At 40.4% G+C, this 233,051-nt stretch overlaps 1 long non-coding RNA gene across 3 annotated transcripts; it reads right to left on the bottom strand.

The window, feature by feature from the left end:
* Window positions 1-76,795: 76,795 nt before the first annotated feature.
* On the bottom strand, window positions 76,796-211,745 carry LOC135327967 (uncharacterized). Of its 3 annotated transcripts, none has more exons than XR_010388661.1 (6): window positions 211,518-211,745; window positions 106,371-106,553; window positions 97,745-97,890; window positions 90,331-90,453; window positions 88,441-88,530; window positions 76,796-87,633 (listed from the first exon to the last, which is right to left on the bottom strand). It is a non-coding gene; the product is annotated as an uncharacterized LOC135327967 (long non-coding RNA). The 3 variants fall into 3 exon arrangements; XR_010388662.1 differs by lacking the exon at window positions 211,518-211,745 and adding an exon at window positions 145,786-145,860; XR_010388663.1 differs by lacking the exons at window positions 106,371-106,553; window positions 211,518-211,745 and adding an exon at window positions 103,569-104,094.
* Window positions 211,746-233,051: the final 21,306 nt, after the last annotated feature.

The raw sequence follows: 233,051 nt of genomic DNA, 5'->3' as shown, positions 1-233,051 counted from the left end.
GGGTGCTCAGCACCGCAGGATGGGCACGGCGTGAGCACAGCGCGGTGCCTGAACAGCTCAGCCCGTCTCTCCCTGGGACTGACCAGCTCAAAGATGGTCCTGCTTAGTGGGAATGTCTATTGGACATGAGAGGAGAAGGAACTGGGCTACTACTTACTTACCCCTTTCTAGGGTAATATCTATGTTTCCTAAAGTCAATGAAGAGAAGTGCTTTTTGTATTTAAACAACAGGTTGATTTCTAAGTTAGTCAGCAGCTGACTCTCAGCCATTTAAAAAACACACATATTTTAATTTTAAATAATACCGAATGTTATCTTATGTCTTGTCCAATGTATTGATTGCCTCCATAAATACACTTTTACCTACTATAAGACTTCCTATTAATTCAATAGTAGCATTCTGCTTATGAGAGGGTTTAATAAATTGCAGGAGAGAAGAGTAAAGTACAGCCTTTAACCAGAGCACAAAGGAAATGTGTTGATGTGAAACTTCCCCCCCCCCCCCCCATAATGAATACACAATACTTTTCAGCATTACTAGCTCTTGGCTGTAGGAGTGAAAATATAGAAGATATTGACCCAAGGCCATATAAATGAGGGAATACTAGTGCATAAAACCATTTGCAGTAAAATATTAAACTTGTCCAAAAGATAAATAGTGGTCTTTCTTGGTAGCAGCAGGAGAGTGATGGTTTGCTATCAGCCCTCATAGTTTATTCTGTGCAGCATATTGCCTGTGGAATAAGCACTCGATGAACACACGCTGTCATTCACGTATGGCAGAAATAGATCAAGACTTCGTGTTTCACGCATACTCAAGAAATATAAGCCAGAAAAAATAATTGATTAGCAATTTGCTGAATGTGAACATTAGTACTGGTGCAAATCTGTATACCTTAATCCATTTAAGGATCATGATCTTTAGGTGACTCATTGCACGTGCTGCAGCGTTTACGCCTGCCTGCTCCAGTGGAGCTGCCTGCTGGAGGGTCCGTCCTCGGTGGATTCAGCAGCGCCAGGGAGGTTTGAACCAGGCCTTTACATTGCACAGGACAATCTTTCGCTTGAGAGAAAGACGCTTTTGGGCTCCTGAGGGAGCTGCAGTGGGCACACCGCTTGTGCTGTCCTGCCACCATTTATTGCCTCCGAGTGGGCTGTGCTACCTGCATGTGGCACATGGGCTCAAGAGCAGGGATTTGCTTAGCCTCTCCCAGACATAGACCAGTGCCATCCTCTTCTCGTTTCTGTACTGACTTTTCATACCTTAATACTGGGGAACAAATTGAAATGCTGCTGATACGACAACAACTCCCCGGGCGTGTAATTAATCTACATGCACAGCATAGCTCTTGCAGTACCTATAGGTGAATGTATATTTGGGACAGCTGGATCTTGTGTTGCCTTACCTGAATCCCAAATGCTAATCATTAAGCTGTATTGTCAGCATACTTGAGCTTAATGTGAATATTGCTGAGCATGTGACAAACTTTTAAAAATAATTTCACCAAATAGATATTACTGTAGGGTAATAAATAAATACAAGGTTTACCAGCAGTAGGTGTCTTGCATGGCCATTTAGAGCTGATGATGCAACCACAGGCTGTTAAGCGATGTTAGATAGGCACATTCTGAGCCTTGTAAAACTAACATTTAATGAAGTGAAACAGATCAATGCTCGTACAGTGGCTCAGTCACATTGATTGCTAGATTCAGAAACTTTCAGTATGGACCTGTTAAACATCTATAATGCTGAGCTCAAAATGATGCTCTCTAAATACTAATAAGGTTCAAAACACTGTGTGGATGTGTTTGCTTGCTTCTTTCACATAATCTGCTGCCTTTTGGACTGGGTGAGCCCGGATGGGAACTGGTCGGTTGTAGAAGAGATGCTCTATGATCTCTTTTGAGCAAAGCTAAAGAAGGGACACCTCTGCTAGTGGCTGTTTCCTTTGAACCCTGCAAAGGCCCCACGGGGCTGGGGCAGGGGCCTCGGAGCTGAGTGGGACCGCAGGGCTCGCAGTGGGTGCCTGGGGAGGAGGCGGTGGAGGGACGGCGCGGGCAGCTCGCTCCTCCGTGCCCTCCAGCGGGACGAGTCCATGGACTGCGCCTAGAGACTCTCCCTGCAGTCCAAGTTGTGCTAGTTCATAACAGCTCGACTGTGTAACTGCAGCATGATCCTTTAATAAGGAATATGCTTAAAGCTCAGGATTTATTGGGTGATCGAATTGAGTGGGCTCACATGGGCCCTGGGTGACCACTGCTGCAAAGAAGCAGGTGGAACTGGCATTAATTTCGTGAAAGCTCAGCACTTACTTTAACAGCTGCAAGACCCAATTAGCATTTGCCAGCAATGCTGCCTGTTAAAATCCTCCTCAGGACTTCATGGCAACTGCTTCGTTTAGATCAAAATGTACTGCTGCGTGCTCCCAGGGCCCCCGCGGAGCTCTGCATGGCAGGGCAAGCCGGGTCTATTTTGGGTTGAACTTCATCAACGCTGCTGCTAGCTGGGTCCCCAGAGCAGAAAGTTTACCTTTGCGAGGTGTTTAAGAATTAGCAGAGTTTTGCCCACTGACCACCGGTGCTGTACAAATGTTGGTTGCTTAGAACAGCAAAAATAGCCATGACTGCGCTGCAGCGCACTTCTCAAAGCTGCTTTCCAGCAACGAACTCCAGCTTGAGGACCGAAGTAGTGACTCCGCGGCAAGGAAAGACTCCCTTTGCCCGCGCCGTGCTCCTAGCACTCCGCGGAGCAGCAACGGGACTTGTCCTCCACGGCATGGTGGGACGACGGCCATGGACCCGAAGATGCTGCCAGCAGCACCCACCGGCTGGGCGCGAGGCGAGGGCTCGTGCAAGGCTTCGTCCGCAACAGTGGCTGCCCGTTAGCAGGAAGTAGGGTGTAATTTAGCTGTAGTTGGCTTTGGCACGCTAAAAGCTGGATCCTGGCTCCGGTGTGGTTCCCCGGTGAGAGGTCTGTAATTTGTAACCACTCAAGGATGCCGGCTGCTGTTGCTCCGTTAGGTGGGAATACGCCGTGCTCTGTTGCCTCAGCGATGCCGTGCAACGCCCTCCCCCCAGGCAGCTGGATGGAAGCGGGAGGATATATGGTCAAGCAGACGGTACTGCAAAAATAAAATCAATACGGATCAACCCAAGAGTTTTAATCTTGCCTTGTAATAACTCTGTGTCTATCCATCCCCTTACATACATTAAGCATGTATATGTTACTGAACACTTCCCACTTACAAATCAAAGTATTGTAATGCTATATTATATTCACAAGTACGTATACACACATAAAAAATGTGCTGCTTTCTGTGTGAATGGGTGTATATTTGGACACAAATACAACTAAACAGCTTTCCTGATAAGTGCAATATGCCTGTGGTATAGGCAAATAACAAGGTTTAGATGCTGTGTTTGACCCTGGCAGTTCACGATCCCTTTGGCTGCTCTAGCGGTAGTCACATACTTAACAACTGGAGTAGAAAGGATTCAGCATATGTTTTGACAGCAGCAATTAAAAAGATAGCAGCACCCGGGGCAGCTGCTAAACATAGTATGGCCTCAGGTTATAAGCGTATGCTTCCTGGACTTACTGGTATTTTTGGGAGCCTTTTCCTTTTTTTTTTTTAAATTTAAAGGTCAGCAATAGGGTGATAAGCAAGACGAGCAAAGTGGCAGCAGGGGCATGGAGAGCGAAGAGATGCATGTGGTGGGGAGGTGCTGATGCTGGCGGTGGAGGACGCTCCTTGTCGTGGCAGAGGCTGCGCTCGGGAAAGGCAGTTTTCCATCCCCGGAGCTGCGCGGGGGCCCAGGGCTCCCCATTCACCTGCGTGCTGAGGCCGGGGCTTGACTTCAGTGTGACCGACCCGGGAGATGGGAGCTCAACAGCTTTGCTGAGGCCCAGCCTGAGCGAGCACCATCCGGTGGGGGCCGAAGGGCCGTGGGTGCTCAGGAAATCAGAGGTGCTATGGAAAAAGTACTCTACCCGGTGGCAAGCAGTGCTTCCTAAAGGAAACACATGAAGAAGGAGAGCTTTAATTATGGATTTTCTTAATACGCTAGTGCTGGATGTCAGTGCTGTGATAATGTGAGCTTTGCTTGTGCATAATTCATTATTTATTTCATGGCGCCTGAATGAAGAAGGGCTTTTGCTCACTTAGGTTACAAACATTTATGGATGGTTTGGCACTTTGTTTAACAGCTTATGCTTTTAAAGACTTGACATCTCGTTTATATTACCTAAATAGATATATGTTACTTCCTGGAGCTGTTGCTACTGCTGGACTTTTATGACAACCTTTATATACAGTCTCAGTTTTAGTACGAGAGAGGTCACAGCGTTTCACTAACACAAAATACCTGACACTGACGAGAGAGAATAAATTTCATTAAATAAAAAAGAGGTCAGCACTGTACAGGCTGATTATTTATAAATAGTGCTGCCAGTCAATACCTGATAGTTTATTGACCTTAATCAAACTGCTGGTAGCCAAATGTATATTTTAAGAAGGTGTTTGACCTTGGGCGTCTCTCCTTCTGCGTGGATGCTATCTGCTGTGTCAGTGGTTCAAAATCAATAACCTCCAGCACCGTCCTGTGAGGGATCGTGTATTTGTAAGGGTGATATTGTAAAATGTGACAATATTCTACTGACAAATGACTCAATGCTTATATTCTTAAGTGGGGGGGGGGCAGGGTGACTTTAAAAATTCACTGATGATGAATGAGGAAAAAATTGCTGGGGTGTCACTTTATCCCGTTAGAGCTCGAGGCCGTTACGCTTGCATTGACCTTCACCATCCCCTTCTGTGGGTGCCTAGGGGAAATCCTCAATAACGAGGCCGGGGGAGGACAGGCTATTCCACCCTCGCCCTATCCCGACGGGCCATTGCCCAGCTCTCCCCAGGACTGGGGGCGTAAAACTAGCGTGAGCGTCACCAGTCCCCAATGTGATGGCCAAGGATGGCCATGGGCTGGCAAGGGGCTGTCTCTTTCAGCGAGCGTCGCCGTGAGTCCGCTGAATTTTGGTTGCTACGTTTGGCTTCTAGTTTGGGAAGGGAAAAATGCAACTGGTGCATTGCCCCCGCGGGATGGCCAGCCCGGCAGAGAGATCACACCCTCTTTGGCTCTGGATCCAGCTCTCGGTTGTCCGTTGTATTTCAGACGTTTCATCAGCTAGATAGGGCTGTGAAGCTAATGGTGTGTTAATTTCCTACATTTAATAATTTTAGCAGCCCAAAGAGCCAGCATTTGCCGACCTGATTCATGCCTGGCTTGTACGCAATACCTGGGATATAGCTTCCCTAGAGGAGGCTCATGAACTCCGGCTGAACGATACAGACTGTTCCAGTTCCCCACTTCTTTTTTCCCCAGTTGGCATCGGTGTAAGAAGGGCTCCCTGATCTCTCTTCCTGTTACTTAGCTTTCAAAGGGTGCACAGGCCATCCAGCATTAATGAACCGAATCACACCCCTTAGAAAATTTTTGCAGAGCTCTATTTTCCATGGAAAATGATAGATTTTAATGAATTTTAGTGAAGCTGCGCTGGACTTGAAGCTCTATTAAGTAAATAGTAAACTTTTCATACCTACTTAAAAACACCTTAAAATCTGTACCTTAAAATCAGTGCCTAGGTCTCACTTTTAGAGCTGGCTGAATTTTTATGTTAAAACTTGCTGATGATTTGGGAACTGAGTTGTTTTTTTTTTTTTCCCCCCAAAAAAGTGCTTTTCTTCCAAATTCCCTTTTTTTCCAAGTCAGTGTCAGTAACAAAATAATTGGTGCCCAATGCTGCATGGCTGCAGGGAAGACTGACGCGCCCCAGGGATGTGCTCCGCAAAGATGAACTCAGTCTGGAGGAGGTGCAGGAGGGCTGCCAGATTGGGTTTGGGGAAGGAAGCATGAGCAAGCTGAGCTTTTCCAGCATAATTAGAGGAAGGCAGAGGATTTTAATTGTTAACTATAAATACATTGGGGATGAATACTGGGAAGGGAGAAGAGCTGTCTAAACAAACAGACAGTGCTGGCAGAGGAATAAGTGGGTATGAAGAGGCAGTGGATGCATTTGGTCTGGCAATTGGAAGAGGGCTTCAGGCTTCATGCTGGCAAAAGAGTATTCCAATAAGGGATGAAGCAGAAAGTTGAATTCCTTTTTAAGACTGATGCTTAGTTCATGTGAGGGAATGAATATACATCAGTAGACAGGGAATACCCTGTCCATTGACTTGAGCAGTCCTTTTCTGTGCTTTAGGTGTTTAAGGCTCAAGATTAACCCAGATATTATGCATAAAGGAGCCTAAGCACACAGCACTGTTTCGAGGGTTTTGGCACTATTTATGGGCCTACACTGAAAATGGATTTTCTTGGGACCTGTGTCAGCCGGTAGACATCTCCAGTTTGAGATGCTTTTCTGAAGACCTCAGTTCTTAAAGATCAATTTACTTTAATTTAAACCCAGAAATTCTATATACTGGTTTTGGAACCAGGATGCGTATCAAAATCTAAATAAGCTCTGAATATTTTGACTTTTTTTTTTTTTTTTTTTTTTGCATTTGAAGAGATGCTATGCAAACTTCCTGTGAAATAGGTTGAAAAATCTACTTATGCATGAATGACTGCTGTGTAACTTGGATTTTAAAATTAATAACCTTCCAAAATAGTACTGTTGCTTTTTTCTAAGCATGCCTACAGTGATTACAAATGTCCATCTGTTTAAACAAATTCCATTATCTTTAGTTTGATGCAAAATGACAGAAAGAGAAGCAATGAGTGCAATTGCATAAATATATGTTTAACTGCAAATTTCCAAAGCAACTTTTTAAATAAAAACTCTTCAATGCTTTATGTACTAGAGGGCTCAGGGTGTCTCTTCATAATATATAATGTGTTTGATTCAAATGACAAAAAACAGTCATGCAGATAGGTTTTACAGCTAAGGAGTATGATGCATAAAATATGCTCTGGCTCAGTATGGTATTATTGTCATCTGACATTTTTTCAGACTCTCATGCAGTTTATTTTGCATAAACTTCTGGTAATGCTGATAGAGTTGGTTAACTATTGCCTCTTTGTCTTGAAACCTGAACTAATTCTCTGTGCAGGTTTTTGGAAGCTTCTTTTGCACAGTTTGCAGTTGTGCAAATGGTTCTTTCCATGCATTCCTCTTGATGCAGATCCGATTATTCCAGCCACAGTTTCTGTTCATTTATTATTTGGATATAATTACAGAAGAAGTGCAAATAAGCTCTTTCAGATGGAAAAAACCCCAAAAAACAAAAAAGGTAGAATCCAGCATCTCACAGGGTTGTCTTTTTTTCCTGCCGAGATAAGAAATGCAGCATGGGAGTCAGGCAACTTTGAGTACAATTCTGTCCATTTGCTGTAAAATATTCCTTTCCCAAGCATAAAAAAGCAAACAGTGGAAAACTTCCTTGCTCAGAAACCCCAAGTATGTGACTGTTGCTGTGTCAATGTGCGAGAGGCTCCGTCTTCCTGCTTTCTCTTGTGAATCGCACAGCGGCGTCTCTGGCTTATTGCCTCGGACACACAGAGCCCACAACTGGTGTCCTAAAACAGCTCGCTTTGTAACCATTAATTCTGCTGTCTTTGGCTGCCCTGTCTCCCCTTTGCTTCAGGCGGTTGTTGCTGTGATGGTTCCCATATCCGGGAGGCCTGGGCCGACACAGTTTGGAGACTATGACCATGTTTGGAGCAGAGTCCTTGCTGGATCAGTGCTGTGCTCAAGGCCATGCTTCCCTGGACGGCCTGATCACAGCATGCCAAGACTTGTGGCCCCGGGGCTATTTCTTCTCAGGGTGGTATTTAAAGCCATCGTTCTTTGTGGAGACATTGCAGAAGGTGATGTACTTTCTGTTCCCGCTGCAATGGGGGAGTAGGCACCACAACACCAAGGTTTTACTAGCCAGTGAACTACACTAGCAGATCAAAATACCAGAAAATCCTGCCGCTTGAATAGTTTGATTTGTTTTGAGTGAAGACTGAACTCACATTTCTTGACTCGCCCTCCCCTAGAAATATTAACAGGCCAGCGTTACTGTGATGAAGGGAAATGTCCCTGTGATGTTCAGTCCTGTAACTGTGACTGTGTGTAACTGGGTTTGCAGATTAGCAGTTGTCATTGGACATTAATCAAGGTTATCAATATTAACTCTGGAATGTATAAAAGAAGTAAGAAGAGCCAATTAGGGAGAGAAATATACTTCTGGGAGATGCAATTGCTTCTGGCTATGTCCCTCTGGCTGTATACGTATTGACTGCCAACGATGTTTTAAGGCAAAGCCCAAAGCTAGCTCCAAATTGGTCCCTGAGCCTGCAGTCTTCCAAGCCTGGAAACAGGCTCATCTAGGAGAACTTTCTTCTTTTTACTGTGGCTTAACAAAATACTTTCTTTATGGTCTCCTGCAATTCAGATCCGAAAAGGTTTTCTTTCCCATGCTGCAGTTGGATGGTTACAATCATATTGCAGTGGCACAGACCCCCTTCTCTATTTTTCTCAGGTGTTATATAAATTTAGTGTGTAAACTACAGGGAATTTTAGCAGGCAGATGCATTATTGATTTCACGGTCATACCAATTTCATTCTGACATTCGCTTGGTCTTCAGCTGATTCTTTCTGGTACCTTTCTCACTGAGCTCTCCTCATACAGAGTGGCTGTATTCATGTCAAGCTCCTCAGTTCAGGCCTGACCTTGCTGAGTGTGAACCGTCAGAGCTGGGCAGGAGCAACAAGCACCCTGTGGCACAGGCCTCCAGCTCCTTACCAGCTCGGGCAGAAACACCCGCCAGTAGGGCTCATTTGTTGCATATCTGAACTTCGATATCTCTGTAAGAGGACAAAAGCATTATGGAGAGCATTGCACTTAGGCAAGGTCATTACAGCAGCATAGGTGGTCTGGGTAGTATCAGGTTCACCACTATACTAACACTTCTACCAGTGGCTTGTTTTTTGCATGACAGTTAACTTCATCACCTTAAACATATCAAAGATGGTAATCCACATAGAGAAGCAAGTAAGTTTTTGATGTAAATGTAATTGCGTTTGTGTGTGTGTGTGTGTGTGTGGAGAGAAACAGTGTGGGTCACTTACAAAGCTTAATCTTTGTCCACTTAAAAAAAAAAAAAGATAAAATTAAGCAGATGAAAATAAGCAGTGTTTCACCGGGTTCTTTATAAGGAAGCAGTCCATAGAATTGGAGAGCAGAGCCAAAGAAAAGCTGCAATAATGAAAAGCGACACAATGAATTATTAACAAAATGCAGAAGTTGCACCAGAGTTTCTTTATTCTTAAGAGTTATGTAGAACCTCAGAAAATTATTTCTGAGCCAGTTGAGTATTTTCTCCCTGCTAAAACAGGTCCTGGTTTTAAAAAAAGTCTTTCCTAATCCACTGTCTAAACGAGTTGCTACTATTACTATTCCTTGTTTTGTTAAATGATGTGAGATGATCAGAGTATAAATATTAGTGAATAAATTTGAAAATCTGTATTATTTGTTTTTGACAGAACTGTTAAAATAATATTCTAATTAGTTTGTACATGCAACTCATTTTTATTGCATTGATTAGTCTTCCAGTGAAAAACAAAACTCTTGGGATTTTCTATTTTCTTTCTCTTAAAATGAAAAAGATTTATGAAGACCAAGTATTTATGACAGATGTGTTCAGCATCACTCATGAGGAAACGAGGCAAATGTGACTAAAGTCAGTTCCTGACTTAAGGGACTAAATAGTTCTTGAAGAAATTAGAACCATCTGAGAGTTGCTTTATCTTATGCCTTGTGGCCTGGGATACCCCCTGCCTTGATTTTTCTGATCTTTCTTACTGAGTGGGGCATCATATTTAGGCTGTGTAATTACTTAATGCAAAGGACTCGTGGTGAAACTCTGCATTTCCTCTCCTAAGGAAGTTCTTAATTCTACATATTGTGATTACTTAAGATAGGAGGCTTTAGGACTCTCCTACATCACTGCTGTATACTAGTAAAGTTCTGCTGAAGGCCGTAGGGTTTTTCTGGTGCAAAAGAGAGTAAACGGAAGGAGAATTCATCTAATGGAATGTAAAGATAATCTTGAAAGAGTTAATCAAGTAGTGGTTAATAGAGAGAGTAGGCAGACAGTAAATTGCATTCCTGAGTTACCGAGGGTTAAGTTATCAATTATATGCAAAGACAGTGGATTTGCAAATCACTTTTTTCCTATTATTCCTTAAAAGTCTGTTGGCATTTTTTAGTCAGTTGCACATTACTTATGCAATGTGTTTTTAAATATATTAGTCCTAGAGCTTGAGAAAAGGGGCTATTTGCCTAATCTGAAGGAACCTAATCAAGCCGCTTTTAGCTGGTGAGTGGTGAGGACTTTCTAGTCTAGCTAGCTTTTCCTAGAAGCTAGCTGGAGTGGTGTCTCCAAAAAGAAGATACCCCAAAATGCTGCCAAATTTTGTAGAAGACTGAGTGCTTTGATTTTTCTGAAGTAAAATCATTACAAATGTAGAAGAGTCCGATGATTGAAGGAGTCTCCCTTGGCTTTTGTATTTCCTTTAAGTGATCTCTTCATATTATTCTTCAGATTGGTGAGCATATTTCAGGTAATGACTCTATTAGTTGTTCTATATCTGACTGTATATTTCCCAGGACTCTGGTATGTAATCAAGACCAGTGTCCCTTCATCTATTTCAGACATCTAATACGAAAAGCTTGCACTGTTGTACCAAAATAAAAAACCCTCAGCTGTACTTTGCATATGTATAAAATTGACTGTCTCCCCAGGTTCTCTCCCCCGGGAATAATCCTACCACCTCAGTGAGAATTATTAATCTACTTACGGTATCGCTCAGTAGATTTTTCTAACAGATCTCTGTAAGGGGTACTGGTGTCAGGATCTAGCATCGCAATATACCTGTCTGTATCAGAGTTTGGTGAGCATCTGTCTGATATTCCATCCAGTAAGGGCAGTGAGACACACAGCTCTGAGAAGGGAATTCATATATCCTATGGCTTAGACGGAAATACCTAAAGAGGGGTTCACTGAAGACTCCTGTCATCTCAAGGAGAGCTGGGTAGTCAAACGGCAATGATTATTCTTCTTGCATAGAGAAGCAAAACAAATGGAAGAAACAGATTTGTGAACACTGCTCATGGGAGACTATTGAGATATTTAATTCCCTAACTCTTCATCTGGATGCCGCAGTTCCAAGAACTCGGTTGGGGAATATCCATGTGCAAAGGACCTCAGAAGGCCTTGAACAACAATAAATATTGTTGGGAGAATATCTTGAGGAGAAATCCCTTTAGCAAATCCTAGAATGCCATTTTCTTCAATGAACTTCTACATCATTTGACTATGTGCATATTGTGTACCATGTGCACAACACCTCCCAGTATTCTCTACCTTGAACTTTAGTAAACTCATTTAGCAGGAGGCACTTCATTTGCCTTGCGAAATCAAAAAGTGTCTTTTGATCTCTAGGTTCTAAAAAATGCAGTCATCCTTTTACAGAAAAGATTTGCTACCCTGAAAGAAAACAGGCAGAAGAAAACAGGAGGAGAGTTGCTAAAGAGATAAATGACAGACTCTGCCTTAAACCCTGCACTTGCAATTTATCTGAAGAAAATGTTCAGGGAGTGCAAAGACAGGACATCTGTTTCATGTTATTCCCAAAGTGACCTGCTTATTCAGCTGAAGACATCCCCACCTGTTCCACTAATGAGCTTGGATCTTGCAGTATTCCCCCTTCATCCTTTCAAACCTTGATGGAGCTTTCTGACGTGGAGAAGTGCTGCTCAATAAAAGTCTAGCTTAGCATGGACCAAGCCTGTCAGGGCGAAGCCTCTGCCTCAGAGCTGCAGTGACCAAAACTTTCATGGGGGTGTGGGCTGTCCCACGGAGGAGTTTCTCGCTGAGTGCTGTCCCCACCAAGCCCTGGGCTCCTTTCGGGCCACCTGCCAGAGGTGCTGGATGTGTAGGATCAAGGTCTGTAGGCTGGTGGACAGCCCAAGTTGTTAATTAGTCTCTTTAACTTAGATGCTGCTGGAGTTCACAGCTAAATTGGGCATTACTGTGGATGGTCCTAATGTAGATTGTTGTATATGAAATTAGAGAAGGCTCTGGCCTTTAAGAATGAATTCGTCAGCATGATGCTTTTCTAATGCACCACTCTGGGAGTTTGATATTTACAATAGGCTGCTTACACAAACTAAGGAACAGCAAAGAAGAAACTGTTTTTTTTTGTGTGTGCTTTAATTTCATAAAGTAAATATTACAAAGAAGTGCTTTGTAGGTGCTTTTCAGCTCAGTGAGCATTATGCTTGGAGAATGCAGCTAAAATCCTTGGCCAAGGCTGCAGAGTCATCGTGTTTCAAAATTCATGTGACTTTGGTGAAAACTTTGGACCAAGTACTTGCACCCTGCAGAGATGCCTATAGTAGTAGAAAAAGTGCTCCAAAACGGCACAGTCATCTGCTCAGGCAACCTTGCTCATGACCACGCAGAGAGAATAAGGGAAAGTCCTTGAAACTTTGCAGAACATACAGCTCCCTGCTCCCACCCCCTGGATCCCAAGGCCTCTTTGCCAGCGTGACACCCTTCCTTGTTTGGAGAACTGGCGGTTGAAAACTGTGTTCAATTGTACCTGAACACTCTGGGTTGACTTCTGTTGACCCTTACAGCAACATAGTAAATGGAGAAAGAGAAGAGGAAAAAGAATTTTTTTTTTTTTTTTTGGAGACTCCCCCAAAAAGATTCTTTCTAAGGAAGAAATATTTCTGAGATCCTTTCTATGCATGTTTGTGTGTGACTTCATCCTTATACTATGATAATTTTTTTTCCTTTATGAAGCCAGATACTCATTTTCAGATGGAGATCCTCTGCATCAAGCAACAGGATTTCTGGTGCATTTCTTATGCTTCAGTGTGGCTATTAATTTGCCATTTGCCTTGTGTCATGGCATCTACCTTTTACCAGTCTCTGCTTCTATGCCGGTCTTGATAGGGGGCAGATGGATCTCTCATGGGCTCCCCAGTGGGCTCAGTGCTGGGAACCTTAGGACATGGGCAATGCCTAAAGAAAATACAGTGAAGAATTGAAATTCCATGTGTCTGCACCTTCCAATAAATATTCTCAAGTAATTCACAGTGCGTGACAAACTTCTTAATGCACCAGGCCTTCCAACCTTCTTTCCAGCCACAAGCGATTTATCTTTCCCAGCTTAGTACTGGTATCAGTTAGCATCAGATGATGGTGCTGAGGTGGCTTATTGGGCTGATTGAACCAGCCCTGCTCTAGCTCCATGGTCTCTTTGGGGAAAAGGCTAAGCAGCGGAAGGCTCAGAAATACTGGGGTACCAAAGCAGAAGCTGAAGCAGCTGGGACTTGGGATTCCTCTGCCGGGAAAGCTGTAGGGGTCTGGACATGTGTGGGGAGCTAGAAGCAACAGGCCAAATTTCGGAGGTTCAAAAATACATGCCTGGATTTGGGCACTGCATTACACAGCAGATTGATGTCAGTGCAAAAAGGCAAGGACAAGGCAAGGCTGAGATACAGCCACTTTAGCTGTAGTACATACAGTTTTGGTAGTTTAAAGATGAGATGTGTAGAAACTGTGAGATAGGACAGCTATATTTGACAGCCCTGAAGGTGTTATCTGTAGTCACGGAACAAAAAGAACGTCTCTGCAATAGTGAAAATGGCTTCTCAGTGTCATCTAAAGTATCACCAACTGTGAAGGAGGCAGATTTACCTTCCTGATCAAATAACCTTCCCAGCTTTGTCATCCTGAGCAACAGCAACTCTTATTTCTTACTGGTATTTCATTTCCTTTGCAGTTACTTTCTCAGATGGTCAAGGCAAATATTGCCAGTGCTTTTTAGTGCCAGCATGGTTCTGGATCTCAGACTGAGATCCGCTGTCATGCTGCACAAATCACTGACAAATCACTCTGGATGATGGCTCTGAGGCATTCGAACTGCTTAGCAGCTCTGCTCCTCGCTCTGCGTTTCCTGCCAGTGAACTTGCAACATGCTGGTGGCCATTTGCCACGTGTTGAAAGCATATTAGGGCGACACAAGAAGCCGTACGGTTAGCTGTGATGTGAAATATTATAGCTGGAGTGGCTCTTGCAGAGGACAGGGGATTATCAAAAAGCTTTTCTATAAATGCCAGATTGAAAGAGTCTATGGGCTTCTCTATCACAGGAAATTTTGTCTGTGTATTAGACCTACCTAGATGAAACTAGGCAGCGACATCATTACTGAGGATGTGTGAAAATGTGACCTGCAAAATGCAACCAGAAATCGCTTATAATGAAAGGGGATCTTCAGGTAAATGTTTCAATAAAGACCACTCCAACAAGCTTCTTTTATTAATTGGGGGGAAGAAAAAGGCAGTACATCTCTGCTGCTGTCTCCCAGGAAAAACAGAAGAGAGCTATGACTTTCTCTGTTGAAGTGAGCAGAAGCAAATAGCCACCTTCTCCACAGGAAAAAAAAATTAGCAGTCATTTGTTCATCTGATGCATGGCGCTCAGTGTGCAACACTCAAATGGTATCTAACTGTAGCTTTTCCATTTGCAAAAAACATCTCATGGTAATTAGTTTTATTGGGTTTGGTCAAAAGCTGGATAAAAGGCTAGATAATAAAGCAGATAATGCGTAGCTATTGGCATGGTGTTTCATAGGTACAGATATGCTCTATTTCCAATAGCTTTTGGTGTCTTTAGTGGCTTGTATTACATGGCTATTGCATACACTGAATCAGTGTAAATAGCATAGTACATAGATAAGTGCATTTTTCCAGTGCCGAGTACTAAAATCTGTGGTATTTAAGTTGATATATCTGTAGAATTAAATGTAATGTTTTTCTCTTCTGTAAATGTGGGGTGGATATTTCCTGTTATTAGCAGTTAGGTTTGATGAGGGCAGAAAAATAAATGAGAACAGGGAACTACAGAAGGTTGTAAGGTCAGCTGAGCACCAACTACATATAATTATACTTATGAAATGGTAATAATAGCTGGAAACTATAGCATGGTAGAAAAAATTTGAATCTACACTGCTAGAATATCTTTGCTATTTATAGCCAATTTCATGTATTTAGAATCGTAGTTACACATCGATTTCTATAAACATGAGCTCATAAAGTGGTATTTAGCATATTAAATCAAATAAAGAGGGATGTTGGACAAACGATTATTGGTCCACACGGGGGAAATTAGAGCTCTGATAAGGTAATTGAAAAGATATTAGCCAGAAGCTTGGTGATTTTTCTTCTTCAGGTGTTGATTCATGAGTGTGATGCATGATGAAATGGCCATTAACAGATGGAAAACCAAAAACATTTACTATAACATAACTGATCCATGAATAGGCGAAAGGATAATACAGGGAACTGATAGAAGGTTTTGACACCTTTCTCTTGGCTTTGTGCTAAGTCCTAAGCTAGGTATAACTGATGGTGATCTGATAACTCTGCTAGGACTATGTGGAATGGGACGTTACTATGAAAAATCTGCACACCATGAAAAATGGCCTCTTTCCTAGCAGAAAAGGCCAAAAGCACAAACATTTGTCTTAAACCTAGAGATGGTCCCTTCAGCTTGGGACAGAGACATTCTTAAGGTGAGATTATATAGGGAAGCATATATTACTGTTGTTTGTATTCCACGAATAGGTAGAAATCTTTCTGACTCACTGTTGCAGTTTTTCTCCAGTGAGAAGAAAATTGTATCTACACAGCAGATACCATGGCCCATCAGAGCAGGGATGAGAGTGATGATCCCGCTAGTTGGGACTACTAAAGACTAACTGAACACTAACAGAGACTTAGATACGACTGAGATTTTCTCCTTACTGCTGAATGACTAAACAGTCCTTTCGCTCCTAATTTAGAACCAAGAATAAAAAGGAGCATCTTCAATTGGATTTAGTTAATATTGGGTGGGAGTGCCAGAAAGGGCCCTATCAACTCATGTCCATTAACCCCCGAGGCACACTACAGGAGATGCACTGTAAAGTAACTTCATATACCCACATGAATTCTGACCCATTAAATTCACTGTCTCTGTTACTTTCAATAAAACAATTAATTAACTCTGTTGATATCATTATAATTATCTCTACCAGTTGATATGGCTATCTCAGTCTAGTCTTTCTCTAGTCTTAACTGGGACAAGGCAGTACTTGATACCTCAGTAGATTATTTGCAGATATCCGTTGTATTTTGGCATTGTGATCACAGGATTTAATGGGCTGACATCATTGCTGTAGTATTCATGTTAATAGTAATAACTTTTGAGAAACCCATTAAAAGCCAGTGATGGTAATTTAAAAGAAAGGTCACATGCACTGTTCCCCATTCAATTATGATCAAATTAGTCACTTTTGATGAATACATTACTGGGCATATCACAGAATTGAAATTAGGCTCCTATTTCATGCAGAGTGTAATACCCGCAGTGAAATGGTCTTCTAGTTATGGCAACTGTTTTCAACAGAAAAGATTCGCTTTTTTAAACTGCATTCGGTCAATCCTGTGAGTGTCTGCCAATAGACAACAACCCATAATCTATATATAAATTACACAAAAACTCTTATGGCAAGAATATTATTAAAGCTGCAAAGTCAGACACTCAGCGGTGAAGAAACGCCAACATCAAAGTTTCCTGGGTGACCTCAGTTTGTCCTCTCCTTCCACCGTGCGCATGCATAATCATGCAGCTTATAATTACATGATCAGAAAGTATTTTTTTTGACCATAACCCTCCTTTGTTTGGTTCATGAAATGGGTTTGCTCTGGGGGCTGTGAAGTACAGGAGGCTCAGCTCTGGCCCTCGTGTCATTAGTTGCCCCAGCTGGGTGGTGAGGAGCTGCTGGGAGAGGGAGACGATTTCAAGTAACTGCAATCCATTTTTTTTATGGCTGTTTTCGTCTCTGCCTCCATCACCAAGCTCCTAGCTAAGATTAGACAAATCTAGGCTTCCCACTGAGTGACGCCTGTCTTTTGGGGAAGATGGAATTTCACTGAACTGGTCAGGAGTTACAGCTGCAAATAATGTCAAGGACTGTGTGAAAACATAAAATGCAATTGATGGTGAGCCCTTCTGAAAAATCAAGTCCTCTCCATGACTCTATTCCACCTTTTTAAAATGGGGATAATTCTCCCCCACTGCTTGCCGATACAAAAATAAACTTAATTGTGTCTGAATAATGACAGTAGACAGGTCTGCAAACTAATGAATTACTGTGTTTAGAACAGTTAATTCAGCTCTTGGCATTTCAGTCGTACAGACAAAATTGAAATTTGCTGCCCTCAAGATGAAGGACTAAAGCCAGAGCTGGACTGTTTCTGTCCTGGAAGGGGACAGATCTGGAAGGGGAGCTGGGCCAGCTAGTCCTGTGGACACCACGGAGGACTCTCTTACCTCAAAGTTTATCAGCCAGCAGTAACTTAAAAGCCTGAAAGAGAAATAGTATTAAAGCCAGAGTAGTCATGCTGTGAATAAGAATGTGAGAATGTGGCTTAACATGTGTTATACATACTCTGTGGCAAATGGGGTGTGGACTTTGTATACAATGCTCTGAGCGAAAATATAGTGAAAAGTCTTTCTGGAGTTTCCCTGGCATTGTGCGGATCTGTGTGTGTGAATGTACATGTGCCTATTGACCCTGGTAGGATTTGAAGCTCATTTAAAAATTGCACTTTTGCTTTATAAAAAAATTTATTTCTGGGGGAATTTGGTGCATTGTTCTGGTGAGAACAAATTGGACAAATTTCACTGGTCATCTGATTCTGCATTTTGAAATATTTTCTATATTTTTCTAAGTTACTGTAAAAGATTTTTTTTTAATGTGTGCATGTCAGGAGTGTGTTATTATGTTGTTAAGAGAATGCATAGGGCAATATATGCAACTTCCAGAAAAACAGCTAAATAGGGTGTGATTTTTGATCTCCTTAAAAACTGAGTTAATGGCAATGGAGCTAGGGTGACTTCTGGTAGATGCATATCTCACCTGGTGACTTCAATAGATCTTGTTCCTCTAAAATCTGCTCTTTTTATGCCTAAATCCCTGCCATGGGCATTGAATGCACTCAGCATGGCTAGAAAGATCTCAGCCTGGGCGTTCGTAAGGGTACGTCTGTGTTGCACCTGAAGGTTTGGCCATAGGGCAGAACAAGACACCACAGCCAGCTTGAGTACACACCTAAGCTCTTTGGTAGAGGCTTGCTGCCTGTCTTGTGTCCTGGAGTCCGTGGGGTGTCTCTCTGGTCTGCATTAAGCCCCTGCTACTTTGCTACTAGTGGACCTTGAGTAAACTAAATTGAGGTTGGCATGTGTATGTCTACTGTGCTCCAGACTGAGCATCCTTGAAAGTGCTTTTCTGGTCTCTGTGAAGTAATAGTGTAATACAGATATTTGAGAGGAGAACTCAGGCCCAGAAAATGAATAGAAAATCAGCTTTTCAGTATTAACTCTGCAATTACTAAAACTTTATTAAATTGTGTGCATAGTAGTCTTTTGTTTTGAATTTATTCATTGTAAGAGCAGTAAAATAATAAAAAAAAGTTCTATTCAGTGTGATTTTTTTTGATAGAGATGCATGTATTAAGTTTAAATTTCTGGAACAAATGTGTACATTTCCACATGAAAAGTTCAATTGTTTTCTCCTTAAAAGATGTTTTTGTTTAATACTTGAGTTCTCTCTTGCTTCAGAAGGCAAAGGAAATCCTGGTATAGAGCCAGAGACAGGGAGTCAAAACAGAAGTTAAGCTGAAATTAGACATGAAAGATTTTTTAATCTTTTGTCTCAGGAGCCTGAGAGAATGTTCCCTTTTCAATGAAGGCATCACGGAAAGGGAAATTTAACTTCACTGAAAAGTGTGTTATTCTTTTGAGACCTAAAAAAAAGTTTGAGGGGAAATCTTTTTAAGAGAGCTGTTCTTTCTTTCTCTGGTAAGGCCGGTACAAACGAACCTCTTCTAGTCTGGTTTGCGGTTACTTGGCAATTTCACCCCAATAAAATCACCCAGACCAGACGTTATCTGGACACTTCCTGACTCCGGGCCGTTTCCCGGCCCCTCCTAGCCCTGGGGAGGACGGTGGCAGTGGGGGCAGATGGGGCACAGGGCAGGGGGTGTGAATTGCCCCATGCAGTGACATTAACCCTCTTTGCTGGTCATCCGCTCACCTGGGAAAAGCTCAGTACCAGGCCTTGCCATCCGGTACGGACGGGATGCCTGCTCAAACACAGGCAGAAGCATGTTTGACCTGGGTGCGTAGTAGAGCAGTGCACCAACCCCAGGTATTGGGTGCTCCTGCTAATCCCCGTAGTGCTCCTCTTTTCGGGAAACTCTGCCAAAAGGACACCCTGCTCTTTAGATTACTTTTTAAGTAAGCAGCTAAAAATGGGTCTGGGGAGACTGAGGCAATATGTAACCATCAAACCCCCCAAATGCTATGTAGTGAGTGAGGTGAGCTGCAGGAAGCACTGGTCTAGGTCTCCTGCTTTATCGTAACACACTGGGTATAATTTCTGACTTCAAAACATATTCAGTTGTAGCTAACTTTTTTTCCAAATCTTATCTGACTGGCTGATTGTGCCGTGTTTTGTCTGGGCTGGAATTTCACTCATCTGGAATACCAGGAAGAGAGGGAAATGCAAGCTAGTCTAAACACTAAGAAATGTATTGAAGGTCACAGTGACTAGATGTATTAGTAGAGATCACTACGCACATTAAATGCAACAGTGACCTCCTTTCACAATTCCACAAGCAATAAATTCCACAAGCAATAAATTAACATGCTACCATTTTATTCATTGGCTATAATTTCTATGGGCAAAAACAATTAAAAGAATACAAATTGTATATAACAACTGATTGAATAACGTCTGTGTGGAGTGAATATGACAAAGGGTAGATCCAGGTATGAGAAGCCTGCTGAGATGGAGCAAACACATGCAAAGTTATGCTGGTTGTCACCACCAGCCAATGGATTTGCAGAATAATGACGTGAGACTGGTCTGCACTTGGCTTTTCTCTGTGGAGGCAGTCTGCTCTTTTCCATGATTTTCCTCTGCATTTAGTTGCTCTGCAGAAATTATACTTCAGACTGGTTTGGGGAGGGGAAATACCTTTCCTTGAGATAGGATTGAGCCACTAACGGTAGTTTGGAGAAAAAGTACGACTGGTTTTAGTGAGCCAAAACCTAGGTTGTGAGGTTTGTAGTCTCAGCCTTAGTTTTAGTATCTCTAACAACTGGAGCCAGGGATGTGTACATAGATTTAAAAAAAAAAAAAATCAATTTTCATTAGGAAGAAATGTTTTGATTTTATTTTCACCATTTTGATTTTATTTTCTTCAGTTGTGTTTTCTCATATTGGGCTATAATCTGGCAAGTCTCTGTTTCAGTTAATAAAGTTTGCAAGGACATGCCTAAATTGCATAGATCTGAAAGTTCCTATGAAGGATTACCCTGTCCTGCTTCTCCGAAGTAGACTATCATTCAGCTCAGCAAAAACACATTGTAAAGCTAGTGTAAGTGAAAGCCATGCCAGGCTCACAGTGTAAATGCTGTGTTTATTTGTGTTTCAAAGACAGTAATTATATGCAAGTGACAGTTGCATCTTAGGAGCATCCTAATGCCCTTGTAGCAAAAATTATTACTCTCCCAGACTGGGAGGCTTTTTGCCTGGGTTGGATTAGTAACTAAGACTCATGGGCCTGGAGTCGGCTAGTTTTTTGTGATCTCTCTGGCATACTGTTTTGCTATTTGCAATTAAATCTAAATGTGTATACGCGCATTCTCAAAATGACAAATATCTTCTTGCAATGAGCTTCCTGGACGAAAGAAATCTGACATCCCAACTCTTTCAGTTTCTTTGACCTTTTGTTCATGAAAAGTCATGTGATGCACCAGTCCGCAGGGACCTGTACGCTGGCTCTTGATTGTGCAATGTAATCATCAGTTTGTTTGCAACCATCTGCAATGACCTAACTTTGTCCTCCAAGGGAGCCCTTGTCGTGTACACCAGGAACTGACTCTGCAGGGAGAAGGTGCAAAGGAAGCTGAAGTACTGCTGAAAGCCTCTTCTTTGATGCTGGGAGGCCAACAGAGGTTATGCAAGTGTAACTTACTATAAACTTTGCCTTTCAGTATATCTTATATTTCATAGTGTATTGATTGGCAAAGGAAGCATAAATGCTGCATAAGCTCCCATTCACTTTGACAATTTCCATTACCCACGGCAAAATTGGACTCAAAGGACTGGGATCCTGAAAAGCCTTAATTTCTCTGTAAAGATAGGCATGTGCCTGGATTAATTTGATGTCAGGAGAAATAGGGGGCCCTCAGTATCTCGCAGGAGCTCACTGGCTTACAGGAGTGAACCCACAGTGTACACCACAGTAAACTCTTGCAGGGGTTAAACTGCAGCAGAAATGGAGCAGAAGAAATGTTCATTACAATATCCAAGGTGAAAAAGCTGCAAAGCTGTTCTGCTTTCCCCGCCAAGGAATAGCAGAGGACTCGTGCCTTGCCATACCTCTGGTTTGCAATAGCAAAACCATTTCTCTATGTGCTCGTAGAGAAATGGAGGTACTCAGAGCTGTGAGAAAATACTCTTCAAACAGCTAGTAATAAAAGCAGGAGTGTTGCAGATAAAAAAAACGACTGGGGATGGTCTAAGTGAGATGTGACTTGATCTGCTCTCCCAGGCAGCCTCTGCTAGGGGCACTCCGGTAGATACTGCTCCAGGTCAGAAAGATATCCTTAGGTTGGGTACTATTCTGCCTGGAGAACCAAAAATGGGAGAGTATAAATGGCAAAATAATCATAAGCTTAGCCTTGAGGCTGCTTCAGGCTGATGTAGAAGATGAACCTATAGCATAGGATGTCCTTTTGGGTCCTTCCTGAAGGCTCGAGCATCCAGGATCCTCTCAAAGGCTTTTCCTTCTAAGACAATAATCCCCTGCCTTGAGGAAATCTCATGAAAATATGATTTGCATAAATGTAATTGCTGTAACCCTGACTAGATTGAGACATATGCTATTACATCTGAGGACACTGGGCTGAGGAAACAGTTGTATATTTTTCCTCCAGGCAAAAAGTCTTACATTCTTGACAGCTTTTTGAAAGGGTATCATGCATGGAGTGAAAATTTTTGATGGGGAAATGGAAAAGTGAAATAAATATAAATTATAGCTCTGTTCTTTAGCCTGTCTAAAGGGGAGGTCTCAAATTTCTGAAATCAGCATCTAGATACTAAAAGGCTTAACTTTTAGAATTTATTACAACACATTTTCTCCTTTATGTCCAAGAAAAAAACACAAATATTCTTGAAAATACACCTCTATCATAACATGTAATGTGTTATTAAATGTATCACTCTCTCAAATCAGAATACCATGGGACTGTGGTTTTCTTGGTTTGTTTTACTGGACCATTTGATAGGCAGAAGTCTAAATGAGTTTTGAAAACTTGATGGACAGTGAGGCCAAATCAGCAAAATGGTAAAAAGATGGTGTAATATGTGTTTTTCTAGGTTGTTTAATTGGACTGAGATCTAAACTAGATCCAATATACTGTGGGTTGTGCTTGACCAGTAAAAAAAAATATACACAAATGAAGTTTTCTTAGAGTTTTCCAGCCCAAGGGGTGAGTGCTGTTTCTGAGACTGCATTGACACATGCTGTTAGGATAGGGAGCCCCTTGTAACCCTTTGGCCAGTCAGTCCTCCCACAACCTCTCCTGCTGCACTCGCTGGTGCTGCGAGCCTCTCTCCTCACCACACCAGCTTAAACCAGACTTTGGAAGGGACAGGACTCCTGCTTCAAGGAGTAATTCACAGTGCAGCTAATAGCCGTTGGGAAGGACCTTCCCCTCTTGGCTGGTTATCCCAGACCTGTTTATTGTGTGCTGCTCATTCCTCATAGAAGAACAGATGGCATCTGTGTGAGGTACTGACTTCAAAAGCAAATATGTTTAATAAACCAGTCAGAGTTTTGCCAGCTGTCAATGTGCTGGTTGTTCACATTATGAAAACTGGACCAAACGATCAAAAGGGAGTGAGCACATGTTCTCTCGCAATCAAACCAGGGTGCATAATTTATGGTGCTTTTACATGGTATCTTACATTTCTTGGGGGTCAGATAGATCTTCAGTTGGTGTAAGAAGGCTTAACTTGAGAGATATGTAAGGAGTCGAGCTGATTTACATCAGTGCAGCAAGATCTCTGATCCTCTTACATAATTTTAGCAGGCTGTAGATGGGACCTATGTAGCAAGAGTCACTTTGAATTGCAATCAGGTAACCCAATTTGAAGATCTTCTCTCATAGGTGATCTAGGAAGCAGGAAGAGTGATGCACTGCCTTCGAAGTATTGCAAGAAAAAATCAATGATTGGCAAGAGCACAGCACAGGCTGTATTGGATGCCATGTGTTATCACTGGAATTTTACTTCAGAAATACATATTTACAAGCTGTGTACCTTGGCACATTGTTTTTAGCCATATGATAAATCAATAAGTAATTTCTTTCCTTACTGTGAGGGAAAGCAATGTAACTTAGAAAATATTGATGGTAGCTCAATTTGCTTGCACTTGAACAAGTATATTTATATACATATATATATATATATATATGTAAAAATCATTGACTGTAAGAAATAGCAAAATATTGGCTCTATTTGGTTCACTATAGCTTATCAACGTAAGTTTTAATTAAGTCTAGTAAAAATGTTATTTGTCTCCTGTAACAGTTGAGTAGAGAAGTAGGGCAAATTCCGGCCATAATTGTATTTAATCTCTTTAGGGAAAAAGGAAAAGATATACTATGCTTTTTGGTGCTGAACATTAAGGAAAGCATCTTATCAGAAGATCTAATGTTGGGTTGAAAAATGGACAGTTACTTTATTCCTAAATAAAGATAAAAACCCCGATGCTGCACATATGTGCTTAACTTTACAGATGAGGCAGAAGTGTGTTGGACCATTCCCATACATTTGCATCAATATTTTGAAACCTATCAAAAAATAAGGGTAGAAAATCATAAAAATTGAATGTGTTCTTTGCTCCATCTGCCCTCGGCCTTCTCTTCAATTTTTGAAGTGCTGATATGGCCATGATCAGGAATTAGTTGGTGAAATAAATTCCTGTTTGTAGATTGAACATGGATTGCTTCATTACCCTGCACTTGAATTCATGCTGCTGTACTGTCTACTAGTTTTGGCCCTGTTTTACTGCTGTCTGTCATTCTTGAAACTGTGCGAGTGCTGCAGTCGGGGCATTGGGAGTTCTGAGTTCCAGTCTTGGCTTTGCCAGAAGTTTCCTGTGTGACATTTGATAACTCATTTTTTGTAATCATAATATTATTTAATGCCTAATTAACATTTTGTGGGAATAAGTTCACTTGTGCATGCTGACGCTATAGCAATGTGATTGAACAGCTAGCTAGTCTGTTCTTTCAAGGCTTGATATTGATGGTTTGGTGTTTCTTGTTACCTAGCTTGAAGCAGCTCGCTGGTGGGACACACAAAGGGGTGATGTAGACTCTCAGGTGGGACTGAATGGTAGGCCATAACAATTATTTATAGCTGAATATGCGTAATTAGGTATATGCATGCATGCATTCACATATATGTAGCCCCAGAGACCTATGCTGAAAAATGGAAGTCTTCTTGCCAGTATGTGATGCAACATACCACTTCAAACCCTCGACTGGGGGAACCGAAGTGTCTCGGTTCAGTTTTGGGCTGTGCTGGGTAAAGAGGGAGGAATCTCAGCCTATTTAGATCTGAAGATATCTCCTCCCAAATCTCGAGACCCTGCTTGTATTTACCACTGCAAGACCAACCTTTGTTCAGAGACCCAGGCCGACACTTTTGACTCACACTGGTTTTTATTAAGTGTGGCACTTGGCCAGCTGCGTGTGTTGCTTTCCCCCTCACTCTGCATTTGCTGTGGCGCTGCTAAGAGCTATGAATGCTGAATATACCAGAGAGGGAGGAGGGAGAGGAGGCTGCGTACCCTGGGAAGGCACCATTGCACTGGTGCGGGGCAGGTGTCTGTAAGGAGAAGTCCTGAGGTGTGTTGCTTCATCTGGCAACTTGGAAATGGGGCACACACCCTGTATCCTTTGTGACACAAAAAGGCGATGCTGATAAGCCAGAATGAACAGAACTGGAAAAAATTTGTCTGCTGGGTGAGTGCAAGTAACGGGTCTAGTGAAACAAATAACACAGCAATGGGTGTGGGAGCTGGGCATGGAGTGAACCAGGGAAGCCTTTCCGCATGAGGAGGTGACTATTAAACTGGACACGTGAGACAGAGAAGATGCTAGGGCGCTCTCCTTTTTGGCTGGCGACTTGACCATGGTTCCTGCGACTGGCTGAGAAAGAAACTCTCAAGCCTGGCGCTGGGGCTGGCGAGCAAGCCTTTGAACCTGCCTCTGGAGGGGATGGCACGATGCCTGGTAAACTGCGAGCACTGGTAGAAGGCAAAATAGCACAGCCACGTAAAGCCACAAAAAGGCAGGTGGTTCCCTTTTGGAAATAAATACCAGGGAGGGTTATGATTTAAACTGCTTGGGAATAAAATCAGGAAAACAAAAATTATCCAAACAATGGAAGGAGCCAACTTTTCAGAGGGCTTTTGTGGTGACAGTAGGGCTATTTAGTTGACTATAATATCAATGCAAGTAAATGTTAGGTGCTTATACTTTGAATACTTGTACAGTAAATAACCAATTTATGGGCTGTACTGTAGATCAGTGAATTACAGAAATAAATGTGTTGACATTTATGCCTATTTCAGATCAAGCTCAGGTTTCCATTCAAATGCCCAGGAGAGTCTGTAGAAATACAGATGATAATGTGCTTACTGGAGAGTGAATTGCTTCACTGAGTAGATAAGGAGCTGATAAAGAAAATTATTCTGGACTTGAGATACCCTCTTGAAGGCCTAAATGACTACTATTTGAGTGACACTTCACAGTGAATATGGAGTATTTCTAGTGTGTAGCTGGGATAAAATAGCTGTATGACAGGCAGAAAAAGTGTATTTCCAAAATCATGAAGAAAGACTCTGTTCACTCGACACACCGCGGCCATGCCACAGAATCGAGAAAGACATGACGCAAGAAAGACGTGAGGAAGAGTCAGCAGATGATCCCAAAATCATAGCTACTCTGGACTGTATCTCTCTTCTATACCTAAAATGTACATCGGAGAGTTTAGGGCAGGTATTTTTACTGGTGTAAATGGGAATAGCTCTGCCAAGAGAGCCCAATAGATGGCCCACATCTAAAGCTCTTTCAGCGTAATAAGAATGTTTCCATTGCTGTTTCTGGCATTTGATTCAGGGTCCTCTTCCTGGGACTTTTGCTGAGAAGCCTTACTAAATTTATTCAAAATCTGCGGTTAGTCATTTGTTTATTTACACTTCCACAAATGAAAACTGATATGTCATTGAGTAGAACACATTTCTGGTGAAGGTTTAGTTTAGTTGAATTGTATTTTTTGCAAGTTTAGTGACCTCTCCATCCTGGTCTGTGGATTTCTGCCACACTTGCTTACTGCTTTTTTTCTAGAAATGAAGAGTTTGATAGCTATTTCTATTCTTTTCCTGTAGAACTGGATTGTGAATATCCCTCTTAGTGAGTGGTTCTGGTTAGCAGCAAATTCAGCCACCCTTCACAGCAATCTGGTGCTTTTACTCAGTAAAACTGTTCTACTTTGTCTTAAGTGGGATATTTATGTACGTGAGCACTTCACAGACATTTTTGTTGACAGCTGGACTTACTATGTGCTTAAGCATACAATTTATTGTATTTACTTGGAAGCTCTGTATTCAATAACTTTGTTCTATGTCCCCAGTAACATAATTTGTTACACTGAATTTCTAGGGGATGCTTTAAATATCCAGGAAATGTCATTTGGTTGTGCAAGGCAATCAAATCTATTTAAGGATAACAACTGTGTTAACTCACTTTATGCTGAAGCACCCCTTCTACACCACTTGCCTGTAGAACAGCAGGTATATCTAGCAGGAAATCCACAAACATATTTAGAAGCAACTGGAGAAAGTGTTGGATATGTTCATTTCTATTATTACTGTGATTTTTGCAGAGATGCAACACTCAGTCAAATTATGAATGATTAGTTTTGAAAGGACTTTCTCTGTTTTCAGATTTTCTACAAATCCTTGTTCTGTGTTAGGTCAGAGCACAAATGCTGGAGGAAAAGTGAATTATTGATATAACAGTGATTTTGCTGAGAAAAAGTTCAACAAAATACGACAAAATATCTCTCCCAGTGTGGAACCTGTCTCCCAAGCAGTATGAATTCTGTCTTGAGATATTGCTGGTTGTTTTCATGCTCGTAGCAAATACAGAGCCTGTGACTCTTTTTCCTAGAAAGGGTAATAGATTTTCTTCTTCTAGTCCAGCTATAGCGTTTGATACTTTGAAACACTGTTTTGTTGCTTGCCTTTAGTTATCTTCTGTTTCTTATCTCTTGAGCCTGGCAGTAAGTCACTGAAAGCCTTTTCATGTTGTGAAGGGATCTTCTCATCCCTTTCCAAGTTAGGTGATGTCTTTATCATTTGCATTCCGGGGAAGAATCAGGTTCTCTAAGAGCACAAGGCTACGCTGCTTGGGAATCTCAGCTCTGCACGCCTTTGGCATGCCTCTGATTTGCAGATTGTTATTTTTAAATCTATTCTAAGTTATTTCTTTTGCGGTAGCACTGAATAGCCTTCACCATGAAACACGACTCTCTTGTGCTAGGTTTTGTAGAAACATAAAACAAAAATACGTATGCTTTACAGCTCGTGGATAGGGCTCCATTCCTGCTAGCCATGATGTACTCTGAACACCTGGACGTGAGTGTAACCATAGCAACACCCTTCCTAAATTACCACGTGCTCACTACTTCTGCAGCCTTCTGTGAGTTTTTTGGCATATCTCGTGTTTCTTTGTGAGCTAAGGTTTTTCAGTCAGTCTTACCGGCAGAGGGTACGGTGGCATCTGTCTTTCTGATTCACTTGTGGGGAAGGATTCAGGAGTCTCCCAAACTCAACTGAATTAACTTGCAAAATAAAGGAGTTCTCCTTTCCTCAGCGAAAAGAGATTTTCAGGCTTGGCACTAACCTATGTACATCAACTAACCAATTCCAAAACCAGAGTAAGGAGCATCTGGGTGGTTGGTGGAAGGACCAGGATAAATCCTGGTTTATAATCTGGGTTGGCCACACAGTGAGGATGTACTCTGAAATGTTTCTCTTTGACTCTTTTGACACTTTCTCTTGTGTCATTGCACTGACAAGACAATGCTGTGCTTCTGCTCTCTCTCATTGGAAAAATCCGCATTGTCGTTTCTTATCTTTCTCTTCCAACTCTTTATTGCTTCAGTACAATAGCAAAAGGATTTCCCACTCACGCTGTGATAGGGGGAGCTTGTATTAGTAGAGGCAAAAAGAGATTTACTAGCTTGACTAGAGCTTTGCCTGCAGGAAATCTCCTTCTAAATCCCCAGCACGAAAGGAGAGAAACATTACATCCTAACAAAAGCACAGAGTTAAGGACCAAAAGAAGAAAAGAAAGGCTCAACCCAGAAGCAAGCAGAAAGCATGAGCTGAAAACCTCCAATAACTATGTAATTTAAGGCACCAACATTTGGGTCATTAGTGTTTGTAGGGGAGGCTGCAGCACAGGACCACGTTTCCCACAGGAAGGGGCAGATGAGCAACACGTAAGCAGGGCCGCTAACGCTGAGGCCCGTCAGCCGCGGCCTTGCTGGCAGCCTCCCATGGGGTGAAGAAGCCGGCTCCTGAGACCGCCTGCCCAGGCGCAGCCTCTCCTGCTGGCTGATGGAGCAGTATCTGCCGTGCTGCAGAGCTGCTGCCGGGCAGCGTGAGGTCTGTGAGCCCTTGAGTCACATTTCCTCAGAAAGCAGGGCCATTACAAGTCCTGAGAAGAAGACCTAAGAGGGCTTCTCTGGACCAACTATCCTTTCCTGACACTCAAAAATGGGCAAAAGCTGAAGAGCAAAACAGTGCAGTGATAACCCCACAGCAAGTTATTGCATGTGCTTTTTCAATGCTGTCACTGGGGTTGGACCAGACTTATTCGTGTGAGCACCTTCTGCTGCCACAGCTCCCTCCGAGGTGACAGTCGTGTGACGATCTGCCAGCTTGGGGTGCTTCATTGCACCACCGCACTCCCGCTGAGTGTGGCGAGGGACAGCAGGACTTGGGTCGCCTGACTACGCTCATCTTCAAGCCTCTGCTCCCACCCAGCTCGTGCTATAGCTCACAGAGTGAGAGGGAGAGGAGTCACAACCAGTACGACCTGTCCTACCTGTTTTAGGGACCTAATTTTTGATGGAAATCCTAGGAAACTAAGGGTAGATTAGCTGCCTTGTTCCTTCAGGACTAAGTTGAGTGAGATGGGTTGGGCTCAGAATGCAGCCCAAACTCCTGACAAAAAAAGTGTTCAGAGAGGGACAGAGTGGAGCAATGTACAGGTACTGCAAATTTTGCAGCTGCCTATGCCTTGTCCCTACTGAATGAAAGAGTCTGATGCAGAGTATCACAGTTCACATCATCAAGAGTCTGGCTGTCCTGCCATGGAGTGGTACTCATTTACTCCAGCTGGGGATGTGGCCCATTAAGTGTAATATTTTACAGTGTAGATGGGGAAAAAAGAATAGTCTTTTTCGTTTTGCTCAAAAGCTTAACCTGAGAACATGATTGTAGAGCATGTAGCAGATGAAGGAATGGATATTACATTGCAAAGGGAAACAATTATATTAGGTTCTTCCTGAGAGGGCTGAGAAGATCCTTGCACAGTGTTTCTGAAACAATGCGTTTTGGGTGATTACCAGGGCTGGAAGTATTCCGGAGCTTATTAGTGCTGAGCCCTATTAATTCAAAGAAGATGCTCTAGGACCTCTTGGGAGATAAGGGAAAATTAAATAAAAGAGCATAAGTGGTTGAAGATGGATCCTTAATACCCCTGATGAAAGGAGGCCAGATTAAATGAGAGTTGCACCTCTGCCTCTGTTAACTTTATTTCAATGCAGGATAGCTAATTTTCTCCCTGGCCTCCACCAGCAGCCACTGGAAATTAGTTGGCTCTAGGATGCATATTCAGTGCAGTCAGCCCTTCTGCCATCTAAATATAATGGGGCTGAGCCAAACAACTGGACTCTGAGAGGAAGTTCAAGGAGATCTTGCATTAAGCTAATATCTTTTATGGAGGTCTATACTTAAAAAAAGAGAGCTGTGTAAGGAACTGAAAGGAATATTGATTGAGACTCTCAGGATATGGTGGCAAAAGAATGGCTTAAAGAGTATGCATTTTATAAACCCACAAAAGGTGGTGAAGATGATGAATCAGAAGGAAGCTCTGCTAAAGAACAGTCTTTCTTAAAAGAAGGTGTTCTCTAAAGGACGGCATATCACACAGAATGCTAAAAAATAAAACAGCGCTAAAGTGTGAACAATAGAGCTAATTTTTCTATTCTGCTTTAAAAAATAAGGACAGACATGGCTGAAACGTGTGGACTTCTGCAGCTGGCAGGAATGGTAATCTTATGCTAGGGGAATTAACTCTTTCTCTGGGATGAATTCCTGGCTCTGCGCCAGACTTCCAGGGTGACCATAAGGATTTCACCTCTCACAGGTATGCTCTGAGGACAACTGCAATGCCAGCATCTATTTTAATGATGAGGGCTTTATAAGAAAACCCAATGACTGTTTTTTTCATCTACTGGAAAATCCCAATGGAAACAAGAAAATAACTATACAGTCTGCTCTTGACTCACAAATGCTGGATCTGTTCTAGAGTCTATGTAGTATATTTTTGGGTACCCTGGCTGTCTTAGAGGACAAAAGATAATGGATGTATGAGGGAAGGGCTCAGAAATTGCTCTTTTAACAGTGTCCCCCACACAAAGAAGTGGCCTGTTCTCTTCTCTTTTTTATGGCTATCTGCTTCTTCTTAGATGGTTCCGATTCTGATCTCACCTATTTTATACTGCTGCAACTGATGAATGCTTGAATCTTTGACAAAGGGCTTGAATTTGCAGATCCGCAGCTATTGGCAGCCTGGTGGAGCTTTGCTCACTTTTTGCCCACATCATTTGCTACCTTATTGTTCAGGCTCATCTGGGAAGACAAGAGATTTGAATAACGTTCTAGTGTGGCACTTTTCAGGGAATTGCTTTTGTGATTTTGCATTCAGCTGAGGCACAAAACTTATTTGGGGAAACACACCAGCTTTGATGAGCCCTTCATTGGGAAAGATCTCTTGGGGCACAGCGCAGGGACAGAGCGCACTCTGGGACAGGAGTTCACCCCCTGCCTCTGGTTGGGATGAGTCCGAGAGTGCATGGGCAGCCAGCCCCACCGGCTGAGGGAGGGGGCAAGCCCTGGCTCTGGCGTGCCTTCATCCCCATCCGTGGGTGACTGCTCTTGCGCTGCGTAGTTCATTTCCTCAGTGAAACTTTTGGCTGGGAAGAGGAGCTGGAACTCCTTTTAGTTTCAAGGGACTTAGTTTGAAGGGGCTAATCTTTGTTTATTTATTTATTTTTGTCCTCATAGGGATTTTGTCATTCCCTATCAGAGCTATGAGGTTACTGAAATACCCTGAAATCCACCCCCAGCCTTCTGGGGTCCACTCCAATGTGTGCCTGTGTCTTAGCTTGAATCAGTGCTGCAGTCCCAGTGTGTTGTCTTCCCTTGCAATACTCATTGACATGCCATTAATGAAAACACTGCGAAGGTCGTTGGCTTTTTTTGTGCTGGTTTTCTTGCATTGTGGTGTTTTAGGCCTGGCAGCAACTAAGATATTAGCAGCCATTGAAAGACAACATACTCCAAAGAGATCATAAATAGACTGGGCGCAGATGATCTTAAGAAGATTAAATCAATTCTGCCGCACACTCAGGAGGTTTTCTCAAATGTTCAAAGACTATAAAGTGCATTAAGATGACCGTGGTCTAAACCCACAAAAGCAAGGCATTTCAAACTTCAGGATGAAGCCTAGTTTTTAAAATGCATTTCTGCATCTCAGTACCGCAGGAACTACTCCTCAGAGAGTTTCCATAAAGTTTGTTTGAACTTGCAACAGATGGGCACAGCTGCATGCTGAGGATGAACTCTGGACTATGCCTATGAATTTTCTTTGATGTCTTTCTGACTTGCATTGTTATGATGACTATTATTATTGTCAAAGCAAAATTTAGATGCAGTTAGATGAAGACATTGATCTGACTGTAGTGACAGACTATAAAAATAAACCCTTCTTTACAAGTAGAGTTTTGGCAGTTGACTTTTTTTAATGCATTCTTAAAGCTCAGGATGTTGCAATCTTTTTTTTCTCACAGTTCAAAGCACAAGGTTACATGCATTAGGAGCACACAAGTAGCCAGAATTGAGTCCATTATTACAAGAATCAATGATTTTGAGCCTAATATATACCTCTAAAAATTTTATTTAGTTTCCTACTTTTTCCTCTGTGCTGGTGACCTGTGGTAGAAACTAGACTATAGAACATACACACTGGGAATGGTACAGTGGGTTGTCAGGATGACAGCTCAGTGAAGGTTTGGGAGGTTCAAAAGACAGCTTCAACTACACAGGGCTCAAATAAGCTTTTGAGATAGGTAGCTAAATGAGGAGTAGTTTCCTAAGTTGGGAAATAATGAAGCTTGATTTCTTAGGGATTTATACCTCAGAGCTGATTGTCAGCTGCAGCAAAGCCTTTCCTGCGGCGGAGCCATTGATATGGTGCCTGTTGGGTGTAGACTCTCCGGCGTTTAATAGCACGCGCGCTTGCTCTGCAGCCTTCCCTTCTGCAGAGGCGCTGGCGGGGGACTCTTCCTACCCAGACTCTCCAAAGCTGTGGGAAAGTAATTATCTCTGAAACCTTTGCCCTCTGTCAAATTTGGCTGGAATTGGCCAGAAGTAATTGAGGGGAGAGACAGCCTTGTAAAAAAGCCAGCTTACAGTCACTAGAGAAGTGGAAAAAATACTAATTACATATATAATCAGTTATGTTGGCCAGAATGTGATGAGCTTTTATGAGAATTGTCTGTGTAAATCTTTTTTTTTTTTTTTTCCCCTCAGGAAATAATTCTGGAGAATTCTTTGGAAAAATAATTTTTGACATTCTTAAGATGCAAAAAAGAAAAAAAAAGAAATTTCAGTAGAGTGATTTTTTTCCTGCAGACATTTTTTGTTTGGGGAGAAACAAGAGTGTGTTTTCATTTGGGAAAAAGCGCTGCTGTTCTAATTATCAGTCTTAGGCTGAGAACTAGCAGCCACTTCCTTGATTTTCGCCGAGGATGTATTGCGGTGTTACAGGTTACAGAGCTCCTGCTTCCAGACTATTTCTTGCTAATGAAAGAAGGGCTATAAAAGGTTACTTCGCTTTCCTCCCTCCCTCTCAAAAGGCAGCTTCTTCTGAGCCAAGTCATATGAGAGATTCAAGTCTGTGTAAGGGGATTCGTGGTGTCACACCGCAGTGTCTCAGGGCAGCGACTGGCCAAGCCAGTTGCGTGCACCATTTGAGATTTGCTCTTCCTTGAGCACCGTGGGCTATGCTGACTTTGCCGACCACTTGCCTGTCAGCAGCTGGCCAGCTGCTGCCGCTTCCCAACATCCCGCAAGTGCCCAGACAGGACATGGGTTGTTCCCTGTCACTGATGGACTGGGAAGGAGCAATTCCTGTACTGAGGACTGTGCTCAAACCCCTGCTGTGGTGGCAACATGGAGGGGAGGAAGGATAATTTATGCAGTTTCTCCTCAATTGCTTGGGCAGGCAGAGTCTGATGCTAAGCCCCTATCCCTCTGCAGAATTATAGTCAGACACCCAGTCAGTGACAGTCAGCAGAGGAAAACGTGGTCCTCCCTGTTATGGTACGTGACAGCCTGCTGCATATTCCTTATAGTTTTCGGGTAGGCTATGTATGGTGTTCGCCTCACTTCTCTTGTTAAAAGAGCAATCGCATTGAACCTAAAGTGCCCAGGCTCCCTATTTCTGTCCGTGGTTTCCATTCCTCTCCTGTTTGTATACTTAACATGAATTTTGTCATTATCTTAAAGACACAAAAACTGCCAGTAAAAGTGCATCATCAAGTTACCCCAACTTGAATATTAACAGGCGTTGGGCAGAGACAGTTATGATTTGAACACATGCCCTATATGCTGCCTGTTGAATAATCCATATTTAAGCTATGCTGCTTGTACCTGGGATTATTCCCCCAGGCAAACTGGCAGGTTAAAGGATGAGCTGTTTTCTGAGCAGCCTGCAGGACTTCTTCCTAAAGCCCTGCTACAAGTGGCTGTTTATCCTAAACCTCTTGCTACTGGCAAGAGCAACCCTGGACCAGGAGGAAGGGCTGAGAGCCTTGACTGCAGCTGCTCCTCAGTAAGGTGCCTGTCCAGGAGCCCCTCAGCCAAGCTCCGCCACAGTAGCCTGAAAAATGGTGTTTCCCTGCTCAGCCCGAACAACGGAATATGTTACAACAACAGCGATAAAATGCCTGCTGTTTGGAGGTACTTCCCACTTGCTCCTCTTCCTCTTCAAGTCTCAGATAGGAGATCCCAGGCCAGTGGCCTCTGCCCAACAGCAGCAATACATGATGCTTCAGAAAGAGGTTCATGAAACTTGCCTACAACACTCACGTAGTAACTTGCTAGTGTGGGAAACTGCGTGCATGCAGGTAGCAGCTGGTTCTTAGCTTTAGTTCTTCTCTGTACTTCCCCTACTGGGACTGTGTAATTTCCAAAAGGCAAAAAAGACATCAAGTTGTAGGTGCCTTTGTCAGAACTGAGTTCAATGCATAACTTCACAGAAGCCAGCCAAATAAGCAGAGCAATAAAATAAATAATCATATCCTGCTCTGTGGCTCAGAGTCCAGTTCCTTCTTATGCTTTTGTCTCCAAATGACTGAGAAAATAGTAATGCTTTCGGCCTCTGTGGAAGGTCAGCAAATACAGACTGGAATAGGGAAGAATGTCTGCGTTACAAAGTTAAGTGTCCCCAGCAAAAAGCCATCCAGGGCAATCTGATCTTAAATCAACACTTTAAATCCCAGCCTCAGGTCAGTTGTCAAACACAAGGATTATTTGCTCCAAGGAAGAAATCCTGTGTTGTAGGTCAGCAGCTTTAGGCTAAACTTCTGCATGGCCATATGTGATGATTGTATACAGTGAAATGAATTATTATTTCTAGCAACTACTCGCCTCGGTGTTGTCTTGTGGAATTGAGTTCCAGAGGTCAGTGAGGTGGTGTGATAAAAGAAAAGTTTCTTTTGGCTGGTTTATATTCTTATGCCCTCTGACTCATTAAGTTAGTGTTTTAGGCTAGCAAAGCCTTTCTGCCATCCAACACTTTGTCCTTAGGAGAAGGAGAGAGAGATGAGCACAGACATATTCTGCATATAAATAATTTGTTCTTTTAGGATGAATACTACTTACCCTCAGGAGACCACAGTTTTTTATCAAGTGCTCAGCCAAATGCACTTGGTTCCTCCCAATGTCTAGCACAGGTCTCAAGGAGACTCACTGGGTGTGGTGGGAAAAACCTGCTTGGGTGCTGCAACAGGAGATAAGCTCTTGTGAAAAACTGTTCCTTGTCACAAATATCAATCATTAGAAAACCTGCATCTGACTGTTTGAAAAATATTTCCCTGAGGATGCTTGGAGAAGTTGGATGGAGTTTTGCTTTGCCTTGTAAACTGTCATCAGACAGACTTTTTTCTGCTCCGCTTCTCTATGGTGCCCAGTGTTGGTAGGCTCAGGATAGATCTGGTCTGACTTGTGCCATCCCGTCTTTGCACACTGCCCATATGGATTACAACGCAATTTGGAGCAAACAAATACACAGCTATCAGCTTGACCTGCCACAAAATCTCTCTTTATTGAGGTGTCAGGTATAGTAAACTGCACCTTGATTTATGAAGGTTATCTTTGGAGAAGCTATTATTTAACAGAAAATAAAGAACATTCTTTTATTCATAGTTAATAATAATGAGACAAACTATAAGCTTCATCAAATCAAACATGGCTTCACTGTTGGATGGCATGAAATCAATGGTGATCTATAAGATCTTTACCTCATTATTTGTACATTATAAGGTGCTTGCTAAGATGAAAAGCAAAGGAAATCTGTATTTAGCCACCAAATGACTAAATAACATTCCCACTAAAGAACAGCAAACAGGGGATGCTTTTAAAATTGCGCATGCTTGTTCAAATGGAGTAGGCATAAAACATATGTTTGCCTTAGTCCTTCCCTTTATGGATTACTTGTTAAACTGTCAGACATATTACTGGCAGAGAGTGGAGGTGCTACGAGTGACTCATTAGATTAAGCTGAGGTGTTGACAAGATCACCTCAATTGGAGGAGTACCCAAAGTGCATTGAGGGAAGCAGAGATTCTCCCACTAGTTTCTGTGGTTTCGGATCATCAGTGACTTAATATTAAATGTACTCACTTTACACATGAAAAGAGGATGTCTCAAGCAAACTTATTTTCTGTGCTCTCACTTGCACCCACAGGGGATATCTGTAGGCCTGGAGAATAGGTCTGTGGAAAGGCACAGGCCAGAAAAGAGAAACAGATTTTTTTTTTGACCTGTATCAGCGCTGTAGTGGAGACTGGAGAGCTTGCCCTCGTTTGCCAGTCCCTTGACAAAATGCAGAGACTGGACAGTCCTAGAGTCAGGGCAACTGCAGCCGTGTCCAAGGGAAAGGGAGTTCAGATGTAGCTCCCTGGGGTAAGAGATGGCTTTCATAGCACTTCTGAGGCAAAACTCCCACAAGAGTAATTATTTGAGTGCTCTTGAAAGGTGCCAGTTTGACAATATTGAAGGATGAATTCATCCAACGAAATCTTTGGGTGCAGGAAATTGGTGAGTGTGAAACAAATGAAACAGCTTATTTTTTCTAGAGGGGATCTGTCCTTGGGTGCTGGTGGGAGAAGGGTAACCTCTTAAGCAACCCTGCAGAAACTTACTCTCCTCTGACATAAATTTCATCATCCCAAGTACAGGACTGATATTCTTGGGCCTCAGAGCCCCCAAATGTTGAAGAGATGTGAGAAGACACCTCTCAGTGAATGCCCACCCTCCTTTGAGAGGTGGGATGTGCAGGAACCTTTCTTTGCATCTGTGAGAGTTTTCCCTTCCCCTCACACATGCTGTGCCTTGCTGTCTCAGCGTGGGCCTAAATGAACAGAGGGGAAAATTGTCGGCTTAAATATCTTTTCTGATTTCCAGTATCAACTCCGTATCTATGGAAACTGCTGTCCTGGGAGCCTGTGAAACCAGCCACGAGTTAGAGAACCACAAATTAAGCTCTAAATGGAGGAAGACACTTAGATACTCTTGAGGTAGGACTGTTTTTACCTATCCTTGCTCTCCTGGCTCTTGAATCAGCAACAAATCTTGGAGGCCTAAAGACAAAGTTAAAAATACTGAACATTTTTTATAGGCTGGATTCCCAGGTGGAATAAACTGCTGGAGCTTTACTGACATGAATGGACTTGTGCTGATTTAAGTATCTTGCCCTATATTAGTATATTGGGCGATCAGCACACACAGACTGCAGCTGTGAAGACCACAAGTCTTCTCTACCAAGGTTTCCACGTCCCATTTTTTTCTCGTGGTTCAGATGGGTGTTTTTTATGACTTGTTACAGCACTTCTCTTTTGTAAGAAAAATAATGCCATCAGCCTTGCTTTTAAATGAATGTTTATGCACAAGTAGATATAACCAATGCAACAGGAAATAAGAACACAGGTGGTGACATATAAGCCCACACCCTGAGGGTAGAGGGCTGGCCTGCAGCACTCTGCTTGGCAAGTTTTGAAAGGGAAACGACGACAACTTTGGGAGTTCTTGATCCCTCAGGTGGTGAGAGTCAATTCCACCACATGTGAGCCAGGAGAATATCTGATCCCATAGCTGGATTAGGGTTTGATGAAATTAAGGCAATCTAGGCACAGCGTGCTCAAAGGCAATGTCTAGAAAGGAATAGCAGAAAGCTGTTTATAGTGATCCTAGTGCAGAGAAGGACTCCCATGAGGCCAGGGTGCTTCCAGCTGCTTCGGGAAGGCAGTTTTCCTGCACTTTATTACAGTTGTGGATAAGGATCTGGCCTTGTGTTTTGGTCTGACTTGTGGGTGTCAGTGTCTGCTACATCAGAAAAAGCACATTTTCTAAATTGATTTTAACCCACCCAAGCTGCTGGCAGACAGCATGATTTTTTTTGAGAGGTGTAACTATGCAAGCAACACAACACTGACTTACACAAGGTGTGTGACTTTGAAATGAGGCGGTCTCAAAAGGGAAGGAGCACTCACCGCTGTTAGAGAAAGGCCAAGCCTAGGGAACCAAGGAGCGCTGCCTTTACAGCCAGAGTTGCTCTATACACCGATTAATATTTGTCGTTCTTTTTCTGTAGCTGGTTAAATAATTTTAGGTGTAACTGTTCTGCTTTCCCCTGCTGCTTTATCACTTCTGTGATTATGCAAATAGAGTTTTAGACCTGGTAAGACCACAGAAAGCTGGTGACTCCCAGAGCAGGGTATAGACTACAGTCTGGAAACACTGTCTGGCTTTTGTTGAATTTTTTTCATTTCATCCCACTTGTATGCACTATAAGTCTAGTGCCTCTTGCTATCAAAGAGAAGAAATTCATGGCATTTTGCTACTTGGTGTTTTATTAGCAGTATTTCTTCTGCGTTTGGAGATCTTGTGCTGTATTAGTAGTAGCCAATTCTTTGTTACCATGCCATTGGAAAGCATCTTGTTGATAGCTGAATAGCTGAAATAGATTTGGACTATAGAGTACTTGCTTTGATCTGGGGATCTGCTGATGACTGGGAATAGTATCAAAAGCATGCAAGCGTGAGAGGGTGGTTTGGAGTCACTTTGCCCATCAAGTGAATGCTGTGTGGGTTTTTTTACATAATCATGCATTTAAATAATTGAGCTTAGGCTCTATACAGTGATCAAGCCCCACAGATTCAACTCCAGCTACATCTTATCATGGGGTAAGCTTGTGCAATGGCAGAAGACGGCTGGCGGTGTTACTCTGTGCCAAAAGTCTGTTTGTCTTAGTCATTGTATTTTCAAATTCACGGCTAGCCAGCCTTTCTGATGAGGTTTTTGGAAAACAGAAGAAATAAAATGAAAAATTACAAAATTACAGAGGATTGACGCGGTGGTGCTGCTTGCAAGCACCTCCACTCACTGCCTGCATCTCTCCTGGGCCAGAAGGGTGAACACTGCTTTGAAGAAGTTTGGTTCATTCGCTGCCTAGGGTGGAGGTGGGGGGAAGAGCTGTGCGTGTACAGAGGGGAGGAGGGCTGTTTGCAAGCACTTTTTGCTCACTGACTGTGCGTTAGTTCCTTCCCTTAGCCCAGAATTTTTCACTTCTGTGGCTGAAAAAAAGATCTTTCCCCACGAGTCCCACCATTCCCAGTTACCCCTCTCCCCTGACACCCGCAGCGGACATGTATGTAATTTGGAAGGGGTAAAGAATCAGGCTGGCTCTTAGGAAGAAAAGCTGAGAATTTAGGGTTTCTATAAAACTGGGTTTAATGGGTATACCTTGGGGAGCTGCTGCACGAAATTTCCTGTGAGCAAAGCATGACCGGATGCTGCTCTTACTGCTTGCCCTACTGCTCTTGCAAGGGCAGAGCCCAGGCTCCGGACCCAAATTCTTACTGAGCGCTGGGTATTCTTCTTTTGAGGGACTTGGAGTTCAGGAGTATTTGTCTACTGAGGTGGATTAAACTATTTGATCCATATCACTGAGCTAGACAAAATCTAGGCCATGCATCAGTCAGGGAAATATCTGAGCATACATTAAGCTATAGAGATTTAAGGTACAATATCCTTTATCATCCTTTTAATCTATAACATAAACAGTGACAGGTTATATACTTGCTCTTCTAATCTGAATGCTTCCAAACAAGATTTCCATCATATCCAGCTTGTCACTGTTCCAGTCTGAAAGGATCAGATAAAACACTGAGCTGAAATGACCTTCTCCTCCCTCTCACTATAGATGATTTACATTTAGGCCTAGATGCAAGCCTAGATTTCATGGCTGTTTTTTAACATAGAGTAAACCATCATCTTGGATCTGAAACTTGGCAGTGTTCTAAGTGCAGTAAATTGTATTATAGCTTATCCTCCTTTCTGGCTTAAATAAGGTAATGTGAAGCTCTGAGACAGAACTCAGTCTTTGGTGTAAAGAAAGAAAAAGGTGCCACCAAAATGCTGCAGTTCCCTGGAATATACATCGATTTCTTCCATTTCTAGAAATCTAGATAAAAGTCAGAGAAGGCAGAGGAATTGTCTTAATGAAATTGGCAACAATAATCATAATTAAAACAAAACCATTTAGAGTTTGACCACAGCTTGCAGAGGTTAGTTTTCTTCCTTCCTTACACTACCTATATATTTCTGCTAAAAGATTATCCATTTAGCATTGACTTCCATTAAAAAGACATTAAGATTATAGGAAGCTTGTTTCACAGTAATCAATTGGTAATAAGAGCTGTATGTGAAATATCAGGACTGGAAAGGTTATTTCAGAGTTTGAACAGTGCCGGGGCTATACATAAAAGGCCTTTTGAAAGAGAAAAATAACTGGATGTTGATTTATCCCTTTGCTGCTGTTGAATGAAGGGCTGTGCTGGGGCAAGGGAATTGGCTGAGACCAGGAGAAAAGAGTCACTCCCTGACCTGAGGGAAGAATAATCATAAAGCTGATAACAGTAACACGTGTCCCAGCTCCTGGGCAAGTGCACAAAGCATCCGATCCCGAGAGGGGTACGGTGCAGTGAGCCTTGCAGCCGAGCGAGGTGGTGCTGGAGCAGACAGGTTGCTTCTTCCACGCGGGCTGCAGGACAGCCGAGAGCTGGGACAATCCCCAGGAGTTTCCTCGGGAGCGGGCAGTGTGTCAGTCAAATGTGGCATCAGTTGAGAAAACCCAGCAAGCCTGGAGCTTTTTATAATTGACAAAGCTTGGGCCTGAAAAGCTTTAGATCTCGTCCTCTCATTGCTGGGCTTTAAAGAGAAAGACCGCTGAAACCTCTTAGGGAAAGCAATGGCAGTTTATCCTTAGCTCACTGGAATAGGTGAGCAAAGGTGCAAGTAGCTCAAAAGCTAGTAGCATTTCTGAATTTCTCTGGAGAGATCTGAAGAGGGATCTAACAATACAGACAAAACCTCTGCAGCTGGGCAGACCAATGCACTGGAGAGAAGGACAAATAATAGAAGATAGCAGGCAATGGGATAAGAAAGTCCTAAGAACAGCTGTATATATACAAGAAATTATGTCACGTGTGTTGCCATAATAGCATGGGACTGATGGTCATTAAGTTAAAGAAATTAAATAATCAGGTCTCTATAGCCTGTATGGAAGACTTGGTGTATTATATGTTCTTAAAGCAGAAATGTGACATTTCTACTGATAGTTTTCATCTTTATTATTCTTTCCTTCTTGCAAAACTCAAGAGAAGTAGTAAGGGCAGAAAACTGGGTATTTTCGGTGGAAAAGCTTGGCTCCAGATTTTGTTTCTCCTACTAGTCTTGAGGGTACATTGTAAGTCTTCTCTATTTTTGATTGAGGCAAGGATGTGTCAGAGTGATATGTTTATAACTGGGCTTATAGTTTACCACAGTGCAACAAATATCTTCAATTTACTTTTCTACAAGCTTGCTAATTTTTATTGGTTTCAAGAACTGTTTACGAGCTGAGGAACAGCTGTATGAGGGAAAGTAAAAGCAAAAACCCAAACACAGAACATTAAAAATACCTGCACTAGACAAGCAGACAGAGCGATGCATTTATATCTCACACGTGGGCGAGATCCTTTCACAGCTGAGGGGCCAGCTACCACAGTTACTGGAAAACCTTGTCAATCTTCAGTCTCCGCAAGTGTTCAGCACCAAAAGCAAAGGAGTGTCACCAGCATTCCTAACTTGCTGGTTACGGTGGGCTTGGTGACACCTGTGACAACAGATGGGGGAATGCTGTATAACAAAATTCGTTTTCAGCACTCGGGTACATGTAAGTGAGGACCCTCCTCATCCCTGGAAACACGGCACACGTAACCCAGGGGCTGCAGTGCTTCTTGCTGCCGTGCAATACAAAGGGCTTGGGAAGCATATTAGACTTTGGCTATATTTGGGGGGAGCAGGAGGTTTTCTGGGCTTCGGCTGCGTGATCACCATCTCTGGTCCCCTGAGTGACTGGGCCACTTACTCTGGCCCTGCACAGCAGCAGATGCCAGGAAAGCTGTCTGGGTGAGCAACTTGTGCTGTCAATGTGGCCACAATTTAGGCCACATCCAAAAGTTTCATGAGTGACCAGTGGTCCTGGGTAGCACTTTGTGTCCTCTGGTCTAGGTTTGAGATTTTTTGCTCCAAGATCATTGCATCTCTTTGAGCAAAAAGAAGATGAAATATGGCTCTTTTTTGCTTAAAGATACCCAAAGGTCTTGGAGCAAAATCAATTTGTTTGACAGACTTGGCAAAGAGAGTTCTCAGCTGGCTTCTGTCCAAGCTAACTCCCTTACAGGAGAAGGCAGGATATTTAATAGATATTGTTGCATAAGTGTGGGATAACATATTCATGAATGTCCAAGCGACTGAAGAGCTTAGTGTTTAAGCACTTGGGAGCAAAAAATCTATTTGATACTTGCTTTTTCCTCCTGTTGTCAAAAGGAATGTATTTGACCCTGCTCTGAAGCAGACACTGCTTCAAAGTCACTTTGAAAAGTGGCAATGAAAAGCAATGAAATGATTCACAAATGTTTGAAAATTATGATTCCTCTCAGAACTGTGAAAAATCTTTCCTCAGTCCACAGATATATGACTGATTTTTTACATCAACAGCTGGTTGATTTTTTCATTTTTCATGTTTTTTTTTCTTACTACTTTAACTTTTTAACCTTCTTATCACCTTAACTGAATGTGTTTTGGGTGATTCTAAATGAAATTTCCACATCACTTTTTTCAAGAAAAAGTATTGCTATTATTCTACCAGGCTTGAAGACATATAGGTAGTAATACCATAATACGGAAATGGAAAAATACAACGTTCTGGTGTGGTAGAATTACTTGAAACCTTCTCTCTGTTTGCTTTTACTATCAATTTCAGTCGTCTTGGGATTTAAGCATCTCTTAAAGCTTTCCATGTGAGCCTAGCTCTCTGATTGCAGCCCATGGTAGGAGCCTTGGTTTTGGTGTGACAGAAGAATGAGTTTTTCAATTCTTTCCAAATCGAGTGATGAAACGCTTTGTGGCTTACTTCTCGGACTCATCAAGTGTTCTTGATATCTAGCCCTTAATGATGCAGTTCCCTCAGTTTTGAGGATTACATGGCTTACTGACTTCTGCCATCCCAGCATCTGCATAGTTTTATTCTTAAAGGAGATTTAGAAGTGTGACGGATCCTGCGTACACATGTTTAAGAGCATGTCCCTGCAGACTAAATGTCCGCAGCAATGAGGAATGCACCCTCCGGGCAGACGATGTACCTCAGCAGCGGGTTTACTGTGCCAGACATCACATCGTCGTCCGGAGAATGGAGACCTGAGCAATGAAATTCAGTATTTTGATAGCTCCAGGAGCCACAGGTGCTGATGAGCTGGTTTCCTCCACAGCTGCTCTGATGGGTGAAGCCAGGAGTGAAGACAGGGAGATGTTGGTGCCCACTTTCCTGGCTTTGCAGCCACGGTGCAGCAGCCCCTGCTCTAAATGCATCTGGACAAGGCATCTCCCTTTTTTGAGCTGACTCAGAAAACACATCTTGCAAGCCGCCCTTTGCTCTTGCGAAGCTGAGACTCGACTCTTGAGGTTTCCGTGGGACTGCAACCGAAGGCAGGGGTGCAAGGAGAGAGGCATTGCCCCAGGTGCATGCAGCCCTGGTGTCTCAGCTGAGCGGGGGTCCCTCTGGGCACGTGGACCATGTCGCTCTGACCTCGGCATCGGAGGTGTCCCCACGCCGAGGTCAGTGAGGGCAAAACCTGCTCCCCCCACGCATGCAGTTTGGCTGACCATCACTTACCAAACTCATTACATTTCAAAAGAGCTTTGGCTCATACCTGTATTTCCTTTCACCACCAAAACCCACACTCAGTCGGCACTAGTGGACATCAGTTACTGGGAGCTGGACCTCTGTTCAGGCCGTGACGGGGAGAGAGGCAGGGAGCTTCACTGGCACTGTGTGCAAGCCAAAGGCCTCTCCACCTGCATCCCAAAGTTTAGTCCAGAGGGTGTAGATGCATTATGAATCATGCCTGAATATTGATCCTTTTTAAATAATGTTTTTCACAGTGTGTTACCTTAAAGTCTTGAATTTGTTTGCCTCCAGCTTTTCGAAGTGGACATATTTTGTTGTACTGTGATAGTACTGCACACAGCAAAAGCGTTTGTTGGTATGACTATGTGGCGGTATTTTACATGAATCTTATGGTTTACAGTGTTTGTAGAATGGAGATTGGGTTAAAGGTATTAGCCTTACCTTAAGAGTACGCCATAGTGTTTTACTTCACTGTTGCCTTTAAGCTGTGAGGGACCAAAATAAATGACAATCCTGGAATATCAAAAGAGGGTTAACACAAGAATTAAGCACTTCCTTTTTTAGCAGAAAAAATGGTAAAACCATTGTGAGAACATGGAAGGAAAATTATATAATACAAATTGTAAGTACTGAATGACTAGCCTGGTTTCTGACCTGTATTTAGAGGAATTATGTCGTCATCCTGCTTTGAAGTCCCAGGCACCTGAAAATTATTGCTGCAAGGGGATTCACTACTGTCCTGCTCAGCTGACAATATGGTTGCACATAGTGAGTAGTAGGAAAAAAGAGTTCTTCACATGAGAGGTATTAAAGATCAGCCTCTGGCATTGCAAAATTAAGGTTTGTTGTGCATAATAAATACAAGAATAGGATCATTTTGCAGGAGTAGAAGAAAGAGCAAGTTAACTATATACCAATGAGAAAGATACAAAGCATCTCCAGTCCTTGCTGGTAGCTGATATGCCTATTGTCTTCTCCAAATGTGTATTATTGATATAGCTGTGCAAAATGTGTAAGGAGTGTAACGACAAGGTACATGCTCAGATAACGCAATTGCTGCTGAAAGTTTACAGGAAAAATTGTTTTGCGTAATGGGGAGAAGATAGAAGGAAGACATGATCACAGACTTAAAACATGTAGAAGGTAGCTATGGAGATGAAGAGAAAGAACCCTTTGTTTCCTCTAAGAAGTTGCAATAAGAGCTTGCAATTGAGGTTAAATATTAGGGAAATGTTAGGGAAAACTTCCTTAATAGGAAAGATGTTGAAGTACTGGAGTATATAGCCTGGCACGTGAGGATTTTTTGGAACACTTCAGACAAATAATGTCAGGATTGATTTAGGCAGAGCTGATCCTGCATTGGGGAAGGGAAGTGAGTAACTGACCTCGCAGGATCCCTGACTGCTCTGTTTTACATGATATTATTATCCTATTCCTCTGGGACCTAAAGCTGTGCAGCATTTTACATCTCAAAGTCAGCCTGAGAGAAGGTTTGTAAAGGTAAAGCAGGCCCGGCCAAGAGTGTTGGAGATGCATTTGCAGGAGTTACTGATATATTATTTGTCATTACTAAGTTTAGCTTTTAACCAAAAGAAGCATACTTGAAAAATTTCATGGCTTCTTTCTCTTCCCTGGTCAACAGTGACTTCAGGAGATTTAAGAAAAATAACTATGTAAAGCCCTTGACTCCCCATCTCTTTAATAGGTGCAACAGAGCAACAGAATAACGATATGTGGTGTGTAATTTACAGCCTCCCCGCATTTTCCACTGACTGGCATGTATTCCCCTGTCCCTGTATTACACGGAGAGGATAGGCCTCAGCTGGCACCCCTCAGTTTCCACCAGAGCTATGCCAATTAAGTAGCCTCTTCTGTATTTATTATGGGAGAGTTACCTCGTGGCATTTCTGCTGACTGCTGTTAAAAATCTCACCCACTTCAGAGTCAGCAGCTGCATCTTCGAGTCACAAACAAAGCTGTTATTGAAGCGTCTCCTCCTGAAAAGTGTTGAATATAAAATTGGTTAATGGTAAATAATACAGTGTGCAAAGGTTGTCTGGGAAAACGGGCTAAAAGGAGAAATCAGATTTAATGTACTCCTTGTTTGCTCTTTGCATTCTTTGCAGTTAGAGGCATTAATAGTGCAGCCTGTTGGGTGTTACTTGGAAGGGTAAGAAAACTCAAGGGAGACACAAAACACCAGCACGCTCACCTCAGAAACAAAAGCGAAGTAAAGCCAAAGGGTTTCAGGAAAATGTTGTTTCTTTCACTTTCTAGTTCTTCTGTTTATTCTTTTTTTTTTTTAGAAACAATACATATTTCTCTTTTATCTCCTCCCCTTTCTTCTTTTTCATCTTCTTAAATTTCTCAGTAGCTTTCACTATGAAATTGTTCAAGATCAAATGTTGTCAGTCAGCACTGATGAATATCTATCTGCAAATGTTATATAATTAATTCAAGCACCAGATCAGGTTAGTTCAGAAATAGTGCTTTACATCTTTGAACTGCCAATCATGGAGCAAGAAGAAGCTGCTGGCACCATGTGCCCTACTGAAGTTTTGCCAACATACAGCCGGGAAGAGACAGTTTTGGGACCTGGGGGACGGGGGGGGGGGGGGTAAAGCTCCATCCTAAATTTGTCATTCTAGTCATGCTTACCCTATATCATGTTTGAAGTCCTATAGGAGTGCTAATTTAACCTCACCACAGGATTAAGTGACTAGCTGTTGTTATGCCTAGCGTACGGGTGAAGAAGTAAAGCAAATAAATGGATCACTTTTTAATGCAAGCAGGAGAGCTGAGCACCGAGGGCGGTCGGCGCGCATGTGGCTTGCAGAGGCTCACCCAGCAGGTCGGGGCCCCGAGGGGCGTCTCCGAACCGCGGGGAACCACGGTGCAGACACGCGGCCAGGGCCTCCTGCCACCCCCAGGGTCAGCCCAGAAGCCAGCGCCTGCTTTAGGGACACGCACAGCTTTTCAAGTCACTGGCAGCTTTAACTCTGGATGCACTGAACCGGGAATCACCCTCTTCATGATGCCAAGGGTGATTAATGTGGTTTTTGCATCTGAACCTTATTAGGAAAAAAAGCAGTGACTAAACTTCATAAGAACAGCAAAAATAGACCCTGTTGTTTCTGGGGAAGACCCACGCTGGCATTTATCCTGTTCAGACTCGCTTCGCCTTCCTTTCAGTGTCACGGTTGAGCTCTTGGCTAAAGGCGACTTAATGTCCTTTACAAAAGTTGTGCTTAAAGCTTCTTCCAAGCCTGATTCACCCAAGATACCACTCTGCTATCAATCCGCTCTCTTTTAATGAACTTGTCATGACTTCAGTAGATTTACCTGTAAGACAGAAAGAGCTAAATTATGGCCCTTTCTAACAGTCTGGTGCTAAACCAGGCAATTTCATTTCAGAGTGTCAAAGACCAGACCCAATAATTAGTCTAATTTTTCGAACTCTCCATTGAATCTGTCATATTTCACAGCTAGCACTGGGACGTAGGAGAGGAACTTCACTTCTCAGTCAGAGATATGTAATCCCATTAAATACAGTGGGCCAGATTTTTGGTGACAGCCATCGGGCACAGTCAGTACCGGGAGCAGTGACGGGGCAGGTTGCAGCATCCGCTGAGCTGATCTTTCCATCTGCCTGAGCATTTGGAGACTGTGCTAAACTACATTAGATCACTGTGACCCAAAAGGGCCCCTTCAGCAGCCAGAAACTGTGATTATTCGATAGCAGTGTAGCATGGAGCCCCTCTGATGCTGGACCTAGGCTTGCAGCACTACATGCTGCAGGATAATGTCACCCCACTGCAAGGGCGGTGGCACTGAGAGCACGGGGGGGGGGGGGTTGCAGCAGTGCAGGGATGCAATTTAGGCTGCCTCTGTCAAGATGCTCATCCTATGCGTTACATGCAGAAACAGCTATTTTACATAAAGCTAGTGCATTCAAAACAGTCCATTTCAGTGAATGGGAGACCTGCTAGCATTCAGCTTTTTAAATAATTCATGGGTCTTTTGATACCTGCTATTTCAGTATTTCTGGCTCATTTATTGGAAAAGAAAGGCAGACAGGGCTGCAGCTTCATTTTTCTTGATTAGAAAAAGAAGCCTTTGCCAGTTACATAACTCCCCTAGGGAATCCCTCAAAACCAAACAGGGATGCTCATTATTTTCCACTGGTAAAGACCATTGGTCTGTGTTACAACAACTTATTGTTTTCAGGTTTACTGTTGGAGAACAGTGAGTTTGTTTTGTCTTATTTGAAACCTCCTTGAAGCCTGTATATAAAGATTCACCTGTTGCTCAGTGGCACCTAAATGAGAATTGGCGCTTTTGTAAGCTATAGGAATAGGGTGGAATTACAGCACTGAGGATGCAGGCAAATGGGATAGGATTATTTCAAAGACTAGATCTCTTGAAAAATATATGCTTGTAGCTACTGGACCTCTGACTGTAAGGAAATAAATAAGGAAATTAGAGCAAATACATATACCTGAATCTACCCTCATTGCTCCTCACCTTTGATGGTTTGATTCCTAGTATATTAGGGCAGCATCATCAAAATGTGTTAAAAAACAAAGATATGAATAAAAAGACCTGCTTTGAATTAAAAACAGTTATAGATGGTGTCATCAGCAGAGCCAAATGTGTAAGAGTAGATGGTCGTGTCCCAAAGTGGGAGTCTAGTTGCAACTGAAGAATTAGAGAGAAAATATGGAAAAGGATTTACAAACAAGTAATCCAGGGAAACAGAATATACTGCAACTTTTGTACAGGCTAAGCAGTAATTTAATCACAGGACATAAACCCGGAAACAAATGAGCCAATAATCTTTCCATGTCCTGAAGTGAAGTAAGAGAAAATTTAAGTGTATGGGCATGGGTCATATTCTGTTTTTTGCACACTTCCTATAAGCAGGCTAAATGCACTTGCTGAATAGTATAGGCCTGAGGATGTTTCGGGTGCACAGGGCAATTCTCAGTTGCACAAAGGCTTCTTACACCCTGTTCAAAGCTTTTCTGCGCTTCAGGCTCAGGATAACTGAGTCACACTCGCATGGCTCTGCTGGGCACAGATGGGTCGGAGAAAACTCAGGGTTTGAGAAAAGCTCTGTTATGTCTCAAAAGCCATGTGCACGCTGGACAAGGGAGGAGGTACTTGCGACATTCCTGGGTGTGAGTGTTTGATGACTTCTTTGGTAGTGGAGCTGCCGGGAGGTGGGTCCTGAGCTTTGAGGCTCCAGGCAGCAGGGCATTTTCTTTGTGCTGCTTTATTCCCCTTCTACAGTTGCACTGGCGAGTGCAAGTCTGGAAACAACACTGGCAAGCAACCATCTCCAGGCTGAAACAACAGGAGGCCTTGGCCGGGCTGTTTCGGTTCAGTTCTAGATTTCCAGATTTTTCAGTTTTGCTCGCCCTGTTCACACACCAAGCACAGAGCACCTGGGCCTGCTTTTCTTTTTCCTTTTTCAAGGTGCTTGGTGCCTCCACCTCTCACCAAAGTCACTAGAGAATTATCAGGTAACAAACAGAAATATATAAATATATATATATACATCTATTCTCATTCAGTGAAGGAGGACTAAGAAATTACACATTATTGGCTTAACTGGCTTGCACCAAAATAAGCTTCTGTATTGCTTTTAAATCTGGGGGAAATTTGATAGAGCTGCTTTTACCCCAGCGTTACAGTGTGCTGCTTCCAATCTGGTCACAGTGCAGTTGTTGGAAAACTAAACGGCACAGGTGTTTTTTTATGAGGTACCCATCAGATTTTTAGGGCAGAAAATGGGAGGGAGCTGAAGGAAACTGCTGGGCAAGTCATATGTTTAAGACTCAGGAATGCTGAGGGAGACTGGAAGAAAGAGAAAGAGTAAATGTGACCCATTCTCCAATGCTAATCTTCTACAGATACTGTAAATGAGTTAAAGGGAAATTCAGCCACTTGAAAGGGAAATTTCAAATGGAAAGATTACCAAGGGCTGTTCAGGAGGAAGATGAAAGAAAGTGCGAAAATGGCAGAGAGACGTCCCAGTCCACACTCTAGTCTAGAGGATGCTAAAGTAGCTCTTGGCTATTCAAAGCCTATAAAGCAAAACACGAGGAGGCTGTATTCCCTGAGGACGGAGCTTGATGAGGAAAGGGAAACATCTTCATGCTACACATTAAACTAATCACTCCATGTGATTGATTCCAGGACATGACAAAGGAAAGAAATGGGAAATTAGAATATGTAATCATAAAGAGCCAAGAACAGGTCAGATCTATCTTTAATTTACATAAAATCCTTTTTATTTTAGTGGAATAAAAAGGTAGAGAATTAAGAGCCCACATACGCTCCCGACACTGAGATTGTCCCACCAGAGCTCCTTGTTTCCACTGTCAATCCCAGGCAGAAAGGTCTTCCTCTTTGCGATCAGATAAGGACAAATGAACACTGGAACCTTTATCTTTTCCTTCTTGTTGTCTGACTAAAATGTATCTTCTTCTCTTCTGTTTTTCTGAGGAGTCCAATCCAGCTCTGAGAAATGAGTGCCTGCCGCTACCTGCTAAACATGACGCATATCCTTTGCACGGCACCAGAGCCCACCAGTCTGCTCCGAGCCTTGGAGAGCCCTGGCTTTGCTCTCCTAGAAACCACTGCCTCCTGCCAAGCCTCGTGAGGAGCATTGTGGCTATTCGCTGGGTGTCTGCAAGGCAACCAGAAGAGCTGGGGTGGCCCCTGCCCTGCCGTGAGACCCCTCCGGCTACCTCCTTGCTCTTCTTCACTGCAGGTCACTAGGACGCTGCACACTTCCTTACCTCTCGCGTGCACGTAATCATCTCTCTCAGTACTGCGGCTGCTGTATTTAGCTTTTCAACACAATAACCCTTCCATTAGTGCTAATTTTGATGTAAGAACATCTCTCCCCATGACTTGAGATGCCTGTCTCCCAAGGATCATGTTTTAATTTAATTAAGAATAATTACCCTATCAAATGTCTGCACCATTCATCCTCATAATTTGGTTTGCAACGTTCAAAGATTGCTGCTGAGAGAAAGACGTGTAAAATGATCTAGGTTTTTTGATACTTTTCTTCAGAATCTTTACCTTGATGTTTTGAATATAAAATATCTGCAGTCAAAATCTATAACCGTAATTGACTCAAGATTGTCCTACTAGTACCACTATCAGCATTACAGTAACATTTACGGGCCCTATCTATGACTGGAGGCCACTATGTCAGGCACCATAAATACACACGGAAATGTGCGTCAGAACGGTAACAAAATAAGCAAATGAGACAGGAAGTGCATGGAAATAAGGAAGGATGGCCATTCCCATTTTCTTGATGCACGGGAGAGACCTACGCTGGTATCAAGTAGGGTCTTCCAGGCGAGGATGGCTTTGCAGACAGCGGTGGGGCAGCGGTACTGCCTGACCATGTCCACAGCTCAGAGGGGTGAATCCAGATGGGTTTGGAGCAAGGAAAGTGCCGAGCTCAACGTTTCCACCAAGGCAACCACCGGGTCCCCCTTGGCTGCTCTTCGCTCGCCTTTACACTTGAATACCCACCCAGGAGGGGGTCCCCATTTGCCCCGAGTCTTTTTGCTTTATTCTCAACAGATCCGTGATGGCTTCTGGGTTAGATTGTGGTTCAACTCTGGATTTAAGCAGGTTTTTCAAGAGAACAGCTAGAGCAGAAAGTGGCCCTAGAGAGACACTTTAAGTAAGGGTGTTTACAAATTTTATGTATTATATAAGCAGAGGGGGAAAACAGAAAATAATCACAAGAGCAACTGTCCATTTTATATGGCAAATCTAGCTGTTTTGTTGTTTTAATGGATTTGTAAATTGGGTCTGTTGTTAGCAGTGACTCCACTGTTGTGATGTTAAATGGCAGGAAATTGGCCTGCTGTGTTGCAGACACCTCTTATTCTAAGTACCTTCCCCCCCCCCCCCCCCCCCCCCCCCCGCCCTGCTTTTAATAGGCTGGGTTTTGAAAATCCACCATGGAGGACATCATAGAGAATCTGGTTCAGTTCCACTTAAAAGCTAAATTTAAACAACTGATCATTTCATTCTCATGATCAGAGGCTCCCAGAAGAAAATTCTGAAACATCTGTAATAGCCAGACTTTCAGAATAAAAATAACAGAATAAGAGCTGTTTGAAAGGGTATCTTTCAACTCACCAGCCATTCTGAAAATTATTATTATTAATAATAAACAATAATTTCAAATGTTTTCAAAAATAGTTTCAAGTCAAGCAAAAATGGAATGTGTGTGTTTGATTTCAAGAGCATTTTCTTTAAAAATAAAAGAAAATGGACATTTCTAACTGTAAAGACACAAGAAATTTAAAAAAAAGAGTAATCCCAGTACTTCGTTTAAAATCGCTGGTGAAAATGTTTAGGCTACTCAAAAGAGATTTTTGCTTTTATTTTCAATGTGAGACTTGGTGGTATAGACACACTTCTGTGACATGGTTTGATTGAGCCATACCTTTAATCTTTGCAAAGTAGAAAACTTACTAAAATATTATTTTAGCTCTAATGTAAATGAAAGTAGAACAAATTAACCCTCAGGCTCAAATCAGATAAGTTTCCGGACCTCCAGCAAAGATTAATGATTCACTTTAATAATGTTAATCATTACTTGTTAAAATGAAAGTTACGTTTGTGACAGGATATATGCTCTGAATAGGATGAAGCTTGAAGACTTTATCTAGCCCAAGTTTCCTGTGACTTCAGTTTAAGGAAAGGCTTTTGGATGTGGAGCAGGGCAGTCGGTTCCCGGTGCTTCGTGCTGCACACGGACTGCAGGGAGCTTGTGGCCTCGAGCCTGTCCATGGGCCACAGTTTGGGATCTGCTGGTGTAAGTACATTAATTTGCACTGAGCCAGTCTCCCTCCTTCCACACCCACTCAGAAATGTGCAAAGTGGAGAAATGCTTCAGAGCGTCCTTCTTAACACCCTGCTAAGTTCCTTAAGTGCTATGAATTCCCGCGGTAAGGTAGGGTCAGTCCATATGACCTACAGAAAAAAGGGAGTCTTATACTTGAATTATGCCAGGGTAAAAAAAAAAGATGTCCATAAGACAAGCATTTTCCAAGCCCAGAGATCTACCTCGTGGCATTATCAGAGCAATGGACTCCTCTGTGAGAGATGCATATTATGTCAAGGGCGGTGGTAAGGACAGTCTAGAAAACTGTGCGAGCAGAAAGTTCCTTAGGCAAGGAACATCATATTGCAGAAAAATCAGGGGCAAAAATATCAACAGCACAGTTAAAAAAAAAAGAAAAGAAAAAAATTAGGAAGCCTTCCATAATGAATTCATCTAGAATCTGCAACTACTGCGTAGTTCTGATACTTAGGAAAAGAAACCTCAGCAACATAATTTCACTAACACGTGCAGTTTTCATAGATTTTTGGAATGAAAACATCAAGTCAAGCTATAAACCCCTCTATATTTAAAGTTTATTACGAGAAATCTTCCCAGTGTTTCAGGTTTGCCAAAAATTTCACACTCTGTTCATCTTTACTTTTGTCTTCTTTTGTGTTATTTCTGCTTTCTTGGGCAGTTTTTGTTTTAGTCTGGTTCCCAGTGAATGACTGTTCATCTTACCAAAACTGCACATGGTTTCAACAGACACTTGCACTGGTGGTCTCAGATGATTAGCACTAAGACATGAACAAAAACAGAAATAAAACCTGCCTCTTCAACTGAACAGGCTTGAGGCTACTATATTGAGTATTCACAGATGCTACCATTATAACATTTATGTTAGTGTTAATAATTGGGTGAAACATCTTGTAGCTTCTTGTGTATTTTTCTTGAAAGCCTGCTACAGATATTTTTGAATCTAAGATGGTATTTTTGATTAAAAAAAAAATCCTGTTAAAAACAGACTGAAAATATGACCTGAGTGCATGCTAAAGGCTCTGAAACTGGAGGACAGAGCCATGATAACGTGCACTTAGCTTGTTCCCCTCTTCTCTTAGGAAAACTCTTTTTGTTTCTCTCTTGCTGCTCCTTACCTTCATAACTTCTCAAGTCCTCGGCCAATTCCAATCAAAGCTTACAAGGAAGAGTGGAAGTCTCAGAAATTATGATGTTGCTTCAAGTTTCATGAAAATAAGCAGATGGTTTAGCTAGTGACCTTCTAAAAATGTCCAAACTGAATACAAGACTCCAGTAAGGGTTCTTTCTAGACACCAGAAAATCCTATCACAACCAATCTTATAAAGGCCAGTTGTGGAAAAGGCTCCGTGGATATCTATGTCAATCCACCACAAGATATAAATCAATATGAAATGAAAGTTCATTAGGCCTTGGCGCTTATGAAAATGGCTTGTATTATTATTGTTTTGCAAACCCTGTGGTTTGTTTCGTTTTGTTTTTTAGTAGATAATATCATTATATTTCTGGGAATGGCTTATGATTATTAATGTTTAGATTTGGAATGTTTTCTGATTAAAATCACAGAAAGTTTTCAATCAACCAAGCTGTCAATCCAACATGCTTCAGAGGAAATACACCTACAATTAGAATTAATTTACAAAACTAAAGCACCTCTTTATCAAGCAGGGCTTTCACAGTCATGGGCCATCTATTGCAAACACAAAACACAACTGCACACTCATTATAAAGTGATGCAAGTTTTGAGAGAAAAATATTTACTGAAGAGAAGGGAAATTATAGCACATCTTTGAGTAAAAAGAAATGTATGTAAATAAAGATACCCTCTGTCTCCATGAACCAATCATAATATTGATGTGCATGATCTGAAAATTATATGCTGGGAAAATTGCAGACCGTTATATAGAGGCATCTGACTGAATTTCTTTGATTTCAGACACATGTAGGGTAATTACATGCTCTAACATAGACCTTAATTTCAATTGTTGCAGAAGAAAAACCTTTATTTTTATAAAGCTATTTTAATCCTAGTGCACTAAACAAATAAATGAAGCCTTAGCCTGTGGCTTCACCCAAAGCCTGGGACTTACTTGCAGCGTGCAGCGAAGCTGGTGCTGGCTTCATCACTGCAGCATAGGTTATTTTTAGCTGTATCCAGCGCTGATGGAAATAAGTATGGAAATCATTGTGACTGTGCAAGGGTATTGAGTGGCTCTCGGGACCAAGGGAGCGATCGCGCTGTTGCTACGAGCCCCCAATGCTGAGAGCGGCAGCACCTGCAGCAAGCGAAGGGGAATGAGCCAAAACAGGGCTTCTCTGTTCCAGGAGACCTTCAGCTTCTCTCTCCCACCACTGCTGTGTCTGGGAACATCTGGCTCATAGCTTGCATTTAGTGAGGCACACCCCTGGGGTGTTCCTGATGCTGATTTTGGGCAGACAGGCACTTTCTACTCCCTGAAAGAAGTAACATATTGCTTGCCAAGCCAAAATAATTCTGAGGGGAGGGAGCAGAAGTTACAGGATTTAATGTTTTATAACTCTTGCCCCCAGAGAGGACCGGTACTTGGGTAACACCAAGACAATTCACTCTTTTTATTTACAGTTTACCAGAGGTAGCCAAAAAATGTACATTGCATTGCATTGCATTGCATTGCATTACATTACATTACAGTAAAATAAAATAAAATAAAATAAAATAAAATAAAATAAAAAAAAATTGGTTTGGGAACACTTTGGGGATGTTCTTTCTGTGGCTACAGAAACTGTGAAGCTTGTGAAAGAACCAGACAGCAGCAGCACCCCTAGGCAAAAATGGCCCTTGAGAAGGACACAGAGCTATTCTTGTTTCCTAAGAAATGGTCCAAAATGTAGCATCTGGCACCTTTCCTCACCCGACAGGACTGCAGAAGTGAAGCGAGCAGCACTCCTCTCTCTTCAGCTGCTTGATTTTTCCCAATTTATCTATTCTCAGCGAGGCTGGAGACATATGAAGAGGATGCTGGTTGCATATGGATCCCAGAACAAGCTTTTTTTGAGGGGAAGGGTGGTGGAGATGATGTTGACACAACACCATTTCCTTCACACATGTTGTATTAATAACACAGAAAAGATTATTTAGATTATGCAGCAATTAGTCTGATGCAGTCCAAGGAGCTCTGTGCACGTCCTCAGCTAGAAGTTGGGTTTTGTCCCTGGCTTGCATTGGTAGTGGCCAGATTGTATGAATAAGATTTAGGGAAGAATTGGGTATATCACATTATCTGACATCAAATTACAAGGTGAAAATGCCACGACGGAAAGCATTAGCATGCTTTTGCCAGACCATCTGTGAGATAATCTGTATAAGCTCAGTCATAGGTTCATCACTAGAGAGTTACATATGGTTTTAAACAAGCTGGCTGCATGTGTGCACATAGGTATACAGCAGGCCCAGCTGGAATGGATGAGTTTCCACAGAAGAATGCAGCAACAGTTTAAAAAAAAAAAAAACCACTTTTCTTCACTAATTACTGTTAACAGTTCTCTGTGTTTTGGGGAAAAGTTTGATATTGACAAGCCAGGAGTAGGAGCCAAATACTTTTTTTTTTTTGTTTGTTTGTTAAAATTTCTTTTTAGTTGAAAGCAGAAACAGTTACAGACACTGCTGTGCAAACTAACCCAACAGACAGGTCTGGAAGTAGCAGCACAGTTTCCGATTTCCAGTGCACTTGTCCTATGACCCCCCCCCGCCCCGCCGCCCAAACACCCCCAGTCTCTCCCTGCTGCCTGCGCTGGGCCCGCAGCATGGACCTGGGGCCGGCCCAGGTCCCAGTCCCAGCACCAAATCTCCTGCAACCAATATATTTTAAGACTGCTACCACTCAGAGAGATTTTCTTAAAACTGATCACTGAGTTCAAAAGTAAGGGAAAACAAATGGGCAATGGAGCTAGATGGCCAGTTTTCTATACGATGTAATTACACTAACCTCCTTTCTTTAGGGAGCTAGGCTAAAAAATGAAGCGATGGTAATACAATGTGGGTTATCCCTTATGTGCACACATACTCAGAAACAGAGCAAATGGAGGGAGGAAGGATTAAACCAGAATACTCAATACTATCACTTCCAAAATTATGGGGACTATTCTGATTTTTATTGCAGCCTGGTGTTTGGTATGGAAATTCAGTCAGTCAGTCTGTATTTCATCCTTAGCTGTTTCAATCTGCCAGCTTGCTAAGGATGAATAATTCTTTTAATAGAAGAATAAGAGAAAATTAGTTTGGCCATTACTATCAGACATCACAGTAAAGCTGAAAAAGTATCTTCTGTAAACTTATTAAATTGGTGTGGCAACTTTGCAAGCTGATTTATGTGAGTGTCTTGATTCTACTATTTTATATGCAAGGCTGGGTGAGAACCTATATATTCTGAATATGGCAAATAGAATCTTGCAAAATTACATCTGAGTTACCCTGATGTTTTCTGAGCACTGTTGATATTACCAAATTATACCTATTGGCTAACAATCTGAAAGTTCAGGGTTTCCCTTGAGTTTTTCTAAAGCTCTTCTGAAGTATCGCTTTTCTGTTCCCCAGTGAAGACTGACTGTGGAATTAATGTATGACAAATTTAGGAATGACTCATCAGGTATTTGTTACCGTGCATATGTTATATATTCATTACCCTCGCTACACAAGTAGTTTCCAGATCTAGTGTGCAGTTGTGAGTCAAGCTGGTATTTTGAAACAAGGGAGTTTTGTGGGGAAAATGAGCGTGCCGGTGGTACCATGCGCTGACAAAAGGCTGATTCTTTCAGCTGCTCAGGAGAGAAGCTGCCGCATACTAAGTTGCCACTGTTTGAACTCAGGAGAAAAAGCATCCCAAGAAACTAATAAGAATATTCAATTCACAGCTTTTATAGACAGGCCTGACTCAGGATGAATGTTCAAGCCTTAAAAGAGCTGGCTGGTCGCAGTTATTTGAAAGCTTCAATTGTAATTCAAATTAAAAGAATAATTTGAATAAATAACTCCAAAGTTGCCACCTATTCAGACAGTAAGGGAGCACTTTCAGCTGCCTGAATCTCTCTGTGTGGGATGTGCCTTTCTGTCTTCTGTGCTGGTGATGGGGGAAACCAGAAGTGGAAGTGACCTGAGGCTGGTTTGCCATCCTTCGAGGATGGGGGCACACACAGAGGGCCCAGCAAAGTGTTCAGCGTTCGCACAGTAGAAGCGCTGCTAGGAGGGAGCATGTATCAGTAGCAGGTGGGGACGTTTGCAAGCTATTGCAGGATGAAATGTTCCCATCTGCAAGAGTCTGGATGTGTATATATGCTCACTCCTCCTGCTTTGAGATCCTTGAGAAGAGATGTACTGGCTGCTTTGTTAGGCTGTCCCCGAGCAATGTGATTTAGTGCACTTGCTGTATTTGGTGACATATGTCTCCGGATTGCAGGTTTTCTACTTAGTGGTAGAGACAGAAACAAGTGGTCAAGTGATACCTAGTAAATGGAGCAGTATCCCCTGGTAAGCAGAAGTGTGGTGCTAAACTCCATTTCTTTCGGTACCACGGTTTGTTTTACAAGGCATAGGACTTGTCTGTGGCAGAAATCCAGATGTGACCACCACATAGCTCAGAAGCAGCCCAGCTGCCTCCTCTTTGTTTCTCCTTCTTCAGGAAGAAAGTATCAGTGCAGTATCCATGTATTTTACTTCCTTCCTATGTGGAAAAATGCTTGATGGTTAATGTAACTGTGGCAGAGAATATCAGTGTGGTCTAAGTTTAAGAAGTCAGGAAGGACCTTGTGGAAAGAGGGGAAATCTCCTTCCTTTGGAAAGCTATTGCACTTGCTCATGAGTGAAGGTTTCAGAAAAAGGGAGCTCACTGTGAAGCCAGGTAGTAGCTGGGCAGGTTTCATCAGGAGTGGTTGAAGTTTCCTAGGAACCGGGCGGGGGGAATCATGGAGATTGTTGTTGTTGGCTAGGAGTGAAGAGCTCCTTGCAAGGATGTAGTGGACAGAGAGCTGTGCTGGCTAGAGATTACAGTTAAATAGTACAAAGCTCATGCAACAGGATGGAGGCCTATGTTTTCTAATGTGTCGCCTTATCTCAGAATTTAATTGATAATTTCCTACACTGTGATCAAGGTTGGACTCAAATGCTGAAGTTCTTTTTGAACTCAAACCTCTTTCAACTATATGAACTCTAATAAAAGCTGGGGAAGTTTATAGAGGAAAACAGCTTATCTTTTCCTTCTTTTTGCTGGATGGGTGCCCTTACTTTTGTCTCAGATAGTTCTGCTTTATTTTTGCCAAGGAAAGGTTATTTATTCAGCTTTCAAATGTTTGGTCAGCTTATTAATTTTTCATATGCAGAAGCTTTGAATATTTCTCTTTGAAATGCCATAACCACCCTCTTTTTTATTTTCTCCATCTTTTCTCCACTGGGCAGTGTGCTGGGCTCTCCAATTTTTAACTTCTTCCAGTTGCACAGAAAAATAGCCAGGGGCAGGTTCTCCATCTCCCTGATATCATGTGAAACTGCTATGACTTATGAAGAAATTCACAAAATTAGTGGCCAAAACATGACTGACAGATGCTGAAGATGATGGACGCACTATCATCTAGTGTGTGAGAAAAATGTGGGCCCTAGTGAGCAACCAAGACCATAATGGTCAGAAGAGGAAAACCAGCTAACCTCGTTCTCCTCTGTAACGTCTTCCTTGCTGTCCAGCCCATCTGCGAATGATATTTTCCTCCCTGCAAGAACAACTTCCTTTCTGCCAGACAAAGCTTGAAGATCTCTGTTCCATAAAACCATCTTAAGGTTGAAAGGGCACCCAATTTCATAGAGCTTTTAATGCAATGTGAGATACATGCAGTTACTGAACACGTATCACGCAGTTGTCGTGTACAGGCATGATAAGCCTGAATTCACGATGCCAGCACCATAGAGCCTAGTCTTGCTGTCAGTGAAATACGGAGGTGCCTGCAAAAGCACAGAAGCAAATGCAAAAGTTCAGTTTCGCTGTGTACAAACTCCTGACACACTTTTGACTACTAATGGCAGTCCTTTGACTGCTGGGATGCTTTCTGGCCTTCACGTCCGCAGGCAGCACCCCACGGCTGAACAGGAACAGGAGTTCTGTGCAGACCTTCACCGCTGGCTGACTTCAAGCAAAGCTCATCTTGGTGTTCATATTGATCTTGGAGCCTTTGATTGATTCCGTGTCTCTTAAAGACATTGGGTGCAAATCTTCCTGCTTGTCTGTGCCACTCTAAGCTGAAAATAATCCGCTTGAACCAGTGGAGCCACACAGCCGATAACATACGAAGAAATGGATCCCTGGCTCCTTTGGAGAGGAGGAACTGCCTCTAGTGTTAGTTTAGTATGGGTATCACTTTGTTTGGTCCTGTTACTACCTGCTTTACCCTCTGGGGTTGTTTGGCCAGGCATAGGCATTTTTTTTTTTCCATTTAGGACAAATACTCTGTGACACTGAAATGAACTAAACGCCTTTTTTTTTTTCCTTTGTTTCATAAATATATTATTTATCCTTTCTTTACTTTAAAATAATTTCAGATGTGCTTCCAGGTTCTTTCCTGTATGAAGAATGGAGAACTAGAGCTACCATGGATTTGTTTTCCTTATTTTTCAACAGGACTACATGCTGCCACTTCCTTAGAAAGCTTTTTGGCTGAAATTACCCTCTCTCACTACTCTAGCCTTTATTTAATATTAATTCTCAATTATTTTGTTTTAGTTGTTCTCTAAAAGTAATTTTATTTCATCCAACACTCCCTGTTACACAGTGTTTCCCAAGTTTTATATTCTCCTTTTTGACTTCAAATCTGCTAGCTGCAGGCTCCATCTGCCTCATATAATGAATAAATGAAGGTTCTTTCTTGTTCTATAGTATGAATTGCCATTTCCTCAACTTCCCATAACCTGCTCCTCTAGGCAATTCATTTCATACATCTTTATATTTGGAAGCTGAGGACTGTATTATAGATCAGCACTTATTTATTAACGTGCATTCTGTTATTATTTTGAGAGACATGTTTGGTGTATTGCACACTCACCCCCAGGTAATTTCTCTTAGTGGTTTATTACCTCTGCAAGCTTTCTCTCTGGTGTTTCACAGTACTCCTTTCCAAGTGGTGGCTGAGCTGAAAGCACGGGGAAAACCTTGCCTCAAGGCAGGGGCTAGGATATTGGTTGTTGAGGTTAACAGGGCAGAATGCCAAGGACATAATGTTATTTGTACAAGAATAGGATGAGTACCAACATTTTTCAAAAGTGCCTACGTAACAAGATCCCAACTCATGTCTGTGTTCAAAAACATCTGGAAGCCTGAAGTCCCCTGACATTCAAGCATTTATATCATTTAACTGCTTTTGTTGTGTATATCTGGGGGTGCTGGTTATTCTTCAAAATTAGACAAGACTCCATGAGCCATGTTTGGAGAAGCTGATGAAACCTGAAAAACATTCCCTGATATTACCTTTAACTCTTTTTCACATCATCAGCACAGAAATTGAGGAAGCTGAGACAAAATTGCAGCTTTGAGTACTTAAACACATAAAGCAGAGGATGTCCAAGTTGGCCAATTTTTTTGGTATGACACATACACTAGGGATTACCAGCCCTAAAAGTGTTAAGTGGTATGGTTTGAACTAAGTTCATTTGCTCGAGGGGGAGGTGGGGAGGTGTATAACAGTATGTGGTCACGGGGGTAGCTTTCTCTACTCCAGTGGAGGAATGGTCTTGTACACACACTCTTCTACAAGTATGTACGACATTTTTTTTAGTATTTGCTTCATCTCACTTATAAGGTGACCCTCTGTTTGCAGATAAAGGCTCGCCTTCTAGGTCAAGTTAATTCCTTTGTTGTGCTATGTTCACTTCTTCAATAATTTTTAAATTATGATTTTTGGTTCATTAGCTACTCATTAATGCAGTTTATTGAGCACATTTGTAGGTTTGCAGTTTTTTCCTATCATCTTTTGAAGGATCCTATTACTTCAGAATGTAGCTGGAAGTGTTTGACAATACCATAGCTAAATGCCAAGCAAATGCTTTACCTAGCCTTAGATTTACTAGTACAATTCAGCTTATCTCAAGATGTAAGTATGTAAGCTACCTAAAAGTCCCTCAGCCAGGAGCCACGTTATCTCTGTCAGACAGCAGAGAGGCCACAGGGCTGACCAGAGATGGTTGTTTTTCCTGGTAGCTGACGGTGGCCAAGGAGCAATGATGTGTTAAAGCTTGCCAGCTTCTTTTCCATATGGTGAGCATGCGAATTCCCTCCTCTGATGTTCTAACACAATGTAGAAACATATTTTTGTCACTGTGTTAGAATTTATCAATATCTGTAAATTCTGGCAACAGACCTGTAAATTGAATACCGTTCCAACGCAACAGGAATTTTGTATGCAGACATTGACTTTACTTGGATATAATGGTTACCTATTGCTTTACTTTCAAAATACTGCATTCAGATAAATTCTGATGGAAAAAGAGACAGATGAATCTTCAATATCAGGAGAGTCTGAGATCACCAATAGACTGTTATGGGTATCAGGCTGCATTTCCTTCTTCCAGTGCTGCTAAAACATGGTCTTGCCCCACGGGGGCACTTAGGAGCCAACAAATCCATGTAGAGAAATGAGTCTGTGGTATCAGTGAAAGAAAGTATGGAAGAAAGCAAAAGTTAGTGCTTAAAAAGCCTATTGTATGACAGGCTGAAGTAGCCTGACAGCAACATGGCTCAGGAAATTCAGGCATTGGAAACTGAGGCACGTCTCCACGCTGGAGCTGGCGAGTTGGGGCATCCTTCTTAGAGGCACCTGTAGTTTCACAGCTTTGTGAAGGGGTCACAAGGGCAGACGTAGAAATATCAATATGTGGTTCAAAAAGGGCTATATTATTTTTACCCAACATATCAATAAATGGTGCTTAACTAAACATTAACAAATAATTGGGCAAAAATATTAAGCCTGTATTTATCACTTTCCATCCAAAGAGCTCAGGTGTTATGGCAATATTAATGAATTAAGTCCAGCAACACCGTATGTGAAGTAGTACTTTTAGCCCTGCTTAGTATGTGGCAGCATTTCTGTAGTCAAATGTTTAGCTCACTGAAAAATGGCCCTAAAAATCTGGAAAAGATGGTTGATGTAAACTTCATTTTATGATTTAAAGGCCCTAACTTTATTTTTTTTAATCATTTAAAATAGCTGTTTACATTATATGGGCAATCCTGTTTTGTGAGGCTTTGTGGTACTGCTCAATTTGCATATATTTTTGGAACCTAAGTGGTGGAAAAGACCTCCAATATAAAAATCTTTTGGACACATTTCAAGGTTTTCTTTCTCTCTTAGTTACCATACACACTTAGGCATCTTCTTTTGGATTTCCGAATGCTGGACTACGCTTGCAATTTGTTTTGTACATTTGTTTACAGCTTGAGAAAATCTGTGCATTCCTTTTCTTTCTTTTTTTCTTTTTCTTTTTTTTTTTTTTTTAACACACCAAAGCATAGAGGTAGCTGGTAGCTTGATTAGACAATATTGATCGACAAAGTAACTCAGCTCTCAAAAGATGCTCTATTAACCATCATTACACACAGAGTTGTTCTTCCTTCAAAGAGTCCGTATAAAGCTGCTCTGTCTAGACAGTAAACATGCCTTGAATCTCAGTAAATTATACTATCAATCAAAGAAAAAAATCCTGAATCATTTTTGCTGCTCTTTTATTAACTCAAATGTCATTCCTATTTTAATTCACATATTCCAAACTAACATTTAATTAAAATAGGTATTTTGGGTAGCTGTTTTTAATTTTCTTCTAGCTGTGTTTCAATTTCTGTTGTTGCTTTACTGCTGATTTTACTTGCACAATTGATTGGAAAGGTTTATTCTTCCTTTAATGTTAATCTTTAAATACTTACTCGCAACAGGGGGTCTCAGATGCTTATTATACTGTATTACGTGATGAGAAATGGTCTGCAGTGCTGAATCCGGTGGATGATCTCCTCCCACTATCGCTAGCTGCATGTATAACTCCACATGGAGACATATGCTTTCAGTATTTCTGCTACTTGTCTATATCATCATTTTTCTAATCATTTTCATTACAAAACTACCAGATAGCAGAGAAGCCAAGTAAAGTAGCCGCCAAAGAAAGACTGTTTTCTTGATAGATATATTGTGTGGTCATGTGTCATTGGCACAATGTTACTGAAAAATACCACTGCTTAGATGGCTTTCTTTTTTTTTTTTTTCCTGTGAAATTTATTAGTAGTGAATTTAGGCACATGGAAACTCTGTTATTAACATGCCTCATCATCATATTCCAGTGATTTCCTGTTTCCAGTCAGCATATCTAATGTGCATCATGCTGACTTAAATACAAACTGGAAAGTATAACACAAGCAATACAAAGAAAGTAACCTGGAATTAGTAAAAAAAATCAAAGAAAAAGAAGGAATGGGTACCATCATTAAGACTGCTGCAACTCTGTTCATGCTTGATAATGTGGCATATTTTTTAATTTATCCTAATCAAAATGACATCTACCATAATTTATTAAGAAGATCCAGGACAATGTTGCATGAAGAAGCAATTGAAATTCATTTAAAAAAAATTTTTTTCTCTTCCATCAAACCACTTGGTTAAATAATGCATGCATCTAAAACACCCTCAGTTCAGGTCCAGAATTGCTCTCATCCGTAAAAGTTACGGACAAGGAGCAATCGGTTCTCACGGTGAGGACCACAAGGCCTAAATTGCTCCGGGTGCTGAGTAGCATTCATTGACACCCTGGTTCAAGGTCACAGTCTTTGCTTTTAATTCAGTGAGGCCACATCTGTGTAGTATTACAGACCTCTGCAAATGTTTGCAGGGTCAGAACCTTTGACTGAATAGGTCTTTTATTTTGTTGCCTTCCTTGAAAACAATGTTCATTCATTCTTACTGGACTATCATGCAGGTATTTCTAGACTGCTGATTGACAAATCAGTCCTATTAGAAAATAGCCAGTTTAAGCACTTTCAAAGTAATCTCAGAAGAAGATTTAGACACAGTAAAAGACTTCACGAGCTAATGCTTTTTGAATGGACCTAGCAGCATCCATTTTGGAGGGAAGGTATCTGCCTTCTGTTAGGGCGTTTTGTGGCTCTATGACAGAGGCAAAGGGGTGAAGCCGACTACATGCAGGTCCTTTGAGGGCAAGCATCTCTGCTGTGGGATGCTCTCCCTTCTCCTTGCTCTACTATTTCCAGTGTGACTTGGGTAACTCTGCTACTTCCAACACTTCCAAGATACTTTTACCATTGACTTCACCGAAAGCATGAGGTAGTCCACCATGCTTCATGGCTATCCATTTGGAAAAAAAAGGAATGATAACCTGTCTCCCAGCATGCTGTAAGGCATTAATTCATTAGCAATGGCCCAATTCTGTCATAAATCACAGTGACTCAAGGAAAGGTGTTAACCTTGGTTTACAGTGGTTCAGTGGCTATCTGCTCTGGTGAGAGTCAGGGCCCATCTGCAAGGTGCTCAGGAAAACATAGCTCATCGCTTCAAGGAGAGACGATGTAAAAAACAACTATAGGCAGTGAAATTGAAATAACTGGCAAAAAAAGAAATATACAGACAACACTTTTTTTTAAAGTTAGTCACAATAACTTTATTTTAAGAGAGCTTATGGTAGGAAAAGCAAGATATTTATTAAAAATTGTTGTCCTGGCATTTAGTTATCCCTTTCCTTTCATTCTGTCATCTCGCATGGCCACTTCAAAAGCAAAGCATCATTTTATATTAAAACCTTGATCAGACAACAGTCCAAACTCTTCCCTGGGTTGACTTACACAGAGTTATGCCAGGATGAATTTGATTAGTCTCTAGAAAGAATAAAAACCAAAGGTCTGAGTTCTAGTACCTCACATGTTGCTCTCAAGAGCAACTCCTTCAAGGTCTGCTCTTGTTTATTAGTGTTTTGGAAAGTTCAGACCTGGGATGAAGGAGACAACTCCCTTCTATGAAAAGTTTTTTTTTGTTTTTTGTCTCTTCCATGATCACTTTGCCTTCTTTCTCCTTGAGTGTGAGTTAACCAAGTGAAAGTTAGAAGAAATACTTTCCCTTTAAACTATGTGGTGCTGTATGGATTTGGTATTTTAGCATTCTTTTTTTTGAAAAAGTGATAACTGAGTCTGAATTAACACTAACGACAGAAGTGATTCAGCAACCTTGTTTACATATGCTCAGAGCATTCATAGAAATGTTAATAGTCTCTCCACAGGTTCCCCTTCAGAAGGATAAACATGTTCCAGTTAAATAACACCCAAATAGCCCTACACCTAAACCTTTACATACATTAGTAGCCAAAACGGAGCTGTCTTGGTGTGTTTCTTACATGCTTTGTGTTACTAAAACAGACTGCAGCAGCAACATGGCACTTGACCTTTTGATGTTTCACGCTTATTTCTATAAAGTTGCCAGATTGTCCAGAGAGGAATCCAGAAGGCTGTTTGCTTTTTTGAAAAATGGAAGTGTATTTCTCAGCTTTATGTTTCCCTTTCTCTATTTGCAGGGCAGTTGAAATTCACTTTGCTATTTTTATTATGGTAGATGTGAGTTTCCTCCGTGGTTTGGGAAAGGTTAGCAAATGAATGAAGTACAAGAAGTACCATCTTGGAAACTCCTTTCCAAGACAGACCACTTTTTAAAAAAATTCTCTCATTCCAGTTGCATTATGACTCTCCAAAGACAGTATCTAACATCTACCTTTAGTGCTCTTTATCTGAGGGAGATGATAAGTCGTTGGTTATCAATTGTAAAGAACCTAGAGATATGGCTTGCAGTGGGACCGTGTTTAGAAAAAAGAATATAAGTGGCAGGGGAGAAGTGTAAAGCTAAAGGTTTTGTTTGATGCTTCTGAAATATTGAGTTGAATTCAAAAACGTTGTGTCTATGTGCTTAGTAAAATATAAATAGCATTAGGACAAACCAGGCAATCCTCATTATTCTGATGGTGGGGATGGGAAAGGGAATGGAGGAGGAAGCACCTAAAGGTCATCACCAAAAACCTGCTTTACAAATAATAACCTTCTGATTAAAGCAAACATCAGTCTGGCTGTAGAATAGTGATGAAGGTGAATCGCAAAATGGCTTTAAAGGAAGTTTTGACTGGCTACAGAATACCAAACTCCTCTTCCACCTTAAAACTCACACTACTATTTTGTTTTTTAATTATTGCAATACACAACACTTGCCTTGCCTCAAGGCCTCACATAGTAGCACCAGTTTAAGGGAGGAGGAAAAGCATATTCTGCTTAGCATGTGAGGCCAGCCTGGGCTCCACCCAGCTCCTCAGTAGCCTGTTTAGGATTTCTTGAAGTTAAGCCTCTCCCTCCCTCTCTGTTTTGCCCTACATATCATTCACTGAGGGGACTATATCTCTCTTTTTTTAAAATTTCTTAAGCAAATTTTATCCCCTAAAGGGTTTCTAAGTGGGTGGGTTGCTCAAAGTGCAGAGGGTTCCCTATCACTGTGGCTGAACCAAGCAAGCCAAAAAGGCAAATAGGGAGGCACTTGCCTCTCATACCCAGTGCTTTACTAAATACCAAAGGGAATCAGAAACTTGCTCTTCAGAGTCATTAGAGAAGAATTTGTCCAGAACTAGGAATGAACAAAAGCATTGCAAAATTTTTGTCCCAATTAACTACATGGATGTAGTTTGAGTAAACCTGATCTTTATGGCAAAATCACAGAGCCATAAAGCTGGAACGGGCCTCAGGCGATTATGAAGTCCCAGAGAAGTATTCATTTTATCTGTGTGATCCCAGACAGATATTTATCTAACCTGTTGATCACCCCCACAACTTTACAACTTTCTGTCCCTGTGATTCACTGTTCTTACAAGTAGAAAGGGTTTTTTTTTTCCTAATATCATTCCTGAATTTTCTTTTCTGCAGTTTCACCCTATTACTATATGGCCTATATTGACCAGTGTTTATTCCTACAAACCACTCCCTGGAACACTAGAGGGTCTGCCACTTCTAATTTTGGTAGTCTTGCCTTTGAACAAAGCATGTGATAAAGACAGTGGGGAATTAGCACCTAAAAGTATAGAGTAGAATGCTTTAAACATTTTTAATGTGCATAGTGCACATAGGGAAAAGGTGTTATATAAAGTACGATAAGGTGTTGGCTGTTATTTAAACTACCCCATGAAAATGCTTGGTTTCTGTAAAGACAAATGAAAGCTCCACCAAAGTGGGTGCAATTAAACACAAGGGCTGCCAAACACTGCAAGAGTGAACATCCCTTACTGTAAATATTACAGCTTCTTCTAACAGCATGAGATGTTTTTATCTGTCTCTCATTCCTGAAGACTTCCTTTAACTTATTACATCTTATAAGGTCAGATCGGCTTTGTTTCTCATTATGTAGGTCTTTGCAGTTCTTTTGTTTTGCAGATGTAACAGTCTCTAAATAATTAATAAGAGCAGAGGTGCCAGCTGTCAGTGCTACCACCAGGTGACTTCTAATTCATGACAGTCTTTTCTTTCTTGAAGACCACAAAGGATGTACACCAGCTACACCAAGCTGTGGTATGTTGCAGGAGGCTTGTTTGAATTTCAGAGTAAATCTGGCAATTGAAGTCAAGAATGAAATAGCTGGAGAAAGAATATTAATCAAAGAGAATTTTGCTCTTGGAATAACCTGAAAAGTGTACCTTAGTTGCTTAATTGGGATCAAACCAGGCAGAAATTATACTGGAAAAACTATGGACACTATATCTAAAAATAGGAAGACTGCAGCTCTTGCAGGAACAAGTTTGGAGATGTCAGGTGCAGCAAAATCAGTGCAGTAATATAACAGATGGATGGCATATCAAAAGTTCTGCTATTATTCACTGCATCACATGTAACCTTACAGTCAGCACATATTTGAGAGTCAACTATTCTCAAAGTTACAAAAGTTTTTATTTGAAATGTATGTTAAGCAGGTGAACTGACTCTCATTTTCAGAAAGGAGCCAGGTCTCCTTCTCAGGCAGGATGTCAAAGTAACTGAGTTTTATTCCTAACCCTGTCCTTGACCTCGTGTTATATTTGGGAAAGCTGATGTGACAGAGAGAGCTTTTGCCAGAAATCGGTCTTGGAAGTTATCAATCGTCTGGAACAGGCAGTATCAATTGACCGTTCAGAAGTTTTGGACCCCTCTCCTAGAGCACAATCTGATGGTGAAAAGCCATGCTGCAAGACATCTTCCAAGGGATCAGAAATTCTGGAGGTCAGGGGCAGTCTTTCACTTCCTCCTTGGGAAAGCCTATAAGCTCTTCAACAGGAAGATATCCTTCTTAACACACTGAAAGAAAGAATATTGTCATGTGAGCTAACTGACATGAGGGGCTACCAGTAGCTCTTTGAAGTTCTCCTGCTCTCTCAAGTCTGTACGGGTCTAACTATAAAGAAAACTGGAATGGCAATATGAACAATGTAAATTCTATTTTTTACTTCCTCTGAACAGCAGGGAGAATTTAAAGGAAAAAGTAATTTCTAACTGCCAGGATTGATTAGCACAGTTTGACTGCAAACTTATAGCAGCTTTTACATTATCCAGGTTTTGCATATGTTGTGTCTATTTGCATACAGATTTGACTATTTAATTGTCTGCTGACATAAAGCACATTGAAATAAAAAAATGCCAGTAAATTCAGAAAAAAAGAGTTCTTACAATCTGCTACTGTATTTCAATCAAAATTAAAAATCTATTTTGCTGCAGAAGTCACCCTTTTTTATTCCATAGAGTACTCTTGCTAAGCTGGAATTCTTGGAGCCAGGTTTCATCTGTCATTTGCAATCCAGACCCAAAATACAGATCCCATTGAACTGAATGAAGGTACATAGTGAAGGTCAGATCACCCATAATCCAGCATTTAGCAGTAAATTTTACATAAAACAACAAAAAAAAATCGCTTCCAAGTGAAGAATGCATAACAAATGAAAATAATTGTTTCTACTGTTAATGTGTTTAGTTTAGCAGATTCAGTAGCAACTTAGATTTTATAAGCTGACCCATGACGAGTGTTTAGAATTAGTGCAGAAGAACCATTACTGTTCTTTTATGTGTTTGAAAAAGGGAAAGAACTAGGGATAATGACATAAGTTCACCAATCTCCATGCTTCTCAATCATCATAATACTACAAGAGTGTTCAGGGAGCTGTAGTTTGTTCAGCTATTTCAGTTTAATTGCTAACAGAGCCTGGAGGGTGGACCAGATCCTGCATACACGCACATAGCCCAACTGGAGAAAGGATCATATACCAGGATGGTTTTGCTTCTGCCCAGAAAGGCTAAGAGAAAGAAGTCTGATTACCGTACAATATCAGTGAAACTATATTTATCATGTTATGGCAACATATGAACAGCTAAAAATAGCACAGGTATAGGATGGCATTTGCCTGAGTGGGGCAGGGCTGAGATCATTGTACGCCAATAGAGGTTCTTCACTGCTTTCACCCCAGAAAGTAACTTTTATAAACATAGTTAGGAAAACACTCAAGATTCATATCATTGAAACTTAGGCTGCAGTAGAAGATGCAACTCAAAACACAAGCAGGACTTTGGCTTTGAAATGTAGCCCAACCCTGCTAGCACCGAGCTCAATACGGGAACCAGGACTTGCGCCACTCAAGACTGTGCTTGAAAAATTTCATCTTAGTGTCTATCCTACTTTTGTGTTTTACTGTAATTTCAAAGCTTCTGCACTGAAGCCAAGCAACTGTGTTTGATAAGAAAATATGTTGAGGAGAGAGAAAGTCTCCCGAGTCTTTGGGGCTTGTGAGCTGAGTGTTTCTCTAAATTTTGTTCTAAGTTATGTTTTGTTAGAAACATAATGTTAGCCTGAGAAGAAGTGAAAAAAAATTCTCAGAAATGGATTCATAATCACCTTTTGGAAAGATTCAGAAAGCTGGAATGGAGCATAAACATTTTTCTGCTTCATTTAAAGGTACCTGATTTACAATTAAAAAAAAAATTACATCCAGAAAAAAAAATCATCCTTTTTCATACATACCTCACTTCCTTTCTTCTCTTATGTGAACAGCAGGAGTTTAGTGGTGAAAAATTTCTCCTACAAATACTTGTAGTGTAAGAAAGTAACGAAAGGTAACATGAGCTGCTGTTTCCAGAAAGCAGATTTTGTAGGAAGGTCAGTGTGGTTCTGTTTCTACTGAGGTCAGTGACTGAGGCAAGCTGTAAATCACAGAATAAGAATCACCTTGCAGAAAGTATGCTTCCCAGTGGAAGGAGCAGTAAATTAGCCTTTATGAAATTGTGTCAAATACTGTTAATGACAGCTATGCACACATACAATTAAAGTGGTGAGAACAGAATTTAAAGACAAATTAGGTACTTTGAACTTGTCTGTTACTTAAAACTAATGACCCATTCTCTTCCATGGATAACACTCTGAATATCATTTTGACCAGTTACATGATCAAAATGCTAATACGAATCAGCAGAATCTCTTTAACCAGACAGAGTATTGGAAGGGTTTCTTTTTCTGTGTTTCCCATTCTTTTAAATATCGCTCTCATCACACTAGAGATGTCAAACAAATGACAGGCAGTAGAGATGAAAAGAAAAAAATAAAGCTAGACTAGGAATATGTGTTAATTAAATCTGTTTTTGGAGTAATCAGGAAGTTCGCCTTTCAGATCTGCTATACATAAACCTTCATTTTAAGACTCATTTTGATACGATTTATATGGCTATTTACAATGATTTCTGGTGCATATTTCATCATGAGAAAGTGTCTGAAATGTAATCTATTCACAAAAAAACTTTGTCACTTGTCATACACCATTGACTGCTCTGCTACATTGCCATCAATATTCTGATCTCACAAACTTGACATTAACATGTGTGCTGAAAATTATGGCTTATGACTTGAAAAATAAGCTTGTATTATATAATACTGATCTAGTGACAATCATGGGAATGAAAGCAACCGATGCACCAAAAACAGATTTCTTTTCTCTTGAATTAGCTAGTAGTTCTTAGAAGTGGTTGACAGTTTTAACTTTTTGGAAAAAGAAACCACATTAATATTTATAGTATTTCTCAGAAGAGAAATATTTAATTGGTTGCTGAGTAGAATTTGATCCCAAATTCATATGACTTTTAAGTGTATGTGTATACATATACATACATAAATAGAGATATAGCTCTAGATGTTTTTGAATGATATGCATGTGTATGTACAGATACCTATATATGTGTGTGTGTATGTACATATACACATACAAGCCCCCTCCAAGATTCATTCCTAGTTATTCTCTAGATATTGAAAAGAAGGTTTGCAATTTCATTTTCATCTTGAAGGCTCCTTTGATATGAGATGGTTGCTCTCAGTTGTTGCAAATTATTTTGTACGCTTCGTAAGCTATGCTTATCAAGCTATGATAACTTAGATTATTTTTTAATATCATTAAAATGTTTAAGCCCTCAAGGTCTGTTAAGCCGGTGTCTTATTTTGGTTTCCATAGATTAAATCTCCATGAAAAAGCTAATTTGGCAACCAAAGCAGATCATGATATGAGTCATTAAAATCATAAGCTGTATAGAGCAAACAATAATGTTAAAATACAGTCAACAGTTTCCCTTTTGATCCATTTTATCTTACAGCTTCTGCATGACTTCACCTTATTTGAAACAGACCCTCACAAAGGACTGGATTTACCACCTTGCTGGCATCCATTACCGCAGCAGTGTGTGCAGGTCTATAGTAGGTGACAGAGAAGACAAAATTATTGTCATTCGCAGATGGCTCTTCTGTGAACTGTGCTGCTCGGAGTCTCCCAGCAAGTAGCTTTTGCTGAAAGTCAGTTTTCTGATTTTTTTTTTTTTTAATCTGGGCTTCAACTTGAGATCCAAAACCAAGTTATAGTGACTACGAAGTGTGTTTTTTACAGTGTTATCTTCAGTTTTACAGCTAGTGTGGTTTAACATCACATTGGGAGCTAGAATATAAATATTGGCTTTTTTTTTGCCTGGAACACATGTACTTTTATACAGCAATATATTTTTATAGGGCTATAGTTGGAGACACACTTTCAAAAAGGAATGGAGCGATGGGTCTTCCTTTCTCCGGTGTAGGAAGGTCTCCACAGCAACAATTCTGGGTCCAGCACTGAGCACTGAGCTCCAGTGGGTCATATCCCACCATGGCATGTCTGCGGCAGGAAAAGCCGTTTGCATCTTTACCTAGGATAGGAAAGGAGGGGAAACTGCAGCACACCACTACTACTTTACCAGGAGCTTGGCAGTACGGGAGCATGGAGCAGCTGAACAAGCATGAACTGCTGTGGCAGCATGTCCTAATCTAACTGTCTAGCATGTGGGGAGAAACAGTGCAAGTTTTCACCCAAACTTATTTCCAGTCAACTCTCCAAAGCGTTCATTGTGAGCAGTAAGCAGAATTATGCTCTTTGGTATTCTCAGGATCGATAGGACTGAAAAGAAGGCTGTGAGAGTCTCAGCAGTGAGATTTACTGGGATATTAACCCATCTAATTTCAATCTGCATACTTTTGTTAAATTGTCAGTGCTACCCTAAACCTTACTCTTTACTTGCAGAACAGCAATGTTGTACACGAAGAGATAAGCCCAGAAAAACTTGTTAACAGACTTAAAAGGTAGAGATTTTTCCCACTTGCCATGACTGACCTACCTCAGATAGATGCACTGGAGAATCAGGGTGGGAGATTTGGTAAATACAGAAAACACTAAGTTGCAACAAATGACTTTTGCTATGATACAAGCTTAGTACACGGTGCCTGAATGGCAGAAATCAGAGGACTACATCTAATGGGTTTTGGGTTTTTTTTTTCTCTTTTTAAATAGTCAGTGAATAGGGACAGAAAATCACAACTCTCAAGCATAGATCATTAAAAAAAAATAAGACAATCTTATTTTAGATAGTTTCTAACATCAAACACTTCAGTTACTTTCATCTTGATTTTCTCCATCTAAAAGTTGGAAGAATGTTGTGCTTCTGATAAACCTGAAATTACCTCAGTCTTGTTCAAACTGGATTTTGCCAGCATCCTTGAAGAGGGTTTTAGCCTCCTGTTTCCCCTGCTCAGGGGCACTGCTCTGAGTTCTAGTGTAGTCGATTTTTATTATCAAAGGAAAGCGAGTAATATACCTGTGTAACAAAGTGTGACTGAGAACAGGATTGCTGTTTTCTCATCTCAAAAATACAAATTCTAACAGCACAAATCTGTGCCTTCTCATCATCTTTAGTCAAGGATGTGTGGCAGTGAGGTAAATGAAGGCAAGTTTACTTGATCCCAAATACCAAGTCTATTGTTTCTGCAGCACTTGGAAAATTCATATATATGTGTGTGTGTTTATATTTATGTATTTATATACAAATAAAAACTCTGAACTCTCCCTCAACCCAACATGATTCTAAAAATAATCATTTTGTTTTTCCTTAGACAGCCCCGCACGTAATTCTGAAACTAGGCTATTTTCCGCTTCTTTTCCTGTTATCCTTCTTCAAAATGATACCTATTAAACTGATGAAGGTCCTAGATTGTAATGACTGCCTCACAGAAAAAGAAAATTTTCCCTTATTGCTTGCAATGGGGATTCAGCTGTCACCCCTGAGTCCCAGTTACTGCTTTCTTCCCTCTTTGCAGCCCCCTCCTTCCTGTGGGAAGAACCTGGTGTCTATTCATCGCATTTTATTACTTACTGTTGTGCTCCTCAGAGCCCACTTTAGGAGATGGAGCCTCACTTTTTTAAGGATCTAAATTTTCATTATGTTGTAGGAAGTTGCAGACAATTTTTAAAAGCATTTCCATGCAGGCTTAATTGGGTGTGCAAATTGCAAGTGTAATTACAATTGTGTAGGAAGCTCTATGCAAATAGTTTGGCTATTTGCAGGCATAATTATCCAGCTTGCCTTCACGAGAATAGCAACTGTGTGTTGCAACAAATCTGTTGTCAAACTGTTTTCTAAATAGCTTATTCCAGTGCTCCTAACCTTTATCACTATGGAGCAGCAAGAAAAAACCTCTTGAACGGGATCCACGGATGCAGTGTGCCTTGCTGGGAGAGTCTACGGAAAATCTCAGTCTAATCAAAAACTGATAAGAAGCACACTGCCTTCCGAGGCAAAAAAATGCTGAAGAGGCTCCAGAGCTTTTTGTGCACCAAGCCCTGAGCTTGCCGAAGGTGCTCTCTGCCCACAGGAGGCCCCAGCTGGGTGGGCTGGGGCGGGAGGCTGGAGCAGTCCGTGCACTCACCCCAAATCACCATTTACCTGGAAACCTCCCGTTTTTGCTGTTCTGCCTCACTATGATGGCAGAATGACTCCTCACACAGAGAACTACTCTACAGTTTGCTGGCGAAAAGGAAAGTTTTGCTGCATCCCAGAGAGTCTGGAGGCGCCTTCGAGGAAGGTGGGTCTCCAAGCCCTGTGGACTGTCTCAAAGGCAGAGAGGTAAATACGAGGGTATGGGAACACACCGGCTGAAGATACAAAACAAAAACCTCTTTTGCAAGCAAAAAAGCAGTGATATTTCTGTTTCTGTATATCTTTTACACTCAATAGATTCTAAAATCATCCAGGAATGTGCTTGCACAATTTTTCTAATGCTTTTGCACACCAACAATTTTTAACTGATGATTTGTAATTCAAATGAAAGAAAACAGCAGCTTGGCGATACCTGGAACTGGGAATGAATTCTTCGCTACAGTGAAGCCACAGAAAGTTTTGCTAACAATTTTCATGGAACTGAAATGTTGCTCCAGATTTTTTTAGTTGGTAGCAAACTTTCTACTGGGTTAAGCACACAGTCTCATATCCAAGCACTGCCTCACAAGCATCCTCTTGGAATAAAACTTTTTCTGTTCAGACTCATGTCTGGATTAAATTTATCAAGCAAATCGATTATGTACTGCAAATGCTGACGTAACCATAGCTATAATGCACAGCAGCAGTTATAATATGTCTCTTGCTCCCACTTTACTGTCTGATTAACATTGTGCAATAATGCAGGTTTCAACACTACCGCCTTTTCTTGTCAATCTAGAGTATTTCCAGACTGACCAGCCTCCTTCCTTTTAAACTCTACTTCTACATTTATGCTCCAAACAAGTAATTCCCTAGTGTTCAAAACACAATAATAGACATAAAGAGCATATATGGTTTTAAGCAGGGCTAGACAAAAGTTCCTGCCAATACTGGACTGAAGGAAGCTGTTTTTTCACAAAAAAATCATCCTGTAAACAAACAAATCCTGTACAACAACAACAAAAGTCCCTCTCTGTTCTCCCAGAATCTCAAGGTTTGCAGAGCATAGCTGTTGTCCATGGAAGATGTTTTATTTGCATCAGAAATTGAGTGGGATTTGAGCATCCTCCAAATTTGAAGCTCAACCCCTCCCCCCCCAAACCAACCCAAACCCCAAATCAGTGATTCAAGGACTGTCTGTTTTCAGTTCCCAGGCAGATTTTTAGCCATTATTTTAAAATTTTCAGCTAATCATTTTTAGTAATGAGTTAAAAAAAAATATTCTGGCTGAATTCTATCGAACTCAATTTAGAAATTGAGCAATATAGTAACAATAAAGTAATACAGAAACTTGTTTGAGTGTAGCCATTGATTCCTGATAATATTTATAAATTAATAGAATTTGCTAAAACTTTAAGCACCATTTATAACTGTACTCCAGATTAAAAAGACAGTCTAGCAAGATGACAAGATAGTTTATGACATTTTTTATTGCAAGATTTTTTGCTTTTTCATATATTGTGTTCTAAGAGAAAATTCCCAAGAGCTTTACTCTTTTTCTTCAAGTTTCCTATTCTGTAAGTTCATTTTATTTGACTCTTTTTATGGGTTAATATGCTGTCTGCTTACCTAAGTGGAATACATTTCTTTTCTCTGTGTCTTAATTATGTCTTCTTGAACAAGTACACTAAAGCACTCACAAAAAAAAAAAAAAAAATCTAAGCAGTTTTCAAACTTATTGCATAATATCATCTCTTTGAAACCTCTAGACAGAAGAATATAATTCAAATATGAGGTCTATTAAAGGGGGTAATTACAAAAAAGAAAAAAGATAACATTAGCATGGCTCGATCAGCTCCTTTTCATAAAGCAGCTTGCTCAAAAAGGAATACATCATTTGAAGGAAGGAAAGAAAAAGGGATAAAACAATTTCCAGAAAACAGTAAACATGAAATGACAGGACAGATTTGAGCTTATCAGTGAAAACCCGTGGATGTCATCCTGGGTCTGCTCAACAAATTTCCCCCCTAGATGTCTATGGAACCAGTGGTTCACACAAGATATCTGATAGCAACAAAAAAAGATGACCCCTGTTCAAGGCTTTGAGGTGTTAAGTGGTTTCATGACTGTTTTTTGTCAGTAATGTTAGTGTGGGGAAGCAGGGCTGGCAATTACTTTGAGGAGGCAAAAGGAAAAGAAAGGAGACTGCTTAAATGAAAATGCAAAATATGCAAAGAGGTTCTCTTAGGAAGAGAATGGCCAGAAGAGGGTCCAAGGGGTGTGGGTGCATGGCCGCCGATGAGGATGTGTGTCTCACTTGTCCTGTTAATTAAATGATAGCCCGGCTTTCACCTTAAGACCATGAACATAAGAATTCCTCTTGCATAACCTGGAAGAGGAAACCTTGGAGCAGTGGGAATTTCTTCCTTGGCAGGGTTTTTACCTCCAAATACATACGAAATATGAATACATATTTTCATTTTCATGAAATACATTAATCTGAGATCATCATTTCTTTCCTAGCAATGGATTTATCATGCTCTACTCAGCTGTTTTGCAGAAAAGCACAGTTCTGCTTACTATCCATGTTTTCTTTGTTTCTATAAGCCTTAGATATACCATTATCAAGCCATAATAAAAATAGGAGGAAAAAAACATTCCCGATTGTAGTTTTCATCAGTTAAATCAGAGGATCTAGCTATTGCAAGTTTTAAGAACACTTTGAATATATCTATTCTAAATGTTTATTTTCTGTGGGCCATATTCTGATTTGGTAGTGATGTAAATTTATTGATTTCAATAGATGGATTTCTAATAAAAATAGTGCAATTAGAACCAGGCTTTCTGAGGCCCAAAAAAGTGTTAAAACCTTCAGAGAATGACTAAATGATCCATTATGTTTTGGCAACTGCAAACTCATTTCCTACCTGCTGTTCGTTTTGTGGTAGCTATGAACCAATTATTTTAGATAATGTAGGAACAGTCCATTTATGAGAATCCATCAAGAAATCATTATTCTACTAGAAGCAATGTGCTGTTTTTTAAGCAGCATTGGAGGGTACAGATTCAAAAATATTTTCTTGCTTTCTTTAGCCTCTTTTTTGTGTGGGGGGAGGGCACAAAGGGCTGGAGGGCTATATTACCCAGAATTTTTATTGACCAGTGGTTGGGTCTAAAATACAGTGGGATCAAGAGCCTGAAAGTCCTGGCACTGAAGCACCAGCTCAGCTGTTCAGCAGCAGCTTGAAGTGGGGCGTTTACTCTGCATCAATACTACTGTCTTGCACAAGGCATACATTCGCCGTTATTGCTGCATGCTGGAAAAAAACTTAACTTTGAAGACCAGATATAGGAAACATATTAAGTCTAAATTGCTACAAAGGGAGGTGCAGCCATGCTCTGCTGCAGCCCAGTCACAATTAGGCTGGGCAGACTAGATTAGTATCTAAATAACAAGGTTGCCAAGGAATGCATGCTGTAATATTTCTTTTGCTGTAATATGCTGTAATAATTCTTTTGAATTATTGGTTTATTGTGATGGATATCTCATAGTGTAATAACAGGATGATATGTGCAGAAATGTCTGGCCATGTTTATAGAGGTGTGCAAAACACAATGCTGCCAAATGGCACCATTTGGCTGTTTCCTAGCCAAATTCCAGCTCTCATTTCAGGTATCTTAGAAAATCTCACCACAATGAATACTTTTCTTTTTTCTAAAAAAAAAAGTGCAGACAGCTTCTTAGTCCCTCCACCTCGCCAAGATATATTTCCTGATCATCTCTACAGTGAATGAACTCATTATAGAGCAGGAACAGGTGTGAATATGACTCCCCAAAATGGAGAGACCACAGACTCCCCAGTGCAGGGTCTACCTACATGTAGACAAACTGAAACATTCAGGAAGCCTAGAGGAGGATTTGGCTATGAAAATCCTCATTCCTTCCCTCTACATTACAGAGGAAACAAGCTTTTAGTAAAGAGACTTTGCAGAGCTTCACTGTGTAAGGGAATTTCTTATAGATCAAAGACTCTAAGATTAATATTTTATCCTCATAATTCAGCCATTTATTAAACTTTAAGTTTTTTTTCCACAAGCTCTGCTTCATTTATGTAAAACAGAGGTCCCAGTCCTACTGTTAACCTGTGAGAGCCAAGCACCATCAGCTGATCAGTGTGATGTTGCATGGGCAACAAGGGCTGGGCATGCTGCAAGACTAGCAGCCCGTCTTTGCTCAGTCTCTGCCAGAAGTATAAAGTACTCATTTCAGGAATTTGAAACTGTTAGCATAGAAATTAATCTATAATTAAAGAAGTTCATGAATTGTCAACGCCTTTCTTTGTTGCACTTCACGCAACCCACTATCCACCGTGTAAAGCATCAAAAGGGTATCAGTTAATTTTCTTTCTGAATATACCATTTGTGACAGTTTTACTTAAGACAAGAATTAACCTTTACCATTATGATTATAAGGGAGATGACCTGACCCGAGATGACCTGATCCACAGTAGTTCTCAAAACATCTTTCTGCAAGAAAGATTAACTCCCATTAAGACCTCATTGCCCAGATCCATTCTTTCTAGAAAGATGTAACTCTAATTGATTTTACTGCTTCAGTCTGATTCATCTCTTTAAATCAAAATATCTCCCTGGTAATGTGGTGGCTAACGATAAAGTAGATATCTAACCATTTGTTAGCAGAGTGTCTCATGCACATGAAATCGACCATTAAAACTTGTGGTAATAGGTGACAGTACATAAAAAGGAGTGATAGTCATCTTTTCCCCATATCTTCAACATAGACAAAGAATAAGTAAAGCAGAAAATTCTTGCCTCCAAACAAAAATAGACTCTGAAAAAGTGCATTACACAGAAAGTTAGAGAGATTAAAGCTCCTGTTCCTGAAGAAAGCTCAGCACATTGCTGTTATAAAAAGAAAAAAGAAAAAAGTCAGAGAAGGTCTCCTCATTATCACTATTTCTCATTTTTGTTGCAGGAGCTTCTAGAGGCCTCTACCAGAGGTCAGTCAGTTCCTTTGCATTAAGTACTATACGAACACAGTAAATGAGGATTTTTCCCTCAGCTTACAATCCAGTATCCTGATCCAGAGGAAAAACAAGCAAGCAAACAGACACCAGACTTACACATGGGCTTTATTTCACCCATGAGAGAAGTCCTATTAAAACTGTGAACATACCTCTTGTACGTAAAACAAAGCTTGTGGCTTAGACAAAGGTCAAAAGCACATGTTGTTGCACCTGCCTGCTAAAACTGGAGAGGTGCTTATTTAAAACCAGTGAGAGAGCAACCAGATTTGTCCCCTGCTCTCTCCCCTTGTTCCTTCATGCTACTTTCTCTCTTTTCATTAAAAGAACTGAATGATTTAACACTGAAAATGTTTTCACTGTTTTACTCAACATTTATTACTTTAAAGGGCCCTTTCTCCAAACATCACCCTGTAACACTTCCAGCGAAGACAACGGTTTGTCTCAGGCTGCATGACAGTGTTGACTCTGGCACATCTCCCCTCATCCCCAAATGAGTGGGTACAATGAATAATTAGTGATTTTTTTCCCCATACCCTGATATAGGAATCAATACACCTGTTTGCCTCTTGGGGGACCCATTGCTAAACCACGCTAAAACATGACCAGAGACACATCTCCCTGTGCCACTCTGTCTGACACAACGCACCAAGGGCTTTAATCAGCACAAAGAGGCCCTGTCGGAAAACCTCCTGATGGTAAATCAAGTCATGGCAGCAACCCCGTCATTCACTTCCTCTGTTATTAACTAGAAGTTCACTGACCTTTTTTTGGGTTACCCATTCTTGACTCTGCTATTTTAACAGAGGAGTTTGCTGTACCCTTCAGTTCCTGCCAAAAGGAAGCGTACAAGCTGGCCTTTGGATTTGTGCAGTGTATCAGGTACAGCTGAACAAAACACTGCGGTTTGGGACTGTGAGATTTAACTTTGAATGGACTTGATTATGGGGGTCTGCTTCTTGCTAGTGTAAATCCTGAATAAAAGTGAGTATGGCATAAAGCCTCTGTAGAATCACATGGAAACCCAAGTGAACATACGGTAAGAGATAGTCTGAAATTCCTTTCAAATGATTACCTGTTCATAATCGTCTCTGAGCTGCTCGTTGCCTCCAAGCTCTGGGGACCCAGCTGCACAGAGTCAACATTGGTACTCCAGATGACTTTCACTTAGCAGTCACTTCTCACTCCTTCCTACCAGCCTGGCAGCAGGTTGCTTTTGCTGCAGCTGCCAGACAGATGCAAAGGGAACCAGGTCCCACCTCTCTAGAGCTCTTTTTTATTCCAGAAATTATGGGCCTCTAAGAGACTGTAATCTGTATCTTGCATTCAGGTTGGTATCTGAAAGAAAGGGCAGGCGATGAAAGTGCAGCTACATGTATGGCAATTAACTTAACTGCTATAAGACTGAACTACCTAGCTTCTAGGGACATCTGAAGGGAGGCACCATTTCCTTTTCTCCGGGTATAGTAGTTTCTGTAAAGCTCTTTTTGCGGTCTGGATTTTCCTTGAAACTTCTCCATTGGGCTGTTTTGACCATTCAGTGGTGGTTGTCTCCAGACAGCCTCAGAAGTTGTTACAGCTTGATGCTTTGCCACCCCGAGGAGCCACCGCTGGTTGGCCAGGCACAGACCTTCCCAGCCGGCGAAACCTTGCAACTCGAAGCAAACGAAACCAAACAACCCTCTTTGCGGGGGCAGAAAGCCCAGCACACAGAGGAAGGAGATCCCCTACTTATTTCAAAGCAGCTAATAGCTCTTCTGCTTGGGCGCTCAGCTAGGCTATGAAAGACTGTGGTTCAAGTCTCTTTTCCGACAGAGAGTCAATTATTTATACAAAGTGGCAGGAGAGCGACAGATCACCTGCGAGCAGGTCAGCAGGACGCTCACCTGGATGGTGGGCACCGAGGTCGGCACGGTAGGGCTGAATACCGGTCTCCCGCGCTGCAGCTGCGTGCCCTCCTCCTTTAGTCCCCTGGCTGCACCGAGAGGTTTTAACAGCACATGCGGGGGTACCGCCGCTGTTGTCAGCTTTGACAACTCATGTTTTTCCAGAATGATTTTCTCAGAAAAGGCAAATCACATTCAATCAGGTACAAGCCACAGCAAGCAGCCCCTCAAGGGCAGCCTTGTAAGCTTTTAATATGAACCAAACACATAACCCCCTATAGGCTTTTTACTCTCGTGGAAATATGGACTCTTTCTTTCAAATGTCTGCAAAAACAGGGCTAATATATTAATCCCTGTACTGCCTCAGAAAGCACAGATTTTAGTTTGAAGAAATACACAGTGTTTCCTCTTACATTTCTTTCTCCTCTAGTAAATTGGTTATTTTAACAGAAATAGAAACAATTTAGATCAACCTGCATATTCTCTTTTCCTTTCATCAAAAGTGTCTTCTCAGTTCTTTTCTATCAGATGCTTTGTGCTGTGTCTTGCATCAGAGGGTGGAAATGCTTATACTAAAAATAAGGTACCCGATCTGCACACGGCTGTTGTGGACAACGTGGACGGCACTCTGCATGAACGTGCCGAGACAAGCAGCGGGTTCAAGCTCTGCCTTCGCCAGGGCCAGCCCCTCGTCTGCCAGGAGCCACACGAGCCACAGGTCGCAGAGGTCGCTGAGCGGGGAGAGATGGGCACTGGTAGGGGGGTCCATCCACAGTTCCAGGCACCACAAGGGGATGAACCTGGGCCAGGGTCCATCTGGGAGCCCGACATGAGCAGCAGGAGATGGGGCTGGACATGAAGCTACAACATCCAAGGTCCATCCAAGAGACAGGGCTGCTGACAACCTACCTACAACACGGGTCGAAGGTCTATGCAGGTCTAACAGGGCTGTGGTGGAGCTCGGGCATGGCTGGGCACCCAGGTCCAGGTGCAGCTCCCGGGCCGTGGGCAGACGGTGCATCCCAGGTGAGGCTGGGCAGGGCAACAGAGGGCTATTGGTGCCCCATCACCGACATCACCCACAGTTCTGCTGGGGTTTGATAAGAAATCAAAGCCAAACACTTGTTAGGGATTCCCTTCTGAATTCATTGTCTGTACACATAGATACAAATAGAACAAGAAATTAAAATTTACTTAGGACATTTCCCCCCAACTCCTTTCCTCCTTTTAATAGCTTTTGCCTTTACTTTAATAAAATAAAAGTAAAGGTCCTTACTACTTTTCTCCAGGCAGACTTCATTTTCTGCGGATATGAATTAACTGTGCTTGCAGGAAAGTTCTTTGATGAATACAGGTTGTTTAAAGGACACAGTTACTGCTGAAGAAATCATATAAAATTTGAAAACTGTTTTTGTGCCAATTAAGAGACAGCATTTCTACTGTTCCGAACAGCAGCAGACTTCTGGTGCTTTTTCCAAATGCTAGTGTTTCAGTAACAACCTTTCTCTCTGCAGAAAGAGGTAAGGAAATCAAGTGCAGTGAGGCATATATGTTACCACTGCTTTGTGGTGCATTCAGCACAAGATTTATAGCACTTTCAATGTGTGAATTCAGCCCAGGTCAGCAACAAAAAATTCCCAAGTTTATTTGGTTTGAAGAGCTCCCTGTTGAGCCTCACGAACAAGTGAACAATCCTGGTTTGTAGCCCGTTAGGAAGAAGGGCTCTGCAAGTAGAATATGTTACATAAATGCCATGGATAAAAGCACGGATGCTAAAAGGGAGAAGAGAGATAGTTCAAGACTTCTTTTGGAGTTGGCCAGATTTCATTTTTTAGTAGCAAAAGAAATTTTCTCAAAGCTGAAATGTTTCACTCAACACTCCCCAGTTTCCCCAGGGTCAAGGCCACTTTGCTGAAGAAGGTTACAGGCCAGGTATCTAGAGCTCTCTACTAAGAAGTAAGAGATTCTAGCTCAAATGGCTACCAGATTCTGAATGGTGGGGTTTTTTTAATCTTGGGTCATTTTGGTGTAGGCAGAACAATCTGCCTCTCCACTCAGCACCCTGAACACTGGGGTAGAAAGATTGTGACAGTCAGATTCTTAGATTAATTTTTCTTACTTTCATGTAGGATCGCTTGACCCAAACAGCGCTTACCAAATCCAAAGGCTTAGACTGTCACCTGAAAACAGACATTAGAAAGTTTATTTTCAGCCCAGTGCAGAACAAAAACCAAGGGCTGGGACCCAGCAATACCCGCAAAACAAAAATGTTCCTTCCTGGTTTTAGTCTCTTTGGGCACGTGCTGGGCTCTTTCCCAGTGCTGGTGGTGCAAGTTGATTTGTATCATTCTGTAGAAGTGCTAAATTCAGCTGTTGGCAGAGCAATGAGAGCAACGTAATTTCTCAGGAAATCTTCACCCCCAAACTGTTATGTGGAACGCTGGGAAGCTAATGCAACATCTGGAGCACAAATGTGTTAACCTCAGGCCTATCACTGATGCAGCTCAGCACTGCCTCACCAGCTGGCATTTCGTCAGGCTGCTGCCCTTCCCAGGCAGAAGCAACTACGCTTACTGCTAAGATGCAAATGTACGTATTGGGTATCGCTGGACATATCCAAAAGCAGCTTTCTATAAATTCTGCAGATCATCGCTCAAGATAAGCAGCAGGGAAGAAACTTTTGTTTTTGAAAGAAGTCAGAGTACCTCACACTACTTCAGCTGTGAGATAAATTATACTTGGTCCTACATCATTTCTGAATACGGCGCTTGGGCACCCAGCTCAATAAATATTGCCATTTTGTGAGAATGCTACACTCAGTCCATTTGGGCCTCAAAGTAGAGACATCACCATCGCTTTAGCTTGCAGAGATGAATACAATGATTGTGTGACTCATTTAGACAGTGGTACAGAGCAACCTCTGAATTTGGCCCCTGCTGTCAGGACTTCGTGTGCTAGTGTCTTTTTATTTCAGGAAGAACACTCCTCATAAATCAGTTCTCCCCTAAAGGACTTGGGGAAAATACAATATTATCTCAATTAAACAAAAGTGTTTTTCTGCAGATCTATCACTGCAAATGGAACAGAATGACAGCTAGATCAATGTACATCCTGTAATTCAGAAAATGTATTCAAAAATGTTTCGTCTAGATTAAAACCCTATTCCTCCAGCCAGCGTCACTTTCAGTTTATCACGGGGAAAAAGCAGGGGGTTGCAACTAATTCCCACTGATTAGGCAGCCATGCTCTATTCTCTTTGTTTATCTTGCACCAACAATGTTGGGTATCTGATCCAAACGTTCACTGGAATGCTACACAAAATGTTGGTGTGTTGATAAATGCCTGTTTTCTTCCTTCTCAGCACGTCATTCTACTACAAACATGGGTGAAAGAGAAGATAAACATATACAACATGATTTCTGAGAGCAGGTGGATGGATAATTCTCAACACAGATTTTAAACCCCTGTCGCATTTTAATGTGTCATTATAGTAATGGGAGATTTATGCTAGCAATACTTGCTGTTTTTTTGCCAAAAGCACACACTGGCTAAATTGAGACTATTGATGTAGTGCTCTCATCATTTAAGGTGCATTAGAAACTACAAGAAAAGAAATGTGGGGAGGGACATTGGGATGCTATTAGCGAGTTGCATATGAAATCAAATGGGAAATGAACAAAACTCCATCTCATCCTAGCATAAAACTTCCGTCTCTCTGCATGAAAATAAAATCCTTCTTCTTCAATTTGCACATTGTATGCTAGTAATTTGCACAGCACCAAGTGGTGTTATTCATTCAACATGGTTAATATTATTTATAGCATTTTGAAAAAGGCTATTTAATTGCCCACAGACATCATAATCTGTATATTAAATATCCCCAAGATGGAGACCTGAACAGCATGAAGAGTGTAAATCTCTCCTGATGGGCTGTGCTGTAAAGATCCTGGTAGTCTACAGACACAAGGAGATTTGGAGTCCAACTGCATTTCAGACTGTGTGAGAAGCAAGTTTAGACATTACATAGTAACAGTATAGCTGGCTGGAAATTTTTAACATTTTTTCCTCACAGGACAAAGTGCTAAATGTTTCTTTCTGTTAAAAAAAAAATCAAAACATAAATAATTTCAACAGATACCAGCAACCAGTTTAGATCTCTCTAAACGAACAAAAGAAGTTGAAATTTTTTGAGTTTCTGGCAAAAAGACACATGAACAAAGCAAGCAAGAAGGAAGGAGGGAAGGAACGAATGAACGAATGAGAGAATATCAATTCTTTAGCAGTAGATAAGCAATATCAAAACCTATTGTTCTGTTGTTTGACAGCTCTAGAGATCTTAGTGCCACTCCAGTCTCACAATAGCAACAGATATGCTCTAGTTCTCTACGTGATACTTTCAAATGACCTAAGAGGAGCATGTGCTCTTAGCTACAAATAGGCAATAAGAATCATTATGTTTTATCTTCTTTTTCCTGTATTGTATTCACACATGATACTTTCTCACAAATTAAGAAAGCCACGGTGTTAATGGGAGAGGAGGTACTAAGTGCTTTGGAGCTGAGGAGCTTCAGTACTGTATCTGCCATATGAGAGGCACTTCCTTTCTGATATATTTTGCTACACAAAAAAGCTTTCATGAGAGAGTAAGAGACAAAGAAGGATACCTCAAAAATTTGCTCTCTACCACAAGCATTACCTTCTCCAAATAAAATCAGGACTTTGGCAATCATTATGATAGGTCAAAGCCACCTATGAGAGCTGGTGTCAGAGCAACAAAGGCAAATTTTGTAAAATTTGCATTCTGGCCTAAACAAGCTGAATATGATTTTAAAGTGTACATTGCAATTCATCTGGTGGATGGTCTAGCGAGAGGAAGAACGACCTCGTTGCTTCAGCACTGAACTTGGCTCAGGAGACCTGTTTTTAGTTCACACCTCAATCTCAGACGATAAAACGGTGGACATGACATGTGCCCTCTTTTTCCAGCTGCAGCAAGAGATTACTGCTTCAGTACTTCGTACTGGTGTGAAAAGACAGAATTCATTAACCTTTGTGCGTTTGCAGACACTGTGATCATGAAGGTCACATATAAATTACACTATGTGGGTAACTAGCTATTCAAGCAGTTTAGTCTGAGAGTTAACACACCATGAAATAGGCTAGTTAAAATCAGCAGCCGGTATCAGATCCCCTGCTTCCTTCACAAGCTGGACGAATGGCCCATCTCTCTTCTGCCCAAGTTTCTTGCGGTGCCTCCAGAGAGACAGGTACGCCGAGAGCAGCCACACGGCCCTGCCACGCAGGTGGTTTGCCGTCAAGGTGTCGACGTCAAGGCGGTGCTGCGTAGCTGCACGGGTGGCTCGCTACCGCATAGCTCGCACCTAGAAGCAAAAGATGGTGCTCACAGGGTCCCTTTTTCTTCCCTTCCTCAGCAAATCTGTGACTTTTTACTGCTGCGGCGTGACCTGCAGGGCGAGGGGGCAGTGGGACGCACAGCTAGCTGAGACGCACAGCCCTCCCAAGAGCAGCTGGGGCTGGGAGCCAGAGAAAAGCTCCAAATTTTTTTACGCACTGATTTTCCCCTGCCTCACCCCCTGTCTATTTTGCACTGCAAAACTAAAACTAGGAGAGAGACGTGTTTTACAGTTAGATAAACGATTTCAACCAATCTGAAATGGACTGCTCCTGTTTCAAGCACTTAAAAATAAAGGCCATGAAGGGTGAAACTACTCCAAGGTTAAAGTGTCCTCTTTGCTGCTCGCCTCAGAGGAGGTTTGGAAGGAAGGCGTGCAGCCAGGGCATCAGGGAGGTAAAACTTTTGGGTTCCAGCTTCAGAAAGTATCTAAATTTGATTTATTATCAAAAGTGAAAGAAACTGAGCTAAGGCTGAAAGCACCAAGCTCTAGAATAACACTTGTTGCTTGGGTTATTGGTCTAAAAGAAAAAAATCCTTCCTCCCTTCTTCTTCCAGTCAAATCTAGGGACTAATCTGGGATGACTGAAACCGTGTTTCTCAGCAAATGAAGTATTTACCAAGAAGATATATTTGTTCAGCTCTAAGGGTGAGCAAGTGTATAGGGGAGAAGTTAATGACGTTGATGAAAACTATCCAGGACATACTATAGCAAGGCCCCAGCTGGCCTGGCTGCAGAAAGCTCCCGTGGGGTTTATGAGCTGCAGCTGCTTACCTGGAACCGCAAAGTCGGGCAGGGGACGTGCACGAGCCGTGCCTGCAGCCACCGAAGGAGTCCCTTCAGCAGGCACACATATTCTGCTACCTGTCAACAAATACAACAGGGAAGAGCTTTTGAAATTATGGGTCACGTTTGCAGTTGTCAAAAGCCAGCCGCAGCTCTGAATGAGTGCCACGCTGCATAGCACGACGTGGGGCAACTGCACCCCGGAAGCACGTGGAGAATATCGATCCAAAGAGTCCCTCTAGAAGCACTTTTGGTGAGGTTTCCTCTAAACAGAGGTGTAAGCAGATAAAATAGATTATCCATTGGCAAACAGCATTACTGAGACTCAGGCTAAAGTTCATCCAGCACTAAAAGGTAAGCTACTTTCTCCGCCCTGCCACAGCTTCTCCCCAGTCTCTCTCTTTAAACACAGAAAGTTCAAATCCAAAACTCCTTGTCTAAATAAACCCTGAATTTTGGTTAGTCCATTTCTATCTCTGCTTTACATTTTCCAGCTAGACAGTTTCTGTGAACAGGTCAAATCAAAATGTGGACCTGAAACATGAAGCATACAGTGTGTCCAAATATGAAACCTAATTATCTCAATTTTTTTCAAGTATCACTGGGAGAAGAAGCAATAAAAGCACTAACTTTAAAGGATTTTTTTAAAAAACATGTTTACTCCAATTGTAGTATTTTATTTAACAGTCACTGTGCTTTTCTTTGCTTACAGTGAAGCCCTTACTTCCAGTTCTGCATTATTGCTGTGCTGTATTATTTGAAAAAGAAAGAAAGTCCCCTAACCCAAAAATAAAACAAGAATACAAAAATATCCACAGGAACAGTCCTCAAACATGTTCCTGCTGTTTGCTAGGACTCATGCCCAAGAGAGCAGAGGTTATTATAAACTGTAATTCTCTGTGGAAGTTTACACTGACTCAAACACAATAATATATTTTTCTCATAAAAATATCATCCTTTGTTACTGAAAAATGAGGTAGTGTTGCCCAAACTCTGCAGAAGTTCTAAAGATATTATGAGATTTGCATGGAAAATCTGAAAAGATTTACAAGGGAAAATTGCATTTATATCCATGGAGATTTTAAAAGCATACATGTTCGATTTTGTATACATCTGCAATTTTAGCTTATATATCCCTGTGTTATTGTCCTGATCTCATTATATTCATTAGCCATTCTCCTCCTGATGCTACATGTGACCCCCAGTATGTTTAGCTACAGACATTTTATTTTTCAAGCAGATGATTTTCCAGTTAGAGCCAATGAACCTCTAACCTGACTTCATTGTTGTCTCTGCTTGTGATTTTTAATGTCTTGCATTTTTTTTTTCTGAAAGCACCAGCTCTTGGCATCATGGGATTGCAGAACAATTTCATTGTTATGAAAAAGAAAAAACATAATCTTTGGAGATACCATGCAAAGACTGAAATGATGAATGATAAAAGCTAAACGCCCCAGCATTTATGATTTTTTAAAACCTCATGAGTTTTTGATGCTTCACTCACAATGATTTAATGCTTGGAAGTAGAGAGATTGATGAAGATGTTAGACCAGAGCCTTGTCCAAAGAACTGCTGTAACCAGAACACTAAAGGAAAGTATTTTTCTAACGACTTTTTAACTTTTTATGGGATATATTGGGGGGGAGGAGGGAGGGGAAGAGCAGAAGAGAGATCTCCTTGACATTTTTAATCAAAAACTCTTCTATGAATAACCCTATTCAACTAAAATAATTTAATGATCATTCCATGTACAGCAGTTTTCCCACGGGGAAAACGCTCGCACAGGAAAGAAGGCCAGTTAACTCCCTGTCCTGGCCCAGAGGTGCTGCAGCATTTGCGCAGTGGGGTTGGTTTCCGTTCTCCCTTTTAGCCCATGACCTGTTTCATGCATCCGCAGCGGTGGTTTCCGTGCTGCTCAGCCACGGCCTCCGTATCACTGACGGCTTCCTCCACCGGGTCCGAAACCGCTGTCCTCCCGAACAGGCTCCTTCCTTCACAGACCTGCAGCGACACAACCCTTCTCTCACTCCCAGGTACAAAGACCGTTAGTCTAAACCATTGATTAAGCACTAATAAGCACCGTTAAAACCGTACTTCTGTTTCATGGACGGAACACCAACCGCCAGGAAAAATAGATGAACTTCTTAACAGCACCTCAAAAGAAATACATACAAACTTCTGTCTTTTTTTTACAGTTTTGATGGTTATTTGCTCGGATGCAACTCATCAGCAGCCTGCTAATGCCAAGCACAAACCTGCCTGCAACAGTAAAGTTTATAATCCAGCAGAGCACTCCGGGCACTTTAATCTCAAGTTTTAGACAAGAGCACACAAATGGGAGGGTGCTCAGCTGCCTGTCCTTCTGCTCTCCCCAAACAAGGCAGAGTTACGGTACAAAACACAGGGCTCTTGCCAAAAGCACAGTAAGCAGCACCTTGTGATCATATAAAATGGCTATGATTTACTTTAATAGGAGCAGCAGATGCATCCCTAGCACTTAACTGTGCAATACATACATCATGCCAGTGAAAACAATGCGACATTAACAGTTTAATGGGAAGAACCAAAAAGAATATAAAAGAGTTTTGATCAAAAGTTTCTCACCAGCCTCACTCAAAAGCATTTTTGTTTCAAATAAGTACATACTGCCCAGTTATTTACAGTCTGTGAAACACAGACCACACACTAGAAGTTGCCAAGGAAACAGACTCACTTAGGATGGCACATGTTGATTATTTGCAATCTGCTTATCTTGCTCCGCCCAAATGCCTTAAAATTAGCATGGTCCTTCACAGTCGAATTGGTAGGATGGCATTACCATTCAGTACATGGAAATGGATTTGCTACCTGAATCAAAGCTTGAGCCACTCTAGTTTTTAAAGCAAGACATGCAAAAATCTTCAAAACGGCTGTTAGCAGATCACTTAAAATTTTTCTTTTTCCACTTCGATATCCAAGATATTAAATGACAGGACTAGTTGAAATGTGTAAATACAATATTCCTAAATTGTGCTCCCTTTGTAAAACTGAAAGTACACAAAGAAAAACTTTGAAAAAATTCTCACCGCTGTCTTCTTGGTTCACAAATCTTAGCTTTCTGGACACTGGCTATAAACTCCCAGTCCCTTTAAATTCAGTAGGAGTTTTTATTACTGACCTCAGTAAAGCTGGGATTTCAGCTGCATTTTAGGAAGGTCACTAGCTCCTTATTTAAACTCGACTGGGGTTGGATCGCATTGTTCCAGAGTGATGGCACTAAGCTAAGTCTGCGCTAGTCCGAATGACAGCTCATGTGTCTGGTCAGGTCTACAGCCTGTACAAACTAAAACTGCTACGCAGTTTGTGTACAGATAGCATTTGAATCTTGGGTTTTGGTCAGCATTACAGAAAGAGTTCCAGATTTGATTCTTCCTAGTTTGAGGTAACTTGCTTTTTTTGGCTTGTTTTCTTAGTTTGGGCATACCTCTATGCATAATTTGCAGAGAACCTCAAAGTGATGACCTTCAGATGAAAGAGTCAAATTGGCTAACACAGCTGAGAGTGATTATTTTTCCCATCAGTGTAGCTGTCAGTGAGCTCTGGGTGTATTTTCATTTCTCCACTTGTTTTCCAAGTGATTTGAGAAATGGATCACATGACAGAATGATAAAGGAAATTAAACTAATAGGAAACGCAAAGCATGATTCATCTTACCACACAAGAAGACACCATCCTGTATTTATTTTATCTGCAACTTGAAGTGTTTTGAATATAAGAAATCTTCCCTGTTTTTTTTTTTGGTTTTTTTTTTTTTTTTTTTTTTTTTTTTGCAATTCAAGTCTAGAAGAACTTGGGGATCTGATCTCCCTGTAAAGCTTGAGATAAGTCCAAATAAATAAGTTGGACCTGAGCAGACCTGACACTTGACAAATTCTGATGCTTATCCTATCCTGTACTTCATGATGTTAGTCAAAACTGAACTTAGTCCAGTATTTACAAACTTTGAGAAAGTTTTACCTAAATCTGAACTTTACAGATGGGTGTTTCCAAGCCATGTGATGTGTCCTGGTCAGCTGGAGCAAATCATGCAAGAATAGCCCTGAAGATCCAATTCAGTCCACTCAAGCAGCTTGTTTGCCTAACTCACAGCACATGTCAGAGTACTGTGATCCTGGATTCTCACCAGCTAAGCTAGAAATTCTTGTCAATGCAATTGGAAAGCTGCATGTGACAAAACTTAAAGCTCTGTCCAGGAAGAATCATTTCCCAGTGAAAGCCCTGGGCTAGAACGCAGGTTAGCCCAGGTCCTCAACCTGCTGCAGACTTCAGGAATGACCCAAACCCCTCACCTGATCCCTGGTCTGTGCTTCGGAGCCCCTTTGGTAATTATATCCTGTTTTACTGAGATGGATTGTAACCTCTTTGAGGCTTGTCTTGTGGCCAGGACTAATCTCAATAAAATAAAGAATAATTAAATAGAATGTGGCAAAGCACCAAAGATGACCATCTCTGCTTTTAGAGAAGCTGTTGTTTAATCAACAGAGAAATACAGTACAGGCTCAGAAATACTGCCAAGATTACAAATCTGAAAGATACTCTAAATGTGCTAAAACCTTACACTGCGAGATAAAGAGAAAAAAAAGAAAGGCCACCGGAACATGTCCTGACAGAACCTTTTTTCTGTTTATGCCCTTTTGTTCTCTGCATTAAACAGCTGAAAGTTACCAGGACGTTTACCTGTGTCCTTAAAAGAGCAACTCCACATCTGGACCTCGCTATAGCCAAAGGCAACACTCCTACTGGTTTTGCTGGAACAGGACCAAATAGACACAAAGGAAAGTATTTTCTTCTGATGAACTGCTGGGAAGTGGAGGAGCCACTGCTGAAAATGGATTGTACATCTGATAATAATAATCAATAGCTAGTGAGAGCACACAGGTAAAGAAAGTGCTTAAAACCAGTTTCATGCTGGCACAGCATGCAGCAAGACAAAAACTGGGAAAACAAATGCTGCATCCCTTTTTCTGGTTAGTGCTAAGTACAGAATTAGAAATCCCCCTCCCACTGGGTCTACCCTTGCATACCTTGTGAAGGGAATGGACAGTATATGGGCAACCAGGCTTGCTTGGTAAGGACACAGATACCTCCAAAAACTCAGCACAAAAACAGGCAAATCTGCAAAGAAGGATTTTTTTTTCATCCTCAGTTCTTCCTGTGTTCAAAAATAATGAAATTATATGGAGTAGCTTAAATTCTGCTGCCGCTTGTGGTGTAGCGAAAAACAAAACTGAAAAGAAATGGAACGATCATTTTGGTAGCATGCCTGATGAAGCAACCGAACCCTTCCTCTGTTCTGCAGGCAGAAAATGATACCGTAGGCAGAAAATGTAAAATGTATTGTGCAAAGGGCAAGGAAAAATGTGTGGCCAATACTGCTCAAGGGCAATTTTGGGAGTGGGCAAGGGATACATGGAAAACTATGTATGGACATTATATACTTCTGACCATAGTTAAGCTCTGTTTTGGCCCCTGACCCCTCAAGAGGTAGGTCCACGCTAGCTACAAAGCAAACTGCAATTCCACAGTGTCTTGCAGAGCTCCCAATAAGACAGCTGTTTATGTTCACCTCTGGTATTGGCAAACCCAGGAAAGTCAGCTCCTCCAAATTAAATTGCAAGATTTCCGAATATTAGGATGTTTGGGAAGCTCTGTCTTCAAACTTTTCATCCGAAGCTCTGGGACTGGAAATGTCCTCTTTATTTTAAAATACAGACAAATTTTTACAAGTTCATGACTTCCCTGGGCTACAGGCAAAAACATGAAAAATATTATGACATGCAGGCTAAACCTCACAAGCTGCAAGGCTTCCTCCCCTCCTGCCTACTTCTCCCTGAGGCCTCTCTCAGGTTGGGATGGAAGAGCTATTTAAGGTGAGGATCTGGTTGAAGTTTAGGACATCCAACATTGCTTCCTACCCCCTGCTGAACAATCTAATTTCTTTGGTCTTCAAATCGTCACCTGTGAAATGGGGACAATCCTTGCCCCTTGTCTGATCTCCCTGTTTCTGAGTGCAAGCCTTCTGCACTGTCTCCCTTGCACAGCACAGCACTCACCTTCAGAGCTCCTTCACTCCAAGGGAGTCTCTATCTGATCTTGAGATATAATGACCCATACTGAAAAGGGCAGCGCAGTCTATCCGGGAGGCTTATTGCCAGTGATCCCAAGCTACACTTGAAAACTGAAGCTCTGTGGAAGAATCAAGGAATAGTGGAAGATGAATGCAGGGCATTCGACCTGCTACGATTCGGGAAGTTGGGGAGCTACGCAAAGATAAAAGGAGGGAATTCAGTATCACTAAGGCTTAGTTTACTGAATTGGATAGTGCTATGGAACTGAGCTTATTTATCTGTTTTTAAATGTTTTCTTTAAAATTCAATGAATTTTGAATATGAGCAGGTGGTCATTTTGCAGTTATGAGATGAATTAACTAGCTGGACAGCCGACAGGTTTTAGTACGGATATTCTGATTTTTCCTAGTGCTGCTTAAATCTAAATAAAACAATTGCAGTCTGCTTGTTTCAGCACACATGAGTAAACTTTTTTCAACTGATTTTGTAAAGCAACTTACATTTAAAATTTTCTTTTTTAAACACTAATACCTCTGCCAGCAGATTAATTAGCGTGAAAAGAAAAATAACCAGTGACACTGTTCACGCAGTGGATGCAAACTGCGAAGTCAGTAACGTTTTGCCAGTATTTTACGCACAGTACTCCTATAAACTCTTGCATAAACTTGAAGAGATGAGACATAAAGAATTGGGGAACCTGTTTCAGCAATGCTAATCCTCTCTCACGTGGCAATGCCCATCTAGTAAACCTATCTGAGCAAGCTGTTTGTAACTGAAAGTATGAAAAGGCCTTTACTACATGTACTGATAGCACAATGATCAAATCACATAAGATGATATGGTAATAGGGCATTAATATATATTACGACCTTAGACCTGATCTGTCTCCTTTGTACTAGCAGGAAGTACAAATTCATCTAAATCAGAACAGCAGTGCAGTGATCAATATTCTGGGGTATTTTCAAAGCTGAAAAGTTATTTCAGAAACTTCCACCTCCTGAACTAGGGTATGGGTTACCTACCTAGCCCTCTTTAGAAATTGCATTAATTCCATCCCAAGCAAAGAATTTATCCTGAAATCTTTACTTAATTTCATAGTAAAATACTAATCAATGTCTTCCATAAGTTCCTATGAGCTCACTCTGTTATCTCTCTAGCAGCCTTCTAGAAAATACTGGAAAGCAGATCCACACATATCCTTCAAATCTCAAATCTGACAGTTGCTTAAAAAAAAAAAAAACAACAGGAGTTTTACAGAGAGAGAAAGAACATCTTTGTTTGTTGACAGGAATAAAATGTAACTTGTCACCAGAGCTGATATGCTGTATTAATGGCTCTTTTGTGAAACCACAGAGCTGGATGTTATAAATATTGATGTGAGCACACTGCTTTTGGAAGTCTGTGATAGATGAAACTTTTAAAGGTGAATACAAAATTGCCTTCAGTGTTTCTCCAACTTGAAATTCAAATATCCCCTCTTAATTGGGAGCTATTACATTCACCACTAGGAATAATATATGCTGCTGATGCTGTGGATAGAGTAGGGAAAAATATTTCTACCTGTATCTGATTGCCAGAGCTGTCAACATCTGTAGGAAGCAAAACTGAGGAACAAATCTCCAAATGACCTGGAGTATTTATGTATGTTGTATTGTATTTGGGCTTTTTTATTTTTTGGTATGTAAATGTCTTAATGCTCATGGTGACAGCTTGGTTACCATGGTTACTTGTGAGCTTGCCTCTACACTAAGCTGAGGAGCCAGGGTCCGTTTTCTCCTCTACAGAGGACGTGTCCACATGGACATTCCCCTAAACAACTCAGCAAAGGCCCTGGGATCAAGTGTGTCAAACCTGCATCCAACTCTTCATAAGTATTTAGCCCTGTAGACCTCAAGTGATGTTCTACTGCTATCAGTCCACTTCTCCTCTCGGTTCAAGCTGTGTTGTAAATTGCTGATGCATCTCCCCTAAGCAGCAGATAAATCCGGCATGTACAAAATATTGTTACTGAAATTAAATTAAAAGTTGGTGCAAAACATTGCTATATGTGAACACTTTACTCACTGCCAGTGCAAGCCACATGCCTTAGCAGAGTTTGCAAGAAGGGGTGGGAATGCCTTTTGACAAGTAGTTTCACTCACTGCCTATGCAAACACTGCCTTCAAAACATGGTCAACACACACCTTTACGAGGAGGCAATTCTCAGCTACTTTTTCCATTCCTGCATGTCAGGTGAGCGGTCATTTGGACTTCAGCACTGGCTGCATCTTAGCAGGTCTCAACTGCTGGTCTGAAGTTTAAGGCAACCAGGGGCCTTTACTTGTGGTTGTAAAGCTATTGAAGGTACTTTATGAAACTTGAGAGTAGGCTTGGTGTTTGTGTAAATACAACCACTGTATTTCAAATACAGACCCAAGTATGCTCTCCAAAATCCAAACTTGCCTTGTATTCATGCGCGTTTGAACAGAAGTGGCTTAGGCCGTGAGTGAACATCAGCACGGGAACAGACCTGTCACACAGCACCAAACCCACAGTCACTTGCAGTGCACCAGGATGGCCATAGCACATCTGGCCCACCAGATCCACATCCCATCATCCCATGTACTGGTGATGGTGGGCAGAAAAGTCAGGTGCGTGGTCTACCTGGAAGGGCCATGACATTGCTGGATGCCAGGTGAGATGGGAGTCACCAGCAGCCTGACCTCTGGCTGCTGTGGGTGGCATGGACGACTGTCATGGAGCCAGTGGTGCTCTGCGTCTGAGGATGGTTGCAGAGCTGGGCCCGGGAATATGTCAGACTTACCAAGCATATCACCTGCTCGTTGGTTCATCCTCCTGGGGACACCACTTTCCAGTCACGTGCCTTCCAAGCTAAATCCTATTTTTACTTTCTTAAAGGGACAACTATTCCCTTTCAGCAAACAAAGGAGGGTCTCGTAGAGCCACCTAGCACCAGGAGTGACAGGCACCTTGCAAACAGAAAGCATCCTTGCACCAGCTGAGTTTGTCAGCTGAACAGGGAACAAGTTGTAACACTCCTGATTCCTCCAAAGGAAAAAAAAGATATCACCCCACACCCACTAGCCTTTAAAAACAGTGCTAAATTTCCTTCTACATAGCTAATGTTAAATTAGCTTAAATTAGTGTTAAATTCTTTCACAGAAGAGGAGGATCGCTAGACTCACTTTGATGTAAATATTTAGGTCTCCCTTAACAACTCCCAAACCGATGTGCCTTCAGGTTGCTGCACCCACATCCATGGAGCTGAACCGGTTCCATTCCAGCGCACGCTCCAGGGTGCCAGGTGAATTGAACTTGCTGAAGAAAATGCCTGCGCCAAAAGAAGAAAAGTCAACTTAAATCCAGGAAAGATGGAACTAATAAGGTAATGCATGTACACAAATATCACCAGTTGCTGCCATAAAGGGGCTAAATTAATAAAGAAAATTAATTTTAGATAGGATATAAAGCAATAAGGAATTTTCTCATTGTGCAAGGACTGTATTAGGACAGAGTAAGACAGTCTTTGTCCTATATTATTGTATGGGCACAAGCCTCTTCAAAGTCAATGGGACTATCACAAGCAAAAGAACCCAACTTCAAACATCTGCAGTATTATCAAAGAATAGAAGGGAAGAAACAATTTTATATTCACTTTGCAAACGGGAACCAAGGCAGAGAGAGATATTCATGACTTACTTACCTTTCCTTCTAACAACAATGAATTCTGTTCAGCACACTGCTGAATATTCTACATTGAATGGCAGGGAACACAGACATACAGCAGTCCTCAAATGAAGCTGTCAGCGTGGTGGCACTGGCACCAGATATTTACCCACAAAACTCCTAAATGTGATTTGCCTCACTCCCATGGAAATCAAAGAAAAGAAAAACAAAAAAACCCAAGGGAGTTAATGTAAGAATTAAATTTATAGGAAGTGCTACAAAACACATGAGCAGTTTTAACCTGTAGCACTACGCAGTATTACAGTAGAATTTGAAGGTCACAAACAATTTTAGAGGCCATGACTACTGTTTTTAAGGAGATGATAACCTCTAGCTTACAGTTACACACGCTGTTTTGAAACGATAAAGATCAGAGTGATAAAAAGAAGTCTTCCATTTGTGAAATGCCATTTCACAGCTTAGAAATGGAGACATTGAAAGATGAAGTGATTTAGCCAAGTTCATACAGGAATTTGTATCAGAGCTGGAGACTGAAACCACAACGCCTGATTGCTTGGTTAATACTTGAGCACAAGAGCAAAAGCTCCAACTGAAGTGACTTGTAGAAGCTGAGGAGTTTCAGATCTGTAGTGAAAGAAGGATGCAGGGGAAAAAAGGGGAAAAATAACTCGAAAAAATATTGATAACACCAGAAAAGAGGGAAAAACATTTCAAGCATTGATAGGCATTGGCTTTGGACAGCGGCAACAGAATTTCCGAGGCATCTAGATTAGGGAGTACAGTTATCAATATGAACAGATCATAAAGACTGAACAAGCTCGGTGTGTAAGGCGATTTAACACAAAAAGAGGAGAAATGCAGAATGTAAGCCACAAGTACTTGACAGTAACAGAAGGGAGAAAGATTCTGTATTAAAAGTTTAAGTTTTTTTGCAATTAAGACAGAGGAACATGAGCAAGTTAAATATCAGCTATTCCTTTTAATGCTTTAGCTATGGTTACTCATATAATTTATGTTCAGTCCTAATATTATACTATATATTAGAGATGGAGAGTTTCATGACAGGGAAGAGACATGAACAAATAAAAACTGTTACTTATGTTACAGAAGAGTTTAGAGACTGTGACCAAGACTAGAGACCATATTCTAGACTGTTAAACGTTAGCATTTATCTTATGACTTAGCACAGGTGAAGGTGAACATGGGGTGAAACTTAAAGGCTATTGTCCAAAATCAATTGTTAGGACAGAGAGACAAAGCCTGAAACTGGAGGCACCTGAGCTGGGAATACAAAATGCAGATTCTTTCCTTGCAAACAAAACCAGTTGAGAAACATCCACCTGGCATAAGGTCTGCAAGTAAATCTCTCTGCTCTATAGCACATTCCACTCTTACTTCTCAAAATAAGTCGTATCATTCATTACTCTCCTCCCATATTATCCCTGCAGGGAAATTGAGGCTCAGAGATATGAAGTCACTCAAAATCATCTAACTGGCTAGTAGCAGAGCAAGGACTAAAATCCCCAGCACAGAACCTAAATCTTAAAAGTCTTAAAGGACTTAAAGGTCTGCAGGTATTTAGTGGACTAAGCAGGAAGGCCAATTTCATCTACAGAAGTCATGGAAACCTCACCGCTCTTGCAGTTACTGCTTGGTCTTGGAGATAAATAATATGAATGACTTCAGTCTACGCTAAGCCACTGGGACCTTACAGTCGAGGGCAGAACAGTCAGACAACGTATCGCTGGATGGATACAGAGAGTGAGAAGTGCTGGTGGTGAGAGAAAAAAAGGGACCTGGAGGACCCTGGGGCTCCTTTCTGTGCATGCAGATTAGGCAGTCATTCAACCATGAGGCTTTTTCTTTCATGCAGAGTTTGCTAATAGGAAAAGCAGCAATTCTCTTTGCTACAGGAGTTTTGAAGGAAGCTAACCAAGATAAGAGTAAGACAAGGTGAGGCACAAATTAGGATCACCTGCCGGTCAGCCTGTACTGTGGTTTGCAGCTCACTGCTTTGGTTTCTGTTTCTCTCTTTCATATTAGACTGTCCAGACTTTTAAAACTGATTCTGAAAACACAGGGGCAAAGTCCCAAGGGAAACAACAAGAAAGACTGCAACCTGGTGTCAAGCAGGCTTCAAAGAGCTACTATCATAATTTCACTGAACATATCCTTCCTCTGAGGAAAATATATTTATAAAACTGGGGGGCAAAATCCAACCCTATTATAACTCCCAGAAAATCCTGTTATTCTGTCCTCTCTATAGGTATTGACAAAATGTTATGTCGGCTAGACTGGATGAATTTGTTGAAGAATCTATTATTACTAGTAGAGTAAGTAAGGGCTTGCTTAACTACAAGACGTAAGTAAAAATACAGCATTTACAGAACAGCAGTATTAAAAAAAAAAAGTACTCTAGGTCCAGAAGAAACATGAGTGTTCAGAAATTGCTCTTCAGGTAAACAATATTGAAAGCCACATGAAGGACTTAATCCCCAAAGCCTGTTTCCCAAATGTTGGTGTAAAATGTAAACAAAAGACCTGAATTTTTAATTGGTGTGTACTTTAAAGAAGAGTATGTCTGCGCTCCAAGGATTTAAGTTGTAGCACCTTAAAAGGAGGCTTAGATCTGGTTCAAACTGAAGAACCTAGCGCACCTCGCCTGACCCACTTCCAAAACAGAGAGAACAGGCAGAATGCGGTATTTCAGAAACGCAGGAATTTCATGAGAAGAACTTACTTTTGCCTGTTACTATCCTCTTTCCAGCTATTCAGCTACATGCAGTAAATCTTGGCAGTGCTGTATTGTTCATTTCTACAGTACTCAGACAAAGAAATCAATACATTTTATTCACACAAAAGCCACCCCACACATTTATTGGGCTGTTGCAGATTTGAGAATTGGACCCAGAGGCAAATAAATAAACATAGCCTATGACTTTAATTGTCCAGCCCAGCTCCACAAGAAAACAGACCAATACATTTAGCCAATGGCAGTAAGGAAGCTGGACAGAGATAAGCACATCTTCATTCCATAGATTTCCTTTGCCCTGGAGTTGGAAACAGCATCCAGGAGCTAGTGTAAACTTTGCTAGGCATTCCCCATCGCCCCAGGAATTTATGACTTAGTTTGCCAGACTCTAGGACATAGATTTTAATCAGATTCATGACGGGGGAGAAAGGAGCTTATTGAATGGTAAAGTAAAACAGCAGCTTCCAGAGCTGGAACGACTAACTTAGCTGTGCCAAATTATTTAAAACCTAAATGTTTGTTTCCCATGGATTTAGCACTTTGGGGGATAGGCAAATTGCACTTATGGTCTTCCCAGTAGAGCTTCATGATGAGACAGTAGGCTCAAACCAGCAAGGGCAACCCTTGTCACTGCAAAGAAAGCCGGGCACCTCTCAACCTTCTCTCACCCTGCCATGTTTTCTAAGGAAGGACTGACCCTTATTTCTTTGAGAGGACCTACCTGTCAGGAAGCACTTTCTCCCACTGCTGTGCCTGCATGTGTGTACTCCAGCCGCTGCGCGGGTGCACGAGCCTCCCAGATGAGCGGTCCTTCAAACGTGCCCTGCTCCACGTGGGCGCTGCTGCCTAGTGCTAGCAGCCTAAACTCGCCAGGCAGGCTGTTTCCATTCCCATATTTGTCACTCATCCCTTATTATGTCCCATATGGGACACTCAGTTCATCTTGGGCATTTTCTAGTGGCGGTAGGTACCCAAATCAGGGCATGAGCCCAGAGTCCTGGGGCAGATATCACTATCCTGTTTGGGCTTTCCCCTTCGGCTCTAGGGCTCTCCACCACAAGAAAAACCACCCTAGGTTGCTGCAGTGTTCACAGGACCGGGCCCAACCCAATAAGCCACAAATAAAACATTATACAAGTTAAAAAAACCCAAAACAGCAGATATCCTTTCCTGTAATGCTGAGGAAACTGGCAGAACTGAGCAAGTGAGCGTGTGAACAGTGTATAAAAGAGAGCTCAGATGGTTACTGGCTTCAGCCTCTTCAGCTCTGAAATTTATAACTATAGCCCTCGTAAAGATCCTCGTGGCCATCATTCTCCAAACTTCTTGTTCAGCTCTGATTTATAGATTGAGTAAATCCAAGCAAAACAGAGCAGTAAAAGGAATTTGTGGGATAATTTACAGCTCTAGTTTAGGTTAGAGTTTTTACTAGTTATTTACCTTAATAATTTAGATAAAGATTTGTGAGTAGCCAATTACCCAAGGCAGCAGGAGTAGCTTTGACAACTGAGTTCAATGCATTAGCTACCCTTAGAAAGTACTGGCTTATTTTCTGATAAAAATGCTACAGTTAAATACAGAGACCAGAGTCTATATCTTATATGTTAAAAAGGAAAAAAAAAATTGAGATAATCCACATGGAATACAGCTTTTGAGGATAAAAGCCCCCCAACAGTAGATTGAGAGATCATTACCATATTTTTATATAAAGACAGGGCTAGTTTTTTCGCCGACTTCATTGAAGCTGTGCCAATTTACACCAGCTGAGAAACCACCCCTAAAGCTTTCATTATATCTATGTCTCAGTAGCGTATTGCCCCAGACCTGAACATTTGTTCATTTGAAAGATTCATTATTCTCTTAAAGCAAAATAAATGGTATTTAAGGTATTCAAGACTGGGTGTGAAATGTTGAAGTTATCTGCACTAGTTCATTTCCTCATATTTGAATGCACTGTCACATTTGCTGCAGAGCCTGGAAAATTTAAAACATGGGTCAGAGAAGGAAGCCAGGACAAGGGAAGGGGAAGCCTGTACAGAGAAGGGAGCTGCCCCATCAGCCTTACAAGACAGGAGGGGAGTAGCTCTGCCAGGTGCCTTAGTTGTCCAGAAGGGGACCAACAAATTGACCTTTCCCTCCAGCTCCGCTTTCTAGAGAAGATTGCAAAGAAATGACCCAACACTATTTTGTGTGGCTTAAGAGACTGAATCTCTGTGTCCTCTCGGGGACCTCCGCAGACCCCAAAGACAAGCAGCAAAAGTCACGGTATGATCTCTCCCGCGGCAGAGGGAAGGGCGGATGGCAGCCATCCCGTGCCGCTGCTCGCTACCCTCAGCCAGGAGGGAAAGGTGGCAGAAGCGGCACCTTCACAAGCATGGCATGGACGCGCTCACCTGGGCATGGAGGCATGGCCCTTCCTTGCACTGCTATGCCACCCTGGTGCCTCCAGGCCCTGTGACGGGTAGTGGCAATAACTTTGCTCCTGTTTTCATAATGCGATCCCCCTATCTCCTCTAGCTACTCTAGTTCCACGATAAAACACGAGAAAACAAAGAATCACTGTTACTCACCCTCACCATGGAAATACAGTGTCCCTCTCACAGGTTGAAGGGGTTGGTGGCTTCAGATCCATAGAGCTGCTTCAGCGTCACCAATTCATAATCCCATCAGCAATAAGCAGGAAAGCGGCTAGAGCGAAGGGCTCCAAGATAGAAACGGGAGGAGGCTGCTGAACAGCGCTCTCTGAAGCCACGCTTGCTCTTCAGGCTCTCTGAGCTGTGCTCAGCTTCCCCTCCGAATGAAGGGGCTTTTATTGTCGCCAGTTTGCTTGTTTGTTTTTGTTAAATTCCTCGTAAAGTCAGATGAATAATTTACAATGAGTTTTGATTGATTTTGTGTCCTTTTCAGTTTGCAAGGCAGCAAGGAACCAATTGCAGTTCCTCATTAGAAATCACTTCTGCTTAATTCCTGCAACTACTTTGAAATTCACAGGTGCTAAATCTTAAACATAAGCCATGTTGATCAGGCACTTCGGTCACAAGATATATAGCCTATCCAGCTGTGTGAATGTAACTTAAAATTTTCTTTGCAGCTGGTGCCTGAGCAGTCATGTACTAGAAAGCCACTGTCTATAAATAGTCTGCGATACTCAAATATTTGCTGCTCTTAGGCCACTGATGATACGAGGTTTGGCATTACAACTTAATAGCCCTAACAAAGCAAGGAGAAAAGAGATATGAATTCCTCAGAATGGAAGTGGTTGTCGTAGTATATATTGTGCAGCAATTTTTCAGAGACTATTTCTGGCGTTTCTAGTCATCACCTTCTTCCGCCCCCCTCTTCCTTTCTTTAAACCAGCAGCCTAGCACTTCTATCACTACCACAGTACGTCTGTCAGCCTGCAGTAGGTACAGAAAATAAAAGCCTCAAATCCTGTGAGTTGGGATCAAGCACACATGGCTGAAGACATAGAAACTCCCAAAAGTTACACTGAAATTAGCTTTAATTATTTTGCAGATAATTGTCATGACCATATATGCTTGCTGAGCAGAGAGTCAGTTTGTCAGGAATAGTACAGTCTAGCAGTTGTACATTTGCACATCTCATTGCTCAAAGATCCATAGCCACACAAATGCTTTCTTAATGGATATTTAATATCACAGTCATAGCTAAGGTTATTATACTTCCAAATCTGAGGTCTTAGTTTTTATCCATGCGCTAATGGAATTTTTCTACTTCAGATTGCACATACGGGACAAATTGAGAAAAAATACTATGATAAATTTAGGGAGCTTTTGCAGATGTGGGAGATGTTAAGAACTCACATGTATGTTAACTTTGCATTTTTTAAAAATGCTTTCTTATGTTTCAGAAGCGGGTCAATATTGAAACTGTAGAGTAGGTTCCTTCAAGGAAGAGATTATATGCCTTGTCATTTTTCCACATGTGAGCGCATAGGAATGACCTTTCTCACGAGTGGCTTCAGAGGATTTTCTGGCCCTTGCCAGCTTAATAAAGCTCACCTGAGGTTCGACAAACTTATTGAGTCTGCAAACAATATCAGCGAGGGGCCATTGAAAAGTCAGGCCTTGGAATCGTTCCACACATTCATACCACTGCTGCATATTTTTCGGCCGAGATGTGACCCGCTCTTTAACACAAAATGCCCCTGTACTCTGGTACTGCCACTACTGAACACACAACTGCACTGTTCCTTCCTATCCATGTTAATCCCACCACTGAGGAATAACAACAATAAATCTTCTACAAGAGAGACTCCCTGTTTGGCAAGCTAGAAGAGCATGCTGTGCCACCAAATCAGTGAGGCAGAGAGTTATGTTTTTGGCCTGAGCTAAGCAAGAGGTATTTTTTCAGTTTGGTGGTTAAACCCCCCCCCCCAAAAAAAACCCAAACCCAGACTTCCACACGAACAAAAAGAGGAGTTTTGTGCTACTCTCGTCTACATTTTTTAAACTACTTACAAAATGCTCATAGTCATGTTCTCTTCCATCCTGGCCTGAACAGACAAGGAGAAAATCTGGGTAGGGCCACGCTTCATAACTAATTAAAGAAATAAAACTAAGGACACTTGAAACAAGGAAAACAAGCCAACTCCAAATCTAACTTTTTAAAAATATGTTTCACTGAACTGTATCTTTTTTGGCCTCCTGGGTTTCCATTTCAGTGGTGCAGTGAAATAGCCATTGTATAATAAATAATGTTGCATATACTTCAGCTACAAATAGAATGGAAATGTCAGGTTTGTAATATTTTGCTGATAAGTCAGAATCCAAAATGCTTATTAATTTTGAACACAACACATTTAATAAATACAATATGGTCTTGAGATAAATGAAGCAAAAGTGTTCCCAAGCAGAAAGCTTGCTTATAAACACTGCACAGAAAGTATATTTGTACCATCCTTGCTACAATGCATTTAATAACATTTGATGAACATTGCTGTACTTTATACTGATTATGCGCTTCCTAAAACTGACACTACCAGCAATGGAATAATTTTGACCAAGATGCCTTGCTCACCTGTAAGAGTAAATAATGCTAGTACCACGCAGAGAACTAAACACCTGGACCACACTTCTTGTAGCAGTTAAAAGTCTCAGTGACAAAGCTTACTGAAAATGAAAGAGGGCTTTTTGTGGTCTTTGAGGGGGGGAGCAGGGGCACAGGGCTGTTTAGGGGAGAATTCAAAGCCTATCCATTTTGACCTCTGGAAGTCTAATGCTTTCAACCTCCACTTCCTTCACTGTTATTTCTTTGTGGTCCTTTCTGAGAAACACGATGATTAAACTCATCAAAGAGTATTAGTTAAAATAGGTACACCTCTAAATGATCTAATACATTAGTGGTACTACCTGATAGCATTGTAGACTTTGGACATCATTTTCCCTTGAAGACAAAGATCCTCACTAGGAATAACCGGAAAATCCAAAAAGGGTTCTGGAAGAGACTGTCCACCCCGCAGTCTTCTCAGCAGGCCTTGTCTCGGAGTGTGCAACCTTCAGCAAAACGACACAGTCTCTTTCCACTGGCTCTGGCTGTTTCAAAAGGAGACAGGGTATATTCATCCCGTTTGTAAAGATGAGAGTAGCTTGTATCCACACCTCCCTCCGCCAAAGCCAGCTACGCCAGACAACCAAAGTTTGCTTGTTCTTTTGTTGTTGTTGTTGGTTGTTTGATTTAAATCTAAGCCCAGCCTGACATAGCAGAAGGCTTCAGGATCACTAGGGATGTGATGTTTTGCATCCAAATGTCCCAGTTCTTACATGCAATCAAGGTCACTCCATGGTTAACCATTCAGTCATGTGTACGTGCAAAGTTTAACCTGCCCATTTGTAATCCTTACACCAAACAATCCACTCCACTATTTAGTTTGCTTGTTACCAAACGACATTTGAGCACTGATGCAGCTAAATAGAAAAATGTAGCTATTTAGGATTCTAAACCAGAAAAAAACACTCCATTAGCTCACGTTTCCTCTGATGGAACCAGCTTGAAGATGTACAACACAGGAAATTGTATCTGCCAGTGACTGCCCTAGGAGCAATAATCTTCAAGGCTTGGTGCTTACTGAAAATCTTTTTAATCAGCCCAAGAGAAAAGGTTTTCCACTGAAGGTTCAGGACTTATACTAATATCAGTATCATTTAGTGCAGCTGAATTCAATTTATCAACCTGCTACATGCAATGCAGCCCTGTGGAAAAGTCCCCTATGGCTCGTAAAACCATTCCCATCAACAGCAGCTTAGAAAACAAGTCCCAAATGCAGTAATGTAAGATCGAGATGCAGATTTGTAATTAAAAGCAAGTTTTTTCTTGGTGCCATTTCTATAGCTTGCAGCAAGGTGAGAAGTAACTGCGAAGGTCTAAGACAGCCATTGCCAAAAAGGTGGTACTAGCTTGCCTATGGACAGGTGGGCTGCTGCATAGTACCTGCTCCCAAATTTAACAGCAGCAGTTTGAGCACGCTAGGTGATTAATAGAGGGTGAAGGTGTAGCTTAACCCTGCATCTCAGCCCCAGGCAGTGCAGTAAAACATCCTTACGAGGGACAAGTGAGGACAGTGGGAGAACCAGTGCTACCAATTTCCACTCTGTAAACAACCTAGACCTTTCCTTCACTTCGTCAGTGAAAAGCTTTAGTGCACTCACTCTTCTGTTGTTTGGAACTGGTTCTTGCCTGTTTTATATTCAGATTTTTTTTTTATTCTACCAGCTAGTTAAGAAAAGAAAGCTGATCACGATGCCTAATAGTGCAGAAATATTTAATTAAATTGTTTCTTTTCCTCTGCAACACTTCCTTGCAAGAAAGCTCTGGGAAGTTCTTTGTTTTCAAACAACCACTGCCTTGTAGGAGTTTCTTCTAAGGCAGCTGTCATTTAGAAGAGACGGCGTGGACATTTTGGCACTTTGGCCTTAACATGTGATGTCTGGGAGACAATAATAGAAGAAGACAGATGGGTAAGACAAGAAACTGCTGAAGGAAGAAATAAGTTTTATATGGCACTGATTGCATTTATCAAGTTTCCTTAAAATTTGTTTATCAGCACTGCCATCTGAAAGGTCTCCAGTATTTCTTTTGAGTTGCATAGACACTGCAGTTATTACAAGTTTCAAAAAACTTCACAGAGCACTAAAACATCAGAGCACATCAAATATAAGAGACAACTGCCACCACGTGAAATTCATTTAAATGTTTTTTTTCTAAACTTATTTTCTGTGTCATCATTATTAATCATGGCAGCCACATCATGGTGGCCCAATTCAGGGAAGTCCATAAACCAAGTATCCTTTAAGCCATCTTATTTAAATACCAGTATTTTTCATATTTGAAAATGAGCACTGGCTTATTTCTCAAATCCACTCAGGAACTTTAAGGATTGAAGGAGGCCATAAATTCTGAACACCAACACAATACATGGGACATGCCAACAAACAAATTCAAATAGGAAGTAAGGTAAAAGTTTCCGCCACGGAAATTAATGACTGGAGCAACAGAACAAAGTTTTGGTGGATATTTCATCACTTGCAGTCCTTATTTCAGGATGGAAGAATGTGTTCACACACCCCATTTTGCCTACCTCAGTTCACTCAAGAGATTCTTATACCAAAAAGAGGACCTAAAACAGCCTTAGCACAGGCATCACTGAAAAATGCCCTCTCCCCAAGCAGATTAATTGCCAAGGATCATTTGATGCAGAACATACTACATGAGAGCCCGTGATTTGTTTACGCAGGTAACAATAAACTATCACAGGAATCCCTTCTTGGTCTTAAACCTTCCAATTTCTTCCAAGAGATTCAAAAATGTATCTCAGAGTGATGGAAGGCTGAATATTCTCTGTCATACTTTTCTGTCTTTACAAAAGGCTAAATGGCAACCAAATTGAAAGAGATTTCTTCCAACCTTCCGTCCCCTCCTTGATCTCCGTGAGTACTGCAGGAACGCCGCACCTCCGTACTTTTGGAAATCCGCATTTACATTTTGCCTTTTCTGCCGCTGGAGGTGGTTCTTCCCTCCCTGTGGCAAAGCCCCGTGCGATGCTTCAGCAACGCCAGGCCGGGGCCGAGCTGGCGGAGAGGCTGAGGCCATACCGCAGGCACACGGCAAGGTAGCCGGCAGCCCTCCATCTGCACGGGCGAGCAGGACGCTGCAGAAGCAAGGTTTGGCTAATGAACCCACGGTGTAAGAGAGCCAGATACAATGTGAGAGCGTAGACACAGCCAGGGCATTAACCAGCCCTTGTCTGCTCCATCTTTGGGACTCCATGTGCTTCGGTACGTGTTTCCTCCTTAAAGACCAGCGTAACTGGTCTTACACACTATTTATCTGCCAAGGGAAAAAACCCTCCTGGTGCTCAGAGATGAAGCAAAACCCACACCAAATTTAAGCATGGTGACAAGGGTTCTTCCTGGTGGTTAAAGGGGGCTGTATGTATATTTTGTCCTAAAGGAAATTTCCCTCAAAATGCTTACTGTTGAAACTCAGGCTGGTATGATAAATCTCTGTGTCGGTCAGTTGGCTGTGGACAATATCTTCTGATTATTTTGCTGTGGAGATTAATACCTTAATGACAAGCTGTATTCCTCTGCAGATGCCCAACTGACTTTCAGATATCTATGACATATTACATGTAATATTGCCAGTTCACAGAAGTCAAGAATTTGTGCTACTGTAGCATAATAAACAACTGAATTCCAGTGGGGGAAAGCCCTGTGCTGAAGCAGAGAGAGAGAGAAAAAAAAAATCACACTTTTCAAACAGGAGTTTGATAGAGGCACAACAGACAGCTTTAGTCTTTCATATATGTTATGACTTGATATTTTAGTTAGCTGTGCTTATCATTATCTGTAATATTTTATTCAGACACAGGCTGTTTATTCTGGAATACTGAAATGCAATTTTGAAAAGCTTAGGAACATAGGAACATCTTCTAACGGTACCATACCCATTAGCTTAGTATTTGCACACTAAATATATATTATAAATAACAAATGAGTTAATCCCTCTGCATTTTGGGAAAAAAACAATGTACTACAAATAACAGGAGGGAAGAGAAACACATTTCTGTAAATACATCCAACTACTATGACCTACCCAATCTATCATTTTTGTAATACACAGAGCTGAACAAATGATGGCTAGTGAATAATTTAATGAGTTTAGACAGTTTCTACTCCAATTCTGACTGTGAGCATCTTAGATTTACTCAAGTTCATTTGTTCTATAAAATTTCTCCTAAATAATTTTTATGAATAATTATCGATCTGTAGAGCATTTATGAGCAGTTCATTGTGTCTTTGATCAAATTTGAACTGTTTCAGACAGTTTAAACTGCATGCATCAACCAAATAGCATTATTTCTCTTTCTTGATACAACACTAGGACCTAGTATCTATCTTCCTAATCTGGTGGCCAGATATTGCAGTAGTTCAAATCTCCCTCCCCCCGAATTAGGTACTAATATATAAAGAATACTTGGAATGTGTAGAAAGATGGTCAGAGCAGGAAAGGAAAAAGGATGTCAAGTTTTCGTTCAGCTTTGGAAATCTTGTCTCTGTAAATCAGTAACTTTGCAAGTCAACACTGAACACACGAAATTTGGAATAGAGCTAAATGGTAGGAGCAGACTGAGTTTTCTACTGTGAATGAATTCTGTTAAGATCAGCAATGATGAAAAGGTTTTCAGTGTTGCTTATGTGTGGTAGGCAAAGAGAAATGAGCCAGCAAAGAGATATCCACATCAGTATTGACTTCTTTGTTGGCAGCCTCAGCGATCTGATGGCCCTTGAGACTGAACTAAGATGGTGGAGATATATATATTTTTGCATTACTTTGCAAGTTTCTTGAAGCCAAAGCCAACATCAATTGATGGGCCAGCATAGGTCAGCTTGCATTACCACTCCCAGAACTGTGAGAAGGACTAATACTTCTTGACCTCAGACTCTGGAAGTTTTACAGAATATTCCGCTCATATCAAGACATTTTCATCTAAGTAGATTTACAGATTCTGTTTTCAGCTCTAAAGAACATGGGCAAGTCTAGTGATATTAATGATGTTACATAGGTGTAAAATAATATAAATAAAACAAAGCAAAAAGGAATAAAGAGTGTTTTGAGAGTGGCTCCTCTTGAAAAATTCAATTATTTTAAATTTTATAATATTAATAGTAATAGAAATTTAAAGATGACTATTGCTCCTTATGAACATCTGAAAATATTACACCCAGACATATGCACATTAATAGAATCTCATTTTTAGCTGACTTTATACAATTGTCTCATTGCTCTTTTCAGCTTACATTTTAGTGCATTAGTATGTCAAGTGTCTCTTATCCATTACGTTTGTTATTGTTTTCAATGATGTGTGAAATTAGAGACTGACTGAAATTTTCTTCAGTAAGGTTGCACTGTCAGGGTATCAAAATAGTGACAGCCTGATTTTATAATTGTAGCTCAATCTTGTCTCATGCCTTAGGGCTGCCATTTAATTTTTACTTCAGGATTATGTTATACCATTTATGCCTTTTCCTCAATAATGCATTCACTAAAGCTGCCTTTGGACCCTGCTCACTGGGTGAACCTTTTCAGATTTAATGTTTTTAAATTTAATGTTTTTCACTGGAAAATGTCACTGTCTCTAAATCTAACCTTTCCCTAGAATTACTTAGCTTTCTTTCAACGAACTCTTGCAGGTGACAAAACTTGCAGTGAAGTATTTTGCTTAGGTCAAAAAAATCCTGTTTCCATCTTATGGGTATGAAAATTAAATGGTTCAATTTCTCATTTCAAAGCCACTTTTTTTCCCTAAAGCTTTTAAACTATATTTCAGTGGGAGAGAGAGTGAGAAAAAAAGAAAGAAAGAAATATAGTATTAAGCTGAAGCAATTTAAAGAAATTAGTATAACAGGGAGGGGTTTTGTTTGTTTGTTTTATGCCCATTTCAGAGCAGAAATAAATTTTCAACAAGCTTTGCTGTTCAAACACCAGATGGCTTTATTTTTCCATTACTTTATTTTCCTCACACACATTTTCACTGCAAGTATCTTCACATGGCAGCAGGATGCGCATGATTTTTATTAATCTGCAAAATACTCAACTATACACTAACCCATGCTGGCATCTGATCAAAATTTGGTCAACCAGATGATTCAATCTATATTTCAAGTGGGGAATAGCAGGAAAAGTGAGATTATCCTTATTCAGTAATTATCATACTTAGAAAAAAAGATCCATGTTTGCCAACTAAATAGTTTAGAAAAATTAAATTAACAAATTAAAAATGGATATCAGGATCATGCTGAATTCATGCAGCATTTCCAAAGCAATGTAGTGGTCACTTCGTTTTCATACTTCTAAGGGTGCAGTAAAATTGCAGACTGCTATCAACTGCATGACTGTTCTCCCTGTGTCCCCCAGGTCCCTAAAGGCCAGGACTTTCCTAGCATTAGGTTTGTCAGTATATGCAGGCAAGTGTTTGAGCTTCCAGGGGTACCATTTGGAAATAAGCACTTGCAAACAGTGCAGGATGATTACAGCAGTGCAATTACACTGCCGAAGAGCCATCAATTAGAGGTCATGTGCAGTTTGGTTTTGCTTCCCTTTGATTCTTTTCCCATTGCTTAGAGTCATATTGATCTTTGTTGCTAGATCTACTTCTTTAGTCCATTTATTTTTGTTGAGTCTTTTGGGAGTAGTGTTTTTGACATCCACAGTATCAGTTCTAATCTGACAGATTAACAGCTCTGATGGCTGAAGATCAGAGCTTCCCTGTCAAAACTAAAGGAGCCTGCATACAGAGAAACCTTATTTCAAAAGTATAAAAGAAAAATAGAGAAGAAAAAGAGGAAAAAAAAGAGAGAGAAAAACAGACAGAGAGAGAGAAAGGAAGTATTAATTTTAAGACAAACTGAAAGAAGGTTAATTCTTCTTAGAATCAGGCTATACAGCAAAATGTACTCGTAAATCTTCTGGTGAATAGCAGTCTATTTTGGAAATTGGGACCTATTTTAGCCTCTTAAGGGTTACCTCAACAAAGTACAGAAAGAAGAGCTGTGCCAGGAATGGCTTGGGTACTTTAGCATTCTAGCTTCAGATTATCTCCAGTATTCTTCTCAATTTTAGTACATTTTTTATCTAGAGATAGAAGTATTCCAAGCAGCAATTAAGCATTTAACTTGCTGTGACAACCAAAATGAAGGCTGCAACCTATTTTGTCTTTAAACTGGCAGGCTCCCTCTTAGAGTCTCTCTCACTTAGGTCAGTGCCTTAAGTTTTGTTACGTATACTACATTCCCGTCTCCTTTAATCTAAAAGTTGTATCACCAGCAAGCTTGCTGAGCGTGTGCTCTGTCGCTTCATCTAGGGCACTGAGGAATAAGTTGAACAGGACCGGTCCCAGTATTCAACCCTGGGGTACACCACTAGTCACTGGCCCCCAGCTGGGCTTTGTGCCACTGATCACAACCCTCTGAGCTCTGCTGTCCAGCCAGGTTTCAATCTGCGTCACTGTCTGCTCATCTAGACCACACTTCCTGAGCTTGCCTATGAGGATGTTACATGAGACAGTGCTGAAAGCCTTACTGAAGTTAAGATAAGCCTGCTCTACTGCTCTCCTCTCATCCACCAAGCCATTCATCTCATCCTTGAAAGCTATCAGGTTGATTAAGCATGATTTCTCCTTTGTAAATCCATACTGCCTACTCCTGATCACCTTCTTGCCCTTCATGTGCTTGGAAATTGTATCCAGGATTAGCTGCTCCACCAGCTTTCAAGGGATCGAGGTGAGGCTGACTGGCCTGTAGCTCCCTGAGTCCTCCTTCTTGCCCTTTTGAAGAATGGTGTGACGTCTGCTTTCTTCCAGTCTGCAGGCACCTCTCTTGATTGCTGTGACCTTTCAAGAACGATTGAGAGGGGTCCACTGGGATGGACCATTCTTGAGCATTAAGAAGATGATCCTTGAATAGCAAGCAAAATTCTTTGCCCTGGCCCCACCTGACAGTATCAGCCCGCTGTCGCAGGTCAACATCAACAGGAGGGGCCCCCCACATTGGTCATTTCCAGGTCTCCCCTGGTAGTCTTCTTACTGCCCACATCAAGGGCAGCAGTGGGTACCAGTCAGGGGGCCACAGCAGGCTGGGCTGACTCTCCAGCCTCTCCAGTGCACCATGAATGCAAGCCCCTCACAGGCAGGAAACCTCTTTAGACAGTAAGTGGGGAAGGTAGATAGGAGCCCTGTCCCTGCTGCCAAGAGTCTCCCACTACTAACATTCTCCTTTTTCTCCTGTGGCTCCTCTGTGAACGAGGCTCTGCTGGTCCAGATGCTTCATTTGACTGTGTTCCCTGCTCTTTCTTAGCTCTTTCAAAGTTGCTAATCTTGTGGTGAGTCAGGAGTCCTTCTCCTGGTGCCAGAAGGCACCAGCTTCTAGCCTTCATCATTGCAGGACTTTCCACTTCCTAACTCCATAGGCACTAACTCTGCCTACCCCTTGACTACACTTGGAGGTTCAGGCTCCTGAAGGTGCAGAGTCTCAGAGAAGATCCAGTCGATGTCTTTCTCATCCTTCCTGATGCTGCTCTGTCTGCTGACCTCCTCCCACAGCTCCTTGACTTAACAGCATGCTTCCTGTGGGCAGAAAGACCATCAGCCTCAGCAAGAGGCCCCAGGCACTCCCTGGAGCCTGAGACTTGCAAGGTTGCATCCTGCTTCTGAAGCTCCATCTGAGTCAAACCTCTGATGTTTCAGGGACAGTTGTTGCCATAGCCATTGAGGACTGTGCCCTGTGGCAAGTCCCCACTGTAGGCGAGGACATGTATGATGGTCTGAAGAACGTTACCAGACCCATCTTTGCATCCTTCTTCACAAGCTGCTGCAGCTCTCAGCCACCTCTAGAAGCTATGCTCTAGACCTGGCTCTTATACAGGCCTCTCCCTAGCACTGGCTAAAAGGGTGATTGATCCTCCCTGACAGGAATCAGCTACAGCACAGGCCCTTTGATAAGAGGTAGCTAACAAAGTTCATTAGCAACTGCCTGAGCTTTCTAGAGCTTCTCGGAAGGCAAGGTTGTGGCTCCTGTGGGTCTCCTGCCCTGGCAGCAGCAGGCACCCTCAAGTTCCTCACAGGGTTCACAGCAAACCCCCAGCAATCTCAAGCAGGGTTCTCAGATCTCCAACAGAGTCCCGAACTGCTGTGCCTGTGCTGTTGCCCCTGTTAGTTGTGCTCCCGCACCTCTGAAAGTATAACCGGATTTCCATACTGGGTATACTATAGAGATACCTCCCGCTGGAAATCAATGGTATCGATGTCAAGAGGTATCAATGCCTATCGTTATCAAAGTTGGTCTCAAGACTGATAAGTATGTATCAATAAGTATTAATCCCTACTGACAGCATCAGTACCTTTCAGTCTCGACAGGCAGCTATACCGGTTGGTGTCTAGACCAATTTCTATATCAGTATCGAGAGGCATCAAAGTTTATTGATTTCCATACATATGGATAGGTGATGACATCAACACCTATCAATAACATAGCCTTTTGATCTCAACAGGCAACTACAGCCATCAGTCTCAGAACCAATTTTCCTATCAGTAGGCATCAGTACTTTCAGTATTGATAGGCACTGATGCCTGTCCATTTCCATACCTACCGAGGTATCACCCTCGAGGCGGAGTCCAGCAAGGCAGGGTCAGTCTCAACACCAATGCATTGCTCACCAGGCTGACACCAGCAATTTGCTTTGCAGCCCAAACAAATGTTTCCTAAGTTTTGTGTAGTGTTCTGACGTTGACTCAGTAGTTCTGACAGGGAAGCTCTGATCATCAGCCACAACAGCTGTCAATCTGTCAGATTAAAACTGATACTGTGGATGTCAAGAACACTATTGCTAAAAAAGTCAACAAAAATAAACGGACTAAAGAGGCAGATCTAGCAACAAAAATCAATGTGGCTCTAAGCAATGGAAGAAGAATCAAAGGGAAGCAAAACCAAGTTGCACATGACCTCTAATTGATGTCCTCAGAGCTCAGAGGGCAACTCAGCGCAGCCTCGGAAACAGCAGCATCTGGTTCTCCTGAGTCCAGGGGCTGGCAACATCTATCTCAAACACAGACAAGAAATAGGGATGAGATGGGGTGGCTGAAAGCATGCAACATTGCACATTCTCACCCATATTTTAGAATAGGCAGATTCCAAAGCAGAGAGACTGGACTTCTGATACCAGCATACATAGAAATGCTAGCTACATTTTCCTGCAAAGTTCCAGTTTCACTTAGATATTCTGGTTTCTGTACACATTTTTTACAAAATCTACTTTGACTAGTTAGATTTTAAACAGTATTTTGGACAACTTTCTAGCTGCAGGGTGGAAATATCAGAAGCTCATATGACTCTTTTTGTCCCACAAGACTTAAGCTTTCAGACATCACATCCTGCTGCTCTTTCTATTATTTTACCCTGGTTTGAGATTTCAGTAGAGAGTATCTTTTGATTTCAGTAACATTTCTAAATTACATTTTGTTTTGAAGATATATTCCTTGTACCCCTGGGGAGGGGAAACCAAGGAAATATTTCTTACATTTTTCAAACCTGTTTTTTATTATAGTCTAGCCAATAGCTTTAGGAGTCATCTAAAACTATCCTTTTAATCAAGATAAAATATTACTTATACTCTGCTTAAAGGTATTACGGCATCCTAGTTACAGGATTTGTTTTAGACTAGATCCTTAAAGGAGAAATCACTATTAATACAATGTATTTGAAGACCTAATTATGTTTATAACCACAGAAGTTAAGTAACATTCTTCCTTCTTGTTAACACAGGTCAAGGATTTCCTATTGAAACAATTTGGTGGGAAGTTAAACTTTACTCAAAGCTTTGCATGAGAAGTTTTAATTTCCTCCAGATATCTCTTTCTAATGAAGAAAAAATTAATTTAGTCATGGTTCAATAGAATCTCTTCATTTTATTTTTTTCAGGCTTCTTTGAAACATTTTAGGTCAGTCTGGCCTGCCATGGCATAGTTGGGATGTGCATTGCCTGTATTTTCTTTGATGCTGTCTAGAGGAGGACCCTGAGACATGGGAAGAATTTCAGCTCCTCTTAAAAAATACTTCTGCTTAGTTTTACTTCACACTTGTTCATTATCCATATTTCTTTAACATTTTAACTTTTCAAAATTATTCCTATTTAAGGAAAAAAGAGGATTTTTTTTTCCCCAATAGAGTAGAAAAATAAAGGCAAATGTCTGGACTTTTTCATGGGGTTAATGCTTTGCAATCATTTCTAGAGAGAAATCCTAATTCTCTCTCTTTGCTTGTTACACGAAAAATAAATAACTTCTAGTTCTTTAGTAATCAAAGTATAGCCTTTAAACTGATTGAGCTAGTGTTTTTCCTAGATAACTACTATCTTTGCACTAACATAATTACGATTGTCTGGAGCCCAAGTCATGGACTGAAGACCCACCATATTTCACATAGAAGAGCAGGATGGTCACTGCCTTAAAAAGTCTTCAGCAGAAGGAAATATTATAATCAATCATCTAACCTCAAAATCCGCACCACAGAATTTGTCCCTGGCTTTTCAGAAATATCACATATCATCTGTAGCATCTTTCTCAACAGGCTATGGCAAAAGACCTCTCTCCTTGCTTTTTCACTTGATACATACGGTTTTAACATAAAAACACAAATTATCAAGCTTCTTGTAAACAGAATCTCACATAAAGGATATCATTTAAGGTAACCTACTGATAATTGTTTTTCACAGGAAAGTGTCAGGGTATGAGGGCACTCTTGTGGATAAACTTCTCAGCTGCAGAAACGAAGACTGCTTTTCTAGAGCTCTCCATAGTGTAAACAAAAGTAGTTGTACCTCAGTTTTCCATGCCTAAAAAGGTGGCATAATATTATTTTCTCATCCATCTTTCATCTACCAGCGCTGTCTGAGCTGCATAAGATGCAAGTTCCTCTAGATACAGGTGCCTCTTTCTTAAGCCTGTTTAGAGTTCCTGGTACAAAGCAGCCTGTTCTTCAATAGAGCCTTTTGAGTACTACTTCAGTTCAAACTCAATTACGACAAGAAGTGGCATCTCCTGTCCCAATATTGGATGAGGGTTTTGGCTTCCTCAAGTACTTAGAGCATTGAAACATCATTAAAACAGAGACCTACCGTTGAGAATGGGGTGGTTTCCAACAATTAGATTAAGACAGATATTCCTGCCTCAGCATTTTTATCCCTATTTGCCATAAACAAGGGAGAAACTGACTTTAATGAGAAGACTTAATGCCAAATTGTCACAAGTGCTAATGTTTAATCATCTGATTACATTATTAAGAATTTACTCTATTTAGGAACCACAGTTTGACATTCTCAGAAGATACATCACCTTCACTAAGAGGCAGAGAAAGGCAGAAACAAAGCTTACAAATAAAATCTAATTTGTCAGTGATATAATATATTAGCAAATACTTGTATTGTGCCATCTGCCTACTTGCTGTATGGCAACAAAGGGGTAAGGCTTTTTAGCGTGTATGAACAGCATCTTGCTTTAGTCTCCCCTTGGACTACATTGCAAGAGTTTTTTGTGTCCCTTACAAGAGACTGGTGAGAGCACTAATGGAAAGTGTAAAGAGTGAGGACCTAACAAGTGTCTACCTGCCGTTATGTCTACTGCCACCTTGTTTCTTTGGGGTGAATTTTTCAGTGTACACTCACAGAAGATCAAGAGACTGCTAAAAATGTTTCTGGATGTTTTAGCCTTTCCCCTGCTGGACTAGCCAACTTATAGTAGCATAAAAGAGCATTTATACAGTCATGGTGAAGTAAAATGAGGGCTAGATTTTTTTTTTTTTTTAATTCTTATAAGCAACTATACCTAAACAGAGGAAATAAAATGGGACTGAGGAAGGGTGCAGGAATATTCTGCTTGGAAATAATACTTTTAGACTAAAATGGCATGAAGCAAACAGAGCTCATCTTACATGGCAGAACATACCCAAAAGTGACTAAACCTTGTGCCCAGTGACACAGCTGATATTCAGCATTTCCAAAGCAATGTAATTGTCACTTTATTTTCATACTTCTAAGGATGTAGCAAGTCTGTAGATGAGATGGAGCAGTTTCACTGAATTAAGCATCACACAGAAAATATTCAGCTTTTCCAATGGAGACAGATATCTGCTATTAAGAAGTAAAGTATCCATACATATTTATGTATTTAGTTAACATTTTGAGAACTCTCAGGGCTTCTTTGATTTTGTGGCCATCTACTTCAATTGCAATAGAGTAGCCAATACAGAATGCAGTCAAAAGCTCTACTCATTTTGTTCCCATATTTTGCTTTTTAGCAAAACCCAGCAAGAGCATCAGAAGTGCTGTGAGAATTGCGATCCTTCAGGTCATTTCTCAACCTTTGCCTAAGATCTGGACTAAAGATTGCAAGAGAGACTAAACACTTTAGGTCAGAGTTGAAAATATGCTAGAGAGTTGATTTTCAAGGAAAGTCACTCTCATGCTGGCATACTCAAAATTGGCCACCTCAAAATCCCTGATTGTTTAGGAACAATCAGAAAAGCCATCAGAAAATCACATTTAGATGATAAATAAGCTTTTGTCTACTTTTACTAAATCTATTAACTTGCTCATCCCTATCATTACAGAAGGTGATGGAGCAGCTAATCCTGAATATAATTTCCAAGCACATGAAGGGCAAGAAGGTGATCAGGAGTAGGCAGTATGGATTTACAAAAGCAATCACAAAATCACACTTAACCAATCTGATAGCCTTCAAAGACGGGATAAACGGCTGGGTAGATGAGGGGAGAGCAGTGGATATCGTCTCCCTTGACTTCAGTAAGGCTTTCAGCACGATTTTGTATAACATCCTCATAGGCAAGCTCAGGAAGTGTGGTCTAGATGAGCAGACAGTGACGCAGATTGAAACCTGGCTGGACAGCAGAGCTCAGAGGGTTGTGATCAGTGGCACAAAGCCCAGCTGGGGGCCAGTGACTAGTGGTGTACCCCAGGGTTGAATACTGGGACCGGTCCTGTTCAACTTATTCCTCAGTGCCCTAGATGAAGTGACAGAGCACACGCTCAGCAAGCTTGCTGGTGATACAACTTTTAGATTAAAGGAGACGGGAATGTAGTATACGTAACAAAACTTAAGGCACTGACCTAGAGAGACTCTAAGAGGGAGCCTGCCAGTTTAAAGACAAAATAGGTTGCAGCCTTCATTTTGGTTGTCACAGCAAGTTAAATGCTTAATTGCTGCTTGGAATACTTCTATCTCTAGATAAAAAATGTACTAAAATTGAGAAGATAATCTGAAGCTAGAATGCTAAAGTACCCAAGCCATTCCTGGCACAGCTCTTCTTTCTGTACTTTGTTGAGGTAACCCTTAAGAGGCTAAAATAGGTCCCAATTTCCAAAATAGACTGCTATTCACCAGAACATTTACAGGTACATTTTGCTGTATAGCCTGATTCTAAGAAGAATTAACCTTCTTTCAGTTTGTTGCTACATTACTGGAGATATTTATATGCTAAGTGCAAGAAATACTACAGTGAACCAAATCTCTGTGTCCTGCATTCCAAGAAAAAATGGATCAGATCTGCTCTTGTTTTTAAGATTTCTGGATTCTAGGCACATTATTTTGAACAGAGAGTGCACAAGATTACATCACAGGACAGAAATGTGCTTCAAATCTCATTTTAATTTTGTGGTCACTCTCTTTTCCTTTTTTCATATGTTCTCCATCTTACTGAACTAATTTCCCCAGCCTGCTGCTGGAGATTGCCTGTCTATAATGAGGCTCAGCCTTCAAAATGTCAAACATAATGAAAAAGAAAAAAGCCATAACGAAATCAGCTGTAGGGACTTGTGATGGCCTTATGGTTAAACTTCAGCGAGTCTGCCAGTTCTCAAACTACAAAGACAAATAGGATCTCTGCCTACATCAGAACGGCAATTCAACACTACCACAAGATGTGAATAACCCAAGATGACAGCACATAGGCAGCATAGAGGACCAATTCTTCAGTTACCTGTCACTCAAGCAAAATGAGCAATGCTAGCCTGTCAGTCTTGGCACCAAAAAATAACAACCCGAAGTGAGAAAATCATGCTGCACAAGGGTATACATTCCCAATTTAGGTATTACACACTATTTCTATAAAGAAACCCTAAAAACAGAGTTCTTCTCACCAATAATTTGAGGAACGCCTGTACATTTGCTTTCTCTTCCTACCTCTTCCTCTCTCCACAGACACACACCAAAGTGACAATTCAAAAGAAACAAAATGCCTCAGGCACCTTGCTGGTTTTATGCCTGACCCTGTTGGACCTCAGAGGCTGAAGAGGATGACGGGAAGTTGGGAGAAGTCAAATGTCAAATGTCCCATGCGCTCACTGCCTCAGCCTCATGAATGGCAGCCTCCAGACTGATCTCCCTGAAGGACTTTGCTGCCCTCCAGAAGGAAAGAAGATAGGCTATATACAGCCTAATTTACAAGTTCATAAGAATGTTTAGGAGACACAGAATAAATGGATAATAATAGCTTGTGAGAGACTCTAAGAACCTGACATTTAATGCTGGCACTATGCAGGCTGACTACACAACCTCCCACTTTCTCCACTCTTCGTAATAAAAGACCACAAGTAGCCCAATAAAAAGCATATCACAGTGAAGCAAAAAGTAAGATTAAAATATTTTAAGTGATACTCTAAAAACAGACATTCTATATCACAAACTAAAACACCAATAATATTAAACACTGCATTAAGCACTGACCAAATGTAGATCACGGAGTTCTACCCATGTTTGCCCTCATTCTAGTGTTCGGCAGGCAGGCAGGCAGTGAATTAGTGCAGTAAAAAATAAAAAGAAGAATACTGCTGATGAGGAGGGTAGAAACTATCCCCGATAGTCACTGCTAACCAACTCAGGTATTGCTATCAGCACAGCTACATCAGCTGAGAAATCAAGCAATTTCCCCACGAGCCCCCTTTTGCTCCTGTTGTTCTGCTAGCAGCCAGCAAGCCTGCTAGGATGTAGATGAAACATCGTGACAAAGCGTAGCACAAATAAGAGCGAACAGGGCTCCACAGAGCTGAATCGGAAAGGCCACGAGTTGAACAAGGGGCTACCAGAGCCTGTGACACGCAGGTATCTCCAGACACTTCCCTACAATAAAGCTGCCCTGCATTCTTTATTATTGCAGCCATTGGGTGGTCAGTTCAAACTATGTGGTTTTCCTAAGCCTCCAAGACAGCTTCCAGGAATCCTTCCCCAGAGCCAGCAGCTCTCACTCCCGAGAATACACTTCCCCAGCGCTCTGACACCTCCCACGGACACTTACCAGGAGGGATTTGTGGTACTTGTTGCAAAAAAAAATCTCACACAGAACCGTTTTTTGTATTTTACTGCTTCTTGCTTTGTTTCCCATCTTGTGCTTTCCGGTATATGCACACACAGGTGCAAATGAGTTTCTAGAAGCAGTTTTACATTTCTTAGCCTTAGCAGGCAGTTTTGAAGAACAAGATCGAAACAAACAGTCTTGTACAATTACTTTTCTTTCCATCATTTCCTTCATACCTGTGTGACTTGAACACAAATGAAAGTAGAAGGTAAACGGCTCATTAATGAACTTGCTTATGTTTGGGGGAGGAGCACCAGAGATTAGCCAGGAATACTTATCAGCTCTAAATAACCATGAATATCTTGTCACCTCCAGTGCAGAATGTCCTTGTTTGTGTGCCATGCTATTTAGTTCATTGTGATTAATTTGGTAAGACATAAATGGGTATTGAGTAGAACAAAAAGCCTTTGAGACAGGAGGAGACACTGAGGAATTGCACGGTCACAAAACACTTCAGGTGTCAACATGGAAGTGGCTCTGGCAGGTGATTGTGACCAGAATGACAAAAATTCAGTGAACACAGCTAAGCAGAGTCTGACAGAAGAAAAGGCCATTGATTAATGGGATGTGATGTAAACTGGATTGATTTTAGTGCATATTTAGTGTAGTTTTCACAAATGATTTATCTTAATTTTGTATGAATCATCAATGCATTCAGCTTCACTAGAGAAGTATTGTTGGTATTACTCATCATGAAGGAGGAACTTTTTCCATAGGAAAGCTAATTTTATATATAATCCATCACTTGCACTTAGTTCAGTCTCCCAGTCCTTTGCAGATGTGATTAGTAGTAAACTGTAAGGAAAGCCTTCTTCTATATTCCCTAGTATCAACTATAAAATCTACAACACCACCGATTCCCTCATTCTTTTATGGCTACCTAACTTCTAACCCATCTCTTACTGAAACTTATTATGTGCTTCGTTATCAGCAAATGAAAACAATGTGTTGAACTGAGTTTCAAGAACTGTGGGCAGACTTAACTGAAAAACATTTTAACTGGGAGCTGAGAAAAGAATTCATCAGTTAAGGGTAACTCCCTTAAAAGCTGATTTCCGTTAGCACCATCTGGATGAAGAAGACTTAAGAGTTCTCTGCAGAAAGATACCTATAAAATACCTCCATTTTCCTCTTGATGTCCCTGGTCCCTGTCTTCTATTAATGACCCGGATCAATGATTGCAAGAAGCTGGACAGTGCTAACATTTGCTTCTCTGTAACGCAAAAAAGTAGGACCAGTAGGAGGACTACATGCAGCAAGCACTAGCACAACTCCAGGGAAGAAGAAAGTGATCTTGATCTTAATGTTCATTTAAACCATGAAAATAATTATTTAAACCGTGAATAATTACGGCAGTGTTTTGAAGTTAGTGGAATGATTTACTTAAAAAAAAAAAAAAAAAAAAAAAGAAAGAAAAAAAAAGAAAGAAAATGAATCCTAAAATCATAGAAAAAGGAAAGAAATCTTGAACGTGTCAATTACACTTATGTTAAAATGATCAATATTGTATCTGGAGTTAAATCACAGCTGACAGCACATTTGGTCTAAATAAAAATTGAAGAGATGCTTGGGGGAAGAGAGAAGATGATTATTTTTAGCCACCGCGTTCTTTTATAGCCTCACTGTAACATTCGCACATTGGAGTTTCTGATAGACGAAGACTGTACAATTCAGCAATTACGGAAATGTCTCCACATCCCAACAAAACGCGTGTTCCCCACGGACAGAGCTGCAGCAAACACGACATGACCAAGGCACTGAAAAGGGCTCGTGCCTACCCTGCCCTCTCCCCTCCTGTGGGAAGCGGTGCTGAGCGCTGCAGGGCACCTAATAAAGGTGGCAGGGGGGAATGGGAAAGGTGTGTAGGGACCACCACACACTGGTGGGATACCAGAGCAGTGCAAAATACCTGTTGCTAATGAACTCTCCAGTTTAAATAGAAGGAAAAAATAAAAAATTAAGACTATTGGCTATAGGGGGGGACATTTACTTTGGGATTCATTAGGGCCAAGATTTCACTGCATTTCTATTTAATCGTCCATAGTGGTACCATGATCTTTTTTTTTAGGCCAAACCGAACATTTCAATAACTGCTACGAATATCCTCAACTAATATAGAGTAAGCGGGGAAAAAATCTGCCAGGGTTTTAGTAAGAACTTGTTTCAGCAGTTACAGTACATGCTTGATTTAAAGAGAACAGCTATTTCCAAGTGTAGCACTCAGAAGCCAGATTTTCAACAATGTGTCTCTGAAAGGTTCAGTTTCCCTAAACCAAACCTTTCATCCATTTGAGGAGCTCCAGTTACTCAGCTCGTATTACAGAAGTGCACTCTAACACTGGCATAATCTGTCTCCTTCTCCACCTGCTCACTCGTCTTCTGGGAGTCCTCTGCAGAGACCATCCTTCTGCTGGCTCAGCAAGGCCAACCCTTCCCTACATTCAGATTTGTCCCTAAAGCCCATGCAGGTACGACACTGACAAGGATCACAGGCCGTGTGGCACCATCAACTGACCAGACCTTTCCTGGTGACAGCCAGCTGAGGTCAGGAGCTGCCCCCATGCAAATGGGTGTATCTCTTAAAACAAACCAATTTAAAAAAAAAAAAAAAGCTGCAAAAAATAGCAAAGCTCATTTTGTTGGGACCGTGTCGTGAGACTGTCATTTGTTCAGTCTTGAACAAGGGGGACGATGCTGAGTATGTCTTTGAGGGACGTGGCTATCCATGTTCATCACCTGCACATCAGTCTGTGCAGGAGGGGACATGGTTACAAGCTAAGCATGTGCGTTGTGGATGGCCGTAGCTGCTTCTCAGAGGCTGTGGGCCATAACTGAGAATAAGTGTGCTCAGGGCTCTGCCATTTTCTGAGTACTCTGATTTTTTAAGCAGTTTCCAGACCTACTTACACCTGCAGTAATTCAGACAGTGAAACTATACCTATTCATGCCAGCCGAAGAACTAGTCCTATAAGCTGCAGAAAGCTAGCTTACTGCTTGTAAAAAATAATATATTCAGTGGATATTCTTATTTTAAAATATTGTAAATTAAAAAAAAAGCTCTGATTAATAGTATGTAAAGGCTATTTTTGCTGCAATTGCTTGCACTTGTTCCTGACAGCAGTAAACAGACAGTGTTTGATCGTCTATTATGGAGCAAAACTAGGGACAGCAAAGCTTTTCATGTTGTAACACAAGACTTTCAAATAGTTTTTAATACTGAAAATTATTCAGTTTAATATGCATGTTTTTCCACCACAGTAATTAAGCCCACAGAGACTGCCATTAACTGCTAAGAATACAAGTATTAGTAACAGCAGAAAACTGAAAAATAAAGGGTCATTTTGTTTTTCAGGAGATACACTGTGGTTTATTAATAACGTCCGAGGCGGGCAAGTTCAGGCAATGCCACTCTACTAATTGTCAAACATCTCCCTCCACTTTATGGAGGTTCAAACCGTATTTTAAAATAACATGCCCTTGGGACATGTAACACGTTTACATTGTAAAAAGCTAGCAGCTAACTCTTTGCAAAATTTGCCGCTTTTTCTTCAATGCAGCCTTGCAGCAACTTTAAACATTCTCTGATCTAAGCCCTGCATGAATGAAATGCTGATGGGCTGATCTCGGTGTGGTTTTACCTGAATCAGGTAAACTGTCTGCCATGACAAACTTACACAAAGCTGTTCTGAATGAGCGAGACTTCGGACGGAGCAGGCTAGAAGACGATGAGTTATCATGAGGCTCTGCAACTCCGCTTCCGTAGCCAGGTGGAAGCCCTGCTTGACCAGCCGTGCCAAAGGAGTCCAGTTTTGAAATGACAGATTGAGCCCCCTCCCCAGTCTGTATCTGGGAAAAATATGTCATTTTGAGCTAGTCAAAATTTATTTTTCCCAGAAACATTTTTCTCACTGCATATAATGAAAAATTCATCCTTTTAATGGCTTCAGTTTCATTTAGCAGTTTTAGAACCACTTCTATGAAAGAAACAGTACTATTTTCACCCCTAAATGTTAATATTTACAAGCAAACACATTTGTTATTTAGGAAGGAAAAACAGACCTTCTTTCTTTAAAATGCAGGAAAACATTTAGTGGGAAAAGAACTTTCCTGTTCGGAAATAGTTATTCCCAAATGTGAGAAAGGCAAATGCATGCAAATTTTAAAAAGGTTCTCAGAGGAGAATCTGCAGTTCAGGTTAAAAAAAGGTGGAAAGAACGGAAGAGGTTCCTATTTTTAGAGGAATGCTTCATATTTTTTACTCACATCAACTACCTGAATCACTGCATGCTAAACTGACTTTAATTTTGGATCTCACCTCCGTGTTCATAATTTCACTGCTCTAAGTGGAATCTCTCTCGATTCTCACTCGTTAAAGACTGTTGCAACACTTGTGGGTCATTATAATCGTGTGATCGCAGCAATTACATGAGTAACTGCTTTTATACTATCATATGAAAATTTTAACTTTAAAAATTATTCACAGCTCAGGAGTATTAAACACCTGTGACAGACAGAGTGACGAAAAAAGGAATGGAACAAAAGTCGAAGTGAAAAATAGCTGAGAAGGGGCTTTTAAAGACTCAAGGTTTTGAAACCGATGCTATTGATTTTCTTTTTTTAACCTCTGAGACAACCTAATAGTAGCTCATGCTCAATAAAGATGGCCCAACAGGCTTCACTGCTCTGTTACATGGTGAAATATATTTTACCACACTTCTCAAGACCCAAACTAATATTTTTTCATGTCATATAATCACTGTGAAGAAAGGAAATAGAAATGAGAAGTTATTCTATGTGTGATTATTGCATGCGTGATATACGCACCAAAATGGGCAATGGTGAAATTTCATATCTGAGCCAGCTTGCACAGATCACAGCATTCCGGTATCTACTTCAACTACTCATGGTTAAATTAACCCCTCAGCTTCTAGTGACCATGCTTCCATCTCAAATGAAAGCCTTACCATTCCCATGGCAAACTTTTCCAATAGCAAGCTATCTTTTCAGTATAAAACGTAGTTTAGCTTCACACTGGTAATAAGTTTGCTGAATTTAATTTCTAGTCACTGAATCAAGGCAGGCTTTTGCTTCTTAGATAAAGGAGCCTTCTAGTATCAGCTATCTCCCACCTCAGGAAGGTGCTCCCATATCCTGGCTAAGATATCTCTGTACAGCAAAACATGCGAAACATCAAACAACCAAGACAAAGGAGTATCTTAGTCAAATACGCAATTGCTAGCTGTCCTTCAGCTGGTCATTAGGATATAAGTAACATTTCCTCTGCATAGTATAGATATATAGATAAATGGTTAGACAGACATTTTTTTCTTTTTTGTCTGTCTCAAATGCTGAGGAATAAACAACTCCAAATTGTCATTCCTGGTGCATTTCTACCAACTGCCATCTTTTGGGGATTTTTTGATATTCCTGCAAACAGACTGTAACAGGAAACGAGGTTGCACCAGTTGATAGTACATGGATAAGCTTTTCAGGGATGAAGTGAAATTTAACATGATTGTGGGGTTTGGGTTTGATCTTATTTTTTCCTCATTGAGAAAAGGAAGACACAAGGAATACGGACAACAAGCTCTCTTTCCTCCAGACTGAATACCAACCATAGCTTGTCATGAGTCTCCTCCTTTGTTGCAAGTATAATGAATAACCATAGAAATCTCAGGGCTGAAAATGCTCAGCTTGCATATTGACTTTGACTGGGCTGTCAGTCAGATTGAGCTGGTCCATTATTTGGATGTCCAGATTCAGATATATATATTTTTTTTCATGTAGATTTATAGCTTCAGACCTGTTCTGGCTTACTGGATTGGAATATGAGGTTTTATATAGGTATTACTCTTTCTTTGGAGTTGAATACTTCAAGAACTTCTAGAAACTGAGGAAACAAATTAGGAGCGAGACAAATCTGTATCTGACAGCAGAACCAAGTCAATCCAAAGAAACTTTATTTTGGAAGACTATACACACTGATTAACAGGAAGTACAAGTAGTTTGAAGGAACTAAGGCAATTATCTAGGCTTTTGATCATTTTAAATATTTACTTCCTCTACCAAAGCAACTCAATCTGTAGATACCTCAAAATGCCTGCAGTAGACAACTTGCAAATTTTTTGTTGCAAGTATACCTTGTCTTACAACCAGTACCAATGCTGTTGTGATGAGTTTTGACTGTATGTGTGTCATAGGATATTGCTTTCTTTCTCTGACTGGAATGACAAGTCCAGAAATATAAGCCTTCAGTGTAAGTATAACTTAAGTGTTTAAAGTTCACATTCAAAAAAATTTTAAACCTTTCAATATAAAACTGGTCACGTACACAACTTTTTTTAATGAGAAATTATACTTTTCAGTTATTTGGCCAAATATAATTTGGATTACTGAATTCAGTTAACTTACCCCTGAACTCATCCTTAATGAGAAACTAAAAAATAGGAAGTAAAAATATTTACAACAAAATAATGAAAATTTATTCACCTACCATTCATTGAGAATTGCTATAGAATTTGTTTCCATCACAGAATTAACAGCAACAAAAACAAGAGGATCTTGAATAAATAAATTTGTTTTGACTTGTGTTTCAAAAGCATTGAAGAAATAAAAGCACTGAAGAACTATTTGAGGAACATCTATAGAAGTAGGGGGATGCCGCACTGAAAACTATAACAGATGTTTGATTTCATATAACCCTATGTGACAAAAAGGATATCACTTTATTATTAGTTTAATACAGATCATTTTTATTCTAAACAGAATAAAGAAGACAGAGCTACATGCTTTCATAAATTTCTGGATTACAGACAGAAGCACTTTTCTTATGGACACTGCAAGGTAGGCAAAGATTTTTCTGAATAAAAGTTTCTTTCTTTTCTTATCCTCTGAAACATATGTTAATTATTAGTTACTAAAAAAGAATGGTCACACTCTGGAACTGATAGGCTATTCACTAGTTTCCCATCAGTAGCTTCTAATTTTTTGTCTCTACCCACAGCATATGAACAGCAACCAGAAAGATGCTGATTCTTTTCCAGATTTTTTTAAAAGGGATTTAATAAATCAATAAATGACATACATCTGTGAACTGAATGATACCCTTACTACTTTAATTGCAACACATAAGGCCTGGTTTTATGGAAAACACACTTAGCAGTTTGTGACATAGTCTATCATATTGATTGGAGGGACACATGATTCATGAATGCCAGAAGTAGCAAGTGATATTAAACTGGCCCTTCATTGAATATGCAATTTTGTTTTAAGTTTAAGAGAACTTAGGCAATGGAGTATGAAAGAAGCATACTTAGCAAAGCTGAATGAAGAATAATTCTCTGTCAAAATTCAGCTCCTTGTGTAAACATTGGTCTTTTAAGCTAAACATTTGCAATACTAATTTTTTCTACTTTTGAAAAAGTTCATTTCCTTGGTGCAATTTGATTAGGTCTTACATGCACAGTGAAAGCTGTGCATGACATTTTTTGAATATTTGTGTAACCTTTACCAAGAAAAGTACACCCAAGAATACTTTCCTGTAGCTAGTCAAATACTTCATACAAAGTAGGTTGATAAGCTGAGAAGCAGAGCTGGTAAGCATTTCTTAATGAAAAAAGCTACTTCAGTGTATTTATTTTGTTCTTTTTTATTTTTTAAGCATGGGCAACTCTTATGACAGCAACTTTGGTATTTAGTCCCTTGCAAGAGGATTTTCAGTACTGCACGATATGATTTCTGTTAATTGACCAGCATAGGATATAAACATGTGCCTTGATGTTTTGGTGTTTGTTTGTAAGAAAAAAAAGGGGTATTTAGCCTATGTGTGGCTCAGGGAGGGAATTATTATTTGGGTAGGAAAAGAAAGAAGTTGCTCAGAAAACCTTAACAATTTTAGATTTTTTTTCCTCTTCAACCATAGCTGCATTTATGCACCTTTAGCCCATACCAACAGTAATTAATTTCCTGGCCTGCTCAACTGAACGGGAAAAGAGAGGAAAATGGTTAACATTTTCCAGTTCTACTCCTAAATCTATATCAGTAACTGGTGTTTTTTTTCTCCTCCCCCTTCTCTCCCTGCCCTGAACTGAGCCCAGAGTAGCTCTGGTCTAGGTCAAAGAGACCATCTCAGTGCTTCTCTCTCCTGTAAAGGCAGACACTGATACAAGTGCTTAGGCATACTTTTGACCACTATGTCCATGTTCTAAAATACACAGATAGGAAGCTTTTCCCATGATGGCTACCCTCGCTATAAAGAGCTCCTCAAATGCCTTCCACAGAGCCAGAACAGGTCTTACTTTCTTCTTAAAAGCTCAGAAGGATACAGATGCACTAAAACACGTTCAAGAAATTAATATTTGATTTGTTGGAACCCTCTAGTTCTCAGGGTGTTGAGAGAAGTGGCTGATGCTGTAGCAAGGCCACTCTCTATCATCTCTGAAAGACTGTAAAGACTGGGGGAGGTCTCCAACAGCTGGAGAAAGGCAGTTGTTGCACCATCTTCAAAAGCAGCAAAAAGAACAATCCAGGGAGCTAAAGGCTGGTCAGCCTCACTTCAGTCCCTTGGCAAATTATGGAGAAAGTGGAACACACTTCTGGACACACAAAGGTAAAAATGCTATTGGGAACAGTCAGCATGGATTTACCAAGAGTAAATCATGCCTGATCAACCTGCTTTATAGAAGAGGTTAGAATAAAGACCTTCTGCAGTCCCCTCCAACCTGAATTATTTCGTGATTCAATGAACTGATTTTCACGAGTGTATAGATCTCTGGATGTAATTCATCCCAGTTATGTATTTCCCCATTGAGCTAAGTTTTTCAAGGCAACTTTCATTAGTTCATTTTGTGCACTTCCCAACTTTTCCGCCCGCTTGTTGCACTGGGAATTTCTTGCGATTTAATACCATAGGTAGATACTTCCAACTGTGTACATTGTGCTGTGAAGAATTAAGAAAGGGAAGAATATAAGATACAAAAGAACAGATATAAAGGCCTGGTACACTGCAAACTGACAGCAGAAGGATTACAGAGGGGATGGTGGTGGTACCTGCTCAGCAAAACTAATAAAAGTCACATGAGCTCTCCTGCCCTTATTTGATATTTCCAGTGGAGAACCAGAACCTGAAAGCCTTTCTCTTGCTCTTCCATTTCTTTGGTAGACTGGGTTGTAGACAAATGGCATCTAACATTTCAATCCTGAGCCAAACAATGGAACTCAAAATGTCTTTCTTGGCTTTTCCTGTTGGCGGGGCCCCTCCGATTCCTTTTGCACCGTGTTATCTCACTATGCTGTCTCTGGCACAGGCTTACTTCTACACAGCTTTCCTTTTAGTTTTACATACACTCAGTGATCAACTTCAGAGGTTTCTCCCCCTCCTCCTGAGGTATCATGGTTTAGTCATCTGTATACTTCCCTTGAGCTTCAGAGTGGGCTTCATGATGTATCTACGCTAACACACATCACTAGCGAAGCCCTTTGATTCCACTCCTGTATTCAGCATTCAGCTTAGGGAGTGTCACAGCAACAGATTTCTGTGTACAACAAGAATTAGATCCCGCACACAAAACCAATCCAAAGCACTGTATGACACTGACAGACACTGTCACGGATGTGAGGTACCAGTTGATGGGAAGTGATAGCTACTCACTTAAAATTGTTGCTAAAGTTCCTGTTGAACTGCATGCTGATTTTCTGAAGAAGAAATTGCATCTGATGGATTCAGTGTTTTGCATATTCTCATTTATGAGTATACATACAATTTAATAAAAAAAATACGAGTGTGAACTTTGAGTAAAACTTGTAAAATATTAATGCACATTTGAATGCAATTCATATTAATGAATTAATGATGATTAATTAATAATGAATTAAATCCATATTAATGAATGCAATATAGGAAAGAACAATAATTCTAGAGACTATGTGACTTAGAGGAGAACACATTTTATATCTAGCAACTATAAATATTTCTCATTCACCATGTGAGAAGCAAGGCCTAACTAGCTGCCTGCCATATATGGTGCCTTCAGCAATACAAAAATTCCCAAGTTCTCCATTTTTTAGATTCCATCCTCAGTGTGGAATGTCTTAGTGATTTGTAGAGGCTACTACGTTGCATTCCTGTTATTCCAAGTAAGGGAATCAATACTAATTCACTTACCTTTATTTTATAAGTGGCTAAAGAGATGTAACATCAACTTCAAAACCAGGAGAACACTTACTGCACATGTAAGAATACTAATAAGAATTGGCTCAATGTAACAACCCAGCAAGAACTGTTTGCTAAAGTAAATTATTAACTAGGAGTGCGCTCATTTGAAAACGAGGTAAGATGTTTGACAATTTTAAAATAAAGGGAAAAACATAGCCTGAAGATTGATATCGAACCAAGACAGTGAAAAAGTTATGTGAGAAAATAAAAGCGTATAACTTTAAATTTTGTAACCTGATATGGATGGGTAAACAGATATTAATTTAAAACACAGGACCTTCTCAAACTCTGAAGAAATTTAAGTCTATTTTGAAAAATGGGCTCTTCTCTGTTCAACGCTTGAACTTGCACTTACACTGGTCTCAGATATACTGCTATGCAATAAGCATGTTACAGAGGAAAAAAAAAGCAGAGGGAAATTTCTTTAACATCGGTATGTGAGTTGGACTCCAATCCACTGTACATTTAAACACGTGACAAGTCAGTTGACTTATGAAATACACTTGACAGGTTATGCATTTCAATGAAAGGGCCAGGGCTAGAGAGAATAAGGGTCTGCATTTGCAGAAGTATATGCTTTCTTTCCTTGGTTTCTTGTCTGAAGACCTCCAAGGGCTGAACACACAACTGAATAATCTCTCCTGTAAACTCTTTGTAACTGGTACTACAGCCACCAAGAGGGACATAAACCAAGCCACAAGAAAAGGAAACATCCTTTAGCTCCAGTCTCAGAGTTAAGACCTACCTTACTCAGGAATCTTATCCATCAGAACATGGTTTACTTTTCTCTGGATTAAACTCTTTTAGCATGAATATTCCCTGAAAATCAAGCTCCTTTACCAGTGGATCCAATGACACCAGAGTTCGATCTCAAAAGAGCTGCAGAACAATTCAAGAAATTATTTTTAAGCTACTTTTCTTAGCATCATGCAGCACTTTTGTTGCCTTAATGTCTATTGCATTTTCTCCAAAGCTATTCCGCAATAATCTTCCTCCAGGCCTAATCACTTTGTTTCCTTAAGGACTGAGGTTTTTTATGCAGAGGCTTTAGTTGGTTGAAGCTATTGAGTTCACCAGGATAAGAAATCAATTAACATTTAATATTTAAACAGCTTACAGGCAACAACTGAGCTCTAGATACAGCAGTAGTGTCCTAAGTACAGAAGAACTTTTGAAAATCGAAATACCAGAAATGGTGAAGTATTACACATATTATGCTTATCTCTAGTTGACTACCAAATATCCCACTTGCAGGATAAAGAGCGTTAATGGTACCTTCCAATGTCTATTTCTTTCCCCACTTAGTGCATCCTGTTTAATTCTGGATGAGGTAAATGATTCAAGACAGAGCATCAACGATGAGGATTTAAGAGAAAGTCAACCCAGAAGTAAAGAGAAGCCTAAGTGGCAAGCACTTCAATTATGTCTTCCAGTAAACCAGGTGTTTTTCAGCAATTAATCCCCCCTCAGGTGATCCGTATCTGTTTTGTTCTATCATAATACATTTTGTTGTGGGTCAGCTCCTGGGAATTTACTTCAGGATTCTACTGAAACAAGGCACTTTAAAGAAAGGTGACATGCCAACTGTCTAAATGCACGAAGATGTTATGGACATGCTGGGAGTTCAGTACTAAGAAATCACATGCTATATAATAACATATTCCACAGAGAAAAAGACTACACATAACATATATTCACACACACACATATATCCATTTCTCCTTTAGAGATATCACTAGCACAAGAGACAGTTCAAACAGAAGGCTGGGAAGGAAAAAGAGCACAAGTGACTGAGGTAACCGACATCCTGGCTTTCCCAAAACTCTGCATTGGTGTGCAGGGACTCTTCAATGACAGGAGCGATTTAGGATTAAGCTAAGCTAGGTCAGTCACTGTAGACAGGAAACAGGACTTTTTCTCCATGCCCTCTACTAAACTCCTATACTTCACCATCTTTCAAGCAAATTGAAACTCTAGGAAGAGTGAGATGCTGCTGGTTTGAGGACTTGTCGTTGTAAGGGTTTACCTTCTTCCAGCTCCTCCTTTATCTTTTGCTGGGTTATGTGAATCTAATACAAGAAGCCATAAAAACTGGAAACTTTCACCACTGGAGAAAGACTAGGTCTAAATGTGAATCCTCTAGTTTGGAAGAACCCCTGTGCTGACGAAAACATAAGGGCCTTCTTCCTCCTCTGAACTCCATGTACATGCATTGACATGTAATCATACAAAGAAGTGCTTTCCAAAATAAAGTTTTTTTCCAAATATACTTTCACTTCCAGCTAGCAACAAAGAAGTAATCCCCACAGGAACAGGTTAAATATATACATACATATAATATGTATGTATGTATTTCCTGTTTGAAATCTCTAAGTTCATAGATAAATTTGGCAGGATAGACATCTTTTCACATCGGTACAGGAAGGCTTAAAAGCAAAATAATCCTTACTCTTTTTTTAAGCAATGTGAATACTTTAACAGAGAACATGTTCTTCAGTTTTAAGGGAAATCAATATGTTATTTATTCCAAGTCTTTAAGAAGAGGTAAGAAACCTGAAAGAAGGATTATTTGGAGCTAAAGAGAGTTGGTCTTTGTAATCCTCAGCTTGCCTTTTTATCCTGAAAAAATGCACTTATTTGTGGCAGATAGTTGGTTGCTCCATGAACAACACTCATCTGTTAACTGAGTGAACAATCAGTAATGTTCGAGTTTGCAAGCAATGCCATTTTCCTGAAAATTCCCGTTATGAACCATTCTTGTCATCTACCAGTGCAATGAAGAATTTGGTGCAACACAGTGAACTAATCAATTGGCATTGCCGGTGATGATGCTGTTTGCTTTCTTGTAGTCTCCTCATAGCAAAACGCAACTGAATAGAGAGTAAAGCAAACAGCTAACTACAATTCTCTGATGTTTTCTTCATTTCCTTCTCAGTGGCCTTTTCTGTAACTTCTCACTATGCAGCCACTTGGGAGTAAGATACTCAGAGCAAGTTCTCTAAAATGGATTTCTGTTTGATACTTGTCTATGAAGAAATTTTCATTCTTACCAGTTCTTTTCATTTTTTTAAATTGCTGGATGACTTCATCCAAGCATTTGTCACCTGTGAGTAGCTGAACAATTCATTATGTTGCTCAAGATCTGCAGATGATTGGGTGCTCCTTACTGACTCTGCTAGGGGATGGCTTTTATAGGCAGTAAAAGAACAACACCAGAGATTTCTCTTGTGCTCAGAGATGTTGTGTTGTTCTTCTGGGGAAGGTAAAATGGGGGCTCTTTGTTTAGCGTTTGAAGAAACTGAATAAATATCAGCAGCCTATGTTTTTTACCTAAGCAAATACCCAGTGACAAATAGTTTTATCACCTGCTCTTAAGGAAACCAGGCCAGATAGATCTTCTCTTGGTTGGTTTCTGTCAACAGAACAGCAGCTAAGGTGCACTACTGAAAAAATACACTTTGCTGTTATCCAGATCAAGAACCTGGCTTGAGTGCTTTATGACTTTCTTCTGATCCATTCACCTGGATTTCCTATCCATTTGGGAGGAGGAAGAGAAGAACACATTGTGCACCTCCATCTAATCCAAACACAATGTTGGAACAGAGCCAGGACTCAAACCCGAGCATGAGAGTTGGGAAACAAAATTTAGAGAGTTAGTGAGACCTATAGCTAAGATTTTTGGTTGCGAATCAGAAGTCCTATGCTCATTGCCCCCCTTTGTCTGATACAGCTTCTGTGTAGCCCAGTATATGGTGGGAATAATGACTGTATATAAAGTCACTAGCAGTCTCTGAGAAGGAACGCCCTGTGTATAACCATTTGGCATCTTTAATATAATGTTTTTATTTCCACATAGAGGAAAAAAAGGAACCCAGCCCAACTTTATGTTTCTTGCATAGCAGTCAAATGAAACAATGAAAACATGTTAGATACGAAATACCCATAAAAATTAATTTCCTTGATCACATTCTCCTAGCTCTAGGTTTAAGGGTGTTATTTTTGAGTATGTGCCTGTATCTCAGCACATTTATTAATATTATAGCCTCTGGGGGCAGATTTCTGAGCTAATGGACAGGGCAGAAGTCCCAGACTCTGGAGTCTGCAGTACCAGGCACTGACATGGGTGGACCTGCACCCTCCACCTTTGAGGCTGACAAACAGCATGAGCTCAGCATCCTGCTGCTGTCTTTTTAATACAGGCTTCATATCACACCTCCCTGGCACGGATCTTTAAAAGTCCACACTTTTGGACACTGTCAGTTAGCGCTGCCTCTTGGCCCTTTTCACCATCGCACCTTGGACCAGTGCTACTGCTCAGGTAAGACCTTGACAGCTATTGCAGTTCAGATTAAGGATGGCCAGTCTCAAAGATGATATATTTGAGATCTATTCTATATAATATTTTTGGTGAGAATTCCTTACTACAGAGATTTACTGGTGAAGTTTTCCTAGAGAAAATATGTTAGTATCATGTTTACTGGTCAATTACTGCTAATGAAAACAAATAACATGGTTACTTAAAGTAATTATAAACCTCTTGCTAAGAAACCAAAATTAAGTTAAGCAAGCACAACTCATTTCTTTACCTCTTCTCCCCAGCAAAATAACTAAATTACATTTTACAATTTTTAAGTATGCTTATCATAAATTATTGATTTTATTACATCATTATTGAATAGTCTACTTTTTCATGACTTGCAAGCTTTCACAACTAAGTTCCAGATATCAATAAAAAACCCTAAACAAAACAGAATATAAACGGTGAAGAAAACACTTAATATTCAATCAACTGAGAAAGATGCAACTGTTGACTCCAACACACACTTCACAGCAGAGACTCTTAGCCTGCAGCGTATGGTCTTCCCTCACCACCCCTTCCCGTCACTGGCCTGCAGTACCCTTTGTGAACGTCAATTCAGTGAGATATGCTAGAAACAAAAGGTAAGGGATCATGACAGGCAAGCAGAGAAAAAAAAAAAAAAAAAACAAGAAGAGTTCCCTTCTGAGAATATCATTAGGAAACAACTATCTGAATTACGTTTGTGCGAGCAGAAGTTAAAAATCTTGTAAGGGTATTTGTGTCCATGATGGGATGAGGGGTAAGGTACTTCCTTGAAGACTTCTATGATTTCAATTTTGGGGTTTTCCAGATTGCAGCTGCCCTAGAATTTGAGTGGCTTTTCTTACTGTGGTCTCTGGGAAAGGAATCATACTTTTATAAAAGTGGGAAATCCAGATTCTTACCACAGAAGCAGATCAACATATACAAGTAGTTTTATTTGAAGCTTCCTTAGTGTCCGTACCAGGTACAGAAGCAGTATGAAGATGTTTTCTTTTACACAAGTATCTGCCAGCTTTATCAGGGTGGTGAGAACAATGAGGAATGCAAAACTATCTTACTGGGTTAGACTGCACTTTTTTTTCCCCCTTCTGACCATAGTAGCCTTCCCAGAGGAACATGAAAGAAGAGTTTTAACACAGCGTTTACTTTTCAAAAGTTGCTCTTTTCCTCTTACCATTTAGAGACAACTTCATGACCAGATATCTAGCTCTCAAGGTTTCACTGTGCTCTTCAAAACATTTTTCATGAAGCTTGCATAATGAGTCAAGGTTGACAATGGGCACCATCTACAATGATGGGAAATGTGGTCCCTGCAGTTTTTATAGTCTTCTCTCTAACTCTCTTCGTGGGAGATTCCTAAATTTTGAAGAGCTTTTGTTGAGTCCTGCTAGCCTTCTGACCATTGCAATGTAGCTAGAGAACTTTACGCTGCACCTCTGCACTCCATTTGCTCAGTGGTATCACGGCACTGAGACCACTGGATCTTCTCAAATTATATCATTATTTCCTTAAGTTTTATTTTCTTTCAGATTTTTCTGAAATTGTTAAGATTTCTTTCCAAGTTTTCCTTCTTGATGCTCACCTGGAACTAAGAGCATTTCTTATGCTGTAATGGCAGAAGTTTCAAGGTCGTCAGAGAAGCACAGAGCAGTGTATGCTGAGATTTCATAAACGCTAGTCTCCTGAGCTCTCCATTGCCCAATAGGTTTATGCTGATTCATTGCTAAAAGAATGATACAGCTGCATAGATTTAACCTCTGTTTTCCTATCTTCCTCCTCCTCCTCCTGAAATGACCTACTGCTGGATGATCTAAATGATTAACTCCAGTTATATTCTTATAATCAAACTTTAAATCAGAGTCTGTGACCATTTGCACTTGAGTTGGTTTTACTTTTGTTTGGGATTTATATTGTTGTGTTTTATTTAGTTTTTCCAAAATAGCTGTGTTGTATGATTTTGATATAACACAGACACTGAGATGTCTTTTTTTCATCATCTCTTAAGTACCTCAAATAATCAGCCTTTCTATTTCATGGTTACAGTTTCCTAGCAACAAAACTTTATCTTAAACTGACCCTCGTTGTTTTGGAGACCCTGTGCCTACATGTTAGATCTCTTCCATTTCTCAGACATACTTAGTAGTTTTTTTTATATCATTTTGATTACCTATTGGGTTTATGTTCATGATCTTGCCTGAAAAAGTGTCAGGAATATGTTAACATTCAGACTTATGCTATTCATACTTCTGGTTATTTCCTTGTAAATGTTCCATAAGCCTGTCACTTAGCAAATCGTTCCTTTAAAGAAAAGGCAAAAAATTGATTTGGAGGCTTAACTGCACTTTCCTGAGAGCATATGACAAGAGGATGTTCACGTATCCCATTTGTCCCAACTTCACGAACCCTCAGTAAAAGGCCCTTCCTTCTAGGCTCCTTCCTAGTCAACAGAGAAAAAGAGGCTACTCCTGAAGACCTAGCAGGGCAGGTGCCTAATTCAAGCCTATGTTCCCCTTTCTGTAACCATGTACATGCTGAAACATAGCTAATAGAACTAGCAAAGATATCCAGGAATAGTATTAGTGACATCTGTAATAAGAATGATGATGACGATGATGATGATGCAGTCAGTATTTTCTGGCTATTGTCACCATGTTTCCCCCCAAAGCTTGCAGTCTATTGCAGTTGCAGTCTAACACAGTTATTGAGACTGGCTTTATTTTACAGTTTGGCTCACATCCCAGTTTTAGAACAGTACATTTCCTTGAGATCACAGATATTACATTGCTACAAAAGGGAAGCCTAGGCACTGAGTTCCTGCAGAGGCCTCCCTGCCTCTCTGTAATTCTTCCTGCTGGTGAGAACTGTTTCTGTATTTGATCTCCTGACTGACACAACTGGAATATTTGTTTCCTCAAGATCAGAAATTCCTTCGCTTCTCAGGAACTTGCAACTTCTCCCACTTTGAATGACCAAGTGACCCAAGCAGGAGTGAAATAGCTCCCCCTCAAAGAACCTGACCAGTCGCTGTGGAAAGAAATAAAAGCAACAGAAAGCTTGTTTGATCAGATTCCTATGAACTGCAAGGCTCTCACACACACACACAAAATGTACACACATTCACAGCCCCTTCTTGAATCACACTTGAAGGACCAACACAGCTGAGATTCTCATTTGGACAAGTTAATGGTCTGTCTGGGCCACTCTGACAGTAAAGTATAACACTTGAGAACTCAGTGGGGCACAGACAAAGAAATGGAAAGGATTATTTATGGTCTGGTTCTAGCAAATTTCAATGAACATGGTATATGTATGGCCTGATACTAGCACACAGCTTCTTTTGGATTTTAATGATGTGCATGGGAACTTCTAAAGCAACTTGTCACATGTATCCCTCTGTTGCTCCACTCCCTTCACCTCCTTTTTTCCAGCTGGGCAAAAGAGAAAGGCAGACCCCCCTGATTTGCATCTGATGAGAAAATTCAATGCTGAAGAGGTGGGGCAGGCTTTGCAAATATCCCAATTAGTGCAAAGGAAAGAGGCAATGTGGCAGGAATGAAAAGTTTTCAAACTGTATAAAGAATTAGAGTTCTTTGAATGCTGACAGCATTCATAGAGGATGCCTGCATCTAACGATAAGTAAGAGGAGCCCTCTTTCGCTTGATCATTTGTAGCTCTGATCGCTAGGACTTCAGATCTTGTCAGTTCAGCCAAAAGTAGAGCAAAATAGCTTTGACCTGCCTCTCTCACACAGTCTCAAGGCACCTAACACATATTCTATTTGATTTTGGAAAAAAAAGAACCTTAACTTCACCTGGATACCACACACACATATATATTTGCTCTTAAAAATGTTTCTTGAGCCCCATTTCTTCATTTTCATGCAAAAAAAAAAAATGTTGTTTGTGTAAAAGCTAGACAGATAAAGTGAAAGACTTTTAGCATACCAGCAAAGTGGCTTAGGTAGTCATGACAACCACGTCAGAGCTTGCAAAACTTCCCTTCTTCATAATCTGTTTTGCAGTTTAGATAACACATGAGCTGTAAAACAGGAATATCTGATCTAGAGCAATGAAATAAAAAGTAAAATGCACATAGTGTCCAAAATACTGGAAGCTGAGACATTGCCAGTTATCTGGTGTCATTAACAATATTTTGTCCACTTTCCATACAGGTTCCTTCATGCTGTGTCCAGGCTTTAAAGAGACCAACAGCCTTACCCCAAGTCTGGGGGTAGACATGGAAGGAAAGGAGGAGTGTTAATGGTGAGTTTAAGGAAAGATGATCAGACACTAAATAAAAATATTTTAAATGTAAGGATATTAAAAATGTTTTCAATGTCCAGTATACTTATTTACTGCAGCATCTGATATCAGAAGGGCTCTGCTGTTCTGGTCCCAACACAGCAGATGCCTTTTGAATGATTTGTGGATTCACACAAACTATCCTTACTTTAGCAAGAACGAATATCTATATATTTCTTTCAATCTTCTCTATGCTCTTTACTTTTTCACTTAGGAATTTCAGGTCCCTCTCAGTCTTATCATTCACAGTTAGAAACCAAAGCACACCAGAAATAAACATCCCTCTACCCTGAAGACTAATGGATTTGCTTCAAGGAAAAAAAGAGTGAATGCTGTCAATAAGACAAATCATCATCTTTCTAATCAAGTGATAAGCCCCAAGGAAATTGCAAAGCTATATATGTCCAAGTCTTCTAAGGAGCTGTATGCTGCTTCCAAGGGAAAAAAGTAAGTTTGGCATTTGGACCCTTAGGTAACTGCACTTACTTTCATGCACCATTGTTATAGTTAAGAAGTGTCAATTACTGAGGGAGAAAAGACTCTTAAAAGTTCTCTTTTTAAATACAATATCAATTATCAACATATTCATTTTCTCTTCTTTTTCTCAGCCAGTAAGAAGAATTCATTGACATCTGTAAGAATTTCCAAATTTTAGATACCTCACTTACAAGGTCTCCATCAGTAGTCTCAGGGAAAGAGCACCATCTTCTGGGAAACAGCCCTTCAGCGTTCAGTGAGGGACATGTTTTGATGGAGCATCGCATCTCTTCTCCAGGATCATAAAGCCAATATCACAGCCTTATCAGAGAGGTTTATTGGGGCAGGAGAGTTCACCCCAGAAAACAATTCCATGTGACATGGTTTACAGACGGCAGGACTATTAATGCAAAGAGGAGGAGCTGAATAAACAGACTTCACGGCTAATCCACTATCATAAAAGCATCTCAAAAACAGTAGGCACAGCAAAAGGAGTATTTTACCCCTAAGCTCAATATCAGCCCAACTCAGTAATCAAAATTCACAATCAAGTTTGTGTAAGATACAAATATTGTTTTTAGGATGATCCCTGTTGTAAGTAAGCTCAATAGTTTACATGATGGAAACGATGAAAAACCATAGAAAAAGATTAGTTAGTGATGCCAAAAGATCACAAAAACATTTCTGAGTTTAACATAGCATAGCAAATACCTGAGAATGAATCTTTCCCAACAGGCAGAGAATGGAAATTTTCTGCTAGTTCTAGGTATTGGAAGGCTAAGGGAATGAGTTAGGTAGAAGCCAGTGATTTAAAGTCGTGTTATTTCCTCAGATGGGATTCTCACTCAGCCACATAAAATATCCGTGATGTTCATGTGTAAGAGAAATACGACTGAAGTCAGATAGCAAATGACTAGCCAAATCATCTTACCAAGAGCATTAATGGCAATTGTTGAGAAATGTCTGTTAATTATATACAACGTAATTACTTTTATCATTAGACATCTCGTCATTTTTATATAGCTTTCAACAGCAATGGGATGACTACCTTCCTCTTTAGATTACTGACTATGAGCTCGTTATCTACTGAAAGAAAATCTCTAAGATACCTTCAAGGGTAACTAATCTTATTAAATGTCTCCATCTTTTTCCAGAAAATAATGGGACTGGAACTAATATAATAAAAAGTAAGTTCATAAAATGTATTGTTTCACTTCCCCAAAATGTTCATAAAACACAAGCTAGGCTCCATGAAGTGCTGCATCAGCACCTATGTAAGCAGAAGAAAAACGTGCCAACAGTGGAACCCATTATATCTCCAAGTCTCGACGCATCCCATGCATTGCCCGCATCCCGTGCAGCTCTCGGCGAGACGCGCATCGTGCAGTCTGTGCTTTGCACTGGTGCGTCACCGCAAATGACTCACCCCGGGACAGGCGCCTAGGGAAGAGGGCTTGTGAGGCAGCCACTACCCTTGGGTTCAGCTCCGCAAAGAGAGCAGGACAAGGCACTGCCCAGCCCACAGAAGCTACCTCTCTTCCCTACTTGCTATAAAGTCCAGGAACAGGAGTTGCTGTGGAGCATAGGTCAGCTCTAGCAAACCTAATACTACAAGAAAATTGTAAAAGTAAGAGGACATTTACCATCACTTTTGACAAAAAAAAAAAACAAAAAAAAAAAACCCACACAATATGATCTTTGTACTTTGATGTGCAGTTTTACTTTTAGTACAATGGTTTAACTCATGGTGGAAAAAGCAAGCTGCTAGTTCAGTGCACAATGAAGAACCTATTTGAAGAATTTAGCCCTTTTCTGATTGCACAATGTCTACGAGCAGAACATAATGTCACCAGATTGATTTAATCACAGGGGATGTTTTGTGATTTCTTTTTCTGCTACATGAATTGAATGAATTCTGTTGATCTGCTGAATCACGTAGGAGATTTCCTCGTGGTTGAAGGCAGAAGACAAAAACTTTCGGAGCAACTATAAATCCTAGTTGGACTGAGATAGTAAAGAAAGGGTTTGTGATAGGCATTGCCTCAATTACCTACTCAAAGCAAGAAACAAGCAACACAGCAGCTTCATTATATGAAGGACTTTCCAGTCTCCACAGAATATGACTTTGTTTGCTTCCTGTCCCCCTCGGCTTACAGAATTAGTGTCAGAGATTTATGTTTACTTTAAATGTTTCCTCCCTAGTTCCTACCTGAAACATTATTTTCTCCTTTTGCTGAATTTGGTCTAATGCATCTAACTGTTTTGGCAGATGGCACAAGCTTTTAACATCTGTGAATTTCAGACAGATTCTCCATTTCTGTGCCACCTCCAGTCTTTACTACAGCAACTACACTGTTCATGAACACCAGCAAAGCCAAACTAACCAGACCACTTTTTTTTTTTTTGGAAAATTTCTCAATCAGGGGCTTCAGAAAGAGGGAGAGCAAAGGGGAGATTTGTTTACATGCCTGCAAAGACTTCCTTCTCCATTTCTCATAGTGATATAAAACATTTGGCTAAGTTAAGGTCGATCCCAATGACAGTTCAGGAAGAAGATGGAAGCTACTACCTCTGCTCAGAGCCTTAGCAAGGGCAAGGAGGAAAAAAAGGCATCAAATAGCTGCCAGCCCCCTTGGAAACCGCTGCCCGGAATGAGCGGCTGCTGGCTTGTAGCTGTTGCAAAGTGTGCCAAGTCATGAGAAATTGCCCTGGAGAGAAGGGGGAGGGCAAGGGAGAAGGGTAAAGGAAGGAGATACCGGGGGACCGCGTGCTGCGAGTGCCAGAACACCTCACACCAGCACTGCTGCGTTGGCCGAAACTCTTCTTTTAGGTGAGGTGACGGGAGCTGGTTGTTCCTGCAGCTGACGACAGTGCTGCCCTCTGATCAGGAGCGCTACGACTTGGCTCCAGAAATAGCCAGCCACCGCGTGCGACTGAAGTAGCTCACCCAGCGTCCGTCCTCCCTGCCTTACCTGTGAGGCAAAACGTTGTCCTCATTTGCTGTTTGTTACAAAACTAAGCGCAGTATCACGCAAAGGCTTTGGGTTTCTTTAAGCTTTCTTCGCCGCCAAGTCAGGAAGAGGTCAAAACTGGCGAGCTTTCCATTTGAGAATAACTTTTTGCTGAGCTTTAATCAATGAACTAAAAAAGATCGGATGATCCGTACTATAAAATACAATTTTAAAAACTCATCCTGGATGCAATTGATTCTTTGTAGTGCAGATCAACAAGGAAACCCTCCACTCCAACTCCAACATAATGTACATAAATAGCAATAGCTACTAACAAGTGTTTTATTGGTACTCCACAGTAATGCTAAAAGGCTTTTGCTATGTTTCTAGAAGTCATATATATGCATGACTACACAACAGATTGCTTTATGTTTATTATCCACGTGGGCAAAGCAAATAGCAGGAAGAAGAAAAAAGAAAAAAATCCCTGTCACTAATAGAACAGCTATATTTTTGCATTATAGGCTGACTTACAGTGTTTTCCTGTACCTTTTTACAGCACAACTTCTTGGACAACGCAACTCCTGAGATGTCGTGTTTAATTTAACAGCCTGTGTAATAGGTAGGACTGTGTCACATAAATAGTGAACAGAAATGTAGAGCTTTTAAAATGACAAATCACACTATTCCTAGGGATTTAGGACAGGTTTTTTTCCCTCTTTCAGAGGCAAAATTACTTTAATTAACTTTTTCTCCCTACCAGTTCATTCAACTTGTTCTTAGTTAAGTATATTATGCTTGATGACGGAGTTCCTTCTGGTCTGGGGCCAGAACACACACAAGATTGTGCTTTTGCTTAGGTATATGAGGCCTGGTTTTGAGCCTCCTCTTTTCCAGGGACTTGTCCAGGGAAGTTTCCCCTGCTCAAACCGTATTCCCACCACTGCAGCCGGAGCAGGCAGGCACTTCCACCAAAGCGAGGTGCTGGCTGTGCCCTCCCTTCCCAGTTTGAACAGTGCTGCCAGCAAGAGCCCCCCTGCCCACCTCCAAACACATCAGAAGATACCTGAGGAGAGCTGAGCAGATGTCCTGCTTAGAGCAGCCATCAGTTCTTCTGCATCAGCACCTGCTTGCATCCTACGTACTCAGCAGATGTTAAAGTCAGGTTACAGTCACAAAAAATAAAACAATTTAAATATTTATTCAGCAAGTTTGCCTAGTGCCAGCTCCTCAAGGGCTGGAGCATGTGATTGTAAGATAAGGCATTATACTAATGCTAAAAAAAAAGATATTACAGTATTTTGATTGGTGTCTGGCACAACAATAACATGCATGAGAAGTGCAAAGGGAAAGTGTGCCATATATCCTGTAATACCTAAGGAAAAGATATTGTATCAAGAAACATAAAGGTGGCACCCCATTGATTTTAAGGTGGAGCTGATGTATGGTATATTTTGCCTTCTCTGAGAGTAATTTCATTCTCCGTTTTTGCCTAGCAGTTCTTTTATTTTTTTGAACATGGCTTTAGAAGAAGAATAAGTAATTTTAAAATAACTATGGGTTACTTTTCAACCTTTTTCAGAGTAACATTACAGGTCTATACTAAAATAGACTTACTACAGTTGAATATAATTAGGCATATTTTACTGCCTCCCATTCCTCAACACCAGAAATGTTTTTCACATAAGATGGAAAATTTAATGAAATGAAAAGTCCCACATCACACTTAGGTTATCATTTCTTTTATGACTCCACTGTGTTTCATATTCTACACTGATTGATTAAATCCCAGAGCTTCCTATTTGAGGAGACAACACAGAGGAACACTGAGAGGAAACTGAGGCACAGAGAGATCTGACTTGCCCAAGATGTAGTAAATGAATAGAACAAAGAACAGATTATAAATCTTTTGGTCGCAGCACCCTACTTACTAGCTTATTCTGGATCTTGCATCTAAGCATCTTAAGGCCCACTCTGAAGAAAGCCTTTTCTCCTTTATTGAGGAAACACTTGGCCTTAAATCCCTGCTAGTACAAGATACATACCCCATAGCATTGCGCTCATTAGAACTATTTACCTGAAAAAAATCTGAACTGCCTCAAGCAAGAGAATTCCAAACACCCGATTTTTCAGGCCTATGCCCTGACCACTAGGAAACATTAGAGATTTCCAATCTATGATATATTCCAAAATTTTGCTATTTTATTGCCAACTTTGCAAAACTGAGAACTGCAGAGCATGCAAGAATGCAACAGAACAATTTTTGCAGAATGCTAAAGGACTCTTTCCTTAATTAAGCCTCTGCCTGACACCTCTCAAACCAGGCATCACAATTAGCTCTCTTACCACTGGGATTCCTCACTGGGGATTAAAACACAGAGGCACACATGCAATGCAATCTGCCCTCCAAGTGTCCCGCAACCCAAATGAACCACTGGTAGGGACAGGTATTTAAGCATTGTGTTGCAGCAGTTTGAGGTGCTTTCTATCCAAACAAGTCAAGGAGGAGAAAGATACCAAAGAGTCTTCTTCTGAAACGTAACACTGGGGAAAAACTGAGGGGACTACACTGAATGACAGTCAGAGTCAAGGGCAGAATGGCCGAGTCCTCACTATTCAAAATAAGGAGGAGCTGAGGAGGACGTGTTGGTCAGGCCGTGCCCAGCTACGGTGTGAGAGCAGGGGACGGGGTCTGCAGGCTCAGACAGCTCCTTGTGGCAGGGCAGTCTCTGCTTCTAAGCAGAGGCATCCGACCTTGCTCCCTTCCATCGCGAGATCTGTGGCTGAAGAAGCCCAAGAGTCAGCAAGGTGAGGAAACTGGGGTTATAACATTACCTGATGCCCAACTAGGTATGCCCTACTGCTGTCACCTGCAGAACAAATTTTTAGGAGAGTTCACGGAAAGATCCTAAGGCTTAGGATCCTATTCCTGTGATGCAGTAATTCCCTTTAGAAATATTCTAAAAGAACGTGCATACTGACCTGTAAACCACTTCTAGCCTGAGACATTATGCAATGAATGTTAAAATAGAGATAATGATCAGACTGAAGCGCCTCAAAATTCCCATTGTACTACCACGCAAGAACTGCATGCTAAACACATAACCCTCCTTGCCTCCTCACAGGAGTGCGTACCACTCTGATTTAACAGCTCAGGGCACAGTGTGATTTAAAGGCAGAGGCACATACAAGGCACTAAATTTCCAGAAAAACCGACAGCTGGTATCCATCCACTGCTCAACATCTGAAGTGGGATCAGATGCTTCCATTAACTCCAGCCTCAGCTGGACAGAGGTGTCCGTCAGTGTTCACAGCGACGCTGGTGACAGTGCTCTGAAGGGTTTGCTTGGAGTGCTATTGCTATTCTGGTCATGTTTGAGGGCCTCAGTAACAGCTGATCTTTCTTCATAAGTTTTGTCCCAGATGCTGTGCTCTTAGATTGAACATTATAGATCGAATCATGAGCCACTGAGATTGACAGAAGTGTTGGTATTGACCCTGGAGCTACACGGACCTTCTACTCAGTATCACATATGGATAAAACTGTGCTGCACCACTGAAATCAATGGCAATCCTTTCCCTTTTTCATCTACCTCGTGCCCCCATTAAATTGACAACTACAGAACGATGACTTCAGAAATGAAAACACAGGACATTCTTTGTCTTTGGAGAGTGAACGACAACACTGAAAGAAAGAGAGGCTATCACCTAAACTTATCTAAAGGCTTTTGATGGTCTTCTAAGGTTGTTAGCAGGTTGGCATGAATGACTCAGATATTTAAGGCTAGCCTGTAACCATCCATCCATATTCATTAGAATTGTCATATTTTCACAGAATTTCAGAGAACTCTGGCCTGAACAATTATATGCTTTTCCATAGCAAATTTGAAACTCCTTAACACCTGCAGATAAGTGAAAAACTGTTAGCTGTCTATCACCACAGTCCACCTAGAGAAGGAACAGCACTATCTTTCTTGCCATTTCTTTGAGATAAAATATTGACGTACAATAATATAAATTGCAAGGCATTAAAAAAGAGTGAAAGAAAAGAATTCAGAGAGGCTGACTGCTTTTGGGCTATTGAAGATCTGTGGGCTACTCAGGCCCTGTGAAGTTTAAATACCCACTGATTTTGGCAGCTAAGAAAAGTATTGTATTTCTGGGGAAAAGTGCTCTCACTGGCTATAATTGATGCACTGGAGGAAGAATTAATCATGCACGGTTGAATACAGTTCTGTAAAGTGAAAGAATGGCCATTGTACAACTGCTGCACAGCCCAGCTCGGCTGCTGCCTCTGTGCCCCTCTCCTAATCCGAAGAGCAGAAATGCCCGCAGCTTTCTGAGGGAGGCAGGGAGACGATGCGGTTCCCCGCCTCCATGCAGCTCTTGGGAGCAGGGACGCGGGCAGTGTCACCCCAGGCGTTATCCTCAGCTGGCCTTGCTTGGAGCACTGGCAGCAGAAATGCCAAGGCAAGGCACGAAGAGCATTTTCTTCCCCTGCTTTTCTCCTTTTATCATCTACAAAATGCTTATGTAAACCTTGGAGAGAGCTTGCTGTTGAGCTCCAGGTATTTACTGGAGAGTGCACTGGGGACATTTCCCATTAAATGGTGCTGCAGAGACTAACTGATAATGGATCCCAAATCCTCCTTAAAAGGCCAAAGGATCTGAAAGAGACCAAGCAACTATTTTTCCTGTGAACTAGATTTATTTTTGTAAGAATATGTAAAATTATTTAAATATGGGTTTGAGCTAAGATTGCAGGAATTTGCATACAGTTGGACAATAGCATTGCAATAACCTTGACAAAATTATTACAGTTTTGGCCTAGTAGCAGTTTTGATTTTCATACTTCCACTCCAGCCTAAGTCCAGAAACATACCCTTTTACTATGTCATTTTAGAAGAAAAAGTGATGCAAATCTTCAAGCTAATTTTTAGCAAAGCTGTTCCTGCAAAAATATTCTCCTCTTTTACCCTGCTCTTCCCTAATTTTTCTGCTTCATTTAATGACATCTTTAGAAGTATATCTTATTAAACTGAAGAAGACTATCAGAATAAATATAAGAAATATATTTTGCTCAGCACACCACAGGACAAGTAGTAGAGATGCGAGAAATCATCTACATCTACTTTAGAGTTTCAAGCAGCCATTCTGTAAAATAGAAATGTACTCCAAAAAGCATATATTTGCAGCCCATTTGCAATAGTGCTTTAAACACTGGACTTCACTTTCAGTTGTATCTTCATTTACACATTTGGATTAATATAGTATACGCATGGGTTTCTATGTTGACTGAATGACAAAAAGGCATCAGATGTGCAAAAGTGTTTATGAGCATGGTCACACAGTGATGATATAGCTACCACTAGAAATATGTCACTTCCTTGCCTGGAGTTAGAGAAAACTTTTTTTTTTTTTTTTTTTTTTTTTAAATATCAGTCCTTGTGTGCTTGTGAGTGAGACACTATTTTGAGTCTTAAATTGCAAAACTCAAAGTAAATCCAAGTAGGAAAGAACAGATTTTGCCTATTTCTGATTAGCAATTTTCAGGAAAAAAAACCCTACCTGAAAGTACAAGAAGATGAGGTTAATGATGTATTTTCAAACTGTAAAGCCTTTAGAAAAATCTTAGTCAGAATTTCAGGGTTTTTACCCCTCAAAAAAGCAGCTTCCTAAATAGAATATGGAAGCAGAAACAAAAATATTAAGGAAGATAGGTAAGACTGTCTAGTCCAACCCCTCCGCCCAAGCAGGGTCACTCACAGCAGGTTGCCCAGGACCGTGCCTAGTTGTGTTTTGAATATCTTGAAGGATGAAGACTCCACAGTCTCTCTTGGCAACCTGTTCCAGTGTTCAACCACCCTCACAGTAAAATGTTTTTTTTTGTTGTTTCATACTTTAACTGGAGTGACTTGCATCATATTATAGTCTGCAGCGAGCCTAGCAAAGATATAATTAAATCCTAAGCTCCCATTGCTAATCTTCCCTGTGAGGTTCCTACTCATCTAGTTGCTGCCTAGTTAGACCTTGTGATGAATCAAATTATTTTAAGAAGGAATAAAATACTGTTATGTTCTGATACTGTCACACCTGGCTTCACACTTTTGGAGCTCCAAAGGGATTCTCCAGTACCACCTAATACTGCATGGGACAAAGGTCAGTCCTCGACTTGGACTTGCTGTCTGGACCAAGGAGACATTCTGCATCCACAACGCTCCCACTGGCATGGCATTATAATATTCCCAGTCTTTAATCCTACCTGAAAATAAGGATTGACAGTATGCAGAAATGAACTGATGGTGCACAAAAAAGTTGGAGGTAGTTCATTATGAGTCTCTTGAGTTGGTTCTTATTTTACAGGCTCTGTTAATACACATATTTCCACCAAGGCGACATACTGCCAAGAGATGGTCAGTTCCAGCACCCAAGATAGATGGAGTTCACAGTAAAGCAGGCAATGAGAGGAACTTTCTGGAGGTACACTGGACACCTCTGAAGCAGGATGAATCAAAGCAATTCAGACAGAGCTTAGAACCTTGCAAGCTATACATGACTTACTTTACATTACTGTAGATCACTCAGGCAGGCATAAGATAGCATCAGGACCTTGAAAGCTCATTTCTACTATACAGTGTAAATCTTGAGTCACTGAGGCCTGTGGATAACAACTCCCTCACTGTGTGTCAGTGGACCCTCACTGTCCAGCCTATCACCCAGTCACAATACAAATGGATCTGTAAATCCAATTGAAGATGATGATGACATCTTATTTCACTCTTCCAGGGACTACCTATTACCCAGGGGAAACAGGGTAAAAGTAGTGTGCTGACAACTAATGAGCTGGTGGAAAGGGATTACTTGAATTCTGGATCTGCTCTGCACCTGAAGTGAATTTTTCAGAACACCACCCTTAGGTCTCTCTTGTATTTACTTGGAATTCAGGTGGAGATTATACACCAATAATCTAAGGGTAAAACACCTTCCAAAGATGCTACAAGCATCCACAAATCATCCTGAAGAAAGCCAGAAATGACAGCTTATACCAATAAAATCCCAAGTACGATGGCTAAAGAATTATCAGTTCTGGAAAACAAAAAGCCTGCTCTGCCCCACAACAAACAGTATAAAATATGTCAAAAAATTTCCTGCTAACTTACTAGTTTAGACAACCATTTTGACACAAATAGCATGATCTGAAAGCAGAAGTTTAGGGAGATCTCCGCTCATTAGTGATTTTAAGGCTTTCTCTAGGGGGGCCTATTAGCACAGCTTCAGTGCTTGGTGAAGCTTTGTCACGATTTTTTTTAGCACTGATCTCCAAGAGAGTCTCTGGCTATAGATTCTTTTAAAAATTACCTACTGAGGCAAGCAAACTACCCATAAGAATCCATTATGTGTGCAGATATCTTAGATGAAGGAGCGGTTATACACCTCTTGTACAAACATTAGCTGCAGCAGCAGCTGCAGTCAGAAGATAGCTATCACGACATCCGCTATCACAGTGACATGGGCTAAGGGTTACCTGAGCTTTTGAATTAAACAAGTTTGTGGCGAATACAATCACCTACATTTGACACACCAAGTAAATGGCGTAGCTGGATTACTCCTTGATTTCTGCAAGAAGAAAAATTTGTACCAGATTTCAATAAGTTTGTCACCACATGTAAAGAATGAAATACCTCTATTTTAATGATAATCTGGGGCAAATGAAAAACTGAAACTAATTATTAAATACCTGGTATTTAACTATTACTCAAACTAATGCATGTCTTGGTAAACACAGAGAGTGGATCTTCCACAAAACAAATGTGTACCAAACTTGCAACTAAAAATGCAGATCTCTGCTATGAAGAGAGTACAAAACTCAGCTACGACACAGTTAAAACAGACACCCCCAGAATTGTCAGCACAACCACTGACGGAAAAAGGAGGAGACACAGAAGTAGAGATTTTTTAAAGGAAACAGGCAATGAAAAACATTTTCCTCAAAACCGAGTATGTCCAGTGTGTTTCGAAAAACCTGGGGTTTTTTTTGTTTTTTTTTCCCCCCTTTTCAGGTGTTTATTTCCCCTCGGTGTTCCAAAATAAACTGGGTGCCCACTGGGCTAAGAACTGGACAATAGATATTGCATGAGACAACACTATATCCGAAAAGTTTAGACTCTGAATGAAGTAATATTTGGAAAAGGGAAGGAAAAAAGGAAGAATACAGCCACTTGACCACAATTCAGTCACATTCTCCTGCCTAATATTCCCAGCTGCTTACTAAGCCAGACCAAAGACAAACACGAACCACACTTTAGAATAAGATGCTATAAATTAAAACACTTTCAAATATGGGTTAATTCTCTACCATTTTATTTATTTGAAAAGTAAATAGCCTGTAAAGAGTAAGCATTACCTTCACCACTGATGTGTCTAAACAAACAGCAGAATGGCATGCTTTGAAGACTTCTATAGCTAACGTTATTGCTCTCGTATTCAATGTTTTTAAGGAAGGAGAGACTTTCTCCGGGTTTTAAAGGTAATGTAATTTGAGGGCTACTTACCTCCATCCATAACCTTTATCTGTACATACATTTCTCCAGGGAAGCACAAATCAAAATCTTTATATGTCAAACAGCCTTGTGTTAAAAGACCATTGAATCATGTATTATAAGCTATATAGAATCCTAGGAGCTTTGTAGAATTGGAACAGTAACAGCATGCACAAAAAAGGGCATAAAATCATCCAAGATGTATTTTTCCTGCTCAATCAGTTCATTTTGATAATTAAGTGTCCTCACTTCAGCTCTCTTCTCTTTTTTGCATTCACTTCCTATGAGAGTTCTGACAAAAGAGCTTTATTGTCAGACCTGCAAGGTCATTAAGTGACTATTGGAATATATTCAGAGAAAATACATTTTGGATGGTCATAACATGCACTGCCACCAGACAGTAAATTTTGAAGGCTTACATTTTTACAGTTCATGAAAGAAACCTATCAAAAGCAACCTCTGTATTAAGGAAACCAGCTGGACTGTTGAAATTTTTGACTGAAATACTTTGGAGTGACACGGAGACTAAGAGTCACATAAAAAAAATATTTGGCGATAACTTTGAACAACAAAGAAAGTTATAGTAGTGGCTGGCCACCTGCAAACAATTTACAGTAGAAAGGATAGATCTCAAGAGTAAATTTTTCACTGTGCATGTACATTTACTGAGCCCCGCTTTAAATGAGGTACTTTGGATTTGCAAGGTCTGTAGTAGTCACTAAAGAGTCAACCAGACATTTAAATAATTTTCACCTTTCACAATTTTTCGGGTAAAAATAAGGAGACCCAGTATCATTGTAATGACTTCTCACAACAAGACTATAGAACCTGAAAGATCAAAATGGGATATTTTTCTCAGATTAACACCTGTGCACAAGGCAGTACGATTTGACAAGGCATTTCAATCAGCAGATCCCTGTGCTGTGAGTTCATGGCTGTAGGATTTTGCAGGAATCAGCCACTGATGTTCAGAATAAGCAAACCAAAATTCCAGTGACAGCTATGTCAGAAAGTCAAAACTTATTTTCAGTTTATAAAGATGTAACAGGAACCAGAACTGATTCTAGATATAATCCATACAACCTTCTAGCTGCTGCTAGGAAAATGTTAATCAAAATAAATCTTTCCTGGACTGAAGTCCAATTTGAATTCCAAATGTATGTCTATAATTTATAGAAGTATCACAGACAAATCCGCCTCAACAATGATGAGGAATTACCTTCAGGATTAACTGCAGCTTCTGAATGCTTAAATTCAAGAGAAGAATTGTCCTGTTCTGACATTCTGTATATTTTCATGTTCTTTTGTCTTCTAAAAATAAATGGCATTAGAAACATGTAAAAACTAAAAATATCAGTATACTAAGTTTTCCCAAGCAGTCTGAAAGGATTTCAACACCCTTGCCTCGAGACTGCTTGATTAACAAAAAGTTTTGATAAAAGTAACAGCCAGAAACTTTGCCCTAGCAAAAGGGAAAATAAACAGAAATAGATGAATGTGGATAACAGCAGAAGAGAGGACACCTTCCAGAAGCAGACACCTAAAACTCTTTCCAATTTTTCAAAAGCCACTGTTTTCCAGACCAAAAAAAATTTGCTCTATCTAGACATTTCAAAAGGTCAGACTTTTTTCCATCCAGCTTGTCTTGTGTCTAAGTACTGATGTTAGTCACCATCCCATAAACTCAAAGAAACTTGAGTAATATACCTGGGATCAATGGACCCTACATACCACTGACTACAAATCCAAAAGCTCAGTAACAACAGACTGACTGTCGCTGAAGGCAAGTGCCTCTCATACTTTTATTAACATTCCCACCAGCATGAAATTAATATTACTTGACTCCATGATCTAATTTAAGTCTTATGGGGAAAAAAAAGAAATGCTGTCCAACATTCTCACATTATTGATCCAAAAACCACAACCAAAAGTGCCAAATGGGAGCCCCATGGTAAGAGCAGATCAGAAGTGCAGGTGACTTTTATCAAGCTGAAAATTCAAAGTCAAATACTAATTTTTCCTTTAAATAAATCATGATTAAATACTATTAGATCAATTTGCAAACCAAGCTTAAAGGTGCATAATTAACAAGATGTCTGCACCACATTTATCTGCAATATTTTTAGCTCTCCTGTGTACCACTGATTTCCTTTCCGATACCGTAATAGACATGTACTCCTTAATATGACCTAGAAGGTCCTCTGCTCTTGCTTTATCTCTTGAGCTTCCTGAACTGTAAAGTTGACTCCTGTCCTCTCCCAGTCAATAAGACTAGTTTTGAACACATGCTATTCTATTTTTAACCACAAATTTCATATCTGTACTGGTAGGGCCACATCTAATCCCCTTTGGATGAGAAAAGCTACTTTGGATGTCACTCTGATGATCTCCTGCATGCATAGGCCCTAATTTTAATGCATTAATGCTATTCAAGATTGCCTGCTAGTTACCAGTTGCCTCATAGTTGAGCAACTCATTTTAAGAAGGGACTTAAAAATACTGGACGTTACCATAAGTCTCAAAGAAGGATTGTCTATGCAGTGTCAACCTTTGCCAAAAGGCTTCGATGAACAGAAAACTAGAGCAACTTCTGTTTTTACAGGAAGGGGACAAAGATGATGTACATTACAAGGTCATTTGCCATAGTTACCTTCCATTATGGAAAATCTACAGTGAAGAATTTACAGTGGAAAGACTAGTGTGTTTATGAGGTATCAGGATGGTTCACTTTCTCTGCTCAAGATTCTCATGTTTGGCTAGAATACAGCTTTTAAAGTAGAACTGATTAGATCAGAACAAATAGATTTCCCCCCAGCCTACTCTTCCCAAAGTCATAAAACAGTCAGGGATAAGGTTTAAGTCTTCTCTGAGCAGGTGTCCCTTTTCCTAGTCACAACTATTTAGGTACAAATAATTGAGAGTTTAACTTTGGTTATTTAGATTTCAGAGTACCTGATTTATGGCCATAGGCAGATCTTTAAATAACTTACACTGTACATGAAGATAATTTAGGCAGTATAGATATCTTTAGTGTTTCACTGAATAAAACAGCTGCAGAAAATAATATTTATAACTTAGATCCATCCTGTAGAGAAGCTGTGGTTGAACCTGAACAATAAATTTATTTTCTTGACTTGTTTTAATGACAGGACCTATTCTCGCCTCTGTTTCTTCTTCGTACGTGCAGAAGCACACGCAAAGTTAAACACTTGTGTTTTAAGCCAGGCTCTCAAAGAAGTATCTCCAGAGCAAAGCAAAACAAAGTGCCTGGATCGCTGTGACTCCACAAGTGGCAGCAGAAAAGAAATCAGATTTGCTAATGCTTCTTCCAGAGGTGAACCCTGGCTCATGCAGGCAGCCCTCACACCTCGATCACAATCCAGCCCCTGAGGAAGGAACAGAGCAGTTCAGGCTGGACAGGACCTCAGAGGCCACCTGCTCCTATGCCCTCCTTCCAAAAAATACCCAGGCACCTTCAGGTAAGGCCTGTGTTTGGAAGACAAGGGAGGACACTTGAAAACAAGATGTAGCAGGTCCACTTCTGCAAACTCTCGCCTCAGGTGAAAACCTGGATTAATTTAACTGACTTCAGTGAAATCCTTGCAAAACTTTGCAGATGCAAGTAAAACATCTCAGGACAGGACAGTAATGCGCTGCAGTCTTGGAAGGAAAAAAATTCTAGCACTGTGATTTTTTTTTTTTTTTTTTTTTAACCTCCAATAAGGGAAAGGACTTCAGAGAACAAAATGTATATACAAGCTTCAAGTATGTGATTAGGCCTCATGAAAGCCAGTGCAGCTAAAGATATAAATATTATAATAGGCCTACTGTTAAGCACAAGAGTAAAGGCTCTTCCTAAAATTGGCTATAACCCCTCTTACTTCTTTCTGTATTACATTTATCTACAGTTCTCCAGCTGTCATCATTTTTACCCACTCCCCACTGAAGCTTGGAGTTCAGCATTCTCAAGAACATTTCTTTATAACACCACACTGGACATTTATTTGTCCAGAAGTGTTATTTCCAAAAACTTGCCTTTTTTTTTTTTTTTTTTTTTTTTTTTTTTGCTCTGTGAAAAGACAGAAAGCCCCCAAAACATCACAAACATGGTCACAGAAGTGACCCATTAACAAAAGAAGGCAATACAGTGGGAAGAATAAGGGAAAGAGGATACTCCTCTCAGATGAAGTAGTAGGGTCTCTATCCCTGCTTTGCCATTTGAGGTACTCTTCCCCTCCTAGCTGTAACCCCCTCTTCACACACTGATGTCTGCCAAATATGTACACGAGCTGTGACCATAACTGACAGTGGGCCTGAGGGAAGGCTCAGTCAGCAGGAGTCACATTAAGCAGTGAAAGCCGAAGGTAGGAACAGCTTTGGACACACACCGGGTGACTCCTCTGGTCCAGGCATGTCAGACCCAAGCTAAGGTTCCCATGAGTGTATTCCTTGCTTTGCAAAGATGTTTGAAGAGCTTGGAATGCTTGTTATACTTTGGAGGAGGCGGGAAACCGAAAAACTAAGAGACAAAATGATGGTTTGTGATTTGAAGAGTTGTATCTCTCCTCTCATGAACAGAGAACATCATATGTGAGCCAGATACTCTTATCACAGTGATCTCACACAGGTGCTCAAGTCACCAGTTACAATGCAGTTAATCTCAGCTTAACCCAGGGGAAATTAAAAGTCATTGGATCCCATGGTTAACTCCCAAGGTGCTGTAAGTCAGAATGGCTCCAGTAATTTCTGTAACCTCAGTTTACATCAGCAGAAGACCAGAACAAATCAGAACCAATCAACCCAGCTCAACTTTTAAGCACTGGCTCAGTTTTTAGCATTGGCCCACTTCAAAGCAAATCTCACCAAGATCGAGGTATGCTGCCCTTGCAGGGCAACTATACACTCAGCCATGTCCCAGTGCTAGTGTTGACACGTATTCAAGTAAGGAGCAGTTCAAGATGCGACTAACTCCTGGGCAGATGGCAGGCCTTCTACCAGACAGCTCACAGGACAAGACATGCATCCAATCTGAAGAGCAGCAGAGCAAAGCTGTTGACTTTGATGGAGCTGCCAGGGGCGGTGGGCTGAGCTATGCAGCCAGACTTTGCAGCTAGGCCTAGACAAACTTCTCCTCCCTCTGCTTCCCCAGAGAGGCAGGACCAACGGCCAGCAGCAATCCCATACCCAGCCACAGCCAGATCCACCAGAGGGGATCTAACAGAGCTGCTGAACTCTTCAAGATACGGCTTACACTAGATTTAAGTAGTGTATAGTGATAGAGCTGATCTTCCATAGGCAGGAGAGAATGAGCAATTACGCATGCTGTTCACAGATCATGAACAGAAAAATTATTTGCTGTGAATTTACCCAGCTTAAAAAGCAGAGATGCCGAAAACCCCTGAGGAGGCTGCAGTAGGTGGAAATGAGTCCTCTACCATACATACATCTATAATTGAGGGATTTATCTTTACATCTTTGACTGTAAAGTATAATTCCCCACGGACGTGCAAATTTGATTTTTACAATAGCTTTTACTTGTCTCAGCCCAGTTACACAACCTCTCTCTCTCTCTGCAAGTAGAGCTATCAGCTTCGTGCACGTGTAATCTTCTAATTGTTAGCAGTCTTAAAAATAAAGTTTGTGACTAATGATTAAAAGCACAGTTCCTGAGGTTAATGTATGCCCTATCCACAAACTGAACACTACAGCCACTCTCCTTATTCTCACTCCTGTGGCGTCCATTAAAGAAATAATATCTGCATCAGCAACTTTCCTTATATTCTTTCTTCTCCTGTATAAAGAAAATACAATGATGAATATAACAGGAAAAGTGCATTCATCAGATTAAAAAAAAAAAAATTGTGCTCACCAAGAAGTTGCCGTCACTATTACTGTTCTAATCCCAAATACTACAGGGTATCTCCAAGAAGAAAAAGGATAAATTCACCCAATTTAAGTCCACCCAAAGTAATGCAATTCCATCAGACTTGAATTTAGTCAAAATAGTTCAACTGAATTTTGAGCAAGATAACAGAATAGTGAACTACATGAAACCGAACAGGAAAACGATCGTGTTCTCATACTGAAAAACCCAACAACCCTCTCCACTCCCAGTTACTTTTTGAAACCTCTTTCATATCGCAATACTGCTTTGAAAGGGGCAGCTGCAGGCCTGATGTGTCTGGCCACGTTGTTGTAGCATCCCTGACACTTCTCTAGCTCTGTGTTGCTAAATACAAGCTTGTTGACTGCTTGAAATGGCTTCAGCAAGTACTTGTTTGCACCTCTCTCTTACAAACAGGGCTTTATCTACCATTTTCCTGACTGTCAAAAATGAATATAAATTAGGAGTATCAATAGGAAAGTCACTCTAAGATTCTGATGTCCTTGCTGTGCTGCAGTCACAGGAAACATAATCTACATGGAATTTCGTAAAGCTGCACATATATGCAACATGCACCAAAATCTGTGCCAACAGGCCCTCACCTGTCAGTAATCAGGCTACTTCACTTTTCTTTTAAGGGAAGATGACTTTTCCTGGGCTGCTTGTTATTTTCTTCCTTTCGCCCTGTTGCGTCTCTTTTGAGTAGCAGCTTTAACACCCTCTGTGTTCTCACTGCACAGGTTTTGCACCAGAAAACATTTCTAGTCTGAACACTTCCAGGCCTGTGACAGCCCTTCCAGAACTACAAACCTGAGTGTTACTCGGGGCTGTGAGATTCTCAATGAGGCCAGGACGATTCCTGTGCCCACACACTGGGAAAGATCATAACGACACTGATATTTATGCTAGGGTCACAATTGTTACTATTTTAGGAATGGGATTATGATTTGTGCTACAATAAGTCCCACGCTTCACCTGCTGGTAACTAGCTCCCCTGACACATCCACATGCTTTTCACATTCTTCAATTTATTCCTTACCATCTGCTATTCAGATGCTCCAACTAAATAAAATTTTAGTGTTTCAGTTCTCTTAGAAATACATTACTTTGCCCTTCTGCATCTCCTTTGTTCTGCTTCAAAGCATTTACTTTGCATGCAAACACCCAGCTTGTTATTTAAAGTGGTTGCTCTGATTTAAGTGAATGGCACAGAAAAGTCAGCCCATCTCTGACCAAACAAGGGGAAAAGCAGGAAGCACTTCCAGTCTATTGATCAAGTGTCAAATTCACAGACTGCAAAAGTGCTAATATAATTGGCACCCCCACACACACCATTTACTACTGAGCCAAAGAAAGGCTCTTGGATGTCATCCTTTCTGCTTCAGATTTATTTTTCCAGGGCAAGGAGACTAAGCTTCCTCTTTTTTTAATCAGAAATCTAGTTTATGTTATTTGAGAGAGACGTAGCAAGTGCCGCAGCATCAGTGTTATCGCTGCAACGTATGTAAGAACTTGACATGTAAATTTAGCCCAGCAAGATTCATCCTTGGCTGGTGGGCACTACTCTCCCTCCTTTGGTTTTGTGGCCGGAGCTCTGATAACTTGCACCCACCAGGAATCTGTCCCAACGGGACACAGCTGCCTCTCGGTTATGAGGACAAAATCTCTGAAACCCACTGCAATTCACAGAAATTGCCCAGAACCAAAGCAGCACATTTTGGGGCTGATTACAGATAAGTTATGTCTTAGCACAATTAACGGAAAGGTTTTCTCAAAATACAGGGGCAAATTCTGCTTTCACATATGCTGCGATCAGTTCTAAATAGCACCAGCAGGCCAAATGCAACAGCAGCCTAATTTGAGTGCTGTAAGAGGCACTCAAATGTGGATATACGAGACATATGAGGATACGTCTGTGGTACAGAGTTCACTGAAGTTACTGCTTGGGTAAAGTATTTGCCAACCAGCTCCTCTGACACGTGATTTCCTCTGACATGTGATTTATCAGTTTTGTACAAATAGCTCCTTCTATAGCCACTACTGCTAGGGCCTTCAGGAGCCTCATCCACAGCCCTTCCAGCACCGACACAACTGAAATCCACTGCCTTTGCCAAAGTTATTCTACAGTTACACTGCTTACTTATATTAAAAAATAAGAAAAAGGAAAGAATCTTAAATCTTTAATTGGCTTGTTACCAGTAATGAGTTTTCTTTTCACATCCATATTTTGTGAAAGGCAAAGGTAAACAACTAAAGAGGCAAAACTATTCATAGGCAAGGGCAACAATCGGGAGACTTGTTTTCTGTTGTTAGCAAAGTTAGGTTCTTACACTTTGATGTGAGAGAAATCTTTGCTTTTTCCCATGTTTCTGTTTCCCAACCCAAAAGTCAAGATTGGTACTGTTATCGTCATTTATAGAACGTTAAATCCTTACTGATGAGATGCTCATAACAGCAAGGTATTTCAATGCTCATATTTCCTACCCTTTTCAGAGATCTTTCCTCCATTTTGGGAGATCTGAGTCACTCACCATGTAGTACTGTAAAGGAATGTTCAAAAGCCAACCCTAAATTTCTCTTATTTCAAAGTCATAGGATTGAGGAAGAATAAGATAGGCCTCTTATTTTGAGATTTTATACAGTGTAGACCTTGGGTTTAACTCAAGGTAGCAGTACCTTTGTGTTGTGAGGAAGTTCTAGACTTGGACCTTTGCTGATAGATGCATGATCTAATACATGGAGCACCCTCTAAAACCAGCCACTGAGAATCTTTTATTCAACATTTTTAAAAGGTTCACATTCATGCTGCTCTTGAGACTAGCCCATGATAGTCCTATTCTCTTTCTGCCATCTTGCTACCTCAGCCAGACACATGTTATCAGTGTCAGAGCCAGAACTTTTTGCCACTTGCCCTATCATGATTTCTCTCTCCTTCTTGACAGTGAGTGACAGCAAGTCTGACCAGGCTCTGCTGGCTGCCAGTCATAATTCTCCTGGGTCTAGCCCCTATCTCACTTACTGCTCTAAAACTCAATTTCCACAATTATTTCACCTTCCAGAATCTACTGTTCTGGACCTAAACTCATGAAGACAGTCCAAGAAGCCACATGCAAACAAACACCACTACTGTCTGCAGGAAGCAGATCGGGAACTTGAAGTAACAAACTTTAGCAACTGTTGCAACTCCTCTGACAAAGCTGCAGGTTCTTCATGCAATTAATTTTCATGCCATTGCTAAACTGAACCCAAAGTCACCCAGTTCTTTTTATTGGAATATTTACATTTTGCATCTATGCTTGTTATATTCATCTTCATTTCCTCAAATGATTCACAATAGTGCTTTCCAAAACGACAGCTTGTCCTTTCATCTAAAAAATACTGTGCAAACAAATAATGGAGTAAGGTACACAGAAAGTTTGCGAGCATGGGTTTGTCTAACCCGCACTATCCACCAATGCTAGTCTACAAAAACCCAGCTACTCAGTCATGCTACGTTGGAGCATCCTTCTTAGTGCTCAAACTAGCCGGGTCGCTGCCCTCTCACTGCCCTGCCAGCAGCTGGGCTTCCTAGGGTTACCCAAGATTTTTCAGCAGGACATTGCTGGTTTGACTCTGGGCTCCAGCACTGGGGGCAAGGTGCTGGAATAAGAGAAGAAAACAGACAAAAACAACCCCAAACAAAGCTGTTAACCTAACTGGAATCAGGCAAGCAAACATTTCCTGAGCCAGAGCACTTCACTGTACCTGAAGAGCCCTTGATATATTTTCCCCCAAAGCCTTTTTCATCACCGATCATTGCTTCATTTCCTACTTGCTCTCCCGAACAGACTTTTCCGATGTAATTCAGTAGATAAAGACTAAAATCAAGTAGGTAAATCATGGGCAAATGACATTCGTAATAGTAATCTTTCCCTCATACTATCCTGTATAACATACATCCTTCACAAAGAGTTGAAAGAAGGATTACATACTCTGCCTCTGGTTTAATTTCCATTTTCTTTAATAGCTGTGATGTGTCTCAGTCAGAAAAAAAAAAAAAAAACCCCAAGTGTAAATACCACGACATTCCCAGGATTTCAGAGAAGTAGCTGTCTCATGGAGACTTTTGGGACTTAAATTAGCATGCAGGATCTATGCTGGAATGGCAGAATGGTGTCAGAAGCGAAACGTGATGCCAAAGTCAGATGAATCAGACACACCAGTTTAGAGATGCAGGACTGCAGAATTTTCAAATGCTTCTTTGATCAAAGAGTTTTTACAGCAGAGTTTTTAATCCCCTCCAATCTGCGTAAAGGTGAGAGCGAGGCACCTCAGAGTGCAGCTCGGCGTGTTCTGGCAACCCCAAGCGTCCCTTAGCATTTTCCAGAGAGAGGATACTCTATTTTAAAAGATTTTAATTTATGAAAAAAATAAATTTTTAAAAATCCTTCCCTTGATATTCTACAGGTACTGAAAGCCTGGTATTAAGTCTGCCATAGCAGAAAGATTCCTTTACTGAGCTAGCTTTGCTAGATTTGTAAAACTGCTGTTTTCTTTCGGAAATGAAGCACGGTTTCCAGCCTACAGGACAGAAGCAGGCAGAATCTACAATACCCAACCAATTTACAGCTAGCTTCCTTCATGAAATCCATTTTTTGCCACATCCCAACGTAGTGTTCATTCATCTGGAATTTCCCATGCATGTCTCTACCCTGAAAGTGTTTAAACTAAATTTCATACTTGCACAAATTGTTTGTTAGACACAGTAGTCAGAAACACACTAAGTTTTCCATTATAATGACATGCTGTTCTGTTAAAAAAAACCTCACTGTAACAGCAGCTTATGTTAACCACTCTAAGTGTACTTAATTATATAAATTAATCTCTGTTCTATGAAGTACCTGTGGACAGTTAAAAACCTAAATCTAGCATCACTTGCTACAAAGAACTATTTGACTCTTAATCTATACTTATTAACTTCCTTATTTTCCTACTGTGAGGGGTCAACATCCACTCACAGGCAGAGCTCAGATGAACCACTTCTTGCAACTCCCCAAATTAAGTTTTCATAAAAGCAAAAGTTTATGTACATGGAAGTAATTGTGTGCCACAACCGGGCAAATGTATGTGTAAGTGCTATATAGAGCTGAAGAGGGGGTTACTTAGAAATTTAAATATCTGGCTTAAATACATGGATTAAGAGCTAAATAGGGTTTCCAGATCTCCCCTTGCCAAACTGCAGCTCTGGAGTCCGGTCTCCCTACCAGGATATAGCTAACTATTTAACCATCCTTACATTAGCCTGAACACTTGTCAAATGGTTATCTATTTTCTGCGCCACAGGGCTGATCCTTACTCTTAGTTCATTGAGAAAACCCAGTCACTAGTGCCTTTACTAATATTATATTATTCTCTATAATGGATAAATACATCGAGCCCTCTCTTTCCATTTATAAGCTGATGATAGATATGCAGAGATCCACAGCCTACCTAATTGGTTTGTACATGCAAAGCTGGTTCTCAAGAAGAAAAGACCATGAGAAATGAGGAGGCATGACTGGAAAACGGAGGATGTCTCACAGAAAATTTGGTCTCTGACACAGTGCTGTCACTGAGTCAACCACACGCATACAGAATGCAGCCTCTGGGTGACAGCTATGAGCAGGCAGGTGTGCACAGCTCTGTTTAAAGATTTAATTAGTATCTGCGATGCATCCAATTACTTGCTATTAATTTAAAGGTTGTTTGATTCTGGTATTAATTCAATGGCCTTGAGTGATTTTGAGAAGTATTTGTCTGGATACATGCAATGTGAAACCCATACAAATCAAACTACTGCCTTCAGAAAGGCCCACAGATCTCTCTGAATGTCCATAGCGTTTGTTATATATTTCAATAGTGAATGGTACTGCGTGGGAATTTCAGATCATTACATACAGGTGGCACTGACTTGTGCAGTTCAGTATTTGCGCAGACAGGGGGGAATATGGTCTGGAGATTTTAAGACACTTCAGGTAAAGTTCAGTCAATTAAATCTTAAATTACTCAAACCCAAAGATCCATAAAATTTGCTCCTAAAAGTTAATCTAATATTTGTATTGCTGTATAGGGAGTAATTACCAGAACACATTTATTTCAAGTTAATTGGTCATCTAGAGCATACCCTGCATATTAATTATCCTGCCTGTGTTGTATACAGGGGGAGGAAAAAAATAAAATAAAATTGTTTCTTCACGCTAATGGAATGCATGGTTTCCTCTGTCAGGAAACAAGTGGTGGTTACAGAAAATCAAGGGCACCATTTATGTGCTCTAGCTTGATGGAAGCGGGATGCATGACAATTTTGTTGTATTAATGAAGCTGAAGGATTCTTTGAGACTTACTGTGATCACAAAGGTATTAATTCCTCAGCACAATGAAATGCATTATGCAGACTTCCTGAAAACAAACTTCTTCACAGAGTGGGAAATATCTCTGGACATAAGAATTGGTGTCGACCACTCCCTCTCCCCCCCACACACAAAAATCAGTTCAAAAAATTGCTGCAAAATGACTACATTTTCAGCCCCAGTTGAAGACCTGGCCCCTGTTTTTGATTCTCCTTGCTTAAAAAGCTGCAGCTTAGACCAATGCCGACCCACAAATGCAAAGGGAAGGAAAAAAAAAAAAAGAACAAAGTTTAAATGCTTATGCTTTCCCACAAATAATTTTGCCTTAAAATAAAGTTACCTCTCATTTTAGAGGTAGATGGAGTTTGGAAGAAAAAGGGTTTGTTGGTTGTTGTTTCTTTCCACCCAGCACAATGGACACATTACCCTCCCCCCCACCTTTTTTTAAATAAATAGAGCCATATTTTCAATTAAACAGTACCACTGACACATATAAGCTACAAGAGAAAATCTTTGAGATAGATTCTCAGCTTTTCTAAATAAGAATAGGCTACAGAAGCCAAAATTATGTCTACTTATACCAATCTGGCACCTAGGAGGAAATTTCATTTTCTGTTCCCTATTATTACATCAGATTGTCCAAAAGGATTTTGCTTAAATGCAGTGTTTGTGTTATCCCTTTTACAAACCATTGGCTGTACAACACATCTAGAAATCAAATTTGAAGTTACTACTTTTTTAAAATATTCCTTTATCACCTGTAACATCTATGCTGCGCAGAAATATAAGACAAAGTAGGAGTAGATAGCTTAATGTTTTATACCAAAGCTAATTTTTGTAAGCAGAACCTCAACTCCTGGATTATGCAGCATACATAAGTTCAGCTTCCCCCATCAATTCATCCACTTTTCTCGGCAAAATTACTTCTCTCAATATTATTTGGCTGACATATAAGATGATGATCTCAGGCATATCAGAAGTCTCAACGGACATATCACAATCTGTACACTGCTTTTCAGAAGTAGTTTATAAATATCGCAATTTTGTTCTGCCTGTACTCTGCTCACTCCCATATCCTTCTGACAAGAAATCAAGTTTGAAGAATATTTACTTTAACAAACAAAATTGGGTTTTATTGAAACCACCACCACATAGATTTCCTGATATACACTATAGTTAAAGTGCCAGAAATCTCACAGACACCTGAATTGGAGTATTTTGCTTTTGGGACCTTGTCTGAGCCATAGAAATAGTTACCAAATTTTGGGTTTCAGTTTGGAGACTACATTTTGGGATGAATTCTGTCAGAGAGAACTCTTAGGCGTTGAAGTAAGGCCAGCAGAAAGGGGACAAAGCAAAACCCTGAACATGAAAACACTCCAAGCTTGTGAGACAAATCTCAAATCATCATTTGATTAAATATAGTTACAGAATTTAGGGTGATTTATCACTGAGGTTTTTAAAATGCCGGTGACATTTAGCTATGTGGATTATTCAAATCTAATACCAAATCCTCCCTAGAGTGCTGAAATATGAGAAAATATTTTGGTCGTTTTTAAAGCAAACAAACCAACCCACGAACATGAAACACCTCCTCTTCTTCTATTACATTTTATGCAGTCCCAAAGTCATTTGTTTTATACCCTTCTCTGATTGTTTGGGCAAAAAAACAATTTTAAAGACTCCATTCGAGCAAGTAGTCATTGTATGCCAAATAACTGACTGCCTTACCTTCATGACTAGAAAACTGCTGAAGCTTTAACCATGTTTACAGTTTAGTTTATTTGCTGGGTTGAAGACAAAGCGTTATTATTCTAGATTAATTTGGCAGGGTGGGTTAACATAATCCAGGAGTACTAGGTTTTTTTCCCCCCTTTGAAGTAGAAAATACCAGTGTAAATGAAAAAAAAACTTTCATTGTTTTCATATGAAAATTTTAGAAAACTAAGAAGTGTTCAGTTCAACAGTTTCCTCCAGAATTTTTGAGGTGGCAAAAAAGATAACAATGAAAGATACTTTTTGGTAAAAATTAAAGTATTTGTTAGATTTTTGACAATATTCATATTTATAATGCTAGGTCAAATCAGTCAAATCCTCTAATAAATGAATATATTACTGCTTGTCAGCCCTCATGTACATTTCAACTATTAAGAACTAAGGATTTAGCATTTTCCCAAGGCTTTTTATTCTACAAAACAACCACATAAAACCATTCTTTAGCTATATTTTATTCCTATGCCTTTAATTCCAATAGCATCCACATAGTACTGGGAAAGTATCTCAGCTTGCAAAAACTTGAAGGAAAAAAGTGACCTTGAATTAAACTATTAGCTTATATTCTCACCAGTTTTGAGAGGAATAATCATCTTCCATTCCATTTGGGTTGTCTAATTACCGATTTTAATTTTGCAGTGCCGATTTTATTTTTTTTTCACTTTTTTGGTAGAATATTTTATAATGTTTATGACTACTTAACCATTTGACCTTATCATACACCTTTTCTGAGTGCCTGCACCCAACATCTGCTTTCAGTAGCTATAAAGTCTTTGAGCGTATACCAGTGCACTCTAAAATAGAATCTGGCCTTTCAAGCCACCTCAAGCAGAGCTTTCTCTAGAGGTAATTTACTTTTTTTTCTTCTTCAATTTTGCCTGGAGAAACAGCAAATAAAATCAGAAGCAGCAACCTGACCATTTTTTCCCTGGTTATGCTCTTCTAATCTAATATCACATCTTAATCCTCATTCTCTGCAAAGGATTTGAATTTGACTTCCCTTCAATTCCTATCATTCTTTAATAGTCCTGTGTCACAGAGGAGGTTTACTTTGAAAAAGAAATTCAATCTCTGGACCTATTTCTTCCATAATTTCATTCTCTTCCCCTTCCAGTTTTTGTCCAGTTAAAGACAAGCTGGTTTCATCTGAAAGCTATTGAAGAAAATGTTAAAATAGTCACAGAAATATTTTGTAAAATAAACTGTAGAAGTCTACCCTCATGTTTATCTGTTTTCTCTACTTCTGTTACTCCAAATTATTGAAGAATTGCCTTCTTCTGAGGCACTCTCAAGGTGTTTTATTTGTCAGCTGCTAGTTTTCTTTAAGCCTAAGCTTATGAACGACAAGACAGACCAGAATGGGATAGAGGTCAATGGTATGAGACGCAACTTCACTCTCTGGTAGCGACAAAATCCTCTGATGCAAGCTCATCAGATGGTGCTCAGGAACAACCAAGTCGATCTCAGGCTGACTTTCAGGTTGCCGATGCAGCAGTGAAAAAGAAAGTAATTCTCATAGGCTCAAAGTTTCCATATTCAAATTACTGTATCAGGGCTTAATTACCTCATTTGAGATGCCGAACAAGGGTTACCAGAGCTGTACAGAAGTCAAACTAGAACTGGTTTGAAGGTGACTACTGGGGTAATTGAGGAACAGAAGGAAATTGAGAACTGGGGCAATTTGGCTTGATTAGCCAAAATAAAAAGTGAGATGGAATGGGATTGCTGCTGTAAGTGTGATGGAGGTAAGCCCAGAGGAGGGAAAACAGCTCCATAAGCCAAAGTATGAGAGGTATAAAAATTCCCAGGAGTAAGTGCTCCTAACTACTACAGCAGTCAGATTGTGGAATAGTCTCCTGGGTGGTGGTGGGGAACGACTATGCCGGCAACAGCAACAAGAACAAACAAACAAACAAACAAAAAAAAAAAAAAAAAAAAGCATTAACTGCTTTTGAAAAGCACTGTGTTTATATGAGGTACTAGCTGAAGTAATAGAGGATCAAACACAACAATCCACGGGTCCCTCCAGTCCCTGTGAATGCAGCATACTGCTAACTGCTCTGAGCTCATTCCCAGTAAATACCACTCAGCCAGAACACATGAAGCAAAGGGTAAAAACATCAGGCACTCAGCTCTATACTGTCAAAATACCTTCAATGTCATTAATCAGAGGTTGGCATTTTTCATTTTTCCCCATGACCAGGCATATATTTACAGAGTATTTAAATCTCCCCAGTTTCAATATTTCAGGATGATAAAAGCCGGGCTTGCAATAGGAAGCTATTGCATGGTTGATTAATGCTCTGATAAATGATTCAGAAGTCATTATCCTCCTACCCTCAGCACTGTACAGCTCTTCAGAAAGACCATTTTATGTACGTGCCATCACAGTCCACATGGATTCTCTGAGAAGAGGCTCTTTTTGGGTAGGATGAACACAAAAATGAAAAGTCAAGATCAAAGAAACGAATTAATGCTTTTGATTTTTCTAAAAGACTTCAGTTGTCCTGAAGTTAGTAAAATAATGGTTAAGAAAATGTGTGTATACCTGGAGCTAAATTAGAAAGGGAATAAAAAAAAAAATCCAGTGAGAAAATGGAATTTCTATTTCATGGGAAATGACAAGATTTTTTTTTTTAAATGAGATCATTTTGAAGCATGAATTTAGTAGCTTAGCTACAAAACAGTATGAAAAGAAGCTGTCTCACTCTTACAGAGCCACGGATTGCATCTGCACCAGATACTACCATTCAGAAAAGTATCTTCTATTTTAATTTTCCAGGATCTCTCTATTCTCAATCTTCCATGGCCCTCTTCCATTGCTTTAGTCAGTAATTTGATGAGGCTTGCATGAATTGGACCATGCAAGCAGTAAGGTTACCTAGGCACTTGCACACAGCACTTTCATGATATAGGAGGTCTGGAAGGCAAGTGTTCTGCAAGATAGATAGAATTAACCGTTTGGATAAATACGTGTCCATCAGAAACCATTTCCAGCACATGACTAACTTTTACTGATCTTAGAAATGCCATGAAAATGCTAGTAGAAGAGACTGAAGACCATGTAGTGCATAAGTTTCTAATTTTTTTTTTTTATACTATAAAGACACTCACAGGCACTTCTTTGTGCCACTCTCACCAGTTACTATCTTCATTGTCTCCTTGTCTATCTCTTTAAAGGGTTTTGAACATTATTTTCTCTGAAACTAGCATTCCCAAGGTCCCTTCAGAGACTATCCTCTCAGATCAAAGTCACTGAGATCAGATTCAGCTGTGCTTTGGCCTCAGGTATTAGCTCATGTAAACTGAATATGCATCTTTGTGTACTTGTTTTCCAGAGAAGCAGAGTGGATTTTTCCAATGAATTAATCTCTTTAATTAGTTTTCTCCTGTTATGAAACAGCATGCTTGTACCTCTGTTATACTAGCAGATAGAGCTTTTTGGGCAAATACGTCTTTCAGCCTATAAAGCAATGGCAAACTTCAGTGAAATACAGGTTAGAGACAGTTATTCTTAGCTAATTGCATCAAATAGCACAACTGCTACTAGAAAAGCAGTGACAAAAGTACCACCGACAAATGACCGACAAATAACACTGCCCATCACAGACTTCTTTTCTCCCATAACTCTGTCTTCTGTAGAGGTGGTTACCAGCAACCCAAACTGCAGAGCACCTCCTCTTCATTCTTTTCCGCTAAGAGCCCCTCATCTCACACCCAGATAATTTGTAGGGGACTCACTAATTTAAAAAAATGCCACTAATAATTACATTAACTATAGTGAATACATTTCCCAGTCATTTATGATGCAAGTTGCTTCCTCATTATCTCACTAGATTATGGGAATACCAATGAAACTAGCATTGTTGTAAATTATCCAGGAATAATTTCTAGAGCGATCTGAGCACATTCACTTGTAATGCTCTACAGTTGCTTCCCCTCCCCACAACATATCGGTTTCCAATAAATCCCAGTGTACTACATGGCATAATATAACTTTATACCACTCAAAGCATTGCTGTCCATAATGCTTATGCTAGTGTGATTCCTGCCTTTAAGGAACACCACTTCTTTTCAGAGCAACTGCAAGTGGTTGAGAAGGTGCAGTACTCCCTGGCTGCTCAGAGATGACTTTTTTTTTTTTTTTAATTTCACTGAAGTCCCAGGAATGTATTTCATGCCTAATGTCAAACTGAGCACATTTCTTCCACCAGTTGAGTAATCAGGGCCTACAGGGACACTGCTGCTCAAGACAATTACAAGATTACAGTAGTTTCAGAGTAATATTAAAATGTCATAATTGATCATCTCCAAACCAATTTTACTCCAAAAGTGAAATGAAAACAGTTTGGAAGTGGAGATAGAAACTGTTAGACTGTGCAGCATAAAGGACTAATTTTGACAGAAAAATAAGTTCTTTCATCTTGATATATAGAGCTCCAAGTTCTCTAGAGCATACCCCTATCTACTTGGAAACTTGCAGGCAGCTAGAAACAGTGACTAGCTAGTTCAGTACACCTTTGTCCACATGTGCCTTTTATCTAGAGACTTGTAAAATCACATTTCCCATTCACCTGAGCATATAAGTCCTCATCCTTCAAAGCTTGTGCTTTTTTCTGGAGAAGAACCAGCAAACCAGCATTTTACCCCAGTCAAATATTCACAAGCTTCATAAGAACAGGAGCTCAAAATCCCTTTAGAAAAAAGATCAACCATGGGGAGCTGGTAGCATGACTGATATAGAGATGGTGAAAGAGGGACTGCTGAACATCTGAATGACCAGATGCCAGAAGGAATGCAAGAGCTGATCTTCATAGAAGAAGAGTCCCGCCCGCTGGCTCAAAAACTATAGACACAAAAAACGGCCACAGATAATGGACCTAATCGCAAACATTTAGCATCATCTGAGTAATTTCTGAAAACCTGAAGACATGGTAATCAGGACAGGAGGAAGAGGGCACGGAAGGAAAAAAATAAATACACTTTTAAATACAAAATTTGTGGAACTAGCATTACACATAACAAACCATTTCAATCACATCCCTTTGCTTGTCCGTCATGACACGTCTTTTGTCTATTCAGGATGTTTTCAATTGAGAGAGCACTGACACACTGTCTTCTCAAGGTCAGAGTCTCAGCTGGTTCACCTAGTATAGCTAACATGCAGACAAAGGGCATTTAAACTACATGCCACTTTTAGCCTTGAGTTGTAACAGCTGTATAACCACATAAGCAACCAGTAGGAGAAAAGCATCATTAAGGCTGCAAAGTCAGCTGTCCAGAAGTTAAGAAATGCTAGAATCATGATTGTGCATGCAATACACAATGTTACAAGTTTAACTGAAAGAAAAGGGCCTATGGTTAGCTTTTTTTCCCTTACATCACTTCCCTTCCCACATTCACACTTCCCCTTCTTTCCTTCCTTTATCATCTCTAACCTTTTAAAATTTCTTCAGAATTTACCCTTTGGTTGAATATGACATGCAACCACAAACAACGATCACATCATTGTTCTTCACTTTCTTATTGTGAATTGTGAAAAGGAGAGTCTGCTAGGGTCACTGCAAGGAACAAGGCTTTTCTTTCATTGATCAAATTCAGATGAGTTATGGCAGGGCTGGGGGACAGCAACTTTACCCCTGTATTCTCCCAGATACTCAGTCTGCTTCATTCCATGACAAAACAGGGGAAAACAAAGAACAACAAGGGAGAAACTGTCAAAAAATGAGCATACATACAAAATAGGAAAAGCTAGGTAGCTGTTCTAAGAATACCTTGCTATCTAGCTACTCCAAAAAATTATGCTGGCAAAGCACAACTTGTGTAGTTAAATTGTATACTTGCAAAGCTGTACTTCTACCAGAATAGCTTGTTCCAGTGCTTTATAAAATGAAATTAGCTGCAAAAGTAACAAGAGATTTGTCAGGTCAGACATAGGACATCAGCCAAGAGTGAGCGCACATCTCTGTTCCTCTCACCTGAATGTACCAGGAGCATTTTGTGGCGTGGATGTAACAGAATGGACATTTACTGGAGGTTTGTTCAAAGGGTCGGATACAGTAGTTCATGTACTTCAGTGAGGTTATCTAATCGGCTGAAAGATAGCCAATTTACCTTGAAGAGGAGGTAGCTGCTGTTTAACTACATGACTAAGTAACCAGCTGCAACTATGATATAATTGTAATGTACATTTTTATTGAACTAATTCTGTTATAGTGTTCTATTTTTCTATTTACTTCTATAACTACAGTAGTTATTTAAGGAATAGACCACGCACTATTTCTCTGACCTTATAATCAGCTCCATCTATAAAGCTGGAATGACTATGAGGAGTTCCAGTAAAAGGTATCTCATGATATTATTGTACATGTTATTAGAGTAGCAAGACAGAAATACAAAAACAAGTACAAGTTTAAATCAAAACACACTGTAGAGTTAGTGAATGTTTGATAATCCAAGTCATATTACACCAATTAAAAACACATTTCATTATGCTGGTACAATGTGTCTCTATCACTTTGATGATATAATCAAATTTGCAGGATATCCATCACAGATCTGAGTTCACACATTTCACAACTTTGCTTGATAAGTCCACCTGTGGCTACGTTTTGAGAACTATTTTCAAGTTTTGAGGTGTAGCATAAATCTGTCTTCTTGAAAATAGATGTTCAGCATCCTCCTTACGCAAAATATATCAGCACAAACCTGAGATGAGTCAGGAACACGTTCAGTTGGACAGTGATTTTTTAAGAGACCCCTGGTTTTTCTCCCCTCACACTTGAGGGGGAGGTGTTTTCAGATCAAAGTTTGCTGATGTTCAGGTTCATGGCCAGAAGCTTAAATATCAGCCCACGATCAAAGCTTAAAGTCATTAAGATGGCTCCTGAATTCAGTGAGATTTGCATTATTTCCTTACCATAACTCTGGACTTCCCTTCTCTCATTTACTCCTTCCCTTCTCTCCTTTTTCCCCCCACTCACATGCAAAGGGATTACTAAAGCCTTCCTCCTGCCATCATTCCTTCAGGTTTTTCAGTCCTTTTGCATTTACAGTTATCCTCTCGGGTCCTCTGCCTGCACTGCACGAGGCGTGATACCCTGAAAGTCTGCTTTCCTTCCACATTCACTCTCTTCCTCCAGACACTACCATCCAACCTGACTTTGGTTCCGTTTTCTCTGTTTTCCACCTCCCATTCCCAGGGCCCTGGGTTGTGCATTTGGAAGTCATTCCATGATCCTGCCGCCTTCTCACACTTTATGTTCGCTTTCTCTCCATGAACATCTTCACTGTCCTTCGGTCAAAATCCTGAACGTCTCAATCACCTTCATGCCTCCGATTCCTACCAGCTCCGCGTTAATTTTGACTCTGCCTAAATTCTCTTCCTCCTGCACTTCACTTCCTTCTCCTCCTACCTTCCAGAAGCTCAGTCATTTTTCCTCTTATCTCTGCCATGCACTGTGCACATTTATGGCAGTAAATGTACATGACTATATTAATGACAGCTCAAAACTTTAATATTCAGAAGCCTTTTCTTAAAGGGTCCAGGGGGGCTCTACACAAAGATCTAGTAAGACTTATTTAAACTGCACACCAGGAACATTCAATACCATTAATACTTAGGTTTCAGAAACATGTCACCAAAATCCAAGGGCTCTACATAATGAAAGATAGCTTATATATATATACTTTTTAAATAATGAATCTCTATGTTGTCATGACTTAAACTAATAATAGGAAGCAACTCTGAGTGTAAAACATAGACAGTATTCTCATTTATGCTATAGCCTCTGTACTCTAATCAGAGAAAAGAATGTCTAAATAGAGTAAGATCTCTTTATGTATCAGGGCAGATAAAAAGACAGATTAAATGAGAATTCAGGCCACTAATTTTATAATTGCAAAAATTAGGCATTAGTCAACATGAAATATTTTTAAACAGTAACTATTTTAAATTTCCTTAAAAGAGAAGATGATGGGTTTAACAAAAACAGTTTTAACTAGTATTAACAGTGTCTAGACTCTCATTTTCTTGTTTTTTGGTGGGGGGAATCCAGGCAGATCACATGAACTTTCATACATTTAGCCAAATATTAACAAAGGAACTAGAGAATCTGTATGTCAAGTATTAGCCTATGACAAACCTGTAGAAATTTGTTTTGTTCTTGACCACCAAGCACAACAGATTAAAATGTGAACACTGGATTAAGCCTCCTCCTCGCCAAAAGTGTTTCCACAATGATATTAAACAGCAAAGATTTAGTCAGTAAAAAACAAATTAAGCTTTATTTCTTAGTTATTTCAGAGTATGTGATCTAATTGCCATAGAATAAAGCACAAAGCAGAATTCCTCTTTACAGAATTGATTTCCAGTGTTATCAAGCCAATAGGCTAAATAGAAGGAAGAAAGTTAGAGAGCTCTTTCACCAGTTGTCAGGCAAATCCCACTAATTTTCACCATGCCAGTTACCAGGAACAACTATAACTGCCAAGAACCTCTCTTGGCTAGAAAGCAATAGAGTCTTGGCTCTTGGATGCAACCCATATGTTATTAAGGGGTCTGAAACCAATCACTGGTCAAGTGTTTACTGAAGTATGGTGTCAGTGTCAATTTATAATAAATACACATTATATAGACCTATGTGCAAGATGGAACTAAAGAGAGATGCAAGATGAGAATTTACCATCATCTGAGAATCCTTTAGCATGCACGATGTCTAAAAAATCCACATAAATAAGCAAGCAAGCAACCAACCCACATAGATTCATTAGTTACCCTCAACACAGAATACAGTGAGTATATATGTTGCCTGGTTAATACTCATTAAAAAAGGAGTTTACTTTTTTGTAGTCAGTTCTCTTGCTAGAAAAACAGGAACCAAGCAGAGACTAGAATGGGGGATAGGGGGGTGGGCACCAAACAAAGGATTCTGGTGTCAATTCACGTTTTCCTTATCAACCTTTGCCAACTTGAAAAGCCTCCACCTGAGGTTTATCTTGAAGAGCAACATAACGAATAACCAAAAATTTGATTTCAGGAGTTTAGATGTAGAACAGGTTCAAAGAACTGCCTCCTCCTGGGAGTCCTGAAATGCCTAGAAACAAAGGCATAAAACCAGTGAGACCCTGTCCTCAAGGCCAAATTTTCAAGTGGGTCGGCAGACTTGGATTTGTAAACTCTAGCTTCAAATTCACTATACACTGGCAAGCTCATTTCAGGAAGAGCATGAATCAGGAGGCACCTAGTAAGCATTTGCACCTTTATAAATTTGCTTAGACATTAAATGCTAAATGTGTGACTAAAACAAGGGAGAAAAAGGAAAAAAGATTACAAAAGGCCTTTTAGAAATTCATTTTTGTAAATTCAGGGAGAATTACCTAGTGGTTGGATTATGAGAAATGTGCAGAATAGTTGAATCCTGCTTCTTTATCGTGTATTTGTCCATCTAATCCCATCTCATATTCCTAATAGTGCATTGCTGTGAACTAAATGGAACCGTTTGAATAAGATGAGCAGTATTTGGTTTTTAGTCATTAGTATGGATTAACTTAGCTTCAAGAGTGGGAAAGATGCTGAAGGTTAATGAAAGGATTTAACATAACTGCTTTCAAAAAAGGGGGGGCAAAACAAGAAGAAATTGAGCTGAAGATGCAACTTGAGACAATAAAATCTTTGGTAAAAAGCTTAGTCTCTTTTCTACTCAAAGACAATATCAGGGTATTGAATTTACTAATTTACCACAGTTATTTAACAGTATTTGCTCTGTACAGAGACCTGCTGGACCTGCGAACAGTTTGCTTTGAGGATGAGTACAAAACAGAGCTAAAGCTGTGCTGTTTCGCTGCGAGTGTTCAAAGGACAGGTTAGCTTACTGGAAGACCAAAGAATATCCTAGAGTCCACAGTAAAGTTTGTTTCCATGGATACCGATACCTCTGACATTACTCTGTGAACTTATGTTCCAGTGGAAGTCCCTCTTGCGAGTATTCGGCAAAAGCTGAACAGTTTAAAAAAAGATCAAATCACAGTACATATCTGTGGAAGTTTTGCAATGCTCGATCCTAAGTGATACAAGATCAAAGAAAAGTGACTGTGGCAACAATTCAAGTTACTGTATTTGGCAAAAAAATACAACTAAGAAAAGACAACTTGCTTGCTGGGCTAGGGGAAATAAAGGAAAATAAAAGAAAAATGCTCTTAATTTGACTAAAACTTGAACAGCTGCTTATAACCGTGAAATTTGAAGGTAAGGAATCTGGCAAAGTGATACCTGATAAATATATTAGTATGCTGTAGAAAAAAAGTTTGAAAAATTTAAATAAAAAAAACTAATAATGGTACAAACTAAAGTGGGAAGAACAAATATAGCAAGGTTTGTCGTCATGTTAACTAATACAAGTTAACATCTTTACTAATGAACTGGAGAATAAAGTAAATTGTGTATTGACAGAACATACAGATGATTCCAAACTACAAAGCACTGAAAATTGACCGGAAATTGGATAATCATTCCCAGACAAGAAAATAAAGATGTGCATTAACTACAGTTGAGACTACAGACAAGAATTAGTGCCTTAAGAGAAAAAACTCACTTGTCAGACCTGTTGCTAAAATAATGACTAGAAAGCTCTAAGGTAAGATTGTACTTATACTTTCCACAGATGCTGGAAAAGTCATGAACAGGGACCATAAAAACATCTTCACTTCTCTATTTCTACAGCTGTCCATTTGCTGCACATCACAAACCAGACCCTCAGTTTATTGCAAGTTAGCCTTTCTCCATTGGAGAGTTCTGGTCTGGTTCACATGAGCTGTCTTCACTCACGTGGCTACAATCTTGCTACAGCATGTCATTCCTGCAGGTTAGAGATGCACAACTTTGGAACAAGGGTAGTCCAGCAGAGGAGACTGGAATTCCCAAAATTTGAACTGTATTCCCAGATGGGCCCCCCAACTCATTATGTGCTTGCTGGGAAAGCAATAGACCCAAATTTTCAAGCATCCACCAGCCTCCAGATTTTCACCGGCTCTGTAGCCTGCTCTGTGCATCACGTAGCGGGAAAATATGCAGCCTTTCAGCTCCAGGGAAGCGCGGCACAATGAGCGAGAGAGAAAGGCAGTGACTGTGAATAGGAAGCCAACCATGAAAGGTTGTATTGTGCCACTGTAAGAGCTGGAGAACACTTTTGCCAGAAATAATTGCTTGAGGAGTCTTTCAGTATTTGTATACACCATCATTATCACTATTCAGCCTATTTCCCTATAGGGGCTCCTAAGATACATCCACTGTGCTCTACATATTTTCTCAGTGCATCAGACAGAGCACTGCAAGCAGTTTCAATCACCTTACGCATACAAGAGATGTTCCCCAGATGATACCAGAAGTGATTTAAATAATTAGATCTAAACTTTGAGGCAATTATGAAGATTAAGCAGTAAAAGGAAACAAAATTAGACATTAAGTTTGCCTACAAATATATGTAATAAAGTGTTTTTAGTAGTAGAGACTAGCATAAAACTTGAAGAGGAGAAATGGATGCTAGACACAAGAGTTAACTGTTAGTGGTAGCAATCAGACAATGAAATATGTGCCTGGAAAATGATGCATAAAGAGACCCACCTATAGGAAAAGTTTCTTCCATAATGGGTGCAACTATCTCTAGTCTTCTAGACTTTTAATTTTACCTTCTGTATAGCTCAGCAAAGATGCAGTTACAGGTTTTGTTTTTAGGGTCCCCCACTCCCCACCCCTCCCCATGGAATGGATATTTTTAACATCAAGTAGAACAAACCAACTAAAAATAGCTAGAAGAGAAATCAGTTCTTCAGCCAGTATAGAGAGAAGGAAAAAAAAGCAACACTAGCAACTGCAATTAGTTTCAGCTTTCCATTGCAGTTATTCAAAAAGTATCCCATCTGATTATGACCTAAAAATTGAGAATTAACATCCTTTGTTTGTTCAAGCAGATTGGAGCAATTCTAAAGCCACGGCACAATATTGTACCATTCTTCCCTGCTTTTAAAACAGAAAATTGTTACATGAAAGAGGCTGGAATACAGCAAGACCTCCAAAGCCTCATCCTACTGCCAAGGGCAGACACAGATCATAGAGTTTACTTCAGAGACCGGCTTCTCACCAATGCGGAGCCCTCTTTCCAAAAATTCGTAACACAGTATATGCAGGCAAGAAAAACATTAAAAAGTAATTCACCCCAGGCAAAGTCTTCCAGCAGCAAACCTCCACCTTTCCATAGACCAGGATGAGAAATCTATAGAAACAAATACTGTGGAAACCTTACACATTGCTTGGAAGCATCAGGTACTAGTGCAGATAACTGAAAGAGATGACCCGTGGCTGTCAGGACTTTTGCTAGCTCGTGTGTTGGCACCAAATGTATCAAAATACACAGAGGACATGCCTCAGTATCAGATCTAGATGCTCGAAGTTAACTGTTCTTCCTCACTCCAGAGCTGAGGAGAGGAAATGTGCAATTTTGCTTTTTGTAGTGTAATTTTTTATGATGCTCATGAGTTAGATTTTTGCAGATCCAATCCCCTTGGCTTCTAAGTAACAGAAAACAGGAATATCAGCTTAGGGCACAGATCAAAACTAGGAAGTTGTACCCTGGCAGTGAAAGTTATGGGTGTTTGGAAACAGAGAATTTTAATAGAAACCATTTTGCAACTTTAATTATTGCCACAAACCATCTATTACAAGGTATTAGCCTTAAGTTCTTGCTATGTTAAACTACTAAGCAAGGTGCGAAAAAAGTGTCAAAGCATTACAAAACAACGCCTGCTACTTTATCAGGTCACTGATAACTACGCAAATTGGGTGCATGTCTCTACCACTCTAATCTGATGCCATTTTCTTTCCAGGTCACTTTGCTTTTTAAAACCACCCCCATGCACACCAACAGCAACAACCACACAGGACAGCAGTAATTTATCCCTTTACAGCAGAGAAAGATGAAGGGGAATTGCACGCAGCCTTGCCCAGCTCCCTGTCAAAAGGCAGACTGGAAATCTGTGCTCGCAGCTGGCAAGCTGCTGGCCTCAGCACTGGGCAAGCGTGTGCTCCCGACCACGATTCCTCACTGGCAGCCACACAGGCCATTAAGCCAGAGCCTGATATTTACTCTTTTACATGTTTGAGCTAGAGGACAGACTGTTTGAAGACATATAAGAAATGTAAGCATGTACTGATTTATACTTATGACAGTCTACTAGTTCACACCAGCACAGCCATGAAAAAACAGTAGTGCGGGCAGACGTGTACGCAGCAAACTTGAGAAGTTTCTGACCAGTTCAGATAGCATGTTTTTCTTTTGTTTTTGTCAAGAAAGGCTCATTGAAACAGAAACTTTCCTAGGAAGAGATGAACAAAGATAACATTAATGCTGTTTAAAAAAGAAAAAAAGCTCTGAAATTAGAATGTTTTATTTTGACATCTGAAATTAATTCTGTTCAGAAATACTCCATTAAAAGTGATGCTAAAGATGTAAGACAAGCAAAATGTTACTGATCCTGTCCGCATGTTTTCATTTCTCTCTGATTTAGGACAGCCTAGGAGATTCCAAATTTTTGTCCAAATTCAGGACAGAAGAAAGTGCGAGGAACCTTCCACAGAAAAACCCCACACAACACACCCACCCACATACCACCACCAGACAGGAGAATCGCTTCCTGCCCCAAACTGTTACCGAGGGAACTATTTTACTCTGCAGTTCACGGTCGAACCCCAGCATAGCTCGCATAGCTCATGCTGCAGCCTCAGCCCAGGTGCAGGGAGCTGGGCTCAACGCTGTCCCCAGGGGGATGCTCAGACGGCCACTTGTCCCTTGCCTTCTGCCGAGAAAGGTGACAGAGATGGGCAGATAGTTATCATAGCACCTTTTAGAGCCAATTACTACTTATTTTGAAATTTATTTAATTGAATCAAAACGAACACTGATGGTGGCACCTATAAAAGTCACCATAGAAAGCAGTGATAACCGGATGGGTGAAAGAACCGGGCGGGGGAAGCAGCTTTCCGATAAAGTGTCATTACACCCTGATGAAACATTAGCACTTTGAACAATTTTGACCCAATAACAACATATATACTGCAGAAGGTGCCTTTAGTAGCTCCAAGGAGATATATGTAGTAAGAAAAGATGATCTTTGTTATTTTGTAGAGTTTTCAACTAGGAAAAAAAAATCCGGATACATAATGAGTCTTAGTTCTCAAATATCTTATCCTGGGCCATATATACCTCTGAATTGCACAACTACTTTTTTTTTTTTTTTTTTTTTTGAGTTGCCATTTTAACATGACTAGATCCTTTAGGGTTTTCTTTTCTTTGTTTTTCCATCTTGTTTAATTGTCTTAAATTTATTTATTTTGCCTTATTATGCTGTGCTTTTCATTGCTATTGGAGACCAGAAAACATACTAATTTTGTGCTTTTCCAACGAATTTAGTGAGATGAAAGACATCGGTCAGCAGCACATCGAACAGTATTGCCAGTGAAATGATGGATGTCTACTGAAGAGCTAAAAGCAGATGGCCTTTGTTTCTATTCCAAGCATAACAGCAGATGAAACTCTATTCCCTATTTGGACAATTAGTCTATAAAATCAGAACCATTTTAAAAGCTGGTTCATGTAGTAATCAGACAACTAAACAAGACATCAATCCAAAAAGGATTCTCAGTACTACACCTGCCCAGGTTGCACTGATAATTTCTTCCTGTTTTACTGTCGTATTTATATTGTTTTCACTCCCTCCCCATTGTGGGAGGGAGAGGACCCACCTAAACCAGGCTGCAAAGAGTCCTGCAACAGTCCCCAGACCACAAAAAGTTAAAAACTAGAGAAACCAGTAACAATTTTTTTGTAACCACTTAAATAGCACTTGCTTAGGACAATAATTGGAAAGGAGGAGAGCAAAGGAAGAATACTTTCTTCAAGAGGAGACCCATTTTAAGGTGCCAGTGTGCCTTATGGGGCTCAAAGGCAACACACGTGGTAGTCAGGGGAATGCAGACATCTGAGGATGTGGCAGCAGCTGCTCACGGCATGTCCAAGCCTCCTGCTACTGCCAACTCCAACTCTAGCTGGGTCCAGCACCCACACACAGATCCAGATTCCTAAGCTCTAGGAGATGTTTTTCCATTGTGGAGGTTTGCCAAGTTTCTCTGGTCCAGGCATTACATCACTTTGATCAAAGATGCGAAGCACCCAGGCTCTTGCCTTCCCGATACTGATGAGCTGTTTAACCAGAGGCCTCTTCATGGATGTCGAGCAGAAGGATGCTGTCTTCACTAGACATCAAGTTCACCCATTTCTGAAGAGTAAGCTGCCAGTTTTTCAAAAAGAAAACATTCCTGCCTTCAAGTTATACCTTGGTAAGCGTATCCAAAACTTCCTGTCTGCCTTCCGTATGTATTAGCATTTTCCTGAGGCTTATCTGCAAGCCTCAGAAAAGTCAATATAGGCGCAATCAATAGCAAAAGCCTCTAAAATAGGAAGACCGTTCCGTTTGATGTTATGCAATATCCACGGCATTTAAGGAATTTTAATTTACAATTTCCTGCTGGGGGGCTTTGACAGAAAGTGTCAACATCCCTAGAGACAGAGAAAAGAGGCATAGGAAAGCTCATAATACACCTTTGAGAATAAATATACTGTAGTATTTTAATTGAAAGGAATCAAAAGTACGTACTAGTCACCCCCTCCACTCCCCCCAAACAAAGAATCTATTAAGGAATCTTTAACTGAGACCCAAACTCTCACCTTCATTAACTGCTGGCATCCCTAAATAGAAGGATTATCAAACATTTTCTTAATTTCTTGCAGTTACAAAGACTCTTGAGTTTTCAAAGAACAGAACAAGTTTAAAGGACTTCAAACAACAAGTGAAAATATGCAGTGAAAAATAAGAGGAAAAGTTACTCAAGTGCGTTTTTTTGGATATAAAAGTCAGTTTCTGATGTTTGGAAACTAAGAGACACCATTGTACCCAAACAAGTCAGAAAATTCATGAGGCTTTCAAGGGAAAGGAATGTAGTTACTCATATCGAAGTAGTAGGGAGTTATAGTATTCCGGTTATATTTGTTTTTCAGCAACTGCTGAATTAATATAATGCTCCACTAATAGCTCTTGAGGATTTATATGCCTCAGATGCGTAAGGAACGTGTTGTTATTGTCCAGAAAGCTAGCAATCTGAAAAAGCTGCAAAAAAGTCTCTGGAGCAAACTGGGAGTACTAGTTTTGTAGCTTCACAGACAAAAGTGAAGCTGAGAGCAGTTCATTCCCTATTCTAAGTAAAATGATAAACAACAGCTTATTCCCAGCTCCATAAGACTACTCTTAGATACCTAGCTTCTGGTAGGCAGGACTGGGATCCCAGGCCAACTAACATATCCACACTTAGGAAACTTTACTTCTGTGTATGCTTCCACTGACTGCACCTATGAGCTTTTTTTATGCACATCAGCATTTGCAGTACAGGAGCCTCATGTTGTTCCTGATCACTAGGGAGACAGACAAAAGTTGTGGAAAGAGATTAATCTGGCAAGTTCCCAATTGCTTTGCTATTCTAACTTTTTTTTTTCCTTCCCCCTGCGGTACAATATTATCAAATCTGGTCTCTTCTTTGCTCATTGAGCAGAGACATTTTGACCTGATTGTATAAGTCCGTTTTCTAATCGGTCTTTGTTCTAACTCACTTCATTATTCAGAGTTCTTGTACTTTAAATTTAGCATGTTCAATTCCACGTGGCACAAACTGATCATTTTTGCATCACTTGAAAGACAACCACTGACAGCCAAACAGGTATGAACTGCTCATTTCTAAAATGCCTTGAAAACTTTGACAAAATGGTAGCTGAACGGTGCTTCTACATTGCTACCAGTACGAAGGCGTATCTTCCTAGATGGTTACAATTCAGGGAAAACCTGAAATTATTTGTGCGCACTCATATACTTCCCCACACACTTCCCCCCACAATATTTACTTTTTTACCTTATATCTCCATGTGACCTAACCTACAGCTTTCAGGATGAAACTTTCAACACTGACTTAAGAGTCAAGTTCAACTTGAGTGAGTCGTCATCCAAATAAATTTGGCCATATCCTTCTATTGTAGCAGTAATATTTGCAAGCTACAAAGACAGCCAAGGGAACTGAATCCCCACCAGCAATGAGACCAGGAAATAACCAGGTGTTTGCTGGCTTGTACAAAGGGAGAAGGTTTTCATTTCCCTTTTCAGCCTGAACACGACATCAAAGAGAGAGGATTCTTCTCCCTCTGTACTTGCAGAAAATTAGTTTTTGCAGTCAGCAGAAACAATTTTTTCCATGAGCAAAAACAAACTTCTAGAACATTTTTTACCCACTGATGAAGGGAACCATTTCTTAGCAATCTCCAGTAGAAGCTACAGGAATAAATGGTGTCTTTATACACACACATACAACATTGGAGAAATTTAAAAGCAGTCTTGTTATTTTATCTTCCTAAGTGATCACACATTAAAATAAGATAAAAGCAAGTGCAAAGCAATTATATTTACAATGTATATATTCTTTGATAGATGCTTCCAAAAAAGAAGTTGGAACTTTTACTCCAAAACTCATATTTATGCACTTTATCAGAAGCACCCAAAGTCACTTTGACTGTATAAATATCACTGAAACTATTAATGGCTCTTGTGCCCCTGTATATTCAGCTGTTCTACAAAAATTCTATCTTTAAACAACTGAGTATGCATAGAGAAGCTATGCAATAGGCACTGACCAGCCACAACTTTGGAAACTTTTTTTAGATACAGTACAAGTAAACTGGAAAGCTAGTATGACTGATTCATCTATTACCATCACTTGATGTCTTAAGTACTTTTCATAACAAAAAAAAAAAAAAAAAAAAAAAAAAAAAAAAAGATCCATGCATCTTAACTACAATTAACTGCAGTTATAGTATAATTATTCTTTGCTACATGTTAAACTCTTCAGCTATATGAATGAGTGGTTATCACAAACATGCCATGTGTAACTAAAAGATGATTGCATTGCAGTTGTCACCCTTATAGCAAAAATGTTTTTTCAGAGAAATTAACAACCTTGTTTAAAATTTGATCATGCTGCTCATATTAATAATTTTATTGACACAGGTGGACTGAAAGAAGTCCTGAAATCTACTGCATAGGTAGTAAAAAAAATATGAAGCTGTACAGCAGTATAACATTGCTTACACAGTAACAAAAATAAAGTATTAAACATATATATATATATATATATATATATATATATATATATATATATATATATATATATATATATATATATATATATATATATATGGATGGGGCTGAAAGATCAGAGACTGGCCCAATAACTCTGGATGTAACCTATGCTTTTTTTTTTTTTTTTTTTTTTTTTTTTTTAAGAGAAATCTTCAAAACTGATGTAATTAACAGACTGTTTCCCAATTCCCATGCACATCTGAACAGTCTAGCTTGTGTTTCCTTGTTTTTTTTCTTAAAAAAATTCCACACGGACACAAGATAAATGACTATTTCACACCACTTTTTCAATCAGCTTGAATAAATTGTATGGAAATTAAAATGGCCGTTTATGATTACTGACTGTCAATTAGAAAGTCACCTAGGACTAGCGCTCAAGGTCCTAATGACTCCCCAAGTCCTTTGCATTAACCACTTGCACATACTTAGCTTTTATGTACCAACTGTTCCATTGATTTATTATTGGGGCAAAGTGGCATTTATTCTGTACATAGCTACATCTGCATCTCTGTTGACACAGGATCCACTCAATATCTGGCTAATTTTAATTCCTCTCAGAGTAGTAATAAGAAAAGGGGGGACAATCAAGAATTATAATACTTAAAATATCTATAGCTAAAGAATGATGTACTTCATCTGTATAACAGCACAATTGGCTATACGGCACTGGGGTGTAAATACAGGGGGAAACCAGTTTACCAAGTTCTGCTCAGAGAATCTGACAGCCCTTGCAGGAATGCTGCATTTCACCATCACAGCAAAACGAAACTCATGCAGGCATATCAAAATGAGCTGCAGGAGGATCAATCTGGTGGCCTCATTCGGCAGAAGACAACGATGGGAAAACAACATCCTCAGATTCAGAGCCAAGCGCACTGTAAGAATAGCCACTCACTGAGGCTCCAGCCATTTCCCTTCTCTGCTGGACTCCTGTCTACCCCCAGCTGCCTTATCTAAGCTCCTACAACCCCAAGGCATGTCCCAACCTGGAAGTTATCATAGGCTTGCAGGTTGTAGTTTATGAGCAATGTTTCTTAGACACATGGGGATTAATTCCATCCTATAGTTTCGATTACACCTTATTTCTAGGCAAGAGACAGGATACAAATATGCTTTGAAGCTATAAAATACCCGTTCCGATGTTTTACTCTCAGGCTTAATGTTCATTCTGTTGAGACTGTGTAATTTAAGGTTAATTACAATGTTATCAGTTTGGCCCAACGTCTAGAGGGGACCAGAATTCCTTGAGAGAAAATACCCAAATCATAAAAGTCTGGATAAAGTCATCTGTATAGTTTACTTCTCCTAGGGCAGGAACATGAAAAGCACAAACACTATGATACTATCCAGATCATGCAGTTCAGATTTGAATGCTTGCTCCAAAAAAGAAGAAAAGAGTCAAGTCAGTCTTGGAGCAAACAAAAGTCATTTGGACTTGGTTAGGAGCAGGTATCTTGCAAAATTTAGTATTTTCTTATGAAGCAGGCAGAGGATATTGTTTAAATAATTGAAAAGGCGCTCATGATTTGATTAAAACTTTTGGAAGCAACTATATGACTTCCAGAATTATATCTCATTGATTTTCAAAAAGGTTTACCTGTCTTTGGAAAAGATTATCCTCAATTTACGTAGAGTGTCAGAAGGGGGTCATTTGGGGGAAAAATTCAGGAAATACACATACATTTATTTTACTTGAATTACCTTCAGAGAAACCCTTGTAAAGAAGGCTTGCGACTGCAGTATCTAGATAATGTCACCTCTTTTCTTCATAAGTGGCAAAAATCAATCAGCTTGCATTAATTAATTTACTTCAACCTCAGTACTTGTCAAAAGGAAACAAATTATTCTGTCTGGAGCTCTATTCAGTGAAAACAACTCATCAGTAAATTCTAACTTAAACTGAACCTTCTTAGCTGACCTCAAAGCATCCATATTTTCTACATAACACGAATGTCTCATTTGGGTGGGTCTTCAAGAGTTGTCAAGCATCAACATAACTTCCCTTCGCTCCTGCCAGTCTAGTTTTAAGCACAGAATTCACTACAAGTAAATTTAGGCCACTGCTAGTGGTTATGAGTCCAGAACCCAGGACTGCTTCTCTCAAGTACTTTTTTTATCATCGGAATAAAATTATATTTACTCTCGTACTCCTTGTAGCACAGTGGCAAAAGGTAACACACATCAGTGCCTGCCTGCCTATACATAAATCACTCCTCTAACAGATGCAAAAAGGGAATTGTATTCAAGTCTCCTACTTTCTCCATAAGAGCTTTAGGTCACTATATAATGACCTAATTTTTTTTTTTTCTGTTTTAGAAGAAAGAAATCAATTGTCCATAACCAAAAATATAAATCAGGTGTAACAACTGATGGCTGTAGACAGTAGCTCTCCAACACATTCAGCTCAAGCTGCAGACAAGTATGTCTACTTCCTCTTTCTTGAGTATTTTTGTTTAGTTACTGAAAGCACTCTGCCCTAGACACGCAGGATGACACAAATGCTGTTCTTATGCCTCCTACAAATAGTTATGAGCCTTATTGATGCTAAAAGCAACTTTTCCATGTTAAGAAACACAGATGTCAGTATTGTGAACAAGATGCCGAGGGCTCAGTCAGCGGCACTGGGTGACTGGAAGTCTGTGGTACAGCAAGAAATTGATTGCAGGTCTCCCAAAATCCTGACTCCCAAATCCCAAAATCTTTGGCCACGATATCACTCCAGTGCCCAGCCCTGGGGACCAGGTACTGCAGCACCTTTTAACTTCCTTACTTTTCGGTTGCTGTATATGGCAGAGGCATAGCTCAGGGAAGCTCTTTAGAGGGGCTGCTAAAAGGAGCTATGGGGAACAATGAAATGCAGAAGGGCAGGGGAAAACTCAAAAGACTAAACATTGGTCTTAAGCAAACTGGCACAGACCTGTTGAAACCAATGATACAAAGCTCATTCCCAGCACTACAGGTTCCTACCTACTGTTTGCTGAATTATTTTTCATAGACTTTTAATATCATAAACTACAGAAATCCTCCTCTTCCAGTACTTCACAGTTTAGGTAATCAGCCTACATATTGGGAGGCTTAACACCACAAGCTACACTTGCTATTTGATACCTTTAGATTGCCATTTAGCAAGGAACACTAGCGCATACACCGGATAATATACTGCCATTGCTGAAGCAACCAGAGTTCAATGATACTGACTTGTGCAGAGTAATGATTTTGTCCAAGGTGGCTAAGGTTAGTCACAAGTGTAAATGCCTTGCTCAGTCAAAACATCAGAGATGAAAATCATCCATCATTTATGTGTTTCAGGCTTTCAGATCAGCTAATCTTTCTCCAGAGCTCACCTCCTGCATAGGAACACACCTACGTGCTAGCTACTTTGTGCTATTTTCTTTTTATAAATAAAAGTGGCAGTAAGACAAATTGCTTTGGTTTGCGAGGAGGTCTGTTTCTTTAAATCTTCTCCACCAAGCTTAGCATTTTAGAAAACATTGAGAAATGACTTTAAAAACCAAATACGATGTAAACCCCAAATCTAGTGGCATCCAAAATAAAACACAATAATTACATCTTGGACAAAATGTATATACATGTGTAGTTTAACCTTTTTCTTCCTTGCTGAAGGAAGCATGCTATTCTTACCTATATTCTGTACATAAAGCCCTGTCCCAATGCCACCGGAGGAGGTATTCTTGATTAAGCCCATTGTACAAGAATAAAACGGGCAACCCACATTGCAACAAGACATGAAACATTAGTACTCAACCCTTCACAGGTGTGCACATTTTGTCTGTTCATAGAGGTGCAAGAAGATTATGTCCAGCTACATTGTAACACCAGTCAAATTCGATGGCAAACACAGATGCTACTAGGAAGGGAATCAGCACTATGAATGGAAAAAGCAAGTGAGAAAACAGTTAATTCCCCCAACATATTCTATCCTCTTGAGACACAGGCTTGGTTTTTCAGTACTATAAATGGCAACATCAGAGATAAAGTAGTAAATAAAGTCAGAAGCTAGGCTGAGTATGTGCAAACAAATGTATACTCAGATGCATTTTGAGGTGACAAAAACAAAACCAACTTATTTGAATGCAAGTGACCCCGAAATCATTGAGATGACCATATTTAGGAAGTCATTATTTTCAGAACAGAAAAGTGTTTTACAGCATGACTTTTCTTTCCAAGTATCAAGTTTGTAGACTTGCCACATTTAAGTAGCACATAGGAAGTAATCAGTTCATAATAAAGTTCAGTTTAACTTCATCTTAATTGAAGACCTAAACTAAGAACAACTGCTTGGCATTGATGTTAAAAAGCTTCAGTAGCAGCAGAATTGAAGAGTTAGCCTTCTCTTGCCAAAAGTGATTTTAAAGGATTGTTAAGAAAAGAAAGATTAATGGTGGCAGAGGGTGAATAGACAGAAGAGCAGAGTGAGGTCTGCCCGTAGCTGTCCTTGAACTGAGACAGATGAAGAGCGGTGATTTGCTATCAAACCACAAAGAAACCAAATACTTGTATTTTCAGCCTATACTAGTACAAATAAAAATGGAAGTCATTACTCCAACATTAGCCAGATGTAAAAAGCACTAAATGCCACCATCAGATGTTATTTTCACCATGCCAGTAATATTTCCAATTAAGATAATGCATCTCAGTGTTAAATGTCAGATTTTTAACTAATTAGCTGGCTAATGCAAATGGTATCTTGACTCTACGAAGCCTGCAGCTAGTCCCCACAGAGGCTAAGAGTAACCACTGACAGGAGCTCCATAGCTATGCAAGTTGTAGCAAAAGTCATGACATCATAGGGATCAGAGACACAATGGGATAATTTACAAAGAAGCTGACAAGAAGTTAAGCAAGAAGTTAAGGTGGGGGCAAGGGAGCTACTCAGATGAACTCCTTTCACATCTGAAAATTTGAAATCATACCTTGCTCCAAAAGTGGCTTCCTTCCAAAGTTGGCTTTCTTTTCACCACTAATAGAAACAAAGCTCTATCGCCTAACCAGGAGCAATCACAGTTTATTAGAAGCTGTCCTGAACACCCTGCAGACAGGTCTGTAAACAGCAGCATTCAGCTCTCCCTGTACTGTGAACACACTACAACAGGTACTGTACCGAGCAATTGCTATGTGATTTGTTAGGTCTGTGCTCAGGCTTATGATGATGGTAGTTTCTCTCCTCAGTAATTAAAGATGAGGAACAGGTCTCTGATGTAGTTTATCTGTTGGTAATTACTTGGAGATTTTAAAGGTCTAGCCCTTCAAAGCACACCTTCATTATTGCTTGAGAAAAAGACTCTGGATGGCATTTCAAGCATTTTAAAGCAATCACTCTTGCTATAACTTCTTCAAAAATACACTACCTAAGGGTTTTGAAAGTTGCTTAGGGGCTGAAACATGGTTAAAATTGAACTTTTGTTTAAGACAGCACAAATGCAACTGCATAAATTAATCTTAGATGGAAAATAAATATCTAGAAATTGAAGTGATTTCTTTGGGGGCTGCTTTTGTTTTTATCCTGACATGGGAAACTTTAATACTGTGCATTAAAGAGCTGCTATATTTAGGCAGAACTCTGTCTTGATACCTCTGCCAGTTACTAATGCTGCTGGACATGATAAAGTGCTGTACCAGATTTGCCTACGTTTGCTGTTCTCCTGATTTAAGCCACTTGGGCTGAAAAATCACATATGGAGTTTCTGCCTCAAGCTCAATCAGTTAGAAATATTTAGGCAAGAGGGAAACAGCTGTCACCAATGAAAGAAGCTGGTGAACAGGAGCTGCTTCCAATCCCCACCCCAGCTTCTTTCCCAAAATAAACTTGTAAATTTTCTCTTAGCTCTCTTGTACCTCTTCTGGGAAAAGAGCTTCAAGTTTAGTCTGGAGGCTCAGTGGATATCCATAATGCTATGCCTTTGAAAAATTCATCCAAGTTTTGGCAATGGTATAAATCTCTAGCAAGTTAGGATTCAGAGAGACTTCGTAGAGCATCACAGCTAAATTTTTTGAGGATATCATTTTTGCTGACCATGCTCCAGCTCACAAATGATGAGGAATTTCCCAGACATGGCACTTCTTACCCACTCTGGCCCATGTGCACCTCTACCAAGTAAAATAACACACCTAAAGAGAAGTGGGACAACTGAAAAATTGTGACTAAAGGTGGACAAGGCAATGTATAAGGAACAAATTAGTTATCAAAAGAATAGCCTTGAACCGCCTTGACCAGGTACTGGGACTCAAGAGAAACTGGAAATACATGAATGGCAAACTGCAATCAGATGGAGAATGCTAACACCAGCTGTGTAAGAAAATTGGAACCGAAAAATCATAAGGAGCAGAGAAAACATGGAACATTGGAAAATGGAAGTAACATCATAATACATGCTTGATTAAGGTTGCACAGGTAACCTGAATATCAGTATTGCCTACTTCCATTCTTTACTTTGCAAGCTTGACAGTTTTCTCCTAGACTATTGTGTAATAACAATTTACATAATGGCAAATCATTAGTTTCATCTACAGCCTGTACTATTACTACTGCCAACAGCAGGATCTCCATTTATCTCCACAGGAGTAGAATCCTGAGTTTCATTGATATTGCTGTCTAGCACGCAGAACAGTCTTTTGTTAGAAATAGTTTATTGTAAAAAGATATACAGGTATTTCATACTAAAGATGAGAGGAATCTTCTTGCTTTTATTACAGTGCATTTTAACAAACCAGAATTGGCCTGTAGCTTTTAAGAAGTATAGACCAGAAGTTTTAGAAGAACCTTAAGACTGACACCACCTTTAATGAAAGCTGCTGAAATTGCTAGCACCTATCCAGTCCTTACATCAGTCTCCCAAAACAGTCATCTTCTCTGGAGAGAGCCTTGTGTTCAAGAAGATGCATTCCCAGAACTCCCAAGTCAAACTAATTTCATTACATGCTCATGAGTAAGACTCTTCCCATCTGTTGCATTTCCCTCTTGTTACATAAAACTGTAGGACTGCTATGAAAATTCACACTTATATGTTTGCAGCTCCAAATGTGAAGGGGTGTCTATAACTCCTATGAGTTAAAGTATAAAACGCCAGTCTGCTAACGACTTCTTTAACACCGCACAACCCCTCAAATTTGAAAAGGGAAGCTACCCCTTTATCCAGCCATGTCCTTCAGAGAGCAGCGAAGGAGATCAGCCTCCTTGTTTGTCTCGCTCCTTTAGAGACAAGCTAGGCCAAATCCTCCTGCTAGAAAGCATCTCCATGGTAACAAGTAGCCTCTCTACCCCTCTAGCCTAGGGTAAGCAGGACTAGGAAAAATTACTATAGTCCTGCTGTTCCTCAATTAGGAGGAAAATCAGCCATGGCTTTAGAATATTTGATTATTCCCAGCATCGTTGCTCTTGTACTCTAGATAGAAATTTCATCCACACTTTTAAGAAAGCAGCAGCAGTGGAGACAGAGCAATGCTCCGGGCCTTGCAGGCTTTTTGGGTTTTGTTCATTTTCTAATGCTTGCCAGTTTGATCACAGTCACTCTAGCCAGACTTCATGTTCCTCCTACTCCAGCAGTTCAGTGGTAGACGAGATTGAGTATTAAACACTTAGCTGTTCTACATAAAAATTAATACCAGCTATCTTCCATTTAGCAGAGTCACCTCACAATTAAAGGTAATTTAAAAGGACTTCTGGTTGAACAGACTTGCAGCCAGAAATAATAAGGACCCCATCGTTGTTATTATTAAGTGACAAATAGTCATTCAAATACAGTACTGTGTAGACAAAACATGAACAGCAGGACTTCCAAAAGTAACTCAAGGCAAATCCAAGTCATTTTTACCACCACCGAGGTCTTGACACTATTTCAGGGCAACTGTTTGAAAAAACCAAGGCTTTTGGGTTGAGCAGGTCAAGCAGGTCACTGCTACAGCTAATCACAGCCTCCTCCACACTACAGAAAATACCAGTAAAATTCTTCTATGATTTCAATAACATTAGAAGATACTTCTAGCAAGAAAACACACCCACACACCTAATAAATCAATCCCCAGAAGCTTTAGGTTTCCAGTTCAGCAGATACTGATTTTGCATTTACAAGGTTTCTACAGAAAGCTGAAGTTTTTTCTGAGCCCCATAACCCCCCCTCAAAACTGCATTTTTGCTGTAACCCTTAATTCAACCCTTGCTGAAGCACAGAAGTGTTTGTTCCAGCCTTTATTGCTACTTCCAGTATCTGTGAAAAATGTTAGATTATGACATGACATTGCTCAGTCATCGAAAGGAAAGCCCTTTTGAGTTCCTGGCATGATGTAGTCCCATATTATTAACCATGTGTAGCTAATACTTTTAAAGAATCACTGTTTTGTTCTAAGCAGGAAGCAGATCTGGGAAACCGTGAATATTCTTCATAAAAATCATTCCATTGAAGTTAATAAACATGTGCATAGGGGCAAAAATTCTTTCATCACCCATCTCTATATAGACAATAGGGATAGATATGGGCTAGCTACCTTGAAAAAAAATATTTAAAAAAGCACAAAATCCCCATGGAAAGGAAGGGGGGGGGGAAAGAATTTATGATGAGGTTTTGTAAGAAACACAAACTTGAAACTGAAAAGGGGAGGTCAGAGAAATAGATATTTCAACAGCACATCTTGAGCAGGAGACAGATCTAAGACCAGTCATACCCCTGTAGAGTGAAATAAAGGTAGCTAAACCAGACGATACAGTCTTTCAGGTGCTGACGCAGTGCAGTACCCTGTGAATGCTACAGGTCAGCTGCAATAAACTCAAAGACACCTTTAGTCTGGTCATCCACACTCCAGGCCTTAACCGCACGGGAAATCTGTACTAGCCAGTTCATTTCTCATGTTTTACGTAGAAATGGAAGCAAGACCTGAATCAGGCCACAAATCAAATCACAAGGTGAGATCAACAAGTAGCTGCCTCACTTTTAAGGGAGAGGAAGAAAAAAAAAAGGCACATCAAGAATTGTGCACTGTCCCCATTATCAAAAAAGTATTTGCACGCTTTGGGCAGGAGTGCAGAGCACCTCTAACTGGGTCCTAAGCGATAGCAAGTCACCTCCACGCTCATTACGGTTCTCTCCAGCACCTTGAAAGAGAAACACGACAGCCTGCAGAATCATGCTGGTGGTTGCTGGCACTATGTAGCCCTGTTGTCAGGCGGGATGTTATTTTGTGTTCATTTTGCTTCTCAGCTATCATGCCTGGTGCAATTGGAAGGAATATTAAAACAGATAATGAGCAATACAGATCATTGTGATGGTGCTGCTGTAATCCCCTGCCAGAGATCTCTTCTTTTTACATTTGTGAGAGCTATTCTTAATAGTTAGTGTTGTACAGAGCTGTCACGTATTTCTTGCCTTGCAAAGCTTGAGATTTGTTACTGTATCAAAAAAAATACATAATGTTTTCATTTAATATTTAAATGTGACAGCCTATCAGACACGCTTGACACATGATTAGATGTCTAGCTGCTTTTGGGTGGTGGTCAGACTGGTAGTCTATGAAAAAGCCTTTTCTTTTAGGAGTGCGTCATGTCATGCTGTATTCCACTTCCCTCCTTAAAAAGATATGCTCCTTTCCATTCAGTTGCTCAGACGAAAAGGTACTACTCAGACTGAAAGTAAGCCTGGCTCTTCAGATATGAACTTACATGTGCTGGATGTGCCATATGTGAGACTTCACAAGTACGAGCTGTTCTTCTAAAAGAAGCAGGGGTTCTGGAGAAAGGCCTTCAGCACATTACAAGACAGCTCAGGTTATCCTCACAGTATGCCTGCAAGACTCAGAGAGCAGAAAGGCTAAGACTAAAACAAACTTCAGTTGAATACTTGCAGAACAGCTCCTGGTTTCAAGTGTCCCTTAACAGAAGCCACAGACTCAAGTTAGGCACCAGAACAGCCTGTAAAGGGCATGGACAAAGTCTGCTGTCTCCAGTAAAGGTTATGGATCTGATCCCTCTCTGGCAAAGGAAGAAAACTGAACCTCAGGCTCCCACATCCCAAGCTAGGATCTTGCATCACAGGCCTCTTCCCCTTGCCATCTTTCTGAATGAATATCACCTCTGCCATCGCTTTATGTGGTGCCCCAGCATCACATGTTAGATGTACTTTGCTTATAGCTTATTCCTAGGCTTAGTCTGGATATCTGAAGAACTGATAAACTGAAAAGAGTCAGTTCAGAGCATGCACAGAAATCAAGCTTAAAACATCTGTGGAAACTTACTGGTGAACAAGCAGGTGACTACTGGGCTCAGCAGGCATTTTGAGAATCCTAATTTGCAGTCTTCAATGACAATGACTTCAGTGATGTTCCAGCCATGTCTCATCTCAGGGACCAAAGTGGATTCAATGATATCCTCAAGATCATATCTGTCAGATTAGTAACATCAAGTCCAACTCATCAGCTGATCTCTTTCCTTGAGACCTTCTCTCTCCTTTCTACTGCTCCCTGAACTTCACTAGTAGCATAAAGCTGAACCCACTGCAGTTGCTCAGACAAAAGAATTCTTAGCCAGGGAAAAATACCTTCTCACTCCGAGATGTAGGTAGGAATATCTTCCCTACTCCTTAATGACATGCCAGTATGGGACCAGAAGCAAGGCCATGATGTGTCCTTACACTCCACCACATTCAAGAACAGGTGGACTGAGCCTGGAGCTATACAAAAAAAAGAGAATCATACTAAACTTAAGCGCAGAAGTTGGAGAGGTTTATATACCTCTTGTCTTAGTCTCCACAGCTTGAGAGCATCATCCACCCTAGAATAATACTGTCATTGCACATCTCATATATATACACAAAAATATATATGAAATTCAGAGTACCTTGAGTATTTTCTCCTGCCTTTGCTTTAATGTTAAGCGCTTTGAAAATGAGCACTTCTGAGCAACTTCAAAATGAAAGAACGTATGCATTTTGCTCCTCAAGGTGGATTTCTTTCCCCTCCCCACCCCAAAGATAAGTGCACTGTATGGAGTACCTTCAAGCGAAGCTCTAATTGCAGCTTCTTTATTGCTAAACTGAGGGGTCTCATTCAATCAAAGAGAGGGAAAAGCAAATCCTCATGCCCCAAGCTTTAAGGGGATTCATTATTGTGCAAAACAGCTGATGAAGCAAGTCTTGAAAACAGCTTTTACTCCCAATATCACCTCATTAGCAGTACAAACTGTCATGATATAGAATTAAAATGAATTCAAGCAAACCAGCCCTCTTAGCAGTGCCAGTTTCTCATGTTAAATAAGAGACTTACACACTCATCTCACACATTTCAAGCTTTTATTAAAAAAAAAAATCACAGTATTTGCATAATCCCTTCATATCAAAGAACATTTTTAATATCAGCTACAGGAAAGCGGTCACGTTCTTTCACTGCCAGTAGATTCCATTACAGAAGTGGATATAATTTAATTCTACGTAAACCGAGCAGTGCAACTTCTCTAATATAGATCTCTAAATATGATGCAAGACACCCAACAGAACCCAAGAGAATACAAAAGTATCTTTTTAAAGTGAATTACTTGAAGCAACCTATGTACATTGCTTGATCTCCAAAATGCGTAATTGGACAGTACTTTTTCTGAAGTTCCTTTAATACTTCCACCTTTAAAACACAAGTGTACCATCCCCAACTTATTATTGCCCCAAATGATGTGATTTTAAGCTCAAAAATGAGAAATTGCCTATGCCAACCGAGAACAGACAGAACAGTGATACTCCATGCTCTGTGTATTCAGAGATGAGTTCTCTACTGCCCTGGCCATAGGTATCAAGACACAGGACCACCAGGACCCTGCTGCCTTCCTTGAGCACACACAGAAAGAGCTGCAGCAGAGATGTGTTGCAGAAGAGGGTAGAGAGATGAAGCATGCACAAGTCCTCCCCAGTGGGACTGGGGGAAGGGGACACTTCAATTTTCCCTTGAAATCACTCTAATTATTCATAAAGTGAGCATTGCTGTGTCTGAAGCATTTGTTTTATCATCTTTGTCACCTACACTGCAGGGAAGTCAAAGCCATGCCTTCGATATGATCCAGCACCAGAAAATGAAGGATCCTACATTAGGAGAAGATCCAAACCCTCCAGACAGTTTTCTTCTGGGCCTTCATCACAGAGGATTGACGCATATTCTCTTAAGCAACAGCATGAATAGTTATATTAAGGTTCTATTTTTTTGTAGTAGCTCTGATGATTCAAAATATTCTTCTTGTCCACTGCCTGCTTAATGTCAGTGGATTTCTTGTTCTCAATGAATTGTTGCAATGCATCTTGTTGCAATGAGTTTCTTAGGCTTAATTAGTCCATGTGCAGAAAAGCACTTCCCTTTATCCATTTTCTGCTGGCTTTCCTTTTGCTCCCAGTTAATATCACCCTGTTCTTCACCATGTGAGACACTCAGAAGAGAAACTCCTCTAGTTTCTCCAGATCATTCATTTATGTGTGTCATGTGCTTCTTATTCCTCTCATATCTATGGAAAACAATTCCAATTTTTCAATATCTTTTTATATGAGGGTTTATTCAGACTCTTGATCATCCTGATTGTCATTTTCTGAACTCTTGTTTTTCAATATCCTTTCAGTGGTAAGGTGACTGGTATTACATAATATAGTCCAAATGAGGTCATACCACCAGTTCACGCAACAGCTTTAGCATTCTTTCCATTTCATTCCCTGACTACAACCAGAACGCATCTGGTAAAAGTTGGATGCAGATGACTTCAATTATTACAGAAATATTTCCAGGAATATGGCAAAATTACAGATATTATCTGAGAGACCCGGAAGTGAGACTATAAAAGGAGTATCAACTGGTTCTGGGAGCAGGACCAAGGGATACAGGAAATAGTGCCTCCATCTCCACCTACCACAAGAAAGACAGATTAAGAGGTCATGAACTTTAGTGAAGGTGGAAGAGCAGCAGTCATGCAACACAACACCAAAAACCCATACCACACCAGAAGAGGGCAAAAGAGCACTGCAGGTAGGTTGTAACACAGGCACTTTGAGAATTGGTTATATTTTCACCAAACTAGATGAAACTACTTCAAGCATAGCCTAGAAGAGACCCTCTATGTCCACAGTCCAAGACAGGAATAGATTCTGCAAACTTGCAGAGAGATGCACTATGTTCTCTGAAAAAACTTGTGCACCTGTGCTGCTTATCCACATGCTAAACTTCTTTTCATTCTGGCTATCCATCTAAGAAATCTTCATGGTTCATCAAGTTCAATGTACTGTCCACTGGTTAAAACAGGTCGATGACAAAGCAGGTAACACAGAATAAATTGTTATAGTCTATCAAGGAAATCATTCCTATTCTAAAATATTTAACTCCTTTAATTTGAGATTTCAGAAATGTGTCCCCCCTCCTTTTTTTTTTTTTATACCTCCTCCTATACTATTACATTTAATCTACATTTGTACCACATAACTGGAAAAATGTCAATGAGGTACAATCTTGAAACCTTATGACTGAAGCCTCAGAGCCCACTGACAGGACGCAATGTATACAAAGGACTTGCAATATCCATTTTTTTCCTCTAGGGTTATCAGAAGGTCTTTAGAAAACCTAAGGCTGTTATCATCACCTATGGCACAATTCTGTGCAAGGCCCAAGACATCACTTTGTTTTGCGGACATCTTAAATCCCAACTCAAACTGGCAGAACTCTTAATAAGGGTAACTTGCACTGCACAGACAGTTCTTGTACCTTGGATAAAAGATACAGCAGCTACTGTTAATAGCAGATTGCAGTCTAAGACCAAATATTTCAAGGGTCTTGAAATAATTTCATCTGAAAAAGACTTTCCACACATGGAAAAAATAAAGGCTAAACCAATCAAATTCTCCTGTGATGCAGGAGAAAGGAGGAAAGTAGCACATAGCTGTCTCCACCTTTCTTGGTGGATGCACCACCATTTCAGGGCAGAAAGGACTCCAGTCAGCCGGCTTCTTCCTGCTCCCTCCAGACACAGCACAGCAGGCTAGGTCTGAGGTGCTACAGGATTCTACACATCAGCAATGGCAATATCTCACCTTTCTGTAAAACGCAGTGCCCACTGAACCTGCTGTGCTCCCAGAAGCAGCCGTGATATCCTGCTGTTCAGGGAGGCAGCATTTTGCTGACCTTGGAGCCCTGGCCAGTAGCACCAGTGCTGGTGAGCTAGTGGCTGCTAGTTAATGGCAGGATTGTGCTGCTGTAAGCACAGTTAGTCTGGTCTAACTTCGAGATCCTACTGATTCCAGATCTCAGCAAGGACTGCACAACCCTGTTTCAGGTAGCCAGTGTCCAATTCCTCCTTGACCTCAGAGCTATTGCGATCCAACAGCCACCATCCCTCAGAGCTACAAAACACTAACACATCAGCTCAGCCAAAACAGGGAGCATTTCTCATCCCAGGGAAGGTCTTGCCTTCCTCAAAGCAGCTGATCCCAATTTCCAGCTTCTGCAGAGTTCAGTAGCTGGGTGACCCCAGAAGCAGGTGATCTCAAGTCCTTGCCTCTGAATATCATCCATCCCTGCTGTGAAAGCAGCCCACTGGCTTCCCTCTGCAGCTCGGAGCAGCTGCCAGGACAGCTGATGCCTCAGCAGCCTATGCATAAATGGCTGCGCCCTCAGTCAGCAAATGCTGCAGCAAAGTGAAAAACACCCAGGGTCCCTTTTCCTCAGCCCTAGTTACTACACAGCGGCAAGAAAAGAGTGGAAGCCAATTGGCTCTAACTGCTCTGTCTGCCAGGCTTAGAAGTCCTCTGGAGGCTGATTAAGCTGGCTCCTCCGCCTTTTGCACCACTGCAGAGATTGAAGCAGCTCAGCTTTGCAGTGAGATCTGGGAGAAGACACTGCACACAGTACAGTCCCTGCTGCAGGAGGCTGAAGTGTGCCCCCTTATTAGCAGGGGCTTCAGTCCTGAAGAAGGGTAGCCCATTCCTTCTCCAAACCATCTGCTCTGCCCTGGGGTCACAGCAGGGCAAGGCAAGTAACTGCAGCTCTTTGGGAACTCTGAAGGAGAGAAGGAAATGCTCCTCATCAGGCCTTTACCTGGAGGACCCTTCCCAACAGCTCCTCTTTGAGGGGTTTGTGATCCACCCGAGCAGGACCTCTTGCAATCACAGCAGTCCCTAACCAGATGGGAACAACATCACCCACAGACACAGCGCAGGAGCGCAAGCATTGCACAGCTCTGAGTCAGGCATGACCTTGTTGCAGGTTTTAGCTAGAGTACTAGCTAACTTTTCATACGAGCTACTGTAGCACAAACCATGCTTCTCCTCACCATACATGCACACCTGACAGTACCAAACTTTTGAAATTAAAGCTATTGCAATAGTAAGTTTTCTGCAAGGTGAATACTCTGAGACAATTAATATTAACAAGAATTTTCATGCTTACAGTGATTAGAGACACTAATTTTTTTTCTTCGAGGCTAATAACCTTTTGTAAAATAGCTATAGCCAGTAGTTACAAAATACTGATGGAGCCTTTTACTACTAGTTTATATTATTGAAGACTAATTTGTTTTTGAACCAGTGGTAAAAGGAACTCATGTTTTACATGGCTGTCCACCAGATCAACCTCATTTGCAGAGCAACTTTCTAAAAACACTATTTTTTAAAAATACTGTAATATTTATGACTATACTCCAGGTGGTGTTTTTAAGCAGTATCTATTTGTGGTTCACAGTATCTGTGAATTCTCATTTACAGAAGTGTAACCTAAAGTGACAAAGAAAAAGGGGAGAGTGCACTTGCAAGATGAGGATAAAGTGTGCACTGGTGTCTGAAAACATTATTAACTTTGACTAGAGTATTGGTTTTGAGAAATATGATCATATTTGAGCTATGTAGTCCAGGGGATCTAACCATTATCCATCTTTCCTTTGCTGTCCTTCTCCCCTCACTTATAAACCATTCTCAGCACATCTGCAACAGTAACCAGGACATCTCTATAAGATGTTTACCAGACTTACAGGATGATCTTGCACAGTAGAGTTTTCCCTCCTGACTCTGCAGGCTTCTTATATACCACCTCCTGAAGCACTGCACAGGAACAGAGATGGAGAGAAATCTGCAGGTCTCGATTTACAGCTGTATGAATGAGAGCTAAATTCACAAAGAAGTAGGCAACTAAACATTTCATGTTTGTCACATGATTTACTTTAGCTGTCAATCCAGAACAAGGCAGGCCAGACACTATTTTGTCATATGCTAATAAACTGTAATAGTATCTGCAGTTTGTATTACATACTTACAGAGCTGGCAGAAATGCATAAAGAGTTTGAACTTGCTCCTGGTTTCCAAGGCACAAAATGTCCCTTTTGCAAAATGATCACTAAAGCACCTCACTGTCACCGTCAGTGAGGCTGAAGCCACGCAACCCTTCATGAATATGCCAGTTTGCTGAGCACAACAGCAAGAGGAGACAGTGCAGGCAGGGGGCAGAGAGTGGCCACAGACATCACTGGACAGTAGTTTCAAGGTTGTTTAAGGGTCTGTAGAGACCTGTATTACTCAGCTGCTTCATTTTTTGCTTAGGACTCTTCCAATTTAAGTGAAAGCTTTGAGGAAATAAACCCCACAAGGACCCACAGTGTAGTTATGGATCCAAGCAGACTTCAGAACATATTGCTTTTATTGCAACAAACCAAGTCAATACTAACATATATTCAGTAGTTATTTGGCAACAAAGCAACAATTCCAAATGGTTTTACAGAATAGGGAGGATTTAAATCTAAATCTCGATACTCAAGCTCCACTGGATTCAAACAGGGCAACAAAGTCATGGAATAAATTGTGAGAAGAGGCAAAGGATGGGATGGTCCAGATGGGAAAGCAGCTAATATAAGTATGGTTTCTCTAAATTACGGTCATGGTTATGTGAATCAGAGACAAGCTCCAAAAGGCCAGGGATTTACAAGCTGCTTGGTAGTTCATTAATCCACTAACTGCATATTAGAAAATAAATCAGTCAAACAGCTGAAAATCTGAGCTAATGATTCTGTAATTGTTTATCTTTCCAGACTGCCATCATATTTGGATTAAACAGCTTTCATTGTTGTGCAACAGAAGTAGATATTCTCTGAATTCCACGTAACAGCTGGCTTCAGCGCTCATGCAAAAATTTCACTTGTGATTTATTCCTTCCATCTGATAATCATTTCTGAGGGAGAGCAGGAATACTGGCCTTCAGTCAAAGCAAGCTAATATAGCAGTACTGATTTCAGAAAGAAAGATTATGTAGGCCACCAGCTGCACCTGCAAATCCAGGTCTCAAATAGCAGGCATAACTGATTCAGAGGGGGCTCAGCCTTCTGAGTCTAAACATATAACATTGAAACTGTAATTTCAGGGAGCGAAGAGACAGATTTCAAGAATAGTCACCCTCAATCACAGACATCTTTTGGATTGCAGATAAAGAGCTTATGAACAATTGTTTTACTGAATGCACATAAAGGGGACTGCCCACAATTAACACAGATAGACAATCAGGCTAATTAAGATTTGTCTAACCTGGAAAAGAATGTTAGCCAACTGAAGGTAATTAGCCTGTATTTAAAAAAAATAAAAAACCACACACTCACAGAGGACAAAAGTGGCTCAGAATTAATTTGTGAGAAAAAGCTTGGAGAGGTCTAAGCTTCAGCTGCTACGTCTCATTAAAACGGAATGGTTTTGTTCTTATTTTAACCCAGCACCATTAACCCCAAACAGAAGCACATCTTATCCTCCCTTAAGACACATTCCTGAGATCAAGTGCCAATTGCTCTCTAACTGCCAAAGTGCAGGTCCAAAACCCAAGAGGAGCCAAGCACCTGCAGGACAACATTTTATATCACGGGTGAAGCAAGTTGAGTCCTCAAGCCTCAGTGGGGAGGGGGGAAAATTACGTGAGCTGAGAACAGTTACCCCTTGGGGAATGCTAGGCTTTACCCCCAGTAATTTCAGGGGTACTAAAGAAAACTAAGACTCCTGGACATCTTAAATCTCTTGTCTAAGTAACACCAGACCAGATCCTGAACCAGTACAGATCAAAGTATTTCATTAACTCAGTCCCAGAAAGTCACTACTAATACCTGTGTAAAAAGTTCATTCTTATTAGACTTTTGTCTGCATTGGCATCTCAAAATTCACACATAATGTCTCTTAGATTCAAAAGTATCTAGCTAATGCCTGAGATTTATTATAAAAGTAATGGACATATACAATGAATTTAGAACAAGTCACAAAATACTGTAAAAACAAAGAACTGCAAAGTTCTCTGGCAAGTTTTACTCAGGAATAGGCATTGTGTTCACAAGTGAAGTCAATTTAAGGTACTATATAATTGGCTGAATAATCAAAAGTGCTCATTAAAACATCAAGGAATGCTGATTAAGCAGAATGCTCTTCTCTGACCTTCATTGTTTTGCACTGTCCACTTTGAATAACCATTTCTTGTCTCCTGCCAGACAGAATGATTTCCGTCTTTGAAATCATTTTTCTCTTTCAGCTATTTTCATTGTCCATTACAACGTTTTGAAAGTCTCTTATTTTTCTTTAGTGGTGCCTGTACACTGCCAGGATCTTCCAAATCAACCCAGTGAGATTCACCACCAGAAGAGGTCATCAAGACAAAAAAAGATTATTACTGTTAGCAATTATGTAAAAACAAGGAAATGCAGTGGTGTTAATTTGTCCTCCTATCTGTATCAAGGACATTGACTACATGGTTGTTTGGTTTCCAGGGCCTCAAATGCTTGACTCGGCTGATCCCTACTTGGTCCTGTGAATCCTTCTTCAACACTTACAAACCCTGAATCACAGCCAGGCTCTCTGCAGCAAATCCCTTCTCCTACACCCCAGCCTGGCTAGCGCTGGAGGCAGGATGGGCATGGTGTACTGGGCATGTCCTGAAGCCTTAGCCAAGCCATAATAGAGAAGGTTAGCTATATTCACACACTAGCATGTTACTGGCATCCAGAGCTAAGCATAAACATAGAATTAAAGATTTTAGGGCAGAAGCTGAAGTGCCTGCTGCTCCAGTAACAAGTTAATGAAATTACTGCAACACATACCACAGCAGTGAGCATCTAGAGGTGTTCTTCTGTGCTTCGTTAGGCCTCCCAATTTTCTAAAGCCCAATTGTACCAGAGAGATAATTAAAAAAATAATATAAAATAAATTTTAAAAAAGCCCCATACAACTCCATCAACCCCCCAACACACAAAAAGCCACTCCATGCAATATACCATAGCAAAAAAAGATAGAAAAAATATCTCTACAGTAAGGTTTAAGCAGAAAATAAAGGAAGAGTACTTTTCTCAGGAGAGGATTTGGGCTCTAAATATGTTGCAGAAGGTCGGGCCTGAGGCCCGGAGATAAGGCAGGTTTCAGAGGATTTATCTCATTTTTGGAGCGAGTTGTGGGGAGAAACCCCATTCCCCCAGTTGTGCTGGGTTTCGCCTTGCACGACACTTGAGAGTCTCGGCTTTCCACAGGGCCAGATAAAAGCAGGCGTTTTTCCACTCCTGGAAAAGCTCACCTTGCCTCCCCCAGGGCCACGCTTGCAAAGGTGCCATCTGCCCACGATCTCAGCCTTGCCTCCCTCTTTTCAGTTTAAGTGAGTCTCCACAACGAGGCTTAGCAGATATTAGGACACAGTTGAGTTACACGTGGGTTAAGGAGGTGCCTTTGGGCGAAGGAGGGATGGCGGGGAGCCAGAGCAAGACTGGGAAGAGCCACGTGGCAGTCTCCGTGATAAGATCACGGTTATGAAAACTCTGCGGCAGCACGATCTTACAAAAGCTCGTTATATTTGCGATTTAATGGGGAATCCAAGGTGCCGCCAGCCAGCTACTAGTCCTATATACTAACCCATTCACCTTATTGAGATGCCAAAAGGCTGTACTTAAGGGGCAAAAAGAAATCCAAGAGATTAACTGCTGCTGGTGTAAGTGCCTTGTATATGAAATCATTGCAACAAACAAGTTTTATTCACTGTTTATCTTTCCGCTCATAAGGAAATTCTGAAAATTTTTCCTCCCTGAAAACGCTTGTTCTAACTTGCGTGTTTGTTTCAGTACTGTGTAAACTGACTCCAAATTTTGACTTTTCTGAAGTTTCTTATCTAAGAAAAATAAAAAATACAAAGTGTGAAATTAGTTTTTACTTCTTTAACTTATTTTCATCTTCCTTGTTGTTTCATGATGTTTCTCTTTAATCTGGGTGCTACGAAAAGAAGTTTAGGAATCGACAGTTGGATGCAGGGCACTTTTAGAAGAGCTTTGTTACAAATGTTTTTCAAATTATTATGAGACTAACATACACAGTTGACCACTGAGAAATGCAATTGCCATGGTCAATGTTAAATGCACATCTTATACTTGATTACATGAGATGACAACTTTAATGAGTACATGTAACAGCTATTATCCTGTTAGTCATAATTTCAATCAGCAGGCGTCAAACATCATTAGTCTTGATAGCTTTGGGATTTTGAAGTAATTTTTATGAAAGACTGCTTTAATGGAATACTGTGAGGCATTTTTGTAATTATGTATCAGCTTGGCTTTTGTCCCTCCCCAGGAAAAAAGTGTGACAAAATGGAACCTTTCCAATAAAGCTGAACATAGAGGAAAAAGAAAAGGAAACAACTTAACGCAATATCAAATTAGCATAAGGTGCTAGAAGCATATCTGTAAATCTGACATTTGTTTATTTTAAGTTTCCCCCCTCCTATTATGCTACAGAAATCATAAATGTAAGCTACTTCTGTTTTGAAAAATAAACTACAAAAGTAGTTTCAGGGAAAAGTAGAATATTCCCAACCAGATCTTTATTATTAAAAACAAACAAACAAACAAACCACCCACACTCAATTTATTACAAACACCCTTCCTTCCCCTCATTTCATAGGTTAAATACTAAGATTTAAAACTCAGCTGTTACCTAACCACACACCTATCTATTTTCTTTTAGAAAATATTATTTTTGATAAACATTTTAAAATAGGCTTCTAATACAAGCCCATGTTAGTATTTCAGGGTTCTACACTAGCTGTTCTGACTTGGATCCTCACAAGCCATTAAACCTGTATTTGATATATTAAAACTCCTCCAATGAAGCTATTATTAATTTTCAAATTAGCAAAATAATTTTCATATTAAAAGTGACTTCAAACAGAAAACAGTAATGGTCCATTTCATAGGCAATCCATGCAGAAGAAGAAAATATTTACAAACAGTTGCACGTATTTTCTCATTATTTATTTACAAACATGACAAATGTTGTATGAAGCTTTAAAAATTGAAAATAATACTATTAACATATTTCACAGACTTCCTCTAGAGACCCATCCACAGTTACAACCAGCTCAGCTCTTTACACTGGAATTGCTGCTGCCTTGTACTTTTGTGAAGTACGAGTACAGAAGCAGAAGTGGATTTAAACTGCTGCTATTCTGATTTGAAGCAGGTTAGGCCACTTTGAATTCTGTTTATGGTTATTATGCAGAAACAAACCTTTAAAATGCATAGCTGGAGCTGCGAGAACTCTGAATCCTCTCGGCTGTCCTCCCTTTTTTATTCCCTTCCCGTCTTTTCCTTTAATTGCATCTATAAACCCAATCCCCCAAAATATACATTAAGCAGCCAGATATGAGACTCCAGTTCAGAAATAAAAGTTAAACGTACCCAGATAGTAGTTGACTTTTTTTAAAAAAAAAGTCAGATTTAGTCTACAAGTATTGCTTATGTAGTGCATTACCAATGCCAGGAAAGCTGGCTGATGAAATACCACTCCACAATGCAGACATTTCCTGGAGATGGGAAGTCAACTCATTCCTCATGTGAAGATAGTACCTTTACCCCCTTTCACTACTTGAGTAGGAATTTGTATAGGAAGAAAGCCACATTTAAAAATTCCTGCTATTTCACTAATCCCTATCTACTATGTCAGATATACTGGATCATTTGAGTTTTGCTGGAGGCTCACACACATACTTTGGGAGACATTACATTTGGCCATCTTGTTTGCTGCTCAGGTGTAGCCAAAGAGCTCAAGGTTGCTTTCTATTCTGTTCTTTTTAGATGACAAAAATGCATATGAGTAAATTAACAAAGTACCAGATTGGAGAATAGGTTAACCTTCTGGGCCTGACTTCTTCAGCAGTCTCTTAAGGACAATGCTTTCCCTCTTCATTGACTCTTTTCATGTCTAGTGTAGAAAGCAAACAAAAAACTTAACTGATGAATAAACTACCTATGGTTGTTTAAAAACACTGCTACACTACTGAAATTCATGTGTCCAAAGAAAGCATACAATCTCAGACTTCCCTATAAGACTTCCACACTCAACGACATGGCTTTCATTTTGTACTGCCTTGCTGCCTCTTTGGGTATGCGAGACAAGGTATAAGACACCACTACAAGGCACCAAAAAAACCACACAAGCACACAGCTACCGAAATTCTGCATGTACTTCTCACCTTCAAAGACACATGGAAGCATAGATACAATATCAACAAATCTGCTAAGAAAAAATCCGAAGCCAATTTAGTCTTTTGAAAGCATGAAAGCAGAGGTGTTCCAAACCTTCTGAGCAGAATCAAGTGACCAGCGTAGGCAGACAGAAAAAGACAAGCCATGTTTTGAGACTGTTTGAACATCAGCTAGAACAATCCCATAAAAAAAGCTACAGGCCCAAGAAAAGCAGTTTGGCTTTTGTAGGCCATTATCTCCCCATATCTTTTTGGCAAGTAACAAAACAAAACTGAAACAAGCCTTTGAAAGCCAGAATAGTGTAATGTTGTTTTGCGAGCAGGTGAATAACGAACCAGGCTGCCAACCTGACAGCTGTTGGCAGAAGTGCTATTAGGGCTGCTCTCTCAACTGATGCCAAAGACCAAATATAATATGTTGGCCATGGTATTTTTGAAGCTCAAAAGATACCTAATGAAACAGAAATGTGTTTTCTGGGTTTCTTCCACTTATCTCCCATTTGTTAAAAGTGATTAACCTATTACATGTCAGGCTGCGCAGCTAAAGGTTTATTGCTGCAGCTTTCTGTCCCTCCTTGGAAAGGAGGCTGAAAATACCCTGAAATGCCATTAGCAACCCACATGGAAAAACTGTTTCTCTTCCCCTACAATGAAGATTAGATACTCACATTGTGAAGCACCAAGACTCTGTTACAGGGTTTTTATAGCAGCTTTATAGTTCATTGTTTGCTTGATAGACATGATGTACTATTTGGCCACAAAGGAACCAAGTCAAAGCTGGCTTTACTTCACTTAGAGGAAGTTTGGACTAGGCAACTAAATTTTAGGTAGTTAAAGACTGAAGGGCCTCCAGAAGGTGATTCAGCCTGTCTGGAAATCAGTGTCTAAGCAGTATGGTTTTAGCTTAAGTGTTTTTCCCACAGGAATTCAATATAAAATCCTGACTTCGGCTTAAATTTCATTTTCCTGCCTGGAAGGAGGAAATAATGTTATCAACTGGAAACATTTCTAAAGATTTTCACCAGTTTAGGTGCACAGCATAGGTTCTTTCTTTTTTTAAAAAGAAAGACAAATGTATTAGCAGAAAAAAATTGTTTTTTCCTCAAGTCCTATCAGTGATGGCTTTCTATAAGACACAATAGCAGGGCACAGAAAATGTTGGCACACTAAGGCAAAAGATATTACCTACTTCTTGGGTAGAGAGCATCCATTTACAGGAACAGCAGCTTAGTGATTTTTTTGTAAGCATTTAATTCAAAGCACCGACAAATCTAGCATGGATATAACATCTTTATTTGAAGTTTCCCAAATAGAGAACAAGTTTGACCTGAACTTTATTTGAACATTTTCTACTTATATGGTAAAAAGAATGACTATTGCACTTTATCCTATCTCTACAAAGATCCTGAGAATATATAAGTTTGCTGTTGTCATATTGAGGGTTTTCAGGGGCAAGGGCGATATTTCTGTTTGGGTGCATGTGTGTGAGGGGAGGTTGAACATACTAAATCTTGGTCTAGAATTAGGTAAAGAGCACCTAGCTATCAGAATCTTCCAAATTCTTCCTCAAGAGTCACAAGTACCCTAGAAGATGATGAAAGACTCACACTTTGAGGGTAAAACTCATACAGATTTTATGCTAACTAGTCCACACTAGGTATCCATTAACAGGATTAGAAGCCAAGACAGCATCCTGGTAGGGTCTGAGCAAAGAGGAGAATCACTGTGTTGCAAGACCCACTAAAGACACACCTCTATATTACTTATACTGCAAAATAAAATTCAGCTGAAGTGACTACATCACCCACTCACACAAAACATGACTAACTCCTACGTGCAGGCAGGCAAGACTGACAGCTTTATTAGAGATTTAGTTTTACAGCTGTCTGGAAGAAGATAAAAAGATTATTTTCAATTGAACTATACAAAATAATAATAAAAAGTAACAGAGGTGATATTTTAAACCTCAGGAGTCTGCATTTAGAAAAACATTTCATAATGACTGTACCAAAATAAACAAAAGATGATCTTCAGCCTTTTGCAATGCCTTGATTGCATCCTGGGGACAATGTGGAATCTGGAGCACAAGCTGAACCAGTTCTGCCAATTCCCCCAGCGAACACTGCCATCGCTAGGCTGGACAGCCACAATCCCCCTCCCAGCCCACTCAGTCTTCAAGTCTTTTCCACTCATCATACATAAAACAGGAAGGGCAGGAAGTTTCACTACCTCAAGACAGAACCTTTAAGTCCTAGTCCTGGGAAGAGGAGAAAACAGAGAGGGAGGTACTAAAGAGGCCCAAACCCTCCCAAACAGAGGAACGGAAACCCTGCTTTTTGTTTCCTCCACCCACAAGTGACACCATGTTGTTATTTAAGGAAAACATCCCCTGTCCTGTTGGAAAGGAGGGGCTGCTATTCCTAATGAGAGGCAAAGCAAGAGCTCCAGGAAACATCCAACACCAAACATCCACAAGTTTCCAGGATTTAAAACACTCTCTCTTTGCATTTCCACATCAGCAAGTTGCAGGTAGCTACTATTCATGGATCCCAGCTGGAGGTGCCGAGCTTTGCTGAGCCACTGCCTGGGCTCTGTAAGGAGGAGGTGCTCAGAGCAAGCAGATTTGCTGAGAGCAAGGGAAATGGGTATGGCTTGGAAAGAGCTACAGGATAAAGATGAAGGTGATCAGAGCAGACAGAACAGGAAAGTGAGGTAGTAGAAGTAGTTGTTATGGCTAAAAGCAAGCAATGATCTCTACCAACAAGAGGCTCAAAAAAGCAAAAATAAAACAATTCAGTTGTTCAGTACATGGATTCTTGCTTAAAAAGCATTTAGATGTTAACATCTTACTACCCCATATGTAACACAGCAGGGCTTCCAGCAGAGCCTTTCCTGAGTTTCTCAGAGCTGTTAAGAGTAACTAAAAACTTGGTTTTATGCCATAGTAATTCCATATTGATCCAATTAAACAAGAGACACTTCTCTACCCAAACAACAGCTAACTCACATAACAAATGCTTCTCTGTCAGTCAGTTCTCCATTATTAACATCTGAAAAAAAAAACCCAAAAACAACAACAAAAAAACATGTTAAAGAACCACCCTTCTCAATCGCACTCCAAGAGCAAGAAAAGAACATAAGTTTTTCACAGATTCAGACATAGCAATTTAAGTTTGATTAAGACTCCACCGCTGCAGTTCAGCTAGAAGCACTGAGAGTATTTTGCAGTTGTCTAATGAGACTTCCAACATTTTAACAGACCAAACAATTGCAATCCTGGTAATATACACCTAACCAACAGCATATCAAAACATATAGCCTGTTAAGTAAATCCACATATGATATAAAAGGTACTCAGTCCAATTTATTTTTATCACCTCCAAGTCAGTCTAGCAACAGCACTGCTTTCTGCCCTCTACCAAAACACAGCTACATATGCTAGAGCCCATTCAGCCCTTACCTTCAGGTCTCACAGCTCAGCTCTTATCTTGCTCCTTCCCAGCCAGGGAAATCACTTTCTGCAGCCCCTCAGGAACAGGGCACACAGGGGCCAGGGTAACAGGAACAGCCTGGGGCAGGGAGGAAGAGTCCTTGGAGGCTGCAGCCTGGACACAGCAGCAAGGCAGGGGGAAAGAGGAAGCCCTAGGAGTAGCCCCAGCTGCAGGTAGTAACAAGCTGGTCAGCAGGCTGAGACGATGCACACCTGTGTGGCTCCCCCAGAGGCCTTTTTAAGAGTGCTGTGCTGAAGGTGAGGTTACTAATTTGATCAGATATGTTGTACTGCATTCAGGAAAAATATCAGCACCTTGGTCTTGTTCACATGTTCCTGCACTGCTGGAGCAGAAAGTGTTTATATCGTGTTCCATATGTTGGATCAAATCTGGAAATTGTGAGGTAGTTTTTCTTAGGTGGAGTGTTTCTTAAGCCCCAGGCAGGGATAACATTCTGTTTTCCATGGTGTTGTATCCTTGTACCAAATGTCAGAGGAGTTACCTAGTACAAATGAAGGATTCCTTTATGCCCAAGTTCCATTTCTATTCAGTTTGGCCTGGACAAAAATTAGCTCTAACAATGTACCCGTTGTTGCCTCCTCTTAGACCACACAGAGCTTTTTCAAGAGTTAGTTGTCTTTCACATTACTGTAGACAAAGGTTGAACTTGGCCACTGGAAAAGAAGTAAATAAACAAACAGCATATAAAAGATCCTTTTTTTCTGCTCTGTTTAATAAGGCACCAGATGTTTGTGTCTTTTTTTATATGCTAGATTGCACAGTATGTCAGGATTTGTCGGAGGTTGAAGACTGTCATTCACACTTTGACAAAGAATAAAAGTGCTTTATCCCAGGGAAGCAGCAAACACGGCCAGTCCTGTCTGTAGCTGTGTTTCACCTATCGCTTTAGATGGTGAAAGGTGCTGCTAGGATTTGAACCCCAAATACTGCTCCTGAGTTACGTGCAAAGTAACAGAAGTTAGCATGAAACCGGCAGGGCTGCCGTCCCCGGGCAGGGCACACGCAGCAGGCACGGCGGAGGAACGCTGCGGGGGCACCGCACTCACTGTGAAGCATCTCCATACCCAGGTACTCCGTAAATGTACTCATCTGGAGGATGAAGCACACTTTTATATTGAATGATGCAGCTGTGTTACTTTTTGGACTGAGGCTTTGGGCTTTCTGTGCCTCCCCTCCGTACAGTGCAGCAGGCGGCCCTCGGCCTCGCCGGGTGCCCCCTGCACGAAAGCAGGTACTGACCTCCTCATGCAGTTCTTCTTCATCCTGCACTCCTCCTCAGTGCCTAGGGATCCCCGGACCAGAGGGCAGTAAAACATGGCATAAACTGGGCCTACTTCTGCAGAGGTGCAGAAGTACCAGTCCTGAGGATCTGTACCCTCTCATTTACTATTGCTCTTTTGAGACTTACTTTGGTTTACCCCAAACAAAAGGTCCTTCTAACTAGGAAGCAGTTGTTGTACTGTTATGATGTACTCAAATTTCAAAGAAAAACTGGGTTATACACAACAATTCTGAAAACTACCTGAATCTAATATAAAATGTAAACAAAGGAGCAGAGTTTGAATCTTTTTCCACGCTGAAAGCTATCAATCACTTCCCGGGACTGCAGCTGTTTTTAAGATGTCGGAAAGACAAGGGAAAAAATTGCACAAAATAAAAATATGTATTAAACCTGTTATTCTTCAAATAACCTGTAATCAATGGCTGCTATGTGAGTGATGCTATTTGAAACATTTTTATTAGATTTTAGCAGTCCTCCCTCCCCAAAATAATAAACTTTAGGAAAAGGCTTATTCTAATAATGTTTGATCAAAGTTGTACTGCATTTCAAAGGCAGAGATTTTATTGCTGCTATTAAAATGGCAAATGTGTAAAGTTTTATCAACTTTATTTTCCTGGGGCTTTCAATCTGTGAGCTGTTTTATGTCAATTAGGAATTAAAGTTTTAACAAGAATTGATTAAAACTGCATGCAATATTAGAATTTTCTACATCAACAGTTGTACTATCTGGAAACAGATCATTCTTAATCTAAGTCCGTATACCCTGAAGTCTTTATACTTTATTGTAATTTGAGTAACTTTAATTCTCATTAATGTTCTACATTGAATTAAAACCTCCTGTCTCTGAAAATTAAAATGTCTGGAGCTAATTCTCATTTTAGACCACTATAAAACTATGGCTACTTATGGAATAAGTCAGGTTGGGTCAGAATTTGTAGTGGTTTAGGTCAGAAACAGTATTAGGCTGATAAGGAGCAATCTTGAATTTGCTGCAACCAGAAAAGATTTATCAATTGACTTCAGCAAGTACAAGACAAACTCCCTTGTGAATGAAACACAGGCTGATGAAGGTACCTCGGAGAAACAGTGAATCTAGAAAGACAAGAATGCCCCCAAATACTGCTGTATCCACTTACCCATAAGCTCAAGACTGATCAGACATTTATACTCTTCCAATGCCTAATGACAGGTAGGGATTAATCCTGCATATCTGAGGACTGGCATCATAAAAGTTAACAGAAGTGATTAAATATAAACGAGAAAAAAAAATCACTTCAGGGTTTTATGAGTCCTTTACTCCTACATCCCAAAGATGGACTGGGCAGGACTGCGGCCAAGAAAGACAACCGAGCATTGATTTATGAAATTCACACAGAGCCACTTGTGCCAAATAACCATAAAAGCATTTGAATTTGTTTCTTTTTCATGCCTTGCCTGCATTTTCTGTTATTTCTAGTAGAAGACTACACAAAATACAATCAACGGGCTTTTGTGGTTTCTATAGCCGCAAAGCCATCTGTGTATGTCATTGTTTTCCTTTCATCCCTCAATACAGAAGCCTCATTCAGTGTTCAGCTTATATTTTCCATCCTTATTTTGAGAAAATTTCGCTGACAGCTCCAGAACACTCCATAGACTTTAGACCTTGATCTACTCTAGTTAAGACAGTGGCAGATTTTTCCAGACTGCTCACAGAAAATAAACCTGACTTCACTGAGTCTTCTCAGATTGATTTTCTCTGCCTTTATTCACACATAGTGTCATTGCCGCTGCCACCTCAGTGATTCAGGGGAGAAAACTCCTGAAAAGACTGCTCAGTGAAAGAAACGGTAGTATAGAGTTTTGGAAATGCAAGTGCCAGACATTACTATTGAACTTTGTACTGTTTTCTTTTTTAATTTTTTTAAAATTCTGTCTTGTGGGGGGAAAATGTCCATTCCATGACCTAGCCATAAATGTGGGTAGTATCCTAAACAGGAGAAACTTTTGCACAAAAAAGACAAGCTTTGCCATAGAACAAGTACAAAATGAAAAACAGGCTTGTAATCTTAAAAGCCAAATGAGTTCAAATATACTATTCCTGGGCTAGAATTTATTTTGAATAGGTCTCTTCAGCCATAACCAATGCAAAGAATGCAAATGCTTCCCTGAAGCCCAACTTCAGCTAAAAAAAGTATTGTTCCCTTTCTCTGGCCTGAGCTCTGTCTCCTTTATATTGACCTTGCCTCTTTCTTTCTATGTTAAAGAAAGTCAAAAAGATGAGTAGAGCTGGGTAAGTTTAATAATTGGGCTCAATCCCTACATTTCTAAACTATTTCTTTATCTGAGTGACATCTGCAAATTGAGTACACAAACTGGAAATCTACCAAAAACAGCCTTTGTAGTATTATCTGCCCAGTTGAAATTTCCAATTTAAAATTTATCGTATGTGAAGTCATCTCATTTTATTTATCAGAAAGTAAAAATAAACCTTATATCTCCAAAGGAATAAAGTTTATCTAAAGTCATTTACCTGTATTTAAAACAGATTTCCCTCTCCTGTGTAATGATGAAACAATGCCAAACATGGAGTTGACTTGAATCATATTAGAGAACTGGGGGCAGCTTCAGTGCTTGATCAACCAAACTAGTTTCTGGTATCAGCAATTCTTGATGATACATTTGAGAAAAACACAATCCTTTCCCTGATGCTTATAAGCTAGAAAAATCCAACCAGCAAATTAATGTAACTTTTTTTTTTTTTTTTAATGAATGAAGTTAGTGGTCCCCTAAAACACTGTAGGATCAATTCTCTGCTAGACATAACTATGTGAATTCCCTATTGAAAAGAATGCAAATTACATCAGGGAGTGAAAAATTGTGCTTTGCCTATAAGAGCCATAGAGGGCAGAGAAAAGTACCTGAATGGAAAATCATGTCAAATAGTAGTACGTTATGATGGATTTTTAGAGCAATCGACAGTAATTTTTAAATTTATTTGTGTGTATGACTGTAGTCTGTTTCACTGCATTTTTAACAGGTATTATTTCCCAGTTCTTTTTTTTTTCCTTTACAAATTGTTACTGAAAGAGAAAGAGAAAGAATGAATTATTCTGTTAACTGAAGCCCTTCTAACAGTCTGACCTTATTTTAAAAATAAGGTGATGATAACTGTGCTTACAAAAATATGCGGACGACTTCAATTTAATGTTCTCTGGGTCATCTTTTTCCTCTATTACCTCATAATTAAGATTTTAACCTTTTATTTAGGGTTTGATAATACAGAGGAAGGCCCTTCTCTATTAATGAACCCCCAGACTTCTTGCAATTTAATGCTGTTATTCATCTAAAAATCCCAGTATTCCAGCACCTCTTAGTTCTTTTCCATTGCAAGCAAGCCTGAGCTTGAAAAGTCTGCTCTGATTTCCATCATTTTGGACCTTGGTGGGATGTTTCACTTACTCTTGGCATATCTGGCTGCACACTAAGTGTAACTTATGTAATCTATTAATCACTGCATTGTTTCTTACATTATTAACTAAGAGATAGACAAATTTCTGTCAATATATTGCTAATCAATGCGTTACAGAAGTTGTCTGACTGCAGCTGCAACAACCGCAAATATTTCTTAATACCATCAGAGGAAAAGTTCAATATAGATGCTGGAAATCCACCCAAAACACCTACGGGCTTATAGATTTTACCTAGTTTAATTTTGTACACCTGGGTATTTCCACAGAACTAAGGATTTATACACTAGCTACTTGCTTTGGACAAATTACCAGTGGCAGTCAATGAAATTCACAGGCACTACAATGATTCCCTGTTCTTAAAGACTTGAAGTATTGTATTTGTATATCAAGCTTTATTGACAGAAACTGCGCTCAAGCCCGGGGCTGAAATCATCGTTAAGGATCTATGAATGGGGAAGCTAATGCACCTCAACGAATAGCAGGGGTGTGAGGGTCCCTCATCTGGCAAATGCAACTCCATGCTCTGCATCAGCAGATCACCTCCGTGGGAGTCAGGCAGTTCTGGTTTACCATGGGGCTAGATGCGCCCTACGCCGGGGGGAGAAAAACAACAGCTGCTTCCCTTTAGCTTGTTTTGATATTCTCTGTAGAGGTGCTTAAAGAAAGACAGCGTGAGGAAGGAATGGATGATAAAGTCACACATCAAGCACACCTTGCAGAAGAAGTGTTGGCCAGACAGCTGCATGTGGGAACGTGCAAGTGAAAGTCCACCCATAGAGCTGTTCAGGGGTTGCCTTTTAAAGCTAAGGTGATCTCTCTCCATCCTTAGGGGCTGCTTAACACAGCCATTGCCTTTAAGGGTTGCAGAGTGCAGCCTCTGAAGAGCCATTCTTCTGGTTACACGCTAGAAATCCGACCCTGTAGCAAAATATGGAAAGTTCAGTGCAAAGATAGTAATGTCTCACTGCCACCTTCTGTCATTCAGTGGATTCTCCCAGGAATTATTTTAATCTTGGATTCAGAGGCTCTGATACCCCTCCCTGAAGATACAGCCACAAAAATGATCTAAGGATAGGCTGGCTTTTTATGTCAACAGGAGAAATATTGGTATTATCATTCATTGCATCAAATCATGGTAACATTTTTAACCACATAAATACAGCATTTCAGCATACCAGCCATTTCAGTATATTTCCATTTAGTGTTGGAGTCCACTGGCAGGATTTTTGTACGTTAACTGCCAATATTTCACTCTGGGGAGAGAACTAGAGTGAGAAATTGTTCGATGCAGGACAGTTAGCCTTCAGCTTCATTGCCTTATTTATATCCCTCATTTTATTCAAAGTACACCCTCTTTTTAACACTTGCAACTTTATGCAAGTACACCCTCATGGTAGAGCCCTCCTTTCAGTTTTGTGAGCAATACACCAATGCCACACAGATGCACCATTTTTTTTAGGACGACATTTAAGTTGTTGCATCAAGAAGAGAACAAAAGCGAGCAGGGAGCACTGGCTCATCACAGAAAACTGAAAATTAATTACTACCAAGATAATGTCTTCATTGGTCACTGACAAACTGCTGAAAGTCCAGAGAATGACCAAATGAGATCACTCTCAACACAGTTTCATGGACTGAAAAATCATATGAAATCAAGCAAACAAAGGAAGATTACAGCCCCAGGTTAAAGCGGGTAACTCAGTTTCTTTTTCGAGTAATGCTCCATTTCTGATGGTAAGCCCTTTTTCCATTTACAGTCACCAAAGTCAGGAAGCCAACAGAAGAAATCTGAAATCTTCCCTTCTCATTTCTACATGCCAAAAGTTTTAAATTAGATTGCTGACCATGTATTAAGCGTAGACGTATACATAATTTATATGAAGGAAGATGTACTTTGTACTAATCTGATTTACAAATACATAGCTCCCTTAAATTGAAAAACAAAAACAAAAACCCAGATCCAGCTGCCAAATGAAATGTATATTTCTGCAAAAGGGAAGTAAAATTCATGTGGATTGAAACAGTAATAAGCATCTGAATTGAGAAATGTAATGTTATGAAATTAATAAGATTCATCTATTGCTAGTCTGGGTGAGCCTAATTTTGTCAGGATCTGACAGTACATAGGATTCAACACATATGTACTACTTAATTCAAAATATAGTCTTATAATTCATAACTGTTACTTTTGGAGTTATCAGGTGTGATTTTGTAACACATATTTTTGGAATGGAAATCTGAGGGTGAACTCATCTCACCTGACTTCTTAGTTGGCTTATGGTTAGGTGCCCCTTCTAATTTACATATGTGGGCTCTTTCTATGGTAAAGGGAGAGACAATCACCTTCTGAGAGTAACACAGCTTGAAAATAATGTTTCAGAAAACAGAGGGACCATTCTCTGGAGGTGCCTGACTTCTTCTACATGGACAGAGCCTCGTCAACTAATACCTTAACTTATAAAGTACTTTAAAATAAAATTACATGACATGAGTCTTAGTGACCTCCGCATTGTCCAGTTTTTAGCCCTTGCTTGGGCTTTGCAATACTGAGTACTCATGGTGCTTACTACTGCTTACTGGAACCTTTTAACTGGCATAAAAATGAGGCTTGCCTAAAAAGAGAAGATTATTGGCTTTTATGGGAATTGAGTTCCAGGAGAAAATTTCTGCACATGCCTCAGATTCAAGCGACCTGTGACATTTTCTTCTGCATCCTCAGATCCCATTCAGCTCTTCTAGTTTTCTTTTCAATCTTCATCTAAGAAGTTTCATCCTAGCTTGGAGACTATCTCTGTCATTAAAAATTGGCAGTGACATCTTTAGCACTATTTTTAGGAAAAGCCCATATTTCACTTCTTTCCAAAAAGACTTTTTCTTTTCTTGAGAAAGACATGGCATCCAGTTCACCCTATCAACAAATACAAACATTTAACTTAAATACCAAATCTTGTTATCAGACATTTATTTGACATTAGCTATGGTCATTTCCTGGCCATTCTGATGCCATAGTCACTTACCGACATAATGAAAATTAACTCATCTGTGTTAGGATTTGATACTCATTTGGAGTGCTTTGCCTACTTTGTTGATTATCTTGCAGTGTTCCTAGTGATGAATTGGTCAGTGACCAATATGACCAATCTTTTACACTACTAGCATAATAAAACAGTAGATGGTAAGAGGTGGAGAGGACTTCGCTGCTCATCATGAAAGCGTTTCTTGTTTGGAAACATAAGGCGACCTCCTAAATAAAAAACTGACAAAACCTTAGAAAGTGTGGACTCAGTTCTCAACCATGATTTGCCCATTATGGTTCTTCCTTCACTTCTCCCTCCACCTCCCTTGTCTACTTCACATAGACATTGACCATAAATGGACTATCTTTCCCTAGAAATCAGGAGAGAATCTAATATAGCCAGGCTCTGATCTCCACTAGATTTCCCTGAAAATAGTTCCATAGAGAGTTTCCTGATTATCGCTTTTTCATTGCAGCTTTTTCAACTGTACATTCTTATACCCTGATGACCTCTTTTTTTTCTCTTTTTCTTATAGGAGTCTTTGTCAGACTATTGCGGTCCTGATAAGGAAAGCTGATGACAAAAGTAATTTAACCCCTACAGAAAGGGGTCAGTATTCATATTGCAGTTTTACTGTTCTGGACTACTGGAGATTTTCTTGGAAGAAACAGTATAAAACTCACTTAGGGTGGTTGGACTTGGCATAAGGAAAGGGGAAAGGGATTCCTCATGTAGGAGAAGTAACTCTGATTTTGATGCAAACTGCCGGAAACTGTACCACCACTTTAAAAAGATAATCTGTGTTTGGAATGATACAGAGCCATTAAAAGAAATGAGAGAGACTGAACAGGAAGAGATAGATTAATAGATCTCCATGTGAGCATAATTGATTTTGGGCATGTACTCCATGAACCCTTCACCAATGATTTATCTTAATTTGGTGGGTATTACATTGAGTTCAATCAGATCCTCAGAGAGCCATCCATCAAAAACATCATCAGCAAAAAGAAGTGCTGCCTTCTCTTTCTATTTTATCTTTCCTTTTTCTTTCATATATAACTGAACAAACAAAGCAAGATCATTTTTCTTTTTAAAATACATAGATAACTGCTGGTTATTGAAGTATTTCTAGGTCAGGTAACCTATCAGTATACCAAACAATTGAATTTTTCCCTGAAGCATGAATTTTCCTTTAATATGGATTTATGGCAATACACCAGCCAGGAGACTTTGGAAAGGCAGGAGGAAAAAAATGGTTTGGACAGTTGAGCAGAATTATTAACAACTTCACCCCTCAACGCCGTGCACCCACACCAAGTTACACATCGTGTACAGAAAGTCATCAGGCATTTTCAGTACCTCCAATCCTATCCATCAGTGGTGAGATACAGTATAATCACACACTGCAGTTGCTGTGTATGAAAACTGCAAAGCTGATGCTGCATCTCCCACCCCCCGTAATTTCAGCTCGGCTCACTTTGCACACTGAGAACAGAGAGGTAATGACATATTTAAACTGTTGATCATAAAACTAAACAATCATTTCTGCTGCAGCTATTCTTGTGCAAGGAACATTTTCTTTAAGGTCTTTTAACAGGACTCATCATTTTGGTAATGAACAGAATAGGAGAGACAGCTATTAATGAGAGGAGAACGTCTGAACTCCTGCAGCGTGCTCTGTCTTGCTTAACACAAAACTGCCATGGGAACCGAGCCTCAGGCCAGCCCATCTTCATTTTCCTCCAGGAGAAATTGCTGGGGAAGACTTCAAAGAGCAGTTTCTGTGAACAAGTCCCTTGCAGACATTTTACCCAGAACACCAGAGCATAGCACAAGGGTTTGCTCTTAGTGGTAACCTCCCAGTTGCAGTCATGTTTAAAACCCATGCAAACACACTTAGTGCTATTGCATTTACCTGGTACCACCACTTTGCCTGTAGCAGCCACCCTGCTCCTTGCCTACAGTTGATTTTCCTTGATACAGAGAAGTTAGTATAACCAGTACTCCTTTCTCTCAGGCTGCAGTAAGAGGCTTCAACAGCGTATGGAAAAGCAGAGGGAAAATGAACATATGTAACAGAGTAAAGAAAAACAATTCAAGGGGAACGTCAGCAGGCTGCAGCCAGGGTTAAAATGACCTCTAACATTCAACTATGACAGAGGAGGATGAAACAATAAAAGCAAAAGAGATAGCCAGACACAAACTCGAGATAAATCTCGTACTATGTTCCAACCATCGACTTTTTTGGTTGTCTAATTTTTCTGCCTTTATCATAGATTCTGAGGGAATGCTTCAGAATACAATTCTTTCAAATTGTATTAAAAAAGTAATGAATAGCAATATTCACATTTTAGGTATGTAAGCTCATTGAAATAGGCACATCTCTTCCAATTAAATAGCATTCAACTCCATAAGGGCAGAAAGCGTACAGTACATTTTGGGAACATTTTTGCAACTTCTTCCCTTGCTTTTCATCCTTTTTGGCTAAGCAGGCTAGGATGCAGATGACACATATGTTAAACACACAAGTGCGCACAGTATTCCCATAACTTCTTCCTAATGGTATTTTCACAGAATCAGAGAATTGCTGAAGTTGGCAGGGACCTCTAGAGAGCATCTAGTCCCACCACCCTGCTCAAACATGGTCATCCAGAGCAGGCTGCCCAGGGCTGTGTCCAGTCGGGTTTTGAATATCTCCAAGGATGGAGACTTCATAACCTCTTTGGACAACCAGTGCTTGACCACCCTTACAGTATAGAAAGTTTTTTAAGTAGAATTTCCTGTATTTCAATTCATGTCCACTGCTTCCTGTCCTGTCAAAATTATGCATTCAGAGCAATACAGGGCAGGAAAGGAAAAATCTCTTCCTCTTTTGCCCTCACAACAGTTTTATTTCATAAACTCTTAGCTGACAAGTGTAACTGTCAGAAATCAGAAGTCACCCCACCAGTCCCCGTACTTAATCTACAGACCTGTAATGCAATGTGATTAGTTAAAATGAACTACAGTCACCAAATAATTGAGACAGATTCAGATTTAATTCATCTTATGTTAAAGAGCTGGGAAAGTTGATAGGAAAAAGGCTATTTTTCTCTTATGAAACAACTCCCAGGGTCAGAAAGCATTTTTTTTCTGCAAAAAATGACCAAAACTGAAGAAGAAATACTTCACTACAGTGGGAAACCTCTTCTTTCATGAATATATGAGTAGTGTAGGAATGAAGTTAGTACAGTATTTTCAGCTTTGCAAGGACTAAAAATTAGAAATCATTCTATGGTATTCTGACTGAAAGCTTAGACAGACTACGGCAGGAAAAGGTTTTCCTGACATTTACTTCAAGCATCTTAGATGAAAGAATAGAATATAGGCAACTAACCTACTCATGTTTTTTTTTGTTTCTTAGACATGTCCAATTAAATGCTTATTGCCTTTAGCTGGACTATGAAATAACAGAAGAAACAACATGACTTTGAGTGTTACTGATCACAAAGAGACATCTGTGGAGAAGAATTTCCTCCTTCAAACAATGGATATATTTCTTTACTCTTAAAAGAGTAATATGGATTATCTAACCTCAGTTCCTGTTAAATATAAGGCATGGATTTTGGCGACAGTGTGGCGCTGCTTTTTGTTCATTTTTGAGGCCTAAAAGCAAAGGTATCATCAAAATGAATTATTTTTGGAAGAACATAAAAAAAAATTGATTTCTAAATCAGAAATACTCCTATTTATGATTATCCAAAAAGTCTGCCACAGAAACGATGCTCTGTGACTTAGAAGACCAAAGCTTTTGCTCTAAAGGAAAGGCGCAAATACAGACAATCCATGCAGAATAATTACATTCGATCTGCAATCTGCAATTTTATACAGACTGATACGTGTGACAATTTCAAAAGGGTAACAACACGGTCAGAAACTGAGGACTCTTCCTACCTGCAAACAGCAAAAGGACTCGCTTGCTTCAGACCAGTCCCTGGGACCGCTCACCTCGTTCCCGTGGAGTAATGCCAGGAGGGGCTGGCGGGAGCTCGGCAGGGGCTGCCCCTCGTGCGAGCTGCTGGCGCTGAGGCTCTTGCCCTCAGCCCCCCAAGCTGTCTTGCAGTGGTGACACAGCCATGCTGTGCCTGGCCACAGACCACGTTATCCGGCCCTGACCCACGGCCTCTGTCTTCCCAGCCCATCCCCGTCCCCACAGCAGTGCCCAATGCCCAGGGCTGGGGCTGCCCGCAGGAGACCCCAGCCCACACAGCACCTTGGCAGTGCACTACGACGAGGCAGCATAATACCAGTTTTGTTGAGCGTATAAAAACTTCTATTAAAAATGATGGTTCCTGCCTGCTACTTTAATGAATATTTAAAAACTATAAGTGCATTTTTTATGTTCTTCATCATTAAATACTACAGTTCCCTTAGTGTTCAATGAGCTGACTTCTTCCTGCCGAAGCCAATAGTAGATAATAGAGACCCCACAGCATTATTAATTACCATAGGTACTAATTAGATGTTACACATGGGAACAAGACAGATGGCAAGACAAACAGTGGTAAGATAGACAGGTATGGCCAAGTACCTCACACTGTCCTAGAAAGACAGATGATGCAGCACTATTCCTGCAAGCTGATAAGGAATGACCTTTTTTGTCATACAAGATGCGCTGTGGTAAGAAGCATTAAGGGTGAGAAAAGTATCAGAAACTAAAAGTACAGCAGAAATATAAAAACAAAAAAATAAGCAAACATTTGTGTGGCTCAAGGGAAACCATTAATTTAAATAAATGAAACATCCCAGCTGAAGAAGGGAATGGCATCTACAATGCGTGACACTTATTGCCAGTTTGAAAGACGGCTGGTTAGTTTCCCACAGTTCTTGTTCACTTTGGTTAATTGTCTCCCAGCAGTAAAGAACAATAACATGTCAAAGGTTTCTCTTTCCTTTTTTTTTCCTTTTAATCAATATTTTGTTTTTAAATAATTGGTAGATGAGGAGCCCAGACTAGTTATGCGTTTTGTATTAAACAGTCAGCAAATAAGGAGAACAGAAACAGCCATGGGAACAGGGAACAAAACCCAAATCCCTTACATCCCAGCAGGATGTCTGAGCCCCTAGGCTGTAGGATCAGGTTCCATCCTGCTTGCTCATTTTCTGGTGCTATGACCCTTGCCGTCTGCTGAACAGGAGCCTGGCATCAGCAGGACATGGGCAGCATGGCTCCAGTCTGCACCTGCTGGTTGGGTATGCTCCTCAAAGAAGGTAGGACAGGTTTGAATCTATTGAAGAGCAACTGGACCCATAGTACCCTTTTCTTGGACAAGTATCTAGCCACTGAGCTATCATACAAAACATGGGACCACCACCCATTACTCCAGAACAAAAGCAACTACAGTTGCATCCAGTTGTCACATGGTTTAATGGTGAACATTAGGTGTCCTCCACGTACATCTATGCGTTGAGACCCCTCCTGGACTAAGACTACTTGCCAGACCTCAGATCAGGGGTGTTTTGAGCATGTGCAGTAGGGAAAACTGGGAGCGTTTGAGGAAATGTCACTCCAACCAGAAAGGCACTGGGTAAGATTAGATATCCCATGATCCAGGCACCCTTCTGAGTGGAGATTTCTTTGGATCAGTTTTCTTTGAAAACTATGAGCCATGCCTAAGCCCTGTTTTAAGTCTACCTCCAGAGCATTCATCCATCTCAGACAAGACATAATGTACTCTTATATGGAAAATATTCCGAGACAGTACCTCCCTCCTGCTCTCCCTCTTCTTGTAGTATGGCAATTTCACAGAGAAAGATTAGAGTTGTTTGGATGCCTTAATATGCAACCTTGTCTCTGATTTTCTTAGGCTTTCACTGTTCAGATGGAGGATAATCATAATATAAAAATAATATCTTCTTGTACAATACTAATATATACTTTTAATCACAACGCTAGGATAAGAAAGGAGCTTTCAGACAACATTTGTTAAATGCGTTTAAAATTTTCATCCATAAATGCTAACAAAGCAACATGTTAATTTTGCTTTAATTTAATTTTCATGACAAGATTCACTGGTGCATCCAAGAACCATGAAGCAGAAACAAATTAAATGGGGCTCAGATTTGCCTGGCAACACTGTACCCACCTCTCTCAACCACAACATTTTTTTTGCATCTTTCCTTTAGCCTGCAATGCTAAAGGATTTTCCTGCTCTGATTAGATAGAAGAGCCTAAGCAGCAACACTGAGAGAAGGAAAAGAATGTTAAATATTACTTTGTGCATGCTTAATGAAATTTCTATTTTTTGGCTAGGCATTTGTTGTAGGATACTATTCAGCTCAGCAAATCCCCCTCACTGAATGCTCTGTTTCTAGAGTAAAACAGAGGTTGCCAACCTGACTATTCACTTAAAATGCATACGCAGCAGAGAGAGGAAACCTGAAGGAAACAAGTATTTCTAGAGATATCAGTATAAACATGGGGATACCCTTTACAGAACTTGGATTGTTAAACTCTTTGGACTATATAAATCTGTCCTCAGTGACTCTACAGCATCTGGGCACTTAAACAAGCTTCGGATAGTTTTTAAAACCACTCCAGTCCACTTTCTCCAACTATCTAATCTCTTTGGTTGATTCCTGCTCAGTCTAAACCTGATTTTCTGGTGCCCACTCTGTGCGTAGACAGGGGTGATGGACACTTCCAAAAATATGAAACATGAAGTGAATGCAGTTGTTTTTCTCAGTCAGGCACAAAGATGAAGGAAATATGGTACCTATGGATATCAGCTTCTTTGTCATTGCAGAAGGGGAAGAAGAAGAGTTAGGCCAGTCAGAATGATGCAGACTTTGAATGTCTGTAACCTGCTCCTGCATATTGGTAGCTTTCCCTACTGCTCCTAGATTATGATAATATTTATGCACAGACAGTTACTGAAAGTGACTTTGGGGACAGAGGAGCAGCCTAGAATTAGCCTGATGTGAGGGGATGCTGACAAGGCTCCCGATGCCGCACCACGCGCTGCTGCGGATGGACCGCTCCAGTCTGCCTTTTCTTTTGACGACTGCCACCTGGAGATAGAAAAGCCACATTTCTTCTCCGTGCTTAACACTGTTAAATAAAAACTTATGACTGGTTATTCTCGGCTGCTGTATTAGACATCACTTACAGTTACACTGTGTTTGACGGGTTCCTTTTTTGGAGCGTATTACAAGTAGCTGAGATTCTGCGGTGCTGAAATCCTGTCACTCAACAGTTATTTGAATGAGAAAGAATAGCTGATTTGTCAAACTCGGGCTGTGTTCAGCCCAAAGAGACCTCTGAAAACTGCGGAAAAAAATGAAATTACTGTGGAGTAAATCAGTAACTTCAGTGGGGCTTGAGACTTCAGTGCAAACTGACATTCGCAGGGATATGTATTTATTGCAAGATGGAAACAGGTGCCTGGCACTGTTTTCAGAACTGCTTCTGAGCCTAACTCCTACATGTCTGAGTTGTGCAGTTCCTTCTCAGCATCTCATTAGCCACTTATATTTGTATGTGAATTTTCACTATATGCTCTTAAGGACCAGATCTTCCAGAGCAGACAAATGGAATAATTTCATCCAAACATAGGCACCTGTTTCCACCAAAGCACCTAGGTCTTCTTGAAAGCTTTGAATTAAATGGAGTTTAGAAAACGTGTGATTTGTCTAAACTACTTGATTGGGGTAAAACTCATAATATTAATGTAAACATGCATGAGGTTTCATGCCAACAATTACATGATAAAACTAGGATTTAAAAGAAAGGCAATCATTTTTTTTTCTCCTTTAGTTTAGCTTGTGTCAGACAACCAAAAAAACCAAACCACTTAAGGGGTGCTTTTCAAAAGGGCATCACATACGATCCAAGCAATTATGTCCTGTTTGGAGGGTTTTTTTCTTTTTCTTTTCTTTTTTTTTAAAGCCTTCCTCTCGCTTGGCTTGCCCTTTGGAGTAAGTATATTTAAATCCAACTACAAATCAGACCATGATTATTCATATATTTGAAAATTTTGAATTGAAACTGCTATTCCAAATGCCCTAATAAAAAACAATATTTTTATATTTTGTGATTAGAAAATAAAATGAGTTACTGTCTAATAGTATCACATTTTCTAAAACAGAGGAATTTTAGGAAACTAATCTCTGGGTTTTTTTTTTAAGAACATAAAACCTGCCTCCCTTCTATTGAGCAACAAAGGAAAGTGAAAGGGAGACAGGATTTTTGTTCTGTCTTCTGTCATTTAAGGGGCTGAACAAGTATTTTTGTTTTTAGTATCTCTTTACTGCTGGAACCACTCAAAAGGATGAAACCAGGTATCTCTTTGATTCATATACGTCAGGAATGTTTAGCTCCTGCTGAGACATTCACTCACAGATCTTGGGTGCTACAGTTCTCTCATTAGAGAAAGGCAGCTTAGTATTTCACATTCACTTTCAGGTTGTTTTGACTATACTTATCTCTAGCCACTGACATTTTAGACAATGGGTTCTATAAACATACCTTCTGTTCAACCCCAAGAAATCTCTGTTTCTCCCAAGAAATTCAGCACTGATTGATAGTTTAAAAATGGGGAAGATAAATCACTGATTCATTGTCTGCCCAAGCTTGTGAATATATTTCGGGGACTTTCGTAAAAGACGAATCAATGATTGCATTGTTTTGTTATTCCTAGTTTTATTCCTTTGCTCTTAGTCTTAAAAGAAGCTACAATAAAAATGTCAGATGAAAAGGCACTATTCTGAGCATTTTTATTGACGTGTATCAAATCTTAAGAGTTCTGAAGGGTCTGAATTTTCCTCTCAAATTTTTTTCTTGGGATTTGGCCCAATCCTAAGACAATTGAAGAAGGAAACAAGAACCACTGAAATCTCACTGCACTTCTTCCCCCGACGTGCCAGGTTTATACTTGAAGCACCAAGCCCTAGTCATGGGGTGATGAAGAGTATCCTCTGGTATGTTTTATCTTACCCATATTCATACAGATGCTTCAGCAGCTACTGATCTGAACACTGAAGCAACAAGGGGAGAAGGAATATAAAAAAGTAATTCAGGCCTCATGTTTTCAAAATACCCCTTGCTCCATTCAACTCCCACATCCATCCCGTCACCAAATTTCTCATTTGAAATTATTATAAACATTCACATCTTCTGGTTCCCTACTCATTCTGGGTATTCCAATAATACCTGAGTTTTCCTGTGTTCCTAAATATTAGTGGTGGAAAGGAAGTTGTAGACAAAAGTGCTGTTCAGTGGAAGGTTCTCCATTCAGAGATCTATTTTAGTTGACATTTGATCGATATTATTTTATTATATGTCATTGTACCAACACAAACCCCAGGGCAGCTCAAAATTTTCAATCAGTTGCAAAAATCGTGTGCATCATCTTATTGCCATGACATGCAAATCAAGGAAGTTCAAACCATTTATAATTGTTACAGCCGTCAAGATATCTGAATAGCTAAATATCTTTCTAAAAGCAGAAAAGCATTTATAGACCCAGATTATTTCCGTTAAGACCCATCAAAAGAGTGCATACAATTAACATGTTTTCCAAAAAAGAAATAACAGAAGTCACTATTAGATATCATCAGTCAAATTAAATCAAGTCAATTCAAAAAAACAAATCATTCATTTGTGAAAGTGATCTCTCCTATTTACTTCAGCAGGGCTGTCCAGACTCACACAAAACTATCAAAGATCATAGTATTTTGACATCTGAGATTTCGCCAGTGCATAGGACGAGCTTTCCTCTTTCTTTGAATAAAAGAACACTTCTAGCAGTTTGCTCCAAACTCCAGCCCATCACATACAAGATTAATGGTCCAATGTGATGGGGTTCTCAGATCACAGTAGAGTGTTTTTAACAAGAAATTGCATTGCAATAGCAATTCTATTATGAAAAAAAGTGTATTGAATGAATAACGTCTGTCAGATTAGAAATTATGGAGAAGTTACTAAAACATAATAATATCTGTCTCTTTCATTGCACAAGAAAACATTTTTATGGTCAAGAACATCAGTTTGTTTCTTCTATATGGACTGGTAGTAAGAATTCATTTCAGTACAATCATATTTATTGTGAACACTTACTGTGGAAATGTGGCAATCCAGCTGAACATCTGACTGCAGCAGTAAACAAGTTACCCAAAATCTTTAGAAGACCTATCCAGGGTGCCTGAGAAGTACTCGGAAAATGGACAGTACAATACGTATTTATCGGACCAAGAGATAAGCTCCTTAGCTCTAAGATCTCCTGTTCAGACATTTGCTCTCACAGTTATATTACGGTTTTGCTAGTAGAAAGGTTTTGAGGGTCGGTCACTCCCAACAGTATTCTCAGCCCAAAGTATTTGACTACCATCATCTGATCTGAGCCAAAAGCCACAAATGAACTGCATACATTAATGGCATTTAGATCTGTGTATCAAGTACATTTGCTGCCAATCTGTATTTTAACATTGGATGGACATGCTTCATAGTTAAAGGTCCAGACCAAGTCAACAAAAAGAGGAAGGAGGAGGTACAGAGCACTGTTCCTCATTTATTTGCAGTTGCGGACCAACTGGCCAAATTAAGGAAACAAAATCTACACTGACAAGGTGACGTTTGCATCTTTAAGGAAGTAAGACAAATGATTATCTTAATTAGATAATCAACAACACTATTTTTTAAACAAGTTAAAGGCAGGTCTGGTTCTTACATTGGAGATAACAACCCAGTTATTCCAGAAAGATTTGAAAACATCCATCTTTCTGTCACTTTGAAGAAACAGAAGACCCTTCACCTGCCAAAAAAGACCTGACCGTAGCTAAATATGGTCCAGTACTTTTCAACTGCCTTTAAAAAGAAAGCAACAAACAGCAAACTGATAAAGAAACAAGCTTCGTTGGTTTGAACATCAGACATCTTGAATGGCTGTGAATAAGGGTCTACAATTGGGTCATATGTAAAAAGAATGCTAAAATATTCCAGTCAAAGAAGAGACTAACAAATAGGAGCACAAAGGTAATATATGAATATTCAATAGAGCCATTTAATAGAAGAAATGTATAGCTGTAGAAATAAAATTTGGGAGTGGGGGTTGTACAAGTTTACTGTATTTTATGAAGAGATACATATATATTTTAATGAAAAAAACCAAGAAGTAGTAAAGTCAGTCCTTAGAAAAACTTTTCAAAGGTTTTCATTACTCTGTAAAGCAGGCAGCTGTAACTGATGAAAAAAGCTATTACGGGAAAACTCCCTTGAAAAGGATTTTTTGAGTCTTGCTAACGATGCCATTCTTGAAAACTTACACTTTATCTGAATGGACTTTTTATACCACAGTCTGTAACTGAGAGACTGTAAATTTCACCTGAAAATTATAATGAAACCAATTCAATCGGGTCACCAAATCATTTAACGTGCATAAAATTTTCAAAGCAGACGATGACATGCTACCTGGAGAAGTTATGTCAAACTTTAATGAGATTATTGGAAGGTTAACATGCTGTGGTGCAAATTACGTGAAAACTTTTTCAAATGAGAAAGGCAGGTATTTCGCTTTTTGGTAGAACTGTACATTTGGGTTTGCAGAAATAAAATGAAACAATTTAATGGAATTCTGGAATGTCATAAAGTCCCAAGATGCCAAGTAACAGGAGAGTTTTCATGCTAAGATCAACAAATCCCTTCCAAAACAATACTTTCTGATGCAAAATTCTCAGAGAAATAAGAGGAAAAAATAAGAGGAAAAAAGGTCACAGAATAAAAAAAAGTTTTGGTCTGGTGTGATTCAATTTACAAATGTACATATATCCCAGTTTCTGCTGTTATCAGGTCAGTCTCCTTAAATATTACTCCTTTTGCAAGACTTTGCCTTGAGTGCACATGCTAAAATTACTATTATTTCATATACTTAAGAGATCACAATAGATCTCTTGCTGATCATAAACATGACATAAATTGGACCAGCAGAACTATGAAACAGTTCATGTGAGAGTGTAACTCCCCAAAGCAGAGCTAGAGCAGTTTAATCCCCCCACAAGTTTCCAAGAAGCCCCATCAGAAAGGCCCACACCAGTTTCCTTCTTATCACAGTCACATAATATAGTAGATAAAACTGTCCAGGAGACGGGGACAAGCTAGAGTTTCCATAGGATGTTCTCCATCCATTCTCTTTTCCCCCCTCAGATAAGCCTGATTTAGCCCACTCAGTTTGGTAATTCCACATTTACAGCTAGCAAGAGCCCTGTGCTTTACTAGCCACCCCTCATTTATTGAACTTATTGCCACTTGCAATCCTAAATTTAAAATTGGTACAAACTGTTTGTGTCAGACAGCAGAGTTCTACAAGTTACAGCCAGAGCTTGTGGGTTTTCTTCTCAGCAGTCCAAAAAGTAGGAAAGGCCCAAGCACACTGCACGCCAGCTTCTGTTCCCATGTGCACCACCCCATCCACAGCGGGGTTAGTCCTTACTTGCAGGTGTACCCAATCAAAATTTTTGTACCAGTTTTGGGATTCCGATCACATGTCTTGGTGAACTGTGCTACTTTCCAGCTGACCCTGACAAGAGCCAGTCTCTATTTGTCTATCCATTTGTGCTATGCTTGTAGTTGTCAGAGCACAAAATAAATGCCTAACATTCTGCCTCAGCTGAAAAATACCATGTCAACTGGATACTATAGCAAGCTGCTTACTCACTGCAGGGACTTCTTTTTTCTTTCTTTCTTTTTTAGCCTTTGCAGCTGAAGAAAAGTTATCATAGTTTTTCCTTGCACCCAAGAGGTATTTTATTGCTCCATTTATATCAGGTATGAAGCACATGTTTAAGCAAAGTTAGAAATCTTGATTCCTTCCTTATGCATTTTGAAAAGGAAGCATTACATTTGATTAAAAAAACAAAGAATCAGTCTCCCATTATAGCATAGTAAAACCCACATATTTATGCCTACAATCATCTAGACGGGGCAGGGCTAATACAAAATTAGGCAACCAACCTTGGCAGTTATCAGTAGGTAAATCCTAGTTTCTTCCAGAAACTTTCTCCATATTCTAAAGAAGATAAGGTTTTCCACATTGCCTCCAACGATTTTGCTTTCAAGTCTTTCTATGCAATTGAGTTCCACTGGGCCAGAAAGTTGCTAATCAGTTGAAAACTCTACAGCACACATCTTGACGGAGATATAATAGTTTTTAAAATATTTTTTCTATTACCTGCCAATGTTATTTAGGTTTTCCACAAAGTTTGTAACAGAGCCCTGTGTGCTGATTTATTTAAATTATTTTCCAATATACCTTGAAAATCAGAGCAAATAGAAATAAATGGAGAAGGCATGGAATGCAAGGATATGTTGCTCCAGACTATCTGTCTCCTTGGTTTCATCGTCACATAGGCACAGAAACAATGTGGGTCAAACGTAAAGAAAATAGAAAAACATCAAACAGTGTTAAGCAAAACAAATTACTGTATTACCAAATAACCTGAAGAACAAATGATACATGTGCAGTACAGAGATAAGTCTGAAATATTTCAGAGCGTTTATAGAAATGTGATCATTATCACCTCCACTGTATGTTAAAAATGACTGTTGTCATGTAAGATCTTCTAAAAATCTCACATTAATCTCTCCAATTCCATTCTTTGTGTTTTAGGGAAAAGCTCTCCCCCAGCAAAAAAAAGCCAAAGAAACTCAAAGTGGAAAGCTCCAACTGTTACACTTGGGGGATAAGGCTCACCACTTAA

This window comes from Dromaius novaehollandiae, chromosome 3, assembly GCF_036370855.1.
Source record: "Dromaius novaehollandiae isolate bDroNov1 chromosome 3, bDroNov1.hap1, whole genome shotgun sequence".
NCBI lineage: Eukaryota > Metazoa > Chordata > Aves > Casuariiformes > Dromaiidae > Dromaius > Dromaius novaehollandiae.
The sequence above is the reverse complement of the archived record's forward strand: the minus strand, read 5'-3'. Positions and strand labels throughout refer to the sequence as shown.